At 47.4% G+C, this 216,409-nt stretch overlaps 2 protein-coding genes across 4 annotated transcripts in view; one reads left to right on the top strand and one right to left on the bottom strand.

Moving 5' to 3' along the window:
- Window positions 1-4,153: 4,153 nt before the first annotated feature.
- Window positions 4,154-150,379, bottom strand: ABCC1 (ATP binding cassette subfamily C member 1). Of its 2 annotated transcripts, XM_043454929.1 has the most exons (32): window positions 150,145-150,379; window positions 102,742-102,918; window positions 99,789-99,914; window positions 97,077-97,214; window positions 95,771-95,896; window positions 84,535-84,596; window positions 82,577-82,708; window positions 71,761-71,991; window positions 70,520-70,697; window positions 69,125-69,286; window positions 65,356-65,448; window positions 63,473-63,676; window positions 53,664-53,810; window positions 51,656-51,743; window positions 48,938-49,013; window positions 46,327-46,453; window positions 41,751-41,927; window positions 39,294-39,461; window positions 37,189-37,372; window positions 29,700-29,726; window positions 26,850-26,940; window positions 24,756-24,888; window positions 22,376-22,583; window positions 20,783-21,093; window positions 14,647-14,846; window positions 13,124-13,250; window positions 12,456-12,557; window positions 9,915-10,061; window positions 8,489-8,647; window positions 7,606-7,772; window positions 6,322-6,516; window positions 4,154-5,754 (listed from the first exon to the last, which is right to left on the bottom strand). In XM_043454929.1, exons 1-32 carry the CDS (start codon window positions 150,190-150,192, stop codon window positions 5,646-5,648), a joined length of 4,620 nt encoding a protein of 1,539 aa, XP_043310864.1. In that variant the 5' UTR covers window positions 150,193-150,379; the 3' UTR covers window positions 4,154-5,645. The 2 variants fall into 2 exon arrangements, with proteins under 2 accessions (XP_043310864.1, XP_043310863.1); XM_043454928.1 differs by lacking the exon at window positions 29,700-29,726 and having other exon boundaries at window positions 150,145-150,304.
- Window positions 150,380-205,448: 55,069 nt separating this feature from the next.
- The window catches only part of CEP20 (centrosomal protein 20), a 15,639-nt gene continuing 4,678 nt past the window's right edge, over window positions 205,449-216,409 (top strand). For both annotated transcript variants that reach the window (XM_043456234.1, XM_043456233.1), the window contains exons 1-4: window positions 205,449-205,587; window positions 209,931-210,128; window positions 212,282-212,366; window positions 216,124-216,260. In XM_043456234.1, coding sequence (XP_043312169.1) covers window positions 205,560-205,587; window positions 209,931-210,128; window positions 212,282-212,366; window positions 216,124-216,260 — 448 coding nt within the window. In that variant the 5' untranslated portion in view covers window positions 205,449-205,559. The remainder of the gene's footprint in view (window positions 205,588-209,930; window positions 210,129-212,281; window positions 212,367-216,123; window positions 216,261-216,409) is intronic.

The raw sequence follows: 216,409 nt of genomic DNA, 5'->3' as shown, positions 1-216,409 counted from the left end.
GTTGGTGTAAAGAAATGCAACAGATTTCTATATGTTAATCTTATATCCCGCTATCTTGCTGAATTTATCAGTTCTAGGTTTTGTGTGGAGTCTTTAGGGTTTTCTATATACAGTAGCATATCATCTGCATATAATGGCAATTTTACCTCTTCCAATTTGGACTCATTTCTTTTTCTTGTCTGATTGCTGTGAATAGGACTCCCAGTACTATCTTGAACAGAAGAGGTAAGAGTGGGCATCCTTATCTTATTCTGGACTTTAGCAGAAAATCTTTCAAAGTATTCTGCCAGCTGTGGGTTTGTCATAAATGACTTTTATTATCTTGAGATATGTTCCCTCAGTACCCACTTTGCTGAGTTTTTCTCATGAATGGCATTTTGTCAGATGCTTTTTCTGCATCTATTGAGGTGATTATGTGGTTTTTATCTTTTGTTTACATGGTGTATCACATTGGTTACGTATGTTGAACCATCCTTGTGAACTTAGGATAAATCCCACTTGGCTGTGGTATATGATCTTTTTATGTGTTGTTGGATTCAGTTTACTTTTATTTTGTTGAGAATTTTTGCATCTATACTCATCAGAGATATTGGCCCATAATTTTCTTTTTTGGTGGTGTCTTTGATTTTGGTATCAGTGTGATGGTGGCTTCAAAGAATGTCTTTGAGAGTGTTCCCTCCTCTTCAGTTTTTTGGAAGGGCTTGAGGATAGGTATGGTATGTTAAGATAGAATTCACCTATGAAGCCAAGAGTAATGTCTTAAAAGACAATAGATTAATATCACAACCAGGAAATTGACATTGGTACAACCCACAGATCCTGTTCAGATGCCCAGTTTTACTTGTACTCACTGTGTATGTGTTTCCTTTCTATGCAATTCCATCACCCACACAACTTCCTGCATCCGCCACAGTTGGGATGCTGCCCGCTTCCATCTCCACATGGACCCGTCCACCACGCCCACCTCCCTCCCACCCCCATAATCACTGGTGTGGTGTCCAGCCCATGTGATTCCAATGTGTAGCCAGGACTGAGAACCACCGCTCCGTCCTCATCCTTGAGCTGCTGGGAGTATCTTGTCTGAACAGATGCACAAACCACAACCCACACAAGGGATGGGCCTCTCCAGGCACAAACCCAGCACGCAGTTCAGTTCCAAAACCGAGATGCGAGGAGCCAGGTCTCCTGGGCCTCACCTGGAGAAGTTGCTCAGGATTTGGAGCGTTTCATCCATTTGTTTATCAAAGACCAAGTTCTGCCCCAGCAGCAGCTGGAACACCCAGGGCATTTCTGGTCAACTTCTGCCTGCCAGGTGCCAGGGGGGAGATGCTGTTGGAAGGCCAAGGTCAGGGACGTCCTGTGCCCCCCTGTATAGGATGGTCAGCGATATCCCTGGCCTCCACCCACTCGAAGCCAACAGCACCCTCTCCTCTAGCTGTGATCAAACAGTGACTGCCCGCTTAGTCACTGACCCCACCATCAACAATGCACCGATACTTGGGCACTGGCTGTGTTACTGCATCAGAGCAGCCTGTTGACACCCACCTACTTGCCGGGACACAGCCTGCCCTGTCCCACCCAGCTCGTGGGGTCCATCCTGACCTGAGATTTTCAGCCCAGAGTAATCTAAACCCAGCTGCTACCTCCCCTTTTTCAGGATGTGACCAGAAGTTCATTTTGACAACTTCAAAATGGGGTAGGCGTTGGCATCTCTTGCCTGCCTGTCATGCCAGCCAAATGTCATTACTAGTGATTTTGCCCCATTCTGCAGATGAAGAAGCTGAGGCTCGGGGAGTCGACGTGACCTGGCAAGGCCCACCCAGCTGGGAAGCGGCAGAGCGGGCATCTGCCCCTGGGCCTAACGCCAAAGTCCACATCATCTCGGGGGGGTGTCCATCCAACTGCAAGATGCGGCGACATGCGGGAAGGGACCAGATACAACGCTGCTTGTGTCTCCGCCTGGAGCTGAGCCACCTGCCACCCTGGGAGAGCTCCCATGGGCAGCAGCTGTGCGGTTGGCACCCTCCCTTGGGGTCGTTCCAGGGCTACAAGAGCCTCCTTCATGGAGGGAAGTGTTTTGCCAGGAAGCAGAGAGTGGGCCATGGAGCCAGCACCCTCGAAAGCCTGTTAATAATTAGGCTGCTGTCGGGCGCACGCCATGGCTCCTTGGACACCAGCCCACCGGCCACCCGGGCCATTAATCCCCCTGCCGTGGGTCCTGCCAGCAGCGCTTGGCTGGCAGGAGGAGACAGTGAAGAGGCAGGAAAGCCACATACAGACCTTCCTTGGTCAGTGCCTCCCTCAGTAGGTCCTTTAACCTCACCCAAGTCCCACTGGTCACTGCCCACACACAGCCCAGCTCTAAATGCCTGTTGCCCAGTTAATCCTCACAACTGGAAAGGGAAGTTATGTCACCCTGTGCCTTCCTAGGATGCTTTGCTGAGGAAGGTGGTATCATGAGGCCCCTTTTACAGGTGAGCAAAACAGAGTGTAAGTAGAGATTTGAATCCAGGCAGGCTGGCTCCAGAGCCCACGACCGAAGTACTGTGCCACAGCACTCCTCGCATATTTCTCTAACATCAGCTCACGGATAAGAGCTCAATTCCACTCCAGAAATCCCCCCGAGGGAAAGGGATCTTTTTCTTTGTGGGCCGAGATGGGAGATTGGTGCATTTGTGTTGGCTGTGCTTTCCCTGGCCCTAGCACGGTACATACACAGCATATAGGAGGGGTCAACATATACCAGCTGTGTAACTGGATGGATGGAGGAAGAGATGAATAGTTGGATGGATGGACAGACGCATGAATGCACAAATGGCATCACGACATATGAAGGCATCCTAAGGGTGAGGCGTATGCTGGGTGCTTTACCCCAATCTGGGTAAAAAAATTTTTCATCCTCAAAGCCACTTGGTCAGGTGGATACAAGGATCCCAGATGCACCAGTGAGGCGGCCGTGACTCTGGAAGGCCCAGTTCTAGGGCCCCGGTGACCCCACTCTGGGCTCAGGCCCGGTCCAGTCCCAGCTCAGAGAATGCGGTCACTGAGCGTGGTGCCCTGCGCCCGGCTCTAGAGGGGGGCGTTCAGCAAGGAACAGACAGACTGCAGCCCTGCTCGCATGGAGCTGCCACTGTCAAACAGCGAAGAGAGCAGGGGATGCCAACAGCTGGGGGAAGAGGGAGGGCCCTGAGGCTGGAGGAACAGCAGCGAGGTGAGCAGGCGGGTAGGCCGGGGGCTCCTCTCTGGCCCAGGTTCCCCTCCCAGGGGAGAGCTGTGCAAAGCGCCGAGTCCAGACCTGACACACAGCAGGCGTACAACCAAGTCTGGTCCCCCTTCTCCTTCCACGGCACTGGGGCGCTCACCTGGAGGAGCTGGTGTGCAGGGCCCCCGCGTCCCCTTCTTCAGGGTTAATGCTGCACCTGCCCCTCTTCATGAAGCGGGTGAACTTTAAGCACAACATACCCACAGGCACATGTGGGTCCCATGGCCATATGGGATCTGGCCCGGGACTTTTAACACTCAGCATCAGGCTAAAATCAATCCCCCACCAGCCTCTCACACATGCCTCTCATTCTAACTGTGACAACCTCACAGCTGCTTTTCCTTGAGCATCTCTACCCCCTGCCCCCCAGCCCCTCTGGCAAGGCAGCCTGTTGGGAGTGGGACACCGTCGTGTGGGGGTGGGGGGAATGCGTTCCATTGGAAGGCAGATTCTTGACCAGAGGACCACCGGGGAAGCTCCCAAGGGAAATTCTTGCCACACGTGATGCTGGCCCTGCCTGTGTCTTAGAACCCGAACTGGGCCGCGCACTTAACATCCACATCAGTGCTCATCTTCAGAGCAAGCCCAGGAGGCAGGTATGATCAGCCCCATTTTACAGATGAGGCAACTGAGGAATGAAGACTAAGTGCCTTGCCCAGGGTCACACAGCCTGCAGAGGATGAGGGCAGGACTCAAGTCCATCCACGGTGCCACGCTGAGTCCCTACCAAACCCCACCTGATTATTAACCTCTAGGTTCCCAATTCCAAGAGCTCCTGCTAGAAACACCATGCTTGCCAAGGAGTAAGAACAGCAGCAGACGAGAGGGTGCCCCATCCTGAGTCCTGGAGAGAGAGCGGGAATCCTCACTAGAAAGAAAATGCAACAGTCGTTTAGAAAGAAATAAAATATTTTTTTTTACTGCAAATTATTTGCAAATGTTCACGTTTCCAGTGTAAGTCATTACAAAAAGATCCCCAAGAAACACTTGGTTTAGCTAATGTGAAAGAATGGTTTAACTTACAAAAAATAAATATATATTTCCACCTAAAAGGAGAAAGATGCTTCTCTGGTTTGAAGTCAGCAATGTAATTCACATAGCGAGCATGAATAGCGACCTCTCTCTGCTTTTTGGGTCTCACTTTGGTCTCCAATTGAGGGACCTACAGGGCTAAGACAGACCCCAACCTCCAGATGCTGGGCCAACCTGGCCATTCCCTGGGGTGCCGCTCCTCGGCCCAACGCTTCCTCCCAAGAAATTAAAGTCTTGAGACTGTTTATCTCCCTGGAGCAGTACTTTAAAAAAAAAGAAAAAAATCACTGACACTTGTGAAAAGGTCCTTTTGTTGTCTCAGAAGAGACTCAGTAACCGTTAAGTCAAGTTATCCACTGTGCTGGCCTTGACAGTGAACCAGTGGCCCCCGGTGAAAAACTGAAATCTAAGAACAAGGAGGGGGCTCACGGGGGCCCTTTTCAGTACCAGCTGCTCCCACCCAGAGGGACCGGTGCTCTTGGCTTAGAACGCTTCATAACGATGAGCAGGTTTTCATTCTCGGGCACCTGGAGGCGTAAACCCATTCTAGCCATGGGTAAAAAGACAGAGGGAGGAAGGCAAAGACTGAGGTGGGTAAGGAGGTGAGCAGCCAAGAGGGGAAGCCAGCACCGAGAGGCCTCTCCCAGCCTGGACCTCCAGGCCCGGTCACCCCAAGTCCAGCCAGCAAGTCCCGTTGGAGGCAGGGCTGGGAGGCTGGTTCCCAGCGTCTGAGCACCTGGTAGACCAGATGGCTGGTGAGAGGGCCATCAGTGGTCCTTGAGACACTGCCCAAGGGTGAGCATGAGCTTCATCAGGTCCCTCACCTCCAACTGCAGCCCTGGAGAGACAAGCATCTGGGGAGAGCCAGGCAAGGACGGAGAGGTGCCGGGGACCAGCAAGCATCTCCAAGGCGCGGAATCCACAGACTTCGGCTGGAGGGACCTGAGGCAGTTGGCTGGATTTGGTCACTAGCAGATTTTACACAACCGATTTCTCTGGAAGTCTGCTGGCCTGAATGTCCCCACAGAGCAGGGAGAACACGTGTGCCCTCCACGGGGTGTGAGAACGTGTGTGCATCTGCGGGGGCTACAGAGCCGAGGGCGTGTGCATCATTGCAGGGGGAGGGGCTGCATCCCAGCATCTCTCCCATTTCTTCATGGCCAGTTCCAGGCAAGGGCCAGAGGGCGGCTACTCTGTGTGTGTTTTGGTTTGGTAGGGGCGGGGGGGGGCAGTTTTCATTTTTTTTTTTGGTTTCAGTCTATGAGAAGCTTGGGTTCCCAAGGATGCTGACTCGTCCCTGACTGCTGGCACGTCGGCCCTGCAGTTCTGACCAGCTGCACCCACTCCGGGCTCACACCAAGCCAGCATCTTTGGCCATGCTGTAGAAGACACCTCTCCGCTGCAGGAGGTCGGAGGGGGAGCCCCACTCCCGGACCTCCCCTTTGTCCAGGACGATCACCCTGCAAGGGAGGGACGCAGACGTGAGGCGTGGGGTAGGGGCTGGCACCTCGTGCCCCAGGAGTCTACTTGGGCAAGCCCCTGCTTTGGGTCAGACCCCCAACACCCTCTACCAGGCCTGCTGCAGCAGCCATCCACCTGGCTGCCTGGCCTCGACCCCAGTTCTAGTCGACGTCCTGTGATATAACCTTCAGCACTCTCTTATCGCCTTGTGTATTTCCCTCCCAGCACAATTCGCTTTTATTTGTTGCTGTGTTTATTGTCTATCTCTGCACCCAGCCCCCAACTAACTAATCTATAAGGTCCCTTAGGCAGGCTCCTTGTGCGACAGCTCCCGGCTCGGTCCCCAGTGTCTGGAACGGAGCCAGGAATGTGGTAGACAATCCACACACATGTTAACTTTTGACTGAGAGATGGCAAAAATGCCTGGTACTAACCAGGACAGAGACACACCAGGGCTGTCACTAGGCGTAAGGTCAGTGTCGCATGAATGAATGAATGAGTGGGTGAACGGGGTTGGGGGGGGGTGGACTGTGAGACCCGGAGGCCTTCTGGGCCAAGAGCATCACCTCGTGTAGTCCATGATGGTGTTGAGCCGGTGAGCGATGGTGAGGACGGTACAGTCATCAAACTGCGTCCGGATGGTGGACTGAATGAGGTCGTCCGTTTCCAGGTCCACGGCCGCCGTGGCCTCGTCCAACACCAGGATCTTCGTCTTCCTCAGCAGGGCCCGGGCCAGGCACACAAGCTGGCGCTGCCCGACGCTGGACCGGGCGAGAAAGACCAGGAAACGACTGTCAAAACCACCCCTGACGCTGAGCCCAGGCCCGAGCTGAGAGGAGGGAGAGGAGACCCTGTCTGCTGCTCAGACCAGGAGAGCACTTCCACCCCCCACATCTGCGGCCGCATCAGCCACACTAATGGATCAGCACGGTCTTCCTGCTGAGCTAGAAGCAGTCTCAGATTCATTCTTACACAGAGCTCAGAGGTGATAGCCAAGGTATCTGATCAGTTCAGTACAGCGAGTAGAACAATTAGCAAACTGGCCCCATATCCGTGCCTTCTGCAGGGCCTCTCTCAGTGGACCGGGGACTTGACCTTGTGCCCGGCTTTGGCCACTGGGGTGCTGGCAAACCTAGAGGCTTGGAACGGGGATGCACACCAGGGTGTGCTCACGCCTGCACCTCTGCCATCACCGTGACGACATGCCTAGGCTGGTCTGCCAGGGAAGGAGGGACACATGGGGCAGAGGCTAACGGCCCCAGTGGAGGCCAGCTAGAATATCCGCCTGCAGCCAGTGGCCCCCACCCACGTGGGTGAGCCAAGACTAGCAGAGCCACCTGGCTGGCCACCCCCGTGTGTGAGTGGCACGGCTCTTGGTGAGCACACCTGAGGGTTGGTGCTTGGTTGTCACGGTGACAGATGCAGCGAGAGAGGCACAGGGTCCCTGCCGTGCCAGGCATCACCACTTTAGTTGTTGGATCCTGGGTGGAGCCTGGGGGAAGGGCCAGGCAGCTAGGGCTGTGGGTGGGGGAAGGGAGGGCCCAGAGCAGTGCTGTTTACTGCCTGGGAGAGAAGCCTTTCCAAAATGTTAACAACTTCACTCTCCACCGAATGGACCTGGGGTGAGAAAGGAGCTGTTGGGATCGTCCTGATTACACTTCAGGGTAAAAATGAGCCCAGCATGAAACCTGTTTTAGATACTGAAACTTGAGGCCCAAGAGGTTAGGAGACAAATGGCTCACGTGGCAGAGCTGGAACTCAAGCCCAGGTCGGAACCTGACGCAAACAGACAAAACCTACCAACGCCCCGACAGAGGTGATGAGGAGGCCCGAGCATCACGCCTGCCTACCTCAGGTTCTCCCCGCCTTCCGCGCACTCGTGGTTCAGTTTATCGGGAAGGGCCGACACGAAGCCCTTCAGGTGGGCCAGCTCCAGGGACGTCCAGACCTCTTCATCCGAGTACTGGCTGAATGGGTCCAGGTTCATACGGAGGGAACCCGAAAACAAAACGGGGTCCTGTTTGGAGGGAAGACGACAGATGGCGTGTGAGGCTCAAGGCACAGTTGGACATGGGTGGGGTAAATAGGTGCCATGTAGAAAGTTCTTGCCAGAATTGTTCAACATGGGGTTTTGGAGTTCCTTCGAATCACTACTTCTGAAGATGTCAAAGATGGGGGGAAGAAAATCTGGAAAACTGAGTTAAGGAAAATAAAACGGATTTCTTTCTTGTCAGATTCCCTGGAGCATTCAGTACACAAATGTGTTGGGAACTTTCTGGAAGCAAGAACCAGCACGCAGATTAGGGCAATTCCTAATTGCAAGGTACATGGATGCCCCTCCGTCTCCTGCCTCCAAATAAGAATCTGAGAAGAAATTTAAGGCAACACAACACTAAAAGGCAACATACTATGCAATCACCACCTAGAGGAATCAGTCTAGAAAATTCATCATTCTCACCTAGTTCTCGGGAGGGTGAGAGATTCCTGTCCAGCAGAGAAGCCAGTGTCTTAACTGGATGCTGTGAGATGCTTAGGACACTGCCTACTGAGTGGCAAGAGTGAAGGAATGAATGAAACCTACTTAACTCTCCCTGTTATTTATGTGCGAGGGGGAGATTCCATGAAGAAACATAGCATAATTTCAGTAAAAAGTCACAAAATCCACAAAGTAGGAAAAAGTGTCCATCTGTTCTGAAAACACACATGCATCACTTTCAGTGTGACCCCGCCCACCTGAGGGATGATGGTGATCTTGAAGCGGAGGTCGTGCAGGCCAATCTCGGCGATGTTGATGTCGTCAATGATGATCTCTCCCTCAGCTGACTCATTGATCCGAAACAAGCCCAGGGTCAGGGACGACTTCCCGGCTCCTGTCCGCCCCACGATACCAACCTGTGGGGCAGGAAGGGCCCAGGTGAAGTGGGAATGCTGGTATCTGGGCTGACCTCTTGCCCCTCAGCATCCTTAAATACCAGCCACAGAGCAGTTCAGTCATCTGGTCGACCCACCCTCCTCCCACTATATCCACTCCCCTCAGCAGCTTCCAGAGACATTCCTTTAGAGGCTGTTTGGCAGAGGTCAAGAAGGGCTCCCTTCTCTCTGCCAGCTCCTTTTAGAAATTAAAATTATAATCAGCTCCTTTAATAAGTTAGTTATTTGCAACTCAAGATAGTATTAAGTAACAAGTCAAATGGTTTTTCAGTTCTATGATGGTGTTTCCCCCCCATCCTGAGGTGCTGGAATATCTCAAAGGTGCTGGAATATCTCAAAGGTTCAGGAAGATGCCCTTGTATCCCAGCTGAGTGAGCAAAGAGAGGTCACGGGTACGACCTGGCCTCCACTTATCCTCTGGAGGGAACTGGGCTCCCCACTTAATGGCTAATGACTGACGTTCCAGGCAGAACGCTCCCCTTCTCATCTGGGCTTGGGAGAGGCAGGCTCCTCTGCCCTCGGACAGCAACTCACAGGGCAGCCTCCTTATGGAACATAAGCCAGAAAGCCTCCATGAGAACACCACCCACTCTGTTCCTCCTTTTATTACAAGTTGGAGAAACTCTCTCATGGGAACGGAACATTCTGGGCCTCATGGTGGAGCGTTTAACAGCTCCTGAATGTTCAGAGAAGAAAGAAACATTGGCCTCTGGCAAATGGCCAGAAAGACCCTTGGTCTGATTCCTCAGGAGGGCCTGAGGGTCTCAGGGCAAGGACGTCCTCTAGGAGCAGCAATACCCTTGAGCCATCCCTAGTAGTGAGGAGGGCATCTTTCTATTCTAGAGGCCTAGGGGCAAAGGGGGCACTTGAAAACGGGAGGAAGGGATTGGTCAGTGAACTGGGAGGCTCATGTCTGATCTAGAAAGAGCCAGGCGGGGAGGATGGGCCTGGTGCTGCCAGAAGTTCTCATCTTTCAAGAAAAGCAGGAAATGGCTTTTTTTTTTTTTTAACATAAAACATTCCAGATTTTTCAGTATTGGCAATTTAAATTGTTTCCAAAATGTATCTCCTCTGGCTCCTGGGCTACCAGTCGGCAGCCCCATTGGGACGCTCTGAGCAGATTTTACTGCCAAAGTCCTGCCAGCTCCACCCTGTGGTTCGGGGACTGGGACGGCCTGGTGGCAGTCTGTGCCCGACAGTGGACGGGCGGGGATCCAGGGGCACCCACCTTCTCACTGCCGTCGATGGTGACGTTGATGTGCTTCAGAACCAAGTCCAGGTCCTCTCGGTACCGCAGGCCGTAGTCCCGGAACTCCACTCGGCCCACCTGGGGCCAGTCGCTGGGCGGGGCCATATCCTGGATTTGCCAGGGAGCCTGCGATGACAGCGGGCGGTGGGTGGGTGTGAGGGGTCTGAAGCCCGTCTCACGTGCCCCAGGGCTCCACATGAGCGGCCTCCACGACCCCTCTGACCTCACGGCCCCTCCTTCCCACTCACTGCCTCACTGCTCCCGCACTGACTTCTGGACTGTGCCCTGAACACACCCGCGTGTGCTGCTTCTGGGCCTCTGCACTTGCAGCTGCTTCTGCCTGGAACATTCTCTGCCAAGCTACCCCCTCGGCCTGCTTGACTGCTGTGGCTCCCAGGTTAATGCAACCATCCTCCGAGCCCTGGGCCCCTCTTCTCCCACATTCTCTGCATCCATTCTCTTTGAGAGCACTTACCATCTTCTGGCATTTTAAGCAAGTATTTGTTTATTCTGTCACCCACACCCGCTGGAATAGCCCCTCTATGAGAACAGGTTCTTTGACTTGTTCACTGCTACATCCCAGAGCACACAGTAGGTGCTCAATAAACATTCATGGACTGAATCAATGAATGAGCAGTCTCCTCTAGACAGACGCAACGCTAAAGGGGAGATACTCTGATGGCTTCAAAGGCCTGCAGGGCGAGAGTAAAAGCGGTGGCCAACACTTGAAGGTCACTCTATCACATGACCTCCTTTGACCCTCACTACAATCCCAAGAGCGGAGTCCTTTCCCATCCCAAGCTTACACACGAGGAAACTGAAACACAGACAGTGAAAGCAACTTGCCTGCAGTCACACAGCGCCTATTTCTGAAAAGCTACTTTGTTCAGTTCACATTTCCTGAGGTCTACTCCTGGATATGCTCTGGGCTAGGCTCCGGGCTCTCTTCAGGGAAGAGAGGAATGGAGAGGACAATGAAAGAGAACTTCCATCCTTTCTCCCCCATAAACTTCTTACGTTAATCTTTTTACACCCCTCATATAAATAAGGAGACACTGCTATAAGAACACGGAGGGGGCTGGAGAGAAATGGGTGGGACTTTCTGCCTGTAAATATATATCATATGTAATATATACAAACACGTAAGTAAACAGATATATTTTAATAGTGGTGAGACTCTGGGTGATCTTTCTCTTGTATTTTTCAAATTTGCTCTTATTCTAAAACTATAAAAATAAATAATTAAAGGTAGTGAAAAATAAGTACAGTATTTTTAAAAGTAAAAAACTGAATTTCACACTTTAAATGAGTGAACTGCATGGCATATGAATTATACCTCAAAAGCTGATAAAAATAAATAGATAAATCATGGCAGGGTGGGAACCTGCTGGTGTAATGTGCTCTTGTTTCCACAGGGGGCACTCACACCATTCTGAAGAATGCTCCCTGATGAGGTGGGTCCTGGTTCACCAAACTAAAGGATTTGTCACTTCAGTAAATCCCCAAGTCAGAGTCTAACCAGGGTCACTTTAGTTTCATTCCCAAGGGGCATTTTCTTGGAATGCAGTGATAGTCACTCAGTCGTGTCCAACTCTTTGTGATTCCGTGGACTGTAGCCCACCAGACTCCTCTGTCCACGGGATCCTCCAGGCAAGAACACTGGAGTGGGTTGCCATGCCTTTATCCAAGGGATCTTCCCAGCCGGGGATCAAACCCCAGTCTCCTGCATTGCAGGCAGATTCTTTACCGTTTGAGCTACAGGGAAGCAAGCCCATGTGATCTTAGGCAACTAACTAATCCTCTCTGTGTCTGTTTCCTCGCCTACAAAATGGGGGTGATAGTAGAAGGTGAGTTACAAGGTTGTGAAAGGATAAATGGATTATTCTACGCAGAGTGTCTAGTACAGGGCCTGACACCGCACAAGGGCACAATGTGTGTGTCCCTATTATTACTGGTGGTGGTGGGGATGGAGGTATCTCCAGGCATTACTGCTATTGCCATTAACACTACTCCTGCTATTCAGAGATGGTGCACAGACAGAATAAGGCAGTTATTCAGGTCAACGTGACATCAAAGCCTTGGGTCCTCCTCCCAGCTGCCCCGCTGACCATGAATGTGATCTCAGACCAGCCATCGTCCCTCACTAATGCCCCTTTCCTCCATCCATAAAATGAGGACTTGGGTTAAATAACTGCAGGATTTCCCAAACTTCGGTAAACTCCTTACCAATAACAGCATAATTTTTGCAATATCCATATACTGATTCTGTTACTGATATCTGATATTTTTAAACGACTCACTTGTACTTAACCTTTAAACCTAAAGAGAAAATTAGTATGATTCATTTTGCGTAATTTGTAAGTCCCCATTCAAAACACGTAACAAACAACAGAGAGGTTTTTTTTTTTTGGTCAGGTGGAGGCTGCCTGCAGAAGGCACATGCTGGGGTTCAGAGGATTCTTCTGAGTCGAGTTACACTGAAGATCACGGTCAAGAGGTCAGGCCAGGGGCTTGCCTTACCTCCTTCTCAGTTTCTGAATATTCCTTGAGTCTCTCCACGGCCACAATGTTGGTCTCCATCTCGGACGACATCCGAACAAGCCAGTTCAAGTATGTGGTGACCTGTGAGGGGAAGAGACATCTGATGGGGCTTCTAGAGTGAACTTGAGTTGTTTTCTTCTCATGAAGACAGCACGAATTATGAAATGTTTCAGATAACGAAGGCCCAGAAGACAGCTACCTCAGATCCCGCGGCCAGACCTGCTACTCTGCGTCTCTTATGCCAGTGCCACATTTCAAAATAACCCGCGGGGCTACATAAGCAATCAGAAAGGAAATGAGAAGGTATTTCCAATTAGATGATAGTTAAGAAAACACACTGCGTGGAAATTTGGGAGATGCAGCTAAAGCAGTGCCTCGAGGGAAATTGATAGTATTAAGTGCCTTCTTCTGGGAGCTGGAGGCATCCTCTCAGGCCGTCAGGGACACTCCTTGGCTGATGGCTGCCCGACTAATTTCTCCCCTGCTTCAGTCAGTCACTGGGCTCTAGACCTGCACCTCAAACTCCACGTGGCCCTCGTCCCTTTCCCCCACGCCCACAGAGATTCAAAGAAAAGGCCCAAGCGCCTGACAGCCGGCTCCCCAGTAAGAGAATTAGCAAAGTCCACCTGAGCATGCCCGTGTCTTACCTGTAGGGAGTAGGACACCGAGAGGCCCACCAAGCCTGCACTGAGGCTGTGCCGGGAGATCACGGCGAACAGCGAGGCAAATAGGACGATGCAGTTGCCCACACACTCCAACCGCACGGCCAGCCACCTGCGTGGACACAGGCGGAGGGGCAGGGGTACACACATGCCCAAGTCAGCTTCTCAGAGACTGGGTTTCTGCTCGAGGGTGGGGGTGGGGGAGCTGGGGGGCCACTCTGCTTGCGGAAATAATTCCCCGATAGTTCCTGAGAGAGGCCTTGTTTGCCCAGTTCGTGGGACATGGGGAAGAAGGGCTGAAGGGACACAATTTCAGGAATTCCTCATTGGTTTGGCAACCCCAGGGACTAAAAGAGAGTTCTCCAGAAGTGACCTTCCCAGGAAACTGAAACTCGCTTTCTTCAGAGCCAACCTTTTCTCACTGAAACCTTAAAATTACACCCATGCGTGCGTTTTTAAAAAAAACAGATGTCTCACAAACTTCTGAAATGCTAAGAAAAATCATCAACTCTAAGAGGCACCCTTGATTTAAAACAAATGTCTCTTGGCAGGAGGGGGAGGAGGGAGAGTGAGAAATAAACAACCCTTCTCAACACAGCCAAAGGGTCCCCAGACCTAGATCACTGCTGTTCTAGAAACATTAAAATGTATTATCTTTCGTTTAAAATATAGACAGATTTACAAGTTTAAAGCTAACTTTTGTAAGCTATCACATAGGAACGCTGTTTTTATGTTTGAAAATGTAAAGCATTCTAGAGAGGCAGTATTATCGATTTGTTTTTTCCCACCACATTCTTAAAGATCCATGTGACGGATCCTCGTGGTGTGAGTTATTCCCACAGAAACCCAGATTTCAACAAACTCCCTAAACAAACTCTGCAAGGGAATTGCAAGGTCTTTCCAGCAATGCCCCATCTTCCCGCCCGTCTCACACTAACCGAGACTTCACAGTGTGCAGTGGGTCACTGCCAGGGTGCTATGACCCTTCCCTGGAGTCTCCTCTCTCTCACATCTCAAAAAATATCTTAGGATGTAAGTAAGTGAGGACAGGATGTTCTAGATTCAGTCAATAATTAGCCAACTTCTACTCCTTTCTCTTTCAAGCCCAATGCTATTCAACCATGCTTGACCCCCCAAAGGGCAATTTCACATGGTCTAACCTAATAGTATTACTAATAAAAACTGCTTCCCACACTCATCACCCGGGGGCGGGGGGTGAAGAGAAGCATGTGAGGAGAACACGCAGGAGCCGAGGCCGCGGTCACCGACGGTCCTGCATCACCAGGACCAGGGCTGAAGGATGGCCCTGCGGTATTTCTGACCCAGAAGAACTCTCTGCGCCTGCGCTTCAGTGGCCCCTGCGGCCACGTGCTGGCTGACCGTGTCCTTTCTGTTTCTAATGGTCCTTCCGTCCTCTCCTCTCACCGAGTCTGAGCCTCCTTCCTGTGAGGCCGGCGCTGGGCCCCACGCCCCCGCTCCGGGAGCCTCCCCCACAGCCCTGCACCCACCTGTTGGCCACGATGCTGGGGTAGTAGGCCTTCTGGTTCTCGTCCACCTTCAGGTCACTCTGGCGGATGAAGCGCTCCTGCTCCTCAAAGGCGCGGATGACGCTGACGCCCAGCAAGGTCTCGTTGAAGTGGGAATAAACCGGGGAGCGGCTGACCGACTCGAGGCGCTTCAGCTGCCGGGAGGAGGCCACGTAGAACCTCTGGGGGAGAGAACGGAACCGGGGGTGGGCGAGGGGCCCCTCATCCCATCCTCCCAGGGCTGTGCTGGAGAAAGCCTGAACGTAAGTGACCCCTTGGGGGCAGAATGCTGGACCGGGCTGCTTTCACCTGAGGAATGGCAGGTGTACCGACTACAACAGTAACCAGGGCGGCAGCAGTGATGATAATAATAGCTCACGCTCCGGTGGAGCCCAGATCTCTGCTAGCTCAGCTGGTAAAGAATCCGCCTGCAATGCAGGGGACCCTGGTTCAATTCCTGGGTCAGGAAGATCCGCTGGAGAAGGGATAGGCTACCCACTCCAGTATTCTTGGGCTTTCCCTTGTGGCTCAGCTGGGAAAGAATCGCCTGCAATGCAGGAGACCTGGGTTTGATCCCTGGGATGGGACGATCCCCTGGAGAAGGGAAAGGCTACCCACTCCAGTATTTTGGCCTGGAGAATTCCATGGACTGTAGAGTCCACGGGGTCGCAGAGAGTCAGACACGAGTGAGTGACTCTCACTACACTGCATGTGGAGCCCAGCATCCCAGCACTGCTCTAAGCACCTTCACAGCCATCCACTCTTTAATCTTCATCAAAAACCTATGAGGCGCTCATTCCTGTTTCACAGTGAGTAAACTGAGGTCAACCTCTTCCCTAGGGCCATGTGGCTAGGAAGTGGCAGAGCTGGGATTCGAACACCAACAGTCCGGCCTCAAAGTGTTGACCTCAACATGGCATGGCCTCTCTGATGCCACTGACCCCGAGGGTTTATGGACCCCGCAGCGTTTCTTTAGGACAAGCAGACCTCAGCGTAAACCCTGCCTCTGCCTGCCCCCGTGGGCAGAGACCACGTCCACTCTATTCCTGCCCTAACCCGGGTGTTCAGCTCGTTAAGAGACAGAACAAGAGCCCACCAGGAGCATTGAGGAACTGTGACCGAGGCTGGACTGGTCATCTGAAGACACCTCTGTTCTCCTGGCTGTTTCTGCATCTGTACAAAAAGACCCGAGGAGACCGAAGTTCCCTCTCCCGGACGTGCTGAAGATGTAACGTGTCTGCACTGGCCTCGTCAACAGCAGAGCCAGGCAAGTGAACACAGGCGCCTCCTGGGCTGTGCTGGGTGCCCTTGGCCATCTCAGGGGCAGAGACCTTCCATGGAGAATGCTGAACAGAGTGGGTGGCTCTTATGAGGACTTCAAACTTTTTTCTGGATGCCAGCTCACATGGAAATTGGAACTACCTGTTGGGGAGCCCTCTGGGGGCCCCAGAAACTCTGAAGACTAACCCAGGGGTCACACCAACCCGGGCCACCTCAGATTGGGGGTTCTGCCAATCCCTGAACACGGTCGGACACCACCTGTCCTCCGGTGGCTCCCATTGAGCCTTGGGACGCACTCCGGACCGTGGGGTCTGGCTCGAGGACCCCGGCATCCTCTCCTGGGATCACCTCCTCTCCTGGCTTTCTTTCCTCCTGGGTGGAAACTGTTCTAAAACGTTTGACTTGCTCAACTTATTCCACTTGTCATGTCCTCTGGACTTTATTTCCTCTAAAAAGTGAAACTGAGACTTATTTTTGTTATGGAATAGCCTGATTTTTAAAAAAATAATTATTAGCTTTCCTTTTAAGCTCTATTCCTGGAGAGAATCCACCCTGTGGATTCACCTGATTCTTCCAGACACCAAGGAGCACCTGGTGCTCGTGAGTGAAAATGAATGTTCGACATACACCTGTCTTGTGCTGGGCTTGGGCTGAGAGCCAAGACACTAAGGCAAGTTTCAGGGAACTTTCACAGATGCCATGCAATTCCGGGAGCAGAAACGACTTATCCCAATAACCTGGAAGCCCCGACAGAATTCCACATCACCTTACCTCTTACATTCCTTTTCCTAAAAATGAACTGCAAACACTAATGTATCAGTTCAGTTGAACTGCTCAGTCATGTCCAACTCTTTGCAACCCCATGGACTATAGCACACCAGGCTTCCCTGTCCATCACCAACTCCTGAAGCTTACTCAAACTCATGTCCATCGAGTCGGTGATGCCATCCAACCATCTCATTCTCTGTTGTCCCCTCCTCCTCCTGCCTTCAATCTTTCCCAGCATCAGGGTCTTTTCAAATGAGTCAGCTCTTTGCACCAGGTGGCCAAAGTATTGGAGTTTCAGCTTCAGCATCAGTTCTTCCAATGATTATTCAGGACTGATTTCCTTTAGGACTGACTGGTTGGATCTCCTTGCAGTCCAAGGGATTCTCAAGAGCCTTTTCCAACACCACAGTTCAAAAGCATCAATTCTGCGGTGCTCAGCTTTCCTTATAGTCCAACTCTCACATCAATATATGACTACTGGAAAAACCATAGCTTTGACTAGATGGACCTTTGTTGGCAAAGTAATGTCTCTGCTTTTTAATATGCTGTTTAGGTTGGTCATAGCTTTTCTTCTATATTTGAAAGTGAAAGGTGCTCAGTTGTGTCTGACTCTTTGCGACCCCATGGACTATATAGTCCCTGGAATTCTCCAGGCCAGAACACTGGAGTGGGTAGCCTTTCCCTTCTCCAGGGGATCTTCCCGACCCAGGAATCAAACCGGGGTCTCCTGCATTGCAGGTGGATTCTTTACCAACTGAGCGATGAGGGAAGCCCTCTTCTATATTAGTGTATATTAATTATTAATGTAGTATTAATATAGTGTAATTATATAGTATATATAATATACAATTAGTGTATATTAGACATATACCAATGTATATCCATTTAAAATTTTTTTCAAGTGATATAGATAGGATGATTAGAAAACCATTACATTAAGTCCATGATCCCTGAGATACACACTACTCAGATTTCAGTGTATAATGTTTTAATTCTTTTCCAGAGAGAGAGAAAGAACACCTATCCTTACACACATACACCCTTAAAAGCCACTTTTTGAGATGCAACTTACTTCCACTGGAAAGTGCACTAAATCTTTACAGCTTGGTGAATTTAACGTTCATCTACACCTGTATATGCACCACCAGATCAGAATCTAGGAAATTGCCTCGTGTTCTCTCACAGTCAATTCCCTGTAGAGCCACTATTCTGACTTCTATTTCATCGCTCTTGCCTGTTCTTCAACTTCATAAAAACAGAATCACACAAATGTACTCTTTTGTGTCTGGCTTATTCTCATCAATATAGTATCTCTGAGACTCATCCTCCTTGTGTGTATTAGCAGCTCATTCCTCTCTACTGCTAGGTCACGTCTTTTGTATAAATACACCATGATGTATGTATCTATCCTCCTGTGACTGACATTTGAGGTAATTATGAATCAAAACGCTAAGCACATTCTAGCCTATTTGTTTCTGTGATACAGTCTCTTGATTCTTTTTTAAAAAAATGTTTATTTATTTGGCTGTGCCAAGTCCTAGTTGAGGCATGAGGGCTCTTCGATATTTGCTGTGGCATGTGGATCTTTGGTTGCACCATTCAAACTGTTAGTTGTTTTATGTGGGATCTAGTTCCCCAGCCAGGGATGGAAATCAGGCCACCTGTATTGGGAGCTCAGAATCTTAGCGGCTGGACCACCAAGGAAGTCCCTTCTCTTGGCATACACAGTGAGACTGCTGAGTTAAAGGAAATCAACCCTGAAGATTCACTGGAAGGACTGATGCTGAAGCTCCAATACTTTGGCCACTGGATGCAAAGAATCAACTCACTGGGAAAGGCCCGGATGCTGGGAAAGATTGAGGGCGGGAGGAGAAGGGGGTGACAGAAGATGAGATGGCCGGATAGTATCAGTGACTCAATGGACATGAGTTTGAGCAAGCTCCGGGAGATGGTGGGGGGCAAGGAAGCCTGGCGTGCTGCAGTCCAAGGGGTCACAAAGAGTTGGACACGACGTAGCCACTGAACAACAACAATACATGGTTAAAAGCTACGATAAAAATTCTCCCATAATCTCTTTCTAAGGATTCGTAAGGCAATGTTTTCATTTTTCTACCTCCATTTCCAGTCCTGCCCACGCACATTACGCATTCTGTCTTAGTTATAATGACAGTGTGCCGACAGCATGGGCCTTTGGCTAACTTCTTTCCCTTTGTTGTTTAAAAATAAAATTGTTGGTGCTTCAACAGTGTGTTCCCAGTTCTCCTGTTAAAGAGATGTTAACAGTCCATTAGCACATTACCCACGGTGTGCTCAAGGCCCTGCTAACGGCAGGTAGATATCTGAGCTGCCTCAAACGTCACACTGGGCCTCCCCTTTTGTTCTTTTGAATTGGGTCCTCTAGGAAAAGGTCCAGCTGGGGTAAGAACATGGCTAACATTTTTCGTAAATGCAGCTGGAGGACTTTCCACAAAAGTTGGCATCGATATAAAGAGAACACAGAAAGGGTCCGGGAACTGGACGTGCTCTGATTCCATCTTTGTTCACACTCACCAGTGCCGGGCCACAGTGTGGACGCCAAGCCACGGTGTGGGAGGGTGTGGGGTCTGGCTGACCCAGCCAAGGCCTCAAGAAACCCACACCAACAGGCCTCACACAGTGCAGTGTGAGTATAGAGCACCCCCTGGCTTCTTACTCTTATTTTATGCAGCGGTTGATAGGCTCCCATCTAAACAGCAGTCTCCCGTTAGCACGTACGCTGCAGCTGCTTTTTTTAATTAAAAAAGTATTTTTACTAATATACATGTATTTGATGACTTTGAATTTAAACACTTGCAATCAGCATGAGCAAGGTAAAAAGGTGTCCTTTTCAGGGGCAGGAAAACACAGTCACAGTTACCAGCTTAAACTGTGGAATCAGATGTGAGCTCACATTCCCAGTTCTGCCCCCTGGACCTCAACATGCTGATCTGTTAACTGGACGCACCACAGTGAAGCTGACGCAGCCATCAAATGCTCCCTTACTCTGTTCCCCTTTCTGGAGCTTATTTGTGATGGCTGGAGCTCCAGGAGCCATCTTGGACCATGAAACCAACTTAAGAAATGGGAGGCAAAGATGACAGAAACACACACACAAAAAATCCCCGAAACAAAACAGTGAAGGAGTCTGAAGCTACCAAACTCATCAAGCTGTCATGTGTGTGTGTGCGTGCTAAGTCGACTCAATCGTGTCTGACCTGTGCTACCCTACGGACTGTAGCCCACCAGTTTCCTCTGTTCATGGGATCCTCCAGGCAAGAATACTGCAATGAGCTGCCATGCCCTCCTCCAGGGGATGTTCCCAACCCAGGGACTGAACCCGCATCCTTATGTCTCCTCCATTGGGAGGCGGGTTCTTGACCACTAGAGCCACCTGGGAAGCCCGGAATAGCATACCTCTAAACTTCTATTATGGCTTCCTTGGCGGCACAGATGGTACAGAATCTGCCTGCAATGCAGGTGACCCAGGTTCAATCCCTGGGTTGGGAAAATCCCCTGGAGAAGGGAATGACAACCCATTCCAGTATCCTTGTCTGGAGAATCCCACGGACAGAGGAGCCTGGTGGGCTACAGTCCATGGGGTCACAAAGAGTCAGACAAGACTGAGCAACTCACACTTCCACATTCACTTTCAGATCTCTATTACAGGGGAAAAAAATATCAAAGCTGCTATTATTCATGTCTCCATTATCTGCCTATGACCTAAAGAATTTCATACTTAGAGAAAGTTTAATAATAAAGATGACTTCGTGGCTATAGCTTATTTCACCTTAAAAAAACCCTTATTATTAGGAAAAAAGGATGTTTGGTTATTGCAAGCTGAAAACCATCAACTTAGGTATTCAAAACCAACAAAAACAAACCTTAACCCTCCTCTGAGACATCCCCCATAGCCTCACGCTGGGGAAGCTTAAATGGTCCCCATTTAAGTTAAAAGTAAAGTAAAAAGTTTAAACCATTTAAACTTAAGCGGTTCTCACGGGACGGCAACACACAGCAGCGCTCGTCCTGGACCCCAGGACCCACCTCTCACCTGCACGAAGAAGTAGATGAGGCCCAGGGGCGGGATGATGACGGCAGCCATGGGCGTGGCCAGCAGGATGATAATGCAGGCGCCGATGACGTTGAACAGGGAGCCCATGAACATCTTGATGACCTGTGGGATCATCGAGTCCACCGTGTCCAGCTCCTTGGAGAAGCGGTTCACCAGGTTCCCGCTGGGGGTCCGCTCGAAGAAGCTTATGGGCGACCGGAGAACGTTATGCAGCAGGTCCAGGTGCAGGCGGCGGGAGGCCAAGATGCCCCCGATGGACACCGCCATGGAGTAGCCGAACACCGAGATACCTACAAACACTCTCGCGTCAAACTCCACGGCAGGAGAGGGACCAAGCGGGGCCGGGGGCGAGGGGCCATGTGACCATGTGGACAAAGCAGCCTGGACTCCCAGCTTCTAATAACAACAATAATGGTGGCAATTATTACCCAGCACATACTATGTGCAAAACTCACCGTGTCTTTTACGTGCATCTAATCCTTATGAGGACCCTGCATATGTTCTATTAGTACCTATGTTACAGATATGGAAGAATACTGGAGTCGGTAGCCTTTCCCTCCTCCAGGGGAATCTTACCAACCCAGAGAACAAACCCTGGTCTCCTGCATTGCAGGCGGATTCTTCACCAGCTGAGCCACAAGGGAAGCCCAACTAAAGCTCAGATGGGCGAATCCCTCTGCCCTCCAGAAGAGGGTGGGCTTGGAGCCACACTGCCTTGCTCAATGCCAGCTCTGCCATGAATAAGCTGTGTGACTTTGGGCAACTTACTGAACGCTTCTGGGCCTCAGTTTCTGCATCTCTAAAACAAAGAAAAATGAGCTCCTACCTCACGTGACTGTTGCAAAAGTAAAATAAAACACCTTAAAGTGTTTACAACAGAACCAGATACCAAGTAAGTGCTGAGTAAACATTAGCTATTACTGGTAATGCTGCTGTGTCTGGGGATCTTTGTGGGACCACAGGAAGGGTATACACAGGATTTCTCAGCGTCCTCACTGTTAACCTCTGGGGCTGGATCATCCTCCGTTGTGGAGGCCGCGCTGGGCACTGCAGGATGTTTAGTGACATTCCTGGCCTCTAGGTCCCAGCAGCACCTGCTCCCACAGGGAAGCTGTGACAACTCCAAGTATCTCTAGATATGACTAAGCTCTGTAGGCATCTCTAGACATGAGGGTAGCATTGCGTGTATTACGAACCACAAGTAGAAACTAATTCCCACCTTTGTGCAGAAGGCAAAAGTCCACAAATAGGACTTCACAGAAACTCCGTCACCCTGCCAGAACAATGAGGGGCAAGGGTCCTTGGTCACCTTCTATTTCTCAACTTAACTCATCTGTAAAATAGGCATGTTGGAGCTCGCTTCCCCTCTGTCTCCTAGAGCCACATGAAACAGCGCATTCAAAAAACGTTCATTCTGCAAATATCTGAGTTTCTATTATGTGATAGTTACTGTGTGTTTGGCTTGGTTTGTGAGTCTAACAAAACCCTGACAAGTTGGGGGACCTGATTCTATAACAAGAAATGGAAGCGGCTCCAAGTGCCAAGAGCAGGTGAGGGGCAAGGCAGGCTCACCTTGTGAAATGCCCAGGGCTCCATAGACACTCAGCCGGACTTGCGTGTGCTCCTGGGTCCCGTTGACGATGGGGTCATCCGTCCAGAGACTGAGCCAATAGTTAGAGGCCAGGGAAGCCACGTGGTTACACAGGAAAAGGAAGATGCTCAGAAAGGAGATGAAAAGTCCAATCGCCTTCATGTAGTCCCAGTACACCGAGAGCTTGACCTGGGACCAGGAGAGAAGGCATCTTACAGAACACACCCACCAGCCATGCCTACCCAAGGTCAGGAGCCTCAACAGACCCTGTGCAGTCCAGCGCCCCCACCTATGCTCATGCCTACAATCCTCTTCCCCTTTAGTTACTTGGCAAAGAAATCAGCAGAAGCAAAGCCAAGGTTTTTGCCCTCACGGAACTTCCAGTTGAGCAGTGAGACAGGCTTTTTATAAGATAACTGCCCAGATAAATGCATAATCCCAGAGAAGGGCTGGAAGTGGTACATGATTCCATGGGAATATAAAACTGGGTATCCTGACCCAACCCAGGGTGGAGAAGAATCAGAGGAGGTTTTCCGTAAGGAAGGGATATCAGAGAATTAACCAGGTGAAAATGAAAAAAAAAAAAAAGGCATTCGAGGCACAGGGACCAACGTGTGCAAAGGCCCTGAGGTAGAAGGGAAGCAGAAAGGAGGCAAGGATAGCTGGAGCGCGGTAAGCTGGAGAACATGGAGTGGCTGGACCACACAGGACCCGAGAGATCCTGTCCAGGATTAAGTTTTACTCCAGGACTCTCAGGAAGGAAGAGTTTGAAGATAATGGGAAGATGGGATATGCTGCCTAGTAACCATGACGAAGTGTCACATCCACTCCCCCCACCCTCAGTCCTCTGAACAAGCAACTGGCTTCCAGTCACTTGGCCCTTGCTCAACCTGTTTCCCAGCTCCACGGAGTGACAGCCGGGGGCCTCTTTCACTCCAGTGTCTCCTGTGGAGCCCAGCGTGGGGGCCGTGTAATCACATGCGGTCACTCAAAGGGCAGCTGCACACCACGGATGGGTGCAGTGTGCTCTGGGTCAGCCTGACACCCAACCTGCTCGGTGTGGATTCAGGAAACTCTGGGTATCTTTCCCTGTGTGTCTCCCTGTCATATCAGGCTTTTCATGAGGGTGGACTAAACGGGATTAGTGTCCTTATAAAAAGGGTCCCTCACCCTTCTGTCCTATGAGGACACTGCGAGAGGATGGCCATTTATGAACCAGGGAGCTCTCTCACCAGACACTGAATCTGCTGGCGCCATGATCCTGGACTTGCCAACATCCAGAATTATGAGCAATAAATAAACGTATGTTGTTTCTGAGCCACCTGTACCATGGTCTTGTTATAGCAGCCCAAAGGGACTAAGACAGGTATTAAAAACAAAGTCCCAGCTGAGACCTTCTCACTGATAAACAGGCACACCTCAGACACTTGGAGGCTTGGTTCCAGGCTACTGCAAAAATATCGAATATCCCGATAAACTGAGTCACATGAATTTTCTGGTTTCCTAGTGCATATAAAAGCTATATTTATGCTCTACTGAAGTCTATTAAGTGTGCAATAGCACTGTGACTAGAAAAACAATGCACACACCTTAATTAAATATTTGGTTGCTAAAAAGTGATAATCATAATTTGGGTCTTTGGTGAATTGTAGTAGTAACGTCAAAGATCACAAATATTATACTGTTAACATAGTACATCAATAACAAATATAATATTTTATATAATAACAAACTATAATAATGATAAAGTTTGAAATATTCCAAGAACTACCAAAATGTGGCAGAGACCCAACGTGAGCAAATGCTGCTGGAAAAATGGCACTGATGTTCAACACAAGATTGCCACACAGCTTCAGTTTGTAAAAAACACAGCATTTGTGAAGTGCAACAAAGCCAAGTACCATAAAACAAGATCTGCCTGTAATAAGGGCAAAAATACAAAATAAAAAGAAGTAAAAAAACAATCTTTTCTGATGACACAATTAATGTTCCTCAGGGCTGCGTCTGTGATGACCTGAAACCCACCCACACACAGCTGACCCCCGTGAGGCTGGAGCCTGGATTCAAGGCATCGTGTCATCTACGGCTACCAAGGCCCCAGCCGCTCAAAGGAGGCAGCCATCAGGAAAGCAGAGGCTACAGGTGACCACCCTGGAGTCTGAGAGTTGGGTTCACACCCCAGCTCTGTTGCTCACCAGCCATGACCTGTGGCAAGTCACCCTGGCCCTCCACCCTGGTTTCCAGCGCTTAAAACAGTACCTTTCAAGCCTCCTGGGGAAGAAGACGTGAGTCAAGATGACCACAGCACCCCAACCAGGGCCCAGCTCCCACAGACACACAGCAACCTGACCATGTCCTCACCTGCCCCGTCTGAGCCTTGTCCGCCTCCACGAGCTTCCAGGTATCCTCCGTGGGCCCGGGCTTCCGCAGCTCGGCGGTGCTGGTGTGGTGCCGGCTCACATCCCCGCCGTAGGAGGAGGAGCTGCTGAGCTGCCTGGGGAAGCAAGGCACATGGGTGTCCCCCAGATGAAGGCCCTGGGCAGGGTCGGCGGCCTCCCCCCAAGCACCAGGCCTCATTCACTCCTCTGATTTTACAGAGAAGACCCATAGAGGGGATGGGTCTGGCCCCAGGGTTCCATGGGAGAACTATTCCTTTAGGCAGATTTTATTCAAAAAGCATCTCCCCTCCACCCCCACCCCATGCTCATCAGCTTTATGCGGATCACGACAGATCATCACCCAGAGAGCTTTCCTCCCTAGGGAGATGTGTGCTTGAGGGACGACGTGGGGTGTGTGTGTTCATATGTGTGCGTGTGCACACATGCATGTGCACACGGCTCAGATTCACATGAGCAAAGGGATGGGGTATGACTTCCGCTTTGTAGTCAACTCTACTGCCTTCTTTGTCTGTCTGCCCTGATGCGGTGAGTGTGGAGGTGGGAGAGGCCCGGGGGCTGGGGGCGGAGGGGTCCACCAGGATTCGGCCAGTTAGGGACTGAGGAACCGAGTCGTGCCAGCAGCCTCGTGCATTTGGAAGCGGATCCTTCCCCAGACGAGCCTTCAGTTGAGACCCCAGCCTGGCTGATGCCTTGGTTACAGCTTTTGAGAGACCCTGAGCAGGGGAGCCAGCTAAGCTGTGCCCAGACACCCCGACCCATAGGAAATGAGATGACAGACCACTAGGCTTGTAATCACTTGTTACGCAGCAACAGAAAAATGAATACCCAGTGTGCTGTGCGTTTCTGCTCGGTCCACCCATGGTGTGCTACTGCAAGCGTCCCGTGGTCACCCACTCCGACATCCCAGATGGCCTGCAGGCGCCTGCCCCATCTCAGCTAATCCTTACCTTATGCTGGCCGCCTGCACAGACCAGGACAGTGCCCCCTCAGCCCCTGCATGCTCCAGGCGAGGCACTGTTAAGAGTGCTTCACACACACACACACACACACACGCCGCGCTCACACCCTGACTGCTGCCCCAGCAGAGAAGGAAGAGTGTCATGTACGACACACAGCTGGGCCCAGGAGGGGACTGCAGGCAGGGTTCTGAGGGGCACAGGTGCTCATGCTAATTTTCTTCCCAGCCTGTGTCTATGAAATCCCCCCACCCCAAAAGAAGTAACCCCAGGCAGCTCCAGCTCACCTAAATAATAACTGAGCGGCATTTACTGAGCACCGGAGGCAGGAGGCACCGTTCTAAATGACCACATGCCGTATCACAGAGGCCTTCCTACAATCCTGCACAGCAGGGGCACCAAAGGCCCTATTCGACAATGGAGGAAACCAAGGCACAGACAGGTCAACGCCCCTCCTCCAAATACCCCATGATCTGACCAAATGCAACCTTCTTTAAAGCACCAAAGCATAAAACTTAGGAGCACTGGCTCAGAGGCTGAACTCGGGTTCAAATAGTCAAGCTTGGCTTCTCTCTGGCTGTATGGCCTGTGGACAGCTCTCAGTCTGCCTACCCGTAAAATGGGAAGACGAGAGAAACGACCTCCAGGTTTATGGACTATACAGAACTTGGCACTGCATCTGGCTCCTAATGGCACATAAAACGCAGCTGCTATTGTTACTGTGACTATTTTGAATTGGCTGCTGGTTCTTACAGCCTCAACATTCCAGGCCCCACTGAGTGACTTGAGCAAAGAGCCACGCCATGTAGGGAGCTTGAGTGTCAGAAGCACAGACGGATGGTTAAATCCAACCGTGAGGCCTGCGTGAGCCATGCCCCCTGGCAGAAGCACAACGAGGCTTCCCCTTTGGGCCTCTGCTCTCTGGGAAGTGAGGTTCCGCCAGGATTTGGGGTTGGGGGCAGGGGAAGCAGAAGCTAAACGCCTTTTTTTGGCAGTGAGCCTTGCTGCGGACACCCTGTTCCTCCTCCCTCACAACTGGCAGGGGGGAGACACGTGGTGCTGGGAGAATCCACAGGGTCCCCCAGCCCGCTTCGCCTCACCTCTGCATTTGCTTCCCTGCAGTGTCCGTCACCAGCATGCCGTTCTCCATCTGTTTCACTTCCTTCCCTGGGCCACCGACGCCTGCTAAGCCTGGCAGAAAGGAGGAGGGGGCGGACGGTGATTTCAAAGGCTGGACACTAACACCTGTCACCATGTGGGGAGATGGCAGATAACCTGGCCGCCAGGAGGCTCAGAAAGCAAGACCTGCTTTGCAGCGGCCACAGACAGGCTCCCTGGCTGGCCAGCTCTCTCAGGGACAGGGACAGTGTTTTGCAACCATCTCAAGAGTCCTGAGCAAGTGCCCTGTGCCAGCAGCAACCAGGAAAATCCAGTTCTGCTGATGGTCTCTTGGCTGTGTGCAGCCTGGCTCATGGAGTCAGGACACAATTGAACCATGCAGGGGAAAGGACACACTCTTCTGGTCCCCAAGCATCAGTGAAACCCCAAATAAGTAACAACCCCTTATGGACAAGGGCATCAGACACTGGGGTCCCAGGCGCCCCCAGCCAAGGGGTTAACCCACTGGTTGCCGGATCAAGGGGAGGTCCTGAAGATCGGGGTAAGGGGTTACCTGGGACTACTGGGGCAGTGGCTGTTCTCCCAGTAATACGGAGCTATTTCAACAACTGATACAGGCACCACGGGCACACCAGCTGGATATCTGCTCCAATCCCAGGAAGTATCCGCCCAGCATTAACACTGATCCCTGTCACCTCAGAGACAGTGGCTGACGTTTATTCAGTGTCAGCCGCTGTGTTCTGCTGAAATACATTATCTCCTTTAATCTTCCGCAAGTCAGGGATGTGTTTATTACCACCCACTCGGCACTGACTTCCTCACTCTTTGGTGCCGGGAGACAGAGAGCATGAGAGAGAACATAACGTAGGACTCCGAAGGGCTGACCCCGGAGGAGGATGCAGGAGAGAAGTTACGAAAGGGTATGAATACACAGCCGGCAGTGAACCTGCGAACATGCTGATGAGACAAGAATTAAAGCAGAATCCAGAAAGATAGATTCTCTCAGGCAACAGCCATGGGAAGCGACAGAGGATGGCAAGGGAACAGGGCTGGGGTCATTCCTGGGCTGATGGGGGAGCTCTGAGCCGGTGATTCTCAATCTTGGCCGTGCGTGAATCATCCGGGGATGCCCTGGGGCCGGCCCTGGTCCCTGCACTGACTCTGCCAGGGAGGCTGACCCCAAGCTGCGAGCAGTCAGGGGGCTGGGATGTGTGAGACGTGCTCGTTCACCTCCTAGCTGTGTGAACTGGGGAAGCAATGACCCTCTCTGAGCCTCACTTTCCACATCTGCAGAATGGGAAGAACAGCAGCACCAGCCCCCATGAGCGGGAGGAAGAAATGAGGCTGTGCTTGGTGAATGGAAGACGAGGTCGTGATGCGTACTGTTATCTGCATTGTTAAACCTGTCTCATAGATAATTCTGGGGCACATCCACGACTGAGAATCACTGTTTAAATGTTTCCTTTAAAATCAGCATCTTTTTCAATTGGGAAAAAAAAAAAAACCTAAAACAAACGAAAAAGAAGAGCGATAACAGGCAGGACTTCCCATGCAGCGGCCTGCAGACAGCGCACACACACATGCATAGCACCTCGACTGTGTTCCGCTGTGCAGGGTGGGGGTGCTTTACAACACTCCCAGAGACCCCCATCTTGCAGCAGGTACTTCAGAGAGCTCCCTGTCCTGCCTGGCTGCCCAGGCACCCTCTGGAAACCTCAGCCTTCCCTCCCCGCTCCTGCTTCACATGCAGTGCAGGTCCCCACAGTGGCCTCCATGGTGGCCTCTTCATTGAAACCCTGTTAGCCCACTGGCGATACACCAACTGGGGCAGCTGGAAAACCTTCGTCTGCAAGGGCGGGACCGTGAGTCCCAGGAGGAGAATGGGAATGTGCACGCTACATCGTCCTGTTCTTTGCAGGGGATTTGCCCCCTTCCCCAGTCTCCCAGAATGCCCAGGCTTCCCAGCCAAGGGGGAACCTGCCCAAGGTCAGCCCATCAGGACCCCTCCCCCAGAGGACTTTGAGTGGTGGCCCCACAAGGACCAAAGATCTGTACAACTGCTCTGTCCCCAAAGGAGTTTCACGTCCAGAGCTCCCAATGCCCGAGTCTTGATCATCCACTTTTGCCTTTGATTTCTGCTCTCTGCCTTTGATTTCGGCTATCTGCCTTTGGCTTCCTTTTGCTACTTGGTATCTTTCTGGTAAACACCCTTGTTTAAGTGGCCAAAATCAGCTTCAGTTGCTGTCAAAAGGGGGCCTTGGTGTGGACCCTCAGCCACACACTGCTGGCTCTGGAAGGCAGGAGGCATGGGTCTGCTCTGGGGCCAGTTTATGCCTTTCTGTCCCTAGAGGGAGACCGGGCAGCCTTTCCTGCTCAAGTTCTTCTAGAAGACATGCCACCTCTGGGCACCCCTGACACCTGCAGCTACTCCATGAGGGGCTCGTCACCCTGTGCTTGGGTCTCAATCATGCCCAGGAGGTGTGGGTGGGATCGTAATAACGATCCCATGCATCTTCCACCTACTGGGTGCCGGGCATTTCACAACCAGGATCTCTTTCAAGGCTCGCTGGCCGTGGTCATCGGACCTGCGACAGTACAGCTTAGCCAAGGTCACTCAGCTGACCAGTGAGAGATGGGGAGATTCGATCTGTATCCCCAAGTGACAATCACAAAGCTGGCACACAGTAGGTGCCCAATAGATGCTGGATGAATGATGGAAAGGGATGGAAATGTAGACGTTCAAGGGCCCCTCCCCAGGCATGCAGCAGCAGGACAAGTCATGTGCAGCCTCGCGCTGCGGGCACAGCCAACTCCAACCCGCTGTCACTGACCTTCCTCCTCATCCAGCACGTTGGTGCCTAGGAATTCACAAGACCCAAGAGAGTGTTAAGAACCAAGGCAAAAGAACCCTCCCCGTGAGACCCCCATTTAAATGCCCAGAGAGGGTGGATGAGTGTTTTTCCTTAAAGGTGAGGGGCGAGGACAGCTAAGGGACCTGTTGCATTCGTGCTTCGGCTTCCCCGTCCCACATGATGTGGGTGTATCCCTGACAAGCACCCTACTGCCTGGGGCTGGCTCCCTCCTCTAAAAGCTGTGAGTGTTCAAACATAAGGAAAGCTAGAAAAATGCAGACTGACCTTCTGTCTTCACGCCTGTTTTCCAGGCAGCAGAGGGAGAGAGAGAGAAAGTATTACAGTGTGAAGGGCAGGCGTGCCAGCCAGGAGGTGGCACAGGCCCCGCGCCAGTCCACAGTCTTTGCTTCTTCAAGGGCACAAGCACCTTGCTCTGAGCCAGTTCCATGTGGACAGAAGGGGGAGGGGAGGTGACTCGGTTCGGATATCACCTTGGACCTTCCCAGGCTAGGTCAGGGACCCATCTCAGGGTCCTTCCAGCTCCCCAGGCTTGCCTCCCTCACACACTGAGCACCATGATGCCCTTGATTATTTAGCGTTTGTCTCCCCCATCAGACTGTGAGCTCTTGAGAGAGCATTCCGAGGTCTTATCTACCACTCTATTCCTAGCACTTTGTGCATCTGATGGCCATGTGGGGTTGCACAGGATGTGCACTGCACAATCCAGGGGGCACCATTCCACATGGTAGCTCAAGCACCAGATGTCCCCGTGGCACAGCAGAGAGGCAGATGGACAGACTAACAAATCAATGACCACATGAACAAGCAGAGACGACCTTCCAATGCCGGAAGAGGCACCGTATCAGACACAGTGATGCCGTGTCATAGCCCAAATCCACAAAGCTGGTTTCTAAACCAGCCCTGAGAGAAATGTGTAAAATCAGCTCACAGTTGTTCCCAATCTGGGGAATATACACAGCTGTGTTAATGTCCAACCATTACGCAGGACATGCCTTAAATGATAAAGATGTAACTCATTCATTCACTTATTTAACACATTTCCTGAGTATCTATGATGTGCCAGGCACTGTTCTCAGTCTTGGGGACACAGAGGTGACCAAAAGCCCTCACGGAGCTTGAATTCCAAGGGAGAGAAAGAGATAATAAAGTAGTAGATTCAGAATTTACCATGAGGCAGTGTTAAATGATACAGAGAAACAACCAGGTAAGGAGAAAATATGAATGATGCGGGGGTGGGGGAGTTGGGAGAGGGAGGATCTTGTAAAATAATTCAGAAGCAAAGACATAAGACTTATAACCCAATGGCTCTCCCTTGAGGGCTTCTGAGCACCAGGGATGGGGCTGTGATGCTGGTAACCAGGCATCTCCCGGCCCTTGAACCACACAAGCACTGCCCAGGCCATGTGTTCGGCCGGCCGCTCATCCTCAAGGCTGGCACCTCTCAGCCTCACTGTTTATTCTCAAGAAGGTGCTGGAACTCTGCCTGGGCAAGGGCCAGCAGGCAAGCTTCCCCCTTGAGGGAAGAATTCAAGTCACTGCATTACAGTCAACGCCTGGTTTTTGACCAAAAACGGAATCGACCAGCTACATCACCCGGCCCGAGCCTCCCGCCTCGGCCCTGCAAGTTCTTCAGACTCAAAAGGGGAAGAAACACGGACCCTGAGGACAGAGGGGAGGAATGTGCTGTCTGTCTGACCAGCTCTCCAGCGGCTTTCGGTGCTTATGCCTGACTTTTGCAGCAAGGGGAGGCACCTGGGACCTGGTGTTAAGAAACAAAAAAGAGGGACAGGAAAACCGGCGGTGAAAACGCACCCTAGGAAAAAGGTCCTAAATCAGAAAGACAGGTGGGAAACAGGCCAAATGGCAGGGCAGCTCCCCTCGTGGTGGTGGGAGAGCTGAAGGATGTTCTTTTGCTGGTTCTTGGAGCTTTTCTACCATTTGCCATGGTCTACAAGCGGCACATATTGATTTTATAATCAGGTTAAAAAAAAGTTCAGCAAAAATCTGGAAAAGGGGGGGAAAGACTGAGTGACGAGGTTGAAAGAGTAAGACTGGAATAAGGTTTCGAAAAGTGGTCACGTCACTGGAGTCAAGGTCTTTCTCCCCAAGATAACAAGGATGGAACGTGGGCAGAGAGAAGTCAAAGCAGAGTGGCTTCCACACCCTCGGCACCACTGACATCGTGGGGGGGTGATTCTCTGCTGGGGGGGAGGGCAGGGTGGAGGGGGCTACCCTGTGCATGGCAGAGTGTTTAGCAGCATCCTTGGTCTCTCCTGACAAGATGCCAGGGGTACCCCCCTCCCTTGTTGTGACGACCAAACACGCCTGCAGACATTGCCAAGTGTCCCCGGGAGGCACAAATGTTCTGTTTGAAAACTGCCATTCTAGGTTTTAGGTTCCTAAGAGTCACCAGAGTAAATAAAAATGTTCTATACCTTCCAGGTACAAAGGTTAATGAACCACTTTGTCAATCTCTTTGCCAACAAACAAAAAGTCTCCTAGAAACAGGATAAGGCATATTCCTAGGGAGGAAGTCAGTCGCCCCCCACCACTCCAAGCCTAGCTCCCGTTCTCCATCTGAGGCAGACAGAATTCCCCCAAACCAAACACACGCCCTCCAGCCTGGGTGTCCTGCAAAAGATGTGATTAATCCAACACGGAAACAAAACTTTCCCTTTAGAAGGAGCCAAAAATGTGTTTCAGACAAATCCAAGGTCACTGGCACTGGCTACAGCTGAGCGAGCGAGGCTGGACCCTGATGCCAAACCTTATCGTCAGGGTCCCTCCAGAGAGGCAAAAAGAGGGGGGGGGGGAGGACAGCAAGTTTGATTTTAGACCCACAGTCAGAGGAGCTTTGTGACCTGCCCAGCAGGGGGCTGAGTGGCTAAACTGGGGAAATGACCTCAGAGCGGTGCAAGGGCACCGGGTGGTAATTTTACCACCAAATTAAGTGCTGACGTGCACACACAAAAAATTTTTTAATTGGCAGCAACCCATGTTCTGCATAATCTGCTTTGGATATGCGTGTGGCTGGGGATGAAGAGAAGGGGAAAAAAAATCCCTTCTGTGGCCAACAGCGTGTAAGGACGGTCCCTGCTCACCTGGATAGAACAGGGAGAAGAAAGAGAATTCGTTCTGGGGAAAAAAGTTGAGATAAATCCACGGAGGGTTCTTTTTGCCTAAATGTAGCCCACCAAGCAGGTGGGGGAAACATAGTTATCTCAAAATGGCCACCATGTTTCGTGTGACCTTGGCTTGACTTGGGCTGAGAGACAATCCGAGAAAGAAGACTCTGTAGCAAGACGAGAGCTGGTTAGACCTACAGCAGAACTTTCCGACCACAGGAGCATAGACATGTGGAAACTCATTCGCCAGGGAGTTTAAATGCTAAGAGGGAGAGTCGGCTATCTCACACTGGCAAAAGAAAATAGTTTTCTTTTAAAACCTCTAGGGTTCGCGGCAGCATTATTCGTAATAGTCCAAAACTGACAGCTCGAATGCTCATGAGCTGATGAATGGATAAATAAAATGTGGTGTGTCTACACAATGGAATATGATTCAACAGTCAGAAGAAATGAAGTGCTGCTGCAAGCCTCCACAGACGGATCTTGGAAACATCATGCTAAGTGAGAGAAGCCAGTCACAAAAGGATTCTGTTCATACAGAAATGGTCAGAGTAAGACAAATCTATACAGAAAGTAGATTTGTGTGGTGATCACTGTGACATATAGAAATATCAAATCACTATACCGTGCACCAGGAGCTAACACAGTGTTGCAGGTAAATTATGCTTTAAAAACAAAATAGAAACAAAGATCAGGTGTGTAGTCACCAGAGATGGTGGGGGGAGCAAGAATCGGATGAAGGTAGTCAAGAGGCACTAACTGCCAATTATAAAATAAATAATTGCTAGAAATATAATGTACATGATTAATATAACCAAAACTGCTTAGTAATTACTAAGAGCTCTCATCACAGGAAAAAAAAAATTCTTTTTCTATTTCTTTACTTTTGCATCTATATGAAATGATAGATGTACACTAAACTTATTGTGGTCACATTTCAGGATGTACTAAGTCAAATCACATGCCTCAGACTTACACAGTGCTCTTTGTAAATTACAAATCAGAAGAAATTACAACTCAAAAATCAGAAGGAAAAAAAAAGCAGATTAACTGGTTGCCTAGGACTTGGAGGGCGGGGAGGAAATGGGGAATGACTGCCAATGGATGTGAGGCTTCCTCAAGGGGGTGAGACTGTTCTGAAATTCATCTTGGTGATGGCTGCACAAATCAAATATTGGAGTATTTTTAAAACTCACTGAATCATATGATGTGTGAATTATATCTCAATAAAGGACTTATTAAAAACCACTAGGGGGACTTTTCTGGTGGTCCAGTGGTTAACACTTTGCCTTCTAATGCTAGGGGCACAGGTTCGATCCCTGCTTGGGAGCCAAGATCCCACATGCCTTGGGGCCAAAAAACCAAAACAGGAAACAGAAGCAACACTGTAACAAATTCAATCAAGACTTTAGAAAAACGGCTCACATTAAAAAAAAAAAAAGGGAAAAACCTCAAACCACAAGGATCCAGCAAACTCTCGGCAGAGGAATGAAACTATGCATTCTCGCTGTGGGCCCTCCCCTCTCTGACAATCATCGGCTTCCCAGCTGCACTGAGAACAAACCCCAAACTCCTCATGCTGAAAGACCCGGACGGGTAACCCCCTCGCCAGCCCCGTCTCCCACCCTCAGCCCTTGCCCACCAAGGTGTGGCCACACTGGCCTCTTCCCTGTTCCTTGAACAGACTGAGCTCATGCCAGGCTGAGGCCTGTGCCGTTACCCGTGTCAGAACGCTGCTCCCACAGAGGGAACCCTGACCACGCTGCCTGCAGGGCCTGAACCCCCAAACTCTCCAGCCCAATACCCGACATGCTCTCCTCACAGCACTTAATGCTGCACAAAACCATTTCCACTGGCTGACTGCCTTCTCTCCCGCCAGACTCTGAGCTCCGTGAGGGCAGGACTTGCCTGGATCTTGCCCACTTCTGTCTCCCCCAAATCTAGAACGCTACTAGTTTAAGGTCTAAACTACATCCCCCACCAACTAAATTCATACGTTGAAGTTCTGACCTCCAGTACCTAGGAATGTGACCGCATGTGGAGCCGTGGTCTCTGTGGATTTAAGTGTCCACATGAGCTCCTGAGCACGGACCCTAATCCTATATAACTGGCGCCTCATAAGAAGGGGAGATCTGGAGACAGACACACACAAGAAGAACACCGCGTGAAGACGAAGACAGAGCTGGCTTATGCTCCTGCAAGCCAAGGAGTGCCAGAGTGCCAGCAAACCACGAGACGCCGGGGGACAGGCATGGGACCCCCCGGCCCTCAGAAGAAGGCTGCCACCTTGATCTCAGACGTCCAGCCTCCAGAACTGGGAGACAACACACTCCCACTGTTCAAGCTAGTGGGACTCTCGTTACAGGAGCCCTAGGAGAACAACGCAAGTGCGTAACACACAGCTGAGTGCCCAGTGAACCCAACTGAATGACTAAATCAGTGAATGGTAAATAGCTGTCTTAGTGCTCAGCCGCATTCACAGAGACAGGGACCCGCCTGCCCCTGGCACATGAGGGACAAGACCCCCCCCCCTTTTTTTTTAACTTTTAGCCACACCATTTGACAAGTGGGATCTTAGTTTCCCTATCAGGGACTGAACCTGAGCCCCCTGCAGTGGAAACACAGAGTCCTAACCACTGGAGCGCCAGGGAAATCCCGGGACGAGCTTCTTTTAAGTCTCAGTTTCCTCACCAGTGGACTGGGCACCACCATCTTCCCTCCTCCATGAGAAGCTGTGAGGAGGAGTGAGTGAGCCAACGAGATGACCCCTGTCGGGGACAGAAGCCCTGGTAAGCAGTCAACAATCACTCACTGATGTGTGTGTCTTCACATCACAGACACCCTGATGACAACTCTGCCCATGAGAGTTGTGCAACCGGGCGAACTGCAGCCCCAACTCGGGGCGGGGGCGGGGGCAGCCTATCTGAGAGCTGCCTGGGGACTGAGCATGTAACGAACACGCCCCGGGGCCCAGGGAGTCTGTAATTAGTTCCTGGAAGAGGGAGATCACAGCAGGACAGGCGATCTCGCTTTGGTTCCACTCTTTTTAGCAACAGCTGAAACCAAAGCAGAAAAGGCATCAGATGACTTCTTTCCCCTCCGTGGTAAGGCAGGTCAAGGCTCCTGGTGGGGGGATGGGGAGGGGGGGAGCACCAGCAGAGGATCCGTTCCAGGTGCCCATCTGACAAAAACACAGGGCAGCCCACAGAGGCTGCGACCAATTCCCCGAATTTCAAACCAACTAAAGGAAAGAATGGGGCTTCCCTGGTGGCTCAATCAGTAAAGAAACTGCCTGCAATACAGGAGACGTGGGTTCAATCCCTGGATAGGAATAATCCCCTGGAGTAGGAAATGGCAACCCACTCTAGTATTCTTGCCTGGAGAATCCCATGATAGAGGAGCCTGGTGGGCTACAGTCCATGAGCTTGCAAAGTCAGGCACGACCGAGTGACTAACATGCATACACATAAAAGAGAGAACAGGATTCTTAGACGCCTCAAATAAAGACAGGGTGAGGCCCCAGCCCAGAATTCAGGGCATGCTCTCAGGAGGACAGAGCGGGTGTGGTGGCTGGGAAGTGGGCAGGTCTACCTGGACCTGGCAGATGCCACATGCGTGGGGTATCGGGGAGCACTCTTCCCTAGAAAAGTAATAGCAGCAGCTGTCACTGGCACCGTGCCAAAGGCCCCAGTAATCTAGCACATTCAGGCGCCAGAAGGTCGGGTCTGTTGCTTCACTGCTTCATCAGGAATGGCCAGACATCACACAGCTGGAAAGAGCAGCAGCTGAGACTGGAACTCAGGTCCTGCCAACCTCCAACCTGCAGGCTCAGCCACCAGGTGTGACCTCACGACCCGTGTCACCGCCTCAGTGGGCATGAAAGTGAGCACACTCCGGGAGACAGCAAGGGACAGGGAAGCCCGGGGTGCTGCAGTCCACAGGGTGGCAAGGAGTCGGCTACGACTGAGCAACTGACCAACATGGTGAACCTGCCACTGGCTTCTCAGCCTCTTGGGAGCCAGGAGGCCTGTAATTATCACCACCTCCATTTTCGCCATGAAACCCCCGCAACTCCACAGGCCCAGAGATATACTGCCTGAAAGGACTGGGACTTGTGTTCAGTTCTGCGGACCCGGCTCTCTAAAGTATTGGGACTCCCTGTCAATTCAGTCCTGAAAGTCCTTCCAGATGGTTCCTGAGAGGGCCTGGCTCAGCCCCCCACCTGATGCCCTCCTGAGCTTCCAGGGCGGCTGGGGGGAACTTTCAGGGGAGACCTGGGGCCGACCGGGCACCACCCTCACTCAAGGCCCGCGCAACCCTACCGTCGTCGGCCTGCCCCTGCTCCTGCTCGGCGCTGGCGTAGGTGCGCAGGAACTCGGCGAAGGCGCCGTCCCGAGCCAGCAGCTCCTGGTAGGAGCCCATCTCAGAGATCTTGCCGCCACTCATGACGATGATGAAGTCCATCTGGGGCAGGTAGCTGATGCCGTGCGTGACCAGGAGCCGCGTCTGCAGGGAGGGCGGAGAACAGCCACATTAGCGCATGCGCGAAAGAGGGAATTTTGTCCCCACCCCCCGCCCCACACCTGTACATGCGCCTGGGATGTAGGCACACAGAAGCATTGCAATCTGCAGGCCGAGATCTGGGGGTGGGGGGGGCGGGGGGGGCGGGCAGGAGTGAGGGAAAACAACGATCCTTGCTCCAGATTCTAGGGTCCCGACCGATATGAGTAAAATGCTGTGTGCTGTATTGTGAGCACGTGGAAGCAAAGGGGTGAGGATACTGAGATGGGGAGGTGGGGGGTTGCAATTTTAATAAGGGTGATGGGGGAAGTTGTTTTTGAACAAAAATCTGGAGGAGATGCAGGGAAGGAACCATCCATGTGTAGATGAATAAAAGAATGACACTCCTACAAAAAAATGTGCATGCTGTGAATTAAGTTTTTTCAAATTTCCCCACCCCTAAAAGACTACCGCGTTTGTACATGGGTATCTATTTTATCTAACTGAAAGTCTGGGAGGATGTGCATCAAACCGTTTACACAAGTTGGCAAACTTTTTCTTAAACAGCCAAATGGTAAACATTTTCAGCTTTATGGGCCCTCTGGTCATACACAAGACATAAACAGATGGGCTGGCCATGATCCAATAAAGCTTTATTTATGGAAGCGGATATGTAACTTTAATACAATTTTCCTATGTCACAAAATATTTGTCTTCAGAATTTTTTTCCAACCACTTAAAAATGTAAAGACCATTCTTGGCTGGTGAGCTGCCTACAAAACAGGCTCCTGCGGGCTGGATTCGCTGGCCCCAGCTTTCGAGAGCAGCTAGGGCTGCAGGATGAGGAAGAACTGTCTTTTATAAACTTTATATATACTCTCTGGTTTTGTTACTATGGGCACGTATTTCTTTCACAACCAAAACAGGTTTTTAACATTTAAAAATTAAACAGAATTCTTATGGGGTGAAGGGGAATGCTTACTACAGATTAAGTGGCATGATGTTTATTATATATATACATATATATATGCATGATGTGATAATCCTATTAAAAAGCTTATATAGAACTTCCCCGGTGGCCCAGTGGTTAAGCATCGGTGGATGCCAGAACAGGGGACATGGGTTTGATTCCTGGTCTGGGAAGTTCCCACATGCGAGGAGCAACTAAGTCCCTAAGCCACTAATGAACTCTTGCACCCTAGAGTCTGTGTTCCACAAGAGCAGCCACCACAATGAGAAGCAGGCAGATGGAAACTAGACAGTTAGCCAGCCAGCTCCACGCCCTCCCCAACAACTAAAGAAAGTCTGTGGGCAACAAGGAAGACCCAGTGCAGCCAAAAATAACAAAGAAAAAAAGCTTATATACACAACAAAAAGACTTGAAAGAAATACAAAAATCTCTAAGCGGTGGGATGATGCATAATTGTTTTTCTCCTTCGTGGTTTTCTGAATTTGCTACATTTTTTCCCATGGGCATGTCTTCTTTTTTAATGGGAGAGGCGGAAGAAGAGCCTCTGTAACTCCCCTAAACAAACAAATTTCAAAAAGAATAAAAGAGGAAAGGAACCATTTCCTGTCATGTTAAGGTGTGGTGGCCGTTTTCCTGCTCAAACCTCTGTCCCTCAGCCCACGGCCACTTCAGCAGGGAAAGGAGAGCCGGCTCCTTGGGGACAGGGGATGATGGTGGTGGTGGGGTGGGGGTGGACTTCCCTCGGCGACACCACCCCTATTGTTCAAGCAGAAAGAAAGGCTTCTTTCTGCCTAGCGGAGGCAATGAGAACAAGAAGGCTGTCCCCGGAAGGCCGCCAAGGGATGGATTCGAAAATATGATCTCCTGTCCAGTCAAGCGAAGGGGTCCCAAAGGGGACACACCATGGCCTGACCAAGAAGCGGGGACCAGCCCCCAAGCCGCGCCCGCAGCAGGTACCTTGTTCTTAAGGAGCCCCTTGGGGCCAACCACGTTTTCAAAGATGTGCTTGCCCACGTGGGCGTCCACGGCCGAGAGGGGATCGTCGAGGAGGTAGACGTCGGAGTCGCAGTACACGGCCCGGGCCAGGCTCACGCGCTGCTTCTGGCCCCCGGACAGATTCACACCCTGCGGAGAAACACGGCAGAAGGGTGGGCCTCCTGGGAAGCCGAGACAAGCAGAGGGGTGCACCGGGTCACCATGCAGCAACCCTCGCTGGAGGCCCTGCAGAGCTGCGCCCACTTCCCGCGGAAGCAGCAGTGGTAACAGCGAGATCACGCCTGCGCCAACGTGAGTTCAAGTCCCGGCTCCAGGTTCAGCCTCCACTGTGAAACCAGCAAAGACAAAATCCGAGCCGCTGGGTGCCGCTGAGCAGGGCAGGGTCAGGAAGGCGAGGCCAGCGGCACCAGGAAGGCGAGGCCAGCTACAGGAAGGCTGGTGATCTTGGGCCTTCACTCACTGGTGAAGCCGCACGGGCAAGGCAGGCTGTGCCCCAGGGGTGCTGCAATCCAGCCTGCGCCCCGCTGGCCAGCAGGAAGGGCACTGTTTCCTAATCTGAACCAGGGCACAAGGACCACACGGCCCTCCTGCAGCAGATAAGCCAGCATCACTTGCATATCTGGCTGGAGTCAGTGGACACCCGCTGGGCTAACCCCCCCAGCCCCTCCCAAGAGATGCCCACCTTCCCCCCACTCTGAGACAGGGTCCTGGCAGCCACGTTCATTTTGAGAGTTCCTTTAGTTTACAGCTTTTTGGCCCCAGGCAGACATCAGACCCAAACTAAGCCAATCACATCCTCTCCCTCCAAAACTGGGTGCATGTGTGCCTGGTAAGTCACTTCAGTCATGTCCAACTCTGTGCAGCCCTATGGACCGTAGCCCACCAGGCTCCTCTGTCCATGAGATTCTCCAGGCAAGAACACTGGAGTGGGCTGCCATGCCCTCCTCTAGGGGATTTTCCCAACCCACGGGTCAAACCAGCATCTCTTACATCTCCACTAGTGCCACCTGGAAAGACCCCACATTGGTTGAAGTGAAGTGAAGCCGCTCAGTCGTGTCTGACTCTTTGCGACCCCATGGACTGTAGTCTACCAGGTTCCTCTGTCCATGGGATTTTCCAGGCAAGAATACTGGGGTGGGTTGCCATTTCCTTCTCCAGGAGATCTTCCCAACCCAGGGATTAAAGCCAGGTCTCCCGCATTGCAGACGCTTTACCGTCTGAGCCACCAGGGAAGTCCCAGTAAACACACTGGTTACTGGGACCTAAACAGGCAGAGTGAGGAATCTCCAAGTGGCAGATACATACATTTTTGAAAAAAAAACAACAAAGCTCCGCAGAAAAGCAGAGATGAAATTCAGAGGAGGAACCAGTCCCTTCCTGAGCCCCACCACATTCCGGCTCTTGGATTCTACCCAGTGCCTGTAAATTCAGTTCTCACTCAGGATTCTTTGCCACTTGAAAACCCCAAAAGCCCTAATAATTTGTTTTTTTTCTTTCCAAGGAACTGCAGATTTCACTCAAATAAAAAAAAAATGGCTCACAAAGTAGGAAAGTTGGTGGAACCACTGGCTTGTATTAATAACTGAAAATAAGGACGAGAAAACTCTTTAGTAGGCTCCAGATCGTTTGCACTTCCCATGTGCACACCACTTAGCCACCAGGGGGCAATCGAGCAGGCCAGCCAGGCAGAGGGGAAAGCATGTGCAAAGGCCCTGAGATGGGAAGGGGCTCTGGGAGTCATCTGGCCTTTCTGTTCCTCCTTTTCCTCTGCCATTACACAGGGTTAACAGTAAATCCCATCTCTTGGGCTTGCTGAAAGGACAGATGTGTATAAAGTGTTTAGCACTGTGCCTGGCACAGAGTGATTACTCCGTAAGAGTTAGCTGTTGTATTATTATTTTTAGCATTATCATTGTTTTGAAAAGGGTTGTGACATTTGAACCACTGACACCCCTATTCCCTGTATAGTGCCAATGGTCATGCGACTTTTTAGTCACAAGGCTGCAAAAGTAACATGCATTTCCTGGTCCTTTGTCTTTGGGTTCAACCAAGTGATTTGCTTTATGGGTAGAGAGGATGGTGTGCTTTAAAAGACATGACATTTTTGTTGTTGTTCTCTTGGGCTTCTGCTGCTGCCATTGAAAAAGCCTCCCCCTGGGGAACTGCTGTCCCCTCACCCAGGCCCTAGGAAGTAGCCACACGGGGAGACCTGTGCCAACCCACAGCCTGGAACTGGGCTTAGTTGGCCTGCAATGTGGACCAGAGCCACCCAGCTGAGCCCAGCCTGGGTCACCCAGTCATGGTTGACCCACCCATAAGTTGCAAAGTGTTTAACATCATAAGCCACTGAGGTTTTTGTGCTTGTTTGTTACACAGCAATAGCTGACTGATACAGGGGCCATGCTGAAGTCTACTGACCTTCTCACCAATCTCCGTCCGGTCCCCACTGGGCAGGATTTCCAGGTCTGGGAGGAGGGCGCAGGCTTCTATCACAGCCTTATAATACCGTTCCTGTAGCTGGCGTCCAAAAAGGATGTTTTCTCGGAGAGAAACGTTCTGAATCCAGGCCTGCTGGGGGACGTACGCCACTGAGCCCTAGGTGGCAAACAAGGAAGGCGGCAGGACAGACAGACTTGGTTAACAAGATAGCAGCCGGCCTACCCTCTGTCCAGGAAGGCCTTACTTCACAAGATACCTTCACCACATCTATGGTTTCAACAAGAGGGAAACCAAGTCCCAAAGGACTACAGACACCAGGGCTGGGATCAGAGTCCATTCTAGGTTAGTCACTGGCTCCAACAGTGAGAGTTTGAGAGTTGAAATCCTCGTTAATGAGATAACAGTTATGTATTTAGTAACTAGTCACTGAATACCATCAAACAAAACCCCTAGCTCTCCTACACTGCACATCGGCATCTTATAAAATACTGTACGTCGTCTACGTGCTAAGTCGCCTCAGTCATGTCTGACACTCTGCAACTGTATGGACCGCAGCCCACCAGGCTCCTCTGTCCATGGGATTCTCCAGGCAAGAATAATGGAGTGGGTTGCCATGCCCCCCTCCAGGGGATCTTCCCAACCCAGGGATCGAACCCAGGTCTCTTATGTCTCCTGCATTGGCAGGCAGCTTCTTTACCATTAGCACCACCTGGAAGCCCCCACATCATCTATATTTCAACTTAAGAAATTTTTTAAAATATTTAAAATAAAATGAATTTTAAAATAAACAGCAATAAAAACCTCCTGGTTCCCAAGAACGGGAAGTACCTGAATTAAAAAAAAAATTATTTGATTATTGTTCTGGTACAGGCTAAGAGAGAAAAATACGAGACTTTCAAAAAAGTCCTTTAAAAGGAAGACTTAACCTATACTGGAAAAGAATCTGAAAAAGAATATATATACACATTTATCTGAATGACTTCACTGTACACCAGAAACACAGCAGTGTAAATCAACTATAATCCACTTAAAAAAAATTTTTTTTAAAGGGAAACTTAGTTTGGGACAACCTTAAAAGAGCCCTTGAGATTTCCTTGATGAAATTTAAGCAAAGACATCTGTATAATAACTGTCGATTTCTAAAGTTGCTGTGTTTTTCCACATAATGCAAGGTGTCAGAATGGCATAAGAACAAAGACTATGAGGAGAGCATTTGTTTCATGTATTTCGGTAACTGAAAAAAAAATTCTTAAACAAGGACTGATAGGTGAAAATAAGCTGGTCTGATAAAGAGAAGAGGAAAGAGCATTTCAGTCTGAGGAACTGCGTGAGAGGGAGGCAGGGGACAGACAGGCTCCAGGTTAAGACATCTACACGTGGCCTCTGCCTGCATTTCATGGGGGATGAAGAAGTGGGCTTCAGGTTGGATACTTACAACTAGTCTCCTCTTTGCATTTCCTGAGACAAGAGAGAGGTGGGCTCCAGTTAAGGCATTTACAGTCAGCCTTCTATTTGCCCTCCAAAATGGAACAACAGAAACAGCGTAAGTAGTCAGTCTTTGTCTTGTAAATATCCTTAAGATAATAGTCATGGCCAGGACATAGAAGGGCAAAATCCTGTCTGGGTAAAGGATTAAGGGATCTCCACTCCCCTCCTTTTTCTGGAACAAAGGAGACGCTACACCTGCATGGGAAGGCTCCTTAGGGTCAAAAGTCAGAGGATAATGAGTCTTACTCCTCCCAGAAGCCTTCACTTTGAGATTCATCTCTGCTAAGGTGTGCACACCTCAGGGAAGACAAAGACCTGGAAAACTGCCCCCTTATAAAGGATTTAAACTTCCGAAAAGCACGACTCTCTGAGTTTGCCCGTGCACCTTTTTGCAGGCACTTTTCTTTTCAACAACCTTTTTACTTTACTCGTACCTTCTGCCTCCTCTCCTGAATTTGTTCTTGACCAAGTGGGCAAGAGGCTAGGGACTCAGGCCCTAACTGCTGGCTCCTGTGGTCCAGGCATCAGGACTCCCAGTTCAGCAAACTAAGACCTGGCCGCCAGTTACTGCTCACTGCTACGTGCTGCAGGCTGCCGCTGACTGCTGTGTGTCCAAAATCAAGAGGAACTCGGCAAGTCTGAGCAACAGGAAGGCCAGTGTGATGGGACCATGATGTGAGAGGAAGACAGGCAGGAAGGAGCTGGGGGGTGGGAGGGGACTCACACGGGGCTGGTGGTCCTAGTGACATGTGTGTGTGTGTGTGTATGTGTGTTAGTTGCTCAGTTCAGTTCAGATCACTTCAGTAGCTCAGTCGTGTCTGACTCTTTGCGACCCCATGGTCTGCAGCCCACAAGGCTCCTCGTCTGCCCATGGAATTCTTCAGGCAAGAATACTGGAGTGGGTTGCCACTCCCTTCTCCGGGATGAGGCGTATGAGCTTCACTAAAAGGGCAAAGGGGAGTCCTCAAAGACTGTTAAATAAAGGGATGCTAGGAGGATGAGGTTGGGAATGAAACCCAGGGAGCTCAGCTCTTCATCTTCATTCTCAGATAAATAACCAAACTGCTGACTCCAATATCCTAACTTAAACTGGCCAGACTCACAAAGCCTCACTGCAGAACCCACGGGTAATTCCCACAGTATGCATGAGCCCTACCAACTAAACTACTGAGACAAAATAAACATTTTAAACACATTTCCCGCACTGTCCCTGTTGTTGTAGTTAGTTGCTCAGTCATGTTCGACTCTTTGTGACCCCATGGACTGTAACCCGCCAGGCTCCTCTGTCCATGGAATTCTCCAGGCAAGAATATTGGACAGAGTTGCCAATCCCTTCTCTGGGGGATTTTCCTGACCCAGGGATCGAACCCGGGGTCTACCCACATTGTAGGTAGATTCTTTACCATCAGAGCCACGAGGGAAGCCCTTCCCTTACCAAGACAAAATAACCAGTCACGAATAAATCTACCACCTCATCAAACCAAATATTCAAACACCCTCACTCTTTGGTCCATCATCTCTGTATTCAGTGGTTCTCAACTGGGGGTAATTTTGCCCCCAAGGGGGCCACATGTGACAATGTCAAGAGACACTTTTGGTTGTTATGACTTGCGACTGCTTCTGGCATCTCGTGGGCAGAGGTCAGGGATGCTGATAAACACCCTACAGTGCAGAGGACAGCCTCCACAGCAGGGAATGATCTGGCATGAAATGTCAATAGGGCTGCGATTGTGGAAACCCAGGGCTAATCAAACAGAAGGCAACGTGGATCCCACCATGATCCCAAGTCTTCTTCCAATTAACCTAGCTCATGCTGCCTATGAACCTTACTTTATAACATGTATTTGAAAGTAATGACAGATCATTTCTTAAAACAATAGGTCCAAGGGATCGTCCTGACCCAGAGATTGAACCTCTGTCTCCTGTGTCTTCTGCATTGGCAGACAGGTTCTTTACCACTAGCGCCACCTGGGAAACCCTCATTAGTCTGGACCCAACTATCATACACTTCGCTCATACACATTAGGCTCAAGGTCATATGATCATCAGCAAAGAAAAGATTTTGCTCTGAAATGAAAACTATGGCAGAAACCAGCATCCCCCAGAAGCAGACTCCAGGAGACAGTAATCTTAAGACATAAGGAGTTGCTGTCTAGGCAACAAAGAGGTGCAGGCAAATGTGTCTGGGACACGCAGGATTAACCAAAGTTAAATAGGTTTTTTTTTTTTTCTCCCTACAGGACTTATCAGACTGTCCAACAGGGAAGGAATCAGAATCTGTACTACTTCCCAAGCTTGTTTGAGCCCAGAACTCTATTCCCTAAACAGTAAGATGAATTTGCTGCAGACCATGCTCCCGGAAATGCTGGTATCAACAAAACTCTTTAAGAAAATATCCCCAACCCCAGGGAAGGGTCTTGGGGGCGGGAGACAGAGCTAAATGCCAAACAAGGCTCCTGATTCTGACGCGACACATCTGTTCACTAAGGCAGCCTCTTAAACTCTCTCCCAAGACATTCTGCAACTTAGTTCAAAACACTGTATTTAAAGGCAGTAAAAACAGTCTCCCTTTAGCCCCATATTAAGAATCCAACAAACACTGAGAATTTAAATAAGTCCCTTAAAAAGAATTCTCCAAGGAAATATTCCAATGACATTAATAAAAAATTTTAAGTGTTGTTACATTTGCCAAAAGAGATACAAGGAGAACCACAAAGAGAAAGAACAAGCCTGAAAGAGCCATGCTTAAGGAGGCCCCGGGATGCACACTGCAGGGCGGCGATGGGGAGGGAGTTGAGGGCAGAGGGTGGACCAGGGGGCATTTGTGTGTTTACTAAATACTTATCCAGTGCCGACTACATCCCGGGCACTATTCTAGGTGCTGAGACACAGTAGGAACTAGATGACACCACAATCTTGCCTTCTAGGAGGGCACAGAAGAAAAGGAGAACAAAAGTAGTTCCCACTTGCTTAACAAGGTCATAAAAGGTCATAAAAGAAAACACCGCATCGCCCTTTGGCCTTCCCCTTGGCCAGGAGTTACCTGGCCCCCACCCAGATCTCCTACCTTGACAGTCACATGTCCCTCCACCTTGTCCATCTCGGCCAAGAGCGCTGAGAGTAGAGACGATTTCCCACAGCCCACCTGGCCCACCACGGCCACCAGGGAACCTTCCGGAACAGAGAAGGTGATGCTGAAACGACATGACACACCCTGGCTCAGATGGGAGAGCCTGGCTTCCCGACACTGAACAGGCCCTGAGTGGGGAGAAAGGGAAGGCAGGGTTGTCCTGAGTCTTTGAGGCCTGGACATCACTCCCGCTGTTTCTACAACTAGCTCATTAGTTCAGGGAACTGTCCCAGAGGCTTCTGTGTCAAGCTGCATCTTAGGAAAGATCCCCACAGGAGCAACCGAGATAGGAGAAGGGGGCTTGAGTGGAGAGGGATCCACTTCACCTGGGGGCGTGATGCAGGTGCTCAAGGAAGGGGGTGTGTGTGCTCAGTCGCTCAGTCATGTCCTACCCTTTGTGACCCTATGGACTGTAGCCCACCAGGCTCCTCTGTCCATGGGATTCTCCAGTTAAGAATACTGGAGTGAGCTGCCACGTCCACCTCCAGGGGATCTTCCCAACCCAGGGATCGAATACACATCTCCTGCACCTCCTGCTTTGCAGGTGGATTCTTTACTACTGAACTAATGGGGAAGCTCAACAAAGAGACCACCCCAAAACCTAGAGGAAGGGTGAGCATGACCCAGACACCTGGGGACAGCCTGAGGAAAGGCCCACGGGTGTGAAATCACAGATGTGACCACGAGTAGACGTGTTGATGACACAAGATGAGGCAGGGAGTGGGAGGTCAGTCCTGAAGAGGTGGGTGAGTGGCGTCCAGACCCGAGGGGGCCTCAGAGGACACGCTTCCCAGCTGGAAGCCAGAGAGGAGGGCCTAACACATGTGAATCAGAGTTTCAAAAACACGTCTCTACTGATATCGCCCTTTGGTGGATATAACAGTAATCGAAGTATTGGGTTGGCCAAAATGTTTGTTCGGGGTTTTCCATAAACTGCTACAGAAAATTCCTGATGCACGTTTAGGCCAACCCAATACAACAGGCTCAACACTCTGTGGGCAAAAGGGGCTATGACACCATATAGGACCACGGCTAGCCTTCCACGGAAGACAGCAAAGTGGGGTTGGGATCCCACCCACTGGGGGAAGGCAGGCACGTCCAGGGCCTCCTTGGGTTCACCTACATCGGCTGCATTTTCCAAGCGCTGCTATTATGATTTCAACATATTGGTGGACAGGCTGATGGCTTTTGCTCCCATTGTTCAATTCTTCATACCTGCTATGTGGTCACAAGTATTATTCTTTTGTTCTATGCTGGGAGGGGAATGGATGAAGGGGCCAGGATAGAACAGTCAGCCCAGTGAGGCAGCTCCTGTGATCATCCAGGCAAGATGGGAACATTTTATAGGTTTGGATGGAAAAATCTGGGGTAGGTGGGGGCTGGGGTGTGGATATTCAATGAGGGAGGGAAGGTGATGTTCAAGAAGGTTTTTGAGGCTGGAAGGACGGACAGAGGGACAGAGGCATAGACACAGACTACTCACTTATTAAACAGGACAAGAGAAAAGCTAAAGTTGAAGTGGACGTGAGTTAAGTTAGACATAAGGAAGAACTTCCTAAACATGCAGTCCCATCAAGGGCAGTGTTACACAGACTCGTTTCTCCAGAAAGTCTGATCTGCCCCTCCCCACATCCTCAAATAAAATACAGCAGTAATTTGGCTACTCAGTAAGGGGGCAACTATTTAGGGGTATGGGGGGATAAATCTGGCCCCTAAAAATGTCCCGTCTGGCCCTGTGATGGGGGACTCCTTAAGGAAGTCTGAGAGCCCCGGAGCAAGGCCTGCAGTTGGAAAGAACTTAGAGGCATTTGACAAGTAGCCAGGGAAGCAGGTCAATTCCCAGGATGCTGTGACTTAGAAAAACAAGGACTGGGGTGGGCAGTGTCCCAGACATGGAAATGGTGGGAAAGGGTGAACGAGGCAGCTGGGGGAGAGGATGGAGAACAACCCAGCCTGATATCACACGTGAGCGGACAAGCTATCAGCAGACCCAAGCCTTCCGGCCACCATCACAGCTTCCGACCCACCCAGCCAATCAGTGTGTGCCGTCTCTTCTGGCACAGCCATTGGCTCAGGCAGACACACGTGACCCAACCTGGGCCAATAAGAGGCAAGTGGGTCTCCTGATGACATAGGAGGGCCACCTGGAGTCGATGGGGGCCATTTGGATCCTGAGGGAAGAGGACGTCTGACAAGGAAGTAGCACAGATGGCTGGGGAACAAGGACACGAAGGAGAGGCACTGTCTGAGTCCCTGGATCACACCAAGCCTGAAAGTGAACCCTGGCAGTTATGTGAACCAGAAGTTTCCCTTTGTTGCCTAAGCTTATATGGGCAAGGTTCGAGTCACTCACAGTCTGAGGGAACCCTCTGGGCCAGGCCCACGGTCATCTGCTCCTCCCCGAAGCTCAAGCAGGTGCGAAGGGACCGAGCCGAACTGATGCTTAGAAAGGCAAAGTGACCCATTCACGGTCACAGAGCTGGCGCACGGCTGGAATTCGGACCTGCGTTTGCCCAGAGCCGCGTGGTTCTCTCCACATCCCACTTACCCGTGCAGCGTGGGGGGGTCATTCCTGGCCCACGTGAACGTGGCGTTCTTCACGGTGATGCTGTTCGTGGCTCCAGCTGGAAGGCACCAGAGATAACATGTCAGGCGCAGGCGCTGCCATGGCCTGCGCTTGAGCAGCAGGCTCTTACTTTTTGTTTTTCCTTATCAGGTAGTTCAACTCCAGAGGCTGGACACCCATGCCAGGCATTATCTGATCACATCAGTCACTGTTTCTTAAGAACTTCAACCAGCAGCTCTGGAGGCGGCCTCCACCCAGAGGGCCGAAAGAAACCACGAGAGGACTCTGCCTTTGAAAGATAGGAGGCTGCACAATCTGGGAGAGCCAGGGACCCCCGGGGCCTCCCACACTCATTCCTAGGAGCTTCCGGCAGCTCTAGGGGATGGACAGGGGCGGGGGTGGGTTGAGCAGAAGCTAAGGTCACAGGGTGTCGGCAGCGCCCGCATGCAGTCGCCTGTGATGAGCTCAAGCTGACTCATGGCCCTCATTAGACCTCCAGGGCCCCTCCTTTAATGTTCAAAGTGGGGTCCCCACCCTGAAACTCCCGGATTCCGGGGCAGCCTCCTAACTCACCTCCCTGCATCCCATTTCTCCCTTCCTCCAGCCACCCTGCTCAGGTCAGGGCAGGTCGGTCTTCCCCTCAACACCAACTCTGTAAACTGTGCAAACTCGGGGATGGAACAGGAAATGGGGAATCGTGGCGGGGGAGCGGAAGGCATGCCAGACAGTTTGCCTAACGCGGACCTACCTGTTTCTAGCCCCTCTGCCTGCATCAACATTCCCTTTTATTCTCTTTTTACTCCATGCCACTCACTTGCACAAACAACTTCTTACTTAAATGATGAGCCAACTTGAAACCTTCTCTAAAGAGAAGATCGGGGGTGTTTCTAAGTTGTCAAAAGCAGAAATAAATTGCCCCACCCACCAAAGCAACAAAATCTGTGAGGAGAGGAAGTTACTGGTTAACCAAACTTAACCTGCCCGGCCCCCATCCCTCCCCTGAAACAGTGAACAAGGAGGAAGCTGGAAGGTGCTATTTAAGGAATTTAAGAAAAGCCACTAGAGTCGGTCAAGCTAGAGGCTACAAGACTTGGCCAGCAGCTGCCTAGGGGCCCCCATCTGGCACCCAGAGAGTGTGGATAAACATCTCAGAGGCTGAGCGCCTAAGGGGCTGCCTTCAGGGCAGGGAATCAGGGCTGAGGCCTCAATTGAGGCCTGGACCCAGGGCCAGGGGTTTTCCAACGTGACTCTTGCTGTGAGCTGACTTTGGGAGCTTGAAAACCTCCTTGGTTGACCCCAAACCCTGGAGTAGACGGCATCATTCTGCAACATGTGTACGTGTGTGTGTGTACATGTCTGTGTACACATATGTGTGTGTTATGGGGGGTGGAAATAACTCGATCCTCGACACAACAGAATCTGGACAACCACAGGCCAGGGAAATTGGGAGGGAGGTTCCAGGAAGTGGTGGTTCTCAACTCGGGGTGACTTTGATCCCCCAGGGACACAATGTCTGGAGACATTTTCAATTGTCGAACCTGGGATGGGTGTTACTGGCACCTAGGGGTGCTGCTCAAGCAGCCTATAGCAGTGGTCAAAAAGTTTGTTTGGGTTTTTTATAACGTTATGCAGAAAAACTCAAATGAACTTTCTGGCCAACTCAATACAATGCACGGGACGTCCCCACAGCAAAGTGACCCTGACCCGAATGTTGGTGGTGCTGAGGCTGAGGAACGTGGCCCCCCATGCCGACCGCCTCTCACAGACACGGGGAGGATCGACTACCTTGATCTTTGCCAAGTGCTGTGCTGGGTGTTCCACACGCCACTGAGGACATCTGAATGCCTGCTGCTCCGCTCACACGTATACACATGCTACACTGCTCACGTGCGTACACGTGACGTACCGCTCACATGCATACACACAATCATTCCTCTGACCACATCTACTGGGCTTGGGAGCCAGACTGTGTGGGTTCAAACCCCATGTGGCCATTTCCTAGCTGGAGAAGCACAGGCAAGTTACTTAACTTCTCTGTGCCCCACTTTCCTCATCTGTAAAATGGGATTGTTAATGGGCTCGACCTCACAGGGCTGTCATGAGGAGAAAAATGAGGCAACACAGACAGTCCTTAGAACAATGACTGACACACAGTGGGTGCTCAGTAAATCTCAGTGTGGAGACGCCGAACCGTGGGTGAGAACACAGATTGTGCTGACGGGCTCCGTGAGCTGTGGTGAGCAATGGACGGGTGAGTATGGTGACGTCCTTAGGACAGGACAACATTACAACGGAAGCGGTCACTACCACTAGTGCTATGAATATGTCTTATTGAGTGCCTGGAGATCCCTGCTCAGGGGTCCGCTGGGAAAGGATAAATTAATAAGCTACAGAATAACAAATCTACCCAATTAAGGAAAAAACCAAAAGAAAGGCACTGTCCTTTCCATTGCCCAGTTGGGGAAAGCGAGGCTCAGAGCAGTGAAGTGACCTGCCTGAGGCGGCACAGCTACAGGGATGGGGTTCGGTGAGTCTCCAACTTCCTCAGCTTGCTCACTTGCCCAGAATGGAATGGAAGCTGGGGCCCTCGGGGAGGGGTGGGCCTCGCCCAGGTTGCTTCTTGCCAGAAGGCAAGATGAGAGAGGTGCACTTTCACCCTCCTGGGAAGGCCTGTAGGTCATCCACGCTCCCGGGACGCACCGTCTTTGATGGGCCGGCGCTGGATGCTGTCAGGATCCAGCTCCTCGTGCGACAGGAAGACCCTCAGGCGCTTCAGGGAGACGCTTGCCTGCACGGAGAGCAACAACAGGCTGCGGTTATTTTTAAACACGTTTTTGCAAAAACAGACCAAGGCTAACTCATAGTGGTTTCCCCTGGGTGCGGAGGGGCCCACATCCTCCCTTATTTCTGAAGTTTCTGCATTTCCTACCCCGAGCGGATGCCTCAGAAGAAAAAAATTAAATGGGTCTGGGTTCTTGTTTGTTTTCCTTTAAAAAGCCCACAGCCATTACAGAGGAGGGCGGGGGACCGTCCAGGCTGACAAGAGACGAGAAACAACGAAAGGCAATGGTCTTGCTTAAGACAAACTAGATACTCGGAGATAAAGGTGTCCTGGAGGCTGAATGCACTACACAGTGGTTGTGGCCAAGGATACTGTAGGATAAACTTCACAGCTGCTAAGAGACGAACTGAATGGCTTCCACCACAAAAAACAAATGATAACCGTGACAGGTGACCGAGGTATACCTGACACTAAGGTCATAACAGCAGTGCCACAAGTCCATGTATCAAAGCACCACGCTGCATGTACTGAACATATGTTCAACAAAAACAAAAACAAAAAAAAAAAAAGGCAAAGGTCCTGATTCAAACAGCCCAATGGCAAGGACATTTCTGAGAGATAATCCAGAAAATTTTAATATGGAACAAGTATTATTTTAAGAGATTACTGTTACTTTTGTTAGGTATGATAATGGTGTTACTTATGTAAGAAGAAATGCATGCTGAAATATTTATGGGTGAAATGCCAAGAGATCTGGGATTTGCTTTAAAATTCTTCGGCAGAAAGAGAGAGAGAGAGAGAAAGGAATGAAGGGAGGGAGAAGACAGGATCAGATGAAGTAATCACAGCAAAATGCTGGATCTGGGTGATGGGCACACAGCATTCTTATACCGTTCTTGCCACTTCTGCATACACATGAAATGGGTCATAATAAGAAGGGGTTTTACTGGCTTATTTTTTAAAAGCCTTGACCAGGGCTTGCTTGGACAATGAAACCTTAAGGCTTATTTCTCAATGTGGCTAATGATACAGTTTTCATGGAAGCGTGTGCACAATTAGGGAGAAGAGTGTGACAAACGCCGTGGGCAGGAAAGTGCAGGAGATTCAGATGGTAAAAGTGTGACTGAGTGGCTTCCTCTCCTTTAGAATCACCGCCCGGGCTGGGGGCTTCTAGGGCGTCCAGCTGGAATTTCTTAAATGGTGAGCCAAGCCCATGAGTGGGTTGTAAAACCAATTTAGTGGCTGCATTTTTTAAAAATTTTGTTTATTCTTAATTGAAAGATAATTGCTTCAATTACAATATTGGTTTGATTTCTGTCATACATCAACATGAAGTAGCCGGAGGTGTAAGAAACAGGACCCGGTACGACAGGGCAGGGTGGCACAGACTCGATTAGAACAGAAGAGGAACAAGTGTTTCAGAAAGAATCTTGCAGAGCTCAGGAAAGCCTAGCCACAATAACTTTTGTTTCATACACCTGGGGCATCCCAGGTGGCGAAGGGGTAAAGAACCCGCCTGCGAATGCAGGAGACACAAGAGGCGCGGGCTCGATCCCTGGGTCAGGAAGATCCCCTGGAGAAGGAAATGGCAACCCACTCCAGTAGTCTTGCCTGGTGAATCCCATGGACAGAGGAGCCTGGTGGGCTACAGTCCATGGGGTCGCAAAGTCAGACACGACTGACTGAGCACGTGCTCACACACACACACATACACTTGAGCATGCATGTCAATAAATAAAAACGTCTCTCTCTCTTTAGGGCAGGACCAAAAAAATTACAAAGGTCTGGGCCTCGATCACTGTCCCCCCGGCCCTGAGCACAGTGGGATGAGTCACACAAGAGGCAGCTGCAACCAAGGGACTTTCGTGCCCTCTGGCCTTGTTTCCCCAGAGTCCCTTCCCTGAAACCCCCCGGTCTCGCCTGTACCTGCACAATGCTGCTGATGACCATGGGGAGGATATTCAGGGGGAAGCGGAGGATGTTGAACAAGGCCAAGGACACGAAGGCCTTCTGGGCATCCAGGATGTTGTTCTCATCGACGGTCACGTAGACGGCAAACGTAGACAGGGCCACCTGCAAGCAGACAAGGTCAGCATCTCAGTCACAGAAGCTGTGACACATGCCCAGGCAAAGTCTAGCATACAGCAGGCACCCACTAAACACCCAGAGAATGAACTGGATAGACCAATGGCTAGGAGCCAAAAGTCCCGGCCATTCCCACCACCGTTCTCCACGGGACACTGAACGGGCATTCAAGGGGTCCCTCAACATCACCAAGTGAGATCAAACCTCTGAGCCAGTGCCCTCTGCCCAGAACGACTTTCCCATCCAGTCTCTCCCTGTTCTGACAGGAGGCCCAACCCACAACAGCCATCCTTGTTGCTATTGTTTAGTCGCCAGGTTGTGTCTGATGTTGTGACCCCGTGGACTGCAGCACACTAGGCTCCTCTGTCCTTTTCTATCTTCTAGAGTTTGCTCAAGTTCACGGTCATCGAGTCGGTGATGCTACCTAAGGATCTCATCCTCTGTTGCCCCCTTCTCCTCCTGCCATCAACCCTTTCCAGCATCAGAGTCTTTTCCAATGAGTCGGCTCTTGCCATCAGGTGGCCAAAGTACTGGAGCTTCAGCATCAGTCCTTCCAATGAGTATTCAGGGTTGATTTCCCTTAGGATTGACCTCTTTGCTGGCGTAGGTTTGATCTCTTTGCTGTCCAAGGGACTCTCAAGAGTCTTCTCCAGCATCATCCTTACATTCTGGTCTATTCTTCTTCATAACACCTATCACTACCTTACACTGTAAGATTACAGATATTGAGTGTCTGTCTTCTGCACTGAAATGCAAACCTCACAAAGGTAGGGACTTGTGTATGTGGCTGTATCCTCAGTGCATAGAATGACCTTGGGCATACAGGAGCCCTGAGACCTCAGGCAAATCACCTCCTCTCACCAGCCTCCACTGTCTCATCTGTGAAATGGGGGCGGACATGGAGGATTCATGCCACTGCTGAAAGCTCCTTCCAGCTCAGAGTACCCCCAGGAAAGCAACATAGGTTTTTTTAAAAAAAAAAAGAAAAAACAAACAGCCAAGGGTCCTCTGAAGCCTACTCCCTTCCCTACAAAATCAGACTTGCCATAAGTCCTGTGGGGAGGCTTGGGATTTCAACTCCCAGGCAACTGCAATTTGGGTTCAGCTGTCTGAGACAGTAGGCCCTCCCTCACCAGGAAAAAGGAAAGACCCCGAATAATCCAGGGCTGGGTTGCACGGCTTAGGAGGGAAAAGATCAACAGGTGTCTCTCTGTGCCCTAACCCCTGATGGCGCCAGCACAGTACCAGGTGTTGCTAGCGAGGCTAACAACATCCCCCTGAGGTCACCGGCACATATTACCGAGGCAATCTGGAAAACCTTGGACCCAGCAGATGGGTACAAGTCTCCACCCCCACATTAGCCCAGGCTCCTAGAGCCATTAAAGGCTTTAGGGAAAATAAACTGCCTGGGACCTCATTCTTGAGCTCGGGGCAGATGGCCAGCAATCAAGAGATCCCAGTGTGGCCAAGATTCTGGTGTGGCTGAGGTTCAGGGTATTTTCAGGGTCTCAGCTGCCTCATTTCTTTTGCTACCTATTAGAAGGTCGTACATCTTAAACATTAAACCCATAAGCTCTGCCTGTTTATCAGCTGTGTGACCCTGGCCAATAAGGTCACCTCACCTCTCCAAGGGAGCCTCTGTTTTCGCATCTATGAAATGGGAAATCAGGATAAGCACGCACAGGGCTTTTGGCAGCAAGGAACCAGGCACTAGTGAAGAGTGCTTAACCCTATGCCTGGGGAACAGTAAAATACAGTAGATGGCGGCTGTTTTATTTCTTGTTTCAGGACTCAGTTCAAAGTCCTTGGACTATTTTTCCAAAGAATCTATTAACCGGGTCCCAGTCAGTAAAGAATCTGCCTGTAATGCAGAAGACCTAGGTTCTATTCCTAGGTCAGGGAGATTCCCTGGAGAAGGAAATGGCAACCCACTCCAGTATTCTTGCCTGGAGAATTCCACGGTCAGAGGAGCCCGGCAGGCTGCAGTCCACGGACTCGCAAGAGTCGGACCCAACTTAGCAACCAAACCACCAAGAACAGGGCACTGGAAAGCAGAGAAGGTTCTGACATTAACAAGGGAGGTGACCCTGAGGGAAAGCACAGAAATTTTCCAGGATCCGTGGCCAAGAGGGAGGTTAGGTGCTCAAAAAGCCGATCCCTGGGACGACTGCACATGCTGACTCTCCTCCCCTAGGCTCTGATGCCACACTCGCCTCCTACCTGGAGAGTCTCCCCACTCAAAACTCTCCCACCACATCCACACAGAGGAAGAGGATTCAACCATAAAAAGGACTGAAGTGCTGACGCCCGCTGCACCATGGATGAACCCTGAAAACCTGATGCTAAATCAAAGGAGACAGACATGAAGGCCACACACATTATATATGATCCCATTTAAATGAAATATCCAGAATAGGCAAATCAAAATCAACCCTGAATATCTGATGCTGATGCAGAAGCTCCAATACTTTGGTCGTCAGATGCGAAGGGACAACTCATTGGAAAAGACCCTGATGCTGGGAAAGACTGAAAGCAGGAGAAGGGGACGACAGAGGACGAGATGGTTGGATGGCATCACTGACTCAATGAACAGAGTTTGAGGAAATTCTGGGAGATGGTGAAGGACAGCCTTCACCAGACCAGACAGCCTGGTCTGCTGCAGTCCATGGGGTTGCAAACAGCTGGACACGACTGAGCAACTGAACAACAACAAGAGAGACAGAAGGTAGACAAGAGGATGCGCTGGGCTGGAGGATGGGGAGTGCCTCCCATAAGTACAGGGTTTCCTTCTTGGGTGATGAAAGTGCTCTGGAATTAGGCAGTGGGGATGGCTGTCCAACCCTGTTAATACAATAAACACCACTGAACTGCACACATAAATGTGGTGAATTATATATCAATAAAATAAAAGTTTTTAAAAAATCACCTCTCCAATATCAGTCTATTTTACTCAGTATAGAAGCCACAATCTTGACTCAGGCCCCAAGATCCAACTGAGTGGTAAACGTCCCTGCTCTGAACTTGTCTGCCCTCCTCGCCCAGCACTCTCCCCGCTCCTTCCCTCTGTTCCAGCCCCGTGGCCTCAGTGGTTACTTCTGTGAGGCAGACACAGTCCTGCCACAGGGCCTCTGCACTCACTCTTCCTTCTCAATGTCAGGCCCCTGACTGCCTCCAACTTAACACTGGGGTATCACCTTTCCAGTGAAGTCTCGGATCATCCTTGTTTTTTGGCCGCAGAGTGCAGGATCTTAGCTCCCCAACCAGAGATCGAACCCACGGCCCATGCAGTGGAAGCATGGAGTCTTAATCACCGGACCGCCAGGGAAGTCCCGTGATCATCCAGTTTAAAAACTGCAAGCCCTTCCTGTTGCTCTAACCAGAACCTTTTTCTTCCCCCATTGCACTTATGACACTTTAGCATACTATATATTCTTTATGCATTCATTACGTGCATTGTCCATCTCTCCCAGTTAGAATGAATGAACGAACACCCCACGAGGGTGAAGGTTTTTGCCCGTAGTATTCACTGCTCTATCATCAGTGCCTGGGACAGCACCTGGATCGTGGCAGACACCCAGAAAATGTTTGTGGGTGGGTGAGTGGATGGGTAGGATGGGTAAGTAGATGGATGGGTGAGTGGGTGGATGGATTTGCAGGAAAGCACACACCCAGGGGTGTCTCTTCAACAACACAGAAACCAGGCATGTCACCAGGATATCCCAGCTCCACTGGCCCAACTGATGGGGTGACTCCTGGCAGCACAGGAAGCGCATCGCGTGGCCCCTGTCAGATCCACAGCGTCCGCTTCTCCAGACGTGGAGGGCACTTACTCATCCATCAGTTACTGACTGGGCACCCTCCGTGTGCCAGGCACTGTGTAAGGCGGGCTTGGAGATCCTGAGACTCACAGTCGAGTGGGAAATAGGTACTAAACCAGGGTCTCTCGAGCAGGTGCATCTGCCAGTGTGCGGAGGTGGCTGGGGAGCTGGGGTTTGCTACAGCCTTACAAACGGTGAGGGTCAAGGACTTGGAAAATCCTTCACAAACAAGGAAGAACTACTGACCTCTCTGGGTGAAAACAGAGCCTCTCTCCACACTGAGAAATGGGGCAAATGACTGAACCAACTGCCCCAGCCCAACCCCTAAAAACCTGCCGTCTCCTCATGAGAACATCTGTTCCTTCTGCCTGGTTGGCATCCACGCTTGTTGGTTGTAACAACACGTCAGTTTTCCTTTGGGGAGCTGAACCTCCCCCAACTTCAGCCCATGAGGTTCAGCCACAGATCAAAGGTCTACATTACAGCCTAATCTCTGACAGAAGTCACATGACCCAGGCCTGGCCAATCCAAGCATCCCTGTTCCCTGACTCCAGCGATGCAGGGACAAGCACGCAATCAACTGTAACCAATGAGACTCAACCCCACAGCTTTGCTGTGGGAACTAATGGAAAAAAGGGGAGCTCCCTCTTCATTGTGGTTACTGAGATGACAGGATCAATCCTAAGTGCATCTGACAAAGAAACCACCGTGGAGAGAGCAGAGGTAGGAGACAGAGAAGGAATTATACCCAACATTATCTTTGGAGCACCTGGATCCAGCCATGCCTGAAACCCCAGTCATGCTTAAAACCAGCACCTTCCTAGACTTTTCAGTGACTCAAAAATCTCCCTTCTTTTTATTTTACTTGAGTAGATCTAAGTTAGGTTTCTGCCACCTGCAAGATAGTTCCTAACTAATACAGTTTATCCAAATCTTCAGTCAATCTATTGTAACTGACTATTGTAATATTGACTATTCATTTAGTCAGTCAATCCACATATACCTAATGAGTGGGTACTATTTGCTAAGTCCACTATGTTTCAGGGGCTTCCCAGGTTGTGCTAGTGGTAAAGAATCTGCCTGGCAATGCAGGAGACTTAAGAGATGCAGGTTTGATCCCTGGGTCAGGAAGATCCCCTGGAGAAGGAAATGGCAACCCACTCCAGTATTCTTGCCTGGAAAATCCCATGGACAGTGGGGCCTCGTGGGCTACCCACAAAGAGTCAGACACAACTAAAGCAACTTACCATGCACTATGTTACAGGGATACAAGCAATAAAAGAGAAGAGCCATGTATGTTCTGGTCAGTGGAGAATTGCACAATGGGTAATTAGCATATAGAAGGATAATTATTCTAAAGCAGGGACAGACAAGGCACAGAGATGACAAGAAGCTCGCAAATCTTCTAAGATAGCAAGTGCCAAATACTGACGGCTGCCTGGGGATGCTATTTTAGGAAAGTGCATTAGGTGGACATGAGGACATGATAAATGCCAGGCTCTATATTCCAGAAAAACAATCCCATCAATCCTGCCACATGGCATCCCCATTCCTGCCTGACCTCCTCAGGACTCTGTCTTCCATCACACCTACCGGTGGGTAAACACGTCATCATCCTTGAAGTGCAGGAATCCACCAGTGGAAAGAACATGCAAATACCTTCCAAGGGAACCAGAGGCCACATATTTTCTCCTAATGTAGGCAGAGGCTTCGATGTCTCGGCCAGGGTCAAGGTCCCCAACTGACTCCCAGGCTCATCTGTTTCATGATGAACAGCTCAACCAACCCTGTCTCTGGAAGTCCACCATCACCCCAAAGCTGAATGGCAAATTCAAGGTCAAGAAAAGCCAGTCATACTCTTTAAGCATCTCTTGCTGTGCTTTCCTAAGGGAGACCAGGGCAGGAAATGATTATTTAAAGGGTTGGCAGTTCGGGTGACTAGCTAGAAGCGGCTAGGTTTTGTCAGAGGATCTGATGTGCCGAGCAAAGGGTTATGGGGAAAGGTCCCTTCGTCCTAAGCATAACACAGCTCAGATGAAAGCTTGCTGCCTGACCCCTCTGGCTTTCAGATCTTTGCCTATTTATAAAAAAGGAAAAAAAAAAAAAAAAAGGAATCCAAACATCTTGGATTTCTGTGTGATTTGCTATCACTAGTATGAAAATAAATAAAATAGATGTAGCAGTTTAAGCACATTTATTGTATATAGTCAAAGTTATGCTGGTATACACGCAGGCTCTTTCCGTAAATACACAGAAGAAATTGGTATGAACAAGGAAGCTGGGTGATGGGGGGCCTGTAGAGGCAGACAGGTGCTTCTCACCTGGGGATATTTTGATCATCATAACTAGGGAAATGGGGGGAGAGGTACCACTTGGCATCTGAAGTGGGGAAAGGCCAGGGATGCTGCTCAACATCCTACAGTGCACAGAACAGCTCCCCACAAAGAAACAACGACTTATCCAGTCCCAAATGTCAGCAGCGCTGGAGTTGAGAAGCTCAGCTGCAGACTCTTTGGAACAGCTGTAACTATCTTCACCACACGAATCCATTACTTTCTGTTTTTAAAATAAAATGGATCATATATACAGTAAGGACTATTTAACAGTTGTATTTAATGCATAGAGACTATTGAACAGTTGAGCCTCCAGAAGGTGGCTCAGACAGTACAGAATCTGCCTTTGATGCAGGAGATGTAGGTTCAATCCCTGGGTCGGGAAGATCCCCTGAAGAAGGAAATGGCAACCCACTCTAGCATTCTTGCCTGGAGAATCCCATGGACAGAGGAGCCTGGCAGGATTGAAGAGTTGGAAGAAAATAAGAACAACCCCTGTTAACTACCATGCAGTATTGTATTTTTTACTTTTAACAAAACAGAGAGTCACTAAGGACCTGGAGAAGGCTGGGGAGACTGGAGTGTGAAAAGAATGTGACAGCAGACCCTTCCAGCCTGGAATGCGGGCGAGTTTGAGCCGGAAGGGATCCTAGGGAACACAGAGTCCCAGAGCAGCTAAGCGACGTTGCTGCTTGGGCCAACTCCAGTCCACTGGCAGTGTTCATTCACCTAGAGGACTGTCTGAACATAATTCAGTGGGAGGGAGCACCATGACTGTCCAGGGGTGTTGGCTGAGGCAAGGGGCCTGCAGGGGGGCAAGGATGCACGCACATCCCTGGGGCCTAACCCCTTCATCAAAGTCAAGTCAAGCCAAACGCTCATGGTCAGCTGGGTCCCACTCTTTGCGACCCCATGGACTGTACCTTGCCAGTCTCCTCTGTCCATGGGATTTCCCAGGCAAGAACACTGGAGTGGGTTGCCATTTCCTCCTCCATGGGATCTTCTTAGCCTAGAGATCCAACATGTGTCTCCTGCGTTGCAGGCAGATTCTTTACCACTGAGCCACCAGGGAAGCTCCAACCCCTTCATCTCTCCTGCTCAAAGATCCAGAGGCAGGGAGGTAAAACGACCGGCTAGAGGTCACTCCATGAGCTGGCAGGAGAATTCAGTGCGGGTCCTGACACTCAGAAAAACATTCCACTCCTCTAAGCCAGGACTCAGCTGGCTATGTCTCGGCCCATGAACTTAGGATGGATTTTACATTTTTAAATGATCTAAAAAAACCCCAAATTTTTTAATGATCCAAAAAAACATTTCATGACACGTAGAAGAGTATACAAAATTCAAATTTCAGTGTCTATACAGTAATTTTTATAGGATCACAGCCATACCCATTCATTCTGTCTTATCCATACCTACCTTTTTTTTTTTTTTTTAATTTTTGGCCACACCCCAAGGCATGTGGGAATCTCAGTTCTCTGACCAGGGATTGAACCTGTGCCCCCTGCTTTGGAAGGAGAAGTCTTCACCCCTGGACCACTGGTCAAGTTCCATCCATAGCCACTCTCACACTACACTAGCAGAGATGAGAAGCTGCCACAGAGATCACATGGCCAAGGACACCTAAATTATTCACTGGGTGGTCCTATACAGAAAACTGTGATCACTCCTCCTTTTTGCCCATGTTTTTCAAACTTTAATGTGCATACAAATCCCCTGGTGGGGCAATTGCTAAAATTTAGATCTGTCTTAGCTTGGTCTGGGGTGAGGCCTGAGAGTCTGTATTTCTAATAAGCAACCTGGTGATGCCGACGCTACTGGTCTACGGGCCCCACTGCTGAGGACAAAGTGTGGACCCCAGGCCCACAGCAGCAGTAGCCCCTGGGAACATGTTAGAAATGTGAATACTCAGGGCCTTCCTAGACAGACTGGATCTGAAACTGAGTGGGGCCCAGTGAGCATGGCTTTAACAAGGCCAGCAGGTGAGCGTGAGGCCTGCACAAGCTGAGGCATCACTGATTTCCACCACGTTGCCTTGTGCGTGGGCTAAGAATCTAGGAGACATCAAGCTGAGCCTAACACAACCCAGTCTCCAAACGAATATACTTTCATAAACATCAAAAAAAGCAGGAGCTTCCTTAAATATTCCACATGCAACTCTACTGTGATGAAGCACACGGTAGCCTATTAGAAAATTCTGTTTCTTATTTATGGAAATTGTGGTTTTGGTCATAGGAACTTCCCATAAGAATACCTTATTTGCCAACCTAACTAAGAAGTAACACTCACTACTAGCGCAACATTTTTAAAAAAGAATGACATAGTTAATAATACAAAGACAGAAAGAAAAAAGAAGCATGGAGGGGCGGGCATGATCTGAAGTCATCCTTGACCATGTTTAACTGTCCATTGTGCTTACAGGGCTTCCACAGTCCCTCTCTATACGGTTCTCTGGTTTGCGGCCAGGTTGGGAAAACAGTAACTTACACTCTCATCTTTAAACTTTTCAAGGATGGCCAGCTAGGAACAGACCCATTACAGTAACCCAAGACATGTGTATCAGAACATTCAGTGACAGCAAAGAACAAGGAGCAGCCTAAAAGGCCAGCCAGGGGAGATGGGTTAAGTCCACTATGGCACACCCATGCTCCGGACAAGAATACATGGTTCAAACAGATGAAGCAGATCTGAATGCATGAACTGAGCGGTTATATACTAAATTCAAAGGTCCAGAACACCATGTGAGTATGACTCCTTTTGAATATATTATAAATATTTCAAAAATAGCTACACACATCAATGTTTTTTCCCTCAAAAGATATACAAAACTGTCATTTTGGAGGAAAGGGATAGATGGAAGGATAATATACTTTTATTACTTTTTATTTCATAACTTTTCATATGAATTATTTTTTTTCAATGAATGAAAAGTATTTGTTGGCCACTTATTATGCACTGGTTCTGGCACTAGGATACAGAAGTGAACAGAAAAACATCTGTGCCCTCCTGAAGCTGACATTCTAGTGGAGAAAGACAATTCATGAAAAAGTGACTTTTAGCGTGTGTCTGGCATGGCCACTTCAAATGTGGTCCACAAGTCACTGCCAACCCTCCGTGTGTGACCAGATGCCCACAGATAAGGAGCTGACACCATCAAGTGGCTCAAATAAGGCACCAAGCAAGCAGTTTAGTTCTGCTGACTTTTTTTGTTTCTTAGGCAGACTTTCTCGATGAAGGATGCAGAGAGCAGAGGCTTACATTCCAGCACAAACTTCTCCACTCATGGTGAACCAGTTCCTAACTGGCTACTCCGGGCAGCCCTGGGCTGGGAGCTATCAAGTGCTGTGAATAAAACAAAGGGCAGAGCAGGGGTGGTACTTTTAAAAAGAGTGGTCGGAGAAGACTGTGCTGAAATAGCGACTTCCAAAAAATATTTAGGCAACGACGACGCGATAAAACGTCTGACCGTGCGGGCCAGGAGAAATCCGGCTTCACTCACCAGGAAAGGGGTGCAGACCCAGGTGAAGGTCCCCACGGCGGCCAGGTAGGCAGATTTCTTCAGCACCTTCAGCTCTTCCTGCCGGATGGCCAGCACCTTGTCTTTGAATGCCAGCTCCCAGGCGTAAAGCTTCAGCACTTTGATCCCGTTGAGAATTTCGTTCATCAGCTTAATCCGATTGTCCTTGCTCTTCATGTGGGCCACCTTGGAAGAGAGAAGCGGTCAACACCTCACCAGGGGAGGGGGTGGTGGGTGCTGGCCGCTCACTTCTGGCCCTGGCACCAGACCAACAACCCCATCTGTTCAGAATGGGCCTTCCTGAGGGTGGGAAAGCGGTGAACAATCCCTGTGAACCGTGACTCTGGACCCTGAGAGCCCTCCAAGGGATTCATTTTTCAAGGCAAAAAAACTGCTTCGAATCATGTTAGATTTGACATTATTAGCAAAACCTCTTAAATTTAGAAGAGAGGCAAGAAAAACTGTACAGCCATCCAGGGAGGAAGGGGCACAAGCCTTACTCTGCTGATCCAAATATGAGAGATGATATTTTCTTCCCCCTCCATTTTCTTATTTTCTTTACTGCTTATCAGCCAGTACATGGTTGTTACAATACTGAAGTGTTTCTATACCAGCCGGCACTGGTTCTGACCACTGGGTACCCGTGCTACAGAGTTGTTAAATAATTTTGATATCACCTAGCCTTTTCCTTAAGCCAGACACTTTTCTAAGCTTTTCATGGGCATTTAGTCCTGCTCACAAGAGCCCTATCATTAAGTGCTATGTCACTCCTGGGTCACAGAACAGGACAGGTTAAACAACACGCGGTCAAGGCCAGAGATTGAAACTGTTTGGGAGGTGGGCCTTTCAAGGGAAGAAGATGAAAGGCCATAATCACCCCCCTACCCCTCCAAACCTCATCCCATCAGGCCCACATTCTGGAACCTGTCTCTCCTATAGCATCATCAGGGCAGCCAAGCTCTCTCATTTGAAATTCCACGGGCACATCATAAATAGCCATCAATGGAGGAACAAAAAAAAAAAAAAAGAACTCTGGCCCATTTCTGTTATAGACCATTAGACATGAGCTCCAGAGAATGCAGTCAGACCACATGGCATGCCACAAGAAGATCCCCCAGGCATGGCATCAAACGACAAAATCATGCTGCCAAAAGGGCCTGCGTGTGTTAAAATATATATGGTGATAGCACCGCAACGCACACACTTATACACGCCCAGCCTAACTACACAGTGAGTCTGATCTCTACATAAACACACAGAAAGTTCTACAAGATTTGCTTCGGTGTGTTCACTGTGGTTGAGAGGACAGGGAATGGGACAGGCCCTACACTTCTGTATTATTTGAACTTTTTAAATATAAGGAGAAGACATTCACTCTGTTACTTGACTATTTCAAAACTTAAAAAATACTAAGTAGCTCTGAAAGTAAGAAGTTCAGCGCTATGACCAGTGTCAGGTGGGGGTGGGGGGAAGCAAGGGGTGGTTTTTGCTCAGCCCTGGACAATACACACCCACGTAAAGGAACAGAACCCGTGGGAAATGAGGAATCTCCCGGATATCCACAGATGCGGCTTCAGACACTGGCCCACGAGGTCTAACTATTTCAGGAGCTCTCAACCTTGGCAGCCCCAATGGGAAGCTTTAAAAACCCCCCGATGCCCAGGACCCACCCATTATCAGGTGACTCAGAATTCCCGGAATGGGGCGTGGGGACCAGCATTTATGAAAGCGCCCCAGAGGATTCCTCCCACAGGCAGGCAAGGCTGAGGTCCCCACGGCCTGTGCAGAAGGAAGGCAGCCAACCCTTCAGTGGAAAGGCTTCAGGCAGGGGCCCGGTTCAGAGCCCCATGGAGACACCCCCCTACCTGGTAGGTCTTGGTCTTCATGGCCATCACAGCATTGAGGGGAACCATGAGGATCATCACGGCCACCCCCGCCAGGACGGAGGGGCCCAGGTTCTACGGGAGGAAACGAGAACAAAGCCTCACCACAGGACCTCCCCAGGCTGAGCCACCCCATGCAGCTATTCCACTTTTCAGATTTATCCCGGAGCATCCCTCGGGGCCCCACAAACCCCGTTAAGAATACTAAGGCCACGGTCCTTTATCTGAAACCCTTGAGACCCCAGGTTGGAGTTTTTTGTTGTTTTTGTTGCTGTTATTTATTTTTAATTGAAGGATAATTGCTTTACAGTACTGTACTGGTTTCTACCAACAGGGTGGATTTTGCAAATGAGAACTGAAGGATTTCAGAAAGGTAACGGGATGTGAAACAAAAATAGTGAATACACCCACCTGATGGTCTGTCTTGCTCAAAGGCCCCTGGCTGGGGTCTGGGTGCTTGGGTTTGGGAAGGGCTCCCAAAATTGTCAGAACTGATATAAGACTGACTCACTGTGCCTAAACTGGACAAACAACATGGCTTCTGCCGATTAAGCCTTTTTCCCCTTGGAAGTCTGGAAGTTTGGTCTATGCCAGGTAGAGGCTGCTGGTGTGATCAGACCCCAGTAAAAATCCTGGACTCGGGGGGTCTCTCCCAAGCTTCCCTGGCTGGTAACGTTTCACACATGTTGTCACAATCGTCCAAACTGGGGAATTAAGTACCTCTTGTGTGACTCCAGGGTGACAGGACTCCTGGAAGCTTGTCCCTGGTTCCCCTCCAACCTTTGTGAATCTTGCTGTAACCCTAGCAAATCATGAACCTGCTGGAGTCCTGGGACCCCCTGACATAGATGGATATGCCTGTATATCGCACCCCACCAGGCCCTGGCGCAGCATTCCATAAGCAAATGCAATGCTTTTTTTCAGTAGCAAATGGGAAAATTCCCACTGAGAGGGATAATCAAGATGATAAATCGCACATCTGTTCAGGTCAGGTCTCGCCACCAAATGAGTTAAGACAAATTTTCGGTTTTTAGAGCTTTTTGATACAAGGACTTGTAGATAAGAAGCTATAGACTTTTCTATGGTCCCATTTGCAGATTAAGGAAACTGCACCTCAGAAAGGTTAAGAGATCATGACTGAGGCAAGATACTGATTGACATTTTTCAACTTGCAAGTTACACACCTCAGAAGAGACAGCCTGCGGAGTCTGCCCAGTGTATATGCACTTAGCTGAGACAGATGGTTGCACTACAGTGTAAGCATGTTAGTCCCTTCCAAGGAGTCACCCTTGGGTGCTCCAGTCCTAGTTACCAAAAAGCTACTCTACTGCTCTACTGTCTGTTTGCCAACAAAAATCTGTCCAGTTAAAGCTATGGTTTTTCTAGTAGTCATGTATGGATGTGAGAGTATGACCATAAAGAAGGCTGAGTGCCAAAGAATTGATGATTTCAAACTATGTTGCTGGAGAAGACACTTCAGAGTCACCTGGACAGCAAGGAGATCAAACCAGACAATTCTAAAGGAAATCAACCCTGAATATTCATTGGAAGACTGATGCTGAAGCTTAAGTTCCAATACTTCGTTCACCTGCTGCAGAGAGGCAATGCATTGGAAAGATCCTGATGCTGGGAAAGATTGAAGGCAGGAGAAGGGGATGACAGAGGACGAGATGGTTGGATGACATCACTGACTCAATGCACATGAGTTTGAGCAAACTCTGGGAGATGGTGAAGGACAGGGGAGCCAGGTGTGCCGCAGTCCATGGGGTCACAGAGTTGGACACAACTGAGCGACTGAACAACAACTGCTCCGAATGTTCTCTGTGATGGAGTTCTGCTCGGTGAAGATTAATCCACCTCTAAGAATGAAGGTGATTTCTACCAACAATCTGAAGCATTCAGAATCAACTCTGAAAGCAAATCATAGTAACTAAAAGACACGGGGCACATCTCTGTACCACGTACTGCTCAGGGAACACTACCTGCAGCAATTCATTCAACTGTCCTGACCTCAATCACTGCAGTGATGTTTCCTGACTGTCAACAGTTTACAGATGAGGACATCAAGACGTCGTGACATTAAGCCATAAGAGCTGCAAGAGGCAGGATCTGAACTGGGGCAGCCTGATTTCAGAGCCATCTTGTTGCCTGTTATCCTATGTTCTTGACTGTCAGAGAAAGCCTGGTTTTGGTCTAAAGCAGCGGTTCCCAACCAGCGAGGTATATTCCCCCAAGGGACATCTGAAAACGTCTGGAGACCTTTTCACAAATGGTGGTGGGAGTGTGGGGGTGAAGAGGTGGTATGTGATTGGTGTCTCCTGGGGAGAGGCTAGGGATGCAGCTAAACATACTACAATACACAGATCAGCCCCCAACAATGAAGAATTATTCTTCCCCATGTGTCAATAACACTTTCAGCAACTCTCACTTAAAATAAAGCCATTGTCTTAGTGGTTCACAAATCAACCCTGAAGGCAATTCTAAAAGGACTGTTCCACGACAGCACTTTCTGGGGAAGTAGATGCCCCGAGACACCTGCCTGATGAAGAAGTCCACCTAATTGAAAGGGGGTAAAGGTCAGTGGAAGTGGTATTTATCACAGTCTTAAAGTCTGGGATAGTCTGGAAGTCCTTTTCATCAGTAGGGAGGAAAGGGAATTCCTGGTGGAAGGAAAGGCATGTGCAAAGGCCCAGAGGTAGAAAGAGTAAGGCATGGATCAGGCTATGAGCATCTTTGCTCATCATCTTCCTATTTTGGGAACTGCCCTTCCCCATGTGGAAGGGCTGTCAATCACACCCCTTTCACAATGAGAGAGAGCACGTGACCCAGGCTGGCCAATCGGAGAATGCTGCCTATTTCACCCTGATTTTTTTTAAAGAATGTGAATGGGACTGTGCTGGGCCACAGTGCTCCCTGGGAGTCTGACTGAGACAAAAAGGAAAGAAGTATCTTCTCTTTTGTCTGGCACCAACACCTGTGAAGATGATATAAACCCAAAGCTATGGAAGCCGTGTGAAGAAATCCCATTGAGAATGAAGTCAACTCAGAGAAACACCAAGCTAAGAAATGATGAGGGCATGAGATTGTGTCCTTACAGCACTGCTTGAACTCCCAGATCCATCCATACCTGAAGCCAATCCCCAAGACTCTTCAGTTACCCACACCCATAAAATTCCCTTATTTGCTTATGTCGCTCTAAAATGCACTTCTACCCCCTGCAACCAAAACACCAACATAATCTAGGACTCATGAATAAATGAGTTTGCTGAGTGTTTGGGAAGACTCAGAGGAAGACATACAATGGATACGTTACAGGGTGGTTAACTACACACACTGTCAAGAAGAGACACATGCAAATAAATACCATGCTACCCGAGAGAACATGACCCAACAACTGAAGAGAGGAACAAAATATCCAGGAGCTGGCTGACAGGCCAGAAAATAAAATGTGCATGGTGGCAAGAAATGCCAGCAAGCATGTTATGTGGCAGCCTGGATGGGGGGGGGGGGGGCGAGTTGGGGGAAGAATGGATACATGTACATGTATGGCTGAGTCCCTTCGCCGTTCACCCGAAACTATCACAACATTGCTCATCAGCTATACCCCAATACAAAATAAAAGCTTTTTTTTTTTGAAGAAATGCCAGTGAGCTACGGAGGTTCTTATCCCTGGCAGCCCCTCCCTCGCCCCCCGCTGCCCACACATGGAGGTCCCTCCCCACGCGCCACGGGAATGACGTCAAACACACACCAGCCACAGGAGGTAGAGGGCAAGGATGACTTGCAGAGGGGCTGACCAGATCATGTTAATGTACGTGGCCAGGTCCATGAACCTCTGGGCGTCCACGGACATGAGGTTGACGATCTCCCCGACCGTGGAGGTCTTTCTGGCCGCATTGGTGATCACCAGGGCCTGCGGGACAAAGAAGAGGGAAAGAGGGTGGGTGTGGCAGGGGACAGCCAGGGCCCCCATCCAGGCCCACGTGGAGGAAAGGAGACAGCGCACCAGCGGAGAGGTTGCTGCTTTCTCCTCCCCAGGTGGCTTATCTGCCTTCCCAGCCCGTGTGTCTCGTCACAAAGGCCCCTCTCTTATCGACAGCACCCACTGCCTCCCCCCAACCTGAGCTCTTCAGTACAGAAGGGACCTCAGAGGTTGCCTAAACCCAGGCTTCATGCACTTGAGTATGTACATGTACACACACACACCCCAGGGAGTCTGTTATGACGCAATTTCTGACTCAGTAAGCCTGGAGGGGGACTATCCATTGCTAACAAGCCCCCAGGAGATGCTGACACTGCTGGTCCCACTTCACCCTGAAGGACCAAGGTCTCAGCCAGGGTTTCTCATTCGTGACTCTACTGACACCTGAGGTCAGATGGTTCTCTGGGGGGCTGTCCTGAGCAATGCAGGTCGTTTAGCAACATCCCTGCTCTCCACCCACTAGATACACGCCCACCCTCCCCCACCCCCACCCCCAGTTATGACACCCAGACACTGCCAACATGTCCTGGAGGGATAAACCCACCCTGGCTCCTGATGGTTTCATGCTGTCAGCTGGGGAGTTTTACAAATACTGATGCCAGGCCCCCCAAACTCCTGACAGAGATTCTGACTTGATTTGGGTGCAGCCCGGTCCTTGGAAGTTTCTGAAGCTCTCTGGGTGAGTCTAACATGCAGCCAACGATCAAATCCATCTTTCCCTACCAGTTGCCGAAGAGTCTCTTCCTAACCTGTGGGGCCCAGAGGCTAAGAAATGAAGGGACCAAGGAGGTAATTCAGTTCCCTTAAGGCTGTCCGTGCTGAGGGTCTCTCACCCAGGGAAGGTACCATCTTCTTGGTTCAGATGGAGAGTCAGAACATGCTCACACACAGAATATTAACAGTAGGCGAGGATTTGAACCTGGATTGTCCCAAACCAAGAAATGCAATTACCCGCAGCAGACTGGGCAGGGGGGCTCCTGGGTGACCTTCCCCCCCACCCCAGACAAGCCTCTGGGAGTAGCTCTGCTAAGCTGTCAAGCCTGACGGTCACCCCCTGCTAACCCACAGCCATTCAGGCCACCTTCATGCCATTGCTCTGCAAGCTGGGCCTGAGAGGCGACCCAGCCAAGCCCCCCGAGGGTTCCGTGGGGGACCACCCCCCACCTTCCGGTACACAGCCCCAATGACAGCCGTCTTGATGCGCATGCCGCTGACGAAGCAGATGTGGAAGTACTGATGCAGCACCAGGGTCTGCAGGCAGGCGCTGACGAACAGCAGCGCCGTGTAGAAGTAACCCTGCCAGTCCGGGGCCTTCTTGTCGTTCACGAAGTTGATGAGCAACCTGCGGGGCAGCGAGGACAGAACCCGCCATGAGAGACCTTACAACACATGTCCACGCAGTGGGTAAGCCCTCTGGTGTCAGCAGGTGACGCTCTCCCGAGCCAGCCGGGTGAGTCGGGCACTCTCGCTTTGGTTTCACAAATGGGAAGCCCAACCCACACGGGCCTGCCCGTGCAGGGGTGACCGTTCCACCTCATCACCCAAAAGGGACCCAGAAGGGAGCACAGGGCAGAAGGAAGAAGGGAAAGAGAACAAACGTGTGGCCCCAAAGAGAGAGAGAGAAGCAGAGATGGAGGGAGGGAGGGAGGTAAACCTCCCTTCCTATTTCAGCTAGCTCTCTGAAATAGGAGAAAGCTCTCTAGCTTTCTTACAATCTGAAACTTCCCTTGAAGGAAAGTTAAGGTGGCTCAAAATAGCCTGGAGTTAAAATTCTCCTCCGGGTCCACCCCTCATTCTATGCAAAACAAAGAACTCTCACACCCCCCATTCTATGCAAAACAAAGAACTCTCACACCCGAAGGAAAAAATGCACAGTAAGGTTGATTAATTCCTTGTCCCAGCAAGAGATAACTAATCCGAACAACCTTGGAGAACAGGCCCCTTAAGACACTAGATCTCCACATACATGCCTACATAGCCTTACTCTTTCCTTGGGTTGGTGCAGCAGCTCCCTAGTCTGACTGCTGCCCCTTCTCGCCTCATCAAAGGTGATCTGTTCTTGTAAAGTGCCGGTCTCCTTCTTTTCCTGAACCTCTCCTTCTCTAACTCCCTTACCCTGCATCCCTGCTGTTGACTTCCCAAGATAAGCCTCCGTCTTCTCCTTTCTGGCTTCAGGGGAGCCTGGTAGGTTTCTGTTTCTTATAACCATCGTGGTTTAACAGGACTTTACGATGGCTTATTAAAGCAAAGCATCAGGCAAAGCGGGTGAGGACGTGGAGACTTGGCTCTGAGCCCAGGGAACCCTGAGCATGTGACCCCAAGGGAGGGTGAGGGGTGTCGCAAGTGGAAGGTCAAGGACGCAAAGGACTGCCCGGCTGAGGATGGGGGATGGGGGGGCGGCTTACTTTAAGATCTCCGGGCCGGCAAACATCATCAGGTCGTGCACAGCCTTGAACAAGAAGCTCATGAGGAAGTAGGGCCCGAAGGTCTTGTATAACACCTTGAACAGGGACGGGTCCCGCTCCTTCTGGGGGGACTTGACAATCAGAGCCTCGGCCTCCTCGTTCACATCCACCTTGGAGCTCCCTTTGGGCTTGGTGGGGTCCTTGGAGGAGTACACAATCTTCACCGGCTGCCTGGAACACAAGGAGTGAGGAGCGGCTCTGGGGTCTGCCAGACCCTCAGCCCACCAGAGGGGAGGAGGCCGAAGAAGCCCACCCCCAGGGAGCCCTGTACTCCCCGGGGAAAACCAGTCACTGCAGAGAAGCAGCTGAGCATGGTGGTGACGACCACAGACTCAGGGCCCCGGCCAGCTGTGTGACTGTAGGCAAGTGTCTTAACCTCTCTAGCTCTTAGTTTCCTCATCTGTACAATGTGGAAAAGTAGGACCTGCTTCCCGGAGCTTTTGTGAAAATTAAATGACTTACTTGTGAAGGGCACAGAAGAGTGCCAGTCTCAAAGTAACCTACAGAACCTATGCAATCTCTATCAGAATCCAAGCTCTTTGTACAAATAGACAAGCTAATCCTAAAATTCATATGGAAACTCCAGGGATCAAAAAGAGTCAAAACAATATTAAACAAGAAAAGCAGAGTTGGAGGATTTACATTTTCCAATTTCAAAACTTAGTTCAGTTCAGTTGCTCAGTTATGTCTGACTCTTTGCGACCCCATGGACTGCAGCACGCCAGGCCTCCCTGTCCATCACCAACTCCCAGAGTTTAAGCTTCGGTAAAAACTTACTATGGGACAACCATTATCAAGACAGGCATGTTGCTGCTGTTTAGTCGCTAAGTTACGTCTGACTGTTTTGTGACCCCAAGGACTGTAGCCCACCAGGCTCCTCTATCCATCAGATTTCCCAGGCAAGAATATTGGAGTGGGTTGCCATTTCCTTCTCAGGGGATCTTCCCAACCCAGGGCTCAAACCCACATCTCCTGCATTGCAAGTGGATTCTTTACCATCTGAGCCTCCAGGGAAACCCCAGAGATAGGCATGAGGATGGGCATAAACAGAAATCAATGCAACCCAATTCAAAATCCAGAAATAAACCCAATTGATTTTTGACAAAGTTGTGAAGACCATTCAATGGGAAAGGAATAGTTTTTTCAACAAATGGTGTTGAAAAACTAGACAGCTACAGGCAAAGCAATGAAGTTGGACCCTTACTTCACACCGTATACAAAAATTAATTCAAAATGGATGAAAGACTTAACATAAAACTAAAACCGTAAAATTCTTAGAGGGCAACAAGGGGGCAAAATCTTTATGACTTTGGACTTAGCAATGGATACTTAAATACAACGCCAAAAGGACAAGCAGCAAGAGAAAAAATAAATTGAACTTCATCAAAACCAAAAACTTTTGTGCTTCAAAAGACACTACCAAGAAAGTGAGAAGACAACCCATGAAATGGGAGGAAACATTTGCCAGTCAAAAATCTGATAAAGGACTTGTATTGATAAACAGAGGAAATAAAAGAACTCTTACAAGCCAGTAAGAAAAAAGACAACCCCATTTTAAAAGGTGCAAAGAAGACATGTGAATGGCATAGGCACATGAAATGTTGCTTAACTTCTTTGCATCATCAGGGAAATGCAAACCAACACCAGGAAGAAATACTGCTTCACACCCACTAGGATGGCTATCATCAAAAAGTCAGATAACAAGGTTCCAGGGATGTTGAGAAATCGGAACTCTCATACACACCCCTGTGAAGTCCCCTCCCACTCAGAATAGGATATTGGAGAAATGACTTCACAACTTTGTCAAAAAATGGAGAGAGAGTTGTCACCTGCAACATTAGGTTGCAGAAAACATCATGGCTTCTGTCCTGCCCTCCCGTGAATCACTCACTCTGAGCAAAGCCAACCGCGAGGTCATGAGGACACTCAACCAGCCTTCAGGAGAGGCCCCCATGGTGAGACCCTGCCAACAGCCAGCACAGTCACGCCCACCATGTGCAACATGGAAGGAGATCTGTGCCCCCAGCCAAGCCTTCCGATGACTACAGCCATGCCAGACCCTGAGCCAGAACCACCGAGCCAGACCCATCCCGGATCCCTGACCCAGAGACACGGTGTGAGACAGTAAATGTTCATTGTTTTGGGGTGACCTGTTATGTAGCAATAGGTTCAGTTTCCCTCTCCCACAAAATGCAGTCAAAGCGACACCCTCAAATGGCCAAACGTGAGCTCCAGCCTTGAAATATGCACACAAACTTCCTCCCCACACAATCGTAAGATTCACAATTTACAGAATTTGTCCACAGCAGGAGCTCACTGAACAGCGCTTGATCACAGGGGACTGTTGCCTCTTCCATCCAAGCCACATCTAACAATCTGGACCTGCTGAAACGCCCTCCTGGAGACCACAGCCTCCCGATCTGCTTTGGTTCCCTCCCCCATCCCTACTCCAAACCATGGGCACTGGTCTGTACATGCATGCATGCATGCTAAGAAACTTCAGTCGTGTCTGACTCTTTGCGACCCTGTGGACCTCAGCCCGCCAGGATCCACTGTCCATGGGGATTCTCCAAGCAAGAACACTGGAGTGGGTTGCCAACCCCTCCTCCAGTGGACCTTTCTGACCCAGGGATTAAACCTGCGTCTCTTATATCTCCTGCATTGGAAGGCAAGTTCTTTACCACTGGCACCAGTTGGGAAGTGGTAAGAGACCCGGGCACTGGTCTGGGCTCTGTCAAATCCGGATCCTTCCCTTCGATGCTCCCACCCCAAGAAAGGACCAGAAACATGGGAATCATCCCTGATCCCCTTTCCTCCATGCTCCCAGGTCCAATCCGGTGTGTGTCATGTACGCCCCACTCCTGGGATGTGTGTGCAGTCATCCATCCACACTATCCATCACCATGGCCTCTGACCCACACAAGTGACCATCGCCGGGGCCCCCTCCCCGTTCCCCCATTTCCTTCCACCCTTGTTCCCTGACAACCAAGCCCCTGCATGGCAGTCAATGGGATCCTCCTAAAGCGCTTCACTCCCCAACCTCGGCTCCACTGTTGGCCTCCCCTGGGTCAAGTTGTAGGATTGCCTGTGGCTGCTGTGACCAGTGAATACAAACAAGTGGTTTGAAACAACACGAACCTCACGTCTCCTAGCTGCAGAGGTCAGAAGTCTAAGCTGGCCCTCAGGCTCCAGGGGAGACTCTGTTCCCGCCTTTCCCAGCGTCTAGAAGACACCTACACACCTGGGCACGGGGTGCCTGCCTCCTCGTCCCAGCCAGCAGCTCAGCACTTTCCCTCTGACTTCCTGTCTCCTCCTTATAAGGACCTTCATGATGATTACACCAGGCCAGGGGGAGAGCCCCACCATCAGGCCTATTTCAGAATCCTGAACTTAATCACATGTGCAAAGAGACTCTGCCAGTTCTGCAGGTGGCACAGTGGTAAGGAAGCTGCCTGCCAATGCAGGAGACACCAGAGACTCAGGTTTGATCCCTGGAAGATCCCCTGGAGAAGGGAATGACAACCTGCTCCAGTATTCTTGCCTGAGAAATCCCATGGACAGAGGAGTCCTGCGGGCTACAGACCATAGGGTCACACAGAGTTGGACATGGCTGGGCACGCTTTGCCATGTAACATATACACAGGTTCTGGAGATCAGGATGTGGATATTTTTTTTTTTTTTGGTGGGGGGGACACTCTACCAACCACAGAGGATTATTGCTACTTCTCTGGTTGTAAGGGAAAGCTCTTTCCCTGCTCATGTCACTGACATGCCCTGAAGCTGGGATCCTGGCGGGGATTTTTAGTATGATTTCATTCTGCACACACATGCCTTCTTGGAAAGGAGGACACGGCAGGGCAGGGGGACAGGAAGTGGCTCAGTTCGCCCACACCCCCCATTCATTCTCTGCACCACGTCCTCAGCTGGGCCCTGCCACCGACACAGGATCGTTTCCGGTGGGCCAGGAGACGGGCGGCCAAAGGGCCTGGGAGAAGGTCTCGGACGGGCAGAGAGGACGAAGGCTCAGGCCTGGGTGGAAGGAGCAGAGCAGTGGGAGGGACCAGCTACAGCGAGTCAGGAGAGAAAAAAGCATCCAGTGAAGGAGAGGCTTCCAAGGGAAGCAGGCGCTCTTGGAGGGAGGAAGAAAGCTGGGCATCTGGATGGTCTGGCCAGGAATGGAAGGAAAGTTGGAGACGGAAGGTCTGAGTCAGGAGAAAACTGCCCAGGACAGGGGAACAGGAAGGGTGGGGAAGCTGGAAGAAAAAGGAACTTGCCCATCGATCTCTCCTCCATGAACACCCGGCTTGGGGCTGAGCCAGGGGGAGAGCCCCGCCATCAAGCAGCCCTGTGAGAGAAACTGATCAGTTTGTGTGAGCGGGGTATATCATGGAGGCTTCCTGGAGGGGGTGACATCAAAGCTGAGACCTGCAGGATGAGGCAGCGAGTCCACTGGGGGAGAGAAAGGGCGCTCTAGGCAGGGGGAACCGGATCAGCATGGCCTGAGACTGAGGGATTTTGAAAGAGGTGAGGCAGCCGTTCCAAGAACCTCAAGGAACCAGAGCAGACTGGGCAGGGAGTGAACCAACCAGAGGACCATGAGGGGCTCCCACACGCTGTGCTTGTCATTTGTTTGAAAAAAATCTCTAACGTTGTGGCCAAAGGCAAAAATCTCAAACTGAAAAAGGTCATAGATCAATCAATTTTATGGATGTACTCTGAGCATGGTCTTTGATCCGTAATATCCAGTGTAACACAGAAGGGCAGAGAATGAATTTAACACCCTTAACGCACATTTTCATCCTCCTCAGAGCTGTAGGGATGACGGTTTCGGAAACCACAGATGGGCGTGGCAACTGCCTCCCCACCCCCCGACTAAGTATGGCCGGGTAGGATTTTAACTGTGTCCCATACAAACGACTCAAGATCATTCTCCCCCTCTCTGTTGTTGTTGTTGGAGAGTGATTTTGTTTCTCAAAAACAGGCTGTCAAGGGGGTTTCTCAGCCTCTGACTTGACAATGACGGGACCAGAGTCCAGGCTCTCTCTGACATCCAGCAGGAGTCCCCAGTCCTCGTACTGGTCGGTGGCCTGTTAGGAACTGGGCCGCACAGCAGGAGGTGAGGGGCAGATGAGCACGTGAAATTGTCATCCCTATTTACAGCTGCTCTCCCCCTCTTGTATTACCACATTATCACAATGTAACATTAACAGAAGTAAAGTTAGGGCTTCCCAGATGGCTCAGTGGTAAAGAATCCACCCGCCAATGCAAGAGACACAGGAGAGGCAGGTTTGATCCCTGGGTCAGGAAGATCCCCTGGAGAAGGAAATGGCTACCCACTCCAGTATTCTTGGAAAATCCCATGGACAGAGGAGCCTGGCGAGCTACAGTCTACAGGGTCACCAAGAGTCAAAATGACCTACCGACTGAGCATGCACCCAATAAATGTAATGTTTCTGATTCATCATGAAACCATCCCCTACCTCCTGCTTCAAGGAAAAATTGTCTTCCATGAAACCGGTCCCTGGTGCCAAAAAGGCTGGGTATCACTGACATACTGGACCAATTCCTCCAGGCACCCACGTAGGTGAAGAGCCTGCCCTGTTGTTGTTCAGCCGCCCAGTCATGTCTGACGCTTTGCGACCTCATGGACAGCAGCAGGCCAGGCCTCCCTGTCCCTCACCATCTCCCGAAGTTTGCCCAAGTTCATGTTCATTGCAGAGTCTGCCTAAAATCACCCAAATCTATGGACTTGTTTGTTTTTGCCATGCTGTGCGGCTTGCGGTATCTTAGTTTCCTGACAAGGGATCAAACTCACATCCCCTGCAGAGGAAGCACAGAGTCTTAACCATTGGACCATCAGGGAAATATCCCAAATCACCCAAATCTCGACTCTAACACCATCTTCAGCATAAATTCATTGCTGTTATTGTTGTTCAGTCGTTAAGCTGTGTCTGACACTTTGTGACCCCATGGACTGCAGCATGTCAGTCCATCCTAAAGAAAATGAACTCTGAGTATTCATTGGAAGGACTGATGCTGAAGCTGAAGCTCCAATACTTTGGCCACCTGATGCAAAGAGCTGACTCATTGGAAAAGACCCTGATGCTGGGAAAGACTGAGATAAATCCATACATAGCATGTTTTTTTTTTGCAAGATGAAATACACCTCGATTCTTTTAGAAATGCAGTCAGCATACAAATTAAGTTTTGTTCAGAACTTTGCCAAGTATGAATCGCCACTTCGCAAAGCCCTGTCCGTGAGGGTGATGATGGTTCTGGTCTCCAGAACCACCAGACCCAGTCGGTCAGGACTTGCAGCTGCCGCAGAGAAGGTTCTGTTTATGAGCACACAGCAATTTCCCGCTCTCTGTTCTAGCGCGTGCCTGAGCATTTACACAGACACACGTGGCGATTCATTACACATCACTCACCTTTAACGCTTAGCAAGAACATTTTGTTGATTTTTAAACTAAGACACATGGTTGGGTTATTTTTATGGATTTCCTTACATTTAAGGAGGTGTTATACTAATATCTATAGTTAATATCTTTAATAATAACGTCTTTCTTATTAAAGGGGGCAAAGGATCCGAAAGGGTGGGAACCATAGCTTAACACCTGCATTTTGGAGCATTTTCTTTGTTTTTTGTTTATTATTTGCTGTTTGCATTCCTTTATGAAATAGAAACAATTAAGTTAAAATAGTCACCCCTTCTTTAAACACTACTGCTTTCTTATGAGTATAACTGATATAAGATCAGGGCTTCCCTGGTGGTTCAGACGGTAAAAACAACTGCCTGCAAAGCAAGTGCAGACATTTCAAGTGTACAACCTGATGGACATATTTATACATCTGTCAGACCATCAGGGAAATCAAGACAATGAACACGCCCATCACCCCCACAGGGCGCTCCTCTCTCTGGAATTTCTCCCTCCCCTCTGACCACCTCCTCCTACTTCAGGCCACCACTGATCTGATTTCTGTCACTACTGACTTGCTCTCATGTTTCTTAACTTGTACATAAAAGGAATCACCTAGTAGGTACCGCTGCCTGGCTTTGTTCACTCAGTCTAATTATTTAGAGATTTTTCACGTTGCTGAGTGTATCAATAGTTCATTCTGTTGCATTGCTCAGAAGTGCTCCCTTGCATGGCTACACCAAGATTTGCACACCTATTCACTTGTTAACTGGAGAAGAAAATGGCAACCCATTCCAATATTCTCGCCTGGAGAATTCCATGGACAGAGGAACCTGGCAGGGTGCAGTCCATGAGGTCGCAAAGAGTCGGACACGACTGAGCGACTATCACTTACTCACTTGTTAACAGCTGTCTGGGTCCCTCCCAGCTTTGACCACCACACACAAAGCTGCTGCAAACATCTCTGCACAAGTTCACGAACACACGTCTTCAGTTCTCTCAAGTATACACCTGGGAGTAGAATGCTGGGTGGTATTGTAACTGTGTAACTCCCGTGGCTGATACATGTCAATGTGAGACAGAAACCACAATACTGTAAAGTAATTAGCTTCTAATTAAAATAAATTAATAAATTAAAAAAAATTTTTTTTGATGTGGACCATTTTTAAACTCCTTCTTGAATTTGTTACAACATTGCTTCTGTTTCGTGTTTTGGTATTTTGGCCACGGGGCATGTGGGATCCCAGCTCCTGGACCAGGGATCAAACCTGGACCCCATTCCTGCACTGGAAGGTGAAGTCTTAACCAGTGGACCACCAGGGAAGTCCCTAACTTAAAAAAAAAAAAAAAAAACTGCCCGTCTTTTTCAGAGCTGCCAAATCATTTTATAGTCGTTTCAACAGGAACCACAGGCCTTAATCTATGGGAGGCCGTTAAGTTGAGAAATTTCCACTTTTTTTGTTACACTCAAGAGCATCTGATGAAAATCAATGAACCACTGGATTTTAAAACCCCCCCAAAAAAATAAATAAAATAAAACCCAAAGGTTAGGGGAGTGGGGGAAGCAGCTCGGACCTGGCCCTGAGAAGAGGCACTCAGGGGTGAGGAGAGGAGGCAGAGGCCTGGGTCCAAGAAGCCAAGGCGACCCCCTCCTGCCCAGGCCTTGGTCCCCTGCTCCCCAGGAGCCCCGGGGCGCCCACCAGACCTTCCTCACCCCCACCCACACCTGCGGGGGTCACGGGTGCCGGCTATGGTTCACACCTCCAGGAGTAGAGCCAGGGACCCATTGCCCTCGATTCTCACCCCATGATCCACCGTCCCCAGAGCACCCCAACTGGCTGTTACAAAACAGAACTCCCGGGGGCTTCCCTGGTGGTCCAGTGGCTAAGCCTCCACACTTCCCATGCAAGGGCCCCAGGTTCGATTCCTGATCAGTCAACTAGATCCCACAATGTGCCGCAACTAAGAGTCTGCATGCCGCAATTAAAGATCTCACATGCCACAACGGAGACCCGGAGGATGTGCCACTGCTCTGCATAAAGCCCACCTGTCTTCTCACATCTGGGATCAAACCCTAGCCCAGTACCACAGCCTATGAACTCTTACAAATACTTCTCTTGCTTTTTCTCCTCCCGTTCTCCCCACCTCTCACCACACTTCAGCCACACAAGCCCTGTGCTGCTCCGTCAGCACGCCACCTCACCTCTGCCTCAGGACCTTTGCACTAACCGTTCCTGCGAACGGAAAGCCCTTTCCCACGTTTGCATTCAGCTCCCTCCCTCCTCTGACACCGAATCTCCACTCAGGGGGCCACCCCTGACCACCCAACCCGTATCGGCTCCGGGTCACTCTGGTCCTCATGGCCCCTCCTTGTTAATCTCATCATCTCACTTCACACTCTCTCCAGTTTCTCGCAGGATGTGTTAGACTCCTTAAGCCCTGGATCCCATGCAAAATCTGAGTTGCACCAGACAAGGAGCCTGTCTCTCCCGTTCCACTCTCTGAGCCCCCAGGGCCTAAACCAGGCTCAGCACACCAGCAGTCATCAACTCTATCTGCTGAAAGAAACAGCCAAGGGCCAGGCCGGTGATGGAGCTTCACGCTGCAAGGCCGGTCCTCCTCCTAGGAAGTCTCCTTGCTGACCTCTCCCACAGCTGCGGTAACCGGCTCACGGGCAGAGCCCCAGAGGACAGCCAGGTGGACACCCCCTGCCACCCGGCATGGGAAAAAGCCTGAGGACACACCTTCTCTCCAGGAAGGAGGCTGCAGGCCAGGCCGAAGGGAACCAGAAACCCCATCTCTGCCTGAGACCCTCCAACTGGGTCACAGACACAGTACCCGGCCAGAGTCACATGTGCACAGAGCACCTCCTCACCAGGGAAGCCACAGAGGCTCAGCTCAACCCACCTCCCAGGAGACAACGTCTCCTCTGTTCATGGCCACTGCAGACAGTCACAAGGTCCTCTGCTGACGCCCTAGTGGCCGGCAGCATCAATGTCCCACGTTCCCCACCTACAGCCTGAAACCAGATTGAAGACCTGGAGCTTGGGCGTTCCCGCAAAGGGTGAGGAATTGCAGGGCCGGGGTTTCTCTCCTGGGAGGCCCGCTGCTCTGCAGGGCTGGGCACCAGGCCTGGGGCTTCCCAGGGGGGCACAAGTAGTAAACAATGCAGGAGATGCCAACGACGTGGGTTTGATCCCGGGGTAGGGAAGATCCCTTAGAGGAGGGCATGGCAACCCGCCCTGGTATTCTTGCCTAGAGAATCTTATGGACAAAGGAGCCTGGCAGGCTACAATCCATAGGGCTGCAAAGAATCGGACACAAATGAAGCGACTTAGCACACATGCACACACACCAGGCTGGGCCCTCGTCAGCCAGCTCTCCAAGGTGGGCACCATCCCATAATGACTACAGGAGGACTGACACCATCCCCTGCCATCAGAGTCCCTCGCGAGTTCTCGTCTGGCTTCTCTGATCGCAGGATGCGTCTTAGTCAATGTCATACCCTGGTTTAACTGGCAGCTGTTTTCCTTTTTCACTGGTGCATCACACAGGTGATAATGTCATAACGATGCATCGCACAGGTGATGACGTCTTATATTTGAAGGAATAAGACATAATACATGCTGGGGAGGCCCTCGCCTGACTCCCAAAATAACCTGATGACAGAGCTTGGGGTTGGCATACAGCTCGCATGGGGGGAGGGTGTGAAATCCAAGACAGAGAGTGAGCAGTGATGTAAACCACAGACTCAGTGTGGTCTTACAGGCTGTTACCGACGTGCCCCTCCGGTGGGGGTACCCTGACGGCGGGTGGGGGAGGGGTGTGTGCAACTCTGCAGCTTCTGCTTAGACCCGCTGTGAACCTAGAAGTGCTCCAAAAAATAAAAGTCTGTTGAAAAAAAAAAATCCAGTACAGCCCAAATCTCCCTCGATTGGGGCTTCTTAGGCAGAACACCTCAAGAAGCAGTTGATTTGGCGTGTTGAACTGAAGCATTTAAAACAGTAGGAATGCTCAGGATGCCAGCTGCTCAGAGGGAAGGGGAGGAAACGAGACAATTCTGGGAGGACAGGGTCACCGAGGGTCGCAGCAAACAGAATCTGCAGACTTGACATCTTTCTCTTTTCTTTTCTATCCGAATTGCCTGAGCTACATGGCGGACTCCACTCCACTTGCGGATGAGCAAACCGTGGTTCTGAGACAGGAAGCAGGCCACGGAGGGCTGTGAGGCTTAAGGGACAGCACTGCGACCATCCCGGGCCACGGCGGAGGGACAGGGCTACCAGCTCAACCTAGTGAGCGTCCGGCATGCCTGCGGCCGGATGCCTGGCACTTACTTTCTGGACTTGGCACATTCCTTCTTCCAGTTCTTTACCAAGACCGGCACGACTTGTTCGGACATGTCCTCCTTATTCAGGGACCAGAGGTCGGTGCTCTCCAAGGGCTGGCGGTAGCCCTGGACCATCATCCTGTGGCCAAAACACAAGAGGCGATGAGAGTCAGCCCTCCCCGCTACTGTGGCCCACACAACCACAGGCAGCCGTGATCAGGGAACTCTCAGGGTGAATGGACATGTGGGCACATGGCATCATTACTGCTAATTCCCTTAGACCCCCCAGGAAAAACGGCCTCATTTTTAGACAAACATACAACGATTATTTAGGAGGAAAGTAGCAGGATGTTTCTAATTTACTTTCCAAAAAAATGTTTAAGGCTAATATCACAGAGCATTAACCATCATTATATTTGGTGATGAGTTTAAGGTTTATTAGCCTAGCCTTCCTGCTTTGAATACTTTCATTATAAAAGGGAAATTTAGTATTTTAAGTTGTTATTTTGAAAGATTTCAAATTCAGAGAGAAACCAGAGGAACTGTACAAAGAATTCCTGTTGATCCTTCACCAAGCTCATGACTGTTAACATTTCACACGTGCTTAATCTGTCTCTGACTCTAGATACACATGTATGCAAACACATACAAGGCAGACCTCAGAGATACTATAGGTCTGGTTTCAGACCACCGCAATAAAAGTGATTATCACAATAAATCGAGTCACAAGAATTGTTTTGGTTTCCCATACTACAGTTATACTTACGCTAGCATTATGTCTAAAAAGGAACATACAGAGCTTAACCTAAAAATGCTGTATTGTTCGGGGTTTTGTACATAGCAGAGCAGCTGCCTCGCAGCAATCTATTGAAAGTCAGCCCTCGACACAAGGGCTGTAAAAGGAAAACGAATTTTCTTAAAAAAGAAATATTTAAAAAAAAAATTTTTTTTAATGCTGTATTGCTAAAAAATGCCAAGTTAAGCATCATCTGAGCCTTCAGTAAATCCTAGTAATAATACCAAGGATCACAGATGACCATAATAAATATAATAATAATGAAAACATTTGAAAGATTGAGAGAATTACCAAAATGCGACACAGAGGCACAAAGTGAGCGAATGCTGATGGGAAAAGGGCGCCAAAGGACTAGATTGGCACAGGGTGGCCACCAACCTCCAATTCGGAAAAAACACGGTAGCTGGGAAACGTAATGAAGTATGCCTCTATCTTTTTTCTGAACCATTTCAGAGGAGGCTGCACACACCTTCACACACCTTCACACACCCTACACACCTTCGCCCCTAAATATCAGTGTATATCCTCCTAAGAGAAAGGACACGCTCTGATATCACCAGAAGACTATGACCAAAATCAGAAACATGAGCTTGGCTGGCATGACCAGTGGTCCATGTCCAAACACCATCGACTGTCCCAGAGCTCTTCTTTCACAGCAATTGAAAAACAGTTAATAAAAATACTAAATTAAAAAGTGTAAAAAGTTCATAAAGACAAGGAATAAATGCTTGGGGGAGGAGGAGGGCTTTAAATAATCCCCAGTAAGATGCCGACAATGTGCAGAAAACAACATGCAAACAAAAGGCGGGCGAGAAGGCAGTGTGCTGAGCTGTGGATGTGGCTGTCTCTGCTGCTACTGGTCCATACACATTTCCCTCACCCCTTTTCCCTATGTTATTTATCTCGGGGCGGGGAATGATGCTAATGATAATAATTACACCCAATGCAAAACAAAAACAACCAAATCCGGAGCCGGGAGTCTGCAGCTTCTTGCCCAGGCTGAGCTAGTTATGCATTTATCATGTGACTGTGGGTTCAGGGTCAGAGTCGCCAAGACCCATTCCCAGGGCACACACACTCAGGACACAACCCTGTCAGAAAGGGCGAGGGAGGGAGGGCTGCACATTGGTGGCCCAGCACCCGCCCGAGGTCTGGGGGCCAGGACTTACCCTGTGATCCACCAGAAGGTGATCCTGGAAAGGAAGGAGGCACTGGATTCCGGGCAAGGATTCTATGGAGAGAAAGCACAGGGTGGGGAACCCAGGGGAAAGGATAGGTTAAACTTCTCGTCTATGCCAGCTCCCTGGTCCTCCCAGTGGGCCAATGGTTCATTCATTTCTTAGTTCATTCATTTATTCCACAAATATTTAATGAGCATCTACAAAGTGGCAGGCACAGACAAAGTACTAGCATTATCTCATATCTTCACAGAACCTGGTATGACCTCTATTCCTCTTTCTTTCATTCATTCATTCACTCTTTCTACAAGTATCTTCTGAGCACCTACTATACACAAATCTGAACTAACAGACATAACCCTAATCCACGTCAACTGCTAACATTCTCTGCTAGCTATTAACAGTTCTGTTTTAAATGTTTTATGAAAATTATCTCCTTTAATCTTCACAATCACACTAGGAACTAGATAAACGCATCGTCTCCATTCTGTAGTTACGGACGCTGAGGGGCAGAGAGGTGAAAAGCCTTGCCCAGGGTGCCAGAACTGGAAGCAGTGGAGACAGAACATGAGCCCCAAACACTCAGGGTCTGGAGAGAGAAACATTAATCAATCACGTAAACAAATTCAAAACCACAACTGTGACAAGGATTACATCCCGGAGGCAGGTCGGTATGACCAGTGAGGTCACTGGGACCTCACTGGGCTGATCCAGTTGATGGAGGTCAGGGAAGGCATTCAAGCTGGGGTCTGAAGAGTGGGGAGAGGATGACTAAGTGAAGGGGGAGACACAAGATGGTCCCAGCAGAGCGACTGATGTGTGCAGAGGCCCCGAGGTAGAGGGGAACACAGCGGGCTCCAGGAAGCAAGAGGGGGCCTGAGCAGTCTACACTGGAAGATGTGCTCAGTCTACAGTGGAGGTCACGTAAGGGATTTTGGTCTCCATCCCAAGGGCAACAGGAAGTCATCAACAGATTCTAAGTAAGCTTTCAAACAACCTCTTTCCCAGAGCCACAAAGATGAACTCCAGTTCAGGGCCACAGAGGCAAGGCCATCAGACAGAGCCTTTGGGATTGCACATGAGGGCTGATATATTCAAGTCTAAATCTGGGGACACGAGCATTGGCAAAGGTGGGGTCACCAGACTAACGACGAGATCACTAGCCAAGGACATTGCTCTCTATCCCAGACTTTCGCAGAGATAAGCTGCTGGGGAGGGACGTCCCTGGAGGTCCAGTGGTTACGACTTTGCCTTTTAATGTGGGGGTGTGGGTTCCATCCCTGCTCGGGGAGCAAAGATCCCACATGCTTAGTGGCCCAAAATATCAAAACATAAAACAAAAATGATATTGTAACAAATTCAATAAAGATATTTTAAAATCCTAAAAAAAAAAAAAAAAAAGACACCAGAGGGACTGATGAGGAGAAGCAGTTGTCCACCCCGGCCGGGGGCACTCGGAAAAAACACTGTATCTGCCCCACTCCCCAGGGGCTCCCATTTAGCTGGTTTGGGGTGGGTCCAGGTACTTGAATTCTTGTTTTTGTTTTCAGCTCCCAGTCTCCTTGGCCAAGTGGCTGGGCAGGAAATGTACAAGATAAGCCCAGAATATCTTGTCATACCCAACAGGACAAGGGCAGGTAAAAGACCTCAGATGCAACCAAAAGTGGCTCTCACAAGTCCAGAAAGGAACACTTTGAGCTGCAACACAGACAGTAAGGCAAAAGGGCTGAGACATGTCACATTTTAAATACACAAGTTCACCTTGATACTGGAAGAGAAGGAAAATCTCTTGGTGTCAGTGATGAAAACATACTACAGAACCAAGTCACTGTTTTGAAAACAGAAGGAAAGAAACAAGCATTTATCTATGACAACACGGGGTGACCAAAGAGATGAGGGGGTGTGTCTTTGCGATAAAATGGTTCAGCTATCAGGTGGAGAAGGAACAATACCAATAAGAGGCTGCACCACTCTGCAAGCACAGTGCATTTCTGGAATACTTGGTGATATTAAGGAATTAGTAAGTTATTAGGCCATATAACGGTACCATTGTTGTACTCCTTAAAATCCTTATCTCTCAGATATTATTGTGAAAAGCTGGAGAAGGGTATACAAGAACAACACCATTTGTTGTAACTTTTTGTGGGTCAAATTATTTCAAAATAAAATTTTAAAAATGTTTAAATCCCTTATCTGTTGCAGATACCTAATGAAATGTTTACATGTGATGCAGGGTAAATAGTCCGTGGCAGGTAAAAATTTAAAATAAATAAATAAAATAGTCCATGGCACTCATTACACCATGCTGTCCACTGTTGTACACAGCTGAAAGTTTCTATCATGAAAATTGTCCCTAATGAGTCAAATATGAAGCCTGAGCTGAGAACCACCAGGCTTCACTAGTATTATCTGTCCCAGAATCACCTGGGGAGCTTCATAAACACAGGTGCCCTGACCTACTAGATCACCCTCTCTGGGGGTGGGACCCTGGCATCAGGGTACCCTTAATCAGATGCAGCTAGTCCACAGACCTACATTCTGAACCAACCAAAAGCCAGATGGCCCTGAGTTTGAATCCCAGCTCTGCACTTTCTACCTGGGCAAGTCCTTTCACCCCAGAGTCTCAGTTTTCACACCTGGGAAATGGGAGTCAGGTGAGTGACACTGCTCAGCCTCCCCCAGGAGACTCCCAGGAGGAATGAGGTCTTTTAGGCCGCAGCATTATTCCCGGAGGAGGTGGTGATATTTGCTTTGCAGGCTTTTTCTTTTTTTCCCCCCCCCGGAAGTGGGCGGGTTATCAAAGAGTCACAAATGCACTTCAACTATCGCCTAGTTCCTGCCCCTGTAAAAAGCTGGCGGAGAGAGGAAGAGATGCTTGGGACAATGACTCATTTATTTCTTAGGCAAATACTGAGGGCGGACCTGCTTATATGCCAGGAGATGGCTAAATATCATTACATCCAAGGCCAAAGAGTGAGGTCCTCGCCCAGTACCACCTCCAGGACAGTGAGCAAACCAAGATGCAAATAAATATATAAAGATAAATGGTCAGAGCTATGAGGAGAACAGCGGCAACAACAAAACAAGGGGCCTGAAGTGGGGTAGGGGAGGGCGGGTGCCAGGGTAGGAGGCACCCAGAGGTGAAGCAACATGGAGCAAGGTGATTGGAAGGAGGTTTGAATCCCAGCCCTGCCACTTACTGGCTGAGGTGTCTGGGCCATGTTACTTGGTGATGGTGAGATTAAATGAGATAAAGCCTGTGAAGTACTCAGGACAGTTCCTGGCACAGAGTAAAAAGCTCAAGCGATGACATTAGCAGCACTAACATTAATACTAATGGTAACCCCAGTAACAAGTCCACTGTTTCCTGCAGACTCTGACACACCAAACAGATGTTTCATGTCAAGATTGGCAAACTCAGGCCCACAGCCCAGCCGCTTGCAAAACAGGTTTGGACATGGTGATGCCCATTCATTTCCGTACTGTTCATGTCTGCTTCTGAGCTACAGCTGAGCTGAGTACTTGCGACAGAGACCCTGTAGTCTACAACTGTCTACCATCTGTCTCTTTACAGAAAAAGTTGGCTGACCCCTGCTTACATCAGACCTCATGACATTCAAGATGGTGATTCTTAAGGAGAGGAACTGGAGCTCAAATACAGCTTCTTTCGGTCTTGGCATCAACACAGGGTCAGCCCTGCACAAAGATGCCCAGCCGAGGGGGGCAAGTGGGGACTGAAGTTCAGCTGGTGCCTGGACATGGGGGGCAGGGGTGGTGATGAAGGGGGGACTGCATTAGCAGGAAGGACATAGGGCCTTTCTCAAATTCACCCACCCAGGAGGGCCAGACACCTTTTTCTAATTAAAAAAAAAAATTTTTTTTTTCTTTTTGGCTGCACCACACGGCATGTGGGATCCTAGTTTCTCAACCAGGGATGGAACCCAGGCTCTCTGCAGTGAGAGCACAGAGTCTGTGGCAGCAGAGAACTGCCAGGGAGGTCTCCCCAGGTGCCTTTTTCTAACCTGCATAGAGACCCCAGTGCAAACTGTCAGGGTGTCAGACTTATACACCCAGGGGCCTCACAAATCCTGCTGTTACTTTGAAATCAGCCAAGCCTGGATGTGGATCAGGAATGAAACAACCTAGGATGGAATGTTGCATCTCTAAGCCTTCCCTCTAAGTTCCTGCCTCCTTTCCCCCAAGTCCTTAGGAGGAAAGCTGTAGGATCTTATTTGGCAAGCTACTTTTTCTGCCCTCATCCTAAAGAAGGGATGCCCTCTCTTCTTGATCTTTTTAGTTCTAGGGCCTGGTTGGAACTAACAGGGCTTGAGTGAGTCTGGGCAAAGCCTCTTTCCACTGAATGGATAAGTCCGACTGGTAAGCTGTTGTTACCATTCAGTCACCAAGTCGAGTCCGACTCTCTGCATCCCCATGAACTGCAGCACGCCAGGTTTCCCGGTCCTTCACTATCTCTCAGAGTTTGCTCAGATTCATGTTTATTGAATCGATAATGCCATCCAACCATCTCATCCTTTGTCACCCCCTTCTTCTCTTGCCCTCAATCTTTCCCAGCATCAGAGTCTTTTCCAATGAGTCAGTTCTTCGCATCAGGTGGCCAAAGTACTGGAGCTTCAGCTTCAGCATCAGTCCTTCCCATGAATATTTAGGACTGATTTCCTTTATGATTGACTGGTTTGACCTCCTTGCTGTCCAAGGGACTCTCAAGAGTCTCCTCCAGCACCACATTTAAAAGGCATCAATTCTCCAGCGCTCAGCCTTCTTTGTGGTCCAACTATCATGTCCATACGAGACTACTGGAAAAACCACAGCTTTGACTAGATAGATCTTATTGCAAAATTCAGGCTCAAATTGAAGAAAGTACAGAAATCCATTAGACCATTCAGATACGCCCTAAATCAGGGATGTATGTCAAATATTCCTCAATAAAACGGCAGTGGGGGAGGGGAGAAGGAAGGAACCTGGTGGCTGCATAACTGAAGATGAATTCAACTCCTTTATACCCAACTGTGCCCAGATGGAGTCCTACTTCAGACCACAAGAAGTGCCGGCCCAATGGCAGAGATTACTCCTCACTCTGGCTAGTACAAACCCTACCCTGCGAGAACCAACCTTGTCCTTCCCCCCCAACCCCAGATGCAGTTAAGGCTGGGTCAGCAACATGAACATTTGAGTTTCTAAGCTGCACCACCCAGGAGTCTCCTCCAGTTCGTCTCCCCATCCCTCCTCCCTCCCCCTGGATCCAGACACAGACTTTCAGATCACACCGGGCAGACACCGGGTCTCATCACCAGACAAGAAATCACGTAATTTGGGAGCCGGTTTCTGGAAGTCCCCTGATAACAGATAATCAGAGTTCTGAAGTAATCAAGAACTGATCATTAAAGAAGAAAAAAAAAAAGGAGGGCTGCTAGGCCAAGGATCTGAGCAGCACTTCATTCAGCTGAAACCAGGCAGAGCTTTCCGGCCTAATCCACAAAGTGGAGAAGGCGAGGATGTTGGCTTGGGGCTTCTGCACCTCTGAGACCGAAATGGAGGAAGTCCTGTCCCAGGAGGAAGGAGGCTTAACGACCAATCCCCCGTTCAGTGAAAACGAGATTAACTCAGGCCCTGGCTGAAGGTGGATGAAGAGGAACAAGCTGTTCATACAGAGAGAGCTGTTCTTTGGCATCTTTACCTGGCGGGGGGGAGGGGGGGAGGTTTAAGCTAATTTGGCACAACAGCCCCAGGCACTGGCTCTGAGAACTGGTCCTCCAGGACCTCGCAGGGGCTGCTCGGAGGACCCTGTCTGGGGCCCTCAGCCCACAGCTCTTTCCATTAGAAACTCTCTGCCCGCCCCCCACCCCCCACCCCCACCTTTTCTGGTTTTGATTTTGCTTTTTAGTTCAGTTTTCTGCCGGGGGACTGCAACTCGGCATGCCTAAATGCCCAGCAGTAAGAGATGTGTGGGCAGCAGTGTGGCTCAGACCAGAGGTTCTCAAACCCCGCCTCATCACCAGCATCTGCGGGGCCTGGGGGTTAGTTAAAAACAGCAAGGCTTGGGCTCCACCCAGACCAACTGACTCAGAAGCTATGGGGGGTGGGACCCAGCAATGATCTGAGTTGTAACAAGCCCTCCAAGTGATGCTGATGCCTGCTCAGGTGTGAAGGGCTCACCCCCCAATCCAGCCCTATGAACTTAGGTGACATATTACACCACCCTGAACCTCAGCGTTCCCATCTGTAAAATGGGGGGAGGCTCACAGTTCCACCTCAGTGCTGGGTTGCTGTGAGGATTAAATAAGTTAATTTTATGAACACAAGGCTGCTATTATTATTATTGATTAGAACCACCCAAATGTCTGACACTAAGAAATCCGGTGATACAGTCTGTAACACTGGTGTTCTTTGTTCGTTCTGCTGCTTCTCAGCTATGCAGATCTCCTCCAGGCTCAGGACCACAATTTCTTCTACTATAGCACACACACACCATGCGTGTTTGCCCATGAACTTGTCTGTTTTCTTTCCACGGCTTTTGAACAGGGTCACTCTTTGGGCAGCGTTCCTCTCAACCTGCCTGGGCCCCAGTAATGGTTTCCTAGGTACCACCAGCCTCCTGCGCCCTCTTTTCAGCCAGAGGGATCGTCTAAAACACTTCCAACCTGAGTGTGTCAACCCCTTCCAGCTGAGAAACTTTCCCTCAGATTATAATTCCAAGTCCACAAGGTGACACTCAATTCTACCCTTGATCTTTCATGCTCAGCTCCCTGGCCCCCCGACTTAGCCAAGCAGAAAGTCATGCAGTTCCCAAACACCCACAGATTCCATCACACCGCTGGGCCTGTGGACATGCTGCTTCCACCAGCAGGAGAACCTTCCCATCCATCCTCCAGCCTTCAACCTTACTGGCCTGAGGCATCCCCTTCTCTGGATGCCAGCTCTGGGGCCCCAGGCTGACTTCAGGACCGCTGGCTCCTTGCTCCTCCACAGCCCCTAGCACATCCCTGCCTGGGAACCCTCTGTCCATCCCACAGCGCTGGCTTATTGGCCCTCTGCCTCCTCCTCTGTCTCTCCTTTGGGGTGGTCAAGGTCTGTTCATTTCTAGGTACTCAGAACCCAGCTGAGCCCCTGGCACAATGAATTACCAAATGCTGGAGAAAGGAATTAAAAATGGAGTTTTCCATGCTCTCGTTAATAGTCTAAGCCCAGCAGCTGCTTCTGGGCTGCAAGGGGTAGGACTGGCATGAAGGAACAGGAGGGGACTTCCTGGGGTTCCAGGGATATTCTGTCTCGATAGGAATTTGAGTTATCATTTGTCAGAACTCATCAAATGGGTAACTTAAGATTCAGGAATGTCACTATGTAAATTTACTTGAAGGAAGGAAAAAAAAAAACCACCCTAAAATAGAACCATTAAGAGATACTGAGCTCTGGCTAATGATTCACATGGTTAAGTGTGTGGATGAAGGATAACTGATGTTATTTCAAGGTCAGTTTTCAATACCAAAAATCTTAGCCAGCTGGCTTGCTAGACAGATATGTGGTAAAAAGTTTAGCAAAATGTTAACTTGTAGGCAATCTAGCTGGCAGGTAGATGGCAAGTATTCACTGTGTCTTTCAACTTTTCTGCAGGTTTGAAATGCTCCTTGTAAAATATTCCATATTTATGAAACAGGACTAAAAATACCTCTTACACCAAATGAGCTGAGTAATTTTTAAGAATGTGCTAACCTGGTGCTTTTCCACCATGAACCAGCCAGGGATCTTGTGAAAACGAGACCCTGACTCAGCGGGGCTCGGCAGGCCTGAGACTCTCCATTTCAAATGTGCATCTGTGGGGGTGCTGATGATGCCGGTCTGAGGACCCCGCCACTGTGAGAAGTTTTGGGGGGGGTCCACTACCTGCCACATTTGCTCCTGGTGTCCCCAACTGCCAATGGCAACCCTGACCCCGTGCCCTAAGCAGTAGCCTCAGGGTCAGAAGATCAAAGGATCCGAGGCCAGGGACAGGCAGGAGCCCCAGAAAGCCCCCGAGGTCTGGGCCCTGGGCCTGCACGTGAAGGGGAGCAGCCCCGCCGGGAAGCAGGGCCAGGACACGGCTCTGAGTCACGCATCGGGCATGGGGCCAGCGGGAGAGGACGGCGCTCAGTGACTCAGCAGGGGGAGCAGGCCGGCACCGCCAGCCCCACCTGACCCTGGGCTTGGCTGACCACTCTCGCTGAGGACAGGCTACATGTGACGGCTGCTCGGCGGACGGGACAGGGACCAGGGCTGGACAGGCCCCGTCCTCCCGGCTCCACTGTGATGCCAGTCTGGAGAGTGACAAGGGGACAGCAGAGATGACACCTGACATGCCCTCCTCCCAGGTCACAACCGGCCTCGGCTCTGGGGTGGTGGGGGGCAGCTGGCATCAAGCTGAGCCTCAACCCGTTTTCAAGGATGGGACACTAAGGTCCTGAAAAGAGGAGTGACTCGCTCGAAGTCAAATCCAAAAGTCACATAACCTGACCCCCAGGTCTTCATCTCAACTGTGGTCGGCTGATCTGCCTAACAGGATTAAGCTTCCTTGGGGGCCTGAGGAAGACAGTATTTTTCAAAGACAGCCAGGCATCACCTGCCATCTCACATGCTGGTCCTACAGTGAGACCTGGCCACTCCCAGGTCTAGAGCTCACTCTCTCTCGGAATACTCACTCTTATAGACCAGCTGCCAAGCTGCAAGGAAGCCCAGGTGGCTGGGGGAGACCACGTGGGGCCTTCAGCCAGGGGCCGGCGCTAACCACACGACCTGTGAGCTTGGAAGCCTTCCCGCCACTATCTGACTGCGACTGCAGGGGAGACCCTGAGTGAGAACCACACGGCAGAGCCCAGTCAACGCCCAGGCCTGTGAAACGTCCTAACGAAGGACTGTTGCCGTCCTACGCTGCTAAATTCAGGGTGGGTGTGTTGGGCAGTAACAAATAAGCCCTGCAGGGCACTGACCACGTCTTTTCACACTGCTGTGTCTCTAGAGCCAAGCACCGTATACAACCAGTGCCTAAGAAATATCTACTGAAGAGATAAAGGAACCAGGTGAAATTAAAGCCCAGGGTCTGCCTGCCTCCAAAACGAGCCTCTCCTCCTGTTACCACGCTGCCTCCACAATCAGACTGAGGCTCTCAGTCCCCGGGGTGGCGGGGCAGGCCCCACGCCTCGGAACTGCAGGAAGTACAATGGGAGGAGGAAGTCAGCTCTGTGAGTCAGCCCAGAGTGCACACACCCAGGAGAGAAGGGAAAGGAATTTTATCCAGATCCCAGAGGGGACCAGAAATCAGTAATTCCCTGTAAAGCATCAGCAACAGTCCACAGTGAGCCTGAAGAACTGGAAGATCCCTACGTGGGTCTGTCTGCCTCCCACGGGCTTGGTTTACCCCCCGAGCACCCCAGGGTCTGCAGCCCCTCAGGGGGCTGCGATTTGTTCGTTGTGATCCGCAGCTCCACAGAAGAGCCTGATATCTACCCACACCCGTGCACATCAATGCCGATCATCAGCAGGCATGAGAGCCGGAGACATCTGAGCCCCTCCTCTGTGCCAGGGAACACACACACCTTGTGAATTTTATACACACACAACACACACACACACACACACGAGCCCACAAAAACACACAAATGCACATTCACACACATCCACATGCATACAAATACATGCTCATGTACCCACCTCACGCATACACACCTATGCGCATGAACACACACACACACACACACTTTGCTAATTTCTCCAACCCAGCTCCTCCTAGAGCAGGGAGATGGCAGAACGGGGCCTCTCCTAGGATGGGACATGCCCCCTGGTTTCTAAATCTCATGTTGGAGCATCACTGCCTCCTCTGAGCTGATCCCCCCCGCCCCAGGTCCTTTCATCACCCACAAAAGCAGCCACAGCCTTTTGCTGAGGTCCAGGCCAAACCTCACAGAACCACAGCCGAAAACTGCTCCTACTGCAATTTCACCCATTAGCAGCTGACTAACCGTGAACAAAGCATGGGATGATTGCTCCAAAGGCTCCCCATCCCTCTTGGAACAAAATCCAAACAGTTTGCCCAGTCCAGAGGTGACTGTCCCACCTCTCAGAGGCCACCCCAGCCCCCTCCTGTCTCTTGCGGCTCCAGCTGCTCTGGCCTTTCCTGCTGTGGTGGCGACATTCATGGCAGCCCTGCCCCAGGGCCTTTGCACTTGCAACCCTTCTGCCTGAAACCTCTCCCCCTGGGTACCTGCCTGCCTGGCTTCCTCACTCCTTCAGGTCTCTGCTCCAGTGAGGTTTCCTCGGGGGATGGGGTGAGGTGGGCTTTCCTGATTGCTTTTATCAAAACCACACACACCCCCCAACCATCACCTCCCCCATTCTTTGAGTTTTTCTTTAGAGCTGTAACCACCACTTGGCTGGTAGGATATACACTTGGGTCCTGGGTTACTGTTTGTGCCCCTGCACATGAAACATGAGCTCTGAGTGGCAAGAATTCTGCTCTATTCACGGCCACAGCCCTGTGCCCTGATCAGAGCCTGGCACTCAGCCTGGAGGGAAGAAGGGAGTATGGGGGAGGAGGAAGGAAAACAGGATGGAGGGAAGCAGGGAGGAAGAAAGGAGAAGGATCAGGGTGATAAACAGCCATGTTCCCTGTCCTCCTACCAGCAGAAGAGCGGCCACCCCCACCCTGCCCACTGATACCCTTCTGCACAAGCAGGATTTTCCTCAAACTGATGGAGGAGACCAAGGGTCTCAAACTCAAATCCTCCAGGGGCCAGGTGAGAGGAGCAAGACTGTCTAACACACCAGGAAGCAGTGAGGACTGCGGCAGGAAACCAGGGCCACGTGCCCCAGCGCTGGCCGACCGCTTGCACTGACGCTGCGAGAACCCTTTTCTAGAAAACCCGGACAGTTAACGCCTGTGGAATTTCCCGATATTTAAATGTTCATTCATACTGTCTAAAACCACTCTGCCCACCAAACGGGCTGGAAGACACAGCTGTTTACAACTATGAATGGGACACCCTCCTTAAGTACCCTCCAGCCACGTCTGCGGCTTGGTTTTTCCATCGGTAAAGCGGGGAGGAAGACGTTACCTATGGCCCAGTGTCTGGGGAAGACAGAATGAGTTCCCAGATGGACGATACCGGCTCATATCCATGTGAGCTATACACACCCACATGCACACACGCGTGTCTCTGCGCTCAGCTGTGATCACACTTACGGGGTCGTTGACGGTTTCGGAGAACAGGGGCGAGCGGTCCGAGAAGCAGGACAACACGAGCTGGATCAGCACGAGGCTAAAGTAAATGTAGAAGGTGACGTCGCGAAAGACATCAACTTGGGCATCCTGCACAGGAGGGGAAGGAGGGGAAGGAGGAGAAGGAGAAAAGATCACTTTCTGGAAGCAGCTGCAGGGGCTGCGTTATCTCCCGGGTTATCTCCCCTGCGAGACAACAGAAGACCAGTGTTTACATCGTGGTGTGGTCCACCCTGCCTGGTCAGGGCAGCTGACCTGGGGAGGAGCGCCAGGCTTGGGAGTGGATCAGACCTACCTTCAAGGCCTGGCTCAGCTCACACTGGCCATGGTCGTAGGGCTTGATCAGCTTACTTAACCTCTCTGTGCCTCAGTTTCCCCACCTACAAACAGACCCCTCCTCCTCTCAACAGGAGGGGCGACTCTGCCTCTCAGTGAACATCTGGCAGCTTCTGGAGATAGTTCTGTCCAGGGGTGGGAGGGCCACGGGCATGGCCCCTAAACATCCTTCAAAGCACAGGACAGCCCCCACCCCCAAAACAAAAGGAGGACTCGGGCCCCAGACGCCAATCCCTGCTGAGGCTGAGACACCCTGCCAGGGTGACTGTGAGACAGCAGTAAGATTATTCACGAAAAAGACTCCGTCCCCAGCCTAGCACTCTGAAAACACGAACTCAACAAATGGCAGCAGCCATCACTACTAGAGACCGCCTGAAATGCACACTGCAGGCGCTCAATAAACGTTCGGTCACTCCTCCTTGCTTTGCCTGATGCCAGCTTCCGATTAGCCCGAAGGTGGCAGGGAACGGCGGGACAGTCTGAGAGGAGCAAGACTCTTCACAACTCCTAGGAGCAGCAACAAGGGCCACTTCCCAGCTCGAGTGGCACCAATGCAACGTAGGAACCAGTCCAGGGCCCCTGGGGACAGTCACCCTGCAACCACCACTCCCCACACGGCTGCATTCCCGGCGAAACACACGGAGAGCCGACCTGCTCGGCTGTCACCACTGACAGAGGCTCAAAGCGTGGTGTGCATCTGCCTGCTGCTCCTGCCCCCACAGTGACACAGACAAATGGGGCTTTGAGGAAAGAAGCTTCTAGAACAAAGGTAGCACGGCGGGGGCGGGGGGGGGGGGAATCCCCAGGGAAGAAGCCGGACCCACGTAATAGCCGTTCTCTGGTTCCCAAGGAAATGCATGGTTTCCACACGAGTCAGAAGGAACAGGCATCTCCCGGGCGCTGCTGACGGAAGACATGGAACGAGGTCACTTACCTCTTTTAAGGCAGTCATGATTTTGGATCTCAGGATGACAAGGGCACACAGTAGAGCTATCAGCCAGAAAGTGAGCATGATCCCTGAGGACTGGACTCCCCTCCTTCTCTCGATCTGAATTAAAAAGGTAGCCAGCAGCTGGAAGAGAGAAGCATGCAACAAGAGCTGTCAGGAGAAGGTCGGGTCCCCACGGCCCGCCCAGTCTGGGGCCCGGAGGACGGCTGCCCCCAGGACAGGGGTAGCAGAGTGGCCTGGGCAGGACCTGGCTCCAGTCCCAGCTCCCAGCTCTGCTCTCGCCTCGCTGGGTGACCCTGGGCATGTCACCAAACCTCTCTGAGCCTCCGCTGCCTCATCTGCAAAATGGAGGTGACAGCAGCATTCATCTCGAAAGCCATGAGAATTTAACAAGATCCAGGACGGGATGGAAAAGTTGGGGGGGGGGGGGTGGGCGGGGGCGGGGAGTTCAGTTTATCACAGAGATCGGCACGCTTTTTCTTACAGGACCAGAGAGTAAATATTTTAGGATCTGTGGGCCATGGAGTTTCTTTCACAGCCACTCCAATCTGCACTGTAGCATGAAAGCAGCCTCATATGAGACAGGGAAGAATGGATATGGTCGCCTGCCAATAAAACTTTATTTACAGAAACAGGCTGCGGGCCAACCCCTGATTTAGAGAAGGAAGTGCAGCCCTGATGCACTGGGCTCGTCTGGCTCGGGCAGCCGTGGTGACTGCTCTCCTTTACTGAGCCTCTCTTTCCTCCGCCTCCTAGGACGCACTCACCTGCTCTGACTCAGTACAACCTGTTCTGAGCGCCAGTTTGCAGATCAGGAAACTTACTTAACCTGCTACAGACAGATACACAGTTGTCTTCAGGGAACTTGATTAGAATGACGGTGGTGGGGGGATTCACTCCTGGTACCCTGAGCTATGACTTCTGTTTTACATGTGACTTAGTGATTGAGGAGAAAGAACAATGAAACCACTTTTCCTTGAAAGAAGAAGATGCCCCCGCCCTTCCGCAGATAGCCCTCTGAAGGCAGACCCCAATGCTGGTCACAGTCATGAACCGGATTCCCAAGGAGCTATGGGCACCCAGGGCACTGCCCCTCGGCCCCCAGCTGCCAGAAACCTGGATGTCTGTCCTCATCTGTCCTCCCCGGTCCTCTCGTCTCCCTCCCTCCCTGCATCTCTCCATCAGCAACTCACCTGGCTCTGCCACCAAGGCCACCCCCAGTTCACCCACCGCTCACCCTGGCCTCAGCCTCCAGCCCCCTGACCCAGGTGCTCCTGGGCCCCTGCTGGCCTCCCAGCTTCCACTCCTGCTCACAACCCATTCTCACCACGCTCAGCTCTTGAAGAGGCACAGCCTGCCATGCCACACCTTTCCCTTTCAGGTGAGGGGTTTTAACCCAGGGTCCATGAGGCTCTGGATAGAACCCAGGGGGTCCATGAACTCGGATGGGAAACAATCATAGCTTCGCTTTCCCTCATCAGCACCACCAATGACCACTGAAAGCAGCAGAGCACAATGGCATCAGCAGCGCCCGGGGCTCTGTCACCACTAGAAGTCACACCCGAAAACAAGAAGCAAAAGGCATCTCCTCCAACTATCATGTACGCTGGATCGCTGTTTGGATATTAAGGAGGTATCACACCTGCTGGTGGACCCTGATTTGAGATGCGCTAACAAAGAAGCACGTATGTTTTTGCTGTTTACTCTTTTGCAAACTGTGATCAAAGATAACTGGTTTCCTAGTAATTAGCCTCCCAATGAATAAAAATAAATAGGAAAAAAAAAAAAGATAACTGGTTTCCCAGCCCAAATGTCCGCAACTGAAGAATCCACACAGTCCATACAATCAAACACACTGAACAACTGCAGGGAAAAAAAAAAAAATAAAGGTCTTTGGAACAGCAGGGGCTGAGAAGTCAGACTCCAACTGCTCCAGCCTTCATGGTTCCATTCACATGATTTTCTGGAAAAGGCAAAGTCACAGGGGCAGAAGACATAGCAGTGGGGGGGTGGGGGAGGGCAGGGGCAGCACGAGGGGACTTTCGGGGGGTTATGAATTGTTGTGTTGTTGTGTATCTCCATTGTGGACATGGTGCTCACCTGACCGTACTGGTTTATCAAAACTCATCAACTGTTCAAGGAAAAGACTGAATTTTACCCTACGTAAAATAAACCTCAAGTAAAAACATAAATGGACCTCATTAAGATCTTCATACATATACATATGTGTGTATGATGGGTTTCCTCCACAAGCCTATCTGTTTTATGATTTTAAGAACATTATTCTGAGACCAGACTAGCAAAGAAGAAAGGGATGTGTGGCACAGAAAAGGTTTGGAACCCACTCTGGGACTGAAAAACAAGACAAAAGCTGCTCACCCTGAAGCTCAAGGTCCTTCAGAGTCAGCCCCCTGCCCTTCCAGCTCCCCTGCACCCCTCCTCACTGCTTCTGTCCCAGCCACACAAGCCAATTCTCAATCTCCCCCGCTCTGACCCCAGGACATTTGCACATGCTGGTCTCTCCACTGGATCCTCCCTGTCCCCAGCCCCTTCAACTTTACCATCCCGTTCATTCTTCAGGCCTTAGTTCCATCATCCTTTCCTCCCTCCTCCCAATAAGACCAAACCAAATTCACCCAAGACAGCCTTATTTCTACTGCAAGATCTTCTCATTTCCAAATGGCAGCCTCTACTTACCATGGTGACACCCAAGAGGGTTGGGCTGACCAGAAACACTGGGGCCAGGAGCTTGCCCACACTTCTTTCCCAGAAAGAGTAGAAGAGGTCTGCCCAGCAGACGATCCATAGCAAAAATCCCAAGGCCTGGAAGAGAAGTAGATGCACAGCTTACAATGGACGGCCCTGGAATTGCCCCCAGCACCCCTGCAAAAAGCTCAGCCTTGGGGGAACCGGCTACCCCCTAAACCATCAGACACAGTATACCTCCTCTGGGACCCAGTCAAGTCCTAGGCAGGGTGAGCCAGTATCCGGGCCCATGATGGTCTGTGTCTCCTCCGCACCCCAGCCATGACTCCGTCTATCACTATTCTCCCCAGCACCTGAAGACTCAAGTCTCTGACTTATCGACATCCAAGGCCTACATGGGGGCCCTCACATGATGGCCATTCATCCAACAATATTAAGCCAACCAAAATTTACTGGGGGCCTACTGGGCCATAGATGTGAAGGACAGAATGGTGAATAAAACAGACAGAAGTCACGGCCTTCAAGGAGCTGTGATTCCAGTGGATGCAACAGGCAAGAAACAAACCGAAAAATACACAGCATAACGTGAGAAAGGAATGAGTGGCATGAAAAGTGAAAGTGTTAGTCACTCAGTGGTGCCTGACTATGAAACCATGGACTGTAGCCACCCGCCCCCAGGTTCCTCTGTCTATGGAAATCTCCAGACAAGAATGCTGGAGTGGGTAGCCATGCCTTTCTCCAAGGGATCTTCCCAACCCAGGGATCGAACCTGGGTCTCCTGCCTTGCAGGCAGATTCTTTATCGTCTGAGCCATCAGGGAGAAGAAATAAAACAGGTAAGATCGGGTGGTCAGAGAAGGCCTCTCCCATCAGGTGAAGAGCCAACAGTGACTACTTGAGGGAGAGAACAACTTGGGCAGAGGGCACAGCAAGTGCAAAGGTCCTGAGGCAGAAATGTGTTCGGCAGGTTCACGCCTGCTATGGCATGAGCCACGGGTGTGACAGGAGGTGGCTTAAGAGGAGCCTGGAGCCAGATCAAGCTGGGCCACCGAGAGGACGTCCAGGTTTTACTCCCTACGATGAGAAGTTACTAGAGTGTTTTTCAGCAAGGCACAGACAAAATCTTACAGTTTTTTAAAAAATATGTTTATTTCTTTGGCTGTGCCTGGTCTTAGTTGTGGCATGGGGGATCTAGTTCCCCCAAGGGATTGAGCTCAGGGCCCCCTGCCCTGGAAGCGTGGAGTCTTAGCCACTGGACCACCAGGGAAGTCCTCTGGTTTACACGTTAAAGGGAGATGTTGCTCTCCGTGAAAAGTACAAACTGCTGCCAGAGGTCTACGAGGAAGACACCAGATCCAGCTGAAGACAGGGGAGCAGACAGCATGGTGAGATGGGCTTGGCATGTGGTCTGAGCAATGGTATCACAGGCAAGGGGACAGCTTTGGTAAAATCATTCAGGTTTACCTGTTTGCCAAGGGCTTATGGAAATAAATCTCAGGAAATGGGGCTTTAATAAGGGACCGAGACACATGTTAAGAGGAGAAAGTGGAATGCACGCACACACACATACACACATATACACACACATATACAGGATATATACATGTCCTTCATGTATCTCCCCCAGAAAGCTCATTCTTACCAGGGGCATACCAGCACCTGTATAGAGGAGAAACAGACTCGCTGACCGGATGACCAAAATTAAGCCCATCAATGAGGGGGCAGATGGACACCATGTGGCCTTAGATGTAACCCAGAGAGGGACCTCATGGCCCTTTTGTAGTTCTCCAGCCAGACAGGCATTACTCAATCAAACCGTGAGAAAACATGGTCCCAAGAGCCCAAGTTGAGGAACTGACTCTAAATTAACTGGCCCATGTTCTCCAAATATGCCAGTGTCATAAACAAACAAAAAACGGTGAAAAGTTCTTCCAAAATAACAGAAAAAACAGTCTGACTAAGTGCAATGCGTGACCCTGAGTTGGGGGAAGGAGGAGGGGATGCTAGAAAGGGCAGTATTGGGACAAGTGACAAAAGTGGAATATACATAGCAGTTTTTGTTTTGTTTTTTAATATTGGGTCCATGTTAAATTTCCTACATTTAATTGTACTGTTGTTACATAACAGACTATCCTTGTTTTGAGAAAAGATACACTGAAGAAGGGGCAAAGAGGCATGGTGGATGCTAGTTTTTCTCAAATAATCCAGAAAAAAAATACTATGTGTATACAGAGAGAGCAAAAGAGAGTAAGAGGATGTTAAAATGTTAAATGTGGCAGAATGTTAAAAATCGGTGACTATAAATAATGGGTATTCAGGGCTGAGGGAGTACTTAATATCATCCCTGCAACTTTTCTGCAGTGTGAAACTATTTCAAGATAAAAAAAATTTTTTTAATTAAAAAGACATCCTTGGTCAGGGAGGAAGACCTCCATATAATCTCGTGAGATAGAGTCTATCACCCCCACTGTAATCATGGGGAAACTGAAGCTCATGGAGGTTAAGAAATTTGCTCAAGGAAAAAAAATTCTTAAAAAAAAAAAATGTCTTCTCATTTCTTTAATTTTGTATCTATGTGAGATGGTGGATGTTCATGAAATTTACTGAGATAATCATTTCATGACCTATGTAAGTCAAATCACTGTGCTGTACACTTAAACTTAATACAGTGCTGTTTGTCAATTATAACTCAATAAAACTGGAAGGAAGAAGGAAATTTGCTCAAGGTCATATAGCTAATAAGTGGCAGTGCCAACCTCTGAACCCACGTCTGAATTCAGAGCCCCAGGCTTTGTTCACCACATTATTATCCTGTGCCTTAGTAAAAGGCAGCTCAGGGCCAATTAAGCAGAAGGAACACGTCAGTTTGCACACCCAGTCCTCCCCGCCCAGTACACACCCCACCCCCCAGCACGCACATCACGATAAAATCCCACGGGACTTACAGTCTTGGCCTTGTTGAGATGTGTCATCTGAATGTAGCCCCGGTCATGGTGGGAGAGATAGAGGAAGTAGAAGGGGAAGCAGACCCAGAGGTAAGAGCAAGGCACCCACACGAGCACCGTGTTCTGAAAGCACTTGGTGAAGTCGGGGTTGCTGGTGTTCCACGTGACATTCCACTCCTGCAGACACAAACACAGGCGCGGGTAAGCAGGACGCCCCCGAGAGAGCGGGCCAGGGGCCTGCGGAGAGTTCAAAGCTACCTGCTGTGGGGTTTAAGAGCTATGATGCCCTCCCAGGCAGAACAGGCAAACTGGAAAGATCAGTAGCCAGAAAGACTTCAAACACAGAATGACAAATGAGGGTTATGTCTCACCTTACCTCACAGGTAAGTTCCTGAGACAATAATGCACAGGTTTCATTATCGTACAAAAGATGGAGACCACCACTTAAAGGAATCCCAAAGGGTATTCTCCTGTAAATCGACTCACCCTTTAATCACAATCATAAATCATGCCTACTTCACAATCTTGTGAATTAAGAGCTTTCTAATATTCTTCTTTATCATCCCTATGATCCCCATATCACTGTACCAATGCATCAGTGATCACATGATAGTGATCACATCATGATCACTTTCATCAGCACCATCAGCATCACTATAGCAGTCATCATCAGCACCACCATCTTTGTCACTGGCATCAGCATCGCCATCATCCACCATCATGATCAGCACCACCATCTTTGTTACTGGCATCAGCATCGCCATCATCCACCATCATCAGCAGCACCACCATCTTTGTTACTGGCATCAGCACCACCATCAGCAGTATGACCACCAACAGCACCACCACTATAGATAACACCCAAACTGCAGTTCTGTGTTCTAGGCCCTATTCTAAGTTCTTTGTATGTATTATCTCCTTTAATTCTATAATTACCTCATTTCTTTCTTAGAAGGGAAAACTACAGCACAGAGCGGTTCAGTGATTCGCCCAGTATCTCACAGTACCTACCCTGTTATTTGCTAAGACCTGGAGCCTGACTCAGACCCAGGCAATTCGATTCTGGAGTTCCTGCGTTTGACCACAAAGCTATCCAGGCTCAGAAACAAATCTATTTTACTTTTATCTTTTTAAGAAGCCACCTGTATTTCATAAGAGACAACGCCAAATAGGTAAAAAGATAAACACATACATAAATAGAGCAGGTATATCTGCCCAAGAAAAAAACTTCAACCAGCCTTCAGATTTCTATAATGGAAATTTTAATTCAAGCTCTGATCTGACCACTGAACTGTTACAAGACTTTGGTGAAAGGTATTACCCTGTCCAGGGGTTTCAATTTCCTATCTCTACCATAATTAGGCGGGATAAAATTAGAGGTCTGAAACAGGTGACTCCCAGGCTGATTAATCAGGCCCACAGAGATGATCTCCTGTTATCATTGGTATTTTAAACATGCCTAAAAAAAAAATCTTAGTTTAGCTGCCAACACTTAAAAATGAGGACATTTCATATAAAAATTGGATTTCCAGTGTCTCTTTAAAAAATAAAAAACCAGAAAGTCTGGCAGCACTGGGCCCAGATTCCCACTTCACAACCATTAGGAGGAACTAGGGAGAAGCCAGGAGAAGGCAATGGCACCCCACTCCAGTACTCTTGCCTGGAAAATCCCATGGACCGAGGAGCCTGGTAGACTGCAGTCAGTCCATGGGGTCGCGAAGAGTCGGACATGACTGAGCAACTTCACTTTCACTTTTCACTTTCATGCACTGGAGAAGGAAATGGCAACCCACTCCAGTGTTCTTGCCTGGAGAATCCCAGGGATAGGGGAGCCTGGTGGGCTGCCATCTATGGGGTCGCACAGAGTCAGACACGACTGAAGTGAGTTAGCAGCAGCAGAGAGAAGCCACTCTTTGGGTAAGGCTGATGCGGTCCAGCCGGCCAGTCCTCATGCAGCCCCCTCCCCACAGCACTGTCTCCCCACCGCTGGATGGGTGCTCTCCAGACACCCCTGATTCCAACAGCCTTCCCGGAATCAGATTGAGACCACCAAGGATCTCCAAGGAACCTGGATTCTTAAAACTCCACGCAAGCTTTAAAGCCACATCAAAGAACGTTATAGAATAAAAAGTAACAGGAACAAGTAGACCATTTTACATTTAATGATCAATCAAAATATATGTTCTGAGCTTTATAAAAGAGACCTAGATGTGTACCAGTCAAGCATACTTAACGCTACTGAGATGTACACTTAAAAATGGTTGCTGCTATTTAGTCGCTCAGTCTTGTCCGACTCTTTGCAACCCCATGGACTGCAGCATGCCAGGCTTCCCTGTCCTTCACTATCTCCCAGAGTTTGCTCAAACTCCTGTCCACTGAGTCAATGATGCCATTCAACCATCTCATCCTCTGCCGTTCCCTTCTCTTCCTGCCCTCAATCTTTCCCAGCATCAGGGTCTTTTCCAATGAGTAGGCTTTTCCCATCAGGGGGTCAAAATATTGGAGCTTCAGCTTTAGCATCAGTCCTGCCAATGAATATTCAGGGTTGATTTCCTTTGGGATTGATTGGTTTGATCTCCCTGCTGTCCAAGGGACTCTCAGGCGTCTTCTCCAGCACCACAATTCAAAAGCATCAATTCTTCAGCACTCAGCCTTCTTGATGGTCCAACTCTCACACCCATACATGACAACTGGAAAAATCACAGCTTTGACTATACAGACCTTTGTCAGAAAAGTGATGTCTCTCCTTTTTAATACACTATCTAGGTTTAAAAATGGTTAAGATGGTTAAAGAGGAAAAAAAGGAAGAAGAAGAAAAGATTTGACTTTAAAAAGAGAGAGAGAAAGATCTAGTATTAAGTAAGTACCCAAACTGGTTCTTCAGAGGTATAATTATTCTATGATATAAATGGCTATTTTTCCAGAAGCAAGAACAAGGAATTATTGAAAAAATAAACTGTAAAAGGTCAACACAAAGGAATTTAGCTAGGAAACTTCTAGACACAAAGAAACCCTAAAAAGGACAAAGTTCATGACTCTGTAGACTTGGGCACTTGGAAGACAGCCTTGGTAATTATTTATCTGATCATGGAGAGGAGTAGTTTATATCAAAGACTGATTATTTTAATTGATTTCACACCTAAAATTCTTAAGATGATGGTGAAAAGGGGGATTTAACTGTGGGTAGTTGTTATATACAAAGCAGATTCTGGCCAGAAAAAACTCATTCCAAAGGAATTTGCCTTTGTACTAAGAAAACAATACCGAAACTTTATATAGAGTTATGTATATAACTTCCCTTGTGGGAAGGGCTTCCCTTGTGGCTCAGCTGGTAAAGAATCCGCCTGCAATGTGGGAGACCTGGGTTCAATCCCTGGGTTGGGAAGATCCCCTCGAGAAGGGAAAGGCTACCCACTCCAGTATTCTGGCCTGGAGAATTCCATGGACTAAGTCCATGGGGTCACAGAGTCGGACACAACTGAGTGACTTTCACTTCACTTCTCTATGTATATAAGAAGTTTGGTTTGTTTATGAGACATTTCAATCACCTGATCCTTGCCCTGATTATTCCTTGACTGGACTGATGCAGTAGCTTGCTAGCCACACCCTGCTTCTAGATCCTCTGGGCCTCACCTAGTCCTCCCCACCACAGCCAAATAACTTTTCTATCCCATACATCTATACATGCATCCACAGATATAATTATCCACTCATCTTTGAACCCTTCCATCCACCTACCCACCCATCCAGGCACCAAGTCATCCATCCATCTACCTGTCTATCCATCCACCCACCTCCTCTACCCATGTTACCCATCCAATGACCCACCTACCCACCTACCCACCCACTGATTCATGCATCCATCCACCCACCTGTCCACCCAGGCATTCATCCATCTGTTTCTTCTACGATTTCTCCTGCTCCATTTCCCAATGTGTCCACTTGGCCTCTCTTCGTATTAATTTACTTTTAATAGGTAACACATTTATGTGCTAAACTTTCCCCAACTACCCAAAATGGTACACTGTGAAAAATAAGTCTTGCTCCCTGAACTCAAAGCTCTCCCCTCCTACCCCACAGGCAAAACTACTATATTGCTAACAATATATTGTTATTCCTCTAAATATAGTTTATCCACTTTGTTTCCCCCAAAGGTGCCATAATACATACATGTTTGGCACCTCACTTTTTTTCCCTTAATATTAGAAACTGATCTCTGTCAGTGCCAGAGATCTGCTTTATTCTTGCTAGTTCAACTTCATTTCTTTTGAACAAAGGGTAGAAGTGACAAGCCAACTTCCCCTCCTTGTCCCAAACTGGCAAACTGGTCCCTCTCTCTAGAGGCGACACCATCCATTTCTTGTGTATCCTTCCACGAAACATTTTATGCATCTAGAACAAAAATAAATATGTATCTTCTATAATCAAATGAAGAGAAACATACTCCATACCCTGTTCTGTACCTTCCTTTCATCTCTTCATAACAGATCTGAGAGATTATTCTACTTTGCTTTGCTCCAGCTGTCTTTCATCGTATGGATGGGCTTGACCTTATATAATCAGCTAATGGGGTGCTGGGCTGCTCTTACAATGAAGCAGTGAATAAATCTAGGAAGTGCCTCATTTCACACAAAGCAAGCGTATTTGTAAGATAACTTTCTAGACGTGGACCTGCTGGATTGAAGGGTGTATGCATTTAAAATTTAAACGGTTGCTCAATCCAATGGGTACCATCAGTTTATTCTGCACCACACAAGGTACCAGGGTAACTGCTTCCCAAACTACAGTATATTATAAGCTTTTGATCTCTGCCAATCTGATAGTGGAAAATATCTCCCTGTAGCTTAACTTCCTTTCTTCTTAATGATGAATGAAACTGACGATTTTGCCACTTTGTGTATTTAAAAGCAGTCAGTTTCTTCTCCTTAGAGGAAAAACCATAGGTTTAAATACCTATGCGTTATTAAATGGGACAGATCTGAACACCCATCTCCCCTGGGTAACAACATCCAATAGCTTCCAGTCACCTTTCGGAGCCAATTCTTGCTTGCTTCATGAGGCCTTCCACATCCACATTCAAGCTCCATCTGTTTCTTCTATGATTTCTCCCGCCCCATTTCCCAATGTGTGTCAACTTGGCAGTTCATTCAAAGGAGCATTTATATCAAGCCTGTGTCAGGCACTACTCAAGGAACTAGAGATTTAGGAAGGCCTGTGGTCCCTGCCTTTAATGCATTCCCCAATTGCTGGTCCATTGAATGGTGCTTTGGGATATGTCTTGCTAGATGCTCTTCCTGTCTTTCCATAGTAACAAACTCCTACTCATCCTTCAAAATACAACTCAGAGACACCTCCTTTAAGAAGACATTCTCCTGGGCTTCCCTGGCGGCTCAGTGGTAAAGAATCCACCTGAAATACAGGAGACACAGGTTCGATCCCCAATCCAGGAAGATCACGCAGGCTGGGATGCAACTAATGCCCGTGCACCACAATTACTGCGCCTGAGCTCTAGAGCCCAGGAGCCGCAACTCCTGAAGCCCGCGTGCCTACAGCCCATGGCTCTGCAACAAGAGAAGCCACCGCAATGAGAAGTGCATGCACCGCAACTGGAGAGTGGCCCCGCTCACTGCAGCTGGAGAAAAGCAGCAACAAAGACCCAGCATAGTCAAAATAAATAAATAAACAAAATTATTAAAAAAAAAAAAAAAGCAGCCTCACTCCCCAAACTATGAGAACAACGCCCCCCACACTGCAATGATGACACATGCGTCCATCAGTACCTCTGTCCTGCCAGGACTTCTGACTCTTCTCCTCCTCACCCAGCAGGGCTTACTGAGTAAACAAATGACCCAAGCCACGCCTCCCCTCCCCAGCCTTATTTCCTACTTTGTTTTTCAGAAAACAATCCATCCAGGTAGAACTTGACCATGACCCAGGCTTTCTGGTCGGATGGATGCGGATTAAAAGTCAGGCACTGACCGCACTTGCACCTGGGCGGGTCACTTAATGTCTCCAAGCCTCCATCTCCTTAGCAGTGTGGCCAGGCCAAACACGCACGCCTGGAAGAACTATCATATGGGACTGTGCTTTTCACCAGCTGGCATGGTCTAGAGATAGTAAGTGGTGGCTATTAGCTGCAGACCAATAATTAATAATAATCACCACCGCTACCCTCAGCGCGGCTGAGCATTAGGAAGCTTCAAGGACAAAGAAAAGTTCAAGTTCGGAAGTGAGCAAGCGGAAACTTGGGAGCATCTGAGGACACAGAACTCCGGGGAAGGAGAGGTCGGAGAAATGCTTAGCAAAGGAAGGGGTTTATTCTTCAGAAGGCAGCTTCCTCCTCAGTGCCAGATGGCCAGCCCTGATGGAGAGGGCAGAGGCGGAAGGAAGAGGAGCTTGAGAAGAGGAAATCTGACCATGACCTTGAACTTGTACCACCCCCACGGCGACAACTACCCCCCAATAGTGGCCCTGACCACAACTGTCACAGTGGTGATGTAACAAGGTCAGGGACCTCTGGTGTGTTCTTCACTGGCCAGGTCTCTGATGAATCCTTTGTCCAAAGGGGGCTTCCCTGGTGGTTCAGTGGGAAAGAGTCCGCCTCCCAATGCAGGAGGCCAGGGCTCAATCCCTAGCTGGGGAAGATCCCCTGGAGAAGGAAACGGCAACCCACTCCAGCATTCCTGCCTGGGAAATCCCATGGACAGAGGAGCCTAGAGGGCTATAGCCCATGGGGTCAAGAAAGAGTAGGATAAGATTTAGTGACAACAACTGTCCAAGGGAACTGACCCCTGCCCCTGTGCCCTTGATAACTCCTGGAGACAGGCAGTGGGGTCCCCTCTACTGAGGGTTTCCGGGGGAAATAGGGAATGCTCAGGGCCATTAAAAGGCTTAAGGAAGGAGGATTCATGGAGACTACCAGCTACTTACTGCCCCCAACCCCAGAGATGACAGCTAACCCTAGTCTTCCTCCCCAGGGTCTCTGCTTCCTCACACAGGGAGTTCCAAAAATTAAGCTGGTTGGAACACTGCCCCGATTCTGCTGAGCTTCCACCAGTTTAGTTCAGTTGCTCAGTTGGGTCCAACTCTTTGTAACCCCATGGACTGCAGCACGCCAGGCTTCCCTGTACATCACCAATTCCCAGAGCTTGCTCAAACTCACGGCCATAGAGTCAGTCATGCCATCCAACCATCTCACCCTCTGTCGTCCCCTTCTCCTCCCGCCTTCAATCTTTCCCAGCATCAGGGTCTTTTCCAATGAGTCAGTTCTTCTCATCAAGTGGTCAAAGGACTGGAGTTTCAGCTTCAGCATCAGTCCTTCCAAAGAATAGTCAGGATTGATTACCCTTAGGATGGACTGGTTGGATCTTGCAATCCAAGGGACTCTCAAGAGTCTTCTCCAACACCACAGCTCAAAAGCAACAATTCTTCGGCACTTAGCTTTCTTTATAGTCCAACTCTCACATCCATATATGACTACTGGAAAAGCCATAGCTTTGACTAGATGGACCTTTGTTGGCAAAGTAACGTCTCTGCTTTTTAATATGCTGTCTAGGTTGGTCATAGCGTTTCTTCCAAAGAGCAAGCATCTTTTAACGTCACAGCTGCAGTCACTATCTGCAGTGATTTTGGAGCCCAAAAACATAAAGTCTCTCACTGTTTCCATTGTTTCCCCATCTACTGGCCATGAAGTGATGGGACTGGATGCCATGATCTTAGTTTACTGAATGTTGAGTTTTAAGCCAGCTTTTTCACTCTCCTCTTTGACTTTCAACAAGAGGCTCTTGAGTTCTTCACTTTCTGCCGTGTGTATCTGAGGTTATCGATATTTCTCCCGGCAATCTCAATTCCAGCTTGTGCTTCATCCAGCCAGGCATTTCTCATGCAGATAATATACTCTGCATATAAGTTAAATAAGCAGGGTGACAATATACAGCCTTGACGTACTCCTTCCCCAATTTGGAACCAGTCTGTTGTTCCATGTCCAGTTCTGTTACTTCTTGACCTGCATACAGATTTCTCAGAAGGCAGGTAAAGTGATCTGATATTCCCATCTCTTTAAGAGTTTTCCACAGTTTGTGGAAAGTCAGTCAAAGGCTTTGGCATAGTCAATAAAGCAGAAATAGATGCTTTTCCGGAGCTCTTTTGCTTTTCTGATCCAATGGATGTTGGCAATTCGATCTCTGGTTCCTCTGCCTTTTCTAAATCCAGCTTGAACATCTGGAAGCTCACGGTTTATATACTATTGAAGCCTAGCGTGCAGAATTTTGAGCATTATTTTGCTAGCGTGTGAGATGAGTGCAATTGTGCAGTAGTTTAAACATTCTTTGGCATTGCCTTTTTTGGGGACTGGAATGAAAACTGACCTTTTCCAGGCCTGTGGCCACTGCTGAGTTTTCCAAATTTGCCGGCATATTGAGTGCAGCACTTTCACAGCATCATCTTTTAGGACTTGAAATAGTTCAACTGGAATTCCATCACCTCCACTAGCTTTGTTCATAGTGATGCTTCCTAAAGCCCACTTGACTTTGAAATTCAGGATATCTGGCTCTAGGTGAGTGATCACACCATCGTGGTTATCTGGGTCATTAATATCTTTTTTGTACAGTTCTGTGTATTCTTGCCACCTCTTCTTAATATCTTCTGCTTCTTTTAGGTCCATACCATTTCTGTCCTTTATTGAGCCCATCTTTGCATGAAATGTTCCCTTGGTACCTTAATTTTCTTGAAGAGCTCTCTAGTCTTTCCCCCTCTATTGTTTTCCTCTATTTCTTTGCATTTGATCAGAGGAAGGCTTTCTTATCTCTCCTTGCTATTCTTAGGAATTCTGCATTCAAATGGGTATATCTTTCCTTTTCTCCTTTGCCTTTAGCTTCTCTTGCTTTCTCAGCTATTTGCAAGGCCCCCTCAACCATTTTGCCTCTTTGCATTTCTTTTTCTTGGGGATGGTCTTGATCTCTGCCTCCTGTACAATGTCAGGAACATCTGTCCATAGTTCTTCAGGCACTCTTATCAGACCTAATCCCTTGAATCTATTTGTCACTTCCACTGTATAATCGTAAGAGATTTGATTTAGGTCATACCTGAATGGTCCAGTGGTTTTCCCTACCTTCTTTAATTTAAATCTGAATTTGGCAATAAGGAGTTCATGATCTGAGCCACAGTCAGCTCCACCGCTGGGAAACAAAGTTCAGTGACAGGAGACGCGATCTAGAACATGCACAATAGCACTGGCCCAGGATCTGCATTTCGGGGGCTCTGGTCCAAGAAAATCTTAGAGAAAGAAAGGGCACCCTCGATCCCCGCAACTGAGGCTTTTCTTCGCAAGACACCTTCGTCACCCTTTTATGTCCCTCTCTCCCCAGCGTTGAAATTCAAGGATCTGTGGAACACGGTCCAAGCCTGCTTGGCCCACAAACTTTGGGAGTTCATAAAACTTCTATTGTGTGGTGTCACATGGTACTCTTACCCCGCTCAGAGCCAGCATCTTCTGAGCACGATGGGCCATGCTCATCACTCACCCTCAGGAGAAGTAGCACTGCTGTTATCCCCACTGCACAGATAAGGAAACCGAGGCAAGATAAGACATTTTCCCAAAAGTCACACTGCAGTGGATATGAGCTGTCCAAGGCCCACACATATTTTCCCTTTTTTGATGACAGCCAGAGCTCTTGTTCTTACACAAATCCTTTGGTCAGCCACATGCTTAGGGCAAAGCTCCAGGGAATGAGTCTGCTAATCAGCAGCTCCAGAATGTGGTCCAAATCAATCCAACACTGCAAGGACACATGCTCCCTTGTCCCCAGTGATACAGAGTGAGGATATGGGGTTTACAGGTGTCTTAGCCATTGTATATTGAGCCATCACTGACTCAATGGACATGAGTTTGAGCAAGCTCCGGGAGATGGTGAAGGACAGGGAAGCCTAGTGTGCTGCAGTCCATGCGGTCACAAAGAGTCAGACAAGACTGAGCAACTGAACAACAGCTATTTATAAGGAAAGCACCAAGAGTCGGGAGTGGAGGGAAGGGGTGGCACCACGAGGGCATGTGTGAAAATGAAGCTGATGTCATGAAAGGCGGAGATGAAAGAAACTGGAGCTTGGTGTTTTGTGGGCTGCTGGATCAAGCTTCACCTGTAGCGCACCCTCCCAGTGAATCTCTCCAATAAATTCAACTTTTACACAAGTTCGAAATAAACTTACTCTCACCTACAACACAATCATCCTAGTAGTAGAAGTTCTGATCCACTGCGTCAACTTTTCTTCAACAGTACAATTCAGAATTTGACACAAGTGAATTTAGGCTTCAGGTACACCATTACTAGTAGCATACTGCTAGGTAGGTCGCTGTTCTTCTCTCAGGCTCAAAAAGCCCACCAGCAAAATGGAGGTACTATCATCTCCTTCACAGGGAATCATAAAAAGCCCTAATAAATATTGATTATTACTATTATTTATAAGCTCTTCAGCTGAAACTTTGGAATTCACTTTTCTTCCTATTCTCTTTTCTCATCACCCCTCTTCCCTTCCCCTCAAAACTATCTGTCCCCTTGTCCCTTTTCTCACACGTCCAATTTTCTTCTCTGTTTGCTGTGTGACCTTAGACAAATTATTTAACTTCTCTAAGCCTCATTTATGACTACGGCTAAGAATCAGTTCAGTTCAGTCACTCAGTCGTGTCTGACTCTTTGTGACCCCATGGACTGCAGCACACCAGGCTTCCCTGTACATCACCAACTCCCAGAGTTTACTCAAACTCATATCCATCGAGTTGGTGATGCCATCCAACCACCTCATCCTCTGTCGTCCCTTTCTCCTCTCGCCTTCAATCTTTCCCAGCATCAGGGTCTTTTTCAATGAGTCAGCTCTTTGCATCAGGTGGCCAAAGGATTGGAGCTTAAGCATTAGTCCTTCCAATGAATATTCAGGACTGATTCCTTTAGGATTGACTGCTTGGATCTCCTTGCAGTCCAAGGGACTCTCAAGAGTCTTCTCCAACACCAGAGCTCGAAAGCATCAGTTCTTTAGTGCTCAGCTTTCTTTATAGTCCAATTCTCACATCCATACATGACTGCTGGAAAAACCATAGCTTTGACTAAACAGACCTTTGTTGGCAAAGGTAATGTCTCTGCTTTTTAAAATGCTATCTAGGTTGGTCACAGCTTTTCTTCCAAGGAGCAAGCCTCTTTTAATTTCATGGCTGCAGTCACCATCTACAGTGATTTTGGAGCCCCCAAAAATAAAGTCTTTCACTGTTTTCATTGTTTCCCCATCTATTTGCCATGAAGTGATGGGACCGGATGCCATGATCTTAGTTTTCGGAATGTTGAGTTTTAAGCCAACTTTTTCACTCCCTTCTTTCACTTTCATCAAAAGGCTTTTCAGTTCTTCGCTTTCTGCCATAAGGGTGGTGGTGTCTGCATATCTGAGGTTACTGATATTTCCCTCAGCAATCGTGACTCCAGCTTGTGCTTCATCCAACCTGGCATTTCGCATGATGTACTCTGCATATAAGTTACTTAAGCAGGGTGACAATATACAGCCTTGACGCACTCTTTTCCCAATTTGTAACTGAGTTCCCCCCTCAGTCAGTCTCTCCCATCAGGAAGCTTCCATAAGCCTCTTATCCTTATCCATCAGAGGGCAGACAAAACGAAAACCACAATCACAGAAAACTAATCAAATTGATCACATGGACCACAGCCTTGTCTAATTCAATGAAGCCATGAGCCAGCAGGGCCACCTACAACAGACGGGTCATGGTTGAGAGTTCTGACAAAACGTAGTCCACTAGAGAAGGGAATCGCAAAACAGTTCAGTATTCTTGCCTTGAGAACCCCATGAACAGTATGAAAAGGCAAAAAGATAAGATGGCTAAGAATACTTATCTCCTACAGCTATGGGTCCAGGGCTCAGTGTCATATATTAATACTTCATAAAGAGTTATTGTCACTAATCTTAATTCTTACATCAGTAATAAAAATAAATGAAGTTTACAGCATTACACTCAATATGACAATGTATTGATAATAATATCACCTAGCTTTAGCTGAGCACTTACTATATACCAGGCATTCCTTCCATGCACTTCATGTGAATAAACTCATTTATTCTTAATGATCACATGGAAAGGAGGTTCTGTTTTGACCCCGGTTTGGTAAAAGAGAAAACTGTGACACAGAGAAGTTAAATAATTTGCCTGAGATCACACAGTTTGTAAGGGATGAGGCTGGGGCTCAAACCTAGGAAGCTTGACTACTCAGTCGCCCCATCCCTGACGACTCCTAGTGATGGGCAATGTAAGAATTTTAACAGAATTTTCTGGAGCACATGCCTTTACCCACAGGGTATCTGGGCCAAGAAGAAGATGTGAACATACCCAAACACCACCAAGTTCAGAACCAATTACCTTTAACAGCTTCCTACAACTGCTGATGCAAATTATCTATACCATAAACATCATGGTTTAAAACAACACTGATTTTTTTTTCTATCCCATAGTTCTAGAAGTCAGAAATTTGAAATTGGTCTGACCAGGCTAAAGTCAAGGTGCTGTCAGACCTGAATTCCTTCTGCAGACTCTTAGGGAGGATCCATTCCCTCGCCTTTTCCAGCTCCTAGAAGCCGCCCACATTCCTTGCTGACGGCCCATTCCTCCTCCTTCAAAGCCAGCAGCGTCAGGTCACATCCTCCTCACGCTGCCATCTCTCTGGTTCTCTCTTCCGTCTCCCTCTTCCACTTTATAATAAAGGACCCTGGTGATTACCCTGGGCCTGCCCAGATAACCCAAGACGATGGCATATTTTCAAGGTTAGCTGATGAGCAACCCTAGTTCCATCTTCATTCCTTTGGCCACGTAACCGTAACACAGTCACAGGTTCAGGGGATTTGTTATAGCCATCTGTGGGGAAGCCACCATTCTGCCTACCACACCCTCGGGTTTATTCTGGCCCATCCCAAACATTCTATGGATGTCCAGGGACACCATTGCTCCCCTTTGCTGGGTCAGATTCAGAAGCCATCACAGTCCGGCCAGCTTCAGGCAAGACTTCACACCATCTGCCGGGATGCTGACCAGCCCTTTCAGCTCACCTCTGCTTGTCCCAGGAGCGCCCGGGTACCACTTGCCCCCGCTGCTAGAGCCCAGGGTCTCTGCAGTGCTACCCCAACAGCCACGGCCTGGCCGACACAGCTTCATAGACACTTGGCTGGGGCCTGAGTTGTTGCTGTTGTTGTTTGGGTCTGAGGGGACAACAGAAACAGCCCTGCCTAGGACCCAGCTGGCAGACCTCAGGACAGGATGGAAGCTGCCGAGAGGAGGATGGGCAGACAACAGGCAGAGGCTATGACTGTGAACTTGGGCTGCTGCTCAGCATCACGAGCATTGGGGAGTGGATTTGCTCTGCTGCTGTCGAGTAACAAGGACCTACCAGGAACACGCTGCTCCCCGGGGCCTGAACATCCGTTTTCCCATTCAATTGTCTCAATAACTTACAACCATCAGGTTTCCACGGCTCGATGGACAATTCTTAATCATGAGATTCCTATGTGCCAGTACCCTTCAGAGGTAAATAAGGCTTCCATTCTCAGTTTCGTTCTATTACAAGAGGTAGCTACTGAACAAATAATTCTATGTATGTCTAGACAGCAAATGCCCTGATGAAGAGTCAGGGAAACAGAGGATCACAGTGGGTGCTGGATGCTCCTTTTGTATCAAGCGGACAGGAAAGGGCTCTGGGTCAAGATGACCTCTTGAGTGAAGATGTGAAGCAAATGAAGATGCATGCCCTGCCTTCTACTTTCTAGGGAAACAGAAAGACTGAGGGCTGGCTAAGGTTCTTAGTAGCATGTGCCAGGACTGATCTAAGTGCTTTACATCACAAACAATTGTAGGAGACATGGCCTAGAGAACAGCTAAACCCATCTTACAGATGCAAAAACTGAGGCTGAGTCCTATAGCCCGTAGGCGACATGACTAGCCAAGAATTTGAATTTCAGTGCAGACGCTTCTATGTACACAGAAAATGTATTGTTTGCAATTTTTGTCATATGCATGTACCCCTATTCCCATTTAAAATTAGTATCCAAGAGGATACAGATGCTTGTCCAGGCAGGGAAATTTTCTTAGCAGGAGACAAGAACAACAAAAGCTAGCATTTTGTTAACATGGAGAGTGAATATCTCCAGGGGGTAGGGCAGAAGCTAGTGAGAGGAAGGCGACTACTAGTTTTTGTTTTATTTCCTTTGTACTGTCTCAATTTTTTTACTCTGCATGTATTACCTCTAAAAAATAACAAAAACAAAACTAGTTCACACTTTAAATAAACAGCAGCAGTGGGAGTTTATTAAATGTAGAAATTTCCAAATGCTGAGCTGGGAATAAAGAAAAAGCACATGTTGTGGGGCTGCCTATTCTATTAGGACATAGTTGCCACACCAGACTGTGTGTGTGGACTTTCCAGTTGGCGCTAGTGGTAAAGAATCTGCCTGCCAATGCAGGAGATGCAGGTTCGATCCCCGGGTAGGGAAGATCCCCTGGAGGAGGAAATGGCACCCCACTCCAGCATTCTTGCCTGGAAAATTCCATGGGCAGAGGAGCCTGGTGGGCCATAGTCCACGGAGTCGCAAAGACTCGGACATGACTGGGTGCACAATGCTTTCTCAGGGCAAGTCCCTTTAAACCTCACAACAGCCCTGCAAAGTCGGGACTGTGAAAACACCACCTTTTCAGGGGAGAACTGTGCGGCTCACAGAGTTTACAGAACTGGCTCAGGGTCACACAGCCAGGAAGATGCAGGCAGCATGGGGATTTGAACCCGCATAGAGTCTGACACGGAGAAGGCAATGGCACCCCACTCCAGTACTCTTGCCTGGAAAATCCCATGGACGGAGGAGCCTGGTGGGCTGCAGTCCATGGGGTCACTAAGAGTCAGACACGACTGAGCGACTTCACTTTCACTTTTCACTTTCATGCATTGGAGAAGGAAATGGCAACCCTCTCCAGTGTTTGTGCCTGGAGAATCCCAGGGACGGGGGAGCCTGGTGGGCTGCCGCCTATGGGTCGCACAGAGTCAGACACGACTGAAGCGACTTAGCAGCAGCAGCAGAGTCTGACACTGAGTTCTTAACTTCTGGGCTCCACCATCTCTCAGCCAGGTTCTTGGAACGCTAAGGGCTTTGCAAGGCCAATGGCCCCACCCCAGAGGCAGCCTGGAAGGCAATGCTGTCCTCAGGCCTTGGGGATTCCAAGGTCATCTGTATGAAATGGAGAAGCAAAGTGCTGACACAGGAATCTTCTACAACTCGTCCCCTCAGTGTGAGCCTTGCAGGGTGATGGTTACGAACCGCGGTTTAAGGTCTGGGTTCTAGTCTCCTTCAAGTCACTGATCACTGCCCCAAAACAAGACTTCTCAAGCTCAGCACTACTAACAATTGCGGCTGGAACACTCTTTGTTTCAAGGGGCTGGCCCACGCACTGTAGAGTGTTGAGCAGCATCTCTGACCTCCACCCGGTAGAGGCCAATAGCACACGTTAGACTGAATCCCCATATACAGCCAGCTGTGACAATTACAATGTCTCAGAGATTGCCAAACGTCCCCCTGGCGGGGGCAGGGGGACAAACTGCCCCCACTACAGTAATGCAGCGGCCTTGCCAGGCCTGGGTTTCTTATCTGTGAAATGAGACTTAATTCCAGGACCTTCCCATTGTAGAATGATCAAAAGAGTGAGATGGTCCAAAAGGCTCCAGTTTCAGTTCTTGGCCAAGAGGCTAATCAACAAACATAAGTGCAAGGTTTCATTCAGTCATTTGTTCAATTACCCATCAGACAAGAATATGTTCTGAGCACCTACTCTGCCAAGCTCTGGGCTCATCGTGGGGACACAGGGATAAATCAGGAACAGACCTTGCCCTCTTAAGACTCACAGTCCATGGCAGATATAAGGTCACGAATCAAAACATAATTACAAAGGACAACGCTTCCTGTGAAGGGGGGAAAGTGACGGGACAGAAAATAACAGGGTGAGGGTCTGGGAAGGGTCAGGAGCAGCCAGCCGCTCAGAGATGGGGGAAACACGAATAAGGAGGGGGAAGAGACTCCAGTGCCTGTCCACCCTTTCAGAAATAGAGAAGAAAGAGAGGGAGGGGGAGAAAGGAAATAAAAGGAACGCAAACAACAGCACCAGCTACAAAGTGTGGGGACCCTGGAGCCGGTGAGCCTGGGTTTAAATCCAGTTGCCACTTGGCTCCTGACCTTCAGAAAATTAGCTCATCTCTCCCGCCCTGGCCCCTCATCTGCAAAACATGACTAATAACGGCATCAATACTCGGGTCCCCTGTGGGCAGGAGGTAAGGGGGGGAGAACTTGGCTTGCTGGAGGGGCCCCGTCAGCAGCAGGGTCTGGGATGCTGGGATGGAGAGATCACAGAACAGGCTCGAGGCTCAGTGCCACCAGCCACGACACAGGGCGCAAACCCCGGGGGCTGACACTCAGCCCAACAGCAGCAGTAAGAGCAGTACTAAAATGGCAGCCTGGCTGTGACGCCAAGTACCATGGTCTGGGTTTAACGTGCATCGGTCCATTTCACCATCACCATCACCGCCCTGTGAGGGAGGTTCTGATTATTCCCATTTTACAGGAAGGGACACAGAGGCAAACAGAGGTGAGAAGAGTCGCTGTAAGGGGCCTGGGCAGCACCTGGTGAGCCCAGATTCAAACCCAGAGACTGGGCCAGCTTCCCAGCAAAGGGAGGAAGCAGGTCGGGAGGACCGAGCCAATGACCGGGGCCCATCACGGACGGGGCGGGGGTGGAGAGGGAGGCGACAGGCCGTGGATAAAGCCCATGTGCAGAACTGTCCTGGGTGCCAGACAAAGGAGCTGCTCTGGAGCAAAAGGGAAGCTTGAAAGGAAGAAAGCTGGGAGGTCCGAGTTAGGTCAGGGGACCTGCTGAGCTTCGGGACATTAATCCTGTTTACAGAGACGGCAGGGGGCCTCCAGCACCCCGCGCGGTCCTGGAAGAGAGCCGGGCAAGGCCTGAGGCCGCCGCCCGACACAGCGATGGAGAAGGCGGCCGTGCCAGCATCACGCTGTGGGCAGAGCTGAAGCCCTCCCCCGCTCTGACTCACCCGAGCTAAGAATAAAGCCCGGGGACCTGGGGGGAGGGGCGGGGCGCCAGCCAGCCCTCACCCCCAGCGCCCGGGAAGGCCCTGGCCCTGCCCAGGGAAGAGCCCCAAATCCTTGCCCAGGTTGCAGATGTGGACACTTTGCTGAGAAAGGGACAGGAGAAACATGCCAAACCAAGACTCCAGCTTAAACAGCACATCCAGCGCCAAGAAGAAAACAGCCACGCCTGCCCATCACGGGTGCCTGAGTGTCCTGCTCTGACCTGCCTTGACCCCAACCTGCCCAGCGAGCACCTCGGGGCCTCTCCAGGGCCCTTCCCTGAAAGCACACACTTGTCCTTGCGCTCTCCATCCAGCCCTGACCCCCTTGCCGAGACCCCTCGGATCAGATGCCAGGGCTTCACCGAGGTCTCCATCCGGTCAGGTTACAGGGACCGGTGAGGGGTCAGGCGTGTGCCAGGCACAGGAACATGTCTGGGGACAAACAGAACAGACAGCATCTCTCCATCCACCGACCACCGCTCCAGGTGCTGAGGACCCTGCGGTGAACGGCAGGGACAAAGGGCCTGCCCTCCTGGAGCTGACAATCTAGAATGATGACAGGAGACAGAGCGCTAACTAGAGGGGATGCATATACACGCACACTATGGGTTATATAAAATACATACATAATGTCTGTGTGTGATGATGATGAGCAAAAGGACTCAGAGAAGGTATAGGTGAGTAGGGGCTTGAAGGAAACAAGAAAGCAAGCCATTTGGCCATTTGGGGAAAGAATCTGAGAGAAGAGCACTCAGAGTAGAAAAAAACAGCAAGTGCAAAGGTCCTGAGGTAGGAACACATCCGGCATTCGGGAGCAGTAAGAGAGAGGCCAATGTGATCCAAGGGTAATGACAGATGCGGTCAGGGAGGAAGGTGGGAGACGGGGAAGGAAGACCATGCAGGACGCACAGGCCATCGGAGGGATTCTGACTTTCACTGAGTTACATGGAGACTGTGGATCTGATGTATCATCATCCGCTTTCTGTTTTCAGATAGTGGTTCTCAACCAGAGGCAAGTTATCCCCCAGGAGACATTTGACGTGTGGAGGCATTTTCAGTGTCATTCCTGAAGTGGGGCTGGGCATTTCGCAGGTGGAAGTCAAGGCTGCTGCTAAAGTCGACAATGCCCAGGACAGCCTCCCAGCAGAGGATCACTCGGCCTCAAATGTCAGTAGAGCTGAGGCTGAGTAATCCCATTTTAATAGAATCCTGGCCCCTTACCAAAGTTAGAGGCCATATTCCCCAACCACATCCTTTATCAGGCAGACAGAGTTTCAGCTCCTCACCATGCATCACTGGGCAAGCAGCTAAGCCTCAGCTATCACATAGGTAAACTGGGAACACAAATCAGATGATGTAAACACACACTCAGTTAAGCTTGAACCAGAGCATACGGCAGGTGTGCAACAAATGTCCCCACTATCCTTGTTCTGACTGCCAGAGGTCCACCTCTTGCGCTGTCCCTTCCACACTTTCAGCCTCACCAAACGATTCTCTCATCCAATGAAGATGTTCTGTGCCCCCACAATGTGCCAGGAATTGTGGTGGCCGGAGTCTGCCAAAATGCCCACCTCCCAATCCCAGAATGAGTGAGGGTATTACCATACTTGACAAAAGGGACCTTGCATGTGTGATTAAGTTGGAAGCTCTTGAGATGGGAGATGATCCAGGTGGGCCCCATGGACTCACAAGGGAATCACAAAGGTTAAAGAGAGAGGCAGGGGGTTTGGAGTCAGAGAAGGAGATGTGGTGACCAAAGCCAAGGTCAAAGTGATGCAGGACCAGGAGTCAATGAACGCAGGGGAGTGGCCTGAAGACACTAGAAAACACAAGGAAATGGACTCTCCGAGAGCCACGTGAAGGAACACAGCACTGCATTCTGGCCTCTGACCTCCAAACTCCAAGAGAATAAATCTGTGCTGCTTTAAGCCAAAAGTCTGCAGTGATTTGTTATAGCAGCCACAGGACACTCATGCAGCAGAGCCAGCAGGGGACAAGGGCTGGACAGGGGTGTCCCCAGCAAGAGACACACCTGCCTGCCTCCACGCCCTCCTGCAGGCCCTGGCCCCTACTCATCCTGCCTGCACCCTGCTCTGAATCAAGGTCAGCCTCATGGTACCTGCTCCCTGACACCCTGGCTTCTGCTGGCCCAGGGCACTTCCGACACCTTCCTGAAGGGTGGGCTCGTCCTTGCCTCCCCCTAAGGGGAGCTGGGAATGATGGAAAATACTGACTCATTTTTAAGTTCACTTTAAAAGGTCACGCATGACTCAAATTAAATTCATACGTGTGTGTGTATACACACACACACACACCATGGACTATAGTTCACCCAGCTCCTCTGTCCACAGAATTCTCCAGGCAAGAATACTGGAGTGGGTAGCCATTCCCTTCTCCAGTGGATCTTTCCGACCCAGGGATCAAACACAGGTCTCCTATATTGCAGGCAGATTCTTCACTGTCTGAGCCACCAGGGAAGCCCCAATATATATATATAAAGGCAAATAGTAAATAGCTACTCTTCCTTCCTCTTCCCCATAAGTCCGTCTGCTCTGCATGGTCCCAACTGCCCTCCACTTGGGTGACTGCCAACCTTTTGCTATTCCAAACAATGACACAATGAATTCCCTTAGAAATCACTCCGTAAGCTAAAGAAAACATGGATAGCCTGACCCGAAGACCAACACGGCTTCCCTTGATCGCACGAAAGCTCTGCAGACAGAAAACAAGGTGGCCCAGGTTACCCGTGATAACCTAGACACACACAATGAGAATCACGACACTAAAGATAAACACTGACCCAGGGACTCCTGTGGGAACAGAGTCCTTAAAGCATGACGAAATACACTCGAAGGAAATGCAATCACTCTGCCCCACGTTCACCGACCGCAGCATTACTCAGAACAGCCAAGAAGGGGACGTGAGCCAAGCACCCATGGAAGGATGAATGGGTGAAGACAATGTGATACACACACACAGTAAAATATTATTCAACCATAAAGGAAATCCTGCCATTTGTGACAACACAGGTGAAGCCTGAGGGCATCATGCTGAGTGAAATGTCAGACAAAGACAGGGTTCTGTGTTCATTTATACGTGGAACCCAGAAAAACGGAACTCAAATAGGGAAGACGATGGTTGCCAGGGGCTGAAGCTGAGGGAAATGGGGAGATATTGGTCAAAGGTTATGCTTCCAGTTGTAAGATGAGTAAGTTCTGGGGATCTAATGTCCAGGGCAATGACTACAGTTAGTAATACGGTATTGTATACTTCAAAATGGTTAAGAGAGTGGGTCTTAACAATTATCACCACAAAACGAAGACAAAAAAGGTAATTACTGTGAGGGGATAGAGGTGGTAACTAGGCTTACTAGTTATTAGTATTTCACGAAATACATGTGTATCAAATCATCACACTGTGCAGCTTCAAATTACATATGTTGTGTGCCATGAACATCTCAACGAAGGACTTAACCGGGTAGCTCAGCTGGTAAAGAATCTGCCTGCAATGCAGGAGACCCTGGTTCGATTCCTGTGTTGGGAAGTTCCCCTGGAGAAGGGATAGGCTACCCACTCCAGTATTCTTGGGCTTCCCTGAAGGCTCAGTCAGTAAAGAATCTGCCTGCAATACGGGAGACCTGGGTTCAGTTCCTGGGTTGGGACGATCCCCTGGAGTGGGGCATGACAACTCACTCCAGTATTCTTGCCTGGAGAATCCCCATGGACAGAGGAGCCTGGCGGGCTGCAGTCCAGGGGGTCGCAGAGTCAGACACGACTGAATCACTAAACACAGACACAATACGTCACTAAAACCTCAGTGACGCTAACAGCACTGCCCGACAGAAACAGAACACAGGCCACATGTGGAATTTCAATTTTCACTCACATTAAAAGCAAAAACAAAAGCAGGTGAAATGATGGGATAGGGATTTGCTGGAATAAGACACAGCCACAAACTTTTTTTTTTTCCCCCTGTGCCACATGGCTTGTGGGATCATAGTTCCCCAACCAGGATCGAACCCAGGCCCCAACAGTGAGAGCATGAAGTCCTAACCACTGGACTGCCAGGGAATTCCCTACCCATGACGTTTTGATAAATACGAAATCCTTTTGAAAGCTAACCTGAAATTATAAAAAAAGAAGAGTGACACACCATTAGAAGGTATGTGATTGCTTCAACGTAAACCAAACCTGACTAATGTTTACGCCACCCCAGCCTCCTAACAGGTGGCCCGATCCTCCTCCAGTTCATCCTCCACACAACAGCCAAGGGGACAGCTTCAACCGACAACCCCATCCCATCCCACCCTGCCTACAACTCCTCATGGCAGCCTCTGGCTCTCGCCCTTGCTCGCTGGTCTTGGACCAGCCGATGCCTCTGCATGGCCAGTTCCTCTGCCCTGACTTCAACTCAGAGGCATCCTTTGATTCTGTGCGGAAACATCCCTTCCTTGGGAGGCCTGCCCAACCCCCAAGCCCTGTTCAAACAAACCCCTCACTGAACTCTTTCCTTTGTGCACTCACCACACTCTGTCCTGACATTTCTTTTAGATATGATATATTTGTTGACATCACATATTATTCAACATTTTATATTTGTTATGGAACATGCAAAAATACAGTATATATTATGTATAGTGTGGGCTTCCCACGTGGCTCAGTGGTAAAGAATCCGCCTGCTAAGAAGGAGACATGGGTTTGATCCCTGGGTCGGGAAGATCCTCTGGAGAAGGAAATAGCAACCTGCTCCAGTATTCTGGCCTGGGAAATCCCAAGGACAGAGGAGCCTGGTGGGCTACAATGAGTGTGGTCGAAAAAGAGTCAGACATGACTTGGCAACTAAACAACAACAATATATAATGTATGATGAGATAAACCGTATGAATTACCAGGTAGGTCACAGGCCGGCAAACTACAATGCATGTGCCAGATTCGCCCAGATTCCTGCTTCTGTACAGTCCCCAAACTAGGAATGGGCTCCACAGTTTTAAAATTCTAAATGTTAAAAAAAAAAAAAAAAAAAAAAGACAATTTGCTTTTTGCTAAGGGTGTGGCTTGATTTTGCCTCTTGTCCTGCAAAACCTAAAATATTTACAACCTGGCCCTCCACACAAAAAGTCTGCCAACCCTGGATACAGACCAAGAAACACTGGCTGCATTTCACATGGCTCCATCGAATGCTACTAATTTTAAAAAAAATTTTTTTTTTTTTACTTATTTTTTGCTGCATTGGGTCTTAGTTGCAACATGAGGGATCTTCATTGCGGTGCACAGGGGTAGTTGCCCCTTGGCATGTAGGATCTTAGTTCCCCAACCAGGGATCGAACTTACATCCCCTGCAATGGAAAACGGATTCTTAACCACTGGACCACCAGGGAAGTCCCTGATGCTACTAATTTTATATGTTACTTTTTCTGCATCCTGCTCTCCCACCGGACTGTCAGTCCCAGGTCTGGTTCCTGGATGTACCACTCCCTGCTTCTTCCCTGCACGTCCTGGCATGTGGCAGGCACTCGTAAGCACCTGTGGAAGCCATGAGCGGGCACCAGAATGAGTCTCAGCAAACTGCAAACTGGATGCAGCCACCATGTGTGATCCCGCCGGGCACACGCTCCACCAGCTCTCAAGGACACAAGGATAGACAGATGGAGTGATGGGATGTTACAAATCAATAGTGGTGATGTACCTACAGCTCCGTGACTATACTAAAAGCTGCCAAATTATACATTTTAAATGGGCAAATTACATGACATGTGAACTATTAATATATCTCAGTAAAGCTGGTTGTTTTTTTTTTTAAAAAAAAGATGAATAAGACCCAGGATCATTTTAACTCTGTTGAGTTTTCACCTTGCGTTGTTGTTATTGTTCAGTTGCTAAGTCACCTCTGACTCTTTGCGACCCCATGGACTGCAATATACTGGTGTCCCTGTCCTTCACTATCTCCCAGAGCTTGCTCAAACTCATGTACATGGAGTTGGTGATGCCATCCAACCATCTCATTCTCTGTCGTCCCCTTTTCCTCATGCCTTCAATCTTTCCCAACATCAAGTTCTTTTCCAATGAGGGCTCTTCGCATCAGGTGGTCACAGTATTGTAGCTTCAGCATCAGTCCTTCCAATGAATATTCAGGATTGATTCCCTTTAGGATTGACTGGTTTGATCTTGCTGTCCAAGGGACTCTCAAGAGTTTTCTCCAGCACCACAGCTCAAAAGCATCAATTCTTCGGCTCTCAGCCTCTTCTCTCCTTACACATGCTGTCCTTAAATCTAACAATCTTCAAAACAAAGTAATAAATATACATAGACCCTCCTTCCCTCACTTCATCACCTCAGTAAGAGGACACATCTAGAAGGGATTTGTTTGCATTTGTTTGCAATTTTTTCTCATTCAAGAAAAAAATTAATGCAATATCTTCTCCTGTTGCCATCTTGCTTACAACTAGATTATCTGTTCCCTTAACCCAAGGTTCCTCACCTTCACCCTAGTGACATTTGGGACCATTTTAATTCCCTATTGTGGGGCTGCCCTGTGCACTGTGGGATGTCTGGCAGCATCCCTGGCCTCTACCCTCCAGAAGCCAGCAGCATCCTCTGCCCACTCCCAGTCACAACAACAGAGCTCATCAATGTCCCCGAGAAGCTTAACTGCCCCAGTTTTGACCTACTGTTGTAGCAGCTTTTCCATCTGGCCCCATTCCAGCCACTGATACCTAGTGACTCTGAAGACCTGCCCACCTGCCCATTCATTCATGCGTGTGTCGCTTCAGTCACGTCCAATTCTTTGTGACCCTATGGACGGTAGCCCACCAGGCTCCTCCGCCCACAGGATTCTCCAGGCTACACCTTTACTAAACCCCACTTTGTAACAGGAGTGAAGCAGAAACATCCACATTTGTATCCTGCTCTCAAGAAGTTTAGAACTTTGTGCAGCAGGTAGGGTGGGTAGATACATAAGTGGCTAAAGGATTTTAAAAGCCCTAAGTGCCATCGAAGACATACACATAAACGGCAAGATATTTTCAGAAAAGAGAGAAGGGTTCATTCCAAAGCGCATAGGAAGAAAACTCAGCTTCCTCCTCCACATGGCAAGGACCACAATACCTACTTCTCAGAGTCATCAGGAAGACTGAATCCACATAGCATGCTATTTCATCTTCATCCCCAACCCTTTGGAGTGGGTACTATTGTTCCCGTTTTGCAGAGAAAGCGACCAAGGCACAGACAGGTAAAGGCACTTGTCCAAGGTGGCACAGCCTTGTGGCCAAAGCAGACTTCAGCCAGCCGGCGGGCTGGCTTGCTACGACAGGTCCTACCTCCCTGAGAAAATACACACGTGACAACAGATGGGTACCCAGCCACCACTCCCTTAATGAAAGTTACTGTCACCGTACTTTCCACTGGGGAACTCAGCAGGCTACTGCCTGTAGGTAAAATTTTAAAGGGAGGGGCCCCAGGTTTGCTCATATGGAGACAGGAGGGAATGGCACTCTTATAAGAGGAGCCCTGGGCAGGATGGAAGGCAGTTGCTAGACAAGCTTGGGGTGTGAGTGGAACAACGAAATGGAACAAATGCCAGGAGGGGCCTGGGTGACCAACAGGGCTGGGAGGGCGGGCCAGGGCCTGAACGAGTTAAGCAAAGCGGAGCGGAGATTCACTGAGGATTCCACCAGCAAAGTGCTGCATCACCGACATGCTGCAAAAGCTCCAGGGAGTTGTGAAACCCAGAGAGAAAAATTCCTGGCTTACTCTTCTCATTCCCTTCTCTTGAATCGGGCCAAGAACAGGAAACTGGGAAAGCCACCTCATCCTTAAAAAAAAAAAAAAATCCCCTGGAGACACTCTGTCACAGTCCCTGCCCCAGAGCCTTCCAACCCAAGGAGTTCCAGCTCACTCTCCTCCCCATCCCAGGGCCCCTACACGCAACTGATACCTGAATTCTGGGCTCCACATCTGCGCCCGGAGCCATCGCAGTGGAGACAGCCCAGAGCCGGCCCTGCTGAAGGGAGGACCACAGCTCACGGGCCAAAAAGCACAGGCTTTGGAGCAGGAGGCCTTGAATCCTGTCCCCACGGCTTCCTGGCTGTGTGGCCCTGGGGGAGTCACTCCACCTCTCTGACTTTAAGCCGCTCATCTCTCTTTGGACTATTGGCAGTCAATGTCATGGGACTTCCCCGACGGTGTGGGGGTTAAGACTCGGAGCTTCCACTGCAGGGGGCACAGGGTGGAGCCCTGGTCAGGGAACTAAGATCCCACGTGCTATGCAAAAGAAACCAAAAGCACCCGGTGTTGGGGGCGGGGTGGCCACGGGGGGTTAAGCGTGCTGCTGCTCCTTCTACCACATTATTGTGGTTGCTGCTCCGTTGCTCAGTCGTGACCGACTCCTTATGACCCCATGGCCTACAGCGCACCAGGCTTCCCTGTCCTTCACCGTCTCCCTGAGCTTGCTCAACTCCTGTCCATCGAGTCGGTGATGCCATCCAACCATCTCATCCTCTGCCGTTCCCCCTTCTCCCCCTGCCTTCAATCTCTCCCATCAGGGTCTTTTCCAATGAGTCAGCTCTTTACATATCATTATTACTGCCCCTGTTGTCGTCATTGTTGTCGTCATCATCATTTCAGTGAGGACAGCTGCTCATGAAGCCATGCGCCGGAATGCTGAAGCCTCCCCCAGGAGACTTTCTCTCATCTCTCCGGCTCCAGGCTTAGTCATCTGACACAGTCTGTTGGAAAAGACTCCCCTCTGTCCCATCCGAGTCCTCCTACCACGGCCACTGACCTGCAAGCACCTACAATACGTTCGTCACTCTGTGTCTGACTCTTTGCAACCCCATGGACTGTAGCCCACCAGGCTCCTCTGTCCATGGGATTCTCCAGACAAGAATACTAGAGTGGGTTGCCAGGCCCTTCTCCAGGGCATCCAGACTCAGGGATCAAACCCCGGTCTCCTGCATCGCAAGCGGATTCTATACCATCTGAACCACCAGGGGAGCAGCTACAATGGCCCCTGTCAAACAGTCCGCTGTGGTGACAACCAGGGACACTCCCATCACAGTGGAGATGGTACCACCCTTGAGGGCCTAGACCCTGGGCCAAACATCTGGAATCCCATCCCAGCTCTACTATGTATGAGCTGTAAGATCTTGCGAAAGTCACATAACAGGCCCAGGCCTCAGTTTCCCATCTGGAAAATGGGGATGATAGCAGTCTATTAACCTCATAAGGCTGTTTTGAGGATTAAATAGAAATTGTCTCATACACGGCTGGGGACTAACGAGCACCATGAGTACTAATCATCAGTTTCACTGGGTCCTGGAAGGCATAGCTGTGCCCCCACTTTGGCCCATGATACTCTCTCTGGCCCCTGACCTCTGATGCTCCAGCCTCAGTGGCCTCCCCACTGCTCTTCAATCGCACCCAGCTTTTCCCCACCTTAGGGCCTCCCACCCGCTGTTCCAGCCTGGAATGCCTGTGGCCTGGCCAGCTCTTCCTCCTCTTTCCAGCAGTACTGGAGGAGAGAGGCTACCCGTCTCAAGTGCCCGCTTCCTGGTTCTTCACTAGGACCTAACCCTGTGTACGTCCTTCCTTTCCATGTTTACGGGGCAGCACAGGACACAGGTTAGCATCCAGACTCAAGAGACAGCCTGGGTGTGGATCCAGCCCTGCCATCTACCAGCTGGGTGACCTCCCGTCTCTCTGCCTCTGTTTCCCCATCAGCCTCGACTCCACTACCATCGGGATGGAATCATTAGGACTTACAAAGAGCTTAGCACAGTCCTCGGAGCTTCAGAAGTGCCCCACGAGTCAGCACTCTCAATTAGCTCCCAGGCAAGTTTTTTTTTTTTTTTTTTTTCCACCCACCCAGCTCCAGCAGCCCCTACCAGGCAAGTTTTAAGTGTCCCTCTTAGAGACAACCTGTAACCTCCCCACAATAGGACCAAATTCACCTGTGTACAGGAGGCGCTCACTGAGGACTTGTTCAACCAACGAAAGGAGGGGGTGAATAACTTATCTGCCAAGCAATCCAGAAACACCCAAAGAAAAGCCGAACCTCTGTCCCTGCCTGTGACCCAACAATCCCAGCTCTGGGCACGAGTCCAAAGGAAATAACCCAAACGGCAAGAGGAGGAACAATTTTCACGTGCTGGGCCGTTCTCAGTGACAACCAGGAAGCTCCCAGGCACGCAAGAGCTGAGCAAATAGTGGCAGGGGATCCTGCTGAAAATGACCCAGCTGTCACGAACCAGACCCGGAGCCACCTCCGGCCCTGGAGAAGCCTCCAGTGGAGGGGCGTGGGCACTGACCACCCAGCCTCGTGCCCTCTGATGAGGGCTGTTTGTGGGGTTTTTTGTTTGTTTCTGGCCATGCCGTGCAGCATGAGGGATCTCAGTACCCCCAAAAGGGATTGAATCCATGCCCCCCTGCAGTGGAAGCTCGGAGTCTTAACTACTGAACCGCCAGGAAATTCCTTCTGACCAGGGTTTTTAACCTGCATATGAAAGCAGACCAAGAACAAGAGCAAAGACACCATCTACAACTGCCGAAGAGCTGTGGTCAAGGGTCAGGGAAAGATCCCAGGTCAAGGAAACACTTGATGCTGAAGGTGAAAAGGGAGGTGGGTCTCTTTCCAGAGTGGTTTGAAAACCCTTGGAGCAAGTCCTTAAACAGCCCCAGGGCTGGTCTCAACCTGTCTAGTCCCTGAAACAAACCTCTGAGGGCACAGGTCCCATTACTAGCCTCCAATTTACAGATGCTTAAACTGAGGCACAGAATAAAGGGCTTCCTGACCTGGGCCAAGGAGCTGGTGTTACCTAGAAGACCAGATGTGATCCGTGGCTAACTCAGGGGCCAATCAAGGGGCCTATGTTGCTGTCCAGTACTTTTTCCATTTCCACTTCCTCCTGGATCCTCAGATTTCACTTTGGACCAGAATGGGGACTGCTGTGTGACCATGACTGACGATGAAGACGGCAATACCAGCGATGGCGAGCAACAGCAAGGATAACATCACTTCACGATCAGAGGAGCAGCACCTTAGCTGTATATTAACTTTACCACTCTATGAGGCAGGCACTCCCATCACCCCCATTCTGCACATGTGAGAAAACGGAGGCAGAGAGAGGCAAAGTCACTTTACCAAGGTCACACAGCGGGCAAGCAGCAGAATCAGGCATCTGAATAGAGGCTACTACACCAGCTCCCCATGCAGCTATTTCACTCTAAACAATCTTCCCAATTGGCCACCAAGAGGCAGGGAGGCTGCGGTCTCACTTACACTTAGCATCGGACCTATAGCAATAAAAGGATTCAGACACAGAAGAGGGAGGGACCAGAAACTATTATCTCACTGCATTGATTCGAAGACCCGTGTTTCTTCACGCGGTATCTGCAACTCGCGATCACAGCATCCTACAATCTCTGCTGGCCATGCTTTCCTAGCCCAGCATCTCTGAAATTGGGATGCAAGTCACCACTGCCAGCCTTGTGGATCTGATGAGACATGGCGTGCCTCTCTCAACACCCCAGCTTCTTCTCTAACCCTACTGCACATTAAGGATGGCAAGAGACTTTTTTCTAAGTTTCCAGAATCAAGGAGAAATGAAGGTAACCCTTACATCTTAGCAAAGCTAACTCCTGAGAGGCAGACACCACTCCCACTCCCTCACTGTGGCTCCATAACAACTCAATTAACTTTAATGGGGGTGGGGGAGGATGCATGTAATTGTCAAGCTACTTGACCAGGCCACCCCGGGCAAAACTGCCAGCAGCTTGACCTGATCAGCTCCACCTGCCAGCTGCCTTCTTGTCTCCACAGCTCCTTCCACAGGCCCTTGCCCAGACCAGGTTGTTTTTGCCAAACCCAGGCAGAGAGGAGGCAATAAAATCTCCTACTCAACTGAGTACGTACAGCCCTTTCCAAAAGTCCATGGTTTCTGCCTAGCTCCACAAGAGAAACCCTGTCTGTCAACACAGCGTTCTTTCTGAAACACGTGCTCAGATAAGACTTGCCTGGGAAAGGAGCTATCATTTCAACCACTTTTGGGTCCACAAGCTCTCTTCTCCCCAGTTTCTGTACGGTACTTGCGGAGGAGCAATCTGCTGAATTCACGTCCACAAGTAAACTACCTTCTCCTCTGGTTTACTGGAGATTGGACTCCTTGGCTGTGGGAACAGGCCTGAAAACTACAAGCAGGCTTCAGATGTAAAGTGTTCCCCAGCCTCTACCCACTGGATGCCAGGTGCGACCACCAAAAATGTTTCCAACTGTTGGCAAAAGTCCCCTGGGGGCAAAACTCCCTGGAGGAGAGAAGCAGTGATCTAGTCAGTTTGCAGAATATCCTACGTTTTCCTTCACCGGTGACATATTTAACAGCTATTAGGTAAATACAAGAATATGACCAACCTGCAACTTCACAGACATTCTAAAGTGATATGAAACTTCTTTGTGGGGGAGATAAGTTTATTTACGTTACAAAAAAGTGGACTTATTTAAATCACTAAATAAGTATGTGGCAGACACTACTGGCTAGCTTACTCGTCTTTCCCCACTCCCTTCTGTTTTGCTGCCTCCCACTAAAGAAGCATAAAACCAAATGCTCTTTTCCTACCTCCTTCATAGCTAGAGGTGGCCATGAGATTTACTTTCCTGAATAAAAAAGAGGTAAGTGAAGTTGGTGTGTTCCTTCTTTCCTCCTACCTTGAACCTAGATGTGATGGTTAGAGCTGCAGCAGCCATTCTGGGGCCTTGACAGAAAGACAAAGAAAATGGTGTCAGTCCACTGGGCTGCTAATCCAATGCCAGCAACCTGTCAGAGGTAGTGGACCTTGTGATACGTAAAAAAATAGATACCTTAATGTTTAGGCCACTGGAGTTACGCTTTGTTTCTTGCAACCAAATGCAATCCTAACAGTGATGCACTGAGATATAAATGTCAAGACCATGAAGAATACACACAGACAACTGAGGGTGAGACAGCGGAGAAGAGGGCAGGCACTGAGGTCGAACTGGGGGGTTTGAACACGATCTGTTTACACCCCCTGTCAGCTGTGTGAATGTGGGCAAATTTAACTGTGCCTCTGTTTCCACATCTAAAAAAGGGACCATAAGAGCACATACTCAGCATTACCATAAGCTGAAAACAAACCATTCAGAGAGAAGGATTTACTACTGGACAGAATAATCCTCAATGTATGCTATTTATTTCTAAGAGTGAATTCTTACCAAAATCACCCAGGAAAATAGGAATACAGACTAGAATTGATTTAGTCATTGGTTTAAGGATTCTGTGTAATACGCCTGCCTTGGTGCTAAAGGTGGAGCAAGGGGAGGGAAAAGCAAGCATCGAAGGCTTTCTGGAGGATCCAAGTCTAGAGTCCAGGTCTGTCTCCTCACAATACCCCCCCTTCTTTCCAAGTTCCAGCCACAATGGCCTTCCTTATTAAGCTGAAGCTTCTGCACATGCTTTATTCCACTGCCTAGAACATTCTGACTTTCTGCTTTTGCCTATTTGGCAAACTGTTCTACCCCAATATCCACTCTTCCTGAACCCCTAGTAATTAATCTTCAGCTGAGCACATGTTTATTGAGAAAGGAAACTACATTTCCCAGACTCCCCTGCAGCAGTGTGGTCATATGACTAGCTTACTGGCCATGTGAACAGAAGTAGGATGTGAACAGAAGTGATGTGGGTGACTTCTGGGTTGCACCCTTCTGCTTCCTTCGCTCTGGCTGGAATGTTGACAAGGGGGTGCACATTCTTGATTCACAATGAGGGCAGCACCTGGGGATAGCACAGCAACGAGACAGGAGGAGCCTGGGCCCCTGGCATCCTCGGGGACAGAGCTGCCATGCCAAGCTGGGATTTTTACACCACAGAGAAATGGTTGTTGTTTAGTCACCAAGTTGTGTCCAACTCTTTGCGACCCCATGGACTATAGCCCACCAGGCTCTGCTGTTCTTGGGACTCTCCAGGCAAGAATACTGGAGTGGGTTGCCATTTCCTTCTCAGGGGATCTTCCTGACCCAGGGATCCAAGCCGCATCTCTTGTGTCTCCTGCATTGGCAGGTGGATTACTTACCACCAGGGAAGCCCAGAGAGAAATTAGCTTGTATCTTAAGCCACTATGCTTGGCTCTATGTTTGTCATATAGAGCTACATTTATATCCTCACACAATCTCCCCACTCAGGGAGTCTCTTCTTTCCATCCATGGATCAAATAAAACTCCTACTGCACTCACTGAGCACCACTGAGCCCCCCTTCACAGCCTTTCATGGCTCACTTGTTCAATCTCTCACAAGACTGGAACTCAAGGATGGCGGGGAGCCCTGCTCTGCACATCTTTGGATTCCCAGCACCAAGTCCAGTGCAAGGATAATCAGGAGCCCCTCAGAGGTTGCAGACTGAATGGGGCCAGGCCACAGGACCAGTGGGCAAGAGCTCTGTCCCCTGAGCACAGCTCACAGCCCTGGGACACTGACCGTCGGAGGCTCTGTCTCCTGCCAGGGGCATCCAAGAGGGTGGAACAAGGGCCCTCTGACATCCACCCAACCTTGCTTCACATCTTCCCTGGATTTCCCTTACAGAGAAGTTAAAAAACAAGGCTATCAAAAAAAAAAAAAAAAAAACAAGGCTATCCAACCGCCTGGAAAGGAAACAATTATTAGCAAATTATATAATTAGGCTCATGTTGACATTTCATCTTCAAGTAAATAAGTTCATTAAAAATGGGTGGACTCCAAGATGAACAGTAAATGAAACACAGAGAACGTTCTCATAAAACCTCATTCTTGTTTTTAAAAAACATCTTAACATGTTATATGTGGAGAAAAGGAAGTAGAAATTAAAATGCCCATAACAGATAATCTCTAGAAGAGCGTACTTTTGGAGGACTGTCACATTTTACTGTACTAGTTCCTGTCTTATTTAATTTTATACTGGACCTCTTATAACGTCAAAGAAGAGAATACAAGAAAAGCCCCTTTAAGTAATTCAATCACGGCCATGTTTACAGTAACTGAAACCTTGGACCTTCCCAAGTATGCATCTGTCAGCAGCTCTCAGCTGTCAGAGCCCACCTTCATCCCTGTGTACTTAGGCACTTAAACATGTCTTCTGAATGCCAGACGACAAAGAAAATCTCCAGAACGAACTTTCCCACCCATCAGCCCAGTTTGAGCTGACACCCAACACCCCAGCATGCCTCACCAGACCCTGACACCCTACAGACACCCTGTAACAGCTGGGTGAATTAGCCTGGATCCTCAGATGCTGGGGACCAATGTCTGAATCCCTGAGGTCAGGCTGGGCTTCATCCTCATTCTGCCAAGGTCTGCGTGAACCCAGAGGTTGCAGGGACGTGATAAACCAGAAGAGAATCGCCACACCAGAAATCCCCACGCTACTGCCTGCGACTGTCCGTCACGGTCCCCTCCGGCCCAGCCTCCCGCAGAAACACAGCACGTGCCTGCTGAGCTTTTCTGAGCTTCCTCTACATCCTGCCTCTTTTCCTTCCAAATCTGAGAGATTCACAGCAAGATCGTGATCCCCACTTTACAGATAAGGACACTGAGGTTCCCAGAAGTTAAGCAACTGGCCCAAGGGTGCACCAGCCTGGGAACTGGCAGGACTGATTTTTGAGCCTGGGCTCCTGAACCTGGCCTTGAGACCCCGACCCTAGACGTCCTTGGCTTTCTCTAATGCTGCACCTTCCCCTCACCCAAGCATGCCCATGCCTTCAGCTGCCAATTCTCTGATCCCCACCACCTCCCCCAACTAATATCCTCTTTGGGAATAAAGCGGGTCTGACCCCGGGATAAGCCCTCTCTCCAGCCCCTCCCCACCAAATATGCAAATGAGGTGAAAATGGGCCAGCTCTGACTCCAGCATCAAGTGTGAAATGGTCCCCCCAGACCTCCCAGGGATCTCGGGAGACAAAAGTACACTGCTGGTGGGAATGTAAATTGGTACACCCACTCTCTGGAGAACAGTATGGAGATCCCTTAAAAAAACTAAAAACAGAGCAACCATATGACCGAGCAATCCCACTCCTGGGCATATATCTAGAGAAAAACATGGCTCAAAAGGATACACGGACCCCAGTATCACTGCAGCACTGTTTACAATAGCCAAGACATGGAAGCAACCCAAATGTCCACTGACAGATGAATGGATATACATACAAACAATGGACTATTACTCAGCCATTAAAAAGAATGAAATAATGCCATTTGCAGCAACATGGATAGACCTGGAGATTATTATACTAAGTGAAGTAAGTCAGAAAAAAAAGACAAATATCGTGATATCACTTACATGCAGAATCTAAAAAAAACAAAATGGTACAGAAGAACTTACAGAATAGAAACAGACTCATAGTCTTAGAGAATGAATTTATGGTTACGGGGGGAAGGATAGGTTGAGAGTTTGGGACTGACATGTCCACACTGCTATATTTAAAACAGATAGATACCAGGGCTTCCCCGGTGGCTCAGTGGTAAAGAATCCGCCTGCCAATGCCAGAGACACAAGTTCGATCCCTGATCCAGGAAGAGCTCACATGCCTCGGAGCAACTAAGCCTGCACACCACAACTACTGAACCTGTGCTTTGGAGTCCAGGAGCCGAAACAAGAGAAGCCACCGCAATAAGAACCTTGCTCTCTGCAACCAGAGCAAAGCCCAGGCAGCAACGAACGCCCAGCACAGCCAAAAATAAACAAATAATTAAAACAGACAACCAACAAGGACCTACTATAAAATAAATAAATTGATAAATTACTCTTAAAAAAAAAAAAAAGAAGGCAGAGCCCCATTGCACTACCATCCTCAGAGTCTAATCTACCATGTGCCTTTTCTCCTTGACCCTGGGTGAGTGAAATTGCTTCTGAGGAAGAAGCCTTATCAAAGAGCTCCTGGATAATCTAAATTATAACTTACCGGGTCACCTTCCCCAGGACCCTGGAGTTCCAGCTTTCCCCTGGGCTTCCGGTCTCCAGCCTGACAAGGCTGATTAGAGGACTGGAGAAGGCATTGGCACTAACGTACACGTATCATCTGCTCTAAATAATCATAAAAACAACAACCACAATGATGGGCACCCTCAGAGAGACCCTGCTAGAACCGAGCTACCACTTTCTTAAAAACAAGCTGGGCTTGTTGTAGACAGGAAATGAAACATTTTCAATGATTTTAAATATTCTCTCCACTCCCAAGAATATGTTCTAAAGAAATAAGTCAACAGGCACTACTCATATGATATTTATAACAATGTTCTCTTTGAAAGAAAAAAAAAAAGAAGGGGGAAACAGCAACCTAAATGTCAAACCACAGGCAATAATTATGTAAATTACAATCCACCAATACCAGAAACTACTGCTTGGACATTTAAAGGTATAATTACAAAAGTTGTGCGGAACATGGGAAAATTCTCACAAGAATAAATGAAAATGCAATAGAGAAAAGACCACATAAAAATCTGGACAAGATTCGGATGTTAACACACCAACAAACAACGGCCGAGGGAAAAATACAGACAAAAGAAGCAACAGTCCCAATATACCGAGTGTGCCCACAAATTAACAGCAAAGAGCAAACCAGAGTAAAAATGTACAAAAAGGACAACTACACACACACAATAGAACACGTGAATCACCAAGGAATATGTCGTAGGATGCTCAACTTCTAACTTCTAAGAGAAATGCCAGTGAAAATAAGATATCTTTTTTGTCCATCAAATAAACAGAAGTCAGCCATGTAAGATCCCCTGGAGAAGGAAATGGCAACCCACTCCAGTACTCTTGCCTGGAAAATCCCATGGACAGAGGAGCCTAGTAGGCTACAGTCCATGGGGTCGCAAAGAGTCGGACACGACTGAGCGACTTTCCTTACTTACACATTTCCTTAGCCGTGTACAGGACTGGGAAGGATGCAGAGAAATGGGAATTCCCAGTCCCTGTCACTAGGAATGGACTTGCTACAACCTTTCTGGAAAGTAACCACCCAATGCCCACTGCATATGCATGTGCTCGGTCCTGTCCAACTCTCTGCAATCCCATGGACTGTAGCCCACCAGGCTCCTCTGTCCATGGAATTTCCCAGGCAAGGATACTGGAGTGAGTTGCCATTACCTACTCCAGGGGATCTTCCAGCCCATGGACTGAATCTGAGTATCTTGTGTCTCCTGCATTGGCAGGCATATTCTTTACCACTGTACCACCTGGGAAGCCCCAATACTGATTAAAAACTAAAATTTACAGAATTTTAACCCATAGACAAGGATGTTTACTGGAGCATTGTTTACAGAAACCAAAAAATGGGAAACAATGCAAGTGATGTTATTAACTGGGAAATGGCTGAATCAATAACAAATCTATAACTTGGAATATTATACAATAGTTTAAGAATTACTAGTGAGATTATGTGTACTGCCATGTAGCATGTGAAGCAAAAGTAAAAAGTAGAGGGATGATAATAATATAACCCACTTTATTTTTAAGCATATTATTTATGTTTATAAACATTTCCATGATTACAGAGAAAGGACAGGAAGAATAGTTTGGTTATTGGTTAGAGAGAGTTAACACTTTATTTAAATACCTCTATGCTGTTTTCTCACAAGGAGTATCACTCTGTGAACCAGAAAACTCTACAATTAAACTAGAAAGTTTACATGTAAAAAATAAATAAGTCATTTTAGCAAGATAAAATTATGAGTAAAACTTTTCCATGTTGTTGAACTGTTAATGTAAAAGTACTTTTTAAAGAAAGAAGTCAAAAGATGTTTAAAATTTAAACATATCTTTTTAAAATTAGAACATAAACCAATCACTCTCTGGACCAAATCCACTGGAAGGATGGTTTAACTGCTGGGCAAAATCCTCTCATACACAAGGAAGCAACATGAGGCTGGTCAATTCCCAGCCTGATCGATGCTCTCAAATGGCACGAACACAACAGGTACTGAATAAATGCTGGTGAGTCCATTGTGTGTGTGCACTCAGCTGTGTCCGACTCTCTGGGACCCCATGGACTGCAGCTTGCCAGGCTCCTCTGTCCATGGAATTTTCCAGGAAAGAATACTGGAGGGGGTTGCAATTTCCTCCTCCAAGGGATCTTCACAACCCAGGGATCGAACCCATGTCTCTTACACCTCCTACGTTGGCAGGCAGATTCTTTACCACTGCACCACCTGGGAAACCCAGTAAATCCATTAGTGGGAGTTATGATCAACCTAGACAGCATATTAAAAAGCAGAGACATTACTTTGCCAACAAAGGTCCGTCTGGTCAGGGCTATGGTTTTTCCAGTGGTCATGTATGGATGTGAGAGTTGGACTGTGAAGAAAGCTGAGCACCGAAAAATTGATGCTTTTGAACTGTGGTGTTGGAGAAGACTCTTGAGAGTCCCTTGGACTGCAAGGAGATCCAACTAGTCCATCCTAAAGGAGATCAGTCCTGGGTGTTCATTGGAAGGACTGATGCTGAAGCTGAAACTCCAATACTTGGGCCACCTCATGCGAAGAGTTGACTCATTGGAAAAGACCCTGATGCTGGGAAAGATTGCAGGCAGGAGGAGAAGGGGATGACAGAGGATGAGATGGCTGGATGGCATCACTGACTCGATGGACATGAGTTTGAGTAAACTCCAGGAGTTGGTGATAGACAGGGAGGCCTGGCGTGCTGTGATTCATGGGGCCGCAAAGAGTCGGACACGACTGAGCGACTGAACTGACTGACTGACTGAAACCATAGCTGTCACTTGAGAATCAGAATTATCACATTTCCGACTCTTTGTGACCTCATGGACTGCAGCCCACCAGGCTCCTCTGTCCATGGGATTCTCCAGGCAAGAATACTGGAGTGGGTTGCCATGCCCTCCTCCAGGGGATCTTCCCAACCCCGGGATCAAACCTCGGTCTCCCACGTTGCAAGCAGACACTTTACCCTCTGAGCTACCAGGGAAGCACATGTATATTATCAAGGGTGAAACAGATCGCCAGCCCAGGTCGGATGCATGAGACAAGTGCTCAGGGCTGGTGCACTGGGATGACCCAGAGGGATGGGATGGGGAGGGAGGAGGGAGGGAGGTTCAGGATGGGGAACACATGTACACCCATGGCTGATTCATGTCAATCTATGGCAAAACCACTACAATATTGTAAAGTAAGTAGCCTCCAATTAAAATAAATAAATTTTAAAAAATAAATAAAGGAGACTCCGAGAAAAGCAAAGAGAAAAAAAAAAAGAACTGTCACATTTCAAAATGCATAGATCCCCCACCGAGCAATTTCTCAGGGGAAACTGACTCTGCTGAGTCATTTACATCTCTCCGCAGAGAGTATCGAGATGAGCACCCAGCGTGTTTGAGGCAGCACTGCTCACCATGCAGAAAACTGGAACCAAAGACCCTGAGAGCAACCCAGGGAGGACTGGATGAATACACGGCACAGTCATGTGACAGAAGAGAGTGTGGCTGCTAAAGTATTATTTTTTTTTTCTTTCAACTTCCCTGGACTTAGCACGGACAGAAAAATCAACACTGGTTTCTAAGCGAAAGGAGCAAGATACAGAACGTTATTTAGAATACGAAACTATCTGGGGAGGGAAAAAAAGATATTCAGTCTCTCCCCGCCCACTCACGCTTCATACATATTTGCATATGCTTGCAATTTTTCTAGAAGGAGACCCAAGAAACTACCGTCAATGGTGACACCTGGGAACAGAGCGCAGGGAGGGGAAGTACTGAAACTTATACTTTCCCGTCATATTCTTCTAGAATACAGCTTTATCTAGTATTTTTAAACTTTTTAAAAAATTTTATATTTTAATCGGATAATGACTTTACAGTATTGTGGTGGTTTTTGCCATACATCAACATGAATCAGCCACAGGTGCACATGTGTCCCCCCATCCTGAACCCCCCTCCCGCCTCCCTGCCCACCCCATGCCTCTGGGTTGTCCCAGAGCACTGGCTTTGAGTGCCCTGCTTCATGCATCGAACTTGCACTGGTCACCTATTTTACATACAGTAATATACATATTTCAGTGTTATTCTCTCATATCATCTCACCCTCACCTTCTCCCACAGAGTCCAAAAGTCTGTTCTTTACATCTGTGTCTCTTTTGCTGCCTTGCATATAGGATCATTGTTACCGTCTTTCTAAATTCCATATATATGGGTTAATATACTGTATTGGTGTTTCTCTTTCTGACTTACTTCACTCTGTATAAAAGGCTCCAGTTTCATTTACCTCATTAGAACTGACTCAAATGCATTCTTTTTTATAGTTGAGCCATATTCCGTTGTGTATATGTACCACAACTTCTTTATCCATTCATCTGCTAATGGACATCTAGGTTGCTTCTATGTTCTAGTTATTGTAAACAGTGCTGCAATGAACATTGGGGTACACGTGTCTCTTTCAATTCTGGTTTCCTCGTTGTGTATGCCCAGCAATGGGATTACTGAGTCATATGGCAGTTCTAGTTCCAGCTTTTTAAGGAATCTCCACACTGTTCTCCATAGTGGATAAACCATAAACTTTTTTTAAAGTTCTAACTTTTTATTTATTTATTCAATATTTTTTTTATTTGGCTGCAGTGGGTCTGCATGGAGGCATGCAGGATCTTTTAGTTGAGGCATGTGGGATCTAGTTTCCTGACCAGAGATCGAACCTGGGCCCCCTGCATTGGGAGCACAGTCTTAGCCACAAGACCAAGAGGGAAGTCCCTAAAGTTGTAACTTCTAAAAGATAATTCTTTGAAAGCAACAGCATAATCAAAAGAGTTACTCTGCAAGACCTTCCAGGTCAATTCAACATCTATTTTAAAAAGAACACTTTTTTAGCAACCCTTTAGAAAGTCAACCTAATCACGTAAGAAAAGCACTTCATCATGTTAATGGGTCCTAAAAAACCTTTGGAGGGGAATCAAGGGCAGTGGGGATTTCCAACCTGATCTAACCCTGAACAGTGTGGCCAAGGTTCTGCAACAGATGAGACTCATTAAAAACCTATAAACTTGATTTTTAAAAACCTGAGACCCATTCAAACCTAAATAAATCAGAAGTCCATGATATCAGGGAACAAGTAATAATGTTCCATCTCCCTGCCAAGCTGCAGCAAGCTTCCTCCTTGGGATTTCCAGGCCCTTCTTAGTACCACAAGTCATTTTATTAGTGCTGTAGGCATTTTGGTAGCAGGCTCCAGGCCAGATTTTCCTTAGATGGGCTCCACAGTTCCACTGATCACTCCATGCACCTCAGGGCCTTTGCACGTGCTGTCCCCGCTATCTGAGACTCCCTTCCCCCAGCCCTCGCACAGCCAGCTTTGCCATTTGGGTCAAAGGTCAAGAGTCATCTCCTTTGAAAGGCCTTCCCTGGACATAGCCCTACTGCAGCTCACACCCCAGTTCGTCCCAGTTCATGTCGTTGTGGCACTTGCCGCTATCCGAAATCACTTTGGTCACCCGCAGCATCAGCTCCGTGAGAACATGGGTCCCGTTCGCCTCGTCCATGGCTGTATCCCCAGTGTCTAGAACAGTCGCAGTGCACAGCTGATGATCAACTAATAATAAAAGCCTGAATAAATGAATGAGTGAGAAATGGTTGTGGGAAGAACAGGAGAACGAATCCAGTTGTAAAGATCACACTCAAGTACTCTGCGCCAGGAAAATGCAGGCTCTTGATGACCACTCTCCAGGGAGGAAGGTACTCCAAGCAGGTGGCCAGTAAAACATGAAGGAAGGTTCTCACGGAGACAATTCACTGACAGGAAAGGGAGAAGCCTCGTAAAACCTCAATTACTGCCTAATGGGCCAAACGCCACCCTCCCGGGACATCTAGACCCCTTTTCCATGACCTGGCAACCTCCCCCCAGAGATGCAATCCCACAATTAAACCAAGGGGACACTTAAGTAGAGTCTCCACTTTGTAATTGTCCACCTCTCCTGGGGCAGTTTAAGAAGCAGGAGCATCTTCAAAGCTGATCTCTCTAGACAAGCACTTCACCCTGGGGCCGAATCTTCACACCACCCAACCCTTTCCCACCCCCCTCCCCAGCCAGAATGGATTAGGGGAGAAGAGGGCACCCCCGGTTAGAAAGAGGCAGGCAGACAGCCTGGAAACCTTGCAATTTCCTTCTCTGGCTAATTGGAGTCTAACCCTCTTCGCGTCTCATTAAGCTTCTCCACGGCAACCCCAATAAGCCAATTATGTGACGTGTTCAACAGCCTAAAAACTCAGGGGACTGCAGGACGAGGCAAAAGTCTTGCCCCAGATTTCTTCTCTGGATTCCTCCACATCAATGGCTGTGGGACCTCCCCACCGAGGGGACACGTGACAACATCTGGAGACATTTTTGTTGTCACAACAGGGAGAAGGTGCTACCGGCATCTCGTGGGGAGAGACCAGCGCTGCTGCTGAACAGCCTACAAGGCCCAGGGCGGCCCCACAACAGGGAATTACCTGGCCCAAGAAGTCCAGCGTGCCCAGGCCGAGAAACCGCTCCACACCTACCAGCCCTCCTCTACGGGGGCTTTCTCACTGCCCGGTCTTCTAGAAATTAGCAGGATCCCATGCCTTCACCACAAGAGACCTGTCTGTCCCATTACCAGGCCAGGCTGGGGGAAGCACTGGCCTCAGGATGTTCAAATCCTTGTCATTATCCCAAAACATTGTTGTTGTTCAGTCGCTCAGTTGTGTCCGACTCTCTGCGACCCCATGGATGGCAGCACGCCCGGCGGGACCCTGTCCTTTCACTATCTCCCAGAGCTTGCTCAAACTCATGTCCATTGAGTCGGTGATGCCATCCAACCATCTCATCCTCTGCCACACCCTTCTCCTGCCTTCAATCTTTCCCAGCATCAGGGTCTTTTCCAATGAGTCGGCTCTTCACATCAGGTGGCCAAAGTACTGGAGCTTCAGTTTCAGCATCAGTCCTGTCAGTGAATATTCAGGGTTGAGCTGGATCTCCTTGCTGTCCAAGGGACTCTCAAGAGTCTTCTGCAGCATCACAGTTCAAAAGCATTTTACTAGCCGTTTATTTCTTTCTGCAAAAGGTCCAGGCAAGTTTTTATGGGCTGGGGTGTCCCATAATGGTCCATCAGACCATTAAGATCTGATGAAATCTAGGCCTTATCCCACCATGAAAATCTGGAGCCAACATACAAAACCAGACGCTTGCTTCAAATTCCCTGGGCATTGATAATTCGTTTATCCAGCCCCCTCCTGCCAACACGACCAAGCCAGACAGAGCAACACCACACTAGTGAGCCAGATCGGCCCCAGTCATCTCACCCAAGGGCTTCAAAGCAGGAGACACTGACTCAAACACCTACAGGTCCAGGAGGGCCCCATCGATGAGGGAAGCAGACCAAGGGAGAAAGCACAAGGGAAAAAGGCAACGGATCCCGGGCCTTAGAAGTAAAGTAGCAATAAGGAGGGGAAGGGATTGCGCCAACCTGGGCCCAGCCTGTTCTGGCAGGCTGCTCTGTCGGAGCGGGCAGCCCCAGCCGACAACCCACGACCTACAAGCGAAGGCCCTCGTGCAATCAGATCTCCTGATTTTCCAAAAGTCAGAAATGCAGATGGTTCCATGAATTCTTCCCATCAGGAAATATCAGTAATTCCATGTTAAAATAAAGCCAGAGCAGAACACTAGCTGGCTAGATCTAATCCCCCAATGGAACTTGTACCTCAAGACACTCAAATTCAAACGTTAATTGCACCTGCTGTATGTGCAGTGTACTGAGTCCCGGAAAAAGAGAGGTCAGATTCAGTTCTCAGCTTTGCAAGACGAAACATAAACAGTCAGATGTGGAAGCTAGAAGGCTCAGTCCACCTGGGTTTCCATTCCACACAGGTGAGGGTCTATTTCAGCCTTAGAAGACTCTGGGAACAGACTTCAATCCAGCTCAAAAGTCACTCCAAAGCCTCCTGTCATTCATTCATTATTTACTGAGCATCTACTTTGTTCCAGGCACTGGGGCTGGGATTACAGCCATAAGAACAAGCACAGGCAAAAACCCCTCCCCCTGTGAAGCTGACCTTTTGGTGGGAGTTTACAGACAGTAAACCAAATAAATAAGACTTATTTTGGCAGTAAGTGCTGGGTTGCGGGGTGGGAGGGAGCCACGATGAAGCAGCAGGGAGTCCAGGAAAGGCTGCTTGGGGTGACTCTGGAACAAGGATCTGAAAGTGCACGAGCATTCTGGGCAGGGGAAACAGCGACTGCAAAGGCCCCGAGGCAGCCTGGCCTGGAGCAAAGGGACAGAGACGGCAGCAGGCAGTGTGGTCAGAGAGGTGAGGGATCAGATGCTCTTAGGCCTTGTAAGTTTCTCTGAGGCCTCTGGCTTTTTCCCTGAGGGATGCAAGGAGTCACTGCAGGGTATATAGGGCAGAAGGGGGAGAGGGTCTGAGCTGTGTCTTTAACAGGATCCCTCTGGCTACAGGGCTAACACCAGACTGCGGGATCAAGGAGGGCATCAAGGCAAGCACTGAGGTGGGAACAGCCAGCTGCAAGATTGAGGCTGTGATGGCTCTGGCCAGAAGAAGGCAAGGAAGCAGTGAGAAGTAGGCACTTCAGGAACAGGCAACAGGATTTGCTGATTTGCTTATCAGATGCGGAATGGGAGGCAAGGAGGGGAGTCAGGGCTGATGCAGGGTTTGGGCCTGAACTTCTGGGGCACAGCTGCCCTGGTCAATCAAGATGGGGAGGGCTGGGGTGGTGGGGGGCAGGGGGGGCGTAGGGGAGACGACAGGGAGACCTCCAAGTTCATCGTGGTGGCGATGGCTTAGTTGCTAAGTCATGTCTGATTCTTCGTGATCCCATCGGCTGTAGCCCGCCAGGCTCCTCTGTCCCTGAGATTTCCCAGGCAAGGATACTGGAGTGGGTAGCCAATCCTTGCTCCAGGGGATCATCCTGACCCAGGGATCGAACCCAGGTCTCCTGCATTGCAGGCGGATTATTTACTGTGAGCCTCCAGGGAAGCCCAAGTTCCGCGTGGGACATGGTAAACTAGAGACACCCAGGTGGAGATGTCAGTTCCAAAAAGTTGAGAATGTGAATGGAAAGAGAGCTTTTTCATCCACCATCACGTTCCAAAGGTAAGGCTCCTCCAAGGCTACCCCAAACAGAGCCTGTCCAGCTGGGAGGAGACTAGCTTCACCCTGCCCTGTCCTCTCAGAGTCCCCTTTTCTCCTCCCAAAGCCATTGACCTTGCCAAGCTGCCATGCTGGGCCTCAGGTGGGGGTGGGCAGAGGGGACGACCCCACCAGTTCCAGGGGCCCCATGGCTCTAGTCCGCATGGGAAGAGGAGACTAGAAGGAGGCGCGGACGTAAAGGAGAGGAGAGGAAGGTGGAGGAAAGCACAGTGATGCATCTAAAAACCCACAGGAAGCTTAAAGGATGGAGAAAAAATTGGCTCTTTCTACATTATAGTGAAGCCACAAGGAGCTAATTATGCCAGAAATTAGACTGATGCCAAGGTCAGACCTTACCCCAAGAAGAATTTCAAATGGCTTCTAAAATACTTCTTTTTGGGATTTCCTTGGTAAAGCCAAATGGTTAAGACTCCAAGCTTCGAACGCCAGGGGCGTGGGTTCAATCCCTGGTCAGGGGAACGAAGATCCTACATATTGTGCAGTGTGTGCAAAAAACTGAAAAAATAAAACACTCCTTTCTCCCACCTTTTGGCAGCCAAACTGAATATTCAGGGGCTTACTGAGGTGAAAGAAGGCTCAGGGCAGCTCCGAGGCAAATATCAACACCAGGACCAAATGATTAGCAGGACTCCATGAACCATGACACGGAGCCACCGATCCGTTCACTCCCTGCAGTAGCAAGTACGGCAGCAAAAGTTAACTAGAGAATTCCAGCCAGTGCATCACTTAAATTTGCCGAGGGCCACCTGTATACCAGGGCTTCCCTGGTGGCTCAGTGGTAAACAACACGACTGCAACGCAGGAGACGCGGGTTCAATCTTTGGGTTCGGAAGATGCTCTGGAGAAGAAAATGGCAACCCACTCCAGTCTTCTTCCCTGGAGAATCCCATGGAAAGGGGAGCCTGGAGGGCTATAGTCCATGGGGTCGCAAGAGTTGGACACGACTTAAAGAGATTAAACCACCAACCACCATACCAACTGTATACCAAGCAACAACATCCTAAGTACCTGCCGAGGAGTTGCTTGGTACTGTGTTAACATCCCCATTATTCAGGTGTGGAAACTGAGGCATGGAGCAGGGGAGTGATTTGCCCAGGAAGTAGAGCCAGGATTTGAACTCTAGGGATCCAAGCACTGCTCAGAGCCGCTATACTCCACTGCTTACTGACTTGTCACTTACTTTTCGACATTTTCTGATTTTTCTACATTGGACATGCAATAAATTAATAAACAATTTTTTTGTTAAAAAATTAGCTTGCAAGGGGAGGCCCAGGCCCAATTGCCCAATCATCATTCAAATATCAGCCACAAAACAGCCCTTCCAACCTGTCCCACACCAAGCACCCTCAAAAAAAAGCAAACCCAGGGCTGGTGAACTTGGCCCCTATTTTCTATCTAGATAACCAAGTTCCTCTTTTTCCATCCCAGAGCATTTGCCTGGATGAAGGTGGTAAGTCAGCCGAACCCTCACCACAGGTTATTTCCACATCGTGTGGTTTTTCTGGCCCTTTCCTGGGGCTCAGAGGGAGACACTGACTCAGGAACAAAACTCTGATTAGAGTCTCAGGTGGGCTAGTCATCTGAGGAAATCAGCTGTGAGTGTGTGTGTTTTCTCCTGCAAGGACTTTTGCTACAGAAATTGCCAGGTGCTTGGCTTTCCCTTCTGCCAGGCCCTCCGTCTCCCTGCCTGTCTATGGCCTTGCAGACTTTCCTCTGCCCTTGGTCAAGGGAGGAGCCAGGGATGACCTGGTGGATGGCCCAATCCCATGCCCCAGCTTAAGAAAAAGTGGGTCCAAAGGAAGGTCCAGCAACTTGAAACACACAACTTCATCTCTGCAAAGAAAGCAATAACCATTGTTTACCTCTGTGCAGGGCATGGGCTGAGTGGCTTGCACAGATGAACTAATTTTACTCTTCAAAACAACTGTAGGAGGTTGAGACTGTGGGGGCCCACACCCTTATTTTACAGATGAGGAAGCTGAAGCACAGATAGACATAGCGGCTTGCCCAAGATCACAGTTACCTAGTGGCTAGCAGCAGTCTCTCCTGGCCTTGAGTGGGCACCCTGGGAAACACAGAAGTCACCTCCTTTTGATTACATTCGGTTTCTCAGGCTACCTGGAAGTGCTCATGCCCCCACTGCCTGCTCTCAAACCCTGGTTCCAGGGCACCTTGAGAAACTGGGACAACCAGTGAGTCCAGAAATCCAGAGGGAGGAAGGGCAGAGGAAAGTCTGCAAGGCCATAGACAGGCGGGGAGATGGAGGGCCTGGCAGAAGGGAAAGCCAAGCACCTGGCAATTTCTGTAGCAAAAGTCCTTGCAGGAGAAAACACACACACACACAGCTGATTTCCTCAGATGAGCTTCTTCAACTAAATAAACAGAGGACATCCCCAAACCCATTCAACGTTGGAAAACCTGATGCCATCCATCAACTGCCAGTTGCCATCAATAAAATACAACCTGGCGCAGAATTCATGGTCACCTATTTTATCCCCTCTGTAATTCAGAACAAAATAAACAAGGAAATTCTCCAGTATCACAGCAACACTAGACCAGATCCCCATCTGATTCTTGCAGAAATAATCTTGCTATTGTTACACTGGGTACTGGGAGCAAGGACTCCTCAGATTTTCCTGTCTCTGCTAAGTACAATCCTACTTTGCAAATAAGTCTGCTCCCCAATCAATCCTGGACCTCGAGTGCAAAGCATATGTACTACTTCCAGCCCCTGAGTAAATCCTGTTGGCCTGAAAATGTGAGACACAGCCAGATGTGTGTGGTTGTTCTAACAAGTGATACCTACCGCCCCCATCCCCCAAATAAACCCTTCCCATGGGGACCTCGAAGATGACTTATCAACACTCCAAATGTGGTCCTTCAAGGAGAGGACCACAAAACAGAACAAGAAGGTATTTGGAGATGCTAATCACTGGCTCCAAAGAACCAGGGGTGATTCCAAAGAACCAATTCCTAAACAAAAATAGGAAAACTATCCTGCCCACGTTTGCCTACTGTAATAACCAAGAGAGTGGGACACAGTGCTTCCTGTAACAAAGAGGCAAATCGCATTAGAGAGAAACTAAAGCCCAAGACACTGGGGATTAAGCCAGAGTGGCCTCCGGAGACCCGGCCAGGCTCAACAGCAAAGATTCAGAAGGAACCTGGGGTTGGTCCCCACACAGAAGAGCCTCGGATCTCAGGTGTCAAACAGCACAAAAACCGACTGGTACCAGGATCCTTGGATAGCCCCAGCTGACCCCAAACCTGACCCCAGGGTCAAGCAAGTCAGGGCAGGGGTGAGCAGCCCCACCTTCCTTCCTGGCTGTCCCTGAAACTCCCCTAATTCTTCCCCTGTCCCTTCAAACTCGCCCCCCCGCCCCGACCCGGACCCACAGTAATTAAACAGAAGGAAAGTAAAAGATGTCAAAAATACCGAACCACAGGAAAATAATGTGTATGCCAAAAAACTGGGGAGGGGGCAAACCTCAAGTCAGCCACTAGAAGCCCCTTTCCACAGTCTGAGCCCCTCCCCAGCTCAGCCCTTTGGCAACCGGGTGCTTGTGAAAGCGGGGTTCCAAGCCACAAAGGAGATGGGGGAACTTAAGCAGGGAGACACCACCACCACCCGCCCCCCCGCCATCTCTGGCGTCTCCGTCCGTGGCAGGTTATTTTCAAGTGGAGGGAGAACCCCAAAGAAGAAAGGGCCCCTCTCTTCGGCCCCCTCTCCCAGGCTCTGACCCCTCACCTTTCCCCAAAAGCCCCAGAGCCGGGCATTTGCAACCCGTCCCCAACGCCTGCTTCCCTGGAACCCAGTCACCCAAGTTTTCCGCCCCCCATCAGCTGCGCTCCCGAAGGGGGCAGGCTGAGGGCAGGCTGGGGAGCGGGCCCCGCCAGGCCGGCTGCGGGAAGGGGAGCGCGGCGTTCGGGGCGGCAGGGGACCCCGGGACCGCGGGCCCAACCCGCCCGAGCCCGGCGCTTCCCCCAGCCGGCCGGCCTCCCCGCCCGCCGGCCGCCCTCCCTGCCGCTCCCGCTCGCGGCCGCCGGCCCCACGCGACCCGAGCGGCCGCCGAGCACGTACCCAGAAGAGGTCGGAGCCATCGACGCTGCAGAAGTCCTGGAGCGCCATGCGGCCGGCTCGGGCACGGCGGGCAGCGGCGGGCGGACGGGCCCGGCTGCTGGTGGCGGCGGCGGCGGCGGCGGCGGCGGCGGCGAGGGCGGGAGGCAGCGACGGAGGGAGCCGGGGCCGCAACGCCGCCTGGTTGGCCGGCGCGTCACGGGGATGCGGCGGCCCCGCCCCGCCCGGCCCCGCCCCGCTCACCTCGCCCGGCCCGCGTGGGCCACGCGGAGAGGCTGCACGCTAGACCCTGCGGCCGCCGGGACCGGCCCCCCGCCCTCCGCAGGCGCCCGATCCCACCCCCCCAACACCCCCATCAGAGGCTCGGGAAAGACCGAGCGCGACCCTTGTGTCCAGACCCCAGACCAGTTTTCAATCCTGTTGTAACAACAACATCGAGACGACAGCAACAGTTAATAGAAACCACCGGGGGCAATAATATGCACTGATCCCTCTATGAGCGCAGAGTGCCAGACGCCGGAGCTGCGTCCTCATTGGACTCTGTTGTGACTCCCTTTTCATGAAGGAAGAAAACTGGAGGCAGAGAGGTTGAGTGACTTCTCCAGGGTCCTCCAGGCTTACCCAGCCTGCTGACTCAAGAGCTGGATGGGGAACTGCAGGAGGTGGATACTCAATCTAATCTGCCCTGTACAGATGGAGAAACTTAGGTTCAGAGAGGTGAAGCGACTGACCCAAGGTCACACAGCTGGCAAACAGCCCGAGTGGTATTGGAAGCCATGACCAGCCTGACTCTGGCACTCAAGGCCTGAAGACTCCAAGCTCTATCCCAAAAAGCTCTGTGCAGAGAAGCTTGGCATTTTCTCCACTGTCTCTGCAGCAATCAGGAAATAACCAGGCTATGGATCCTCACCTGTGAAGTCAAGAAAAGAAGGCCTAGAGATACAGTAAAAATTAATAAGCATTCACTGTCATGGGGCTTCCGAAGGCTGAGTTAGCAATGAGCTTGAACCAACTTGTGAAATGCTCACTAGAACCCCAAGAGGTAAGTACTCTTATTATCCCCATCTTGCAGTTGAGGAGACTGAGGCCCAGTGAGGCAAGAGTGCTTTGTCAGGGATGATGTGGACCGTAAGTGGCCTAGTTCCCCCTCAGGGTGAGTGGATTTTTATGGGCTAATTACTTTCACGTAATAATGCTCTTTGGGCTGTTTCTTTGACATTTATAGTGAACAAATACTTACTGAGCATTTACTATATGCTGGGTCTTGCTAGAAACAAGACAGAGTTTCTGCTCTTACAATGCTTTTATAAAGCATTGGGGTTTCTTGTGGGGGTTTTCTTTGTGGGGTTTCTTGTGAGGGTTTAAGTGTGTGGTTTTGGGTTTTTTTGTTGGTTTTTTTTTTTTTTTTTGATGGTAGGAACAGGTTAATCAAATGATCACATAAAGGGTATTTACAGCTGTGATAAAAGCTAAGAGGAAAGTGGAAGTAAGAGGGTTTTAAAGGATTCTGGCCTACTGGCAGTGGAAGTCAGGGAAGGCTGCCTGGAGGAGGAATCTTTTGAGCTGAGAAACAAGTGATGAGTTTGGTTTCATGGGGGTCTGAGCTGTGTTCTGGGATAAGAAAATAGCTTGTGGAAAACCATGTAGCAGGACAGAGCAAGTCCCTGGAGGAACCTGAAGACAGGAATCTGGAGAGAGAAGCAGAAAGGACTCATCTTTGGCAGGAGGGATCAGGAGGGCCCAGAGTGTGCAGGGCCATGTTGGCCAGGGGAGAGATTTCAGCCTGCTCCCATGAGTGATGGGGAGTCACTGGTGGATTTTAAGCAGGGCCCAAGATGGTCAGATTTATTTCCATTTGTACTCAAAGTCTTTATTCATCCATTCTTCCAACAAGTATTTATTAAGCAAACACATGAAAAGGTGCTCTCCATCATTAGTCATCAAGAAGTTGCAAGTAAAACCCCAGTGAGATACCATAACACACCCACCAGAATGACTAAAAGGAATCACCAAATCTTGTCACAGCTGTTATAGCACGACTGAAACGGTGGAAAGTATAATTGGTTAGTGGAAGTGTAAATTGGTTCAACTGCTTTGGAAAACCATTTGGCAGTTTTTCCTAAAGCTAAACATGCAAGTTCACAGTGACACAGCAATTCCATTTCTCAAAGGAGTGCTTACGTCCACCAAAGACATCTACCAAAAATGTTCAGAACAGCTTTATTCAGATACCCCAAACTGGAAACAACTTGACTGTCCATCAGTAGTCAAAAGGATGAATTAATTGTGGCATATTCACACAACAGAGTATGAGAGAGCAAAAAAATAAAAAAGCATCAAACTACTAGTTCATGTAACAATATGGACAAATCTCACAACGTGTAATAAGGAACAAAAAAAGACAAGCACGAAAGAGTGTATTTCTCATGATCACATATAGATAAAGGTCAAGCACAGGCAAAAACTAATAGATGTCGATTGACGTCAGAATAATAGTTACTGTTAGGGAGTATGATTAGGAAAGGGTACCGGAGAGCCTGCTGGAGAGCTGAACATGTCCTTAACTTGATCTGGTGGTCATTAGGTGGTTTATACCTACACACACACACATTTTAAAATTCATTGAGATGGACACTTAAGTTTGCTATCCCTTGCTCTATAAAACTTATACCTTAGGGAACTCCCTGACAGTCCAATGGTTAAGACTCCATGCTTCCACTGCAGGGCACAGTTTCAATCCCTGGATGGGGAACTAAGATCCCACATGTCACATGCTGCAGCCAAAAAAAAAAAAAATGTTAGACCTTATGTGAAAATTTAATGAGGCTTCCCAGGCGCCGCTAGTGGTAAAGAACCTGCCTGCCAGTGCAGAGACGTGGATTCAGTCGCTGCATCGGGAAGATCCCCTGGAGGAGGGAAAATGGACAGAGGAGCCTGGCAGGCTATGGTCCATAGGGTCGCAAAAGAGTCAGACACGACTTAAAGGACCTAGCGTGCACCCACACACATATACGCACAAGACACATTTTAAAATTCATTGAGCTGGCCACTTAAGGAAGCTATGCTTTGCTCTATAAGTTATACCTTAGGAAACTCCTTGGTGTTTCAATGGTTAGGACTCCATGCTTCCACTGCAGGAGGCACAGTTTCAACCCTTGATCAGGGAACTAAGATCCTGCGTGCCACGCAGTGCGGCCAAAACAAACAAATAAAGTTAATCTTATTCAAAAATTTAATATAGAAAATAAGTATAGAAATTAAAAATATTTATTGGGGCCTACCATGTAGGCCCTGGTAGCTCAGACGGTAAAGCGTCTGCCTACAGTGTGGGAGACCCGGGTTTGATCCCTAGGTCGGGAAGATCCCCTGGAGAAGGAAATGGCAACCCACTCCAGTGTTCTTGCCTGGAAAATCCCATGGACTGAGGAGCCTGGTAGGTCCATGGGGTCGCAAAGAGTCGGACACAACTGAGCGACTTAAACTAAACTAAACCATGTAGGTGCTGTAGACACGTCAGTGAACAGAACAAGGATCTCTGCTTTTGTGAGAAGCAAGCAGGACAGACCAAACAAATGAGGTTTCTGTTTTCCGGGAGCAGAAACTGGGGGTTAGAGGGATGAGGTAACTTGCCCACGATCCCACAGCTGGGATGTGGAGAGAGGAGACCCAGCCCTGCTCTTAACTGCCAAGCCCTCCCCACACTTTTTTTTCAGCCACAAACTCAAAAGTCTTCCCCTCCCCTTCTTTCCAAGCCCCTTCCTTCCTCTCTGCAGCCCTGGAACAGTAATGAACACCCTCAGACCCAGAGGCTCTGGGCCCTGGGCCAAACCCGCCCAATGAAAGCTAACAAAATAAATTGCTGGTGAAAATGCAGGATCTGAATTTCAAGCATCAGCTGCCCTGGTAGACCATGAGCTCAGTGAATCATATATGAAAAAGGCCAGAGAGATCCTTTTTATTTTTCTCTGGAATCGGAACCTCCTGTTCCTGTTCATTTATTTCACAGGACTTTTAATTATTTGTAATCATCTAATTATTTGCACCGTAGAGGCCTCCCCAGCCATACTGGAAGCTTCCAGCTCCTGCTATCTCTCACCTGGACTGCTGTACCAGCCTTCTCCCTGGTCTCCCATTCCTGTCCCTCCCCGCTGTGATCAGAGCTCAACACAGCAACTGGGGTGGGGGGGGGGGTCCTATTAAACCAAGAAAGCAACACCCTTGCATAAAGTCCCCCTGGCCTCCTATTGTGCTTAGTACAAAAGTTTATGGGATGTGATCCAGCAATTCCATTTCTGGGTAGACACCCGAAAGAAGTAAAAGCAGGAACTTGATATTCCCACACCCGTGGTCATAGCAGCGTTGTTCACAATAGCCAAGAGGTAGAAGCACCCCAAGTGTCCATCAACAGATGAATAAAGAAAACATCATCTACAGGCAATGGAATATTATTCAGCCTAACAAAGAAATTTTGACACATGCTATAGGGATGAACTTTGAAGACTTCAGTTCAGTTCAGTTGCTTAGTCGTGTCCGACACTTTGCGACCCCATGGACTGCAGCACGCCAGACTTCCCTGTCCATCACCAACTCCCGAAGCTTGCTCAACTCATGTCTATCGAGTCAGTGATACCATCCAACCATCTCATCCTCTGTCCTCCCCTTCTCCTGCCTTCAGTCTTTCCTAGCATCAGAGTCTTTTTCAGTGAGTCAGCTTTTTGCATCAGGTAGCCAAAGTATTGGAGCTGCAGCTTCAGCTGAAGACATTATGCAAAGTGAAGCAGGACAGTCAGAAGAGGAGAAATATTGGATGAGTCCACTTACATGAAGCTCCCAGAGTAGTCAATCTCACAGAGAGAGAAAGTGAAATGGTGGTTGCCAGGGGTGAGGGACGTGATGGGGACTTGATGTTTAATGGGCGCTGAGTTTCTATCTGACAGTTGGGCAACAATATGAGTATAATTAATGCCACAGAATTAACCGCACACTTAAAAAGGTCATAAAATTTATCATTTTATGTTGTGTACATTTTACTATGATTAAAAAAAATGTGAGGAAAAGGAGCAAAAGAGTAATTAAAAAAAAAAAAATCCTGAAATTCCCTGGTGGTTAAGAATCTCAATCTCTTCCTGTAGTTGAGAATCTGCTTGCCAGCACAGGGGACTGTGCTGGTTCAGAAATCAAGTCACTGGTTCAGAAATATTCCACCTGCCATAGGGCAACTAAGCCTGTGTGCCACACCTCCTGGGTCTAGGCTCTAGACTCTGTGCTTCTCAACAAGAGAACCACCACAATGAGAAGCCCACTCACCTCAACTAGACAATAGCTCCTGCTCGCCGGAATTACAGAAAGCCCATGTGCAGCAATGAAGACCCAGTGCAGCCAAAAATAAGATAATAAAATTTATTAAAAAAAAAAAAGGAAAACAAGCCTACTAGGCCTCTGTGACCTGGTCCTTACCCATCCTTGTCATCTTTTTTCTTTTTAAGATTTTGTTTATTTCTGGCTGTGCTTTCTGTTGCTGCTCAGGATTTTCTCTGGTTGCAGTGCACAGGGTTCTCCTGTTACGGAACGCACACTACCTAGGGTGCACGGGCTTCAGTAGTTGTGGCACGCGGACTCAGCACTTAGGGCTCCAGGCTCTAGAGCATAGGCTCAATAGTTGTGGTGCATGGGCTTAGTGGGATGTGGGCTCTTCCCGGATCAGGGATCGAACCTGTGTCTTTTGCATTGGCAGGCGGATTCTTTACCACTCAGCCACCTGGGAAGCCCCCCAATGTCATCCTGAACCCCTCTGTCCTCAGTCACTGTGCTTCTGCAGCCACACTGAGAGCTTTCTGTTTCTTGAACCCCCCGCTAAGCTAATCCCACCTCCAGATCTTTCCCCTGGCTGACCCCTCTGCCTGGAACCCCCAGCCTCTGGAGCATCAAGGAGCCTGGGCTCCCCTTAGACAGGCTTAGCCACCATCCCCTCATCTCACCCCTGCTCTAACTTAGCCACCATCCCCTCATCTCACCCCTGCTCTAACGCCATCTGAAATTTGTCATTGGTTCTTCCTCCTCCGACAATAAGAGCATGACTTCGTCTTCCTTCCCATTTCAATCAGCAAATATTTTTTCCCAGGCTGTGTTCTGGGCAGGAGGTAACAAACTACCACCAGCCACCTGTTTGTGCAAATAAAGTTTTATTGGAACACAGTCCCACATGTTTCCTTATGGCCGTTTCATGCTACAACCCTGGAGCTGGGTAGTTGTAACAGAGCCCACGGGGTCATATAGTCTAATATGTTTACTGCCTGGCTGTTCACCTGAAACATTTTACCAACCTCTGTTCTAGGAGTTTGGGCTGCATCGGAGAGCAAAATGTACCAAAATCCCCCACCCATACCATGGAGCTGAAATCCTAGTGGGAGAGAGAAGGAGATTTACCTATTTACAAGGCAAATGGGACAATATAATATAGACGACTTAGGATGGTTAAATGCTAAGAAGAAAAGTATAAAGTATGGGTCTGGAGAGTGAGTATTTAGATGGAGTGATGCAGGAAGGGGCTTCCCAGTGGTAAAAGAGCCGCCTGCCAATGCAGGCGACACAGGAGACGTGGGTTCAATCCCTGGGTCGGGAAGATCCCCTGGATGAGGAAATGGCAACCCATTCCAGTATTCTTGCCTGGAAAATTTCATGGACAGAGGAGCCTAGCAGGTTACAGTTCATTGGGTCGCAAAGAGTTGGATGTGACAGAGGAAGCATGATGTGGGAAGAGGGGCCAAGGAAATGGTATTTAAGTAGATGTACGAAGGGAGAGTGGACATGTGGGTAGCAGAGAATCGAAGGTCTGGGCTGAAGCATGACAGCCAGGGAACAGCAGAGAACCAGTGGGGTTGGAGTGGAGATGAGGCCTGTTCACAAAGGGCCTCATAGGCCCCAGCTAGGACTTGGGTTATCCTTGGAGTGAAGCAGAAGGTCACGGGAGGGAATTGAGTGGAGGAGCTGGAGTGACTTGATTTTTGTCAGCATCACTCAGGCTGCTGGGTGGAAAATAGACCGTGATGAAGAATGTCAACTGTCCTATTAGTAAGTAAAGAATGTGTGGTCATCGAGCCATCAGCTACTGCAGCCATCTCCAGCTGTGTACCTGGGGGAGGGGGCTGGCGTTTCAGGGTGGCAAAAAGCTGAATACAGACCCTATCAGTGTCCTGTTAGTTAAGGTGCCTATCAAAGGAGTGATTTCAAGGAGCCCAGATTCTTGCATCTTCCCATACATAGAGAAGCACTAAATCCCTTAACTTGGAATATCTAGTTTTCTTTAACTTACAATAATCTTCTGATGTTCAGACTACCTGCCCTTTGTAGCTAAACTTCTATATAACCTGGCTCCTCCCCTGCCTCCCAGGAGCAGTTCTCCTAGGGTTACTTGAGATCGGAAAAATTTCCTCCGAACAAACCATAACACTCAATGTTGAGATTGCGTGTATTTTTTCCAGTCAACAGCTCAAAGAGATCAAGGAATAAAGGGGTTAATATCAGCCTGGACAGCCAAGTGGACCCATGGGCCTGTTCTTCTGAAGGCACAGAGTTGAATAATTGTGGACCATTGTATTCATAACATTTTTACCTGAAGCTCTGCCCTGTAACTCAGGGCAGCTCATTGTCTGAGTTCCAGGAGAGAGAAAGGCAGGATATTGGTATTCACAGAATTTCAAACTGCGAATTTTCTATAATTTTAGAAAACAGTTTCTCAGCTAGTGAGAAAGTAACGGTCGCTCAGAGCAGGAGGTCACTATGTCACTCCACAGCTGCAAGTGTCCTTGGAAGAAAAATTATTTCCTGTTACCTCGGCAGCCAGCCTCATCCTGTCTGTTAGCCCAGCCTAAAGAATGACCTGGCTGAGTTTTCCTCTCCCAGGCCGATCCAATTTTTACTTTCTCACAATGAAAGATCATGTACTATATTTAATGTTTCTGGCTCTTAAGTGTCTGTTAATCTAGAAGAGTCCCCACTCTTTTATATTAATGAGGGCTTCCCTGGTGTTTCAGACAGTAAAGAATCTGCTTATAATGCAGGAGACCTGGGGTTCAATCCCTGGGTTGGGAAGGTCCTCTGAAGAAGGGAATGGCAACCCGCTCCAATACTCTTGCTTGGGAAATCCCATGGATAGAGGAGCCTGGTGGGCTACAGTTCATGGGGTTGCAAAAAGTCAGGCATTACTGAGTAACTAACACTTTCACTCTTATATTAATACACATACATATAGGTGTGTGTAACATTGTCTTGTTAAAAAGACCAAGACAATTATACTGTAGAATATGCCACAGTATTGGATTTCTCCTTTTTCATTTCTTCATTGGCATGGTTTAATGTGTTCCTCTGTCCTTTGTATTTTCTGTAAACTTACAATAATAAATAAATAAATAAAGGAATCAGGTTAGTATACATTCTTCCTGGAATAGGAGCTCCTGGGTGAGGGACTATTGACGCAAAGGAGCATGAGGGAACTTTATGAAATAATGGAAATTTCCCGTGCCTTGAATGCAATGGAAATTACACAGGTGTATATTTGTCAGAACCCATCAAAGTGGATACGTCATATGGGTACACTCATATTAAACTATTTATATAATCTGTATAAAAACATCTTTATGAAGTTAGATCTCAATAGAGGAGAAAGAGAATCTGCTTAAAACTCGGCTTCTGCGTGTTCCCTCTCCTAAAACTAAGATACCTGAGAAAGTGCCTGCCTCCAACGTGTTCCCGCCTCCCCAATTCTCTTTCTTCCGCTGCACAAAAGCAAGGCAGTGCTTCTCACTCATCTTGAAACTTACTGAGGTGTGTTGTGAGTGGTGTAAAATCCTGGATGCCGAACAAAGGCATAAAGATAACAGATAACAGTGTGTAGTTGGAAAGGACAGCACCCCCGAGGACAGGATAACAAATCCTTCTGCAATTTAGATGATTTGTTATTTGCTTCCAACCAACATGAAGGAGGCACTGCACAACTTGTTGGATAATAAATTATTACAAATAATTTGTGATAACTTCTCATAATGAGATATGTGGCAAATTACCCAGGCTTTCAAACATGGGTGACCTTGGATTACTTAGCTGTTACAAAATTTCCATTCAGGTCTCTGTTTATGTGAAAAACATTTCTCAGAATTTATTTTATAAAAGCAAAAAAGGGGGAAGGCAATGGCACTTTTTCTAAACTCTGTCGCATTTCAGCAATAAATAATATTAATCCAGACATGTGTGCATGCTTAGTTGCTTAGTCATGTCCCACTCTTTTCGACCCCATGGTCTGTAGCCCACCAGGCTCCCCTGTCCTTGGGATTCTCCAGGCAAGAATACTGGAGTGGGTTGCCATTCCCTTCTCCAGGGGATCCTCCTGACCTAGGGAGCAAACCCAGGTCTCCTGCATTGCAGGCGGATTGTTTACCACTGAGACACCAGAGAAGCCCCTTTTCCATGGACAGATGAACCTAAAATTACTCACCAAAAAATAACTAGCCCACCTCTCTCATTTAAAAACTCATTGAAGACAAAATATTCTTCTCAGTGTATAACATTACTGATTATAATGTAGTATATTTATGTTATTTTGATCAGTTATATTCCAATAATAGTTGTAATGATAATTTAGAGAACATTTTTAAAACTTAGAGCCTTATAAACACTGGATAATCTTCAAAATTCTAGTCTTGGGGAAACAGGACTTAAATATATATATTAGCATGTATATATACACACATATATTAACATAACATAAGCATTTTGTTGCAGGGAAGTATGATCTGGTGATTAATTTTAAAACTTTTCAAGTATATTATATTAGGATAGAAGTCTGTGAGAGAAATAGAATGGAAATACAAGTTCAAGGAGAAAAAAACCTAATAAAATTTCCAACAAAGAGCCTGTTCTTATATTTTTTCCCTACAAAATTTTCCGTTTATTTCCATAATGCTGTGTGATTATGCTCATGGATTTCAAAAAAATAGACAATGATAGATATGTTTAAAAGTATGAAGTAAAATTATGTTCTAAAATATCATTTATAATAACTGGGAAATTAAGACTGCGACTGTTTAAACTTACAAAAAACAAATTTCAGACCTAAAGTAAAAATATGCAAGGGGTAAAGAGTTCTTAGAAATTCTTTAAGAAGAAACACATGTAAAATACTTGAGAATCTCTAAACAAGAACTTCTGTCCATCTGCTGAGCAGAAACCATGGGCAGGCAAAGTCCTTAAGATCAAGACTGACAAGTTCCTGTTCTCACAGAGATAACATCAAGTAACAAATATAAACAAAGTCAGAAAAACAGCCAGTTTCAGGATTGATACTTTGAAGGGTGCAATAAGTATAACAGACTGTTCCTTGGATAAGGATGAGGGTGGAGTGTGTGGAGAGGGAAAGATGGGTTGGTGAAGATCTCACAAAGGAAGGGACATTTGAACTAAGACCAGAGCAGGGAGGATGTGAGCAACCAGAAAATCTGGGTAAGAGAGATTCAGGCTGAGGAAACAGCAAGCGCAGAGGCCCTGTGGCAGAAACAAGCTTGGTTACTGGTGTTCCAGTAACAGAGAAGATGCCTGTGGCTGAAGCATGGTGAGCCAGGGAGAGTGTGGGAAAGGTAGGCTGGAGTGTTGTAAGCTCTGCTGAGGTGTTTGAATTTTATTCTGAAGACAACAGGAATCCTTTAGAACACAGTTTCTCCATTTCCGCTCTATCGACATTTGGTCCGGATAATTCTTTGTTGTGGGGGCTGTCCTGAGCATCGCAGGATGTTTGACAGCATCCCTGTCTACTGCCCACTTGATGTGAGTAGCCCCCTCATCTCACAACCCATTGTGACAATCAAAAATGTCTCCAGACATTGCAGACATCCTCTGCGGCAGCGAGGGTGGGATGGGATATATCCATATAATGGGGTGCTACACAGTCACCAGAAATGGTTGTGCTGGTCTATAGCTGATGAACAGAAAAACATTCATGACCGCAGCAAGTCATGCCAACTGAATACATTTTATCTCTGCTAGCTTCCATTGTCATTGTTGTTCAGTCGCCTAGTTGTGTCTGACTTTTTGTGACCCCATGGACTGCAGCGTGCCAGGCCTCCCTGTCCCTCACCATCTCCCGGAGTTTGCCCAAGTTCATGTTCATTGCATTGGAGATGCCATCGAACCACCTCATCTTCTGATGCCCTCTTCTCTCCTTCTGCCCTCAATCTTTCCCAGCATCACGGACTTTTCTAAGAGTCGACTGTTCACATCAGATGACCAAAATACTGGAGCTTCAGCTTCAGCATCAGTCCTTCCAATGAGTATTCAGGGTTGATTTCCCTTACGATTGACTGGTTTGGTCTCCTTGCTGTCCAAAGGACTTTCAGGAGTCTTCTCCAGCACCACAGTTCAAAGACATCAATTCTTTGGTGCTCTGCCTTCTTTACAGTCCAGCTCTCACAACCATACATGACCCCTGGGAAGACCATAGCCTTGACTATACAGACCTTTGTCAGCCGAGGAATGTCTCTACTTTTCAACCCACTCTCTGGGTTTGTCATAGCTTTCCTGCCAAGTAGCAATTGTCTTCTGATTTCATGACTGCAGTCACCATCTGCAGTGATTTTAGAGCTCAAGAAGAAGAAATCTGTCACTATTTCCACCTCTTCCCCTTCATTCGCCATGAAGTAATGAGTCCGGATGCCTCCCATAACCTCTCTGAAATGACCACCAAGGAATAAGAAAGGTTTAAACTAATGAGTGAGTGAATTCGCTCAGTCGTGTCTGACTCTTTGCGACCCCATGGACTGTAGCATACCAGGCTCCTCTGTCCATGGGATTTCCCAGGCAAGGGTACTAGAGTGGGTTGCCATTTCCTTCTCCAGAGGATCTTCCCGACCCAGGGATTGAACCTGGGTCTCCCACATTGCAGGCGAATTCTTTACCTTCTGAGCCATCAGGGAAGCCTTAAACAAATGAGAAAAGGAAAATAGGAGAGGAAACGTTAGATGAAAAGTGCCAGCAAAATTTCAGAAGATAGAAAACAGGTGGTAAGTGAATTAGCTGAACACAGAGATGAAGGCCAAGCTAATTTCCACTATAGAAACCAGAGTAGCCTGGGAAACTGAAGTGCCCATCACCTATGAAAGCTGGGTTGAGTTGGGACCAGAAGCTGAAGAATTGTGTGGAAGTTGTCATGAGGAGAGGGTGGATTCTTACCACCCTCTGGAGCAGGTGACTTTATCTTTCCCAGCCACAGCATAAAACAGGAAGTTTTAGAGAGTCTAGATTTGGGAAGGGACACAGTAGAGGATGAAGTGAATCATGAAACTGAAAACAGGGGGATGAAGAAAGAGGATACCTAGGAATGGTGAGATTCCCAAGTTCCCATCCCTCCTTGCTCCCACAATGATGACAGGCTTAGACCTCTGAAATGGTCAACATAGGCTCAGTTATGCTGCAGTAACAAAAATCCCTCAATCTCAGTAGTTTAAAACAGTGTTAGTGTATTGTTTGCTTAAGCTACATCTCCATGTGGGCTGTCTTCACTCCATTTCTTGGAGCAGCCATGATCTGTAGGTGGATGATCACCACGCCAAAGGGAAAAGAGAGCTTCAGGGTCCCACTTAGAGTCATACATCTTTTTTTTGGGGGGGGGGGGATGAAATTTATATGACATAAATATAAATTCACCGTGTCAGAATGAACAATTCACTGGTATTTAGGATATTCACAGTGTTGTGTAACCATCAGTTCTATTTAGCTTCAAGTCAATTGCCCAAAAGGAAACCTACCCAGGCCCCTCGCCCCCTGTCTCTGCAACCATCTGTCTGAATTCTGTGTCTATGGACTGACCTATTCTGGATTATTCTATGTACGGTGTTTGTGCTCAGTTGCTAGGTTGTGTCCAACTCTTTTCGACCCCATGGACTATAGCCCACCAGGATCTGCTGTCCATGGAATTTTCCAGGCAAAAATACTGGAGTGGGTTGACATTTCCTTCTGGAAGGATCTTCCCGACCCAGGGATCGAGCCCGTGTCTTTTACGTCTCCTGCACTGGCAGGCGAATTCTTTACCACTAGCACCACCTGGGAAGCCCTATATACAGTGAATACTCCTTATATGTAGATTCCATATTTCTGAACTTGTCTTACTAAATTAATTTAATTGTAATTTCAAAGTCAATAGGACTTTCATGGTCATTGGTGGAGACGAATAGAGTGGCAACAAATTTGAGTTGCTCTACATGGGTGTTCCCAGCTGAAGAGGAAGAAGGCATTTCGGCTCTCATATTGTAAACAAGTGTCCATGGTATATTTGGTGCCACATTTTGCATTTTCATGCTTTTTGTTTGTGATTTCGCTGTTTAAAGACTCCTGAGAGTCCCTTGGACTGCAAGGAGATCCAACCAGTCCATCCTAAAGGAAATCCATCCTGAATATTCATTGGAAGGACTGATGCTGAAGCTGAAACTCCAATACTTCGGCCACCTGATGCGAAGAACTGACTCATTTGAAAAGACCCTGATGCTGGGAAAGATTGAAGGTGGGAGGAGAAGGGGACCACAGAGGATGAGATGGTTGGATGGCATCACTGACTCAGTGCACATGAGTTTGAGTAAACTTCGGTAGTTGGCAATGGACAGGGAGGTCTGGCGTGCTATGTCCCTGGGGTCGCAAAAACACGACTGAGTGACTGAACTGAACTCGCTGTTTAAAGTGGCCCCAAGTATAGTACTGAAGTGCTGCCTAGTGCTCTGAAAAGGGAGATGCATTAGGTAAGCTTTGTCCAGGCATGAGTGCTGCTGGCCATGGGGTCCAATGTTAATGAACCAAAAATATGTATTAAATAAGGTTTCTTTAAAAAAAAATTGTTTTTAATTTTGGCTACACCATGCAGCTTGCAGGACTTTAGTTCCCCAACCAGTGATAGAACCTGAGCCCTCAGCAGTGAAAGCGTGGAGTCCTAACTACAGGACGGCCAGGGAATTCCCTAAATAAGATTTCTTTAAAGAGGAACACATTTAAATCAAGATTATGTGTTGATTGGTTCATGAAAATGTTGTGACCAGAGGTTCACAGGAACTGTGTTTCCCTAGGCTCCCAGAGACATTGTAAGAGCCATGAACAATGAAAACCATCAAATAGAATTTATAAATGGAATCATACAATACGTGACCTTTTGCCTGGCTTCTTTCCCTGAGCATGATGTTTTTGAGGTTCACCCACATTGTAGCAAGTGTCTGCATTTCATTCCTTTCGGCATCTGAATCATATTCCATAGCAGAGATGCTGCACGATGTTTATCATTCGTCAGTTGAGCATTTGGACTGTTTCCATCTTTTGGCTGTTGTGAATACGGCTGCTGTCAATGTGTGGATACACCTGTTAGTTTGAATGAGTGTGTGCTAAGCTGCTTCAGTCATGTCTAACTCTGTGTGAACCTGTGGACTGTGGCCTGCCAGGCTCCTCTGTCCGTGGGGATTCTCCAGGCGAAAATACTGGAGGGACCACCACAATATTGTAAAGTAGTTAGCCCCCAATTAAAATAAATTTTAAAAATAAATAAGTAAGAAAAAAAAGAAAACAAAACAGCAACCACAAAAAGAACACTGGAGTGGGTTGCCATGCCCTCCTCCAGGGAATCTTCCTGACCCAGGGATCGAGCCCCTGTTTTGTGTCTCCTGCATTAGGAGGTGGGTTCTTTATCACTAGCGCCACCTGGGAAGCCCTGAGTTTGAATACCTGTTTTCAAATATTTTAGGTATATATCCAGGAATGGACTTGCTGGGTCATATGGTTACACGGACATGAACCTGAGCAAACTCTGGGAGATAGTGGAGGACAGGGAAGCCTGGTGTGCTGTAGTCCCTGGGGTCACAGAGTCATATACAACTTAGCGACTGAACAACATGGTAACTCCATGTTTAACTTTCTAGGAAACCACTGTTTTCCGTAACAGCTAAAGCACTTTACATTCCCACCAGCAATGTTTGAAGGTTCTAATTTCTCCAAAGCTTCATTGTGTGTGGGTGTTAGTGGCTCCAACGTGTCCAACTCTATGCAACCCCATGGACTGCAGTCCCCCAGTCTCCTTGTCCATGGAATTCTCTAGGCAAGAGTACGGGAGTGTGTAGCCATTCCCATCTCCAGGATCTTCCCGATCCACAAATCCAACCCAGGTCTCAGGCATTGCAGGCAGATTCTTTACCATCTGAGCCACTAGGGAAATCCCACAGCCTGTTTGGTTTCTGGATTTTTTTTTAAATTGTAGCTATCCTAGTGGGTATGTTTGTATTTTCCTCAGTGACTAATGATGTTGAGCATTTTGTCATGTGCTTGTTGGCCATTTATAGCTCTGCTTTGGAGGAATGTCTAATCAAATTCTTTGTCTATGTTTTAGTTGGGTTGTTTGCATTTTTGTTGCTGTTTTAAGTGTTCTTTATATGGTCTGGATACTAGACCTTTATCAGATAAAGGATTTGCAAATATTTTCTCCCATTTTGTAGGTTGTCTTCTAACTTTCTTGACGATGTCCTTTGACGCACAAAAGTTTTTAATTTGATGAAGTCCAATTTGTCTGTTTTTCTCTTGCTGCTTATGTTTTTGGTGTCATATCTAAGAATCCATTAGCAAATCCAAAATCATAAGGATTCACCCCTATGTTTTCTTCTAAGAGTTTCATAGCTGCAGCTCTTATCTTTAGGTCGTTGATCAATTTTTAGTTAATATTTGTATATGGTGTGAGATAAGCATCCAACTCCAATCTTTTCACATACATATCCATTTGTCCCAGGACTATTTGTTGAAAAGTCTGTTCTTTCTCTCAATGAATGGCCTTGGAATCCTTGTCAAAAATCTGTTGGCCATATATGTATGGGTTTATATCCAGATTCTCAGCTCTATCCGATTGGTGTATATGTCTATACATGGTGTATATGTCTACTCAATTGGTGTATATGTCTACTCAATTGGTGTATATGTCTATGTGGTTGTGTCAGGACCACATGGTTTTGATTACTGTAGGTCTGTGGTGTTTTAAAAACCAAGAAGAGTCCCTCCTCTTTGTTCTTCTATTCCAAGTTTTGCTTGTTTGTTGCTATTCAGTGTCCTTTGCAATCCCCTGTGAATTTGAGGATTGGCTTTTTCACTTATGCAAAAAAATTTCATTGGGATGACCATAGGGGTCACATTGAATTTGCAGACTCTGTTGGGTAGCACTGCCATCTTATCAATATTAAGTCTTCCAATCCATGGACATGAGATGTCTTTCAGTTTATTTAGGTCTTCTTTAATTTTTTTGAACAATATTTCATAGTTTCCAGTGTACAATTCTTAAACCTGCTAAGTTAAATTATTCCTAAGCATTTTTTTATGCTCTTGCAAATGAAATGGTTGTCTTAATTCTTTTCTCAGATTGTTCACTGCTGGGACATACATTATTTTCACTCATAGCGCCTTGGTTATAGCTACTGACATGGTATAGTCCAACCTCACATACTGGGTGTAGTTGGAAGGAGAGAGACAGAAATATTTTTTTTGTATTTTTTATAATTGCTTACAATGTTGTGTTAGTTTCTGGTGTACAATGAAGTGAATTAGCTACATGTATACATATATCCCCTCCCACTTGGACCTCCCTCCTACCCCCCCACCGCATCCCACCTAGAGGTCATCACAGGCACCAAACTGAGTTCCCTTAGCTATAACACAGGTTCCCACTAGCTATCTATTTTAATAACACATGGTAGTGTATAAATATGTCAATATCTACTGAGCAACACCAATACTACCAAGCCTTCAAGGAGGAGATTGCAGAATTCCTCTCCAGGAAGCTGAGTAGCCAAAGAGAAAGACCTACAGACACTGATGTTTGGAGCTCTCCAAAGATGTGGCTGGGTCTCTCTCACCTACCTACAACAGAACTTGTGTGTGTGTCTGTGTGTGTGTTGCTCAGTCGTGTCTGACTGTTTGCAGCCCCTTAGATTGTAGCCTACCAGGCTCCTCTATCCATTGGATTCTCCATGCAAGAACACTGGAGTGAGTAGCCATTCCCTTCTCCAGGGAATCTTTCTGACCAGAGATCAAACTAAGTCTCCCGCACTGCAGACAGATTCTTTACCATCTGATCCACCAGGGAAGCCCCTACAATAGAGCTTATCCGTCTACAAACTTCTCTTCACAGCAGAGCTTTGCAGAAGCTTTCAGTGCCTCACTGAAATAAGAACAGACAGCCAAAGACCCCAACCATCTGAGAAAAGCTTTGATTATAAAAGACAGCTCCCAATCAGGAAAAGCAGACTTGAAGAAACAGTGACAATGAGAAGAATGAAGTAAACTTCTAAAAAGCTGCCATAAACATCTTAGAGAGATGATAGATGGTATAGCATTCCCAGGACAGTGCTACCTTTTTTGGGGGCGGGAATTAAGATTTATTTATTATTACTTCTAGTGTTACTATAATATAATTGATATACAGCACTGTATAAATTTAAGTTGTAAAGAACAAGATATCTTTTAATATTCAGGGAACAACAACAACAGAAAGCTCTTGGAAAATGAAGAAACTAAGAAGTAAAAATTATTCAATGAAACAAAAGAAAGAAAAAAATTGAGGACGTCTTCCAGAGAGAAAAGGAAATAAAGAATATTAGAAGACCACAGCAGAAGGTCCCTTATCCAAATAATAAGAATTTGGGAAAAATTAAATTGGGAAAACAAAGGGGAGGAAATTATCAAGAAAATAAGAATTAAAAAAAAAACTTTGGGACTTTGCTGGTGGTCCAGTGGTTAAGACTCTGAGCTCCAATGCGGGTGGCCCACGTTTGATCCTTAGTCAGGGAACTAGATCCCACATGCCGCAACTAAGACCTAGTGCAGTTCCCCCCGCAAAAAAAACTTCTCAGAACTGACTAGTGACCATTTTTCAGAGTGGTATACTGGAGAGTTTAGGGTGAAATGTCATGATTTCTGTAACTTACTTTAAAATTGTTCAGCAAATCATAATGTGAAAAGTGAAAGTGAAAGTCATGTCTGACTCTTTGCAACCCCATGGACGATACAGTCCATGGAATTCTCCAGGCCAGAATACTAGAATGGGTAGCCTTTCCCTTCTCCAGGGGATTTTCCCAACCCAGAAATCAAACCCGGTCTCCTGCATTGCAGGTGGATTCTTTACCAGCTGAGCCACCAGGGAAGCTACCACATTACACACATCAGAATGGCTGTAATAAAAAGACAATGTCAGAAACAGATACGGCTTGTGGTTTGTCTTTGTTCTTTCCAATTCATGTCTAACTTCACCCCTGCTCCCCCAACTGCTGGCCTTGACTGATCTCCAACAACTTTCAGTTCAGTTCAGTTCAGTCACTCAGTCGTGTCCGACTCTTTGCAACCCCATGAATCGCAGCACGCCAGGCCTCCCTGTCCATCACAAACTCCCGGAGTTTACTCAAACTCATGCCCATCGAGTTGGTGATGCCATCCAGCCATCTCATCCTCTGTTGTCCCCTTCTCCTCCTGCCCCCAATCCCTCTCAGCATCAGGGTCTTTTCCAACAAGTCAACTCTTCGCATGAGGTGGCCAAAGTATTGGAGTTTCAGCTTCAGCATCAGTCCTTCCAGTGAACACCCAGGACTGATCTCCTTTAGGATGGACTGGTTGGATCTCCTTGCAGTCCAAGGGGACTCTCAAGAGTCTTCTCCAACACCACAGTTCAAAAGCATCAATTCTCGGTTGTGCTCAGCTTTCTTCACAGTCCCAACTCTCACATCCATACATGACCACTGGAAAAACCCATAACCTTGACCAGACGGACCTTTGTTGGCAAAGTAATGTCTCTGCTTTTTAATATGCTATCTAGGTTGGTCATAACTTTCCTTCCAAGGAGTAAGCGTCTTTTAATTTCATGACTGCAGTCACCATCTGCAGTGATTTTTGGAGCCCAAAAAATAAAGTCTGACACTGTTTCCACTGTCTCCCCATCTATTTCCCATCAGGTGATGGGACCAGATGCCATGATCTTAGTTTTCTGAATGTTAAGCTTTAAGCCAGCTTTTTCACTCTCCTCTTTCACTTTCATCAAGAGGCTTTTTAGTTCTCTTCACTTTCTGCCATAAGGGTGGTGTCATCTGCATATCTGAGGTTATTGATATTCCTCCCAGCAATCTTGATTCCAGCTTGTGCTTCCTCCAGCCCAGCGTTTCTCATGATGTACTCTGCATATAAGTTAAATAAGCAGGGTGACAATATACAGCCTTGACGTACTCCTTTTCCTATTTGGAACCAGTCTGTTGTTCCATGTCCAGTTCTAACTGTTGTTCCTGACCTGCATACAGGTTTCTCAAGTAGGCAGGTGGTCTGGTATTCCCTATCTTTCAGAAATTTCCACGGTTTATTGTGATCCACACAGTCGAAGGCTTTGGCATAGTCAATAAAGCAGAAATAGATGTTTTTCTGGAACTCTCTTGCTTTTTCGATGATCCAGCGAATATTGGCAATTTGATCTCTGGTTCCTCTGCCTTTTCTAAAACCAGCTTGAACATCTGGAAGTTCATGGTTAACATACTATTGAAGCCTGGCTTGGAGAATTTTGAGCATTACCTTACTAGTGTGTGAGATGAGTGCAATTGTGTGGTAGTTTGAGCATTCTTTGGGATTGCCTTTCTTAGGGACTGGAATGAAAACTGACCTTTTCCAGTCCTGTGGCCACTGCTGAGTTTTCCAAATTTGCTGGCATATTGAGTGCAGCACTTTCACAGCATCATCCTTCAGGATTTGAAATAGCTCAACTGGAATTCCATCACCTCCACTAGCTTTGTTCATAGTGATGCTTTCTAAGGCCCACTTGACTTCACATTCCAGGATGTCTGGCTCTAGGTGAGTGATCACACCATCGTGATTATCTGGGTCGTGAAGATCTTTTTTGTACAGTTCTTCTGTGTATTCTTGCCACCTTGTCTTAATATCTTCTGCTTCTGTTAGGCCCATACCATTTCTGTCCTTTATTGAGCCCATTTTTGCATGAAATGTTCCCTTGGTATCTCTAATCTTCTTGAAGAGATCTCTAGTCTTTCCTATTCTGTTGTTTTCCTCTATTTCTTTGCATTGATCGCTGAGGAAGGCTTTCTTATCTCTCCTTGCTATTCTTTGAAACTCTGCATTCAAATAGGAATATCTCTCCTTTTCTCCTTTGCTTTTCGTTTCTGTTCATTTCACAGCTATCTGTAAGGCCTCCTCAGACAACCATTTTGCCTTTTTGCATTTCTTTTCCATGGGGATGGTCTTGATTCCTATCTCCTGTACGATGTCACGAACCTCCATCCATAGTTCATCAGGCTCTCTGTCTATCAGATCTAGTCCCTTAAATCTATTTCTCACTTCCACTGTATAGTCATAAGGGATTTGATTTAGGTCATACCTGAATAGTCTAGTGGTTATCCATACTTTCTTCAGTTTAAGTCTGAATTTGGCAATAAGGAGTTCATGATCTGAGCCACAGTCAGCTCCCGGTGTTGTTTTTGCTGACTGTATAGAGCTTCTCCATCTTTGGCTGCAAAGAATATAATTTTTTATATTCTGATTTCGGTGTTGACTGTCTGGTGATGTCCATGTGTAGAGTCTTCTCTTGTGTTGTTGGAAGAGGGTGTTTGCTATGACCAGTGTGTTCTCTTGGCAAAACTCTATTAGCCTTTGCCCTGCATCATTCTGTACTCCAAGGCCAAATTTGCCTGTTACTCCAGGTGTTTCTTGACTTCCTACTTTTGCATTCCAGTCCCCTATAATGAAAAGGACATCTTTCTTGGGTGTTAGTTCTAAAAGGTCTTGTAGGTCTTCATAGAACTGTTCAACTTCAGCTTCTTCAGTGTTACTGGTTGGGGCGTAGGCTTGGATTACAGTGATGTTGAATGGTTTGCCTTGGAAACGAACAGAGATCATTCTGTCGTTTTTGAGATTGCATCCAAGTACTGCATTTCGGACTCTTTTGTTGACTATGATGGCTACTCCATTTCTTCTAAGGGATTCCTGCCCACAGTAGTAGATATAATGGTCATCTGAGTTAAATTCACCCATTCCAGTCCATTTTAGTTCACTGATTCCTAGAATGTCGACATTTACTCTTGCCATCTCCTGTTTGACCGCTTCCAATTTGCCTTGATTCATGGACCTAACATTCCAGGTTCCTATGCAATATTGCTCTTTACAGCATCGGACCTTGCTTCCATCACCAGTCCCATCCACAACTGGGTATTGTTTTTGCTTTGGCTCCATCCCTTCATTCTTTCTGGAGTTATTTCTCCACTGATCTCCAGTAGCATATTGGGCACCTACCGACCTGGGGAGTTCCTCTTTCAGTATCCTATCATTTTGCCTTCTCATACAGTTCATGGGGTTCTCAAGGCAAGCCAACAACTTAAGGCCCGTTGAATTCTCCACCAGCTTCCACAGTTTATAAGATTTAATCCCAATAATAAATCCCTTGTTATGAATGGTAAGAACTCTCTGGTTCTGCTTCCCTGATCAAACTCTAATCGAGGGAACCTCATGGCAGCCCAGTGGTTCAGACTCGGAGCTTCCACTGCAGGGGCATGGGTTCAGTCCTTGGTTGAGGTACTAAGATTCCACATGCTACATGGTGTGGCCAAAACAAAACAAATTTATAGCACTAACCATCCAATGAAATGTGGCTGTTTATGCATAGATGCTACTGCAAGCAGACTCTCTGACAGGCCTCACCAGCCACTAGTAATAGGAGGTATTTGGAGGGTGGGGTGTGGAGGTCCAGTGGTAGAGAGACTTTTTACCTATCTGTTTGCATTATTTTTTACCTTGTGATGTGCACATTTTTAAAAACATGCTAATGGTTAAACATAACATGCATTCAGAAAAAGTGCTGCATGTAGAATTTATGGTGGTATCTCATTGTGGTTTCAATTTGCATTTCCCTGATTACAAATGAGGCTGAGCACTCCCCCAGCCCCCCACCATTTATTACCCATATTGATTTCCTCCTTTTTGCAAGAGCGTCTTAAAGCCTCTTGCTATTTTCTACCAACTGTACTTTTCTTAATGATTTGAAGGAGCTCTATTCAGTATAGGCACAAATGTGTTGCTTTTTACGTATATTTCAAATATCTTCTACTAGTCCATGGATTTTTTTGACCCTTTTTTGAAGAATGTGTATTTCCTCTTGCTAGAGACCCCCTCTCTAAATTCATATGTTGAAACTTGAATCCCCAGTGTGGCAGTATTAGGAGGTGGGGCCTTTGGGAAATGATTAAGTTATGAGGATGCAACCATCATGAATGAAGTTAATGCCTTTATAAAAGAGAAATCCCCACCCCCTACAAAAAAAAAAAAAAGCTTAGCTTTGGAATTTCCCTGGCAGTCAAGTGGTTAAGACGCTGAGCTTCCACTGCAGAGGACACCGGTTTGATCCCTGGTTGGGGAGCTAAGATCCCACATTCCTCACAGCTTGGCCAAAACAAAAAAATAAAAACAAAAAAGATTAAACGAGGCCCCAGAGAGCTCCCTTGCCCCTTCCCCCATGTGAGGACACAATGAAACTGTACTACCTATGAACCAGGAAGAGGACCCCTACCAGAGCATGACCATGCCGGCACCTTGATCTTGAACTTCCCAGACGCCTATACTATGAGAAGTCAATTTCTGCTGTTTGTAAGCCACCCAGTCTGTGATATTTTGTTAGAGCAGTATCTGCAGACCAAGGCACCTCTTTTCTCAAGACAAATGCCACAGACTCTGCATCTTTTTTGACAAACTCTCTCATGAGACTCTAGTAGGCAAGGTGAGAAAGCATAGGGCCACTTCTGAACACAAATGGCTGTGTTGCTTGTGTTCAGAAGAAGCTGAGTCTGCAAACCCACAGGCACTGATAAAGAGGTCTGTGGGGGAAGCCTTCTCCAGTGCCACACTCTGTTCTCTGCACAGTCCTTTTCTTTTTTTAAATTTGTGGTCATCATTTGTTGTGGTTGTTCAGTCGCCCAGTTGTGTCTGACTCATTTGCAGCCTCATGGACTGCAGCACGCCAGACCACTCTGTCCCTCACCATTTATTAAGTTGCAAAGATCCAAGCCCTGTGCTAAGAACTTTATATACTTGGCCTGCTTTCTCTTGTTCACTCCCCCCAGTGACCAGAGTCCATGTACACATCCAAAGAAGGCACAGTGCCTAAGGCCAGGATACATTGATGGCCTCGGGAAAATGTTTTCATCGTTTTAAAATCAGAAGAAAAATAAATATAACCCTGCCTTTATTATATTTGTCTTTATACCAATTCCATCATAAAATATAGTTTTAGGGTTTTTTTTTTCCTTTTTTTTTAAATGGAGGAATGTGGCCCAGACAGCAACCTTACAAGGGGGTCATTATTGTTATGCAGTTTACTCAAGGGAGAAAACTCAAGTCTGAGAAGTGACTTGGCCAAGGTCAGACAGCTGGAAAGTGTGGAAACAGGGACTTGAACTCAAGCTCAGGGAACCCAAAAGCTTTCACACTTGGCCACTGCCTAAAGGGTCCCCAGGTCAACATTGTCACATCCAGGGTGTGTGCCTGGCTGGAGCTGGGGTGGTTTACCCAGGGAAGAGAAGACTTAGAGGAGATTTGATACAGTCTTCAAATATTTGAAAGGCTGTCACATGGGAAAAGGATTAGCCCTGTTTTTGTGGCTCCTGAAAATGGAGCCGGGATCGGTGGGGTATGGTTGCAGAAAAGCAGATTTCCATCCAGTCACCTGTCAGTAGCAATCTATCCTGAAAACCACAGATGGGAAGTTTGACCCCTGTCCCTGACAAGGAAAGAATTCAAAACAAGGCTGCGTTGGAGAGGATTATTGCCTTGGGAAGGGAGCTGGAGGAGAACAAGATGAACTTTTAGATTCTACATTTGCAGATGTTAGAGCTTCGGCAAGTGTAGGTGAGTTGGCATCTTCCCCACTCCTACCCCAGTTGGGCCAATCCTTACTGAGGCCTCTCATGCACTAATAGAGGGAGAATAAAAGGAAACAGTCTTTTCAGAAAAGGTATTGACAACATCTGTCAACACTGAGACTGTTCAGACCTTTTAAGTAGCAATACTACATGGAAGAATCTATGCTATGACATAAATGCACAAATATACAAAGATATTTGCTCAAGGGTGTTCACCACCGTGTGTTTATAATAGCACAATGTTGACAACAGCCTAAAAGTCTATCAGAAGAAGACTGGTTGGGACTCCCCCAGTGGCACAGTGGAGAAGAATCCGCCTGCCAATGTAGGGGACCCACAGGTTTTATCCCTGGTCCAGGAAGATTCCACGTGCCTCAGAGCAACTAAGCCTGTGTGCCACGACTACTGAGCCTGAGTGCCTAGAGTCCACGCTCTGCAACAAGAGAGGCCACCACAATGAGAAGCCCGTGCGCCGGAATGAAGAGTAGCACTCAGCTGCGGCAACTAGAGAAAGCCTGCTGGAAGTAGCAAAGAGCCAACACAACCAAAAATAAATAAAATTGTAAAAAGAAGTAATATTATAACAAAAAGGGAATAGACTGGTTAAATAAATGATTATATATGTGTGTGTGTGTGTGCCATACACCTGAAACTAACAACATTGTAAATCAACTATACTTCAATAAGAAATACACAATTTTTTAAATTAAAAAAATAAATGAATGATGATAAATGATTCATGGATCATACAATTGCATTTAATGCTATACACCTGAAACAAACACAACTATAGTAAGTATAGTAAATCAACTATACGTCAATTAAAAAAACTACACAGTTTTTTCAAAAAGTTAAAAATAATGCATGATAATAAATGAGTCATGGATCATACATTGCATTAATGATTCAGTCTCTGTTGTAAGCCCCGTGCTATGCTGTGCTTAGTCGCTCAGTCATGTCCAACTCTTTGCAACACCATGGACTATAGCCCTCCAGGCTCCTCTGTCCATGGGATTCTCCAGGCAAGAATACTGGAGTGGGTTGCCATGCCCTCCTCTGGGGGATCTTCCTAACTCAGGGATCAAACCCAGTCTCCCGCATTGCAGGTAGATTCTTTACCAGCTGAGCTACCAGGGAAGCCCAGTTGTAAGCCTTAGGGATCCCCAAATAAGCCTGCATGACAAAGACCCCCTACCCACCCTATGGTGGTCCCCCTTGTGGAGAGTGAGAGGAACACCAGACAATAATCAGACCTATTTAATAAGTAAGTCAAACTGCATGTTAGAAGGTGGTGAGGGTTCCGTTGAGAACGTAGGTATATGGGATGGAGGTGGGGAGGGTTGCAGCTTTAAGTAGGGTGTTCCAGGTAGGCCTCCCTGAGAAGGTGACCTTAGAGTAATGCTGGAAGCTCAATGGGATACCTGTCACTTGGCAGAGTCAGTGGGAGAACACCTTTAAAGGGCCTAGCATCCAGCAGGCCCTGAGGGACAGTAACTATTGTTTATTTCAGTCCACAAATTTAACAAGAGCTCACAAAAAGTTTATCTAAGGGAGATGCCTAAAAGTTTACAAGTGAAGAGTGGGAGGGCTTGGGCTCTGGTGACTGTTTTATCTGCCTCCCCAGAAAGAAGCTGAAACATCTCATCCAAGGGAAGGTTCCTGCCTGTATGTCTTGTTTGCCTGCCTGCCTTTGTAGCAATCCATCCGCCCGCTGTGTTTCTTTCAATCGGTTTCACTGTGCGGAGGAGGCTTCCCAGCTCCCTTGTCCATGATAAAGCCCCAAAGGGGCCCCCATTAGGCAATGATGAAGCCATTGGTGTGGTAAGATCTCTCCCTAGACCGGGGGTGACTCAGAAGAAACTCCTTCAACCATAGGAGTCGGTGCATATCAGCTCATTTCTTCTGAGTTTCAGCAACAGACAGATGGGAGGCAACAAAGTGATCCGTGGCTTGCTCTCCCTGATTCCGAGCAGACCTTATCTAGTGCCTTCTTTTTTAAAAAATACTTATTTATTTGATTGCACTGGGTCTTAATTGTGGCACACAGGAGCTTTAGTTGAGGCCTATGGGATCTAGTTCTCTGACCAGGGATCAAACCCTGGGCCCCTTGCTTTGAGAGTGCAGAGTCTAAGCCACTGGACCATCAGGGAAATCCCTCTAGAGCCCTCTAAAAATGGCTCTGGCCTTTTTAAGGTAACAGATAATAGGGTCAGCTCAGGTTTAGGGGTTACATGAAATAGAGAAAGCGGCTCCTTCAAGGGGAGAAGAGACAGATTTCTATAAGTACCCTTCTGAGGTCAATAAAGGCCCAATGAGGGGATAAGAAAAGGCTTCCTTGGCACCAAAGACACTGCTGATGGGACAGGAGGAGACACAGTTAGGGTTTTGACACAGAAGAAAGGCAGATGGTGTCCCAGGCAGAGGACACAGCACAGAAGAACACAGGGAAGCAGCCTACGACGGCGCATATTCAAGCTGTTCTAAGTAGTTCTTTTTGTCCAGAGCACAGTGATAAAGAAAAGAATAAATAATAGTACTAACATTCACCACATACTCACTATATGCCTGGCAGCATTCTGAACATTCCATCCTCCATCGAATGCCCACCACTATCCTAGCTCTATAGGTGAGGAAATGGAGACAAAAATAGGTTGATGATTTGCCCATTTGTGGCTGAGGGGTTTGAAACATACCACCACCACCAATAATAATAACTGCAATTATCAACTGCCACAGGTCCTTTCCTGCGTGTTGGCCCTACCTTCTCTTCTGATCCAACCCTCACTGCCCAGGTGAGGAAACGGATGCCCCAATCCGTGGAGCTGGTTAAGGGCAGAACCCAGATGGAAACCCAGAACCAGCTTCTAAGTCCTGGAATGACTTAGAATGAATGTTGAATGACTGTTTCCTTAACTTACAAGCAACAGACGAAGATGTATCTTGTGCATATTCATCTGGCAACTGGGATTTGAAGGGGAAGGAGACAAGAAGCTTTACTACCAGTGAGAGTAGGTAATCTGTCTGCCCAGCAAAACCATTGTGAGAAGTGTATTAGAGATTCTTGGACAGTCTGAGTCAGCTGATCTGGAATGGTAGGCTCTGGAATGATGTTTTCAACAAAAGTGGTCCTAACATCCAATTTATAGGCAGCACAGCAATGTGGCTGATGGACTCTGGAATCAGATGGTGGTGTTGTTCAGTCACTTAGTCGTGTTTGACTCTTTGCAACCTCGTGGACTGTAGTACGCCAGGCTTCCCTATCCTTCACCAACATGAAGATTAAATGAGTGCATTTATTTTAAATGTTTACATCTGTATATAATAAACATTCACTGTTCAATAATAATCATGCTGGTGATGGGCAACTAGGTTTGGGAATCAGCAAGTTAAGAGTCTATAGAAATAATGTAAACTAGCACTTTCCAAATTGTATAGCTGTCCTCTGATGTGAGTGAGAAGAATTGTCTTCAGTCAGTTCAGTCGCTCAGTCGTGTCCGACTCTTTGCAACCCCATGAACCGCAGCACACCAGGCCTCCCTGTCCATCACCAACTCCCGGAGTCCACCCAAACCCATGTCCATCAAGTCAGTGATGCCATCCAACCATCTCATCCTCTGTCGTCCCCTTCTCCTCCTGCCCTCAATCCCTCCCGGCATCAGGGTCTTTTCCAGAGTCAGCTCTTTGCATCAGGTGGCCAAAGTACTGGAGTTTCAGCTTCAGCATCAGTCCTTCCAATGAACACCCAGGACTGATCTCCTTTAGGATAGACTGGTTGGATCTCCTTGCAGTCCAAGGGACTCTCGAGTCTTCTCCAACACCACAGTTCAAAAGCATCAATTCTTCTGCGCTCAGCTTTCTTTATAGTCCAACTCTCACATGCATACATGACCACTGGAAAAATCATAGCCTTGACTAGATGGACCTTTGTTGGCAAAGTAATGTTTCTGCTTTTTAATATGCTGTCTAGGTTGGTCATAACTTTCCTAGAATTGTCTTACCATATGTATTTATCAGTAGGATATTTACTAAACAATAAGAGATGTTTTTATTCTTAGGAAATACAAAGTGAAGTGTTTACTTGTAAAAGAGCACAATGTATGCAACTTATTCTCAAACGGCTCAACAATATATATGCATGTAGATATAGATGATATAATTATATGTGTTATTACTGCTAAGCCATTTGACAGAATATATAGAGTATATTTATTGAGGATATATGAAGGTGAAAGTGTTAGTCGCTCAGTCATGTCTGGCTGTGACCCCATGGACTGTAGCCCACAAGGTTCTTTTGTCTATGGAATTCTCCAGGTAAGAATATTGGAGTGGGTAGCCATTCCCTTTTCCAGGAGATCTCTTGAACCCAGGGATCTAACCTGAGTCTCCTACATTGCAGGCAGATTCTGTACAGTCTGAGCCACCAGGGAAGTCCCGAGGATATATGCTTATGTTATGTATAGAGAGAAGATAGGCATAGATGTGTGTGTGTGTGTGTGTGTATACATATATACATATATATATGTATATGTATTTGAGAGAGAGAGAGAGATTGACAGAGAGACTGAGAAAGACAGAGTTGAGAAAATGTAAGAAAATGCTAACAATGAATACATCCAGGGGGACTTCCCTGGCTGCTCAGTGGTTAAGACTCCATGCTTCCACTGTAGGGGCACAGGCTCAATCCCTGGTCAAAGGAACTGAGGTCCCGCATGCTGCATGACCTGGCCAAAAAAAAAAACAATGTATATCTAGGTAAAAGATATGGAGAAGTTCATTGTGTGCTTGCATTTTTTCCATAAATTGAATTATTTTGTAAAATAAAAAATAAGAAAAGAGTATCTCTTCCTGGAAAATCACAATGGCTTATTCAAGGCTCTGAGAAGTTCTGTGATAAATAAATTTGCATCTCCTAGTGCTCCCTGAATTTGTTTAACCTGAAAAGATGTTTAATCCTTATTACTTCTAATTCCAGGCAACACTTTGGGCATAGTTTAGGATGATACATGTGGGAATGAAAGGGGGAAAGGATTTAAAAGATGCAATAAAAATACAAACCACAAAGACTAGACGCAGTGAATCATGAATTTGGTCTTTGGTTGCTGGGAGGGTGACGGAGCTGTTGATAAATTCAACTCCTTTGCTGGAAGGGAGTACGGCCAGGTGAAGAAGGCATTAAGTTTTGATGCCTTTACAACCTGCAAGTTGTAAACATGCAAACTTGCATGCAAGTAGAGGCTTTTAGCAGATGGTTGTAAACATGGTCTGGAATTGGACAAAGAAGTCAACTTTCATTCTGGAAATCTGGTAGAGTAAATAGTAGGAATCAAGTGAATGGCTGAGATCATTGAAAGATAGAGGGATAGTGGATGTTTGCTATTTTTCCCTACTTAGCACCCATTCCCCCTGCTTCAGAAACGTTAGTTTTCTTTTGCTGTGCTATTCACTCCTCACTGGGAAAACTCTTGATAAGACTGTCAATCAAAATGCTTCCCCTCTCTGGACAAGGAGTGAGCATGCGAACCAATCTGGCCGATTATACTCTCTCTCTCCTGAAAATGTGAATATTGAGCAAAGTGATATCACAATCAAAAATATTTGGATCCAATTCATTTCAAATCATTGCCCTAGAAAGACTGTGCATGTTCATTATCTACGTATCATCTTACCAAAACTGTTTAACTTGGATCTAATTATCAAGGGAAAATGAAAATGGGACATTGCATTAGACATCTGGCCTGGATTCTCCTGGCAATGTCTCAAAATTTTTTAAAAAGGTGGAGGAGAATTCTCTGGCACCTCAGACTCCACACTTCCATACAGGGGGCATGAGTTTAATGCCTGTTTGGGGGAACTAAGATCTCACAAGCCAAGTTGTACAACCAAAAAAAAAAATGGTGAAGAAGTCATGCAACACATAGCCTTGATTGAATCCTGAACTGAGAAACAAAATGAAACCCAGTTATATAAAAAAAAGTCAAAATATCTAGACAAAGAGCTTGTCAACTATTTAAAAGATGCTCAAAGAACTAAAGGAAAGCATGAAAGCACTATCTTACCAAATAGACTGTGTTAATAAAAAGATTAAAATTATTAAAAGGAAACAAATAGAAATTCTTGAGTTGAAAAGTTTAATAACTGAAATGAAAACTCACTACAGTGGTTCAAAATCAGATGTGAACAAGCAGAAAAAGAATTGATAAATTTGGACATGGATAAATTGAGGTTACTTAGATTTTTTTCCTACTTAGTAGGAAAAAAAATGAAAAGTGAACAGACTCTAAGAGACTTCTGAGACAGCATCAAGTGCACCAAAAAATACATAATGGGAGTCAAAGAAGGAGAGGAGACAGAAAAAGAGGCAGAAAAAATGGTTCAAACATTTCCAAAGCTGATGAAAAATGCGGATCTAAACATTCAAGAAGCTCAATGAAACTCAAATAGGATAAACTCAAAGAGATTCACACTGAGTCACATTAAGATCAAACTGTTAAGAAAAAGAGAATCCTGAAAGCAGAAAGAGGGGAACAACTCATCACATACAAAGGATAGTTAAGGTCAGGAGATGATTTCTTCTCAGAAACCATTCTATGAGGCCAGAAGGCAGTGGGATGACATACGAAAGTGCTGAAAGAAATAAAAAAACAAACTGTCGGCCAATAATTCTATAATCTGCAAAACTATCCTTCAAAAGTAAAGGAGAAATTAAGCCATTCCCAGAAAAAAAAAAAAAAAAAACTAGGGAGAGATCATTGCTGGTAGATCTGACCTCCAATAAATGCTGAAAGGAGTTCTTTAGGCTGAAATTGAAGGACACTAAACAATAATTCAAATCTACATTAAAGGAAAAAAAAAAACACTGGTTAACTACATAAGTAAATTTAAAAGTCAGTATTAACATATTTTTAGCTTGTTGCTCTTTTTTCCTATCTGATTTAAAAGACAATAACATAAAATAATAATTAAAAATCTGTATTCATGGGCACAGAGTAAAAAAAGATGGAATTTGTGCCAACAAGAACATAAAGAAAAGAATGGAGCTATATAGGAGTAAAAATTTTATATAATATTAAAGCTAAGTTGGGGCTTCCCTGATGACTCAGCTGGTAAAGAATCTGCTTGCAATGTGGGAGCCCTGGGTTCAGTCCCTGGGTTGGGAAGATCCCCTGGAGAAGGGAAGGGTTACCTACTCCAGTATTCTGGCCTGGAGAATTCCATGGACTGTATAGTTCATGGGGTCACAAAGAGTTGGACACAACTCAGCGACTTTCACTTCACTTCAAAGTTAAGTCAGTATTAATTCTAACTATGTTATTATACATTAATGTTAATTATAACTCCAAGGAAACCACTAAGAAAATAACTGAAAAATACATAGTAAAAGAAAATTAGTACCAATCCTTTTAAACCTTTCAAAAAATAGAAGAGAGGGTGATACTTCCTATTTCATTCTATGAGGCCAGTGTTATCTTGATACCACAGACAGCTAAAGTGATCAAAAGAAAACTATAGCTCACAAGAAAACTAAAACTTCTGCTTTACTGACTACACCAAAGTCTTTGACTGTGTGGATCACAACAAACTGTTTTCAGTTTCCACAAACTGTGGAAAATTCTTTAAGGGATGGGAATACCAGACCACCTTACCTGCCTCCTGAGAACTCTGTGTGCAGGCCAGAAGCAACAGTGAGAACTGGGTATAGACTGGTTTCAAATTGGGAAAGGAGTATAAGTCAAGGCTTATTGTCACTCTGCTTATTTAACTTATATGCAGAGTACATCATGCGAAATGCCGGGCTGGATGAAGCACAAACTGGAATCAAGATTGCTGGGAGAAATATCAATAACCTCAGATATGCAGATGACACCACCTTAATGCAAGAAAGCGAAGAACTAAAGAGCCTCTTGATGAAAGTGAAAGAGGAGAGTGTAGAAGCTGGCTTAAAGCTCAACATTCAAAAAAGGAACATCATGGCATCCGGTCCCATCACGTCATGGCAAATAGATGGCGGAAACAGTGGCTGATTTTATTATTTTGGGCTCCAAAATCATTGTAGATAGTGACTGCAGCCATGAAATTTAAAGACCCTTGCTCCTTGGAAGAAAAGTTATGACCAACCTAGACAGCATATTAAAAGCAGAGACATTATTTGTCAACAAAGTTCCGTCTAGTCAAGGCTATGGTTTTTCCAGTGGCCATGTATGCATGTGAGAGTTGGACTGTGAAGAAAGCTGAGCACCGAAGAATTGATGCTTTTGAACTGTGGTGTTGGAGAAGACTCTTGAGAGCCCCTTGGGTTGCAAGGAGATCCAACCAGTCCATTCTAAAGGAGATCAGTCCTGGGTGTTCATTGGAAAGATTGATGTTGAAGCTGAAACTCCAATACTTTGGCCACCTGATGCAAAGAGCTGACTCATTGGAAAAGACCCTGATGCTGGGAGGGATTGGGGGCAGGAGGAGAAGGGGACGACAGAGGATGAGATGGCTGGATGGCATCACCAACTCAATGGACACGAGTTTGAGCAAGCTTCGGGAGTTGGTGATATACAGGGAAGCCTGGCGTGCTACAGTCCATGTGGTCACAAAGAGTCAGACACGATAGAGTGACTGAACGGAACTCACTAGGACAACTATAATATAAATGAATGGAAAATAACAACATCCTCTTTGACCAGGATGTGAATTGGAGCACAAACACATCTTGCTGACAGAATGTAAAATAGTGTAGCCTCTATGGAAAACAGGGAATTCCCTTGCAGTCCAGTGCCGGGGTCCAGCCCTGGTGGAGTCTAGGGGTTCCCTTCGGATGGGTGGCGTCGGCGAAGAAAAGAAAGCAAGTTGAGTCTTGGTTGAGTGCAGGATCAAGACTACTTTATTCTTTTACATCAGTACTTATATACCCTAAAACCAATAATCCTTTAAAGAGGTTTAAGGAGGGGGGAATGAAGATTGTACCAGGTGCATAATCATGGGTTACATCATAAATAACTTTTCAGAACAGTCAATACCTACACATAACTTTTAAACAATTCAATGGCAGCAGCTAGTCAACTGTGAAAAGCCATCTACAAACCTTATCTTGGGAAGCTCAGCCCCGGGTGGACTAGCTCTGGTATGCAATCCTAACGGTCAGAGGTCTCATGAATTCCCTCCTGATCACACCCTAAGCAATCTTCTCAATCTCGTAATGGACTCTATCTACTTTTGCTTATGGGATAGATAGGCCTGTTTATTGGGACCCATGTGCCCCCAGGGACTGTGTTGCTGCCATGCAAAGGTTTCAAGGAGGGATTTTAGGTAAGAGTCAGACTAGTTTTTAGGGAACATAGAAGAACGCCAAGCATCAGAAGATGAAAGGACGAAGGCCTGGGAGTGGATGGTGGGGCAGTCCCGAGAAACCCCGGGAGGTCCAGACGCCTTTAGTGTAGAGTGGTCCTGGAGGTCCGGACGCATTTGCGTGCCAGCTCCTTGAACCCAGACCTTGTCACCGGCGGGGTTTCTCTCACTGGCTCCCGACAGTCCAGTGATTAAGACTCTACACTCTCACTGCCAAGAGCCTGGGTTCAGTCCCTGGCTGGGGAACTAGAATCCCATGAGGCATGTCACAAAAAATATTTTTTTAAATAAAAAAAATTTTTGACAGTTCTTCAAAAAGGTAAACAGAGAATTACCATGCCTCCACATGTGCCTGAGAATTGAAAACAGGTGTTCAAAATGCTAACATGTACACAAATGTTTACAGTACCATTATTCATAATACTTCCTTTGTGGCTCAGCCAGTAAGGAGTCTGCCCACAATGCAGAAGACCCAGGTTCAATCCCTGGTTTGGGAGGATCCCCTGGAGAAGGAAACGGCAACCCACTCTAGTGTTCTTGCCTGGAAAATCCCATGTACAGAGGAGCCTGGCAGGTTACAGTCCATGGGGTCACAAACAGTCAGACACGACTGAGGTGATTTAGCACATATGCACATATAATGGAAAAGATTTGGACAAATTATATATGTATAAAACAGAGTCACTGCTGTAACCTGAAATTAACGCAATATTTTAAATCAACTTCACTTTGATTTTTAAAGTCTCGTCAATCAGGAGGATTTTTTTGTTTTGTTTTAGTGGATGGGGTAAGGAGTGGGGTGAAAATAAATTAGACAGATAGTTGCTGATTTGACATGTTCTCCAGTTTACTCTGAAAAAAATCTGCCCAAATATGCTAAAGAACCATCTGTCCTCTGAAAAGGACTGAGGGAGATCTTTAATCTAGACAAAACCTTCAGGGACATAATATTTGGACATTTTAAACTGCCCCATAAACTGACATATATTTCCTATTTGATTGATCATAGACAACAAGCCAATTGGCTTTATTACATATTATTTTTACTCAAGAAGGAAAATTTTATACATATTGTGTACAACTGTTCTTATAAATATTCTGAAGAACCTCTCTTAATCTCAAACAAATTTAATTTGTCATTCAGTCGGAGAAGCAATAAAAATTATTGCTCACAAACACAAAGTTCAAGAAGAGGCCAAATGAAGTACTGCAGCATTCCAGGAAGGGTAAGCAGCAGGACAACCAAAATCCTAACTGAATTTAAACACGACTCTTGGTTGCAAGAGATTAAAGTTAAAATCACCTTAAACCAAAATGTATTGACTTGTATCTAAAATGTCCAATGGTGGGAGTTCCCTGGAGGTCCAGTGGTTAAGACTTTCAGCTTCCACTGCAGGGAGCACGGGTTCCATCCTTGGGCAGGAACTAAGATCGTGCATGCTGCATGGCACACCAGAAAAACAAAGAAAGAAAAGAAAAAATGTCCAGCGGAAAATCTGCCTTTAATCATGGTCCAAAAGCTCCTGGGCTTCCCAGGTGGCGCTAGTGGTAAAGAACCAATCTGCAATGCAGGGGACATAAGAGATGCAAGTTCAATCCCTGGGTCGGGAAGATCCCCTGGAGAAGGAGATGGCAACCCGCTCCAGTATTCTTGCCTGGAGAATTCCATAGACAGAGGAGCCTGGTGGGCTACAGTCTATGGAGTGGCAAAGATTTCGACAGGACTGAAGCGACTTAACAGGCACACATCACTTGGTACTGCGTTTCTGTTTGTTCGTGTTGGAAACTAATAAAGGAAACCTCAACTAAAATTAGAGGCGGTAATGACCTGCAAAGGAAACTCTCACATATTACCACTCACCATTATTTGCATACGCTGACCTTCATTTACATGCTGCTGCTGCTGCTGCCTCGCTTCAGTCGCGGCTGACTCTGTGAGACCCCACAGACGGCAGCCCATCAGGCTTCTCCATCCCTGGGATTCTCCAGGCAAGAATACTGGAGCGGGTTGCCATTTCCTACATGCACTGACCTTCATTTCCCTGCCCCGTAGGAAAAAGGGTACATACTTGCACTCCCAGATAGGAAATGCAAGTACTTTACTAGCCCAAGGGAAGCATATCTCCTTATATGTGAAAGTCTAGCCACTGGGAAACATCACAGGTCAGCCAATGAGAAGTCGTTGCCACCTACTTCCCTCCAATGAACTTTCATTGGAAGAGCATCTCCCAACCCCGCTACCCACCTTTCCCCTATAAAAGCTGGCTTGCTTCCTTTGTTTTACCGACATGCTTGTGGTTTGCCGTAGATCGGTAAGTCTTGAAGTTCGGTTCAGTTCAGTCGCTCAGTTGTGTCCCACTCTTTGCGACCCCATGAACCGCAGCACACCAGGTCTCCCTGTCCATCACCAGCTGCCGGAGTCTACCCAAACCCATGTCCGTTGAGTCGGTGATGCCATCCAACCATCTCATCCTCTGTCGTCCCCTTCTCCTCCCAGCATCAATCTTTCCCAGCATCAGGGTCTTTTCCAATGAGTCAGCTCTTTGCATCAGGTGGCCAAAGTATTGGAGTTTCAGCTTCAACATCAGTCCTTCCAACAAACACCCAGGACTGATCTCCTTTAGGATGGACTGGTTGGATCTCCTTGCAGTTCAAGGGACTCTCAAGAGTCTTCTCCAACACCACAGTTCAAAAGCATCAATTCTTCGGTGCTCAGCTTTCTTTATAGTCCAACTCTCACATCCATACATGACTACTGGAAAAACCATAGCCTTGACTAGACGGACGTTTGTTGAGAAAGTAATGTCTCTGCTTTTTAATATGCTGTCTAGGTTGGTCATAACTTTCCTTCCAAGGAGTAAGCGTTTTTTATTTCATGACTGCAATAACCATCTGCAGTGATTTTGGAGCCCCCCAAAATAAAGTCTGACACTGTTTCCACTGTTTCCCCATCTATTTGCCACGAAGTGATGGGACCAGATGCCATGATCTTAGCTTTCTGAATGTTGAGCTTTAAGTCAACTTTTTCACTCTCCTCTTTCATTTTCATCAAAAGGCTCCTTAGTTCTTCTTCACTTTCTGCTATAGGCGTGGTGTCATCTGCATATCTGAGGTTATTGATATTTCTCCCGGCAATCTTGACTCCAGCTTGTGCTTCCTCCAGCCCAGCGTTTCTCATGATATACTCTGCATATAAGTTAAATAAGCAGGGTGACAATATACAGCCTTGATGTACTCCTTTTCCTATTTGGAACCAATCTGTTGTTCCATGTCCAGTTCTAACTGTTGCTTCCTGACCTGCATACACGTTTCTCAAGAGGCAGGTCAGGTGGTCTGGTATTCCCATCTCTTTCAGAATTTTCCACAGTTTTCTTGTGATCCACACAGTCAAAGGCTTTGGCATAGTCAATAAAGTAGAAATATATGTTTTTCTGGAACTCTCTTGCTTTTTCGACGATCCAGCGGATGGTGGCTATTTGATCTCTGGTTCCTCTGCCTTTTCTAAAACCATCTTGAACATCTGGAAGTTCACGGTTCAAGTTCAGTTTTTTGCTTTTCCCAGATAAACCCATTTTGCTGATAAAACTGGCTGATTTTAGATTATCAGTGTCGTTCTCAATCAGGTTCTTCTCACTCAGAGTCGAAGATGGCACCTGGCACTTCCAACTATATGCTACCCAGCAACCCCAGAAACAGAGTGCATCCCTTGTCCAGTCACCCCACGAATGCTTTGGACTTGAATCTCATTGGCCCTGCCTGGGTCACATGTCCATTACTGAGCCAATCACTGAGGCTGGTGGGGGTGTGGGAATGTCCTCATTGGCCAGAACTGGGTCTTGAGTCCACCCCTCCAGCCCTACTGAAAGGGGCGGGTGGGGGAGTAAACTGTACCCTGTTGGTACTTTAGGGTGCTGTCTCTTCTGGAGGAATAGACAAGGGAAGCTGAGCAGAAACAGCATCACTTAAAGCACAGGACAAACAAAGTCCTGTATGATCAGCCCCTTCGGATTCACTTTGTGTCTCTCTTCTCTCTGCCTCTGTTACTTGGATCTACTTTCTCTTCCTCAAATGTGCTCAGTGCTCCACCTCAGGGCCTTTCTAAATGCCACTCCACGTCCTTGGAATGTGCTTCCTCCACTGTGCCTAGTTAACACCTACTTACCTTTCAGCTTTCAGGTCAGACATCACACTTCCTCAGGGAAACTGTGGCAGTTATTATCCAAATATGGCCACAGTTAACGTCTTCGATGGCACACACTCTTCTCACAAGGTGCCTTTGACAATCCGCTCATTGAAAAGTGTGGTCTGTGTTCCTTTCCCTTGAATCCAGGTTAGCTTGAGACTGATGCAGTGAAAAGGACAAAAGAGGAATGAGGGTTTTTTGGGTCCCCCCCCATTTCCTGAGAACAGTAACATCCAATTAGGACCAACCATTGGGGGACAGTTGACTCCCCCACCTACCTCTTTCAGTAGGGCTGTAGGGGTGGACTCAAGACCCAGTTCTGGCCAATTAGGACGGTCCACACACCCCCACCAGCCTCAGTGATTGGCTCAGTAATGGACATATGACCCAGGCAGGGCCAATGAGACTCAAGTCCAACAACAAAAAGGGAACAGTGACTAGGCCAGAGGACAAGCACAGATGCGCCTGAAAGAGCAAATCACCCCTAGTTTTACTTTAAGATAATTTTTATTCGTTTATGTTTGGCTGTGCTGGGTCTTCATTGCTGCATGGGCCTTTCTGTAGTTTGCAGTGTGCAGGGGCTGTTCTTTGTTGTGGTGTCTAGGCTTCTCACTGTGGTCATTTCTCCGGTTGCGGAGCATAGGCTCTAGGCACACAGGCTGAGTGGGTTGTGGCACAGTCTTAGTTGCTCCATGGCATGTGGGATCTTACTGGACCAGGGATTGAACCCGTGTCTCTGCATTGGCAGGCAGATTCTTTACCACTGATCCACCGGGGAAGCCTCCCTAGTTTTACTCTAATACCTCGGCCACCTGATGCAAAGAGCTGACTCATTGGAAAAGACCCTGATGCTGGGAAAGATTGAAGGCGGGAGGAGAAGGGGACGACAGAGGATGAGATGGTTGGATGGCATCACCAACTCGATGGACATGAGCTTGAGTAAACTCTGAGAGTTGGTGATGGACAGGGAGGCATGGCGTGCTGCAGTCCATGGGGTTGCAAAGAGCCGGACACGACTGAGTGACTGAACTGAACTGAACTGAATTTGTAGTCTGTAACTAGGTTTGCTTTTCCGCAAGCTAACCTGACACTATGTAAATTACATCCTGCACCTATAGCCCCCTAACTCTGCATGAGTTATTAATACATCCTGCACCTGTTACCCTTTAACTCTACGATAATTACATCCTGTACCTGGTGCTTACCTTCTCCAAGCTCCCTTCGCAGACCACTCCTTGTAGCTTTTTGGATTTCAGACACGAATGCTGCAGTACAATAAACCAGAGACAAATGTAAACAATAACCAGGCTATGGGACTGCCAGACCCAATTACCATGTTACCTGACATCAGCTATGACTGTTTGGAAACAATGCAAAAAGAAGAATGCAAGATCTTTCCTACTTTACTCCTTATCACATACCCCAGACTCTGAGCCCCATCCATATGATCCCCTCAGATTCCCCATGGAGTGGGGCACAGTTCTTGCGGCACTAGCCTGCAGTGTTCTCTCCTTGGCCAGCTGAGGATCAAAGCCATCTTTCTATTTTCTCCAAACTCTTTCTCCGAATTTTTTTATTTGGCTTTGGTGGGGAGAGAAAGCCAAGATTTTGATGGTAACAAGACAAGTATCAAAGTGACAGTACGTGACTTTCAAATTTAGTCACAAGACGTGAGAAGTCTTCCTGATTCTCTTGGGACATTCACTCTTAGAACCCAGTTGTCATGCCATAAGGAAGCAAAAGGGCCCTGACAGAGAGGAGCTAGGACCTGCGGCCCAAATCCCTCACTAACTCCCAGCTGTCAGCCAGCACCAATGAGCAGGCCAGGTGAGTCAGCCATCTTCAAGAGAATCCTCCAGAACCTTGACAGCATCAAGGGACAGAAGCCAGACCCCGAAGGTCACCCTTTGGATTCTTCCACTTATATGAAGTGTCCAGTTATGAGTATCTACAGAAACAGTGATGAGAAATTGTCATATATTGAGATATACAGAAGTCATTCTGGTTTATACATGCTAACTTGAAGTCTCTTTTTTTTTTTATTTTTCTTGCAGTAGAGTTGATTTACAATGTTGTGTGAGTTTCCGGTATACAGCAAAGAATCAGTTATACATATATCCCCTCTTTTTGAGATTCTTTTCCCATTTAGGTCATTACAGAATATTGAGTAGAGTTCCCTGTGCTATACAGTAGGTCCTTACCTGTTATCTATTTTATATACAGTAGTGAGTATGTGTCATTCCCAATCCCCCAATTTATGAGTTAACCTGAATTTTATGTTAACATTTTAGTCTGTTTGTGGCCCATCAAACATACATTGTACATCTGCTTTAATTACTAGAGAAAAGGACATGTTGACCAAAACTAAAGAATATTTATGGTATGGAAAGGGAAATGGCAACCCATTCCAGTATTCTTGCCTGGGAAATTGCATGGACAGAGGAGCCTGGCAGGCTACAGTCCATGGGGTTGCAAAAGAGTCAGACATGACTTAGCGACTAAACAACAACAACATGGATTTGTCAGTTTCTGTTATGTGAGTACTGTAAGAAGCTAAATAATTAAAAACATTATTTGTGATTAAAAAAAAAGAACATCTATGTTAAAAAATAAAGATTAAATTCCTCTCTTCTTGGGATGCCAATGTTGTCCTCCTTTGATGATAAGACCGCCTTTCCAGGTGCCAAGGTCATGCTGACTCATTGTTTAGTGCTGACTTATGTGTTTTTTTCCTTGAAATGTGTCCCTGACCTGTTTAATGTTCTTTGTTCTGACACGATACAAAACTGCTGGAAACCATGCTTCTCTGGAGCAGTTTATCAGTCATCTGGGAATCAGGCTTCCAGACTGGTCTTCAGTTTGGCTCAAATAAAACTCTTTTCTCTTCTTATTTTTGTTGTTCATTCGCCCAGCTGTGTCCAACTCTTTGCGACGCCATGGACTGCAGCACTCCACACCTCCCTGCCCCTCACCATCTCCTGAAGTTTGTCCCAGTTCATGTCTATTCTTATTATAGATTGTTCATTGATTATTTTCATTCATGAGACAAAGTAGAGAAGTGATTGCCTGGGGCTGGGGAGAGGGAAGCATGGGGAAGTGACTGCCAGTGAGTACAGGATTTTTTTTTAGGGAAATGAAAACATCCTGGAATTAGGTAGTGATGAGGGCTGTACAACCTTATGAATATACCAAAAACCTCTCAGCCATATAGTTTGAGATGGTGGATTGTTTAGTATGTAATTTATATCCTTAGGAAAAAAACTGTACTCTTCCATCCCAGTCAAGCTGCCCCAGATGATGCCATGTGGAGCCCAGACTTGGTGGCCACGTTGAATTCTGCCCAAATTGCAGCTTTGTGGGCAAAATAAATGACTGTAGTTGTTTTAAGTCACTAGGTTTTAGGATAGAGTGTTCCAGAATGTCTGAGACGGAAGCATTCCCTAACCTCCTCCCCAGCCCAGGGCGTGGCCCCTGTTGTCTCTGTTATATTTGGTTGTTGCTGTTGTTATAGTACCTATTCAGCTTGTAATTAAATATTTGATTAATTGCTGTCTTCCCCATTGGCCAGTGTGCCCTGGTGCTGTGTTTAGCAAGGACCAGTTCCCAGAGGCGTGTGCACTCATGGTATTTGAGAACCATGTGGCAGATATCAAGCTGGGTAGAAAGCAGGTAGACTTGGCTTTATGGGACCCAGGTGGGCAGGAAGAGGGTGGTCACCTGAGGCCCCTCTCCTACCTGGATGCTGCTGTTGTACTGATAAATCTTTCTGTTGGCAGCCCTGATAAAAGGACATTTATCCGGAAACATCAGATATTCATCAGAAAAACATCTCAGAAAAATGCACTCCAGAAGCCAAGCATTTCTGTTCCAATGGACCCATTATCCTGCTTGAGAGAGGAAGGATCTCTGGAAAGATGAGTGCAGTAAGTGGGAGCCAACCAAGACAGAGCAGGAGTCGGGAAAACTAGAGCAAGACAAAAGCATGGCAAACAGGATTGGTGCTTTGAGGTACAAGGGGTGTGCGGTGAAGAGCAAAGAGGGAGGGAGGAAGGTTTTTGAAATGTGCAAGCCAGAGAAAAGAAGAAAAAATCTAGACCCTTCCCTGGTGATCCAGTGGTTGACAGTCTGAGCTTCCAATGCGAGGGGTGCCAGTTCAGTCTCTGGTAGGGGACCTGGATTCCACATGCTGTGGGTATTTTCAAAAAAAAAAGAAAGAAAACATCTGGGTGCTTTGTCCTGGGAAACTGTGGTGCAGAGCACAGTCCTCATGCAGTAAATTTTTTAGTGCTGTTTACTAATCCTAGTGGATGATTACTGGCCTTTTTCATTTATCTGTAAAATTTATCCAAGATTACATTTCAGAAGTCATCTTGCTATCAGTGTTTCGAAGTCAACCATGATTATCCAAACCATCTGGCCTGTCAGGGTCCCTCTCCTCTCCCATCTGACTCTAGCCCACCAGGCTTCTCTGTCCCTGGGATTCTCCAGGCAAGAATACCGGAGTGGGTTGCCATTTCCTTCTCTACCCATCTGACACACCAGGCACTGATTCAAGTTATAACTATCTTCAGTTCAGTTCAGTCGCTCTGTCGTGTCTGACCTTTTGCAACCCCATGAACTGCAGCACACCGGGCTTCCCTGTCCATCACCAACTCCTGAAGCTTGTTCAAACTCATGTCCATCAAGTCGGTGATGCCATCCAACCAACTCGTCTTCTGTCATCCCCTTTTCCTCCTGCCTTCAATCTTTCCCAGCATAAGGGTCTTTTCTGATGAGTCAGTTCTTCGCATCAGGTGGCCAAAGGATTGAAGTTTCAGCTTCAACATTAGTCCTTCCAATGAATGTTCGGGATTGATTTCCTTCAGGATGGACTGGTTGGATCTCCTTGCAGTCCAAGGGACTCTCAAGTGTCTTCTCCAATACCATGGTTTAAAAGCATCAATTCTTCAGTACTCAGCTTTATAGTCCAATTCTCACATCCATACATGACTACTGGAAATATATATATAATATGTATAACTACTATATATATAATAAATATAAGTGTATATAACTATAAAATAAACTCCTTTATAACTAACATGTTCTGCTTGTCATCTGTCAGTTGTAAGATATTCTAAGTCACTATATCAGAGGTTTATTCCTTAACAGATTTCACTGGCCTAGTTCTGAGGTGGGCATCCTGTTTTTTGAAGACGTACTCAGCCAGAAAGGCCCAAGTCCACGCAGTTGTGGAAAGTTACAACTCTACGGTTTCATGTTAGTTATAGTTACTGTGTAATTAGTGCCACTGAATGTAGGTTACTCCAAATAAATAAATCTACCCAAGACTAGATGTAGGTTTGCTTTTTTTTTTTTCTGGTATAATTTGTACTGATATTTGTCATCCCCGTTGAAAGTGTCTTGGTTTGTTTTTGTTTGTTTGTAAGAAAGTGTATTTGAAAATAAAGTCAGTTCCTCTCTCAGTTCCTCTAGTAAAAGATGGCCATATCGCCCACATTCCTCCCCACACATCCCAGTATTTCCTCCCCAGGGCCAGGCTAAATGAACTGGAATTTGGTTTCATACCTGAGGCACTTCAGCATCTCAGAAGGTGGCATAACCTGTCTCATGTGGGTGGTGGGGGCTTGTTCTGGTACACAATGCTCCTTCTCATCTTTCCCAGGTTTCCTCCCAGAGGAGCCTCCAGTTCTCTTGGGGGTCACCCAATGCCTCCTGCCTCTCCAGTTGATTAAACATTTTTTCTGTATCAGTTGATTTTTTTCCAATTACTAAAGAATAAAGACAGTTTTCTTGAAAAACTGTGTTGAGTGCTTATCAGGCATTAGCTAATTAGTAGCCAACATCCCAGGAAGGGGGTATATTATTCATTTTCTATTTAGGGATGAGAAAATTAAGGTTCAGAGAAGTAGAGCCATTTGCCCAAGGCCATGTAACTATCTGGCATTTACACTCAGGTCTGCATTTTAACAGAGACTGTGTAGATAACCAGAACCCTGCAGTGCTGTCCTAGGTGGTTGCAAGTGTACCAGGGATGCGTTTGTAAGAGTGTTGTCAAGAGCCAATACAATGGGGTGATGGAGAGAGATGTCACCTTGCCTGGCTGAGCTTTTGCTTTGCTTTCTCAGATTCTCTTTGGGAATGAACTTCCTGGGTCTTGTGAAACCTCTGGCTTTTGCACTCTTCTTGCATCCACCATGAAGCCATAAAAGGCTTATTTGGGTTGATTTGCTATTAAGAAAACCTTACTCATCAGACAATGAATCTTTTGAATAGCAAAAACTTCTAAATTGAACATTTTCTCCTCTTAAAACAATTGTCTCATTGGTACCCATGGAAAAAAAAGCAAACTAAAAAATGGATACAAAGAAATATAATGGCCAGTCTTTGGGACTCTCTTAATAAGGTGAAAGCACAGAAATTAAATTTAGGACAAATTAAAAACCAAACCTGACCTAAATCCCCTATCCCCTCCTCTTACACACTTCTTATCCCCAATAGCCTGTCCCTGATCCTCTAGAAGAGGATCTTTTGGATCTATGGACCCCTGGTCGAAGCCCACTTTCCCTTTCACAAAAGAAACAGATGACCAGAACTTTTCCCAGGCCTTCCTGCAAATGACCAGGAAATAGCTCAGCTGAAGGCTGACAGTTGAGATTAGATAGATATGATATTAGAGACTGTCTCCTCTAAAGTGAATTGGCCTGAGATTGATTGTATACTCAGAAACAAGGGAAAACATTAATAATAATTACTCTAGACTTCTGATAATAGACAATTACACTCCAAAATGCCTAGGAGAAAACTTGCATTGTCTCTATATCTCTTGAAGGTGTAAACCAAACCATGTCTTCAAAATATAAATACCCAGGTGGTATCTAAAACCATGCCCACACTTGCTTGAGACTGAGTGAGTGAAAGTCGCTCAGTTGTGTCTAACTCTTTGCAACCCCATGGACTGTAGTCTATGGAATTCTCCAGGTCAGAATACTGGAGTAAATAGCCTTTCCCTTCTCCAGGGGACCTTCCCAACTCAGGGATCGAACCCAGGTCTCCTGCATTGCAGGCAGATTCTTTACCATCTGAGCCACCAGGGAAGCCCAAGAATACTGGAGTGGGCAGCCTATCCCTTCTCCAGTGGATCTTCCCAACCCAGAAATCCAACTGGGGTCTCCTGCATTGCAGGCAGATTCTTTACCAACTGAGCCATCAGGGAAGTCAACTGAATAGAGTGGCTATTTCATTTATTTATGGTGTTCCACCCAGCCTGCTGGATCTTAGCTCCTCAACCAGGGACTGAATCCAGGTCCATGGTAGTGAAAGTGCCAAGACCTAACCACTGAATTGCCAGGGAATTCCCTATTTTTGAGGTCTTTTAAAAATACAAACTGAGAGGGAGGCGGGAGGGGGGATCGGGATGGGGAACACATGTAAATCCATGGCTGATTCATGTCAATGTTTGGCAAATACCACTACAATATTGTAAAGTAATTAGCCTCCAACGAATAAAAATAAATGGAAAAAATAAAAATACAAACTGCTGAGAGGGCTCTCTTGCCCAAATTCTAGATCACAGCCTCCTTAAGATTATGGCTGACCCTTGAGCAATGTGGGCATTAGGAGCACCCACCCTCCATGAAACTGAAAATCCATGTATACACTCATCCCTCGGCACCTGCAGTTTCCCACCCACAGATTCAGCCAACCACAGACAGTGTGGTCCTGTCCAGGACATGGACCTGTGCCTTTCAAACCTGTGTTGTTTGAGGGTCAATGTACTTGTCAAAGTCATCTCCTGTGCCAATTCTTTGCAACTCCATGGACAGTAGTAGCCCGCCAGGCTCCTCTCCAAGACTCTCCAGGCAAGAATACTGGAGTGGGTTGCCATTCTCTTCTCCAGGAAATCTTGCCCGCCCCCACCACCCTGAGGGATTGAACCTGGGTCTCCTGCATCCCAGGCAGATTCTTTACCGAGTGAGTCACTAGGGAAGCCTGTACTTGTCAAGAACAAATACAAATCTTAAAAATCTCCACAAATATTAACAAAAAGCTTGAAAGTGTGTAACCTTATTTCTTTATTTTAAAGGAGGCTGTTTATTTTAAACAGCCTGCTTTGGTCATTTCTTAGATTTTCAAACAGTTGCTAATCTGGGAAGGGAGGGAATACAGAAACACAGGAGGAACAGCCAAGAAATATTAGTGCGGCCTTGGGGCAGGGTTCTGGTTCCTCCTCAAGGAATACATGTAACAATATCTATGAGTTCTGCAGAACTATGGCCCCCAAGGAGGTGGAGGATGGTAGTTCAAGGACAGGCACAAGATTCCTGGAGCACTGCCCTGTTACCTCACCAGCAACCAATCAGAAGAAAGTCATACATCCTGCAGCCCTCACCCCAAATTTCACCTATAAAACTTCTCCCCCAAACTATTGGGGAATTCAAGGTTTTTGAGCATGAGCCTCACTTGGCTCACTGAACTCCAGTGTTTTGGTTTGTTGGTCCTACTGTGCTTCAAGCACACAACATTTTTTGGCAACACTTGGACTTTGCATCAGACTGAACGGTCAAATCTTGGTCTAGCTGTCTGACCCATGCAGGTCACTTTGCCTCCTGAAGCCTTGGTTTTCTCATCTGTTTCAATCAGGATAACAATAGTACTTACCTTCTGGGATAATGTGAGGATTCAATTATATGATACACAGAAAATGTCTCAATGGTCTGGAAGAGTTGAGTATTTGAAAAATAACAGCCGCTTCTATCTTTAGCACTGTGCCCAGTGCAAAAATATTGCAGATAAAGACAGTAGCTGTTTTACTCCTTAATAAGTCAGAAAAGAATTTGAATTCCCCTGGAATTCAGACCCATCCCTTTGACTCAGCAGCTTAGGTTCAGATGCCATAGTCTTTGGGGCTGTGAATGGCTTATGTGCAGGCAAGTCATATTTTCAAAAGTTGCCTTGACTTGTCTGTGTTTCTATAAAGTAGCTGTCTCCAATTTGTAAAATTCCATCTCTGCTCCCCACCTCAGCCCCATTCTCTAGACAGCCTTTCCTGCATTTCCTAAGAAAAGGCACCCTACCAGGAGAAAGGTAACTAAACCTTGGTTCGGGGCACTAAACTCTTCTTTTTTAATATTAATTTTTATTTATTTGACTGTGCTGAGTCTTAGTTGCAGCATGTGGTATCTTCAGTCTTTGTTGTGGCATGTGAACTCTTAGTAGCAGCATGTGGGATTTAGTTCCCTGAACAGGGATTGAACCTAGGCCCCTTGTATTGGGAGCTTGGAGTCTTAGCCACTGGACCACCAGGGAAGTCCTGTCACTTAATCTTTGGAACTCAACCTGCAACTTTGATCTAGCTGAGATCCTCTGATAGGATATGACAACAAGAGTTACCTCAAGAATTCCTTAATCCTAAATCCTTTTGGTAAACAAAGCATTGGGTGAATTTATCACTCATCCCTCCAAAAATGTCCTGTTGACAGTGGCATAAGATTGTCATTTTACCTGGCAATTCTGTTTTACTTCCTCTAAAGGACTGACATTACTTGCCACTGCCGCATATTACACACCCCAAATTCCATTTTAAAATCTCATATGGCAACGTTCCAATGTGAGAACTATGTGTATGCCACAGTGAGAAATCAGGACCTCTGATCTCCATAGGTTCCATGTTCTTCGTCCCTCTGGAAGAGGCGGGCTGGGCTGCATTCAGGCTCCACCACTCATAGCCAGTTTCTCTGGATCAGTGACTTCTCTGAAACTGTTTCATTTGTAAAACGAGCCATCTTGCAGGACTTCATTCATTCAGCCATTCTACAAACATTATTCTACCACAGAGGAGCAAGGTAGGCAAGGTTTCTGTCCTGCAAAGCAGGCCAGCGTGGGCACCAGATGTGAAACAAAGAGTCTCAGCCCAGCCTGTGTAGGTGGAACTGCCACAGTGATGGTGTGGGTGGGGGAATTCTGGGGAGTTCTGAGGATGAGTGTCACCTACCGCTCTCCAGGTGCAACACAGGGAACGCCCTAAACTCCGTAATTGCTGAGTGAGGAGTCATCAGAGAATGTGGGAAGGTAGGGGACCAAGGGCATTCAGATCTATCACTGTTCTCTGGGATTTAGTGGCAGTTTCTCTGACAGCCAGTTTACTAGGAAGTTGATTAGGGAGGGCACTTGGAATCAACACCTAGGGAGGGAGATTGGGAGGGAGAGGGGGAAGTTGGATTGCTGAAAGTCCTCAGCCTACCACTCAGGAAGCTGTGAAGCTGACGGAATTCCACAGAATTGTCCCAAGTTGGGCTTCAGAGGCTGGACCTTTATACTCCAGCATGGTCCAGGCACTAGAAGTGGTCTGCCCTCAAGAAGGGGACATGGGCTTCCTTGGTGGTTCAGTGGTTAAGAAGCCGCCTGCCAATGCAGGGGACACTGGTTCAATCCCGGGTCCAGGAAGATCCCACATGCCCTGAAGCAACTAAGCCATGGAGCCTGTGCTCTAGAACCTGTGCTCTGCAACAAGAGAAGCCCCTGCAGTGAGAAGCCCATGCACCGCAATTAGAGAGTAACTCTCGCTCGCCACAACTAGAGGAAGCCCATGCACAGTAATGAAGACCCAGAGCAACCAAAAATAAAAAATAAGTAAATAAATAAATAAATATTTTTAAATGTGCCATGACCTTAAGTCTCCATCTCTACCTGGACGCCTTCTCCTTTCTATATCCCTCCCTTTTCTTGGCCCCTCCCACCCCCAAAAATAGATTTGAGAAGAGAAACCTAGTCTAGTTCACTAGTTCACTAGTCTAGTGAACATTCAGGAAGAAAAGAGGTTTAAACTGAGATCTGGAGAATGAGTAGAAATCAACTAGAGAGAGAGGAGAGAGAGGGGGAGGAAGTTTTCGGGCCAAGGGAAGGGCATAAGCAAAGGTCCAGTAGTAAGAGGGGAGGGGCAAGGGGGTGGCAGGGAGTAAGTGCCTCTTATTCAGGATAACTGAAATTAACCGAGCAGGGGTTGGTGGACTGGAGGTCGTTCTGATTCTGCCATCTACCTGAAAGCTACATAAACCATCTAAACCTCAGTTTCTATGTGAACAGGATGAAACAGGATACCTTTCTTTAAATCACTGGTGATTTACTACACACTATCTCCTGGATCATGCTCTTAAAAATTTCTCTCTCTGCACCTTACTGATAATTACATGCATATGTTTGGAGCTCCCTCTTTGGAATGACTGCTTGGTACTCCATTTACTTTAATTTACTTAACCATTCCCCTTACCTTCTTTGGGATTGAAATGAAAACTGACCTTTTCCAGGCCTGTGGTCACTGCTGAGTTTTCCAAATTTGCTGGCATATTGAGTGCAGCACTTTCACAGTGTCATCTTTCAGGATTTGAAATAGCTCAGCTGGAATTCCATCACCTCCACTAGCTTTGTTTGTAGTGATGTTTCCTAAGGCCCACTTGACTTCACATCTCGGAATGTTTGGCTCTAGGTGAGTGATTACACCGTCGTGATTATCTGGGTTGTGGAGATCTTTTTCGTACAGTCCTTCTATGTATTCTTGCCACCTCTTCTTAATATCTTCTGCTTCTGTTAGGTCCATACCATTTATGTTCTTTATTGAGCCCGTCTTTGCATGAAATGTTCCCTTGGTATCTCTAATTTTCTTGAAGAGATCTCTAGTCTTTCCCATTCTATTGTTCTCCTCTAGTTCTTTGCATTGATCACTGAGGAAGGCTTTCTTATCTCTCCTTGCTATTCTTTGGAACTCTGCATTCAAATGGGTATATCTTTCCTGTTCTCCTTTGCTTTTCACTTCTCTTCTCTTCACAGCTATTTGTAAGGCCTCCTCAGAGAGCCATTTTGCTTTTTGCATTTCTTTTTCTTGGGGATGGTCTTGATCCCTGTCTTCTGTACAATGTCACGAACTTCCACCCATAATTCATCAGGCAACCTGTCTATCAGATCTAATCCCTTGAATCTATTTCTCACTTCCACTATATAATCATAAGGGATTTGATTTAAATCATACCTGAATGGTCTAGTGGTTTTCCCTACTTTCTTCAATTTAAGTCTGAATTTGGCAATAAGGAATTCATGATCTGAGCCACAATCAACACCCGATCTGTTTTTGCTGACTGTATAGAGCTTCTCCATCTTTGGTTGCAAAGAATATAATCAATCTGATTTTGTTATCAACCATCTAGTGATGTCCATGTGTAGAGTCTTCTCTTGTGTTGTTGGAAGAGGGTGTTTGCTATGACCAGTGAGTTCTCTTGGCAAAACTCTATTAGCCTTTGACCTGCTTCATTCTGTACTCCAAGGCCAAATTTGGAAAACACAGCAGTGGCCACAGGACTGGAAAAGGTCAGTTTTCATTCCAATCCCAAAGAAAGGCAATGCCAAAGAATGCTCAAACTACCACACAATTGCACTCATCTCACTCGCTAGTAAAGTAATGCTCAAAATTCTCCAGGCCAGGCTTCAACAGTATGTTAACCATGAACTTCCAGATGTTCAAGCTGGATTTAGAAAAGGCAGAGGAACCAGAGATCAAATTGCCAACATCCACTGGATCATCGAAAAAGCAAGAGAGTTCCAGAAAAACATCTATTTCTGCTTTATTGACTATGCCAAAGCCTTTGACTATGTGTATTACAACAAACTGTGGAAAATTCTTAAAAAGACGGGAATACCAGACCACCTGACCTGTCTCTTGAAAAATCTGTATGCAGGTCAGGAAGCAACAGTTAGAACCGGACATGGAATTAGGGAAAGGAGTTCCAATTAGGGAAAGGAATATGTCAAGGTTGTATATTGTCACCCTGCTTATTTAACTTATATGCAGAGTACATCATGAGAAACGCTGGGCTGGAGGAAGCACAAGCTGAAATCAAGATTGCCGGGAGAAATATCAGTAACCTCAGATATGCAGATAACACCACCCTTATGGCAGAAAGAAAGAACTAAAGAGCCTCTTGATGAAATTGAAAGAGGTGAGTAAAAAAGTTGGCTTAACTTTTTTTTAACAACATTCAGAAAACTAAGATCATGGAATCTGGTCCCATCACTTCATGGCAAATAGATGGGGAAACAGTGGAAACAGTGACAGACTATTTTTCTGGGCTCCAAAATCACTGCAGATGGTGGCTGCAGCCATGAAATTAAAAGATGCTTACTCCTTGGAAGGAAAGTTATGACCAACCTAGAAAGCATATTAAAAAGCAGAGACATTACTTTGCCAACAAAGATCCGTCTAGTCAAAGCTATGGTTTTTCCAGTAGTCATGTATGGATGCAAGAGTTGGACTATAAAGAAAGCTGAGCACCGAAGAATTGATGCTTTTGAACTGTGGTGCTGGAGAAGACTCTTGAGAGTCACTTGGACTGCAAGGAGATCCAGCCAGTCCATCCTGAAGGAAATCAGTCCTGAATGTTCATTGGAAGGACTGATGCTGAATCTGAAACTCCAATACATTGGTCACCTGATGCAAAAAACTGACTCACTGGAGAAAAAAACCCCGATGCTGGGAAAGATTGAAGGTGGGAGGAGAAGGGGATGACAGAGGATGGATGAGATGGTTAGATGGCATCACTGACCCAGTGGACATGAGTTTGGGTAAACTCCGGGAGTTGGTGATGGACAGCGTGGCCTGGCATGCTCCCTGGAGTCCATGGGGTCGCAAAGAGTCAGACACGACTGAGCAACTGAACTGAACCGATTCCCCTTTCTGACGATATTGTTATTTCTTGTAATTTTTTTTTTTATTTCTTGTAATTTTTTAAAAGTCAATTTGATTGAAGGTCTAGTGTACCTCCAATGCAGTAGTGTACAGCTCTATGAATTTTGATAAACATATACAATCTTATAAAATGTACTTATTTTTAATTGAAGGATAATTGCTTTACAGTACTGTGTTGGTTTCTACCAAACTATATACAATCTTGTAGTCACAATAAAGATGTAGAACAGTTCCATTACTCCAAAAGTCTCCCTAGTGCATTTTTATACATAATCATCTCCTTCAATCATCCCCAGCCCCGGCAACCACTGACCTGCTTTCTGTTGCTTTTCCAAAATGTCATCCATATGAAGTCACACAGGATGCAGCCTTTGAGCCTGTTGCTGTCACTAGGCACAATGCATTTGAGATACATCCATTTTGTTGTGTATATCAATGTTCGGTTTGTTTTTATTTCTGAGCTATATTTCATGATACAGATATACCATAGTTAGTTTATATCCATCACCAGTTGGAAGACACTGAGTCATTTGTAGTTGTGGTACTTGTGAATAAATCTGCTATTATCGCATACTAGCTTTTGTGTGGACATCAGTTTTTATTTCTCTTGAGTAAACATCTGTTGTTGTTCAGTCGATAAATCATTTCCAACTTTTTGCTACTCCATGGACTGCAGCATACCAGGCTTCCCTGTCCTTCATTATCTCCTGGAGTTTGCTCAAACTCACATCCATTGAGTAAGTGACGCCATCCAAACATATCATCCTCCGTTGCCCCCTTCTCCTCCTGCCCTCAATCTTTCCCAACGTCAGGTTGTTTTTCAATGAGTTGGCTCTTCACATCAGCTGGTCAAAGTACTGGAGCTTCAGCTTCAGCATCAGTCCTTCCAATGAATATTCAGGGTTGACTTCCTTTAGGATTGACTGGTTGGATCTCCCTGTTGTCCAAGGGACTGTCAAGAGTCTTTTCCAGCACCACAGTTCAAAAGGCTCAGTTCTTTGGTGCTCAGCCTTCTTGATGGTCCAACTCTCACATCCATACATCATTACTGGAAAAACTATAGTTTTGATTATACAGACCTTTGTTGGCAAAGTAATGTCTCTACTTTTTAAAACTCTGTCTAGGTTTGTCACAGCTTTTCTTCCAAGGAGCAAGTGTCTTTTAATTTCATGGCTACAGTCACCAACTGCAGTGATTTTGGAGCCCAAGAAAATGAAATCCGACACTTTCTAATTTTTCCCCATATTTGCCATGAAGTGATGGGACTGGATGCCATGATCTTAGTTTTCTGAATGTTGAGTTTTAAGCCAGCTTTTTCACTCTCCTCTTTCACCTTCATCAAGAGGCTCTTTAACTCCTTTTTGCTTTCTGCCATTTGGTTGGTATCATTTGCACATCTGAGGTTGTTGATATTTCTTCCAACAATCTTGATTCCAGCTTATGAAATTTTTATCTTTTGAGTAAGCATCTAGGAGTGGGACTACTGGGCTGTATGGTAAGTGCATGTTTGACCTAATAAGTAGTTGCCAAACTGATTTCCAAAGTCACTATACCACTTTGTTCTACTACCAGCAGTATATGCAAACTCATTAGCATTTGGTATTATCATTGTTAGGTGTTTTTATTTCAGCCATTCCCATAGGTGTGTATAGATTTTTATCTACGGCAGAGTGACAATGACTATTCTTATACAAATATCCTTTGTAATTAGGTATAACTGTAAGATAGACTCTTAGAATTGAAGGGTCAAAGGATGTGAAAGGTTGATTATGTATTGCGAAAAAGACTTCTGAGAAGGTGGGGCCAGTTTACTTGCCTGCAAGCTAGGTATGGCAATACTTGTTTCCCCACATCCTCACCGACACAGTGTATTACCCAATATCCTCACAGTTTTAAATGAAATTTTACTTTCAATAATTGCTCTATGGGTATCTCTCTCATAGGGCTGTTGGTGAGAACTTAAAGCTCTTAGAGAAGTGCCTGCCACAGAGTGGCAATGCATGTTGACAGTTATTATATGATTACTACTATTAATCACTATCATTTGCCTCTCTCTCTTGAGTTCTTCATCAGTATATTCACAAATATGTTTCTCTGAAGAGCTCAAACATTCTACCTATGGAGTTGGTTAATCTTTATAAATCTCTTCAGGTGCTCGCTAGGATTTCAGGCACTGTGGGTGTTACAGAACAGGGAAGTGTGACCCAATAGGACCTTTCTAAGGTTACAGAACAGATCCACGTCCCACGAAGTCAAAATGAATTCAGTATGGAACAGAATTCCTCTAGGTTACGATAACTGTCAAGCTTTTCCTGACTGCCACCCACTTCAAGAAATAACAGCAGGAACCAGAACACAAAATAGACCTGAAACAAAAGTTTCGAAAACAATACGTCTGTCTTCTATTCATCCCATTCCATTTCATTGAAAATACGTTCATTAGGTTATACTAATAGATTTCAAAATCAATTGTTGGGTTAAGACTAGTGATTAAGGGGCAGTCTTCTGGGTCGTAAATGTTGATCTTCCTGGCTATATAACTGGAATCATAGAACCTCACACTCAGTTTTGGGTACATTATTTCCATCTTCCTTCCTTCCTTCCTCTCTCTCGCTCTTTCTCGTCCTTCCTCTCTCTCTTTCTCTTCCTTTCTCTCTCTCTCCCTTTCTCTCTCTCTCTTCCTTCCTCTTTTTCTCTTCCTTCCTCTCTCTCTCTCTCTTTCTCTACCTTTCTCTGTCTCTCTTCCTTCCTCTCTTTTTCTCTTCCTTCCTCTCTTTCTCGTCCTTCCTCTCTCTCTCTCTTCCTTTCTCTCTCTCTCTCGCTTTTTCTCTTTCTCTCTCTTCCTCTCTCTTTCTTCCTCTCTTTCTCTCTCTCTCTTTTTTTCTCTCTCTCCTCTTTCTCTCTCCCTCTTCCTTTCTCTCTTTCTCTTTCTTTCTCTCTCACTTTCTTTCCCTTTCTCTCTCGCTTTCTTTCTCTCTTCCTTTCTCTTTCTTTCTTCCTCTCTTTCTCTTTCTCTCTTTCTCTTCCTTCCTCTCTCTCTTCCTTCCTCCCTCTCTTTCTCTTCCTCTCTCTCTTTCTTTCTCACTTTCTTTCTCTCTTTCTCTTTCTCTCTCTCTCTTTCTTTCACTTCCTTGGAATGCTAGAGCTTATTCGTCATCAACCATCTTCACAACTAGTTCTTGGAATCCTTATGTGCACTGTCCAGTATTAAGCGCCAGTGGGGAGAACAGGCGTTGAAGAGCAAGAGGCCTCTCCACCATTTGCTGGTGATCTTAGTTATGCCTCTTCAGTCTTTAAACAGCTTCCTGATAGCTCAGTAGGTAAAGAATCTGCCTGCAATGCAGGAGGTTCCTGGGTCGGGAAGATCTGCTGGTGAAGGGATAGGCTACCCACTCCAGTATTCTTGGGCTTCCCTGGTGGCTCAGATGGTAAAGAATCCGCCTGCAATGCAGGAGAGCTGGGTTCGATACCTGGCTTGGAAGATCCCCTGGAGAAGGCAGAGGCTACCCACTCCAGTATTCTGGCCTGAAGAATTACATGGACTGTATAGTCAATGGGGTCACAGAGTCTGACACGACTGGCCGACTTTCACTTCACTCCTTTGTGAAGTGGAGTAATCATAAGAGATATCAATGTTAACACATGTAAAAAGCTTCAAAGAGTGTCAGGAGCATTGTAAGTCCTTAATACAGTGGTTCTCAAGGTATGATCCCCAAGACGGGCAGCATCAGCATCATCTAGGAGCCTGTCAGAAATGCAGTTCTCGGATCTCACTCCAGATTTATCCAATCAGAAACTTCAGGGATGGGGTCCAGCAATCCATTTTAAGAAAATTTCTAGGTGATTCCCACGCATGCTAAAGTTTAATACATGGTAACTATTAACAACTAGTGCTTGAGGCTGCAGAGACGAGCAGAGGGCAGATACGAAGGGTTTAGCAGCCTATTAAGCCCTAAGGTGCAGCGGCGTTCGTAGTAACGGTTCCTACCGGCCTCAACTCCAACTTCCCCTTCCTACTCCCTCAGCGCCCGCCTAGAGCTCCTGCCTCGCTGATTGGTGGGGTCTCTCTGGATCTTCACCACCGATCCAACCACGGAGAGCATAAATGGAGAGAGGCGGGACTAGGCACGGCCAGAGCGGCGCCCCTATTGGCTACAGACCACGGCGCGGACGGAAGTGCGCGTGCGCACAGGCGAGGCGCGCCCCCGGCGGCCGTTGAAAAATGGCGACTGTCGCCGAGTTGAAGGCCGGTGAGTGCGACTGGGAGGTCTACCTGGTGAAATGTGTCGGCCTTCAGTCTGTGAAAAGGATGAGGCGAAAGGAGGGCCCGCGGAACACTAAAGTCAGCCTGTTCCAGGGTCGTTCTGCGGCGTCAGAGCCTGCGGAGCATCCGGCGGGTGTGGTGGCTGCAACTCGGAGCTCTAGGGGGTAGGGATGTGGTTGCATGGGGGCTGTTTTTAAACCGACTTTAAACTGGAGGAGGAGCCCCGGGATCCGCGGGTACCTGAGAGGTCTGAAGTCCTGCACCTTGCGGCTCAGGCTCATCTTTCTGGATCCTGCCGAGGGCGAGGCCTTGGACCTGGCCTTTTCCTCCGGACTGCTGATTGCAATACCGAAACAACCACTGTTGGTGTTCGGCCCAAACGTAAACCGTTTCCTTGGCTATCTCCCTGAATACGTACATCCAGCCGTGAGGTGGGTCACCGTTTTCCATGGGGAAAAACTGTAGGTAGAAAGGTGTCTGGCCTGACCATATTCTCCTGTGTTTTTAAGAAAACTTCCACAGAGTCGAGTCTTTTAAGCTGAGAACATTTGTATACCGTTAGTTTTGACGAAGATGTCCAGACAAGTAATAGTAATTATGGTTATTAGTGATCGAGCCTTCTGTCAGGCACTACCCAACCCCTGTGTTATCTAATTGATTCCGTATAACAACTTAATGCCCATTTCAGAGATTAGGAAATTGAGGCGCTGAGAGGTGAAACAGCTCACCCAAAGTAATTTAGCTAGAAAAAGGCAGAGAGTAAGAACTTGGGAGATGCTGCACAAGGTCTGCAGATTTTCGTTACTGAGTGATACTCAGTATCTGCTAGTAAGACCAGTTCCAGTTTTCGGGAAATTTAGGCTCTAAATCAATGATTCCTAGAGATTTGTTGGAGAAAATGATTTAAGAGTATGATTCAGTAACTATTGATATAAATGTATATTTGTGGCCTCAGGCTGGTGAGCAGTCATTAAAAAGGCATACCTTTAGGATTTCCCTAAAGGTGCAGTGACACCACCCCCCTACCCGCCGCCATACACACACCGTGCATCCGGCACAGGTTCTATCCCTGGTCAGGGAACTCAGATCACACAGTGGGACCAAAAAAAAGAGGCACACCTCTATCCACAAGCACAGACTCGACATGAGTTGGTGTACCCTCTCCCCAGGAAACACACATCACCTGTAATGTTGCATGCTACTTCCAAGGATTTACAACTAGTAAAGAACCTGCTGCCAATTCAGGAAAGAGATTCAGGTTTGATCCCTGGGTCAGGAAGATCCCCTGGAGGAGAGCATGGCAACCCACTCCAGTGTTCTTGCCTGGAAAATGCCATGGAGAAAGGAGTCTGCAGGCTACGGTTCATAGAGAGTCCAGTATGACTGAAGTGACTTAGCACACAGCACACTGTGTTTCCTATTGTTTAATATTTTACAATTTTGGTAAAAGATTATATAGTCCATGGGGTAGCAAAGAGCCCCACATGACTGAGCAACTTTCACTTTCACCACTTTCACTCCGAGGATATAAACCAGGTTAAGAAGCTCTATCTGAAGAAATTGTCATGGTGCAGTGTTTTAATAAACATGATAGTAGTGTGAAGGTCAGAGTGACGGTCAGAATGGCATGGAGATTAGGGATGTATTACACAGATATAGGGAGCCCTTTAGGTGTTTTCTGCATTCCTCAGCTCTGAATGTGCCTAGTGTTCAAGAGAAATCTAATGAAAATGTTTGCCAATCATTTATATTACTTGGGCTTTCACCTTTTTAAAGCATTTTCACTTCACATTTTCCTGCCTTACTTGGTTCTGCCTCTGAAACATAGAGCTCGTGTTGGAGAAGGCAAGTGAGGCAAGAGTTAGTGATCTAGCCCTGAGGTGGTGATGACATGCAAGGTTCCTAACTCCAAATTCTTCTTTTTCTGTTTTTTTTTTTTTGTTTTTGGCTGCTCTGGGTCTTCACTGCTGTGTGCGGGCTTTCTCAAGTTGCAGTGAGCGTGTCTAGTTGTGGTGTGCTGGCTTCTCCTTTCGGAGGCTTCTCTAGTTGCGGAGCATGGAATCTAGAGCAGACTCAGTAGTTGTGGCACATGGGCTTAGTTGCCACGTGGCATGTGGAATATTCCTGCCCCAGGGGTCAAACCTGTGTTTCCTGTGGTGGCAGGCAGACTCTTAACCACTGGACCACCAGGGAAGTCCAGCTTCTTAATTCTCATTTCTCTGCTGAATTTGAGGCTATGCTGTATGATATACAGAGTAATTGGATATGTATAGGGGGGAATCTCTGTTTAATTTCCAAAGATGGAATTAGAGAACAGGGGTTTAGTAATGATTCCAACATAATAAAGCTGTACCTTCCCTTCCCTTCATGGGCCTGTACACTGATTGGGTGATAACTACTTTTAACCTCCCTGCAAAAAAAGGTTGAGGAGCTGATCTAAATGTAAAGAGCAAGGAAGGTTAAAGTCTAGTCTAGATTTATCCTTTTAATTATATGACCCAGATTTTTATTGTTTATCAAAGCTTTAAAAAAGTTTCATGTCCATGCCTACATGAATACAGTCCCTGGGCTCCCTTTATGAATTGTCATTATTGTGGTGTACTTATTTATAGCACAGTACAGTATTAAACTATATTTATTACACCAGTAGTATACAGCATGGGGTTTCCCTGGTGACTCAGTAGTAAAGAACCCACCTGCCAATGCAGGAGATTCCGGTTCAGTCCCTGGGTTAGGAAGATCCCCTGGAGAAGGAAATGGCAAACCACTATAGTATTCTTGCCTGGGAAATCCCATGCATAGAGGAGCCTGGCAGGCTTCAGTCCGTAGAGTTGCAGAGAGTCAGACACGGCTGAGCGACTGAGCACAAGTATACAGCACAATATTATAAAGCCTTTAGGCAGCATTTATTGAGCTCTTACTCTGTTCTAGGCACTATGGGTGAAATGTGTTGCTTCTCTGGAGTTGTGATTTAGCTGTTAGGGACCACATGGGGGGAAAAAGTTTTTAGACAACTGTAAGGGATGATGCCAATTTAACCCTATCCATGTTATTATTTATAGCTAAAATCGCATTATCATAACTACTGATATTTGTAGTAGTGACCCTTGCTCATCAAGATGTTAGATTACATTCAGCGTATATATCCCAGATTCCTTAAGATGGCATTGATGAGGCTACATGTTAGATTTCTAACTAGGCTTCAATTTAAAAATGTTACTTTTTTTTTTTTTTAAGATTTATTTATTCATTTTTGACTGTGCTGAGTCTGTTGCTGCAGGGGCTTTTCTCTAGTTGTGTGAGAAGGGGGCTGCTCTCCAGATGTGGTGCACAGGCTTCTCACTGCGGTGGCTTCTCTTGTGGAGGCACAGGCTCTAGGGCTTGCAGGCTTCAGTAGTTTTGGCATGTGGGCACGCTAGTTGCGGCTCCTGGGCTCACAGGCTCAGTAGCTTGGGCACACGTGCTTAGTTGCTCTGCGGCATCCCTTCCTAGATCAGGGGTGGAATCCATGTCTCCTGCATTGGCAGACAAGTTCACTACTGAGCCACAAGGAAGCCCCTAATCTTAGAGTTTTAAGGAGTTAACTAATAGTTATCTTTAAAAAACAAACAAAACCCCAGAACAAAAGCTCATCTCTTTTGTTCAGAATGGGCCATTTCCCAAGGGTTCCAGGTATCAGTTTTATACAAAAGACACAACATAATCCTTTTTGGAGTGTACTTGTTATTTTCAGTTATATACTTTCTAGACCAGAGATTTTTAGTGAAAGATTGAACCTGTCTCTTGGGCTTTCCAGGTGGCTCAGTGGTAGAGAATCCACCTGCAGTGCAGGAAATGTGGGTTGCATCCCTGGGTTGGGAAGGTCTTCTAGAGAAGGAACTGGCAACCCACTCCAGTATCCTTGCCAGGGAAATTCCATGGACACAGGAGCCTGGCAGGCTATAGTCCATGGGATCGCAAAAGAGTTGGACACAACTCTTGAAAAGATAGGAGACTCTGGGAGACAAGTTCAGGTCCTAGTTAGCTGAGTATAATTCTTCCCCCTTTTTCTCTTCACTAAACTTGTGTATCAGTCTGTAGCCTCTTACAGTGACGCTGTTGGGAGGATAAACTTAACATTTGGTTAACTAAATTAAAGTAGTAAATCATTGCAATTTGGGAACTTTATTTTTTATTGCAAATACGGCTTGTGGTAGCTAATGTGATGATTGTTCAGTTTGTCGTATAGATTGAAAGGGTGTGATATTTTAAACATTTTGTTTTAAAGTTTGCCTAAGAATGGCAAAAATTTATTCTATAACTGAAACATTAATACTTTATATTTAACAGTTTTAAAGGACACTTTGGAAAAAAGAGGAGTATTAGGGCATTTAAAAGCAAGGATTCGTGCGGAAGTTTTCAATGCCCTTGATGATGAAAGTGAACCTCGGCCATCATTGTCTCATGAAAACTTTCTAATTAATGAACTAATTCGGGAGTATTTGGAATTCAACAAATACAAGTATACAGCGTCGGTCCTCATAGCAGGTAAGAGGTTATTTATTGTTAATCACCTGAGGTGAAATCTGCCTTTTCCCTTCCCCCAGTTCTCAGAAAGTGTTTAGCCTAGAAATCTAATTCCATTACCAAACGGTGTCATCTGGGACATGACTGGGACATAAAAATCCCATGGGTTCTTTTCATATCATAGCTTGAACAAGTTCTCATGATGTTTATTGGACTGTAGGAGAAAATGACTAAAGACTTAACCTAGGTGCATACTTTGAAAGTCATAATTTCTGATTCTGAGAATAAACAGTTATTTACATTTTGCCCTATGTGCTGTCAGTCTTTTTCCTATGTATATGGCTTAAAAATACACACAGACTTAATATATATATTCTTTATTAAAAAATATAAAACATTGAAGATAAAGCCTCAAAGTATTGCTCCCATGTATTGATTAGGCATGTATTCAGATATATGTAAAAGCATTATATTTAAAAAGGACTAGATAATCTATAGAAATTTCAAATCACTATGTTGTACACCTCACACTAAAATAATATTGTGAATCAACTAAAATTTAAAAAAGAAAATGATGAGGAAGGTAAACTCAAAGCTCATTCTAGTGATGAGAGGGAGAGAAATGGTACTGGCGGAAGGGGGTCAACAATTAAAGTGAAATTTACTTTATCTGTTAAATTTTATTTCTTAAGAAAGAAAGCAAAAGAACTAGAAGAATGTGGACAATAGTCAGGATTGGTATTGCCCCTAGGCTGGGGGAGATGAGGTTGGGAAGACGATCAAAGCACCCTACTTGTACATTACTTGATTCCCTTGTCCAACGTTTAACATATGCTTTAAGACTATTTGGTGCCTTGGAGATATGCCTCATCAAAGAAAAGAGATCATGAAGTAGATTTTGAAAGAATGGATTCCTTATTGTGATGCTGGAACTTTCCATTGGATAGATCTTTTGTTAATATTCTAGGTCTTTTATTTAATGTTAAGTATATACCTTAACTGAATAAAGACTGATGATTTTTATTGGTTTAAGGATCATCAGTGTCAGTATCTTCACTTCCCTCAGTTTGTTATAGATGGCTGTATAATGTTACTACTCAGAAAAGAAGAATATGAAAATATCATCAACTAGATGTACTGGACTTGTGCTTACCTAGAATGAAATACAGTGACAGTATTCAAGTTTCTACAGGGTCTTGACTTTTAAAAAATTGAGATGTACTTAGCATAAAGATACTTTACCATTTTTAGTATTTAGTTCTGTGGATTTTGCCAGATTCACACAGTTGTGTGGCTACCGCCACAGTCACAATATAGAAATGTCTATCACCTCAAAAAAACTCCCTGTGCCCTTTTGTAGACAACTTCTTTGCCTACTCTCAACTCCTGTCAACATCTGATCTGTTATTTTCTGTACCTGGTCATTTGCCTTTTCCAGAATGTTGCATAAGTGAAACTGTACAGGGGGTAGCATTTTGAATCTGCTTCCTTTCACTCAGCATAACGCATTTGAGACTATGCTGTTGTTTTCCCCCCTAAATAGCATTCCATTGTATGGCTGTGTTGATGTATCTGTTATCAGTTGATGGACATTCGGGTTATTTCTAGTTTTTGGCATTTAAGAATGCAGCTGCCATTAACATTCACTTAAGGAGGCTTGTCTGAACGTTGTTTTCACTTCTTTTGGGGAAAGAGCTAAGAGTGGCTTTGCTGGGTTGTATATGGTAAGTATCTGCTTACCTTTGTGAGTAAATGCACCATTTTGTTCTCCTGCCAGCAAAGTTCTCCCAGTTGCCCTGAATCCTTGCCAGCACTTCATATTTAGTGTTCATTTTACTTTTAGATTTATTGCCAACAAATGGATATCAGCGCTGTCATGTATTTAATTTGTAGGCTTCTTAGAAAATAGGACTTCTCAAGTCTAGTATATAGAAACAGTAATTTCCCAACTCAAAATTGGGGGATTTAAAAACTGACTTTATATTAAAGATATGCATTTAACAAAGTAGGTATTTTGAAAGTCATAAAATCATAGTTGCATCTGTCTTGGTGTGTGCCATCATCATTCTTCTAAAATCTGAAAAATGTGTATGCCTCTTAAGTGTGGTTTTTATAAAAATCCTATTTACTTTTTAGATTAATAAAGCCTCAGTGTTTTGTGATTTTCCCCCCAGAATCTGGTCAACCTGTAGTTCCACTGGACAGACAGTTTCTCATCCATGAACTAAATGCATTTGAAGATTCAAAGGATAATACAATGTAAGAAGTTTTTTTTTAAAAAAATAAGTTTTCAGATATTATTGTACTGGGGTCATAATTGTATAGTGGTGCTTTTATTTCAATTTAATCCATCAGGTGTTTATTTGGGTCCAGTGTGTGTCTGGCACTGTACCGCACCCAGGGGTCCAGCAGTGAGTGCTAGGATGCCTGTGGTTTCGGAGGATGAAGTACCCCTGCTTCATTCTGGGGGGTCGTGTCTCTTGGCTTCTTGATCCATCCTTTTGTTTTTCATCTGAGGCTTTGCTCTGTCAATTGTTTTCTGCTTCATATTTAATCTTCGTCTTCTGCTTCCTTTACGTCAGCTTAGGAATGTACTTAATTCTCCCCTTTCCCCCAAAAACCTATTTTTACTACTGAAGTTAGTGAAAATCAACCCTCTGTTTTCATTTTGTTAGCTACATTTTTTGCCTTCTGTACATTTAAAATTTTCTCCTCATCATTTATACTGAAATGTTTTGCCTTCTCTACATTTGAAATTCTCTCCTCATCATTTATACTGAAACTATGCTCTTGAGAAAGAGTGACCACTGTCTAATAGGTTCTCAGTTCTTTTTCTACTTTAATGTTTCCTAAACTTTTTCTAGAGGATCCCTGAATGGCAGAAAAAATTATACCTAGGAAACCTGGGAATATAGCTCAAAGTAGTCTCTCCCTAGCAAGAAATTTCTTTGAAATCTTATGTTTCTCATTCTAGAAGTTTATTGAATGTTTTCATTCTACTTCGTGATGTAATTGTTTTACCATAAAAACGTTTAAAATGACATGCCAATAAAGTTGAACTCTCCCTCCAATTTTTGTGTAAAATGAATCTTCTGGGATCATAGGCTACCTTTAACCGCCACTTTGTATCAAGCCCCCAGCACTGAGAGCGGGAATATACCTATTTCCAATTTGAGAAGCTTAGTTTTACTTGAATTTCTGCAGTGTTTTGTAATATTAACAGCTCTTCCTTAAAACACTTGTCACTTGTCTTTTATGACCCTTGACTGTCTTGGTTTTTCTATCTCCCTAATGGTCATCTGAATGGTGACTGAACTAACTGACTGACTAGCTAATGGTCATCTCAGTTTCTTCACCAACTCCTGTAGGAAGGTTCTTTTAAATTGTGGGCACTCTCCCCCAAGATTTGTCCTTAACTTTCTTTTCTTTTTGTCCCTCTGCCCACTTTTCTTACTAAGTATTCTTGAGTCCTTAGCGCTGCCGCCACACTGGTGACTGTGCCGTAAATCTGACAGATCTCATGAACTGCGGGCACACATTTCTGCTGGTATCTCAAACTTGGTGTGTCTAAAAATCAAGTCCGTTATTTTCACCTCTTCAACCCCCGCTTGTAGCTTCCTCATAGAGCCGTTCAGGTCCTTCCTTATCTCAGAGCTCACGGGTACTTCTGGCTCGTTCTCACTCCTCCGCCAGGCACTGCGAGTTTCATCAGTTCTGCCCGTGTGGTTGTGCCTGTCTGTCCTTACGCCCTGCACCGGGCAGTTCAGGAGGCCCGTTTCCCGTTTCTCTCCAGTCATGCTCTTTTCTGACTCGTGTGTCATGCTGCCAACAGTTTGCCTTCTGAAAGACACTTATTGCTTTGTTTGAAGCATTTCCACTGAGAAGATTTTAGATTTTAAAAAGTAATGAAGTCCATATACCAAGCATTAGGTGTAGGTGCCAGTGGAAGTCTGCAGTAGCACTCAACGTTCAGTAAATATTTTTATTTAATATTTAATATTAATATAATTAATAATTATAACAATTATTTTATAATATAATTATTATAATTAAAAGTACAACAATTAATTATTTAATATTAATATTTTTCAGTAAAAGTTTAAAAAATTTCACGAAATATAGGGTAAAGTATTTAATGACCTTATATTAGGTCAAGCCATGACACCAAGTGAGTTTGTGCCAAATTTATGAAGAAAATTAGTTTTTAGAGTTTCTGTTTTTCAAAATTGCAGATAAGGCATTGTGAAGCTGTACTTTAAAAACAATTATCACTATTTTTAACTCTGGATTTTTTAAAAAAGAAACCTGATATTGAAGTTGCAGGTTAAATGAACTGGTTATATGTTTTCTCATAACATTTAAAAATATCTAAATCTTAAATAGATTTTATTGTAAATTTAGCAAATAGAATTTTTTTTTTTTAATTTAAAAATCCCCTTTGATCAGTTAACATTTGGGGAAACAATGGTTTAAAGTTGACCAAGAGACCTATTTTATATTCGTGGATACTGTTTTTATAAGAGCTGAGGCATCTTATTAAATAGAGAAACCCATTCTCTTGGTTTCCTTGTGGAATGGAAACATTGCTTTTGTGTGCAATTAGTTATTTGTTGCTGTATAATAGATTACCCCAGAATTTGGTGGTTTAATATAGCAGACATTTATTATCTGTGGTGAGGAATCTGAGAGGGACTTCTGTGGCTTAGCCTCAGTCGTGAGGTTGCAGTTAAGATGTTGGCCGGGGGGCAGTCATCTCAAGTCCTGGCTGGGGTTGGAGGATCCATTTCCATGTGGCTCACTCACATGGCTGTTTGTTGGAGGCCTCAGTTCTTAACTATTACGTACCTTTCCATAGAACAGCTTGAGTGGCAGCTGACTTCCCCAGAGTGACGGAGAGAGAAAGCGGGGGGATGCCACAGTGCTGTTGATGACCTGGTCTCTGAAGCTGGGAGTGCTGTCCCTCAGTGCCTGACTTAGTTCTAGAAAAAGTGAGTTCAGCTCACACTCAAGAGAGTAAGGCTCCTGCCTTTTGAAGAGAAAGGATATTATTAAACTATCACACCTGCTAGTAAGTAGATAAAAATCTCAAAAAGACAATCCATTAAGTTGATACTTTCTAACTGTGAGATTGGAAACAAGAGAAAACCTCTCTTTATTGTCATCAGAGCAGCTTCCCGTTGGTGCAGGGGCATCAGGCAGCACACTCCTAGGGAAAAATACAGGACTTGGGGTTCAAGTGTCAAGTTTGCTTACTATCCAAGCAGTCCTCTCGCAAATCCTCTGTGAGCTGTGGTTTTCCCATTTATATAACTTGGAGATGATGATTATGACATCACAAGATGAGGATAAAATAAAGAAAGGAAAGAATGTTTTTGTAAACTGTAAAGTAGTTTTTAAAATTTTAGTTCTCACCTGACACCTATATGGCTTACATTTGCGTACCATTTAATACATGCCAGGCACTGTTCTAAACACTTGACATTTATTGACATATTTGGTCCATGACTGCCCTATGAGTAGAGACACTACTTACCCTCATTTATAGAGGAAGAAACATTTATAAGGCTGGGGATATTAAAAATCTTGCTGAATCTTGAATCCTGTCAAGTGGCAGGGCCAGGATTTAAACCCAGACAAGGATTTATGAGTCCAGTAAGTGTGTATTGTATCAGAGAGTGTCAGGTAGTGAGAAATCTTATACTGGACTTGGAGTTAAAAAAGAAAAAAAAAAGCTGATTCCTGTGCATTGATTGAATTTGCTTTTCAGTTTAGATGAAATTTAACTTGTTAACATGTTTCCTATGGATTTTAAAATTATACAGTCAAATTGTACATTTAAATTTCAAAACACATGAACAGTTTGCAATTTAGGTAATAACCATGCAACTTTTTTCTTTTAAGTCTGGTGAATTATTTGGCTATTTTGGTGTCAGAGACTACCTTTTACAGAATAGATATTTTAAAGTTTTTCCTGTTTATGCAAATTTAATTGATTTTTATTTTCTTCCTGCTATAGACCTCTTTTATATGGGATTTTAGCTCATTTCTTGCATGGAACTAAGGATGACAACCAAAAGACATTTCTGAAAGGGTCTTCATTCCAGCCTCCAAACCCAAATCTTGGCAGACAACGTAGTGGAAGAAAGCAAATGGGTATGAGTTTTCTGAGACTTATCACTCAGCTTTCAGCAAGTGTATTTTCTTCCTATCTATTTTTATCTTTGAGGTAGTTTTTCCTAAGTTTTTGAGTCATAATTTAATTCCACTTATATCTAATATAGTTACCCTGTGTTATTTATCTT

The sequence above is a fragment of the Cervus canadensis genome, chromosome 32 (genome assembly GCF_019320065.1).
Source record: "Cervus canadensis isolate Bull #8, Minnesota chromosome 32, ASM1932006v1, whole genome shotgun sequence".
Lineage (NCBI taxonomy): Eukaryota > Metazoa > Chordata > Mammalia > Artiodactyla > Cervidae > Cervus > Cervus canadensis.
The sequence above is the reverse complement of the archived record's forward strand: the minus strand, read 5'-3'. Positions and strand labels throughout refer to the sequence as shown.

Excerpts from the sequence above, each read along its gene's own strand:
- ABCC1 (XM_043454929.1), bottom strand. The coding sequence starts at position 150,192 with ATGGCGCTCCAGGACTTCTGCAGCGTCGATGGCTCCGACCTCTTCTGG. Across the intron at positions 71,992-82,576 it reads GAATGTGCCAAGTCCAGAAA|GCAGCCGGTGAAGATTGTGT; the intron begins GTAAGTGCCAGG and ends CTTGTGTTCCAG. Across the intron at positions 22,584-24,755 it reads ACAAGGCTCAGACGGGGCAG|GTCAAGCTCTCGGTGTACTG; the intron begins GTGAGGACATGG and ends TCCTGGTCCCAG.